This window comes from Coffea arabica, chromosome 2e (genome assembly GCF_036785885.1).
Source record: "Coffea arabica cultivar ET-39 chromosome 2e, Coffea Arabica ET-39 HiFi, whole genome shotgun sequence".
In the NCBI taxonomy this organism is placed as follows: Eukaryota; Viridiplantae; Streptophyta; class Magnoliopsida; order Gentianales; family Rubiaceae; genus Coffea; species Coffea arabica.
The window spans coordinates 11,579,643-11,866,239 of NC_092313.1; the positions used below are offsets into that span (position 1 = coordinate 11,579,643).

Below are 286,597 nucleotides of genomic sequence, written 5' to 3' on the forward strand. Positions count from 1 at the left end.
GAAGATAGAGTGTAATTTACAGTCAATTTCCTATAAAGAGTCGGATTCACATGACAAATAGTTTACTTAATTACTCTCAACATAACTAACTCGAATACTCATCTTGAAGTACAGCTAGCTTTAAGTGACTGATTTCTGTAGTTAGTACTAGTATTAGATTAAATGCATGGTGAGACAAAAAAAGAATCAACTAGAGTTCCTAGGTATCATCAATTTATTAAATCGCCTCAAAAACTGCCTTCTTCTCATGTTGCCCCTCTGAACATTTGATTGAACCAATTCGCCCCCTGTGCTAGTATGGCTTGCTGTTATAATTTTCTCAATCGAATACAATTGGATCAAAAAGCCTAATATTTGGTCGAATCGGTCATGTGCAAAAGCACATGGCTTCGTAGAATGACTAAATTACCCCCAAGTTCTTAACTACCAAATTTTTTAATTACTTACTCGTCTTGATGAAGAATTTTTAAAACAATCTAGTTATTCTTTAATTTTGTGCAACTTTTGGTTTATTATCATAATTGAAGCATATTTTGATATATATATATATATATATATATTAGTTTATCGCTACTATATTTTGAATCTTTGCTACAACTTAAAAATGTATTGAAAAATGTAATTGTTAAGTAGATTGTCTTTTATGTCTTATTCTAAAGTTCTTAATTACAATGTGTGTAATTATAGAGTTCATCTTGACTCAATTTATTAGTTTAAAATTTTTGTTCAAAGCATTCTTGGGAAATTTTATATAGTATGAAGAGGGTAATTTGGTCGGTTCACGAAACCATTTCAGTTGCACATAAAATTTTAGCCTGAGATTGACCTGTTCAACCAATCGTACATAATTAGGACAATTATAATAGCATAGGAAGTGGATGGGTTCAATTAAACATTGAGACGGGCAATTTGAAGAAGAAGCATGCTTTGAGGGGGTTAATTGGAATTAACCCAATTATTATTAACTTGATGTATTCGCAAAATTTTAATTTTGGGATCCAAAATGTTGATAATCACATGCACAGTTAAAATCTAAATGCAGTTATTCAATTGAAAATTAGTATTGATCACATCCCAAAAAACTGCAAATTTATCATAAACACAAAGTTATGCTCCCTCCTCCTCCTCCTCCTCCTCCTCCTCCTCCTCCTCCTCCTTTTTGGAAACGAGAAGAACACAAAAGGGAAATTCATTACTTCAATAAAGACGGTACTATATAGAAGTCAGAATAAAGTGGTGTTTTTTCTTTTGTCCACACAAAATCTTTCTTCCTCAAAGGCAAAAGATCACACTGCACGGCCCCAACACAAACTGCACGACCGTGACAAAAAAGCTTCCATCTTCCTTAGCGATGATGCGTTGAAAGTAACATATATGTGCCGCGAAAGAATTCGAAGAACTCACGGAAATTTGAGGAAGGGCCGCGAAAGCTGACTTCAATTTAGAAGACTGTGGCGGCGACTGATGTCATATGCGTTTTTCACTTTTCAGCTCCAAAAAACAGAAAATGGATGCAATAGCGCAACGATCTTCTGTCCCACATCTTGTGCCACTCTCTGTCCCACTTTTTATTATATTACTATTTCTTGTACATAAATATCATGTTTTAGTTCTTCTTTTTTTTCTTAAGATTCAATAACTATTAATTGAGTAGCACACAATATTTAACAAACTCAAAAAATCAAAATGCATAAAAAAATGGGATTTTTTTATGAATTTTCTGCTGTATTTTTTAATTTTCTATTATGTATTGCTTTTTTGAACCTGTCGTATTTATTTTTTATTCAATTAATAGTTATTGAATCTTAAGGAAAAAAAAAGAACTAAAACATAATATTTATGTAGGAGAAATAGCAATATAATAAAAAGTGGCACAGGATATGGGACAGAAAATCCGTTGCGATCCAATAGCGGTGTACTTTCCCCAACATACGGAGTACAAAATACTGCCTTCGTGGTAATTCTACTAATTTGTAAAAATTGGTACTCTAGCGTACAAAAATGAATATCATTTTACAAGTCAATGATTTTTTTAATGTTACGCTTCACATATTAATTAATGTGAATTATATTCAACTATGACTGCTAACAAGAATTCATTTTGGTCGTTGTCCTGGTTATTATTCAGGTAATAAAATCATATTTGAATCAAATTTAAAAATATGAAGTGGACAAATATAGGTGGTTGGTCATTTTGTTTAATTTGGATCCGGCGTCTGATCTAATATATTTTGCAAATAGGTTTATTCTCTTGAATTTACTAATAATAATATAACTCTAGAATTGACATGCATCTAAACCTAGTCGTACCAAAGGAAAGAAAACGTGTAAATTTAACAATGTTGTTACATTCATCAGCCCACATCATTCGTCTAACCTTTGCCTTTGGAAGAAGAGTTTCTAATTTCTTGCAACAATTGCTGCAACGAACAGAAAGATTTCATGATTTTATGTTTTCCTTGCTCTATGGTAAAACATATTTTTTGTCAAGTGTAGAAAAATTCTAAATCAAGTACGAGTCAAGGAAATCAAGCACATGCAGCTTCCATTGAAATGTGGAACCGGACACCAAAAACTAACAGGCAAAAACATCCACCCCTGAACAAAAAACCAAAATACAAAAAACATACGCAAAAGAAATCAGGTGCCATGAGGATATAAAAGTAAGTTGGTAGCAAACCTGATTTGACTATGCGCTCTGGGTCCCCTTTGGAGACTATTTTTCGTGGTTTATGGCTTTATGCCCATTCAATTGAAGTGTTGAACCCCCTCCCCCCCAAAAAAAAAAAAAAAAAAAAAAACTATAGCTTTCTTCTCAAAAAAAACGTCTTCGATCGTGAAACTCCTAATTCATGCAATATATTATGCTTATTCAATCCTGAATGTTGTAATAGATTCAAGCTATATATGGAACTTGGTCTGGAGAAGACAAGCCTGGAGGCATATACAGATTAAAAAATGGTTTCACTCGGAGACTTTTCCATGCATGACATGCCCTTGAAATTGAATTCAACTGCGTATTCGTGTCCTTGCTTGCGTTAGCTTAGAAAGAGAAAAACTTCTCACATCAGGAACTCGCATAATAGTCTTAAAAATTTATCCAATAGAATCACCATCCGAATCTTTAGCTTTGCACGACGGAATTATGTGTTATGTAAAATTTATTTGGTGCATATAAACAGATATATACACATATGAATCACGAATTCTTTTCTTTGACAATAGGTTAATTGGTAGCTGCCTATATATCTTGTTTCAAATTAAACTATGAAATATGATTATAATTGTCTCCATCCACCCTGCGGCACAGGTAGGTTAGTTTTGTTCGTGATCAAGCGTGAAGTTGGCTATGTTGCCAAAGTCTGTAGTTGGAACATTATTATACTTTGTATTATTAGCCCCTGCAGTTGTAAATCACTAAAATGTGAATAAAGAAGTTTGGAACCTGATTAAAAAGACTTGACTCAAACTGGATTATGAATGTTGACTTGAAAATCTGACATCTTTTTATTGTTGTTCTTGAGAGTTTTGACTAGAAGAAGGGGTGTATTTATTAGCCCCAGAAAGACTGGGACAAACAATTCCATCAAATAGCTCTCACACACCAAAAAAAAAATGTAATGATGCGCTTTTACTTTGTGTTCAATGAATGATAAAATATAGAATCATCCAAAATTTAATAGAGGAAAGGTAGGATTTAAGAAGCAAGAAAGGAGAAGGAAAATTTGAACCCAGAACTTCTAAATCTTAGAATTCAACCTTAACCACTATAATTAACTTCATTCAGATCTTCTTTTACAAATCAAAATATATCAGTGTTTTTCTCCAAAATATCACCAAAACTTAATTAAGTACCATGTCCCAAGATTTACAACGTTAACTGTGCCTGCGACTTTGAAATTAATCAGAGCTCAGAAAGGGACATCAGACTCATCTTAGTCAACAAAGATATATATATATTTTTTTTTTCAGTGAAACCCAAGAGACTTGGTAAAAGAAGCTAGAAATCAAAATGGTTCTCGAACATGCACGAAATTTGGGTCATTTGGTTGTATGGCAGACCCAAACTAAGGCCTTGTTATTAAGTCCTTCCTCAGTTTACACAAATTAAGGATGAAATAACTGTTTGGACAAGAAATATTTCGGATATATATATATGGAAGTCAAGTATTTTGTTTTGATGCACCTTCAGACTTATATCAATCAGCCGGTTGCTTGGGACAGATATCATGTACAGTTGTCATAAATCCATGGTTCTACATGTTAAGGTTTACTGTTTGGTGGTTTGGTTAATTGATAAAAAAAAAAAAAAAAAGACCTGTGAGCATGATTGAGAAAAGAACTCAGGGTGATCATCTCATGGATTTCATGACCACGCCTAATAGCTTGCCTAATGAAAAAGAGTTCAAAGAAGAACAGAGTTTGCACTTTCATTTTTATCATTTTTGTGGTAAGAATCTTTTTTTCTTGTCTTTTTTGATTGGGATCAAGGAAAGTAGGGTTTAAGAATACTAAAGATGTTTTTACCACCGCTGGAATAGGAACATGATGCACATATTTGTGCAAGTCTAAGAACTAAATGAAGTAGAGATTCATATTCATCAGGCATAAGAAAGTTTGCAGAAGAAGGATGAAATGAGATGAGAACAAGATAAATCAGTTGGATAATAACGTCCGTCCGTCCGTCCGTCCGAGTTCAATGGATGATTAACTTACAAGCCTCGTCCCAGCAATGTTGGAGGAGTTGGGCATCACTTGAGTTTGCTGAGAGAGGTTGAAATGGTCTGGAAAGCAATGTTGGAGGAGTTCAGGCCTTTCATGGTTTCGAGGCCTTGTACTTCAATTAACTTGGCCCAGAAACTTATTCTCCCTCTTATATTCATCAAACTCAATGAAAATATAACATTTTGGTAGAGCAAATAGAAAGCCAGGTTAAGATGCCATGGGTAACAAACATTTATTCAGGATTTTGAATCGAGTCGATGGACAAAATAAGACAGTTTCGTTTGTAAGAAGGATTTATAAGTAATTTTATGTTAAAAAATATAAACTGTATAAGTAAAAGCTCAATAAGTTTATAATTTTATAACTCGAGATTGAGTTTAATTTACTATTCAAGTTGGTTGAATTCAAGGTCGAGCTTAATTAGGGGTGTTTCGCGAATCGAGCCGCTCGCGAGCCGATCGCGAGTGGCTCGAATACGAGCTCGACTCGAGCTCGAACTAATTAAGTCGATCTTGATTTCAGCTCGAGCTCAAAAACATTAAATTCGTTGGCTTGCGAGCTCAATTATATATTTTTTTTATTTTTTATTTTTTATTTTAATAATAAAATTACATATATATCCCTAATATTTTATTATTTGTTAAAAAAATTATTGTTTTATTCATTTTAAAAAATAAATATTTATTTTTTATTTTTTAAAAATAAAATAATAATTATTATTTTTTTATTTTTTTAAGCTCGAGCTTGATATTTTGAGTTCGGCTCGATTAGCCAAAGCTCGACTCGAGTTTGGCTTGTTTGCACCCGATTTCCACAAACAAAGCAAGTTTTTTTATGAATTGGGTGCCAAGCTACTCGATAGTAGTTTGCATTCACTTGCACCCTAAGTAATATCAGTTGATAATATTTTAGGATCAAAGTTAAAATTTTTTCAAGATTGGGTAAAAACGTTAGCATAAAAACTCAAATGAATCTCTAATTTTAAGCCATCTTTGAGGGAAAGAAAAGAAAAATGTCTTGTCTAAGCCACATTTATAACTCGTGTATGTCGAAATTGAAGTCCACTATTTTACACCAAAAATGATCATAATTACTCACTTGCTAAACAATGCAAAGAAAATCACAAAAAATTTTGAGAAAATACTAGGGCTGCAAGATTGATCCGTTCAAAGGATAACTAATCAAGCATTCCAGACTGCACGATGTAGGGAAAAAATGTTTTTAAAAAGAAACAAAAACTTGCTAGTTTCTCCTTTTTATCCATCTACTGTTTTCTCCACTTTATCTATCCACGGTTGATTGTTTTTATTTATGATAATAACAATTTATCCCCTTAAGGTATTCCGTGATTCCCACTTTTCCTCTTAACATTTATTTTTTATCACTTAAATCCCTAAGAGACAAAAATATCCCTGGAGAAGGAGCAAACTGTGGAAACACAAGCAGAGAAAGGAAAAGGTAAAACCACAGCCACCGAGCCTGAGGTTGGAGAACTAAGAAAAGCAGGACCTGGCCAGGCAGCACTCGAAGGTAGCACTAGTGAGAGTATGTTACCAAGATCACACGTGTGTGCTGAGCTAGTAAGGAAGAATGATCAGATAGTAGGGAACTTGCATGAAAATAGGGAAGTGAGGGATATGGATCATGGTTCGAAAGTTCTTAAGGTAGTTGACAGACTTGTTCAAGAACAAGGTAAAGACACTACAAACGAAAGAGGTGACTGCCTGATGGTGGAAGAGGAACAGGTTACATTGGTAACCCAAGTGGGAGGGTTGGACAGCAACAAGGAAATAATACCAGAACAGGAATCTGTAAACATGGAGACAATAGAGGGACCGGAGGTTAAAGAGGCACTGATTAAGCAGGCGCGAAGAATACTGAGAGTGCTAAAGTCTCCTAAGAAACACAGGAATTCTTTGAAGGAGCTGAATTGTAATACAGGCACGAACAGGAAAAATGGGAAAAGGAAAGGGATTCAGGGGGAACTTGACATGGACATCGATGAGGAAATCATGCAAAATGGGAAGAGGACTAAGGTAGACTTGGAGCACAACTCCTTAAGGTCAGGGGCAAAGGAAGAGGGGTCCAACCTTTTATGGACCCCAATGGATAAATGAGAGTATTGGTGTGGAATTGTCAAGGTGTGGGGAGTCCCTTGACAATTCCCCAATTGAGAGAGGCGAATAACCTCTCCTCTCCAGAAATTATTTTCTTATGTGAAACAAAAAACAGAAGTAAATACCTGGAAAAAGTAAAAAACATTTTGCATTTTGAGGAAGCTATTTTTGTGGATGCCATGAACAAGGCAGGAGGGATGGCATTGCTATGGAAAGAGGACGTTCGGATAAAACAAGTGATCACAACAGCCTTTACTATTGAAGCTCAGATTGAGGATATGGAAAGCAAGTGTCAATGGTGGTTTGTAGGTGTCTATGCCAGCAGTGAGGATCAGGTTAGGAAACAGCAATGGAAGGTGTTACAGGTGAGGAAAAGATTGTGGGGAGACAAATGGTTAATAGCAGGTGATTTCAATGACATTGTGTCAAATGAAGAGAAATGGGGTGGCAACTGGAGGGAGGAGGGTAGCTTCAAGGCATTCAGGGATTTTATCAACGACAACCAGTTGATGGATGTGGGATTTCAGGGACAACCATGGACTTGGTGTAATAATTGGGAGGGTCCTGGGGAAGTAAAACAAAGACTGGATAGAGGCTTATGTAGCTTCCCTTGGCTACAATCTTTTGAGCAGGTCACCTGCAAACATCAGGATACAATAGCATCTGACCATAGCATGCTGATTTTTGACACCAAGCCATGTCCAATCAGGAAGAAAAAACGATTTTATTTTGATAAAAGGTGGCTCCAAAGAGAAGAAATCAATGACATTATCAAACAGGCATGGGACCAGGATGATGAAGGCACTCGGATGTTTAGAGTTATAAGCAAAGTGAAAAGGTGTAGGGTGACACTTTTGCAATGGAAAAACAAGATTCAAGGTAATGCTAGAGAGAATATTGAAGCACTCAAGGGCCAATTGCAGGAGCTAAAAATTAGAAATTTTGAGGGCAAGAGGGACGTAAGGAATGGTCTAAAAAAGAGGTTGAAAGAGGCATACAGAAGTGAAGAGATGTACTGGAGTCAAAAAGCTAGAGTGCAATGGCTGAGGACAGGCGATAAGAATACCAGCTTCTTCCATGCTACTGTGGAGGGGAGACGAAAAAGGAATCGCATGCTAGAAATTCAAAGACAGAATGGCACCTGGACTAATGGTGAGAAGGAGTTGGGGGCTGAAGTTGCGGATTACTATAAACACCTCTTCTCAACATCAGGAACAAGGGACATGGAGGAGATTCTGGATGGTATACCACACACGATCTCAGATAGTATGAATGAAAATCTAACTAAACCTGTGGGAGAGGAGGAAATCAGATCTGCATTATTTTCTATGTATCCGGATAAGGCACCAGGTATAGATGGAATGCCACCCCTTTTTTTCCAAAAGTTTTGGCATATAATAAAAAAGGATATAGTTGGTGCTATTCTAACTTTTTTTCACACTGGTCATCTGACTAAGTCGGTAAATCATACCATTATCTCCCTCATTCCCAAAGTCAAGATTCCTACTTCCCTCACGCATTATAGACCTATAAGTTTGTGCTCTACTGTGTATAAAATTATAGCTAAGATTTTAGCTTGTAGATTGAAACCAACTCTTCAGTCCTGTATAAGCAAAAATCAATCAGCTTTTATCCCTGGTAGGCAAATTCTAGATAACATTATCATTTCCCATGAGTTTATTCATTATCTCAAAAACAAAAGGCTTGGGAAAGATGGTTTTATGGCTGTGAAATTAGATATGTCCAAAGCTTATGACAGGGTGGAATGGAGATTCCTGGAAGCTATTATGCAGAAGATGGGTTTTAATGACAAATGGAGGAGCTGGATCATGGAATGCATTTCATCAGTCTCATATTCATTCATGATCAATGGAGAGGTGAAGGAGTATGTAATACCGCAGAGAGGAATTAGACAGGGAGACCCACTCTCACCCTATCTATTCTTACTTTGCTCTGAAGGATTTTCCAATCTCCTCAACAAGGCAGCAACTGCACAAAGAATAGCAGGCATGCGAATTAGTAGGCAAGGGCCTAGACTAACCCACTTGTTTTTTGCAGATGATTCGCTAATATTTTGTAAAGCTGACTACCAGAATGCAACTGAACTCAGAAGACTACTCCAAGTGTATGAAAGGGGTACTGGACAGCTCATTAATTTTGACAAATCCTCAGTCATGTTCAGCCCGAATCTGGAGAGGGAATCAAAGATGGAAATCTGTCAAGCACTTGGGAATATTCAAGTGGCCACTCAAGGTAAATATTTGGGCCTCCCAATGGTGATTACCAGCTCAAAACAGCAACTATTCGGCTTCATTAAAGACAACATCCAGCAAAGAATGAAGAAATGGAAAAATAAGCTGCTAAGTGCTGCGGGTAAAGAGGTGATGCTCAAATCAGTGACAATGGCTATGCCAACATATACGATGTCTGTCTTCAAGTTGCCAAAAAAGATATGCAAAGAAATCAATGCGGTGATGGCAAACTATTGGTGGGGAGAGGCAAATGGACACAACAAGTTGCATTGGAGATCATGGAGTAAACTGTCACTGGATAAGAAGGATGGGGGCTTGGGTTTTAAAGATCTAGCGACTTTCAATGCAGCTCTATTGGGTAAGCAAGTATGGAGGTTGTTAACACAACCAAATCTACTTGTTAGCAGAGTGCTCAAGGACAAATACCATCCACGAGAGTCACTACTCAAGTGCAAAGTAGCTGGGACTGCATCTTGGATTTGGAAAGGACTGATGGGAGCAAGGCACCTGATTGAGCAAGGGTCCAGACGAAGAATAGGTAATGGAAAGAGTACTCACATATGGGAGGATAGCTGGCTGCCAGAGAAACATCAAGGCAAGATCACCACACTGAAACCACAGGATTGCAAGCTAGCTAAGGTAGAGGAGCTGATAATTCACAACAGATGGAACCATAATCTGATCTTCAGAAATTTCAATTCCAAGGATGCAGAATGTATACTAAGCATTCCAATAAGCCAGAGCAATAGAGAGGACAGCAACTACTGGTGTCACACCTCCAATGGGAATTATTTGGTGAGATCAGCTTACAACTTACAAGTTGATGTCCAGAGGGAACATGCACAAGAAGCCAGGGAGAGGGTAGGTACAAGCTGGATTTCGGCTAGACAAAAAGGTTGGAAATATCTTTGGAAGCTAAACATTAAGCACAAGGTTAAGATTTTTTTGTGGAAATGTTTGAACCAGGCGTTACCTGTTAGGCAACTCATTTATGATAGAACGAAACAAGGTGACCCAACTTGTCGATTCTGTGGTGAGGAAGGTGAGACCATCGAGCATGCGTTGCTTAACTGCAGCCATGTCAAATTAGTATGGAAAATGTCACCTGTCCAGTGGGAAGGAATTCAAAACCAGCAGGGTTGCTTCAGTCAGTGGTGGACTACGGTGATGGAAGGCAGAATGCGAAGAGAAGGTAGCAAACATATCTCCCTAACAGCAAATATCCTTTGGCAAATTTGGAAAAGCAGAAATGCGAACGAATTCGACGCCAAGCAGCACCCTCCTTTGAAAACAATGCAGACAGCTCAAGAGGAATGGTTGGAATACGAGGAAGTTTTGACAAAAACCTCAAGCATGAGCACAGGAGAAACAAGAGCCCAGACGGAATCCCCTCAGCAACAGCAACATATCGATTGACAGGTGCCGAACCTGTGCAATAATAATTACTAAAAAGTCCTAATTACCACCTCAATTAAATAATTATAGAACAAATCCAAGTACTGGAGCAGGGACCCTAGGTGTGCAATGGGTTACTTGATTCACCCTGTTCCCGAAGAGTTTGCTTGATCCGATATACCGGATTTGTCTATAAAAATACTAATTTTGCGTACAATGGCAAGTAGGGTCGATTCCACAGGGAGCAGGTAGGAAATTATTTCTTTCCAAATTAGTAGAACGAAATTGGGGGATTTTCAATGGGAGGCAAATAAAAATAAAATAAAATAAAACAAACAAAATTCAAAACTAACTCACAAAGCACAATTCACTGAAAATAGCAATTAACAAAAGTTCTACCCAAAGGATCAACTGCGCAGGCACGGTCCAATTAAATGATCATCGATGCAAAGATATTTCATCTATTTATCACTAGGTTGGTTATAGTTATCAATAAGCTCTGACAACCAGTTCTTCCTTACCTTTTCGACAGTCAAGGTACGACCATTGACTGCTTCCCTAACCCGATAACAACCCTAGGTACGACCGTAGGAATTTAATTACCCAATTGCATTAAATCTAGAAGAACCCAACCCTAACCAATAAACGCGCTAAGAGAGTTTATTTAAGCTAGATCCTGCGTTTCCCCATCATAAAACCAATTATGGTGGTTGCCACGGGGTGTCAATTAAATGAACAATTACGGATTCTATTTAATTAACGTGGCAGTAGGCTATTAAATTAAATCAAATACCCGGCCGTTGATATTCAATTAATCAAATACCCATGAACAATTAATTCAGGAAACGCACGAATAGCAACAAAATTGGAGGAAATAATGAAAGCTTGATTAGATCTCACAGATATTATGGACCGCGCCCTTGCGTCAACCTTTTGGGTAGAGGGGGAAATTAGCCGCTTCTCATCGTTTCAATCCCGCGTGATTTAATTGAATTCATTCAATTATTTGCCAAGGAATTGGGAAAGGGAAATTAACTGCAATAACAACCGAAAAGGCCCTGCCTTCGTCCCTGCTTCGGAGTCCCAATTACAAAGCCAAAGCTACGAATGAATTGTCCAGCGAAAAAGTTGAAAGTCAGAAGAGGAAAGCGACGTCTAGCGCCTGGGAAAGAGAAAACTAAAGCTGTTGTTTTTGATTCAATGTCAATCTAGCTATCTAATTTGCTGCCGAAGAAAAAACCAAAAAGAAACGACGGAAAGCGTCTGACAAAAAGTAGAAAAGGAGAATTAAAGCTAAGGTCTTGATGATGTGTGAATCCTGCTTCCTCCCTTCTTTATAGCCGCCGCACAAGAGAAAAATCAAGGCCAGAGACGTCTGGAGCAATTCAAAAAGCTATCCCCTTTGGAGTTTTGATCCCCCGCTTCGGGTTCACGTGGACCACGGTCCGTCTTTCGGTTTCGTCCACCTCCCAAGGCGTGGCCACGCCCTGGGACGACAAGTCTTCTGGAAATTTTCCCCGCGAGATCATTTTTAATGTCGATCACCTATAATTCATACCAATGTGAAATATGAGTTAGACCTCAGTACTTAGCACAGTAAATAGCCAAAATTAGGCCGAAATAACACTGCAAAATGTGTCAAATAACTGTTCTATCAAATCCCCCCACACCTAGACAATGCTTGCCCTCAAGCATTTCAAAGCTCAGAAGTACAACCAAGAGAGCAGAGGTCATGCAGTAGTCTATACTAACACAAGCATCTAGGGTCCCTGACAATATCACCAAGGGTAGAACACACCGGACATGTTGTAATTCAAAGAGTATATACGAATACTAGGATCGCTCAATTCAACATCACGGAATGCCATTACCATAGGCTTGCACGTTTTATCACATCTCCACCACTTAAAAGTGAACTAAACACATAAATCAAAGGGACTTTAATAGGGTTGTAATGGGGCTCAGGTGAAAGGCGGGTTAAGTAGGTATGGATAGGGGGTAAAGTGTCAAGAGAACGTCCAAAACTCACCAATAACCACAGTGCTCTACTGGAGGAGTTTCACTAACAAGGCAGTTTCCATTTGCTGTACACCCTGTACAAGTGCCCCAAGATTTTTTTTTTTTTTTTTTTTTGTCGGCTCGCAAGGCGTGGGCACGCCTTGTAGCCCATAGTCCTCTGGTCACAAGGTCTCTTCATGAAATTTTTTTTTTTTTTTTTTTTTTTTTCAAGAGGCAGTCCTGTAAGGCGTGGGCACGCCTTGTAAGCCAAAGTCCTCTGGTCAGTGCCCTTGTTCTTTTTTTTTTTTTTTTTTTTCAATTTCCCCTCCTTTACACAAAGATGGCATCATATAGCTCCTAATCTATCAGCACTTTCAACCCCAAAATCGTTGTTTTGCACAAATGATGGATTTCAGACATCCCTTGACAACACAGGGATCAACGAGAAAGTTTAAAGGGGTCTTGGGTTAACAAACACGGATATCAACCAGAAACGAAGGACAGAAGCTCAAGTTGGTTCACTATTGGGATATAAAATGAGGGCTTGATTCTTTTTTTTTTTTTTTTTAGATAGCTGGAGAGGGTTGAATCCTAAATGCCCTTATCATTTCAAATGCACCCAGTTCATCAAAATGTGGTCTTGACATGTACAAAATAGCAAGTTCTAGAATGTTCATACCATGTGCGATACCCACTCAATCAAACAAAATAGAGCGAACAAGAATAATATGCTAAAGTAAGGCTCAAAAGCTCCCCAAGAGTTACAAAAACGGGTGAATTCCAGTATACTCAACATTCGATGACATTGCCAAGGGAAACAAAATGCACGGCTAGCATATACGACCACATACCCACTCACTTTGATTATGTCATTTATCACAACAATATGCCCCAACACTAACAAGCATAAAAATAACCAAAAGAGCGACTAACTACAATGTTTTTTCATTTTTTCCATTTCTTCTCTTTTTTTTTTTTTAAGTGACAAAGCAAAAAGAAAGAACTAATGAAAAAGAAAGTAATGGAAACCACTCCCCCCACACCTAAAACCTACATTGTCCTCAATGTAACATAGGAAAATAATTGCAAGGGCAGAGAGAGCGAAAACTTCCCTGACTACCGAAAAGGTGCGGCCGGAGCCTAAGGAGGCGGCGGATGCGGCGGCTGGAAGCCAATGTGAGCATAGTAAGCTGCTTGATTCTCTGCCTGAATGCGGGCGAAAACCTGGAGCGCCATAAGCCGGCCATCTATCCTTGCCAGTTGGGTGTTGAGGTCATGAAGACCCATTTGGAGGTCCGGGTAGCGGGGATCCCCAGCAGGAGGAGGATGAGAGGAGGACGGACCCGCCTGGTCCGGATGGGGTGGCGAGTCAGTGGAGGGTGCAGTGGTAGGCACCCGGGGCCGCGGCCCGCCCTCACCAGGGGGCGTAAACTGATAAACATCGCCCACTTTGAAAATAACCCCCATTCTCTCCAAGCTACGCAAATCCAGGGGTTCATTTTCTCGAGCTAGAGTGTAGTTGTGCTCCTTGTCTAGATCAAGCACTCCCACTCGAATGGCCAAGTGAGTAATGAGTGATCCCAGTATCACTGGCTTATTACGCTTTTGCATGACCGTTTCCATCTGGGTGGCCACCCAACATCCAAAGTTAACTCGAACCTTGTTGCGCATGCACCAAAGAAAATAGAATTCCACTTTGGTAAGCGTGCCGGAGGTATCCTTGCGCCCCGAGAAATTGTGAGCTAAGAACCTGTGGACAACCTTCAAGACCGGATCCTTCAGATGGGAAGCCTTCGACTGACTCGGATTGTAGACTTGACGATCCGTGGACCACTCCCTCCAAATGTCAATGTAGTCAACTGAGAACGGTCGGGTGAAGTCACACGCACTGTTTATATATGCCCCAGAGGCAATGGTGTCCTCACTAGCAAACCCCAAAGTCATGTTAAACTCATTAATTGACATACCAAACTGAGTACCTCCCAATCTGAAATTAATGACCTCCGGCTCATCCAAAGTGATAAATTCATTTCTGTTGAACTCGAATGTGGAGAAGAATTCACAACACAGTTCCTCAAATGTAGGATAGTTAATGAGTAGATATTGTTGCCAACCTATGGCTGAGAATAGCTGTTCAACCTCCCGTGCAACTCGCAAATGGTCCAAGGTCGGGGCATGAAAGCACCTACAAGGAGTAAAAGGACGGTTTGCCAAGTTGTTAAACCGCTCCACTTGTGCCTGTGTAAGATTAGTGACCGTTTCCCCCCCTCCTCCAGGAGACATAGTGCTCTTATTCAGGCCCAGACGAGACCGAATGGTGGGTTGAACCGGGGCTCGCCTCTTGCGAGGTTGGGACCCAGACGGCCCAGCAGTTGTCGCCTTCTTTGGAGGCATTCGGATGCCCAGAGATGAATGTAAAGCAGCCCGGAGACAGCCAATCAATTACCCAAAAGAAGACACGGGACCACAGGTAACAAATAATATGCAACAAATCAACAGTCCAATAGCAAAGAGGGAACACAATGTCCCCACCAACAGCAACCGGTCAACAAATACCAACCAAATGCCCCCACTGCCGTAAATTGGCCGACAACAATGAACAAAACCAAATCAACTCCCCTCAAATCAAGAAATCAGTTACTAAAAGGCAACAATCAGTGAGCTACCAACCTCGTGTTCCAAATATTAAATTCACTAGAGCCCACAAATTTCGCAAGTATAAAATCACAGGGAAGCAGATATAAGGTCTCTCCCTTCAGATGATCAAATAACTGGTCCCCCCGACAATACCAACAATTATCGCAACCCAAAAGGAGGCAAAATTCAGCAATTAAAATTCCCAATCGAAGTCACCAGCTCAACAAGAAAAGTAGGGGTACCACTTTTTCTCTTTGTCCACGCTGAAGAAGAAATTGGCGGAGAAGGATAGCTGAGGCTGGGCGGTCGGCAGAGCAGGTCGCGGGCGCTGGGGTGCGACTGGCGGGCGCGCAGTGGGCTGGGCTCGGTTGCTAGTCGGGCGGCGCAGGGGCCTGGCGCGCGCGCGGTCAGCTTGCTGTGGGAGATGGGCGCTGGTAAAGGCTGCGCAGGTGGGCAGGCGCGCGGTGGAGGCTGGCAGATCTGGCGCTGGGCTATCGCGGATGCTGAGGCGCTGCACGACTGGGGAAGAGCGCGCAGGGGGTCTGCCGCGCGCGGGAGAGAGGCGCGGGCAGCGAAGCTGTCGCGCGTACTGCTGCTGGGCTTCGCAAGGACTGGCGCGCACGGGCTGCTGCCGGCGTCGCGCGCGCTTGGTGCGCGCTGCTGGTGTGGATCTGCTGGACTGAGGCGCGCGGGGCTAAAGGGAGCAGGGGCGCGCAGTTGGACCTGGCAGGGGAAACGCTCGCGCGCGCTGGAGTGACGGATCTGGCGGCGGCGGGCTGTGCAGGCGGCGGACTGTGCAGGCGCTAAACAGGAAGGAGAAATTGTTGCAGTGCGGCCGAAAGAAATTTGGAGGAAAGAGGCCAAAACCAGTCAAAGAAGAAGGAAAAAAATGGAAAAGAACAGAGGCCTAGTCAAATCCCCTTTTTTTTTTTTTCGCTGTCTGAGGGGTTGGAAGGCGTGGGCACGCCTTGGAGAGCATACTCTTCTGCCCACAACATCCAAATGATGGCCAAACGAGATTTTTTTTTTTTTTTTTTTTTTTTTTTTTGCAAGGCGTGGGCACGCCTTGGAACCCCTACTCTTCTGTCCAACACCACAAAAACCATCAAAACATTAAAATAAAACTGAAAAATCATAAAGTAAGGAAAAATGATCACAACTAATATTGAAATTCTTGGGTTGCCTCCCAAGCAGCGCCTTTCTTTAACGTCTTTGGCTAGACATGGCTTCCAACTGTCTAGACTTCACCACTTGGATCATCAAGGGATAGAACCTCCACTTGCTCGCTATTAAACCCTTCATAATAAGGCTTTAAACGATGACCGTTGACCATGAACTTTTTCTCCGTCTTGAGACTTTGGATTTCCACTGCGCCATAATGAGAAATATTAGTAACAACAAATGGACCAATCCAACGGGAACGCAACTTACCAGGAAAAAGCTTAAGCCTCGAGTGATAAAGTAGGACTTTTTGCCCAATGACAAATGACTTCCTCGAGACTTGTTGGTCATGAAAGACTTTGTTTTTCTCCTTATAAATTGCTGCATTCTCATAGGTTTCATTCCTTAGCTCTTCCAACTCCTGTAATTGGAGCTTTCTGTGTCCTCCAGCCTCCATGAGATCCATGTTACACCGCTTAAGTGCCCAAAATGCTTTGTGTTCATATTCCACCGGGAGGTGGCAAGGCTTACCAAAAACTAACCTGTATGGGGACATCCCAATCGGTGTCTTATACGCAGTGCGGTAGGCCCAGAGAGCATCTTCCAATTTCACACTCCAATCCTTTCGATCAGGCCTCACCATCTTCTCCAGGATCGACTTAACCTCCCTATTCGATACTTCGGCTTGACCATTCGTTTGGGGATGGTAGGGAGTGGACACTTTGTGGAGCACACCATACTTACGAAACAAGGCGGTGATCGTTTTATTGCAAAAGTGGGTGCCCCTGTCACTCACTATGGCTCTCGGCATTCCAAAACGGACAAAAATGTTAGATCTTACAAAATCTGCAACCACTCTAGAATCATTAGCCCGGGTGGCTTTTGCCTCCACCCATTTGGAAACATAGTCAACAGCAAGTATAATGTACAAGAAACCAAAAGACGAGGGGAATGGACCCATGAAATCTATACCCCAGACATCAAAAATCTCAACAAATAATATGGGGGTTTGACTCATTTGATCTCTTCGAGAGATATTCCCCACCCTTTGACACTTATCGCAAGATTTGCAAAACAGATATGCATCTTTAAACAGAGTAGGCCAATAAAAACCACTTTCTAACACTTTACGAGCTGTCCTCTTTGGACCAAAATGCCCTCCACATGCAAACGAATGACAAAAAGTCAAAATAGAGTGAAACTCACCTGCACTTACACACCTTCTTATAACTTGGTCTGAACATTGCCTCCACAGGTACGGGTCATCCCAAAGGTAATGTTTGGCATCACTCTTTAGCTTATCCCTTTTAGCTTTTGGCCAACCTGCAGGTAATTGACTCGTGACCAAAAAATTGACAATGTCCGCGTACCAAGGTATCGACGAATCAATGGCCAAAAGTTGCTCCTCAGGGAACGACTCTCTCAACGGTAGATCTTCGTGATTTGTGAGCAACCGGCTCAAATGATCAGCCACCAAATTCTCAGCTCCACTCTTATCCTTAATCTCTAAGTCGAACTCCTGCAGGAGCAGGATCCATCTAATGAGCCGCGGTTTGGCATCATTTTTCGCCAACAGGTACCTCAAGGCTGCATGGTCAGAGAAAACAATTACTTTGGCACCCAATAAATATGACCTAAATTTCTCTAGTGCAAAAACAACAGCTAGTAATTCCTTCTCCGTCGTGGAGTAATTAAGTTGGGCTCCACTTAAGGCTCTCGATGCGTAGTAGATCGCGTGTGGCGCTCTTCCAATTCTTTGTCCCAACACGGCCCCCACGGCATAGTCACTTGCGTCGCACATAATTTCAAACGGAAGGCTCCAATCTGGGGCTGAATGACAGGCGGCGATGTCAGTGACTCCTTCAATTTATCAAACGCCATCTTACATTCACTTGTGAAATCAAACGGCACGTCTTTCTGCAGCAGTTTGAACAGGGGTGCTCCGATCTTCGAAAAGTCTTTGATAAATCTCCTGTAAAAACCTGCATGGCCCAAAAACGAACGCACTTCCCGGACACATACGGGGTAAGGTAGAGCAGAAATAAGGTCAATTTTTTCTTTATCTACCTCTATGCCCTTAGCTGACACGACGTGCCCTAAGACAATGCCATGATCTACCATAAAGTGACATTTTTCCCAATTAAGTACCAAATTCGTCTCTATACATCTTTTCAGAATTAAAGCCAGATTTTCCAAGCATTCATCAAAACTGTCCCCGTACACACTGAAATCATCCATGAATACCTCAATTATTTTCTCTACATACTCGGAGAAAATACTTACCATGCACCTTTGAAAGGTCGCTGGAGCATTGCAGAGTCCGAAAGGCATCCGGCGGTAGGCAAACGTGCCAAATGGGCATGTGAAGGTAGTCTTCTCCTGGTCTTCTGGTGCGATTGCGATCTGAAAGTAACCTGAAAAACCATCCAAGAAACAATAATAAACACGACCTGCCAATCGTTCTACCATCTGATCAATAAAGGGGAGGGGGAAATGGTCCTTTTTAGTCACGGCATTTAGCTTCCTGTAGTCGATGCACTGGCGCCAGCCAGTTGCTTTCCTGACCGGGACCATATCACCCTCCTGGTTCTCCTCCACGGTCACTCCCGCCTTTTTCGGGACTACCTGGACAGGACTCACCCATGGGCTATCCGAGATAGCAAAAATGATCCCCACCTCTAGAAGCTTGAGTATCTCCTTTTTCACAACTTCCATCATCAGGGGGTTCAATCTTCTTTGAGCCTGTCTTACCGGCTTCGCATCTTCCTCGAGCCGAATTCGGTGCATACATAAGGATGGACTTATTCCCTTGATATCTGCTATACTCCACCCAATTGCCTCCTTATGCTCCCTCAGGACTCGCACTAGTTTGTCTTCTTGACTTGGAGACAGGTGCGCAGAGATGATTACCGGCAGTGTCTCCCGGTCTCCTAGGAATGCGTACTTAAGATGCTTCGGCAGAGGCTTTAATTCTAAATCTGGTGCCTGCACAACTGAAGGAAGCAGTTTCGTTTGAGCCTCTGGCACAAAAAGAGAAGTAAGCTCATACCTTGGGGATACGGGTGGAAGTGAGTGTAAGGCTTCCACTGCATGGAGCAAATCTCCCCTTAGGTCCACATCATGAGTTACTCCCAACTCCAAGTGCTTGGCTAGAGCCACTTCCAAAGCGTCTTCGCCATCTAATTCGAAAATTTCCTGCACGAAAGGCTCAATAACACTCAAAGCAAAGACCGAGTTAGATTCTTCTGGGTACTTCATCGCCTCAAAAATATTGAAATTCACAGTTTCACCATCAAATTCCATTGACAAAGTACCCTCATTCACATCTATCTTAGTCCTGGCAGTGCTAAGAAATGGTCTACCTAACAAGATAGGTGATGGGCTTAATGATTTCTCATCTCCCATGTCCAAGATATAAAAATCTGCAGGAAAAACCAATTCATTTACCTGTACCAAGACATCCTCAACTAGCCCCTCTGGATATGCATTTGTACGATCAGCTAGTTGGATTATGATGGCTGTTTCTTTAAGTGGTCCAAGATTTAGAGAAGCAAAAATAGTCTTGGGCATCACATTGATTGACGCCCCTAAATCTAACATTGCTTTCCTAATCGGTGTATTCCCTATCTTACAGGGGATCGTGAACATACCTGGATCTCCACACTTGGGTGGAAGCTTCCTTTGGAGCATTGCTGACACATTTTCTCCCACCGCTACTCTTTCGTCCCCTCTCAATTTCCTCTTATGGGTGCATAGATCCTTGAGAAATTTAGCATATTTCGGTAACTGCTTGATTGCATCCAGTAAAGGGATGTTAATCTCCACTTTTCGGAACACATCTAGAAGCTCTTTTTCCTTCTCTACTTTTTTTGTCTTCTCTAGCCTGCAAGGAAAAGGAGGTAAGTTAGATTTAATAGTGGGCGGAAGAGTGATGATTACCTTGGGATCCTTGCGAATACGCCCTTCCTCTTCAATTTCCTTCTCTATCTCCTCTTCACTTTTGCTTTTTGAACTTTCCACTTTAGGCCCTTCCAATTCCTTGCCACTCCTCAGTGTCATGGCACTTACATTCCTGGGATTTACTTCAGGTTGTGAGGGTAACTTTCCATAAGAGTGGGACTCCAAGCGATTGATGGCAGTTGCCATTTGGCTTATTCGAGCCTCCATATCCTTCATGCCTGCTTTTGTGTCCTGCTGGAACTGAGTGGTGCTCATGGCTAAGGTTCTAGTTTCTTGCTGGAGCTGGGCGGTTGTCGTAGCCAGGTTGGTAGTAGTCGTGGCTAGGTTTTTGACTAGGTCCTCCAGAGAACTTCCTGAGTTGGAGGACGAGGGTTGCGATTTTGGTTGCCATGGCTGGTGGAATCCTGGTGGACGATTTGGAAATGCATTTTGTTGCCTATTCCCATAACTGAGATTTGGATGGTCCCTCCAGCCCGGATTGTACGTATTGGAGTATGGGTCGTACTGTCTGCGGGGCGCGGGCACGCCTCCGGCCATGTTTACCTGTTCCGCCCCGTCCTCTTGCAAAATGGGGCACGAGTCTGTGCAATGGTCCATGCTAGTGCATATTCCACACACCTTCGCTCGCGGCGCGTCTCTCATGGCTAATTGCCTAACAACTGACGTCAGTTCTGACATTTGTTGCTGTAAGGATGAAATCTCTACCTCGTTGACTCTACGGGGAGGGTTGCTCTCACGGAAGCCAAATTGCTGGGAGTTTTCTGCCATGGCTTCGATGAGCTCCCACGCTTCCCTTGGTGTCTTGTTTGCCAGTGCTCCCCCACTTGCAGCGTCGATGATACTCCTATCGGTTGATTGGAGCCCTTCGTAGAAGTATTGGATTAACAGTTGCTCACTAATTTGATGCTGCGGGCATCTAGTGCACAATTTGTTAAACCTTTCCCAGTATTCGTACAAGGACTCACCGGGGTATTGTTTAATGCCGCAGATCTCCTTCCTCAAACTCGTAGCCCAGGATGCAGGGAAGAATTTTTCCAAGAATTTCTTTTTCAGCTGCGCCCATGTGGTAATACTACCTGCTGGTAGGTAGTACAGCCAATCTTTAGCTGCATCTTTGAGAGAGAATGGGAAGGCTCTCAATCTAATTTGCTCTTCAGTGACCCCAGGAGGTTTCATACTAGAGCAGACCACCTCGAACTCCTTTACGTGCTTGTGGGGTTCTTCGCCAGAGAGACCATGGAAAGAGGGTAAGAGTTGAATCAACCCCGACTTCAGTTCGAAAGCGGTATTCTCAGCCAAAGCGGGGAATGTGATGCATAAGGGCTGGTGAGTCAGCTCCGGGGCAGCCAGCTCCCTCAATGTTTGGTTGTTGGCCATGCTTACTTCGTCTTCCGCTGACTCGTTTGCAGCAAATAAGTGTCCTTCTTTTTGCCTCCAGGTCTCTTGCCTCCGCCTACGCGCTGCCTTCTCAACCTCAGGATCGTATACTAATTCACATGTGCGAGAAGAACGGGGCATAAACCAGCAAAAGTACCAAGAAGAATAGAATAAAATAAAAATAAAAATAAAAACTGAATTTGAAAAGAAACAAATAATCCAAACGCCAGCTCCCCGGCAACGGCGCCAAAAATTGACAGGTGCCGAACCTGTGCAATAATAATTACTAAAAAGTCCTAATTACCACCTCAATTAAATAATTATAGAACAAATCCAAGTACTGGAGCAGGGACCCTAGGTGTGCAATGGGTTACTTGATTCACCCTGTTCCCGAAGAGTTTGCTTGATCCGATATACCGGATTTGTCTATAAAAATACTAATTTTGCGTACAATGGCAAGTAGGGTCGATTCCACAGGGAGCAGGTAGGAAATTATTTCTTTCCAAATTAGTAGAACGAAATTGGGGGATTTTCAATGGGAGGCAAATAAAAATAAAATAAAATAAAACAAACAAAATTCAAAACTAACTCACAAAGCACAATTCACTGAAAATAGCAATTAACAAAAGTTCTACCCAAAGGATCAACTGCGCAGGCACGGTCCAATTAAATGATCATCGATGCAAAGATATTTCATCTATTTATCACTAGGTTGGTTATAGTTATCAATAAGCTCTGACAACCAGTTCTTCCTTACTTTTTCGACAGTCAAGGTACGACCATTGACTGCTTCCCTAACCCGATAACAACCCTAGGTACGACCGTAGGAATTTAATTACCCAATTGCATTAAAGCTAGAAGAACCCAACCCTAACCAATAAACGCGCTAAGAGAGTTTATTTAAGCTAGATCCTGCGTTTCCCCATCATAAAACCAATTATGGTGGTTGCCACGGGGTGTCAATTAAATGAACAATTACGGATTCTATTTAATTAACGTGGCAGTAGGCTATTAAATTAAATCAAATACCCGGCCGTTGATATTCAATTAATCAAATACCCATGAACAATTAATTCAGGAAACGCACGAATAGCAACAAAATTGGAGGAAATAATGAAAGCTTGATTAGATCTCACAGATATTATGGACCGCGCCCTTGCGTCAACCTTTTGGGTAGAGGGGGAAATTAGCCGCTTCTCATCGTTTCAATCCCGCGTGATTTAATTGAATTCATTCAATTATTTGCCAAGGAATTGGGAAAGGGAAATTAACTGCAATAACAACCGAAAAGGCCCTGCCTTCGTCCCTGCTTCGGAGTCCCAATTACAAAGCCAAAGCTACGAATGAATTGTCCAGCGAAAAAGTTGAAAGTCAGAAGAGGAAAGCGACGTCTAGCGCCTGGGAAAGAGAAAACTAAAGCTGTTGTTTTTGATTCAATGTCAATCTAGCTATCTAATTTGCTGCCGAAGAAAAAACCAAAAAGAAACGACGGAAAGCGTCTGACAAAAAGTAGAAAAGGAGAATTAAAGCTAAGGTCTTGATGATGTGTGAATCCTGCTTCCTCCCTTCTTTATAGCCGCCGCACAAGAGAAAAATCAAGGCCAGAGACGTCTGGAGCAATTCAAAAAGCTATCCCCTTTGGAGTTTTGATCCCCCGCTTCGGGTTCACGTGGACCACGGTCCGTCTTTCGGTTTCGTCCACCTCCCAAGGCGTGGCCACGCCCTGGGACGACAAGTCTTCTGGAAATTTTCCCCGCGAGATCATTTTTAATGTCGATCACCTATAATTCATACCAATGTGAAATATGAATTAGACCTCAGTACTTAGCACAGTAAATAGCCAAAATTAGGCCGAAATAACACTGCAAAATGTGTCAAATAACTGTTCTATCAATGGCCTCATGACACTAAGATTTGCAACACAAAAGAGCAAACACACTCCTCGATTTGGGATAGGTGCCACTATAACAATGGGCAATCAAAGAATGATCCGAGGGTGGATGTTACAAGAACGAAGTTCTGGACACCAGGTCCTGGATGAGCTCATAGCTATCAAACTATTGATGAGTAAAGCTGCTGTCCAGAAGATGGAGAAGATTGAAGTGCAAATCCAGAATAAGGTAACGTTTACTCTCCTCCAGCAAAGGAAATCTCAGGAAATGCGAATGCTCACCTTGATGGAGGATATCTATAGTCTTAAGGCCTTGTTTCGTATGTGCTCCTTTTGTTTAATTAATAGGAATCTTAACCATATAACTCATTGGATAAGCGTGCAAGCGCTAGACTTTGTTGTAGATCAGGAATTTTTGATTCCTCAGTGTTAGTATGCACTGGTTGTAAAGTTCGCTCAAGTCTTTACTTGAAACTGTAAAGGTTCTGTTCATCTATAAAATCACATATCGTTTCGACAAAAAAAAAAAAAAGTATATGCTAAGTTTTTATTTTCAAAACTTTTGCTTTCCTTAATTATTGAACCTTAACATGCAATTTGATATTGACCACTCTAATTGATGGTAATAAAGCTTCGTATGAGATGAGCGTGCATATTAGCGAATACATTAATAATTGATTAATTTTTAAAAAATGGCAAATAAAAAAGATCCTAATAAGCAAAAACTTATTATAGGAAAATCAACAAAAAAAGGCCCAATACTAACATGTGAAGGTGTAATTGTAAAAATGGGTAATTGACTGTGAATAGTGTAATTATAATAAAATAGAATATATTTTTTGCTTGATTTCTTAAATTTGAAAATAGATGAAATTGATTTGTAAAAATTATGCAGTTTTTTCAGTTTTGTAAATTAGGGAACAAACATCCTAAAATTTTTTGTTAGAGAAATATATTATTTTCTTATAAATAAAAATTTGAAAAAAAAAAGAAAACTATTTTAACATAAAAAAGAGATGAGAGACAAATAAAAAAAAAAAAAGAAAACAATCATATAGCAAAGGGGTATTTTTATCTTTTAGGGGTTAAGTGACACAAAATGAAAGTTAGGAGGTAAAGTGAAAAATCAGGATATGACTTTAGTGGGTAAATTACAATTAATCCCGTTTGTGAATTATAACACCCATCCTACCAAAAATAAATAAATTTAAAAAAAAAAGAAAAAAAAGAGAGGAGGCTCTGTACTTAGCAGGGAGTTCTTCTTGGGGGGCCACGGTAATGGCTGGCTTCTAAACTGAAGGTCCAAATTTCATAAACCCTTCTCGGCCTCGTGCTTCTTAAAACCCAAACTAATTTGCTCTGGCCTTCTGTCACTCTGTCCCTCCAATTCAAAAAATGAACATTCTTTTCCCCAATCCCCTTAGTCAGCTCTCAAAATCTGCTTCGCAGAAAATGTTTAGGCATTTCTTTTGCACAAGATCACCAAAATCCCTCGACCGATCTGACCCTTCAAACAATCTTTACAAAAGAATTTCACCTCTGGGTGATCCAAAAATCTCAGTGGTGCCTGTGCTTGATCAGTGGGCTGCCGAAGGAAGACCTGTCCACAAAGAATATCTAGAGAGCATCATAAAGGAATTGAAAGCATACAAAAGATACAAACATGCCCTCGAGGTTTTGCATTCTTTTTCTCTTGCTTCCTTGCCATTTTCTTGTACTGAAACGCAATTTCTGTATTGTTTTCCTGTTTCCGTTGGACTATATGCTTGTGGATATTTTTCCTATTATGAGTAAATGGGTAAAATTTTTTTAAAATAAGTGGATAATCATACTTGGTTTCCAGAAATATAGAAGTTAGATTTCTCAATAATCAACTTTTAGTTAGGGTCGACTGCCAGGAGATCGACGTTACTATTTCTCATTTTTTTTCTCCTTCCCCAGCTTATTTTTCTTTTCCTAATCCATTTGCACATCAAATCAAACATCATTGTCACAGACCGAATGAAACAGTTTGGATTAACTTTGGACCTTTCATTGGACTTGATGGTTGCGAAGAGTAGGAGGTCAAGAGCCCAAATTTGGCGTACATTAGATTCATGGGCGAAGTATTGTTTGCACCTTATCATGCACTGTCTGAGAATAAGAACCGTGAATCATATGGACACCGCTCCCAGTAAAGCAACCAACTTAATTGAAGAAAACTTAAGAAGCATTCTGTTTCAATTTTGTGAAACATACCATGCATCCAATTGGATTTCCAAATACTTAAATCTAGAATATGGAGCAACTAATTATGGAACCTACACAATTACTAGCTTGAAGCCCAGTCCGTGTATGAACCTTCCGCACTTTATGTAACTCCTTTTGTGTGAACATCATCATGCTTCTGCAGGTGTAGTCATTGTCGCAGATATATCTGAAAATTGAAATTACTGAATTTTAGCTATTTGTGAAGCTTGATCTTGGCACCTGGCCAGCCAGTTTTCTATTATTTCTTTCTTAAATGGGCTCCTGTCTTTCCTTAACAAACTTTAGATAGAAAACTGGAAAATTTCTTTAGCATATTCAATCACATGAAGCTCTGGAATAGTTCGTACTGGTAAAGAAACCGCCTATGGTAGCATGATAAAGCAGCACAGTGGCAAAGTTGTAGCTGTGACAGAATGGCTGCTTTCTCTCCTTTGGTCCGTACTCGGTACAATTGAATTATAGGTGGATTCATATGCCTGTCAGGTTGATCGGAAGGGGGAAGGATAAAATAACTTGCTTTTTGATTCTTCCTTTCCTTCTGACTAGAGCAGTATCATGAGAGGTGTTGCTGTGACTAGGAATTGAATTCTCGAAATGTTGATGGGAACGGTTGATTTGCTTGCTTGAAGTTCAGTTGTTAACTCAGTAGGGGTGAGGTGAATATAACATTCTCTGTATGTTGTGAATGTTAGCCAAATTTAACCTTCTTCTGCAGCAGGGCATCTGCTTTAAGGAATGAAGCTGAATGAAAATGGACTCCTAATGTTCTTATGTATGATATTCCTAAATGTAGAAAGTACAAAAAAAATTTTATAGTCATGTTGCCTTCATCTTATGATTCCATTCTGTATCAAATTTATGTTTAGGTATCACGGTGGATGACCGAAAAAAGATACATGCCTTTGAGAGAGCTGGATGTTTCCATTCAAATTAATTTGATTCACAGAGTACATGGCTTGAAGGAAGCTGAGAACTGTTTCAATAATGTCTCTAGTAAGCTAAAAGGCTTTAATGCTCACATAGCCCTCCTTAACTGTTATGTCCATGAAAAATCAGCGGAAAAAGCAGAGGCCTTAATGCAGAAAATGAGGGAAATGGGGTATGCTAATTCACCACTACCCTACAATCTCATGATGAATCTCCATTATGGCTTGGGAAACTGTAAGAAGCTAGATGATCTAATGAATGAAATGGAAGGAAGGGGAATTAAATTTGACCCATTCACCCTCACCATCCGGTTAAGTGCTTATGCGGCTGCTTCTGATGCTGAAGGTGTAGATAAAATTGCTAAGATGATGGAAATTGATCCGCTGATTGTTCCAGACTTTAGTGCCTATGCTGTTGTAGCCCAGGGGTACTTAAAAGTTGGTCAGTTGGATAAAGCTTTGCCAATTTTGAACAAAATGGAGGAATTAGCAGTAACCACAAGGAAAGGAAAATTTCCGTATGATTTCCTGCTCAAATTGTATGCTGGAATGCAGAGGAGAGATGATGTGCTCCGAATATGGGAAATGTACAAGCAAAAACAGAAGATCAATAACAAGGGTTACATGACCATGATGAGCTCACTACTGAGCTTTGGCGACATTGGAGGCATTGAGGACATCTTTAAAGAATGGGAATCAAGGGGATTATCCTATGATTTTCGGGTTCCAAATGTTTTGATACATGCTTATTGCAGAAATGGGGAATTGGAGAAGGCTGAGGCCCTTATAGACAAGGGGTTATCAGAAGGGGGTGAACCTTTTTCAACAACATGGTTTTATATGGCACTTGGATACATAAAGGATAATCAAATTTCAAAAGCTGTGGAAGCATTGAAGAAGGCAATCTTGAAATGCCCTCCTGATCACAAGCCTAATACAGAAACATTGAACACCTGTCTGGAACATATGGAGAGGGGGGATGTGGAAAAGTCAGAGGAGTTCATAAAGCTTATAAAGAAAGAGAGCTTATATTCACTGGCTGTTCAGGATAGCTCCATGGATTTTATCAAGTCTGGTGAATCTCAATCTTGATTGCATGGCTGATATCGAAGAAATTGCAGCATCAAGTTTTCAATTTCTTGAACGGCATTACATTATGAAGAGCATATATATAATGATACATACACCTTGCTGATTGGGTTTTCAACCGCTCATGATAGCTCAATTTCAGGTAATGTTTTCGAGGCTGCCTAGTACATTTGATTCAATTCCTTGTAGTGTCACTTACTGCGGTTAGTCATCACTCACCAGGTAAATATGCAGTTATTCAACTCTTCATATTATGTTAACAGCCTTGTTGTCACGGCGAAGTGGTTTAGTAGCAACATAGACTTCACTTTAAGGTGTTTAAGCAGTTATTTGACCCCTAACTAGCCTCTTGGAGATCATATATATTGCTGTTTGATATGACACTTATATTTTCCGTACTCTAGATATCAGAACATTCCAAGTTAGGTATGGAATTGAAGCTAGATATATTGTACTTGCGTGATGAATTGAATTTTAATCAAGTGCTGAACAACTCTTGTACCCCTAGGCGTGGAGGGATTCTCTCACTACCTGCCAACACCTGTATATCAGATTTCACATGGGAGTCCTTGTCAAATGTTTAAGAGGTGAATCCTCCTTGCATGCCCTACAATGCCCGATCTGATTCTTGCATCTGCCTTCATCAATGAACGTGGTACAATCAACCACTAGTAATTTCATTTTTGTCCCTACATATCAAGGGCCAAGCTACAGCTTCTTGATTGGGATAAGTAGTTTATTGTACTCTGGTTCTACTCTCATGGCCCATGAAATTATGTCTCAATTATGTAATATGAAGAATATTCAACCTGAAAAAGCTTCCAACCAAGAGATAACCTGAGAAGGGTATCAACTTGATAATTCAAGATGTCCTTTTTCCAGCTGAATCAGCTTGATGCGTAGCTTACATCATTCTGGCAAATCCATTATTCTTATCCGAAAATGGATGCAATTGTATCAAATGCTGACAATCCATTTGTCAGACACTGAAAGATTTGCAACGCTGATCATCTGCTGTGATAGGATATCATGTAAAATGAGAAGAAAAGTTTGAAGATGACAATTTGCCATTTGGGCTCGTTTTGCGCAATCTTTGAAGATAATTAGAGCTTCCAATGCACAACATTTTGACTTCTTGTGTCTTCCATTTCAGTACGAGAGCTATAATTATTATTGTTCAGTTCAATCGATCCTTGCTATCAGAGACCGGACTTCTAAAGATAATACTAAAAACCGATTGGGTAGTTGGATTATGGAACTAAATTCGGGGTTTGGTACATTGGATGAAACTTTTTTAGAATGGGCCATACATCTATGCAAAAGGATAAGTTTACAGTGGAAGTTTATTGAATATTCACTCCGTTTGGATTAGTTGTGTTTAAAATTATTTTTAAAATATTTTATTATAATAATGTATATAAAAAAATTTTATTGTAAATATTTTTTGTGCTATTTTTGAAATAGATTTTGAGATATTTGTAAAGTTAAAATATATTTTAGTGTATTTTTTAAAAATTAATACTATCACTCACTGTCGCTGTCACCTCTTCCCAACTCCTCCTCCCTTTTTCTTCTCCCTTTTTCTCCTCTTCTCCTTTGTCCTCCCTCTCTCCTCTTTCCTTCCCCTTTCTTTCCCTTTTCCTGCCCCTCCCCTCCTTTCCGCTTCTTGTCTAGTTGTGGACAGCTTGGGGAGGTGGAGGTAGGAGGGGCGGCGATTGTGGCCGGAAAGGGAAGGGGAAGGAAAAGGAGGGAAGGAGAAGAGGAGGAAAAGGAGGGTAGAAGAAGAGAGAGGATGTTTTTAGAGTTATTTTTGTTTATATATTATTCTAACATTATATATGAAAACATTAATAATCATGATTCAACTAGTTTTATCCTCCCCTATTTAGAAAAGGTTAAAAAAAAACAAACAAAGTAAGATTCTTTGGCATATGAAAATGTTGCAAATAAGATTGTGGAGCTCTTATTTGTCCAATTAGAACGTTTTCATTAGTCAAAAATTAATTATTATGCTTGGTAAGTATTTTGTCTTGACCGAAATAAAATTTCTAACCAAAACGGATCAATAGGCAAACTATAACGCAGTTGTAACATAAAAAAAATGTAGTAACAAATAAGATTAAAACGAGTTTAAATGATCATTACAATAGTAGTATCTTTTTTGTTTCATTTTCTTTCTTTGTTGATTATAATGAAACGGTAATTAAGTAATTCCACAAAATAAAATGTCATTCATTTCATACTAGCTTTTATTTGAACATATTACCATCTGGGATAAAAAAATTAAGGTCCCCACACCTCCAAAAAATAAAATAAAATAAATATTCATTCACATAGGTCCCCCACGATTTTAGACGCTGGCACTTGACTTTACATGCATACGACAACGCATGGTCAAATCATACTGTAAAATCAAGATGGTATTATCATTGTTTTATTGTAGCTAAAATGGTAAAAGTACATTACAATGAGCTTTGCTGATGTTCTAATACCCCATTCAAATTTTTAAAATTAATCATTAAGCTTTGGTGGGTAGCATTTTTTGTGATATGATATATGTGAAATAAGAAAATAATAGAAAAAATTGAGCGGCGATTGTTATTCAAAAAATGGAGAACCCAACAGAGCCATATTATTCTGAAATACAGCAAAGTACATTGAAAAAAAAAAAAAAAACACATGGACAAGTTATAAGGAACATGAGAAATCTATAAGCATGATTCATTCCCAAAAAAAAAAAAAAAATCTTCAACGCATGATGATGATTGATGAGTATCAAAATAATTCCATCACATAAGGTGCACAACACACCAACACCTAGATAAAGAGTGTTGAACGACCTATGATCTGCCGACATTTTTTGCACAAAGAAGTCCTTGGGCCGCTACTTACCTTCGACTTGTCATTTTCACATGGTTTTACACGGTATGTTAATTATATGATAAGTAAGAGTTTAATCTAACATCAGAACTAAGCCTATGTTCGCATCATTTATAACATTTAATCAAACCCGTGCTAAAGCCTCCACTAGAATCTTTTTGATCTTTGACCGCGATTTCGCTCGACTATCTTGGTTGGAGATCAAGAGTTTCGCCATTTTAATCAACCCACCCCTTCATTCTCCTGAGAAATAAACAATCGTAAGAGAGAAGGCAAACGGAGCTAGGGAAAATTAAACTTAAGAGCCAAAAACTATAAGCTCCTAGAAGGCCTCCTAATTAACCAAGACCTTGTGCAAGGTCTTAATTTTTGGAATCAAGATCTTACACGAGTATTGAGAAACGTATTTAGAGATTGAAATTCAAAAAAAAATGGTTTTATGTTCGTTTCATAAGAGAGAATTAAGCTTGACTGGCCAATCTATCCGCATATTATCTGATGGAATCAAATTGCAAAACTAAGCACAGAAACAAGTTGTAGTCTCAAGTTCTTCTATGGCAGGATCAAAGTTCGAGCAGAAACGAAAACCATCCAAGACTTGGCAAAAATTGTGGGTATTACCACAGATCATCATATATTACATACCATGTCGTAACAATCGAAGGTTATTGACATGCCTCTGAGATCCATTTGTACAAAGAGGTCAGGGGAGGAGGGATACCTAAGCTAAACATTTTCGTCATCGATGCTAAAGCACAAGACTAGAATACAAAAAGGCACAATAGAATCCAACAGAAGAGAAAAACTGATATTCTGTTTAAGGATTTGTGAGCTTGTATCTCCTGCCTTCTCACCCTGGGGCTGGCACTTCCTTCTGTATGGTATGAATTGGGAAATGTATAAAAGCTCTCCCAGTTACCAAATGCCCTAGCATATATCATCTCTCCATAGTTTCCATTCATAGGATGACAAACCGCCAGTGGGACCGTTAATGCAGGTGAACTGGAATCCTCACTCTCACTCGGGGCTGTCGGATCAGTTTGTAGATTCAGGTAAGGACTGTTAGATGGCAGCTGTTGGCGAAGATTGGCGGAAGTCGCCTGAGCTTGTCTAGCAGATGCGTTTGGTCTAGGAGGTATTGCCATGACCTTACTTGAAGAGGTCACTTTGTCGTCAGACACAGGTTCAGAGAGGCTTCGGCCACGGCCATAAAGGGGCACAAGGGATTCTTGGGAAATTTCGGCCTTGCAAATTGGGCAGTATGTGCACTCATCTTGAGTAAGAGAAGACATCTGCAACTCTAGCCACTTATAAATGCAGGGCCAACAGTAGAGGTGCCCACAGAAGGTAACAACTGGATCGTTCGCTGATTCTAAGCAGATGCTACAATCAAAGCAGGCAGATGCCTTCTCGGAGTCTGCTATTTTTGAAGCGGGGATGGATTTCAAATCTTGTGCCAGTTGTTGCTCAAATTCCATAGCCATGATTTGACAATCTTCTATCAGCCTAGGATTGTTTTGTCTGAAAAGAGACAATCAGAAAACAACAATGTTTTATTTTAGTGCCTCGAGAGATCGGCTTTCGAAACCGAAAACACAAGTAAAGGTCAAAAGAGCATCAAGATTGCATATGGAGACCAACAAGTCAAGACATGGCCAAAAGATGCTAGACGGCCAAATAAGTTAGGAAGAGATGAGTAAATGCATCTTTCTTGGGTACAACTCAGTATTTTTAGTCGTGTTTGGTGGTTGGGTGTTTAAACAATATCCAAAAACATGATGCATGAATCAACAAAAATAAAGGGCCCATCAGCACGAATTTAGTAAACAAACAAAAGGAAATTAGTAGGTAAACAAACAAAGGATGGAGGCACGCCTCCAAAAGATAATACATGTGATCCTTCACAGAAGACTCCTTCAAATTTCTGAATACTAGCAGCTCTTTAGTTAATTTTTTTTTTCATAAATGAATCTCCAATTAGCAGAAAGATTTCCATCTCAACACCCTAGTGATCAACCAAATTGAAGAAATTGAAAAGTTACAGGGAAACTAGAAAAGTAAAAGGGCTTGTTGGCTTCTGTTTAGACAGGCGACAAAATTGGCAGGCAAAGCACATAGAAGTTTCAGACATATAATTTCCAAGTGGTCCTATACACTATACAGTAGCATATCTTGTAAAATTTAAGAGAAAAATCAAATCTTGAAGATCTCCGCAGAAATCAATTCAAATACTACTTTAATACCGTTCATCCACGCAAAATCACCAGCATCTATCCCAATAATTTGTTTCAATTCTCATACTAATAACCAACTAAAAAGCTCAGCATCACAATTCACAAGCAAAAACCAATCCTTAAAGAAATGGATCTAAGTGAATATTCCGCATTAACTTACAGAAAATTAAATTTTACATTAACATGATCTTTAACAACTATGCAAAATTAGTCTCTTGCTCCAACATGTTAACGTAGAACTTGCAGAGCTACCACATAAGGCCAATACAAAAGTTCCCCAGACTAACAAAAGAAAAAATACTAGCCAAGGATACACAATAAAGATGATCAAGGATACACACCTAAAAAGAAAAAAAATTTGATGGATTCTTGTTCCAAGAAGGAGCTGTTCAGCTTTCTAGTGCTTCAATGGCTCTTCTTGAGAGAAGATCTGATAAATCTGGAGTTGTTCAGAGAATCTCAGGAGTAACCCAGTAGGATTTTTTCAGAAAAAAATGAGAATGAGTGTAGCCTTGATGAAGTTAAGGTGGGGAACGGAGGACGGTGGTGGTAGTTGGCACTTGAAGAGCTGATGGCCTTACTCTTTGGGGAGAATTGGGAGTTAATAGGGGGCTAAAATATATATACACAGGCGAAGAAATTCTCAACAAGGGAAATTAGTGGAGTTGTATTTTTTATTTTCTTTATTTTTTTTTTTTTGTGGTGCCGTTTGTTTGATGGGATGACGTGGCATTTTCTTACGGGTGAGAAAAAGGAAATACACGTGCGCTACACTCTATGTTTTATTGTCCTTGTCACCGGTGGCCAAATCCAGGACGAAGCTTCTATTTTCTTTTTGTTACTTTCTAAGATAATATTAAATGGCTAAAATGTGACTTTTTATGCTTACTCGGTTAAAATCTCAAAGGTGGTCGTGTTTTTTTATTTACCTATATGGTGTATATATTTTTCCAAAAGTATATTTAGATTATTTACTAATTTTTCCTTGGAACCACAAAAATTTAATTATATAGCTAAATATGTGCGTGGATCAAGCAGTATAAGTGTATAACTCTATTTGCAAGCTGTACCAAAATAATGTACAAAAGAGAAATTGAAAAAAGAAAACCACCAAAAGAGATCGAAAGACATTATGCTCACATGGTTTCAAACATGGAAAAAACTTATCCAGTTAATAATTTGATTATATTTTATTTATTTACTAGTTTTTAGCCCATTATTTGAACGGGACTGCATATAATTTGTTGAAAGATTTTTAAAAACGAAAACGATAAGTTGATTGAGAAAAAGATTTAGTAAGGCATAATATAAATGAATATATATAAAGCAAAAATTAATAAATTGGTTGAAAGTTATTATAAATAAGGAAGTAAAAAAAGAAAATTTAATATTATCGCAAAAAGATAGATAATTATAAATAAAAAAATCAAACATTAAAGAGGCTCACGTGACGAAAAGATAAATAATCCATTTGGTAGAACATGAATACATCCAATTCAACAAGTTACCATATATGTAATTGAAAACATCATTTCATTTCATATATATATATATAATTAATTTTCTATATATTAACAGTGTATACAGTTTCATCACTGGATGCATGACACATAATTTAAATTTGAATTTAAAACTCAAATTTTATATATGTATCATGCATCCAACCATAACGGTGCATACATTATAAATATATATAAGATTAATTCATATGTGTGTGTGATTTATCAACATAATATAAATTAAGGTCTTGTTTGGATTGCAATTTTCTGTAGTTTTTATAAAAAATGTATTATAGTGATTTAATATATGTGAGATAAAAATTTGATTAATAAATGTGTTCATGAAAAATATAAAAATTTTTTTGTGAAAACTGGCTTTTCAAACAAGGCCCAAAGCTTAGCATTATGATTTTGCCTTCCAAGTTACACGCTTCATATACCTTTTTTTTTCTCTCAATTTTCTATCTTAAACTTTTACTTTATGCTCCGAGTTAACGTTACTTTCGTTTGCGGAGTATATTTTCCTTTCTAGTAAGTAGTTCTCCAAATTAAAATTCTACAAAGTTGAAGTTCGAAAGGAAATGATTTTGAGCCAAAATTGGTAAATCCGCTTAGAAGAAATAATATACCATACGAAAAGAAAACGCGGGTGCGAAGGAGAGATCGCCGTCAATTAAATGGTGACATTGACGGTCAAAATTACTACGTTTGTCATAGTACAACGGGTCGGGGGAAATGGGGCAGGAGCGGTCATATGAACGGTTCACGGCTAGATTTTGGTCAAAAAAATGTGTGGTTCAAATCACTAATTGTATATCGATTTTTATAACGTGTATGATATTCATAAAATTTTGTATTAAAATTATACATTATACAAATAAAATTACATCATATACAACTAAAATTATATATTGTAAAAAATGATCAAAATCGCCAAAAATGATTGCACCTGCGACCGTCCTGTCCCTTGTCCGAGTGCGCGCGCGGGGGGGGGGGGGGGGGGGTGGGGGGTCCTTAAAAGCAATTGAATTGATCAGTGTAGTGGTATGAATTATGATGGTATGAATTATGATGGAAGTTTGACGGGACCAGAGGACCTGCCTGCTGAATTCTGCTGCTTCTAGATGGCCTTTTACAGGTCTCTGCAGTGGCTCTTCTAGAAGATTGACAAAAGATATCCATCAACTTTCTCTCTCACATTTTGACAAAAAAAAAAAAAAAAAACTTTCTCTCTCACATCGTTCACGGCAATAAATTGTCATGCCTCAGCCTCACCACTCATCCACTGAAGTTCGGTCCCATACTACTATGAATATAACATTTAATGATCGTTGATCAATCACCTTTTGTAGAAATTTGTTGAAAATATTCCTTAAATTTTGCTAAATAAACTTTTTCATCCTTTACTTTTAAAATATTAACTTTAAATCCCTTACAAATTTAAGTTAGTAAAATTTAATCTAAATCTAAATTTTCGATCATTTTTTAGCCTGAAATCATTGTTTAACTCACATACAATCATTTTTTATGTACAGCAAAAGTCAAATTTCACTTGTTTAGTGACAAAAACAAATATTATAAATTGGATCATATCCAACTTTTTTTAGGAAAAAAATGTAATTTGGATTAGAGTCTATTTTCTAGGAGTAAAGATAAATACAGATCGGATCATTTTGTTTAATTAAAAATGAAATCTAACTTTTTGCTCTAAAAAAAAAATGATGTATTGGTCATGTGATGAATTCAGGGTGTCAAAAACCTAAATTGGGATCAAATTTTACCAACTTAATTTTCTAAAGGATATAAAATTACTATTTTAAAAGTGAATGACGAAAAAATTCATTTAATGAAAATGTGAGACATATTTTGAACCATTTTTCCTTTTTATTTCTTTACCTTTTTTTTTTTTTTTTACAAACATCATAATTTCAGAGCACTAATGACAATAAAATACAACCACACAACAAATTTGAAAAGCTAACAATGATTACAACATACTGAAAAATTAACAAAGATTACACTTGAAAGTTTCAAAATATATTCCAAATTTGGATAAAACTCATATTCAGTCCAATTGACATATCAGCATGTCTTCAATTACTAGTTAACTACTTCAAATTGAATATCAAGTTGAGCAGTGGCACAATAAATTTTAGATCTAACAAAGAACGTATTTTGAAAATGAAAGGTGAGATATTTCAAGTAATGATACATTACAGCCATTTGACATTAATGTTTAACATATTAATGCATGGTTGGAAATTGTTATTATTGTCTTTATCTTGTAGTAGATAAAATCTTAGCTGCCAATTGTATTTGTCGCAGCAATATATGGGCACCTTAATAGAATCACTCAATCATTAATTATAAAAAAGTGTGAATTTGAAAAAAGAGTTAAAACTCTTACCCACTCAATCATTAATTATAAAAAAAAATTAAGCTTATTGTAATTGGAATTTAAACACCCTTTTGGAGATCACAATGTCACATCCAAGGCTCCCGGAAGGAAGGTACACAAGGACAGTTGTCGTGTACTCATATAACACACAACCTCTTCATGCCTTAAATTCGCATATTTACTTTCACATAAAGGGTTCATAAAAGAACCTATAGAACATAGGACACATGATAACCAACTCCTTTAGTGGGGGTTGGCCACCACCTTCAGTATGAGGTGGGGGTCAAGGATTTAACCATGTCTTCTATCAAAAAATTGTCACTTAATATGATTTTATTTAAAATTTATGTGAGTGATGATGATTTAGTCCCTTTGATTTTCCGTCATCCTGTAAATGTAGATGGTGACAAATAAGAAAAAAAAAAAAAACATATGACACATGATGTCGAATAATTGAGTACAATAGTAGTAGTACTTTTCTTTAACTGTCAGGAGCCCGATGGCTCGTTAATGATTAAGACGCTAGCGTTTTCTCATCAACACCTAAATATGGAATTTGCGAATTCCAAAGAGCAGTAAATATGTAGGCACACACACATAATATATGTACATGTATTATGCTTTTCTTGTAAAAACTAACATCATCGAGATTGAGGAGTGTCTAGTAAATGGATATGAGGGGTAGGATTGGATTTGGTTATAACCTAAATCCATTGTTTGGTGTATTGTGAGAATTTATATGAGAATGAATCAAAGTAGTATTAAATTTTGCCATCTATCATTCTCTACTTGTAGCTTGAGTTTCAAATTAATAAACCCTTTAATGGTTGAAAATCTTTCCACTTCCGGACCAAACAAGTAAAGGGGGAATGACCGAAAAACCTCATTAAGATTTAAGAGCTTGTTTCTCATTTTCTCAAGAGTACACTTCGATATTATATCTCGGTTTTTAACAAACTTGAAGAAGCAAAAGTTGTTCTCAAACCTATTGAACGTTTTTTTTTTAAGAAAAAAAAACTTGAACTAAGCTAAAAACGAAAGTCTGGAAAGCAAGTCACACAAACCCCACAAATATATTTTAAAAAATACTAATAGATTATGATCACAAAAATTACAAAAACAGATTATAGCAGGCCAAATAATAGAGCTGCAAACCTGAACCAGTATGCTACTGCGGACAAAATCGATTCATTCTTGCAGCCCGCTAACACATGATATAATCCTTAACAGCTCGCCCCGCCGCCCTTGGTGACATTTGTAGTGGGTGGCGATTCCTTTTCTAAGCATCGCATGCTTCGCAGCAAACGTCCCGCCTTTACGGTTCTATCACCCAATTTGACTTGTACTGCCATACCAAGTGCGTTTCTTTCTTTTTTTAATAAAAGTTTGGATGAATCTGGCTCCGGTTATCTTTACGGTCCCTCTGAAACTGTAGTTGTTACAGATCGTTTATTAACATAATTCTCACATCAATATAATTTTGTAGAGAAATGACGTATTCTTACCAGTTGAATCAACTTGTGCTGACAAGTTTGTTCCTAGTTCTATCACCCTATTTGATGCTAAGTCCCTCACAATTGAAGTCCATTTGTGGAGCACAACATTTAACTGCGACAATCAGCAAACTATGGGATCATAGTAAAAATTAAATAACCAAAAAACCCGTATATGGCAATTTTAAAAGAAGAACAGCGAGGATTTCAAAAAAAACTTTTTGGAATCCAATCCAAATACGTCAAGGAAATATGCAAACTTTGATGGATACTTGCTTGGTAGGACTACCAAGCAAGTTCCACTTCCACCTTGGTTTCATGGCATAAGAAAATATGTGGTTTGCTTCTAGATGGACGTTTTCTTTTTCGACTAGTAGTCTCTGACCTATTCAACAAACGAACCACATACGTACAGCGTATTTTTTATGCAAGCAAGCCAATCAATAAATATCTTGATAACGCTGGCACAACTAATGGATTAAAAGTACTCCAATCTTTAATAATGGTTCTGGTTAAAATATATTTTAGGTGTTATAATAATATTAATTAGGAAAGTTAACTAAATATACGAGAGGGTAAGCAAAATTAAATAAAAAAAGTATATAGTGCAAGAAAAAATTATTATTATTAATATGTCCATATATATATATATATATATATATATATATATGATATTTTAGGTGAATTTTATGTGTGGTAACTATTATATATCAATTTGACTGGGTGACTTAAGTTTCCAAAGTTGGATGTCATAAGCATCACAGGAATTTCCAAGCAGAAGACCATTTGAAGAAAATAACTCCCCAATTTTCTCACCCGGCCACCTTCTAGGAATTCCCTAAAACAAATTGACTTGTTGGTAAACATGTTGATGCAAATTACTTTTGTACTTCTACCAATATTAGTCAATAAAGAAAAAAAAAAAAAAAAAGCAAACCAGTTGACCGGCAGTTGAAATCATGAACATTCAACTTTTCTCAGCTCCTGCCCTCTCTAAACTAATTTGTATTAGAGAGTAATTCTAAATCTGCTACTTAATTTATTTACTTGATATGCCACCAAACAAACAGATAGAATTATAAAAATAAGCTCCGGTTCACAACAACAGACAAACACATCCAACAAAATTGATGCTATTGTATGAATAATTGTATGATTAGTAAAATATTTTGTCCGCCACTTTGGTAAAAGCGGATTATGAAAGGTGATTGATTATAAAGGGAAAAAAAAAAAACAAAATTAGTCTTGTTTGATTTGAGATCTTAACTTTTAACTTTATTGACTATTGAAAAAAAAAATCTAAAATATAGATACGAAAGCAAAAGACAAACAAACCAAACATAAAAAAGTAAAAATACATATAATAAAAAAATTTAATTATTCAAAATCAGAATATAAAATCAGGTAACGGGATTTAAGTGAGAGCTGGCCCTGTGCGTGTAGCATGAATTTCATTAGATTTTAGAATCCCATGCATCTCCATTTTCAAAGGGCAACGGTTGCGGGCCAAGAACGTTAAAGATGGAGTTATCGTACAAAAAATATGCTATATATCTATGAAAAAGGATCAATTGATCTTTCTGGCTCCTTATACCTTGGCATGGGTAGTTGTGAATAGACAAAGAAAAACCTACCATTAATGAATTTTGTAATAAATGGAATTGACCGAAATGGGGAAAGTTTCAAAGATCCAAGTGAGATTTTCTTCTCCTATTACAGCATCCTTTGTTAGCATGCCTCCAAAAGCTGAAAGTTAACATTGATCCTTTGTTATTCTTAGAAATTTTTGTGGAAAATTGTATTGTAATAATTTGATATATGTAAGTTAAAAATGTAATTAAAAAAAATGAGTAAATCTTATACACACTGATAGTGTATACACTATCACCACTTGATTCATGATATATCTGTCAAAGTTGAATTTCAAATTTAAATTTTATATAATTGTCATTTATCCAACGCTAACAGTATATGTATTTTCTATGTAAGAAAAATTAATCCTTAAATAGTATGTTTATAGAAACCGTAAGATTTAATCGGTTGAAAAGACTATCCAAACGTCATGAATATATTGAACCGACCATCCAGACGACTGCGACGGCTTCGCTTGTGCAAATAAAGACCGAGAGACAAAGTGGTCAAAGTTCAAATTTTCCTGGTCTTCTAGAAGACTAATCTTCTGGTGTCAATCAAGCCACCATAATGAATGATGGTTGGTGTATCCAAATTCCAAGGGGTCGTGTCTGCAGAAAATCCATGAGTACCGATGATAGAAGTATTATTTAAAATAATTGTTATAATATTTTTTGTGATGTAATGTATGTGAAATAAAAAAATAATTAATAATATAAAAAAATATGTTTAAAAATATGTTTGTAATGTAAGTAAATTATTATTTAAAAAAATTTATCTATCCAAACACACCCGTAAATCGTTGTAAGATCCCTATTCCCCTTCAACAGTTGAAAACGAAATTTGGGTCTATTTCAATGGCTTATACTTCCGCAGCCTTTCTTATTCTTAATTTCTTACAGCACTTTTGCCCGCCTCCCAAAACTACATTAGTAGTTTCTTATTCCACCTTTTATGATGTAATGCAGGAAACAAAAAAGGATAATTTAAAAACCACATATGAAAAAGACTCCAAAAACTTTTTATTAACCAAAGATAATTGATAAAAAATGAGTATGGTTAAGCCCTTTTTTTTTAATTTGCAATCAGAAGGAGGCAACCTATGTAACAAGAAGCTCCCAAAATATTTTTAATTTCCAAAAAAAACAAAAGAAGCTCCCATAAGATTGTCCACAAGCAATGCCTTCACCACTTCTAAAGGTTCCAAGACCTTGTTTTCAGTTGCTTTTAAATTTTATAAAGTTTGATTATAAAAATTGATTATGGAAAATAATCAAAAATAGCAAAAGCTACTTTTGGGATATTATAAAATTTACGTTTTTGGTCATAAACAAATCTATAATCAGAATACAAAAGTAATCGAAAACATAACAGGAACTGATAATCCAAAATCAGAATCTATAATTAGTTAAAATAATCAACAAAAAACAAAAGCCCTAAATAGAATACTGTATGCCACTTTCCATTCCTTGCCGGTGTTTCTCGTTTCCAATGAGTTTTTGGGCCCATGTGGTTATTAAATGGGCCCATTATAGTTATTGGGCTAATTAAAACGAATACGCCAGGACGAACCTGAATTTTCCTTGGATATGTCATAGCCCATTTAGAGAGTGAATGCCCAGCCCAATTACCAGCCAGTACCTTGGAGTTTCTTCGCGCCACTGAATATATTAAAGAATTACAAATAACTAGACCAGTGTAGTCTCATCTCAAATTCAAAAATCTCTCTCAAAATTCACAAATATCCAGAGCACAGAAATCGCTCAATTTAGGAGAATAAAAACGAAGAACTTTCTCCAAAACATTTGAAAATGTCGGCAGCAACGGCGGGAAAATCAAGCTCGAAGAAGCGAGGCAGTGAATCAGATGTTTCGAAATCGGAGAAGCTGAAGCGAGTCGTCATAGAAGATGATTTCGACGCCGATCTCTCCAAGTACGTCGAAGTTCTATTCCTGTTTTTTCGATTATTTTTGCTCGAATATGTAGATTTAATTAAGAATAAAATGTCGAAATTGCAGTGATATTAAAGGAATTATGACGGCTCTGCAGCAAATTAGGCAGAAAGCTCAACAGGACGGCCAGAAGAAGAACGAAGAAACTATTTCCAGGTTAATTTTCTACGGCTTTTAACCTTTTCCTTATATCTGGATTCACGAAACCAGAATTTGTGTTTGCCTAGTTTTCTATGCATAATTTTGGTATTTATGATACTTTTACCTATTTTGTATCCGTAATTGAAGTTGTATAGTGGTAAGCATGAAAGTCCATTCCTGGTTATGCTTGTCGTCTCTGTGTGTGTGAGTGAGAATGTGTATATGCTGATTTAAGAACTGAGTAAATTGTTATGGAGCTTTCTGTTTTACTTCATGTCTCAAATCTTTGCTCGGATGCCGTTTATGTTGCTGTGAAGATGTATTCAGCCGGTTTTCGTTAGAATGGATGTGAAACAATGCGAGTTTGAAAATGTACCATAGCGAGATTGAAGCATGTGGTTTTTGATATTTCTAGCTTACTATAATGTGTAGCTCTGAAATTTTCCTTCAACTTGTTGGTGATTTTGTAGACCACTAATTCCGCTGCTCTGGATTGAGTTGAAACATCTGTGTTATTGTTTTTTATTTTGCGTATACCAGATTAAACAATACGGATTCCAGAATATTCTACCTTTCAGCTCTTGATATTTCATGTGATTCTTATTTGAGGTTTCTTAGAATTGCTGGGAGAGATTTTGCCCCAAAATACTCTAAATTGGTGATACAGTCATCATGTTGGATGCGTGCACTATCTCAGAGAATCTGACATTAGTTGTAGATTCTGGTTTTAGTATATTTGATGGTATAGTAAAAATGAGTCTAGAGCTGATAAATTATCTATTTTCCGTGAGCTCGAAATTGCTGATGTGCGTAAGAGATTCATGCTTGGGTTGTCCAAGTTCCCAATGGGGTTCAACTAATGACTGGGTGCACTAGTTTATTGCCTGTATTCGTATATATTTTTGATTCCCCTGCCAACTGTTAACTGGCTTTTTGTTCACAGTGTGGCATCAGAGATCAAGTCAAATCTTGATGAGTTGAGAACAAAGCTTGAGAAGGACAGGTGAAAAGTGATCATCCATTATATTCATAGCCCACCTCAAAAATCTTAAGATGTTAAGTTTTTGCTGTGTAGAAGTTTGCTGGAGTAGCATATTTCATCTCCAAGTGAATGGAAAACCATCTCTCATTGTTCTCTTTTCTGCTGAATTTTCAGGCAAGCTTTTGCTAAAGCACTATCAAAGAGCTCAAAAGAGGTTTGCACTGGAATGGCGAAATCAAATTGGCTGAATTTTACTTGAGTTTAATGCTTTGCTATGAATGGGTACGCTTATGACTTTGCAGTGTGAAAATTTGTTGAAGAATGAATCTACCAAGTTTCAAGCAGTGTACGAGAATTTCTGCAAGGAGAAAACTGTACATATACAGGGTTTGAAGGGTAAGCACTTTGAGCATGTGAATTTTGCATAAAATGTCCAATTCCATGGTCAGTTGTACCTCACACAGAAGCACTGTTCCATTTCCGTACCTGTGTTTCTCATGAAAAATTCTCCTCAATTATTTCTAAGAAACACTTTTTAAAAAAAATCACTGACTGAATTTGAGCTCCCCCTTTTCTCCTATCAAGAACAGTTAGATATGGGATCAATTCTTCCTGAAAGATGCTGCTATTTTCCTAACTACCTAGTTATGCCCAATTATGAGTGGAATTGGTAGGGACATAACAATATTTTCATACACGGTGCTGTTTTGCTGTGATTTATACATAGCTTTAAAGTGAAGTTTGTCCTGACTCGGACCTTCAACCATTAAATCATGTTAATTTTATAATATTTTCGTTCCACTCATTTACCTGGTAGGTAAAGGACCTTGGCTGTTAACGACTGCCCTACAAAAGTCTGTAGTGACTGTTATTTATTGTTCTGCAGACGCAATTTCCAAGTACGAGGAAGAAAAGGAAAAATTATTCATGCGATATGAACAATTAAGTGAGCAACCGGATCTCAAGTTATTCCCTGTTCTGTATTTAGAAACAGCTTGACTTGCATACTTCCAAATTTTCAGGGAAGAAAGAGAAGAGTATGATAGCTGAACTTGAGAAAGCCTGTGCAAGTAGAATTACTGACTTGGAGGAGTCGCTGAAGAAGAAGAAACAGGTGAACATATAATTCCTCCCTCTCTTTTTGTGCCTGTACGTGTTTATGTGATCTTGTTGACAATGACCTTTCTCTCTTTTTGCGTTGCAGGATGACAAAACTTTTAGCATTCTGAGAAAGACTCTAGGTTCTTTTCTGGATAATGCTTCTGATGAAGACTTCCCACCAGATGATTGAAATTTTGTCGGAACAGTTGTTTGCCACTTTTACTGACCCCGAAATGACAAAAATAGCAGTTCTTTCTGTTTTTTGGGTTAAATCTTATATGTAGCTCTCTTCCTCCTAAACACACGTAATACCCTATCCTTTTCCTCTATGCATTTTGTATAGTATATTGGGATGTTACCAGATATTCGTCCAGCTCCCAGTGTTGCCATAGTTGTGAGTTCAATGCCGTTAGCCGTCACACCAGTGTAGTCGAATGTTTGAAAACTTCAGGTCCAAATCTTTCGGCAGCCACTTCTACTTATGGTCAATTGCTCCCGAAGGCCAATTATGATGTCTGCTGGTGTATGTGCATGCCCAATGCAGGAGTCAGTCATTCGCTTACGGCTTATTCCTTTTGAGTGGGAGTCCACCGGACCACATACCTACAAACTCTTGGCGTATGAGCAACTCTTTCGATTATTTACAGGACCAGTAAGTACTCCTGAAGGCTGTTGTGTTATTTGAGTTAATCGTAACGAAAGCCAATTTTAAACTTATTCGTTGTCCACACACGAGTGGTGGTTTTTGGAAAGGTTTTCTCAAATAGTAAGACTTTTGAAAGAACATATTCAGTGAATGCCTAGCTAAAAAATAAACACTTTTTGTGAATGCATCTTTTGAATAAATATCGCATTCAATGAATACGTTTCTCACCTTTAACGAAGAGGCTTGAAAACAACCATCCTCTAAAATTTCTTATAAAAATTCACTCTTTGGGAATTTACTCATAAGTTTAGTTTATTAGTTTTAAATTCTAATCCATTTGCTCTTAAATACAGTATTTCACAGATAGTTTCAAGTTTTCTTGAATAAAAAGGAAGGTCCCGGGGGGCCTGGTTGGGGTGGGGAAGAGGAGCAAGGGGACAATTTTTTTCAAAATGAGATACCTATTGGAACCGAACCTAGGATCTATTTTACCGCTAAAACGCAATCCTTTCGTCCTTACCTCTATAAAACGCCTGCATTCAATGGTCGAAAAATACTTATTTCAAAATTTGGACAGGCTTTAACTCGGCAACATGCAGAGTAAAGCTTTTCTGAACTCATCCAAGTCTAGAGGCTTGAACATGCAACATGGGGAACATGCTTTTCTCAAGTCATCCAACTATAAACCAGTGGCACAATAGCCATTGGACTCTGTCAACACTGGTGGGCGGGAGTTCAAACTACCGTAGCCTTCAGAAGAAGGCATCCAGATTCCAGATACAGGAAAAAAGCTAATAATACAGTAGTAACAATTTGCAATCAATGAAAGGCTCAACATTCAAAATAAACAAGGTGAGGCCTTCATTTATGGAACAAAATATGCTGAGTCACAGCACCAACGTCCAGGATACATAGGGCTTTTCCAGCTAACTAAATGGGAAAAAGAACTAGAAGTCTAGAGCATAACTAAGAGTAGCTATCTAATGAACACGGTTGACAGAAAGTGGTCGGCGAGCCTGTTGCACAGATAGAGGGGGTCGCCTGTTGTGAGCCTGCACATTTTGCAAATCCAAGCAAAAGATGTAATAGGAGCATCTTAGAATTTATCCTCGGAAGATTAATGAAATTACCAACATCAATGAAAGTAGTAGTCTGCAAACTGTTCATGCCACTCAACGTAGTTTCTTCCCAGATTTGAAATGATAACAGTTTACTAGAATATTTTTAAGGAAAAACTGCAAGCTGATACGCAGATCTTCAGTAGTTCACAAGTTTAAGACACGGCTGAAAGTTTTACTAGATGAGAGATGGCAAGCTCTTGACTCCTCTAAGATGGCTAGACAAACTTCATATTCCATCAGGAATTTCTGCTCATTTTTAGAGTAAATTCCAAAAAGACACAGCTTTATCATTTATTAACATAGATCAACTCATGCATGTTAACTAATCATCCTTTTCCGTCCCACATAAAAGTTCTTCTTTCTCCTGCAGGCTGAGGATTCAGGTGGCCCACCTTTTATTTTCCCCCTTCTTTTGCAGAGGTTAAACACCAAGGTTTTTCGCTCTTTCCAGATTACCGCCCAAAGGTCAAAAAATGAAATACGAATCAAAGATTACTTTTTGATTACTTGATTGTCAATGTTGAGGTTCTGAAACTGAACCAATAGATGATGACATAAGTGGTCAGAAAGTTATCTAGCAGTTTTAGGAGCTAGAATGATCAAAGAAAGAGATCCGTACACCAATTTCTGTCACAGAGCGGCAAGAGCAACATCTGACAGATGGTGCTCCATATGGGTACATGAGCAACACTGCACAACCCCCGCACTTGACTTGTCCAACCTGATGATCTGCAAAAGAAACAGCGTAACTCAAAGCCATATCAAAGAAAGTACTCATATAAAACATCATTCAAATCCAAATCATAATGTGTAAAATTGAATGTTGATGACCTTATACACATTTAGTATTTCAACGCCTTTAAAGTAACAAGTGCAAACTTGTTGCAGCATATATTGGGTGGCTGGGAGGATGGGATAAAATTATCTTGAGACGAGCAAGTAAATGCAAGAGTAAGATACTTAACATTAGGATAGCAAAAGCCACTACGCGAACAATAGAATACAGGTTCATGCCAGCCTTTGGTTTTTTGACAGGTCTGCATACATCTAGAAGTCATGATCAATATGGAATAGCCACACTAAGAGGCAAAACCTATTTATGGGACCTGTATCACAAAAATATGGTTTGAAGAGCTATTTGTAGCATATCCTTAACACTAGAAGCAGAAAGGCAGTTACAATCACCATCAGAAACAGCTTTTGACTTTTCAAAACTTGTTCAAAAAATAGAAAGAAAAAAACACTTTCAACTTTTTTAACAATTACTTGTCTATAAGCATCCAAAAAAAGGCAACAGCAAATGATAGTCATATGAAGAAATCCTAGATAAATGGAGTCCTAAAATCAAGCGAAACCTTAGTAGTTTATTTTGTTAATGAAGCCTGTAGAGGCATTATATAAACCATGTCAAGATTAACTTCATTAGCACTGAGTCTTGGTTCTTCATCAAATCTATCCCAAGACCGTCCATACTGAAAATTCAAAATTTGGACGCATATAATCACTGTTAGAATGCATGTCACAGACAGAAAAGAACTTTGCTGTTAACGAGCTGTAAAGTCTATAACAAAAGCATTGGATTTTCTTCAATTCGCCTTCAAACCAGCCAGTTTTAGAAGCATATGACCTCTTCATCTGGAATTTTTAGCTGTATAATGATTGAACATAATTGGAGTAGCTTTCCGGTATCATTCTGCCTCTTTGAACAGCCTCAGAAAGTAGAGTGCACGATCTCTTTATAACTGCCTCATATGTACCCTAGGGGCTCTAGTAGAGTTACATGAACACTTCATCTGGAATTTTGATCAGTACAACGGTTGCACATAACTGGAGTAGCTTTCAGGTATCATTCTGCCTTTTTGAACAGTCTTCGAAAGTCGCATGCAAAATCTCTTTATAACTCCCTAATACGTACCCTAGGGGCTCTCCCAGGGCTATTTGGAAGTCAACTCACAAATCAGTAGTGTATCCAAATAGATGCAGTACTGGACAGGCGAAGGAATCTTCCATGGGAGAGCATATAAGTGGACGGCAAACTTGGCCAAACAAAGTGACTAGTATGAGTATAAATTACCCTTTATGCATAAAATATTAAACTAATATACAAGCTTCATGCTCCCAGGGTAGAATAAGGTGTATCAAAGGCATAAGATCATCTAACTAATTAAACCAAATACAAAATATCGAGATGTGTCCCAAACTCCAATAATTCGTATAGCTGATGGCAGGTTAAAGGAGGAAAGGATAGAAATTATAATATCTTATCCAGGTTTGAATACTAGCAAAACAAAGATTTGAAATATGACCAACAGATTTTAAAACACATGTTTCAGACAAAATCCGAAATCCATTAAATTTTGTGATCTAGTGAAGAAACAAAAAAACCACAAAAACATGAATTCATTAATGAGTGAAAGAACCAATCAAGACCTTCTAGAACAAGGTTGACAGTCTGGCAACAAGAGCACTGGACATATTTGACTCCTGGAGGATACGCAAGCAACAGCCGGCAGGAACCACAAACCATCTGACCCTTTTCTGCATTCAAGTCACACAACCTTGAGGTGAAACCACTAACATAGACCAACCCACATCTCTCAAAGCAGGAAAGTTTTCCAGTAAAGATTTCAGAACCATGAAATCATTTTAAGCAACAATGCAAAGGCATTAACATTTTAGATTAAGAGATACATAATGCCATCATCCACATTCAGAAGAAGATACACATTCTAGAGCAGATATTATGTGGTTCCTCCACCTTAAAATAACACGGAGGCGGACAAGCATTTGAGAAAGATACAGAAGTTACAGTAACACTCATCCTTGTAGTCAAATGGAAAAAAGATACAGCTATGCTGCCACATTTCAAGATCATATGGCAATTCGAGATGTAATGCCAAAATGTAGTATGGCCAAACAAAATTCACGTGTGTAAAAAGTACCTAGAGCACCTCAAGGGGTTATGGTGCTGATGAACAACCCAAGGATCCTAATTCCCATCTATCTAAGGGGCTAAATAGATCTCACAATTACAAAATTTCCTTGAATAGTGCTCCAAATTCTCCTTCTTACAATAAAAATCAAGATATCAAGAATAAATCGGTTTCTTGTTTGGGCCTTTGTCATTTTCTTTCACAAGCATCTTATTTCCTCAGAAGTATTCTATGCTAAAATTCGTCATCCTACTCACCACGTAAGGGGCTACATAAAACTTGGAAGTTGGCCTTTTAAGGAGTAAAATATATATCTTGGAGCAGCAACACACTAATTCAGAAAATATTTATACATCAAAACTACATCAAACTATTGGAGTATAATATTAAAGGCAAAGATACCTGATTTCTTTGGGTTTATAGCTTTTCAAGTTGAAGTCATCTGTAAGAGCAGCTCAAGGTACAAACTAGACTTTGTACCTCCATAAACATGAGTTGGCACATTTATTACGGTACATTGCAAAAATATTTCGTTTCCCCTTTTTACACATGACATGCAAAAATATTTTGTTTCCCCTTTTTACACATGACATGCTCGTGAAAACACTCTGTTATGTGTGCAAGATTCAAACCACTAACCACACTTGATTCAAACCATTATCATAAAAAAAAAGATTCAAACCACTAAAAAATTGGACAGAGTATTTGATTAAAAAAAAGGAAAAAGGAAATTTGAGCGACTATAGAAGAAGACAAGAAAATATAGGGAAAAGATAACATGGTGTGATACTTTGACTTTTCTACATGGACTTGAACTTCGGGAAGTTCCAGGAAGGAAAAATCAGAACAACAGTGGTCAGAGACAATACCACTCTACAACAATGGTGACAGCAACCAATGAGAATTTCCACCACTCCCAGATGATAACAGAAAAAAGTATTCTAAGACATATAGGCACAGGTCCATTGCAGTATGAACTGTACGATTAATGGTGCTTGAAGATTAAATTAAAAATGGAAGTGAGTTAATTGCACGTCCATGGAAGTTCAATATTTTAGTTATGTTAAAAATGTATGCTTTACACACTTATGTGTAAGAAAAGACTCACCCGAAGGAGATGATACTGCAGGTGGTGGTCGAGGTGGTGTAGGTGGAAGCAACTTCAGTGGAGGTACAGATTTCTGCCCTGGTTGGGACCCTTCATCAATGCATTTGGTTCTGTCTTCATGATTTCCCATTTGTGTATCTGACAATGACAGGCCAGTTATGATTACATATAATCATAGAAAAATAGACCAAAAATCTAAAAGCATTAAACCTTGCAGGAGGTTGATATCAATCTTTGTTTGTTTGCCCTAAGACAAGATATACATTGTGGTTTCCAATAAACGATAATTAAAATAAACAGAATAGGCTGTTCAAAATTCCATAACACATAAAACAGAATGATGGGCATCTAGAAATAAATAAAAATGAACAAAAGACATCCATTAAAATGACAAGGGATCAAGCAACAATCTTTTATGCTAGAACTTTGAGGTGCAACGATGTGCTCAAATATGTATAAAATGATGAATGGAATTTTTGCTTAAAAGTTCTAAAATATTCTTGTGCAGTAAATCAAGATAGCAGTTTTAATATTTCTTTCCCTCAATCCACAAATTACAAAACAACATGATCATCTGTACAAGGATATTATCATCAAATATAACTATGCATTTGGATTATCCAGCACAAGTTCTCCTTTTCTTTTTTTCTTTTTTAATTTGGCTGTGGCAAAAGGCACCAGTTCTCCTTCTTTTGAACAAACCCCATATGTTGAATACACACAGGTCACTCCTTTTTGAACCTAATGCCAAATTGTGGGCTTGAGTTATCGACAAGATAGGTAAAAGTCCAGCAAGGAAATAGCCTATCATACCCTTTAGTTACTTTAAGCAAATTAAATTAGTATGACCTTCATTTTTGTGCTTCCAATCAAATATTCTATGAGCTTTCTAAAAGTGTTTCTTATTTTTCTTGCAAGCCTTTATATGCTGCAGGCAAAAATTTCCACCCAACAAGATATAAGCAGAATCTAGCAGTCTACCCACAAATAATACACATCATATGATGGACATCATAATGCATAATGAACTAGAGATCCAAAATTAGCAAATGACATAATTCAAAGCTAGCCAAAATTCTACTAAATATTTAGTAAAAGCACATAAAACTGTTTCTGGATGACTAAATACCCTATCTTGATAACCAAACTTTTGCTTGCTAAGTATCCAGCAAAGGAGATGTATGTTTCTTGATTGTATGAGCACAGCCACGACCAATAAACAAAGTCATGGAGTCCAGAAAATAAGTAACAAGGGAGGGCAGGACTTCGTAAACAAGATTGAAATGTTTTCTTAATGAATAAGAATTATCCTGATACTGCAGGGTTGTGCTATCCTTGAAGCAAATCAAGCAATTAAATATGGGCAAATGAGGAGAATGAATCAAGTTCTCCATGAATGTGTTTGCACATTATTGAACAGAAGGATACAAGAATTTAAGATCATAAACACCAAAATGAAGAGAAAGAAAATAAAGAGAAAAGTAAAGAACCAAGAAAGATGGTTGGAGAAAAAACTTACCAGCAGGAACAGCTTCTGATGACTGTGAGGCCAGTGGAACTGAGTGCCACCCAGGTGGAGGCCCTTCTTCATTTTCATCCTCTTTTTGCTTGTCCGACATTTCTACGTCTGAAAATTATGAATAAGTTAATGCACTGAAAATTTTCAAAGGGAACAACAGAACATATTCTATTAAGTAGATGAATAACTCAGAGGACTACAAGAAGGACAAAAACATACATGACAACTGTTATCCAGGAAGGCAGCACCACTACCACAACTTGTCATGATACAGAATTTTAGATGGCTATTGCTGAGTCAAATATAATTAAACAGCTATCAGCTACCATATAAATGTAATCCAATCTGATGAAACTGTCTGCAGGCATTCTTGACCAAAGTCCAGTCCTAGAAAACTCCCAGTCTAATCAGTTGTCATCTTCCCTCAACCCACGCATGAGGAATAGTACCATCTTCTAGAAATCTTTCCCCATAGAGTGCAACCACTCAAAAAACATTTCAATTTCATGATCAGGGTATAGATATATGCACGTGACATCAAAACCACTTCAGTTCAGGAACTTGAAAAAAGTTTAGCTACATGAATACTGGATTAAGCTTCATACTAATGTATGCAAAAATGAATTCTTAAATTGGTTCAGAATCTTCGAAGGAAACTGAGATCCTCTGTATATCCCACCATCCTAGTAACAATATGAGAAACTCAAGTAAAAAGATACATTCTGAAGATCACAAGGAAATTTCAACTAAAAGGTAAGGGCCAACTAACTATACACAGAGCAGGGGCGTATTGGTATAATCTCCCTTTCGCCTAATATGTTCCTGATAGATAAATTTTGACCTCCTGTTGACAACATCCTTTAAGTCTCAACCTCTACTTTCTTTCTAGCACTATTTTGTAATACAGAATTCAATAACAAAAAACTATACTTTTGCAATTCATTTTTAATCAGACACAAATAGGCTCTGTATCTTTCACTAGTGTCAATATCATAATCATTCATTCAAGTGCAACGTTGAAATGCTAAAAACACCAACCTAATAGACAATTTAATAGGCAAGAAACAGGGTGTTACAAACTCTTGTTATAATCAGGGGAAGGAAATGACCTGTTCCATGACTGACACAGGAAAAATATGTAAAAGATCCACATCTATCTAAAAGGTTTAGCTATCAAAGAACCAAGCAACTTAAGCAGTTTAAGACGTCCCCTCAATCTCAAGTCATGCTTTTGACAACCCAATACTTAGGAAGGGACATGACTTCAGAGCCCCATGCTCAAACGCATTGACTTATGTACTTACACCTTCAAAGCCCTACACTAAAGCCTTGATGAAACCAAGTGACAAAGTTATTTTTTTTCCCACACCACTCCTTTATTTGAACACCTGATCAGTTATTAGACATTTTCCTACGCTTTGTACAGACTATACCACACAGTGCACCGAATTTATACTCTCTCAAGGCACAGTGGTTGTCTGAGACTGTACAATCATGAAGTGCAAGTGAACAAGTACATGTTGTCCTGATTAATGAACTCATACACTAATTAAACCCCTAATCCACCCCCAACAAGATATACATAAACATATTACTAATGAAAAAACAAGGAAAAAGAAGGGTACAAGAAAATTCATGAATTTCCATAACTGAAGATCAAAGTGTAAAAAGTTTCAATCTTTGACATTGTTGGGAAAACTGTTCTTCCTTGGGATATAATACCCTTTAACATATAACAAGCATACTGACCAGAAGGGTGAACTGGCTGAAAGGTTGCAGGAGGAATTGAAGACCATCCAGGTGGTGGACCATCGACATCTTCATCATCTTCATTTTCATTAATTTCTGCATCTTTTTCTTCCTTAACTAAATTTTCTTCTATTCGGGTAGCAATGCAATGAAATCCAGGCGGTGGGCCGTCGTCATCATCATCATCTTCTCCTCCTCCTCCTCCTCCTCCTTTGACGAGGTCTTTCTCTTCAGTCCCCATTCTCTCTTTTTAGTAGTCTTCCTCTGATGCCATACTTTTTTCTTCCGGGTGGCTGTCGCCCAAAGAGCAAATTGCCAAAAGTGTCACTAAACTACACTCTAGTACTTGTTCATGTCACTAAATTTATTCGTTAGCTAAAAATATCATTGAACTAACGAAAAAAGCATGTTTTGTAGCATTCCGTGTAATCTAGGGTTTGAAGGGCAAAATTGTCTAAAAACTTTAAGGTAAAGTGGTTGGCCGTTCAATTGAAAAGACAAAATTTAGGGTTCTTTCAAAACTTGAAAATCGACAAGATTAGAATAGATAATTCAAAGATTGAAAAAGAAAATCTGGTAGACAAGTTCATCAATCACATAAGGCGGTGTTTAATTAATCATGATGAAGTGGTAAAGCGAAATAGAAATGAATACTTGGATCCGTATGAATTATATGGTAAGAAATCGCTAAAACCTATACGTTCCTCTTGATTTGGTTAATAATGTATTAATGGTGTTATTGAACTATGTGGGTATTGTATTTAGTGAGTAAAAGGGTTTTATGTTTCGTACTGGTTGAGAAGAAAGCGACATGAGAGCACTGGTGGGGTTGAAAAGGACATTTCTTTATAGGATTCATTTTGTTGTCATCACAATAGGTTGCAAAGGGTCTTACAAGAACATATTTTTTTTAATTTATTGAAATTTACTGTTAATTGTGTTCCGTGTGTTAGATTGTTGCTGATTTTGTGTTCATTTTTAATTATATGAACAATAAAAATACTAATTAAGATTAATTTTTTATTGTGTTTTGTGTTGGTGTAGAAAATGGAAGAGGTGCATTTTCAATTAAACTTCACCATAAGGATAAAATTAAGGGAAACAAGTACAAGAGTTATGATAGGAGAAAGGTAGACTACTTTGACATGCGTCATGCATATGTTATGTCGTTACAAGTGATAAATAAAATGGTTCTAAAATGCAGACACGGGAATTATGTTGTATTATTACGTTGATTCTAGAAATGACTTGAACCACAGACTAAAAGAATTTCAAAAGGACGAAAATATGCTAAAATTCTATGATTGGGTGTATGAATACAAGTTGATGGAGGTTTACTACGATCATTTGACATTAGAAGAAATATATGAGCTTGGTAGGCAGAAGAAAGAGCAGATGGAGGAACTATTGCAAAAGTCTACGGTTATTATAGAGGAGATTGAAAATGTTGTTGAAGTAGTTCCAAAAAAACTTGCGAGACCTTGTGCTAGGAAAAAGGCTGTTGCTGCTTTGGAGTAAAAGCAAGACTGTCCAATTTGAGAGTTCGAAAATAATACTACAACTGTAGAACCAGTTGTAGAAATGAACAAGACAAATGAGGCAGGAAATGATATTGTTGAAAAAACTATTCAAGATGGAACGCATAATAGAACTGAGTATGATTCGAGTTTTAATCATAGAAGAGATTTTGCTAATTACAATGAATAATGCTAAGATGAACAAATGTATCAACAAGAGTATAAGCAGCACATGGAGATTCAAGATTCTTTTGTTGGGGCCCAAAAAAGGGCCAATCAGGGTAGCCACCTTCACACAAAGTCCTTTTATCATGATGAACCAACTGAAAAAAATCATCATGAAAACTCTACCTTCAGACATGAGCCATCAACCAAGGGCAAAATGCAAGGGAGGAAGAGGCAAGAAACTAGAAATTTCACAAGAAAGATAAAACGCAACAGTCCCAAGCCACTAGTTCAGAAAATAAAGATGAAGTAGGTGGACCCAAACACAATCCACTTGTAGATGATACCTTGGATGTGAAGTTTCATAGTGATCCTGATACAAGCGAAGATGATGATGCTCCAGTGAGGTATACCAGTCTCAATATTGCCAGAGATAGTTGAACTCCACAGTTTCATGTTGGCCAGAAATTTGGTACCAAAAAAAAGTTTATAATTGCCATAAAAAACTATGCAATCATATCTGGTAGACCAATCTATATGTATACCAGTGACAAGACAAGATTGAGATCTAAATGTAGGCATCCTAATTGCAAGTGATACATGTATGCTTCACAGGTTCCAACGTTGGGCATATTTGATTTTGTATTTAAGAGAATGCTTGATGTACACAATAATTGTAGCCGTGCTTAGAGGAATAAGAATATGACTTCAGAGTGGGTGGCAGAAAGATTTGAAGAGTCAGTCCGTATAAACATGAAAATGCTAGTTGGACAGCTGTTGCAAAATGTTGATTAACAGTTCAATTGTGAACCAAAAACAAAGGATACAAAGCATTAGCCATAGTTAGAGCAAACATTAGAAGTTCAGCAGCTAAGCAATATGCTTTAATCAATGTTTTTAAACTTGGACTGGCCAGCGAACCGGAGAGGGGGCCGGTTCACGGTCCGACTGGCCGGTTCAACGGTTCAATAGTTTTTTTTTTTTTTTTTTTTTTTTTTGTACTTCACAAGTCTTCACTCTATAGTCTACACTGGAACTTGACGGCTAATGTACAATCTAACATGGTTATTAATAACTTAAATCCCTAAAATACATTCACCAATATAACTTAAAAGTTAAATCTAAATTTAAGTTGAGATAATAATAAATTTTTTAAAAGTTATACATGAAACCTGGAATGATAAATATAACTAAAATATCATAATTCACTCCAAGTTTTCATAAATTCATTACAAACATAAATAGATATAGTCCAAATGTTCATCAATTATCACAAACAAAAACACAAAAATAAATAAAATAAATGTTAACATTCTTTCACAATTCTAAAAAAGTCCATAAAAAAGTTCAACTCATATTCAAGGCAAACAATTTGAATAACAAACTTCCATCATTGGCATGATAAGGCAACATCATCCCCTTCACAATTTCATCAATTTAACCTGAAAAAATTAAAAAGTTTATTACAAAAAATATAAATCTAATTGGTGAAGCAAAAAAAAAACCCAAAAAATTTTGAAAAATAAAGATACAACCAAACACAAAAAGAATCAATTGCTACTAAACATCACTAATTAACATGTTATATTGTCAATCATTAAGTACCCAATCAATTTCTGTGACCATTCATGATTCAACTAATTTTCTTGTGCTAATGGCAATATCTCAAAAGAAAATTTTGGGTCAGGAAGTGAATAAATAGTTCCTCAGTTCTGTCCCTTTTTTACTACTAATGTAAATAATCTAACACTTCTTACTTTTAGAGTATTAATAATCAACAGTAATAAGCTAAAGCTGCCAAGCTTTGTACAATATAGCACCAAATAAATCTCCTAAATTTTGAATGAAAGAGATATAATTTCTTATGATCCTAGTTGCTTTTAACAAATAAAAAGCAATTTATTTTGTATTTTTTGTAGCTCGGATAGATTTAAAGAATATATGTGTGCGTGTGTTATTGTCTAGGTAATTTGAACAAACAATAAATAAATGAAGCAAGATTGTGATAGGAAAGTCAAAGGAACATAGAATCCAAGACTGAGTCACCGTATGAACTTTGAACATTTGACATTGCTTCCTGTATAAAAGTTCTAGTCCAATTTACAACACTTTCACTATCGGTTATCACATACACAAACAACATCAATGGAACAAAAAAGGGCATTCCAAAGATTAATTTCAGAAAAATACAAAAATAAAAAACCAAGCATGTTTAATTTTATTAATTTGATACTTCATCCAAAAAATAATTTCTCTAAACATGACAGCAAAATAATTCATGATTAATAGTTTCATCCTTAACTAATCAAACAAAAATGAAACGTGAATTAGGGATAAGGAAACGGATGAAAATTGGGGGAAAAAAAATAAGAAAATACGAAATAATATACAAAACAAAAATCAAGAAAAGGCAAAAATTAAACTCACCAAGATGGAAAAGCTCTGGAGTCTCGTCTAAAGATAATAGCGTGATGATCTTGTCGTGGATATTAGGATGTAGAAGAATTATGAAGAAAAAATTTTAAAAAAAATCAAGAGGAGAATTGAAGTCTGGAGAAGCCGAGGAATGGAGGAAGTGAAGCCGAGGAAACTGAAACGATGTGTCGTCTGCACTTTGCTAGGTCTTTTAGGATTTTTTTTATTTAATCTGATTTTAGTTTTTTGGTTAAGTTAAGTAAAATTCTACACAACAAAAGCTTGTCCTTCAATTGTGGTTTAGTGGTAAGCATACCTTATTATGGTCATGGAGACTAGAGTTCAAATCCCAACAGCCTCCATTCTTGTTATTGTTTTGAATTTGAGGTTATTGTTTCAAAATCTGAGAATCGCCGATTCACGGTTCACACGAATTTTCAGCGGTTCAACGGTTCACACGATTTCCAGCGATTTTTCACTAGCTTCCGAGTTTGATACTAGACCGGACCGGTGCCATGGCCGGTTCGCGGTCGGACCGACCGGTCCGGTCCGGTTCTGAAAACATTGGCTTTAATTGAAAAATATGCAGTAAAATTACAGAAAACATATTTTAACACCACCATCAACGTCAAGTTCTCCCTGAGACCTGATTCCCAAAGCAACCCTAAGTTCATGAGGTTGTACTGTTGTTTGAGAGCACTAAAAAAAGGTTTCAAAAAAGGATGTAGGTTTCTTATTGTTCTGGATGGGTGCCATATTAAGGCACCATAACCTGACTAACTATTGATTGCTATTGGGGCTGATCTCAATAATGGATGGTGACCAATAACTTGGGCTATTATTGAAAAAAAGGTAAAGGAGCAATGACATTGATTTTTAAGTTTGTTGATTGAAGATTTGAACATACTTCATGGAATCAGTGAATATACATTCATTTCAAACTAATAGAAAGTGAGTTTCTATACATTCACTTCACTAATTTTCATGTAAGTGACTAACACACAGCTATCTTGGATCCCTAATATGTGTTGTTTTACTATCTTGATATTGATAGAGTTTTAATAGTGATCTACTTGAACTGTTGCCATATGCTGGACATAGATTTTGCGTACAACACATGTATAAAAATTTTAAGGTGAAATACCTTAGGGAGCTCCTGAAATAGAAATTTTGAAACATTGCATCAGTTACAACAGTTGAGTTTTATGCTTGCAACATTGGAAGAGTTGAGAGAATTTGACCAACAGGCTTATGCATTGATTAAAAAGGCAGCAGCACCCTAATATTGGTGTAAGACTTTTTTTTCTATACCACATAAAATCTGACATGCTTGTCAATAATTTATCCGAGATCTTTAATTCACATGTATTGAATTATAGAGATTTGCCAATCATTGAATTGTGTGAGGGGATTAGAGGATTCCTTATAGAGGGAATAGAAAGTAGGACTTCTTGGATGAGGAAATGTAGTGGTTCCGTTGGTCCAACAATAAAGATTTTGATTGAAAAAGAGAGAAACTAGGGTTAAAAACAAAAAAGTCCCCTGTGCTAAACCTAATACACAACTAAGCCCCCTATGGTTTCAAAATATGCAACGCGACACCTCATGCTTTGAACTAAGTTGTAACACTGACGGAAATCGGTAAAATTAACGGGAACTGATGAAAGGACCAAAATGCCCTTGTATAATACCCAAAAGGCAATTGAGCGGACTCATTTCTTCCCTTCAAACCCTACGAAGAGAGAGAGAGAGAGAGAGAGGAAGTAAATCGAAGGAGACGAAGGAGACGGAATCAAGTAAGAAAATCGAAGGAGACGAAGATTTATTCCAGAAAATCGAAGGCAAATGGGTATGTATGCTATACTTCGTTCATGTTATAATTAATTAAAATCAGTTCATGCATGTTATAATTAGTTTACAATTTAGGGTTACCCATCTCAGATTTTGAGGGCTGATGATGTTATTTACACCCGTATTTGGGTGTTTACCTTAGAAAATTCCTGATTTTGTGAGTTTTGAAACTGGTACTTTGGATTTAAAATGAAGATTTTTGCTGTTTTGGGACTACGACTTTAGTTTTGAAGCCGAGATTTTTTTTAAAAATTTTGGGTGTTGGAACTAGGAGTCATGCAAATAATTTCTGAAATGTCCATTTCTGATGGGAGATTTTTGCTGATTTGGGACTGCAAGTTTGGATTTAAAGTTGAGATTTTTGTTGATATTTGGGTGTTGACTAGGTGACGCAAATAATTTCTGAAATTTCCATTTGTGATGGGAAATTTTTGCTGATTAGGGGTGTTGAGTAGGATCTGTTTCTGTTTGTGTGTGTTTGTGTGTTTGAGTACAACTCAGTCACTTGCTATTACAACAAGATATTTAACAAAGAATTGTAAGTAAAATTTCTATAATTGTTACTGTCTTCTCTGGTTTTGTGGTCCAGAATGCTATTAAAATTGGTTTTCCGTTTGTGCTTTTATGTTTATTTGGTTTTCTGTATATCAATGATGGAGACATAGTAGTTGGGAGACTAAAGCATATTTATTATATTTCTTGAAACATTCAACAGAAGAAGATAAGTCAGAGGAGACAGTAGATATACATATGTATTTTGATGGAAAATTTAGAGAATATCCTGCCCTCCACTACACAGGAACCCGTATGGCTATCTTTAAAAATAGATTTGAGGACCACATCTGCATAGTTAGCCTTTGCAGAATGTTTAAAAAAGTGGATGAGGATGCAACTAGAGTGACTTTCTGGTTTTGTGCTCCAGGAGTAGACTTAGATGGTGGTCTACATCCAATTAGGGACCATGATGATGTTAAATTAATGAATAAAGCACATTGGGGTTTGGCAACAAGGATAATATATGCCTGTAGTGGGGATGATCCTTTTGAAAAGCCACTAGAACATGGTGGGGACAATGTGTTGGAGCCAAATTCGACAATGGATGCATCAACAACAATTAAAAATGCAGATGGGGTACATAACACCAAAATAGACAGCAGAGATGGTGGGGTACAAAAAAAAATGATGGGGTTAGTAATTGCAATCCAAATAAGCCATTTAACACTGATGATGATGATGATGATGATGATGAGCCTGAATGGTTGAAGGAGGGGTTGGAAAAAAAAGAGGATGAGGACATTTTCGCAAGTAAAAAAGATGTGGACAGAAGTAGTAAACCAGAAGGTGGGTCCATACTACATTCCACTCATTTTAAGCCTTATCACGTGTTCTCTTTCCCTGAGAAGGTGGCTATCAAGAGCCGTGCCAAAAGTGAAACTAGTAAGGAAAAAAAGTCTAGTAAAAATAAGAAGCAGTCTGCAGGGCCAGATAGCATTGGAAAAATTCCACCTCATATCTCATTTCAGAATTCATCTCAAGCTGCATCTCAAGCTGCTGACCAACACCCATCTCAGATCCCATCACAAGTTGAAGCAGGGAACAGTAAAAAGGCTGAGGAAAGTTCAACAGAAGAAGGAGCACCACATACACCCGAAGAGGATTGGCAAGAACCAGTAATTTCTGATGAAGAGTTGCTGGACAAGTGCGGATCTAATGATGAAGGCCATGAAGAATGTCATGACTTTAACCCTGAAGTGGAGTTTCTCAAGCCACATTTTGAGTTGAAGGTTGGGCAAAAGTTTTCCAATTTCAGAGTTTTTAGATATGTGTTGATCGAATGGTTGGTAAGAGAGGGATATGAGGTTGATTGGGTAAAAAATTACTCGAAAAAAATTATTGCGAAGTGTGCAAAGGGCTGTTCTTGGAGAATTCGTGCAACACCAGTCCAAGGTGAAACTACTTTTCAAATTAAATCATTGAAGGGCCAGCATGTTTGTGCTAGAGATTACAACAACAAGCATGCAACAGCCAAGTATTTGAGCGTGAAGTACCAAGACAAGATAAGAGGTGACCCGCAGTGTGCTGCAATAGGATTTCAGAATGATATTAGAAGAGATCTAATGATTAACGTGTCTGTTGCCAAGATACGCAGAGCAAAGAGATGTGCAAAAGATGAGATGCTTGGCACGGATATGGAGCAATATCACCACCTTTGGAGTTATGCAGCTACAATTAGAGAGACAAATCCTGGTAGCACTGTCAAGATTAAGCTTGATACAGCAGAAGAAGGTTCACAAGGGACATTTCAAAGACTGTATTACTGTCTTTATGCTTGCAAACAGGGGTTCCTCGATGGCTGTCGACCAATAATTGGTCTTGATGGGTGTTTTTTGAAATCTGCATTTGGTGGTCAGTTGTTGTCAGCAATTGGTAGAGATGGCAATGACAATATGGTTCCAATAGCTGTAGCAGTGGTAGAGGTAGAGAGGTATGACTCATGGAAGTGGTTTCTGGAACTACTAATGGCTGATCTGGGACTTGGTGTGGAAGACATACCCTGGACATTCATCTCAGATCGACAAAAAGGACTGGTCCATGCAGTGAATGAGTTATTTCCAAATTCTGAACACAGGTTTTGCTTGAGACATATGTACCAAAATTTCAAACAGAAGTTCAAAGGAAAAGAGTTGAAGGACTTGTTCTGGGCAGCAGCAAGTGCTGGGAATGAAGTGGACTGGAAATTAGCAATGAATTCCCTTGAAAAAAATTCAAAGGATGCAGCTGAATGGCTGCAAAAAGTGCCAAGTGTTTTATGGAGCAGGTCACATTTTAGACAAAGTAGCAAATGTGATATTCTTGTGAACAATCTTTGTGAGTCATTTAATAACTATATCTTAGAAGCTAGAGAGCTACCTGTCATAGGGATGCTTGAGTGGATTCGAAGAAGGCTCATGCAAAGGATTCAAGTGAAGAGGACTGGTATGCAGAAATTTCAAGGAAAAATATGTCCTAACATTGCAGAGAAGATTGATAGGAATCTGAAATTCAGTAAGCTGTGTATTCCTACATGGGATGGCAAGAACAAATATGAAATTGATTGTGGGCCCAGAAAATCTGTTGTGGTGGATCTGAAGGAAAAGACTTGCACATGTGGCTATTTCCAGCTTACAGGTTATCCTTGTGCTCATGCATGTGCTGCAATAGGAGCACGTAGATTGCCTTTGCTTGATTATGTGCATGCCTGCTACAGTAGAGAAAATTACTTGAAAACATATGAGCACACTATCACACCTGTCCCAAGTAATAAGTACTGGGTGAGATGTGAAGAACAACCACCAAAACCTCCTGCAGTTCGAAGAATGCCTGGCAGACCCAAAAAGATGCGGCAAAGGGCAGCCGACGAGCCTAAAAAGGGTCAGGTCTCAACCAGAAAGGGTCTTGTGGTAACTTGCAAGAGATGTTTTCAGCCAAGACACAATTCAAGGACCTGCAAGAATGCCATTCATCCCAACTCTAAATTCTACAAGGTAACACAGCTTACAGATTTCATAGGCTAAGACTAATTGCTGTCCCAAATCATTTTAATTGAACATTAAAATGAACTTGTTTTTTATAGGCTCCTGACACCAATGTAGCTGAATCAAGTTCAGAACTTCATTCATCAGCTCCTTCACCAATAGTACCCCCGCAACCAGTCCCAAATCAAGAACAAGCTGCACCTGTTCAAAAAAAAAACTGCAGGCCCGGGAAGCAGTATACGCAGCCAACAATTGCGAGTGTAGCAAAAAATGCGCCTGCTAGACAATCATGTTCTCAGGTTGAATTTCATGTAACGCAAAAGTGATTTAATGAAGCATTTTTCCTTCAAACATTCATATTTTCTACTTCAATTGCAGCCTGTGAGTGGAACAACTTCACTAGCAAAAGGACCCCTTCGTCCTACTGTTGCTGATGTCCTATACAACCTAAGATCCAAGAAAGCAAGAAGATGTTAGAGTTGAATTTTGAAGTGGACTGTATGTTTGTTGATTGCCTTTTTGTGTAGTTTTAAGGAATTAGTGGTTGCTGTTAGAGTTGGTGGCAAACAGCTGGAATGTATGTTTCTGATGTATTTTGTCTACTCTGTTTGGAATTGTTATCAATTATTGCAAACTGGAAACTTTGATGTATTTTGATTGGATGCTGTTGGCTTCAGCAATTTGGAGGATTCTTTGCTGATGTTGGACACTTTAATGTACTTATTGACTGTTTTAATGGAGCATTATGATTATGGGCTGCAATGGTATATCTCAATTGCAGAAGAAGCTATTTCTGGGCAGTTTTTATGGGCTGGAATATTTCATGTACTGTTTGTCTGGGCAGTTTTTGTTTGGTGGGATGTATTTTGTCTACTCTATTTGAAATTGTTATCGTTTCTGGAATGTATAGTGGGATATATTTCTGGAATGTTGGGTGGGATATATTTCTGGAATAGTTTATGGACTGGAAATTTTAATGTACTTTGGTGTACTTATTACTCAAAATTGGAATGCAGAAGACGTTATTGTGTGTGCTTATTGCTCAAAACTGTTTTTAATGCACAAATATGCTTACAAGTGTATATAATAGTTAGATGTTTGTTTCATTGTTTTAGGTAGGACATCTTTCAGAAGAACAGAAGAATAAAGTGCACATTTCCATGAACAAAACAAACTACCTGGTTTTTTTCATTTCCATTCATAAGCTTTTTCATTGTCTTATTTTACAGACATTTTCATCAACAGAAGCAAAAGTGAAAAAATAGATACCATTAGACAATAGCTAACTAGTACTTTCAAGTTCTTCACTTCATCATTCAAGTTCTTCACTTCAGAATTCGAGTTCAAGCCCGACAAATGTTCTTCAACCATTGGCCTCTGTTCTTCAACCATTGGCCTCTCAAAAAAGTTTCCTCTGCCGGTTTCATCTCTATAGATGGGATTACACCATGAGAAAAATCTGCATTCATCCCTTTCACAAACAAAGTACAGCATCCCTTTGGATGGCTTTTCGGACTCAACAATCTTCACCTTTGCCTTTCTTCGACAGTCGCACAGCTTATATTGGTACCGTAGATTCCTAGCTCCACTATCCCCTCGAGAGCTTGAGGAAGACATGAGCAAATTTTTTAGCCAGTCATTTCCCTTCATCAGTAGATAAATCCCAATTTAGTTACCAACATTCTTACTTTAAACCCTAATAACAACAATTTGTTAGCCAAAACCCAAAATCAAATGCTTTTACCTTATGGGCTGCAATTTGTTAGCCAAGATTGTGTAGAAGTTCCTCGCAGGTTGACTTCGTATATAGAGGATGGCTTTACCTTTCAAACCTCCTGTGTGGTAATTTGATTTCTCCCAAAGGCTAGTTCAATTTCTCTCCATCAAGTAGAAATCGATTCTATACACAAGCATCGCTGGGAGGGAGTTTTATTGGGGGCTAAGGGGTACAATAGGAATATTTGCTAAAAATTAAGTATAAAGAATTTGTTTTTAGCTTCCAGTACATCAGTCCCGTTAATTTTACCGATTTCCGTCAGTGTTACAACTTAGTTCAAAGCACGGGGTGTCGCGTTGCATATTTTGAAACCATAGGGGGCTTAGTTGTGTATTAGGTTTAGCACAGGGGGCTTTTTTGTTTTTAACCCGAGAAACTATCTAAGAGATGGGGTCTAATTTCAAATGGTAAAGGAGGGTATCAAATCAGTGGATTAAGGGGGAAACAGTTAGTTGTATACTTAAGAGAGAAAATATGTACTTGTAACTTGTGGCAAATTAGTGACCTTCCATGTTGTCATGCAATTTCGACCATTATTAAAATTGGTGGAACCCCTATGAATATACACACGATTGTTATAGTAGAGATGTCTTTTTAGCAATCTATGATAATGTATTTTATCCAATAAATGGCAAGTTCCTGTGATTTGAGAGCAATATTCGTACCTTGAATTCTCCCACACCATGTGTTCAACCTGATCGGTCAAAAAGATCAAGAAGGAACTAAAGTAAGAAATGTTCATATTGGAAAGGAAAATGTGCAAAAATTGAAGAAATATATAATCATGCACTGCAAAAAATGTGGGCAAGCAAGTCACAATAGTGCTACCTGCAAATATGTTTCAGATTCTGGTATTGCTGGTCCATCTCACTCTACTGGTATGAAATGTGTTGTTACAAAATCTGCTACAGGCCTGCCACATAATCTGATAGAAGTAATTCTAGGAATTACAAGTCCTGAATCTGGTTTTACATAAAGGTGCTTTTGGTGCAGATACCCCTCAACATGAAGCATTTGTAGAGTCTGAAACATTAGCAAGAAAAGAGGGGCAATCAACAATAACACTACTCCTGTTATATCTTCACAAGCTGATAGTGTTGGATATGTGAAAACTTATAATGCTTAAAACGAACAAAGACTAGATACTATTGTTAGAACAACCAAGTCAAAACAGAATATTAGAAAGACTAATGCACTAGTTAGTCCACAATTTTGGTCCTACTGTTTTGACATTTTTCTTAATTGAATTGTTTAATTTACAATGTGTTCATACTGTCTATATTTATTGCCCACAGATGAGAAGAATTAGGCCTACAATTGCTAACCAAGACACCAGTGGCACTGCTGGACATATGAATTCTGGAGCTCATAAAAAGACAGAACCTGGCAAGAGAAAGTTGAGTGATATAAATAAAATTATGATCAATACTAACTACGAATACTTAGATAAAGAATCTCCTTTTATGGTTAATAGATGGGCTGGAAGTTCAACAAACACCAGAGGTGAAGGCTCAACTTAAGGGATCCATCAATTGTTTATATATATATATATATATATATATATATATATATATATATATGTTGATTTTACCTTCTCCAATTATGTCTATTTGTATTTGCCATGTAGCTTTTCTCAGAATACCAGGTATTACTTGTTTCGAATGAGCACACATTTCATTATCATAACACTCCTAATAGCCATATCCATCAATCTAACCAAAATTTTTTGTCCCATCAAATTGTATAACACACCCTTTAATTTCTCAACTTTAATCTCCAAAAAAAAAAAAAAAAAACCTCACCTTATCACGAGCACGTTCAAGGTATTTTTTTATTGGGTTTCTATCAGTCCATGAAGTCTTTAAAATAGTTTTTCTTCTGTATTGACAAATCGGAGTTGCTTCCTTGCGGCTTGACATCGTGGAGTTTTAACCTTTCCAACAAAGTAGAGATTCCAAAATAGTTGTTAAACTCACCTCAAATCTAACCACCAAATCTCAAGAAAATGATGGGTTCAAGAAAGTTGGGACAAGTTATTGTGACTTGGTCGTTTATAAAGATAAAAATTAGCCAAAAAGATTAACCGACAATTTTGACCCTCTAAAATCAAGTCCGCAAGTGCAGATAAAGAGATTTAGTTTGAGTTTACGGTGAAATTACATAGAATGCTACAAAACATGCACTGTCGTTAGTTCATTAACATTTTTTATTAACAAATAAATTTAGTGACTTGAACAAGTACCAGCGCATAATTTAGTGGCATTTCTACCGATCTGCTCGTCGCCAAAATGTCCACTGACTTGAAAATTAAAAGTTAAATGCTGAAAACGTTTACCATTAGTTGTGTTATATCAGTCAAAGTACAGTATTTTGATTTTTGTCCCTATAGTTAATGTATTTTGCCAATTAACCCCAGTTGTTACTAATATTTATCGAAGAGCCTTGTATCAAAGGATCTTTTAAAAAATGCTCGAGTCCAGTCATAATATAAAGGTTGTAAATCGTATTTCCTATGAATAAGTATAAAATAACAATTCATGGCCGACGAGGATAGTGGTTCTAGAAATCCTAGATAAAGCAACGAAAATTTTTCATACAAGATAATATATCGTACTATTATCTAGTTTTAATACGTGATTATAATGGATCACATACATTAAATATTTAAATCTAATATTCCTAGATGAAAAAAAAAATTGTAACATGGTCGCGAAGGATCTTGGACCATTCAGAATACGTTTGAGCATACGCCAGTAAATGTTCTGGCAATAATGAGATGCCAACACAGGAAAAAGAATTTTTGGGAAGTAATGTAATTCAACCTTGTAACATCAAGGTTCAGTTCAGATTTTATCAAACAGAGATCTACAACGCCCTACTCATCATCTCTCCTGCTCCGAGAAAGCATCTTCCAATTAACCCAGGAATGACAGGGGATACAACTTACAACGTGATACAACAACAGTAGGTTATTACATTACATCCGACTTCTCAGAAGATGCTAACACCAAAGAAAACTAGTTGCCTAGCCAAGATTTCATCCAAAGTAACACCAAATGACCAATTATTAAAAGACGACGTTCACGCGTGAAAGCCAAAATTTGATTTTGCTTAGGAAGTTACTAACAGAAAGATAACATGTTCTATTACGATCACCATCTTCTATAACCTTTTACTCTCCCAATACAACCATAGCACTGGCAACGAGCATCAAATCCCTCTCTTCAGCTGCTCTTTGATTTGTCTGATATCCCTTGTCAGCATTCTCGGTGCTATGGCCATTGACATGAGCTCTTGGAACAGCAGTTTGCAGGCATATGGAATGTGAACCTGAGAATCAACCAAAATCAAACACAAACATCTCAGGCTCAGGCACCCATTAAAGCATACGCACAACAATCTATTGTTCGTGTGTGATTGGGTCTATGGTAAGGGGGCTTCATAAGAAAAGTATGGGGGCTACGGATTATTGATGGAATTTAACAAAGAATGGCATCAAACTGGTGGTAGTTATTACCTGGACTATGTCAGTTTTGTTCTTGCAGCTTCTGCACTCAAAAGAATTCTTCTTCAAGTTTGCAATCGCAATCAACCCACAACGCTCACAAACATGGACCCTGTATGCATCACTTTGGTCAAACAATCTTTCCTTGAGAAAGTGAGCGGCACCATGGGCGATCATGCAATCTCTCTCCATCTCTCCAAATCGGAGACCACCATCACGTGATCGCCCTTCCGCTGGTTGCCTGGTGAGGATCTGAACTGGGCCTCTCCCACGAGAATGGATTTTATCATCAACCATGTGCTTCAGCCTTTGGTAATAAGTAGGCCCAAGGAAAATAGTGGCCGTTAAAGGTCTCCCAGTGTGACCATTATACATTCTTTCAAAACCACGCATCTGGTATCCACATTTGTGCAGGGCTTTACTGATGTTATCTACAGTGACATCAGTAAAAGGCGTAGCATCTCCCTCTTTTCCCATGTGCGCAGCAACCTTACCCATGATACACTCAATCAGCTGACCAATTGTCATTCGAGAAGGAATAGCATGGGGATTTACAATAATGTCAGGGGTTATTCCTTCAATAGTGAATGGCATATCTTCTTGAGTGTAGGTCATGCCTACAGTTCCCTTCTGACCATGCCTACTGCTAAACTTGTCTCCAATTTGCGGAATGCGAACAGATCTCACCCTCACTTTAACAAACCTCAAACCATCAGCATTTGTTGTGAGTAGGACCTGATCCACCATACCAGTCTCACTGTGGCGCAAACTTGTGCTATGATCACGCTTGGTGTATCGAGTAGCTAATGCTGATGGAACCTGAGCATCATCCTGATGAATAGGAGTGGTCTTCCCAATGATCACATCCTCACCTGAAACTCTCGTTCCTGGTGGGGCGAGACCATCATCATCCAATTTATCATAAGAACCATGTCGCATGCCCATCGTGTTAGACCTATCTGGGCGCCCGAAGTCCTCTTTGACTAAAGTCCCCATCTTCTTCTCCTCATCTCTGTACGATCGGAAAAACAGAGATCGAAAGAATCCACGATCAACAGACGACTGATTCATAATGACAGAATCTTCTTGGTTGTATCCAGAGTAGCAAGCAATGGCAACAATTGCATTGATGCCAGCAGGTAGTTGCCTAAAGTGCAAGTGCTCCATGGCTCGAGTAGTAACAAGTGGTTTCTGAGGATAATATAGCACATAGGCCAAAGTGTCCTGATGCAAAAAAAGGAGTGAGTAACCATAAAGTATACATCAATTGATGTAACAGAAAACATGGTGAATAAAGATCAAAATTCTACCATGCGAAATTGGTAGTTTGTGACATATATTCCCATCGCTTGCTTACCCATGGCAGACTGATACGTGTTACGAGGAGACTGATAGCCAAAAAAAAAAGGTTAGACAACTCAAATAAATAGCAATAATACCTTCATTAACCTACTATTAGTATATAAGAGTAGGCTCACCTGATTGTGGTCAGGGAATGGTATAATTGAAGCACAAACACCCAAAATGAGTGATGGGTGAATCTCACAATGTGTATACGTATCAGAATAGGCCTCCTCAGGATTCAGCCTCGCCGTTACAAGATCCTTGAACAATTAGCATTGACATTTCAACATCTCGAATTATCTTAACTTAAGACAACAAATGAGAGAGAGAGGAAGAGAGAAAGGGAGCGAGGGACAGAGAGCCTCAAGTTACTAACATTAATGGTCATTGAAATCATAGTGGTTTCTTCTTCTTCAGTGTCGATGTATTCTATGAATCCCTTGGCCACAAGGTCATGCCAGCCACCTTCTTCTGGGGACTCCTATAAAAGAATAAACAGATCATGATATGAGCAGAAACATCAGAAGCATAAGCAACGAATAGAGGAAGAATTCAGGATTAAATGAATGTACCCTTGCTTGCAAGGCTTGAATGTCCTTCTTCTTAATCAGAAGCCTTTGCTTTTCCACAATAAATAATGGACGACTGCAGCGGCCATAATCAGTATAGATGCGCAGTTCCTTTAAACGAATATCACGTACTACACCAACCTCAGTGTTAACGTCAACCTGTTCATCCAAAAGAAGTAAAATAATTAACACTGTGGGAGACAAACATCACAATTTGAATAATGCTTATTCAAATTATGAATGCTGGAAATTATGTTGCTGTAGTCTATACATGGATGGGAAAAACACGATCCAGTAACTACTTAAAAGAGAAATTTGCTATGTTTATACAAAAACATGTTAACTAATCCATAAAGAAGTGAACAAATATTCTGAAGCCAATGCTAATTAACTTCACTAGCACCTTGTAACGGTTTTTTTTTTTTATCAATTTCAACGCCATTGTGAAAGATGGCTTTTCTCAAATTAAACTTCCTCAATTGACGATTTGGCACTTTTCATTCTACACTGTGATGCAGACATCTAAAAAAATATGAACATCGAGGACCTGAACCAATGGTATAAGACCATTCAATAAGATAGTAAATCACGAGGCTGCACATAGATAAGCGCTACAAAAACTACAAAACATGTCTCAGCAATCATGCCTAAACAAAGGACAGTTAAAAAAGACACAGAAAATCCATCCTCACCCGTCTTCTCAGACGCCTCAGGGTCCTGACCAACATATCAGGGTCACGGTGGATACCAACCCAACAACCATTGACAAAGATTTTTGTAGCTTGTGGAATGACTGCAGGTGATATTTCCTACAACCCAAAGGGCATGCCTTGAGATCAGTGGTCATATAGAAAATTCAATCTTCCAAAGATGTAGAAATTTCTCACCTCAAAATTCTCAGTTCCCCATTCCTCCAAAAACTCCAGAATGGGATATGCTGCTGAACCAACAGTTATGTACACCATCAAAGCTAGATTCTTCACAAGTCCACACGCCTGATAAGACAGCAAGGGAGATCAAATATGTGGTTTATCAAACAATCAACATTTGGCAAAATGGGGAAAAAAGAAGCAAATGAACTGCAACATGTCAAAAAATTTTTTCATCAGCAGTGTACTCACCTGTCCTTCAGGCGTTTCTGCCGGGCACATCATTCCCCACTGCGAGTTGTGCAATTGCCTTGGTTTGGCCAGTTTCCCTAAAATCAAGAACAATCTCGATCAAAGACAATCAAAGAAAATACTAAACTTTAACTGCATGCCTATCACCAATCTTTCCTTTTGTATTTTAACTTAGTCCCTACTGTCATCAATCTTGTGCATTCATGACTCAGTGAGAGAGGAGGATAGAGAGGTCATGCAAATCCACACATCTCTATCTTTACTGCACGACTAGATGTAACGTACACCCAAAGGAGAACCATTGGAAGAAGAGAAAGAGGCAAAGGGGGGGGGGGGGAGAGACATTCACCTTCACGCCCTATTGGAGAATTTAGCCTCCGCAAGTGTGATAAAGTTGAGGCATAAGTCAAACGATTTAACACCTGCAGTTTTCCATTTCATTCAAGTTAATACCCACTGCATCCCTAGATTAATGAATGACATGTAGAAATCTAAAAATAAACCTGTGAAACACCAGCCCTTGTACCCGCTGCATTTGCTTGCCCCCAGTTACCGGTGGCAAGTGAGTATTTAAGGCCACTGGTTATAGTTTTTGCTTTGATTGCAAATTGCAGGTTAACGTCTTTTCCGTTGTCAACACACTGTAAACAATGAATAACATATTAAACAAGAGCCAATGAAAATAAGCATCAGCATAACTTAAGAGAAGAGTCTGCATTAAGTACCTTCTGAACATAAGCTCTGACATCCCTGGTTAATTTTCTGAACAGCTGCACCCATGCATAGACATCTGAACTTAGTAACAGCCACTTTCAAAAGTCAATTGAATTAAAGAACATCATGATCAATTACAAACCATTCTAAACAGGCCACCAAGCAATGGACCAGCAAGATCCAGTCTTTTGTTTCCATAGTGGTCTCTGTCGTCTTCTGCCCTTCGGCCAAGTGCACACAGCAAAAGCCGATGGATGATGTAGCTGTTAGGTGCAAAAATTTGTTTATCATAATAAAGGTATCACCTCCAAATACAGTTATGTAACAAATTCAATGCAAGGCATACCCAAAATAGTATGCTTTCTTTGTTTCACAGTATTCTCCAACCCCAACATGTGGAAGCATTTCTTTCTGAAGAATCTCTTTAGCATACCTGTAAGTAGATGAAAAAACATTCTCACATGCAATTCAAGTGGAGAAGCTAGGCATTACTTGAATCAATGACAAACAATTCTCGAGCACATACTTAATCCTCTTTTCCCTTGTGACGCCAACAGTAGCTCCTCTTTTTCCAATATAATCCAGGGCAACCTGCAGCAAATAACATAATTTACCAGACTGAAACAGGAAAAAGTGCGGACTCGTAATTTTCCAAATTCTTAAGCCTAATAAGAAAACATGCAAATGGCACACAAACATGAACCAAGAGAAAAAAGAAAATTAATGCAGGGTACCAAATTGGTTTAAATTGCTAAACAGAAATTCATTAAATATATCAAAGTCTTGGAAGAAACTGTTGCCAACTCAAACCCAGTCACATGTGAGACACGTCCGATTGGAATTTTTTCAAACAAAGGGGGAAGAAACAATTGTGATAGAAGGAATACTTGAAGAGCTATTATGATCAGTGGAACTCGAAGTATCATACATGCACTAAACATACTAAAAGAGAAAAACCAGAAAACTTAGAGAAGGCAGGCAAAATCTACAGAGCTTGAAGCCCTACAAGGAGCCTACCTGTTGATTTTGTATAACAAATGCTTCTTCCAAGGATGGACGAAGCAACTCCATCATTTGGGTATCAGAGAAATCATAGCAAATATGTTCCAGTATATCTTTGTCAGCAACAAACCCCAATGCTCGAAAAACAATAATGATAGGAATTTCTGTTCGGATGTATGGAAGGGTAGCACGTATATACTGGCCTGAAGCACCCTGCAATTACCCCAACTAATTAGCAACTCACTGCCACTTCTGCAGAGAAAAAGTCCAGCAAATAAATGATAAACTTTGGTTCTGCATATACCCCTTTGGCACTAGACCGAGAAAGCATTCGCACAAACATTGTGCTGGGAGGTCTATTCTGTGTCTCGGCCATGGACCGGACTTCTGCCACGTATGCATACTTGTTGGGTTGCCTCTTTTTGAACACATAGACGTGATTAGTGCTCATTTTCTCCTGAGCAATCAGAACCTTTTCACTTCCGTTGATGATGAAGTACCCTCCTTGATCATATGGGCACTCTCCAAGCTCAGTAAGATCCTTTTCTGAGTTCTGGAACAATGTACAGTAACTCGACCGGAGCATTATAGGGACCTGTTCAAACAAATAAGACAAGTATACATTAAAAAGCAGATGATTGATTTCCCAGAGATCATATCATTATTCTCACCCCTCCCCAGGCACCAAAAGAAGAGTTTTGGGGATTGGGGGAAGCTGTTGGAAAGGCAAAGTGAAAAACTGCACCTTCCCAATGAAGACTTTCCCAAAATCCTGAGTCTCAGTAACTTCCTCACCATCATGCCCTTTCTTAATGACTCTCTTCATCACGTCCACATACAAGGGGGCCGAATATGTCAGATTCCTAAGCCTTGCAGCCTTTGGAAACAATGTTGCAGTTTCTCCATCTGACTCCGTCATCATGGGCTTGCTCAGATATATCTGGCCAAAACTGATCTTATACACAGTCTGCAAAAGCATGATGAACAAAGTTATGACCATTTACGTCCAAGTAACTCTCAGCTCAGTCCTTCAATCAGCAACATAGTTATCAACTGGAGAACAAGAAATCAAGAGAAAAATTGTTTGATATCCTCTACTTTACCCAACCCCATAATTGCAGAAAAAAATGGAAAGCACTATAAAAGGAAAATATTCTATACCCGAACTTAGAAAATTAAATCACCCTGTAATTTTTAGCTCCTTTAAAGTTTATAAAACATTCCCATAAAACGCTAATAAGAGTTGAAGATCCCTTTCATTTCCCTTAAACCACAGAAGCTACTCTAAGTGCAAAGTTGTTACTAGCTCATGTTTTCTTGTTTCCATTCAATTTAACTCACTTAACCATTTCAATTCCACAGAATTCGTCTAGTACTAGGATCCAACCGCTCTGATTGATGAGTTATTATTACTCATACAAAATGTCAGCTTCATATACAATCCAAAACTTGACAATTCCGACAGCAACCGAGCACTAATTCAAACGCTCCCTAACAAAACCCTAGAAAATCTTCCTCTGCAGCCACGCCCAGTGCAGATTGCACATCAAAGACTCCTTATCCTTTACTTTTACTTCATTCAAACCCTTGAATTCACTAAACACATGCCGTAAACCTCAAATTTGATACTCCAATCCATTACTCAAAAGACATCCTTCAAGCCGCCAAAAAAAAACCCTAAGCAAAACTCAACTGAGGAATCACCGCCAATTTTTTTCAAAATTACTTCTGAAAAACAGAGTCAGAACTGCATTATTACCCAATTGTCAAGTCATCTTTATCAAATTTAAAAGTTAGTCATATTCGAGCAAGTTCTCGACCTCAGCGAAATCGGACTGGTGACCCGGATTGTGCTGGGACTCAGGTCGGATCTCAATATCCGCGGATTCATCGACGATTTCTTGCATTGTGTTCTGAATAAATTCATCGAAGGAGTCCAGCTGCTGTCTCACTAATCCCTTCTCCTCGAAGTAAGCACTGATCACTGCCCAAGCATCCTCTTGGGTAATCTCCTCCTCCTCGTCGTTGTACTGATTATCCTCGTACTCGTCTTCCATATCCATATTATTTGACTTGGTAGTTCTCTTCAATTCAAAATCAGTAAAACTTTTAGCGACAGTGGACGCCCGATCCGGGTTGGTTTTTGGGTAGAGAGAGAAAGGTCCGAAGAGAGTCCAACGAGGAGGAGAGGAGGAGGAAAATGAGTTGAAAAATGGGGAGAAGGTGGCTTATATCGGGAGGGAAAGAACTGGAAACCGGGGCAAATCAGGCAAGTCGGCGAGGAAAATATTTGGGGGATTTAACCTTTTTTTTTAACTTCAACGAGTGATTCGAACCCAATTTTTCTTTTCCTTTTTTTTTGTGGATTTGAGATAAAGATTTTTCTTCGTACTTATATATTAAATTGATCCCTTTATATATGCATGTATATATATATTTATTGAGAAAGTGAAACTACATGGAATTCTTCTATATTCCTATATTTTTGGAAAATTGTTAAAAATGTATTACATAGAACATAATTAACATATAGACAAACTGAACAATGGTTATGCTTTTCACCCTTTTATTTATTAGTTCCCTCATAACATTATACAAAGTAATGCAAAATTGAAGAATGTGCACTATTTTCTTGTAGATAAAGTGGATTTTACATGATGAAAATTGTTTTTTAGATTTTAGTTAATATATTGCAGAAAGACATAGAATTGTGAAGTTTTGAAAATTTAAAATTGGGCTTTTCTTGTATAAAAATATAGGTGGCCTTATTTTTTTTGTTCATTTTCGAAAAGTATTCGTTTAGCGTCCACATTTCTTGCCACCAAAGTTCCTAACTTCCTATATTAGATTTGTCAAGCTTAACCACAAAATGTCCTTATTTGAAACATTTTCAAAAGTTTGAGGGTTGAAAAGCTATAAGCCCTGAAGTTGCTCTGTACTTGGAATATTGAATACACTCAAACAAAATTGATTTATCAAGCCTGTAAAATTGTAGCTATCAAAATTTTGAGAATGCACTTTTTTTAAAAGCTAAGAAGCAAACTTTTTTTTTTTTGAGGGTACAACAAAGTTTTCATTCATTCAAATCATAGATTACAGATTTAATAAACGAAGGAGGGAAATCATCCCACCAAACAGTTGAGAAAATTTTGCTAAAACATGAGCTAACAAATTTCTAATTCTACAAACATGGGAGATTTTACAACATCGAAAAATTTTATTAAGTATCCGGGTCTTGTCCGATAGATTACTAAAATTAGAAAAATCACTTCATGGCAAAGCTTGGCAAACCTAAATTTGGATATAACTATTTATGTGAAATATCTGAATTATAATAATGATCGGAATCGAATTCATTCAAACTCTTATATACTATATACCGAATAAAGAAATATCTGAATTGTGATTTAAAAAAAAGTTTTGAATTGGGGCCCCAAGATGTCCAGTCATGCTACTGTTCATGTTTCAACTAGATCACTAAAAAGTACTTGGAAAATAATAACCAAAAAGCATGGTGAATTTGACGTCACACATTCACATTTTAGGCCTCTGAGAGTAATTGGGCGCAGGTCTATTTTGTATGGATAGAGTTTCTTATCTACGTGTCAAAGCCCAAAACAAACATCCGAGCCCGTCATTGCAGATGGATAAGTAAAAGCGTCAAACTGGTCCAGAGGGCCAAGTGTCCGGAACTCAAACTTCTTGTGCTTCTGGTATGAACACAGGATCACCAAGTTGAAGTCCAACGTATAATCATTTATGACGATTTTTTTTTTTATTTTTTTTAGTGTAAGTGCGAGGATTCAAACTTGAAACCTCTCAGCTTTTCCATATCATCCAATCTATTCCTTCCCCGTTTGGGATGAGTATATTTTGCGAACAAAGGCAAAAGAGATAAATATTATTATACTTGGATAGTTGCACACTTGCACTAAGGTATTTCCTTCCTTTTTTTTTTTTCTTTTGTGTGGTTGTAGAAGCAAAAGAAATTTGTATGTCAGACCAAGAACTAAATAAGAATTTAAATTCATGAATGAGCTAAAAATAGTGAAAATTTTGAATTAATGATGCGTTTAATAAAACTGAATTCTGAAATTTAAAAGCTGAAGTCTGAATTCGTTAAATTATTGAATTGTCAAGTACTAAATCTGATACATTTAAGTATATATAATGTTAAATAATAAGTTAATGACTTATCACTTATTTTGAGAGCAAGTTTTGTTTAGAAAATTCACTGTCATTTAATTAATTCAGATATTCTATTTTTTGTTATCAAACACGTCTGAACATATTAAGATCTAAACCTATTAAGTTTAAGTGCTGAATTAGGGGTCCGTTTGTTTCGGGTGAAAATATTTTCCAGGAAAATATTTTCCTAATTTTTCATGTTTGGTTGCACAAAAGTTACTGAAAACATTTTCCTATGTAAAATATTTTCACTCATCTTATGGAAAACAACTTTCCTTCCAAACTTACTGAAGTTGTTTTCCGAAATGCGTGCATCCCGCCTGTAGTATGTTCCAAACTTACTGAAAACATCTTGTAGTATGTTTTTTTTTTTTTTGAGTGTAAACAGGAGGACTCGAATCCAAGACCTCTTCCTTACATTCCCTCCCCCGTACCACCCAACCCAACCCAACCCTCCCCCTAGTATATTCAAAATAAAAAAAAAAAAACCTCATCCTGCTTATCCTATGTTAGTAATCAATTATGTATAATAGGGACATTCTTTTCTAGAGAAACTTTCAGCAGTGAGAATGCAAGATATATGTCACAATAAGCATTGCATGTGATTGATATTTGACACTAAATGGCCAGCAATTTGTTTATTGCTTAAGGAGATATTTTTTATTCATATATACATTTCTCCAAGATTTTTTAAAGTTAAACAATGAGATAAATTTTCTTATTTTGCATGGGAAGAAGTATGTAGTTATAATGTGTAGAAAGTAAAGATAGAGATAAAAGTGAAAATATTTCAAAAGTTAAACAAATACCAGAAAAATGAAGTAAGAAAATATTTTCAATAAACTAACCAAACACCTGAAAATGATGAAAGGAAAATGATTTTCATGGAAAATTACTTCCACGGAAAATATTTTCCCAAGGAAAACATTTTACTTCCAACCAAACAGACCCTAGGTTATCAAATATGGCTAAGAGTCTAAGACTACTGCTTACAACCAGGGTTTCTGTTTTTAACCCAAAAAAAAAAAATGTTTAAGTGGCCTATTGAATATAGATGGAAAAAGCTACAGGAGTACTTTTTATTTTGGTGTATAACCCCCTGCAGTGTCTGTAATCACTTTGAAACTGTTATTACATTTTTTGTAACAGCACACGCTTGAATCGTAATTTCTGAGAGGTGTATTATATTTGAATTATCGATAAGTGTCAGTTGTCAAAACGAGTTTATCAGGCACTGATTTTTTCCATCATAGTATTGAGTTGCATGCTGAATTCTAAGAAATCCATCATATTGAGTTGTATTTATTGTATTTTGGATAGTTTTTAACCTCGTCAACTTTCAACCAAAGTGAGCCAGTCTCTACCATTGCCTTTCATCGCGGACAGACTTAAGTGTAACAAATCAATGATCGATCAAAATACTGGCTATATTCCGACTTTACGAAGTGTGTTATATACTTCTTAGTAAGAAAATTGTGACTTTATGTATCTTTGTATTTCTTGCATGCATCTTTGTTTGCCAAAGGAACACCATGCATGCATGCAGATGTCCGTATATATACTGGCTATGAAGGACAGGAGCTATTCGATTGAGCAAAATGTCAACATTTTTTTTCAAACGAGATTAGTAATCCTGAAGAAATAAGATTAATATATAACTCGATACAATTTCTAGTACTCAGCAGTTGATCCTATATATCTAAACTGCTGTGGCTAATCTTTATTCAGAATTTGCTGAGGAGATTTGTTCTTTACTGAGGCAAGAATAAAAACAGCCAGAACAACATTTTACTCTACCCTTAATTACTGGCATTGGAAATTTAATATTTTACCTCCCAAAGGGTGATGAGTAATGACCCTCCAGCATTATTAATTAATTTGTGAAACGTATATTAGACTTTCACGGATATGTGCACGTTATTACCACTGATTAGTCCCGGAAATAATCTGCTGGTGGGTCGTTGAGCTGTCCATTACAATGGCACAAATAGTCAAATATTCATTTCTCAATCTATTAAACTAAAAAAAGGTCAAAGATCATTCTTTAAAGTAAATTGACCCGTCCATATGACGTAAGAGGCACAAGTCTTCCATGCAACAACGTGGGAAAACTACATTGGCACTTTAAGTAAATTCATTTTGCCCTTCTTCAAGTCGAGAGAGATTGGTAAATCATTTGGTAATAATAATGACTATCAAAAGATGTTTCTTTTGGTAATTGTGTTTTAATTAAGTTAAAATGATAAAAGCTTATCAAAATTTTTGATGTACCTTAACACTGATAACAATTAAAAGAATGAACAATACTCCTAATTAAAGTCTACTATATTATATGTTCTTGTCTAGATTATACAAAATGATCAATATTGAAAAATTTCTGATGTATGGAGTCCGATCTAGTACTCTTAGAAAATGACCCTTGTTGAGTCGTCTGATGATTTAATCAAATTGTGGTGCAAATGGTAGTCTATACACCCATTAGGTTACCAAGAACGCGACCCTAGAAGACAAGTCTACCACCCTCGTATCTGCCTTTCCTAACTCCGGCGGTACACCTCTTGCTATCCACCCGTCTTTTTCAGTAAATTATATATACTTGTCCTTGACATCATATTTTAAACTTCAATCTCCTTCATTTGAACTAGAAAATTGCAAAAATTGTTTCCTTGCCTCAGTCGATCGATCCAAACTACAATCCTTTCCAGAACACCATCTCCCAACTGACTGATTTTCCTCTCTGAAGCCAGGCCTGTCTTGATGACTTTGGCTAAGAGAGTCCCCATCTTTCTGCTCAGGCTCCTGGCCTTGGGAGCTTCGGTCACTGCAGCAGTTGTGATGGTTTCAGCACGTGACTCTGCTCAAGTCTTGAACGTGACCTTTGAAGCAAACTATACCAATTCACCAACTTTCAAGTAAGGGACTCTTTTTCCTTCTTTTATTTTTGTGTTTAATTCTTTCTGTACATGCAACTGAGGACTAATGGAGAGAGGGAGAAATGTTTTCATATCCCCTCCTTGTCAGCCTGGTATACATTAAATGCTCTACCAGTGACAACTGAGCTAGCCCATCGAAAGTATATTTATGAAATCAAAATATGTTTGGATACAAGATTATTTGAAAAAAGTTTTTTTGAGAAGAATATGGCAGTAATTATTGTGATCTGATGCACGTAAAATAAAGTACTAATTGATAATTGTGTTTATGATGCAACAAAAAAAATTTTACAAAAAAGTTAGCTATCCGAAAACCCCAAATTGTTATGGCTTTGTAACATGCTGTTATCTTCTGGAACAGATACTTTGTGATCATAAATGCAGTGGCAGGTGGCTATACCCTCATAGTACTGTTCTGTCCGTCTAAGGTTTCACTGTTCCGATTCTTGTTAGTCTCAGATTTGGTACGTGATTATCTTCTTTCTCTTCTCTTCTCTTCTCTTCTCTCATGATCGATTACTGGCCGTTATGGTAAAATATTGCCTTCTGATCTTTCTTGCATTTATATAGATTGTTACGCTGTTGTTGGATTCAAGCGTTTCAGCTAATATAGCCATCGGTCAAGTGGGAAAGCATGGGAACTCGCACGCTGGCTGGTTACCTATCTGTAATCAAGTTCCAAAGTTTTGTAACCACGTTGCAGGAGCTCTTATTGCTAACTTTGTGGCTTCTTTAGCGTATTTAGTTATTCTTCTTTACTCTCTTCACATTGTCCTCAATCTTCCCAAACCTTAAAGGTTTATGTCCTCTAGCTCTTATGGAGATTTTGTCTTCTTCTTTTCTTTTCTTTTTTTTCTCTCCTTTTGCTTCAACATTTGCCCTTCAAACTTCTATACAGTAGATGTCATTATCCATCAATGAATACGACTAGATAAATGGCTGCTTGAATTAGCACGCAATAACGTATTGTGTCATGTAGAAAGGAATTGAGATCCTCGTATTATTGGACATTTTTTGGTTTCAAGGGATGAAAAGTCTGTCTTCATTGTCAGTTTGTAACTCTCTCTTCCCGTAGGAAATGAATGGATGATGCTAATGTGCAATTTGAATTTGTTCAACTTACTTGTGCGATTTGGTTTAGTTTTTTTTTTTTGTTTCCTTAAAATCCAATAATTATTTTAGTTCTTCTTTTGTTTTCTTAAAATTCAATAACTATTAACTGAGTAATACACAAAATTTAACAAATTTAAAAAATCAAAATGCATAAAAAATGAGATTTTTTTAATGAATTTTCTGCTATATTTTTTAATTTTCTATGACATGTTACTTTTTAAAATTATTGTATTTATTTTTTACTAAGTTAATAGTTATTGAATTTTTAAAAAAATTAAAAAGAACTAAAATACGATGTCCTTGAAAATGAAATTACAATATAATAAAATGTGAGACAAACGGTAGCACAAGAAATGAAACAGAAAATCCGTTTCATACGTTGCACTAATCTCAACATAAGACTAACGTTGCTAAAAGCCTATCATTTGCATATTTACGTCTGCCGTGTGTATGAAGATGTGATCATTCAAATAGACAACTAGCAGATCAACTGAAGCTCTTACTGCTAAACGTTCTCAATCTCAATTTGACCATGTTTTATTTCAAACATCTTAGAAGACTTACTTTGATTATCCAAGGACTCGATGTTTCATAAGTTGCTCGTTGAATCGAACCATAACAACAAAACCTTACTTGTGCTCGATAGTTCTGTCAAAAGTTTTTTTTTTTTTTTTTTTTGTTTTTGGGAATGTCCAGAGAATTTATGCTTTTTGTAAAAATATGTAAACATCTCTTGTTGTACATGATTGAGTGTACATGAACTTCAAATACTTATTATATAGAGAATGACAATATATAGACTATCACGGTTGAATATATGACATATATATATAATTTATATTTTAAATTCAAATTTAAATTAGTTATCGTACATTCACTAAAAGATTAATTTCTAAAGAATACTTGAAAATAGAGTAACAGTGCAACCGTGTAAGTAACAGGCGAGGTGCCCGGATCATGACTTTTCTAGATCCAGGACAGCAAATTTTAACGGGGCCGATCTTGGGCCGAATTGGGTGCTTTCGTATGGACCGAATTCAGGCTCAGCAAAGCTCCTCTAACAAAACCCAGTATCAGGCCTGTATTATTATTATTATTTTCATTTTTAACAGCAAGGGCAATAATATTAGAATTAACTTTTTTATGCATTGACAATATAGTAATTTTCTTACAATAACAATCTTGGATATATGTTATATGTATATGATTTGAATTTTAATTTTGAATTCATATTATATGCTTGTGCAAAAAAACTTTATATTGATACTGACAGTGTACAAAAAAATTATCCACAATACTAACTTGGGTTGCACCTAGAGCACACCCCATCGAGTTTTGGAGAGTAAAAGGTAAAAAATCTCTCCCGTTTGAATTGCTATTTTTTGAATTTTTTTATAAAAAAATGTATCGTAACGATTTGATAAATTAAAAGAGTGACTAAAAATAGATTCACGAAAAACTTAATTTTTTTTTTGAGAGAAAAAAACAATCCATATCTTTTGTTTTTATTACTGTTCCAATCTAAACTGCAAACATCTTAGACTAATGTACTTTCTCGGCCGCAGAATTCATGCTAAAAGTGAAGAATGATGATAATTAACGAAGATCTTGCTAGAGTGAAAATTTGAGCTTCTTTTTTTTTAATTTAATTAACGAAGCCTATAAAAACATTACAAGATGTTTTGATAAAGGAAAAGGAATTTGAGCTTCAAATCATCCATTTTCTGATATTGAGTCCTGGCTCGATTTCGCTTCTAACAAAACAAAAGGCAGTCAATTTTCTATCTTAGTGAGTCCGACCGAAAGGAAGGGCAGAATCTACCACTTGCCCACCGCATATCCAATTTGTCCATGTCAAATCCCAAAGAATCGAGGCAGCGGTGACAATTGTCAGGGGGTAAAGGTACCCCGCTAAAATCAGCTTTCTGCAGTTACGCAGCGCAAGTGACCTTACCAAAAATAAAGAGAGTCCAAATGAAACTCCCACCACAAAAAATTCAATACAGCCAACTATTAAAATGGTTAAACGGACCATGCCAGCCATAATATCTATCCAGTGTCCCTTCACTTCTTCTTTCTGGGATGTGTTACCTAAGAGGGCATTAACAGAATTAACTAAATATTCTAGCACTTCCACCTGGAGAAAGATCAGTAAGGAAAGATGAGTTGTAGAACAGGAGCACTCATAACCACCAGTCATTTTGCTTGCACTTCAATTTTTGATGATTTCAAGGTGTCCACCGAGTTTCGTCGTCCCAAGTCATGTTCAAGTGTTCGGATTCAGTGCTCTTCTTCGAGCCCAGACCTGCATGTTACTACTGGTAATCCCAACTCATTCAACTTTTCTTGTTCTCTCTTCAAATTTGCGGTGCCTTAGATTCAAGATTCTGAATTCACTGCTGTTTTTCTGCATTCGTCAACTGAGGCTTCTGATGCCCCTGTGTTTGTTCCTCCTGTTCTTTTTCTCCTTTCCGGACCTTCCAGTTTGCATGACCATAAAATTCGTCTTAATCTGATCTTTGATTAACAGAGAAATTTGGGAATGATGCTTCATTGACTGGTGGAGCATATGACTTCGAAAAGGCAACAACATCCCTTACTCAGAAATTATTATTTACTCCCAAGAAGGTTACCCTTGTTCGCCATGGTCTCAGCACTTGGAATGAAGAAGGTAGAGTTCAGGTTTGTTGGCCTTGATTTGAAATTCCACTTTTCTTTTAACTTTATCTCATGCTTCCGTGGCTTCTCTACTTCTGCTTAAGCTCATTTTGCTCTATCTGCTAGACTACTGGATCAGTTGTACTGATTTGATTTATATTAAAGTAAGTTTTGTTCTGTCTTAATTAAGAATTCTTGGTAGTTTTAAACCTGTAAATTCAGAGATTATTTGGTGTAGCACCTAGGTTGCAGAATTCAGATTGTCTTATGATAGTCTATCTAGCTGCAAGGCTGCAACTGTAATTCTAAATTTAGCAAAACATGTCAAAACAATAATCACAAGAAACAAACATTATGATAGAGGGAAAAAGATTGGCAAAAATATATGGTAGATGGAGTTTACAGAACAACCATGAATACAGTGCATGTATATCCTTTAAAACTCAGTAGCTATAGATCCCTGATCTCATGTGAATGTGGTATACTTTGTTGTATTAGTAAAATTCAATTTGCGGGCCTAACGACAAAAATCATTTGCTTTACTGTTGTTCCAGCATAATTGCCTATTCACTATTTCTGATCAGCTATTGCCATTGTGTTGCTTTAGGGAAGCTCAAATCTCTCCACTTTAACTGAAACTGGAGTGGCTCAAGCAGAGAGGTGCAAGAAAGCATTAGTTGATACGCACTTCGATCAATGTTTCTCCAGTCCAATATCACGTGCCAAGGTCCAAAAAATAAGATTTAGTTTGTATTTTGTGTGTGCTTCAGCGGATGATCCTATCCCTTAATTGCCACTCTGTAATGCAGTCCACAGCTGAAATTATATGGCAAGGTAGGGAGCAGCCTTTGGTTTTTCTTGATTCGCTGAAGGAGGCCCATCTATTTTTCCTCGAAGGGATGAAAAATGGTCAGTCTTCTTTTGTTTTGGACGCGTTCATTCCTTTCCTATTTGTGAATTAATTGAGTTTGTCCATAGATAAGATACGAGTCATTTATAACTTTGATGTAATGCTTCACTATATATTCCTCTGCAATATTTTTCATTTTCCTAAATCACATTTAGTATCTGGAGGCAGTGGATGCTTTGCGGATGTATCCAAAGGAGTATTCAACATGGAGAGAAGATCCATCAAATTTTATTGTGAATGGTGTCTATCCAGTTCGGAAACTTTGGGACACAGCAAGTGATGCTTGGAAAGAAATCTTACTTACGCCTGTAAGATTCTTGTAGTTGCTGTGCATTTCTAGTTATTGCACTGAGATCTGCATTGATTATCTTTCTGAAATTTTCTTGGCTGTGTGGTTTGTGAAACAGGGAGAGAATTTTTTGGTTGTAACGCACAAATCAATGTTGAGAGCACTGATCTGCATTGCTCTTGGACTAGGCCCAGAGAGGTATTCATTACTTGACAAGAGTAACTTGAATAGTCTGTTGCACCTTGTATAAGTGACTAGTAGTATCAATCATTCTTCCTCAATAGAATTTCTACAAGCCAAAGTCCTTGCAGGATGGGGATAATGTCTCACAATCTTGCGTGAAATGTCTTCTTATGTCATGTCTATCGTATTTTGCAAGATACTGCCTGCCCTTTTAATAGCATTTTTACCTTTCAACAGTTTTGAGTAACTTGACTCATTCAGCAGTTCCGGGTTAACTGCTTTGCATTCTTTCAGGTTCCGTGCGGTCGACATAAATAACGGTGGGCTATCTGTGTTCAACTTCAACAAACAAGGGGAGGCAATGCTTCAATCATTAAATATGACAGCTCATATGTACACTGATCACATCTACAGGTATCAGAAAAAAGTGAAATGAATGAAGTAATTGAACAGAAACAAGACCATAATCTACTAGCAAAGTTGTTGATCAGAAAAAAGCCAAGTTATCCGTGAACGTTGATCAGAAACAAGCCAAGTTTGTCGTCCAAGAGTCTGGGAAGCAGGCAAAGAGTAAGAAAGAAGCTGAGAGATTGGAAAGAGGCAGTTCCTGTAGACAGATTTTTGATGTCGAATATAATACTAGAGCTTAGTGACCATATAACCTTTTCTCATTGTACTTTCTTTTAGTCTAATGCAATTCAGAAGCAACAAGATACGAGATTTCCAATTCACATGCTTTCTTGCTTTACGTGAGAAGTTCTCTTTTGATTTCACCTAGTACTTAGAATATTAAACTACAACAGATTGCATAAATTATGGCTTGGTGTAGTTGTATGTGGCCGCTTTACTTCTTATAATGCTGTGTTCTTACAATATTTAGGATAAGCACACACAATATACACTTTTAACAAATAAAAAATGAAAATCTATAATGTAAATATACATAAAAATATAGACAAAGAAGAATAAATTGCTAAAGTAACACCGAATACCATCCAGAAATTAATCCAACAGCACCAAGTTAATTCATATTTTCAGCATCGAGCTAGATGTAGCTAATTATGTATTCATGAATTACCGTATCAATCGCCTATTCTACTGTTTATCCCTGCTACAACACATTTGGAGGATAAAATCAAAGCTACACGATTAGGAATTTGGAGACTCTGAGCCGGATTTGATGTGTTCTTGAAGAAGCAAAAAGAACATATTCAAGTTAATGAGAGAGCCTAAAATGGTACCAGTATACATTAAAAGAATATCTGCTGCATCAGCCTTCCGGAATTCAATTGAAAGTCTTGGTGGGAGAATGCATGAAGAGAGACTTTCATGTTAGTAACCTGTCCATCTTCGCTTGATGAATGAAAAGCTTTCTCAGCAACCAGACACTTTTGTCTTCAATGGAAACAGAACACTTGCACAGACTTCACCGTACCAAATCCTTCTTAGAGCCGGCTCGCATCTCAAACTCCTCAAACAAGTCCATGCCCACATCATCACCACCGGCCGGAACCACCATCTCCCGCTGCTCACTAAGCTTGCCACCTCAGCCATCAGTTCTGGCGCCATCCTGTACGCCCAGAAGCTCTTCCTCTGTGCTCCAACTGTTGACGGTTTTCTCCTCTCTTCCCTCATCACCGCCGCCTCAAAATCCCACTTCCCACTCCAAACCATCCTCTTCTATCGCCACATGCTTGCGCGTAACATCTCCCCTACTAACTACACATATACTTCTGTGATTAAGGCTTGCGCTCAATTACAGGACCCGAGAACTGGTAGAGTTGTTCATTGCCATGTTTTGACTAATGGGTTCAGTTTGGATCAATTTGTTCAAGCTGCATTAGTGAGTTTTTACTCTAAAATTAGGGAATTAAAATTTGCGAGGAAGATGTTCGATGAAATGCCCCAGAAGAGTATTGTCTCGTGGAATTCTATGATTTCAGGTTATGAACAGAATGGATTTGCAGATGAAGCAATCATGCTGTTTGCTAAAATGAGAGAGTTAGGTGTTCAGTTTGATTCTGCTACTCTTGTAAGTGTGTTATCAGCTTGCGCGGACACGGGGGCACTTGAATTGGGAAGTTGGGTTCATGATTATGTGAAGAGCAGTCCGATTAGTTTAGATGTGGTTCTTGGTACTGCGCTGATTAATATGTATGCCAAGTGTGGGAATGTGAGGAAAGCTCGGGGAGTTTTTGATCTAATGGATGAGCCCAATGTCATGGCTTGGACTGCCATGATCTCAGGTTATGGAATGCATGGTTTCGGTAAAGAAGCTATTGATTTATTTCGACTGATGATAAATCAGGGAATCTATCCAAATGAAATTACTTTTGTTGCTGTATTGTCTGCATGTGCTCACGCTGGGCTAGTCCAGGAGGGCCGTGAGGCATTTGCTATCATGAAGAATTATGGTATGATGCCGGGCACAGAGCATCATGTTTGCATGGTTGATATGTTTGGGAGGATGGGTTTGCTCAGTGAAGCATATCACTATATCAAGGATCTGTTTCCTTTCCAGCCAGCACCGGCAGTTTGGACTGCTATGCTTGGGGCTTGCAAATTGCACAAAAATTATGATCTTGGTGTAGAAGTTGCTGATAATCTTTTTGCTGCGGAACCTGACAATGCAGGACACTACGTTTTGCTTTCAAATATGTATGCGTTGGCTGGACAGATGGAACGTGTTGAAATGGTTAGAAATGCCATGATAAGTAAAGAGTTGAAGAAACCAGTTGGTTACAGCATCATAGAGATTGATCAGAAGGCACATCTTTTTAGCACTGGTGGCATGCCTCACCCTGAGAGCATGGCGATACTTCAATTCTTGGACGAATTGGTTCAGCAGATCAAGGCAGCATGTTATGTACCAGTTTCTGAAGCTATTATGCACGAGTTAGAGGAAGAAGAGAAGGAATGTGCCCTTAGATACCACAGCGAGAAGTTTGCTGTAGCTTTCGGACTCTTGAAAACAAGGCAGGGGCTCGTATTCGAATTGTGAAAAACTTGCGAATCTGCGAGGATTGCCACATGGCTATCAAGTACATTTCATTAGTATCCAAAAGAGAAATTTGTGTTCGAGACAAGCTTCGCTTTCATCATTTTAAAGATGGCTCCTGTTCTTGCAAGGATTTCTGGTGATGTACTGCTGGATCAACTGTCAAGAATTAGCATGTTTCAGCATAGATTGACATGAGAGTTACTTATAAAACTTGTCCAAATTTTGCCAGTTTGCTCTTACAACAAATTTACCAACACAGATAATAAAATTTGTAATATTAGTAGTATTTTGGCACAACAGTTGTCAAAGGGAATTATTCGTATATGGTTGCTGGAGTGTCAAATTTTGCCTTGACCAGTAGCTTGGTGCCTAAGAGCAGCCTTCCCACAGTGATCTTTAACAGTAGTAGTATAATACAGTATAGTATACACCAACCACGGGAGTATTAATTAACATTTGGCGGCGCCATCTGGGATTATGTGGGCAAATGCGAGTGAAGCGCGTGCGAGGACGCAGGGCGTCCCGAGTGTGGTTCAGGAGTTCCGTGGCCTCTGTAAATTGTAATGCGATGTGTCAGTGGAAAGAAAAGCAGTTCGCCAGTTCACTCAGCCGATGGACGTCTTGGCGCGACGTGTAATGTGGAATTTTTGGTTTATCTGTTTCTGCTTTTCTTTGTTTTCTGGTTTATCTGTTTCATCGATCATTCGTGATGAAAAAGATAAATTAGCCACTGTACATTTACTGTTTTTGATAGCCAGCTACTGGGAAAAAAGTTGTTTTTTTTCTTACATCATAAATATTTTTTCATTATCATTTTATTTTTCAATCATTATCACTTTAATATCATTTGTGTCACGTCATAAAAAATTTAGAAAGTTTTTTTCCGAATAATCTTTCATCTACCTTTTAAGAACTGGATTAACAATCTTCAATTAAGTATTAGTGTGGTTACATCTTGTTTTTAGCTAGATAGAAAGCAGTTGGTACAGAACAAACTGGGATGGTTAGGTAGAGTTGAATTCTCACTGGTGAAGAAAAGTGTAGTTGTTTGGGGTTCTTGACTGCGTAATTCTTTCATCAACGGGTGTTAATTCATGGACCTTGAGAAAAGTAAATTATAAAATTATTTATTATTTATAATTTTATTAAAAAATTAGAAAAAAAAAGTTCGTATGAAACAAAACGTATTGTACTATTACTATATTAAGAAGAAAATTTCAACCGAATCATTATTCTTTTGAGAAAAAACTTAGACGATAAAGGACACATAATTGATTAACATGCAGAATAAGAAAAAATGTAATCAAGCAAGTAATAAGACAATTATGAGATCCAAAGATTCAAATTATTTGAAGTTTTACAAGAAAAAAGCCTAGTAATTGTAAATTATTTGACTCTTCCTATCTCATTTATTTATACATAACGTACCAAGGGATCATATCTTACATCTAGCACAACTAAGCATGAGATCCAAAGATCATGCTGGAAGAGCAATGCCTACTCGGACTGTGATTTTTTGTCGAACAATTCTTATATTTTTTGTAAATCTATTTTCAATCATTTTTTCAAGTATATCAAATTATTATAATATTTTTTTTTTACAAAATTTTTTTAAAAATAACAATTTAAACGAGAATTTCGCTTAACACGACGGTATTAATTTTGGTATTGAATTTTTTTATACAATCACCAGTCGCCAAGGGAGCAAAAATGGCAGTATATTCTCCAGTCATGTGAAGGGTCCAGTTTGGCAGCGTGCGGTCGATTCCACACTAAAAAAACGAATCAAACAACTTGCAAAGATTCTCAGAGCGTCACGGATCATTCATATTGCGTGCACTTAATTCCTTTTTAAAATAATTTTGTAAATCCTCTTACCAGTGGATGTGATCTAGAATTAAAAAGAAATTTTTTTGCGTCAGCCCGTCTGAAGATAGTCACAAGTACTTTCATACAAGACGATTATATGGTATTTTAATGAAAATTCTTCTGTAATAATAGTGGAGTACTTTTTAATTGAATACACGCATTTTGTGAGGTGAAAAAGTTATTATGTGCTGTTTTTACAAAATCTTTATCATACAATCAAAGACTTTTTTTTAAAAAAAAAAAACAAAAGTTACTTTTAACTATTATTAATGTTAACCTTTGACTGAGAAAAGTAGCCGTTGGCTAAATTTTAATTTGAAGAAATAATTAGGCACTAGTTGTTAGGGTACATGTGTCCGACGACTTTATTTTGATTTACCCATATCGACTAAAAGCTTTTTCTTTTGATAGACTCGTGCTCCCGCTTATGATCTTTTTGTTTTTGTTTCTTTTTCCAATTAAAAGTATCCAGATGTAGTAATTTGGTGCACGTGTCTCTATCTTCACCGGCTCTTGATTCTTCTTGGGCTTGCGTTTGTCTTGCACTCGCAACCATGCTTGACTCAGCAATCAATGCAGACACGACTCCCAAGACGGAAAGCTGCAGTGCGCAAGCATGTAAAAGTCACGTGCTTTGTTACTGTATTTGGTTTTTTTCCCTCTTGATTGAACTTTGGTTTGTTTGGACAAGAGATTATTCGAAAAAATTACTTACTGTATTTGACTGTATTATAAGCATGTTTTTAATTTATTTTTTTATATTTTTAAGTAATTTTGTCTCAAATATATCATATCTAAAAAATATTATAATAATTATTTAAAATAATATTTCAAATAAAACTTTTGTTACTGAATGTGATAAACACGTGACTTCAATATCTAAGATGGTGTAATTTTAAGCGCATTATTTTTTTAAAGGTAAAAGGATTATTAGAGTTACAGTAATTATTTCAAATAATCTCCTATCCAAATACAATGAATATTATTTATTGTGACTCTTTTTTGATGTAATGTATACAAAATAAAAAATGATAAATAAGCATATTTTGCGAGTAATAAAAAGAATTTCAAACAAACCAATCCAATTGCTTTGCAATAACTTAAAAAATTAGTGATAAATTATTGCGATGTTCCTTTACCTTTAACTCATAACGTCATCCTAGCTTTTCCACGCCTCTAATGTGCTACTCTAACGTTAGCACATTCAAATTATCCTCGTCAGTATAAATTCAAACATTATTAACTTTTTTTGGAATAAAATATTAGAAGTGCAATCAAGTTGAATCGAGTTTGACTAGTGCACTCTTTTAAGTTTTGATTAGATTTAAAAAATTTAGACTCGAACCCGTTGAGCTCAAAATCAAACTTGATTTGGATTTTGTTTTGCTTTACTTGAGCTGAAGCCTGAGTTCATGCAAATCAAATTCAATCGAGTTTAACTCAAACTCAATTAAATTTAATCAAACTTAATCAAATTTTAGAAATATAAAAATATTTTATATAATTTTAAATAAATGACAAAATAGACATTTTATACTAATAAATAAAAAACATATATGTGAAATTCGAATGAATTCGACAAGTTTTTGACTTTCATATATTAGGTTCGAGTTTGACTCAAATTTTGACTGGATAAACTCACGAACTAATCGATTAAACTCGACTCATTTACATATCTGTAAAATATGTTAATAAACTTAAGAAAAAGATATTAATCGTATATTCATTTATTTGATGAAAAATGTTAAAATACTACTGCTTAACGAGAAAAGTGCTTGTAAATTGATTCGCTACTATTATTTAAAACGAGACGCAATGCAACTTGGGTGAAAGAAGAGGAGTGAAAAGTAAAAACACATGAAATCATCCGTAGCCTAATCTTACCCCACCGAAATTATCTATTGATTAATTACTCTAAGAATCACATATTTATCTCTGAAGATCAATCCCAGCGTAATATATATCCCCCATGATTTGAGATTTTCGCTAAAATTTGTTTTATTCTGCAATAAATAGATGATAGCTTTCCAATCCACAGTAACTGAAGGGCACGTGTAAAAATGTTATTAATGTTTCAAATTCCCTCCTTTGAAGATCATTCCCAATATCTCTCCCATTATTTGAATTGGCATTCATTACTGATCGGTTTATCCAGTCTCTACTGTAACTTACACTTCGGAAAGCCCGCTTTTCAGTATCCCAGTAGCCACGTACTTCCCACTCGCAATCCTATAGCGCGTGGCCAACATCCCACCAGCGAATTAGACATTCCCATGATACATAGTTACTCAACTCAACCTCCACGGCCACCCCTACTGATAAGCTCATCTTCAGTCAGTCAAGAAAAGGCAAAAAGGTTACTACTACTTTTTCTTCCATTGTCCTTTTTGTTTGTTCTTTCTTTTACTCCTCAATCACTATATACTAATAAATGCGAGCGATTCTTTATCACTTTATTTCTGACTGTTACTTCGGTCTTTTGAAGCTCAACAACAACTCCAGTGGCTAAAGCAACAATTTCTGAAGAATCCATTTGCTTGAATATCCTGAAGAAGCTGATGCTATGAATTTAAGGCAGCGTCCTCAAGCTACGCGCGGCCGCGGGACACTTGACGCGCCGCCTCGACCTCCCTTACAGCAGCAGGAGCCATATAACATAATTCCCATTCATAATCTCTTGACTGACCATCCTTCTCTCCGGTTCCCAGAGGTACGGGCCGCCGCAGCCGCCCTGCGCGCCACTGAGGACCTCAAGGTGCCGTCCTTTATTCCGTGGAATGATTCCATGGATATCATGGACTGGCTGGGGTTCTTCTTCGGGTTCCAAGGGGACAACGTGAAGAACCAAAGAGAGCACTTGGTGCTTCACTTGGCAAACTCCCAAATGCGCCTCCAACCTCCGCCAGCAAGCGTCGATCGCCTTGATTTTGGTGTACTCCGCCGCTTTAGTCAGAAGTTGCTCAAGAATTACACCTCATGGTGCTCTTATTTGCGTAAAAGGTCTCAGGTTCGGCTTCCAAAACGCCAGAACTCTGCCCTTCTCCGCCGGGAACTCTTGTATGTAAGCCTCTACTTGTTGATTTGGGGTGAGGCGGCGAACCTCCGCTTTACGCCGGAATGTTTGTGTTACATTTATCATAACATGGCTGGGGAGTTAAATCACATTCTTGATGGGCATATTGATGAAAATACTGGACAGCCGTATGTTCCCTCGACTTGTCGTCAGTATGGTTTCTTGGATTATATTGTTACACCTATTTACACTGCAATTAAGGGTGAAGTTGCGAGGAGCAGAAATGGGGCTGCCCCACATTCTGCTTGGAGGAATTATGATGATATTAACGAGTACTTTTGGAGTAGAAAGTGCTTTAAGAGACTGAAATGGCCTATTGATTTGTCGAGTAATTTTCTTTTGGTTAGCGGTGGCGAGAGAGTAGGGAAGACAGGATTTGTGGAGCAAAGAACTTTCTGGAATGTTTTTAGGAGTTTTGATAGGTTGTGGGTGATGCTAATTTTGTTCTTTCAGGCTGCTATGCTTGTTGCCTGGGAGCGAAGCAAGTATCCATGGCAAGCCTTGGAGAGTAGGGATCTGCAGGTGCAGCTGCTTACAATATTCATTACTTGGGCAGCCTTGAGATTTGTTCAAGCAATTCTTGATGCTGGGACACAGTACAGTTTAGTCTCAAGGGACACGATATGGATTGGCGTGAGAATGGTGTTAAAAGGGTTAGATGCTCTCACGTGGACCGTTGTGTTTGGGGTGTTTTATGGGAGGATTTGGAGCCAAAAAAATTCTGATGGCAGGTGGTCATATGAAGCAAACCAGAGAATATTGACATTTCTGAAGGTTGTTTTAGTCTACGTCATTCCTGAGTTGTTGGCTCTGGTTCTTTTCATTCTTCCATGGATTCGAAATTTACTCGAGGAAGTGGATTGGACTATCTTTCGCTGGTTAAGATGGTGGTTTTATACCCCAATATTTGTCGGTCGGGGGCTCAGGGAAGGACTTGTTAGTAACATAAAGTACACGATATTTTGGATTCTTGTCCTGCTTTCAAAATTCTTGTTCAGTTACTTCCTTCAGATCAAGCCCCTGGTTGCTCCAACAAAGGCTCTTCTGAAGATGCATGGAACATACAGGTGGCATCAATTTTTTGGTAGCACCAATAGAGTGGCTGTAATTATGTTGTGGGTTCCTGTTATTTTGATATATTTAATGGATTTGTTAGTTTGGTATTCAATATTCTCCTCTATTGTCGGGGGAGTTATTGGATTGTTTTCTCATATAGGTGAGATCCGAAACATTCAACAGCTGAGGCTTCGATTCCAGTTCTTTGCAAGCGCATTGCAATTTAATCTAATGCCTGAGGATCACACCACAGGCTCGAAAGCAACACTGGTACACAAACTGCGGGATGCACTGCATAGACTGAAGCTGCGGTATGGCCTTGGCCAGCCATATAAGAAGATGGAATCGAGCCAGGTGGAAGCAACTAGGTTTGCATTGCTGTGGAATGAAATGATAATAACTTTGAGAGAGGAAGACCTGGTCAGTGACCAGGAAGTGGAGCTAATGGAACTGCCTCCTAATTGTTGGGACATTAAGGTTATTCGATGGCCCTGTGCTCTTCTCTGCAATGAGCTCTTGCTTGCTCTCATTCATGCAACAGAACTGGAGGATGCGCCAGATAGATGGGTATGGTATAGGATTTGCAAGAATGAGTACAGACGCTGTGCTGTAATTGAGGTGTATGATAGCATCAAATATTTGCTTTGTAACGTTATTATTAAAGATGGCACAGAAGAGCATTCAATAGTCACTAATCTGTTCACTGGGATTGATGAAAGCATTCATTTTGAAAAGTTCGCAGAGACATACAAGACATCTGTTTTCCCCAAGATTCATGAACAGTTGATATCTCTCATCCATCTTTTGCTCATGCCTCAGAAGAACATGACAAAGATAGTGAATGTAATGCAGTACTTGTATGAGCTTTCTGTTCGAGAATTTCCACGGATGAAGAAATCTGTTGCACTGTTGAAACAGGAAGGTTTAGCACCTCTAAATCCTGCATCATCTGCGGATGGACAACTTTTTGAAAATGCTCTGGAATTTCCTGAAGCTGGAGACATTTTCTTCTATAGGCAGCTAAGGCGTTTGCAGACAATACTTACATCTAAAGATTCAATGCACAATGTCCCAAGAAATCTTGAGTCGAGAAGACGCATTGCTTTCTTTAGTAATTCGTTATTTATGAACATGCCACGAGCTCCGCAAGTTGAGAAGATGATGGCCTTCAGTGTCTTGACTCCTTACTATGATGAAGATGTGTTGTATGGTAAAGAAATGCTTAGAAGTCCCAATGAAGATGGCATCTCAACCTTATTTTATTTGCAGAAGATTTATGAAGATGAGTGGACAAATTTTCTGGAGAGGATGCGCAGGGAAGGTATGCAAAATGATGATGAGATTTGGACCACAAAGGTGAGGGATCTCCGACTGTGGGCATCACACAGAGGCCAGACATTGTCTCGTACAGTGAGAGGGATGATGTACTACTATAGGGCACTGAAAATGCTTGCCTTCCTTGATACTGCGTCTGAGTTGGATATAAGGCAGGGATCGGACGGAAATGCTTATCTTGCTTCACTGCAGCAGAACAGCGGTTTGGATGGACTAGATTCTTACACGGCATCAACTTCTCAAACTCTTGGCCGAGCAAGTAGCAGTGTGAGCCTTCTTTTCAAAGGTCACGAGTTTGGCAGTGCTATGATGAAATTCACTTATGTTGTTGCCTGCCAGATGTATGGGCATCATAAGGGAAAGGGTGATCCTCGTGCTGAAGATATTTTCAACTTGATGAAAAATAATGAGGCCCTTCGAGTAGCTTATGTTGATGAGGTTTACCTGGGAAGGGAAGAAGTGGAATATTACTCTGTCTTGGTGAAGTATGATCAACAACTAAAGAGCGAGGTTGAAATTTACCGTATCAAGTTGCCTGGTCCATTGAAGCTGGGTGAAGGTAAACCAGAGAACCAGAACCACGCCATCATTTTTACTCGCGGTGATGCAATTCAGACCATAGATATGAACCAAGATAATTATTTTGAGGAGGCATTGAAGATGCGGAATTTACTGGAGGAGTTTAAATCCTATCATGGTATCAGGAGGCCCACAATTCTCGGAATTCGTGAAAATATTTTTACTGGTTCTGTGTCATCTCTTGCTTGGTTCATGTCTGCTCAAGAAATGAGTTTTGTAACTCTGGGGCAACGAGTTCTGGCAAATCCTTTGAAGGTTCGGATGCACTACGGTCATCCTGATGTCTTTGACAGATTCTGGTTTTTGACTCGAGGTGGCATAAGCAAAGCTTCTAAAGTGATCAATATTAGTGAGGACATATATGCGGGATTCAATTGCACGTTGCGAGGTGGCAATGTGACCCACCATGAGTACATACAGGTGGGTAAGGGAAGGGATGTTGGATTAAATCAGATATCCATGTTTGAGGCAAAGGTTGCTAGCGGCAATGGTGAGCAGGTCTTGAGTAGAGATGTATACAGGTTGGGTCATCGGCTAGATTTCTTTCGTATGCTTTCGTTCTTTTATAGTACTGTCGGATACTTCTTCAACACCATGATGGTGGTCCTCATGGTCTACACTTTTCTTTGGGGACGCCTTTATCTTGCTCTCAGTGGTGTTGAAAACAGTGCCAAGGAAGCGAGTGACAATAAAGCGCTTGGTGCAATCTTGAATCAACAGTTCATCATCCAAATTGGTATTTTCACTGCCCTCCCAATGATTGTGGAAAATTCTCTAGAACATGGGTTCCTTCCTGCTATTTGGGATTTTGTAACAATGCAACTGCAGCTTGCTTCACTGTTTTACACATTCTCACTTGGAACACGTGCACATTATTTTGGTCGGACCATTCTTCATGGAGGTGCCAAGTACAGGGCTACTGGACGTGGTTTTGTTGTGCAACATAAAAGCTTTGCAGAGAACTATAGATTATATGCTCGCAGCCATTTTGTGAAAGCAATTGAGCTTGGAGTGATTCTCATAGTGTACGCCTCACATAGTCCTTTGGCTTCAAATACCTTTGTTTACATTGCAATGACCATCTCAAGTTGGTTCCTTGTTGTATCGTGGATGATGTCACCCTTTATCTTCAATCCTTCTGGTTTTGATTGGTTGAAAACTGTCTACGACTTCGATGATTTCATGAAATGGCTATGGTATAATAGAGGAGTTTTCATAAAAGCAGATCTCAGCTGGGAAACATGGTGGTACGAGGAGCAGGAGCACTTGAGGACAACTGGTCTTTGGGGAAAATTACTGGAGATTATTTTAGATCTTCGTTTCTTCTTTTTCCAGTACGGAATTGTTTACCACTTGAACATTACTGGTAAGAACAAAAGTATTGCTGTGTATTTGCTGTCTTGGATCTACATGGTTGTGGCAGTTGCAATCTATATTGTCATAGGATATGCTCAGGAAAAGTATGCTGCAAAGAAGCATATCTACTATCGACTGGTTCAGTTGGTTGTTATTGTGCTTATTGTACTTGTGATCTTTCTGTTGCTCAAGTTCACTGGCTTTACATTTCTTGATCTTATCTCGAGTCTCTTGGCATTTATACCCACGGGATGGGGCATAATACAAATTGCTCAAGTTCTCAGGCCTTTTCTGCAATCCACAGTAGTTTGGGAGACTCTAGTCTCCTTGGCTCGTCTGTATGATATGATATTTGGGTTAATTGTTATGGTTCCTCTGGCAATTGTGTCATGGATGCCTGGACTAGAGTCGATGCAGACAAGGATGCTGTTCAATGAAGCTTTCAGCAGGGGACTCCAGATATCTCAGATCCTGACTGGCAAAAAGTCCAACTAGGACATGTAATAACAGGTAGTTTTCTATTTCAAATTTCTCAAATACTCCTCCCATGTGGATATACAAGGACCTGTGTTGTGCAGTTCCTTGTACCCAATTGTTTGCTTCTGCTTAATCTAATTGTGTGCTTGTGCTTAATCTACTTTTTCATTGCAGTGATTTTTGACTAATTCTTCATTTGTGAATTAGGAATATTAGCTGCAACTTGTGACTACATAGGAACGAGATTGGAGGGAAGGGTTGGGTTGGGTGGTAAGGTAGGAGGGATTGTAAGTTGGAGGTCTTGAAGTTGGAGGTCCTGGGTTCAAGACCTCCCACTTACACCAAAAAAAAAAAAAGCATAGTAATGAGATTGTGTCAGATCCTTCTGGTCTTTTCCAGATATTCAAAAGCTTGGTGGACCACTTCTGATCAATTAACAATTGCCTTGGATCAATGAGAATACTAGATTGAATCTCAAACCCTGAGTTATTATTTTACTTTTCTTTACTTGGCTTTAGTGTCTTCCTTTTTCTTTGCACTTGATTCTGGAAAGTATAAGAATTGCATTGACCTGGGTAATATCTGACTCCTTTGTCCTGTCTAAGCAGGAAAGTTCAGGTTGCCTTCCTTTTGGATCTTAAATTGATACGAGTTCTCAATCTTCGAAGGAGTTTTTCTTCTGTAGCCAGACTTGTAAAGCTGAAGTACAATTTTGGGCCTAGATATGAAACCTGAATTATTGATTGATGTCTTTATTACTGTTGGTCATTTCTTGGAATCGACATAGATTTCTATGTTGCCATGATTGAAACAAAATTTAGATTGTGGTTTTCTCACAGCATGAAGTTTTGCCTTAACAAGGCTGTGGATGTTGATAAGATTATATTCATGAAAAAAATTTATAAACTGTATATTTTGTCAAATAATGAAGCTAATTTACCTGATATTCGGTCCTGACAGGCTGTTGGCACCAACCAGGATCAACTTTACATATGGGCCTTGAAGAGCCATGGCCCACTTAATTCTAGAAATCTGCCTTCTGTAATTTCCATCTAAGGTTAGAAATCCTCACATATGACTTGTCAATTGTAAAACTAGACTGTATAATATTTCCTTCTATTTCTAAACGAAGGTTCTAAAAGTTGTTTTTGGTCTTTGTACCCCAACAAGATTTGGCTGTTAGCTGGATACCAGAGTAGATCGCTTGTAGTAGGTATGATTGCCTGATAATTAAGAATTTATGCTTGTTCATTGATTCTATCCTCACAGGCAAATCAACCACAGGGTTGAAATCTGTTAATCTAATTGCCAGCCGTTATCTGACTTTAGTTCTATCCAACAAGAAGGTTAAAATTTTCCTCTTTTAGAAGCTGAAAGCATACGGGATCTAGTATGAGCCATAAGTGGAGTAGCGACATGGAATGTAATTGGCCCTATGGCGAATGCCAAGGACATGAGTGAACTGGTCATGGTTTTATCTATAAAGAGGTCAGGGATGGCACCAAATAAATGAAACTGGTTCAAATATGGGTTGTAAGCTGCTGGTCAGCGAGCGTTTCATGTAATTTAATTCAAACAAAAAAAAAACAAAGAAAAAAAAAATAGTAGTCTCAGTAATCATCATGATATTGCTATAGTGAATTCTCAATTTGTTCTTTTAATGAAGAGGGCTGTGATTATTGTTTTTGTTTCTCCTTCTTTACTGGCCCTATGATTTACAAGCGCAGTTTTTTTTTCTTTTTAATTTTCTTTGTTTTTTTCACATGGTTGATACAACTAAATGACTGATTCCGAGTAGTCGCATTTTCATTTCATGGTTTGCCATTGTTTGGCTATTTGCCGGATTAAAAGACTGCTTGTCTTTCTATTACTTAGACATGATTTTCTTCTTTCCAGGCCTAAAGGAGAAATTTCTCTGGAGTATCTCTTGGACTAATGCACTGGCAGCATGTAATTCCGATGATGGACAGTCCTGTTATATTTTGATTTTGATGCTCAGTGGTTGGGCAATAACCAGGAAGCAGTATATAATTAACTGTTAGTGGGATGATTAGTTACACGCTTATAGTTTTGTAATTAAGCAATTTGAAGAAATAGACTTGGTTTTCCTTGTTCATGTAAACATCTCTGATCTGATGCTGTACATATTTTCACATGTAAATTAAAGTAGCTTGGTGCTGTTCCAGACTACAGTTTTGTGCAAAATTTTTAGACAATTTCGATCTGCTTTTTGGAAAAGCTCCTCTTAAATTGTGCTCCTCTTATTGCCTTTTATGGACCAGCTGTTCGAGTTGTAACAGATTAGAGAGTATCACCATTTATACATTGAAATTGAAGAAAGCATTTCCTTCAGTTGGAAAAGATGATAGTAGCATCATTCTTCTTTAATGGTAGAGGTAAGTGAGTATTATTTTGAAGCAGGTTAGACCACTCTATAACGGCCTCATAGTTGGGGATCATGTTCATTTTCATTAAAAATATGATGCAATTGAAGCTACTGGAACTTGCGTCTGCAAAACAGTGCGTGGACCAAGATTGCGTACCCAGAAAAACTTGAATTTTGGCAGAACAAATGACAGAACAACCAGCGCATTTCAAGCAAACGAGTCTTTGGCAGTTGTTTCTTTTGAGCAAAACAAACACCTTGCCGGGAGATTATCGAAACACAGGAAAAAGAAGTTCAAAAGCATGCATGACTGGCTGAATGAAAATTTTTTAGCTATAAGCAATTGAAACAAAGTCGTCGTCTCAAGCATGAATTATTCTGTATCAGTGTTAACTACAGGCACTCTCTCGTACACTAAATTTTGTCTAAATCTCTTAGGAAGAAGGAAGCGCCCACCAAATGTCTGCTGCAAGAAAATGAGGAATGCTAACAAGAGACCAACACCACAGATTATGATATCCCAGGCAGTGGAGTAGTAATCCAGTCTCGGATTCGCATATATCTTGTTAAGCGAAAATAATACAGACCTGTGAGCCCTGTAAAGATCATAGACATGAGGTAACAAGCGCACCAAAGTGGTCCCAACATAAAAGGAAGGAGCAAGAGCCCTCTCTCTGGTGTCACAAAACAAATTGAAGAGAACCTGAGGGAACAGAAAACCATCCCGTATCAAACCGGCAAAAGACTTCAGGTCTCCCCAAAAAGACTGCCTTTGAGGGTGAGGTTTGTAGTCTGGCAAGAATGATAAAGCCTTTCCATGAGACGTTGATGACGGATGAGCAAACCAAGCAATTAAACCACCACCCAAGTACAGGGGCAGGCACAAGAAGAAAGCCTTCTTCTCTGAGATGCAGAGGGTTTTCCGGCTTTCATCTTTGGCTTTTGCAGACCAAGTCAGCTGAAGAAGACGAAACTCCAACAAGAAAGCCACCATTGTAATGACTCTTACTAATACCTCATTTACCTCCAGCCAACCATCACTACCAAGATATACATTCTGCCTATTGCGGTTTGACAAGAAAAGAGCTTCAAAATTCAAGAGCAGTGGAATCATGTGAGCCAGGGTCACCACTGTCAACATCAAAACAGAAATCAACGGGAGCATTTTTGGATGCTTTTGCACATAAACTAGCTGCAATCCTACAAAGATGCATGCCAATGTATTGGAAACCAGAACCATGGTCATCTCCAGGTCCATTGTCCATAAAGATTCTTTGGCTTGACTTTTATACAGGGAGCGTGAAACAATCTCAAGTGGCTCAAAATAAAGAGGGTCAGACTTCATTCTCTTGCTTTGTATGGTTCCATTGACAACTTTTCCAACTTTTGCATTCAGCTCATGATACTGTATGTCAACGAGGATTTCACAGTCCAGAGAAGAATTTCTCCCAAATTTCACATAAGGTAATGGAACATACAAACAGCCGACCATGCAAAGGTGCCCAAGATTTGAATCATATATTCCCTCAGCAGATATTCGCAGTGAACTGAATGAAGGAAGTTCACGACTAATATTTAAACCATGTAGAGGGCGAAATACTAATTCATAGCTGATGTTAACCAAGTTACCTTGGCTGTAGCTCACCTGGCCTGTAGACTCACCCTCTCCAAATGCTCCATCTCGGCTAAAATGTTTATCGCCCACGAACAGGGGAGAAGTGTACCCAGAAACACTTTCTCCTTTTTGGTTTCTCACAGACATGACAAAACCCATATCACGTGACAGTGCATTGGGAAATTTCCCACCTTTGCCTCCATCATGTTTCGTCTTCCCAGCACAAGATGTCTTTGCATTCTCAATCTTGGTATATTCATACCTCACCCCAACAGGTCTCATAACTCTTCGCATCCTACTCCCAAATTCAACTCTACCAAAATAACCCGATTCATTCGGGCTTCTACTACTCCATATCTCCCCAACCAGAGAATTTCTTTGCCTTACTGATAACACCATTGGGAATCTCAAACTCAATCGAATCGAACAATCCCCAACAGTGCCTTGACCATCCACAGTTCGACAAGCAACCATGTCAAGCCTCTTCTTCGCACCATCCCACTTCCCCTCAGCAACTAAAGTCTCATTAGGTTCGGAAGATAACTTCATCTGAGCAGTTCCAAATTGCAACAAGTACCTCACATAACCATTCTCCAGACACTCTATCTTATCAAAAGTCATACTGCTCGGCAATGCATTATCCCCTTTTCCCCCATGGACAACATTACAGTTCACACTTTCACAATTACTTTTATAGTCCAAATCCAAAAACCTAGCTCTCCCAATCAACTGACAAACTTGATCTGTCCCCCTTAATCCCAGCGACCCATTCGACAAATCATCAAATCGCTTGAACACATTTTTCTCAATTTCTTTGTTAATCAATTTATACACATAACCCCTCGAATTCAGACCTAAAACATTCAAAGATCCGACAAGTTTACTATCCACAGTCAAAAGTTCCAATGTACCATTGACATAGCTATTGAAAATACTGGACGCATTGGGATAGTTAACCTTAAAAACTGCAAAAAGAGAGCGATACCTCCTCTCCTCACCTGACCCCACCATACAGAGCTTCCCAGAGGTGGAATTCCAAAACCCACTCAGGTAAAAGTCGTGAACTTCATCGTCGACGTAAAAAGGATCCACCGGCGTTCTGTGTGGCCGGTAAACAACGATTCTGAGGCCACGGCGGTTGTGATTGCTGATATGCCCCTGAAGCCGAAAACCCCGCAAATCCACGCCTCCGTCCACTTTGAAAACCCCGTCGTTCTGGGTCCTCTGAGCACTTCTCGTGGTGAAACGCAGCTTCTTGGGGAAGTTGTACATTGACGGGTGCGGTTCGTCATGTTTTCCTGAAGAGAATGTGAAGCGGGCGTTAGAAATCGTGAGCTTTATGGGGTCTTCCGTGAGAGGCTGGGTGGAGGATGGGGAGGACTCCCGGACGACGTCGTTGCAGTACTCGGAGTAGATAATTTGAGGGTTTGCAGAGGTGATTGAGGGGATGGACAAGAAGAGAAGGAAGAGGAGGGGGAGGAGAAAGGGATTGATTAGGCATTTTGGGAACAAGAAAAGTAGAGGTCCACTACTCTCCATTGCTGGGGGGTGCGTGGAGAGTGAGATAAGGTGCTTGCATATATTTAACACACGATTAAGCCTAAGAATAAATGTGGTGATAATGCCGAGACTAGACAGCTTGCAAGCAATTGACCCACCTATCATGATCATGCATGATTCTTGCTCCAAAAGATTTAAAAAGGGAACTTCAATTTGTGGTTTAGTAATTATAACAAATAGATTAACTTAATCTAATCACCGTTCACCACATAGGAAATTTTCCTGTGGCTATATAGATTTCTGTGAATAAACTCGTACATCATATACTAAACACTATATAAATTTGAAAATATTATGCTACATATATACTTCGTGATAACTTGATAATATTATAGGGTGTTTCGAGCATTATACCGTCAAATTAAAATTTATCATTGCATAATAAAATAAGAGTTTGTTTGAATTGTAATTTTTTAGAATTTGTATGGAAAAAAATGTTATATTGATGTGATGTATATGGGGTAGAATGCGTGACGAGGAAATGCATAAAAAAAAATATTTCCTAAAATTTACAATCCAAACAGAATTTTAGATGTAATAATTTCAATCATTTAAAATAAACCGCGTGATTGTTACTAAATCATGTGGCAATCAAAAAATTAGGCTTTAAATTTAGGAAATGGTCCCCCTAAAAGGAGTGTAGGAATTTCCCACAGTTTAATAGCTTTGTCTATGAGAACATAGTATGTGAAATAAGTCATAAAGTTTCACGGATGTCTCTTTGTTATTTCTAAAATTGGTATATTGCGCATTCATTAGGACCCAAAAAAAGAAATTCATCTATATGTCACAGGACTTGAGAAAAGCAAAAACTGTCTGGAGTTGAATTTAGCAAACCATATGGGAGGGACACAGAGAATCACTTTCTCCTGTTTATTGTATCTCTGTTGCAGGCCATTTCTTGTTTCATTTGTCTATTTAGTCCAATTGACGTTTTAACTTATAATATAAATCATTGCATTTCCAGTAGAGGAAAATGAAATCAATATCCTTGTAAAATGCTTCAACACTTTTGTGGAAAATTTGCCAAAATGGTCTCTCATATTTTCGAGAAAAACTTTTTTAGCCCTCCACATTTAAAATCGAACAAAATAGTCTCTCATATATATATATATATATATATATATATATATATAAAGAAATACACCCCGTTGGTCTTAGAGCTCATTTTCAATTGGTTTTTTGATAAAAACGTGTACACTTTGCTAACATGCCCACAATTTTAAGGGCAAAATGTGAATACAATTAGTTTTTCTCCAAATTTAAAGCATATGATGATCACATGACTGCCTTCCGAACGAACAGAGAACTCTAATTTTTATTCGCCAAAGCCATAATCGAACAAGAAAGAGTAAGGTCAATTGCACTTTCTGCACTATTTTCACTTATATAACATCTGCCTCATTGTAGACAGCTTTTGATTATGTAGTTTTAGTGGATAAGAATTAGGATTTCTATTAGGAAGATGATCATGCAATTGTCATGTATTTTTTCTTTTCCTAGAGAGAAACGAATTGTGATCCCATTTTGCCCTCGAAAATTGTTGGCATTGAGAGAGACATGTACTTTTTCAACTAAAAATTGATATCGAAGATAAACTCTGGGACTAAATAGGCAAAATTTTAATATTTTAAGGACTATTTTGGCTAATTTTGATTGTGAAGGACTAAAATAATTGTTGTTGATAACGTGAGGGACCATTTTGGCAAAATTTTCCGTACTTTCATCATCATGTACAACTTTCCTCGACAAAATCTCAATAAGATATGCAAGTAAATTTTGTTTACACTCCAAAAAAAAAAAAAAGGAGGTACATGGATTTGATAGTCTTAGTGTTAGTCAAGAGGGTTGATTACGCCAAAATTGACGTTGAAGCTACAAATCAGGGGAATCCTTAAAGGGTTTATTGCCTTTAACCCTTTATCAAAATCCATATGCCACTTTGTGTATTACTTAGTAAAAGAAATGTCAAGGACAATGGTGATTATCGACACGTCCTACATTACTATTTATTCCTGTCACATCTTGTCTCAAGGCTTTCTCCATCACGAATTCGCGGACATGGCCCTTTTCATTTGGCTAGCTTGAAGATTGCTTTTTTTTTTTTTTCACTTCAATCATACATTGCTGATATATATCATCATAGACTATATATATATATACATGATGTCCTTCCGCTGACAAGGAGGGAATGATTACATTACTAGAATCCAATCACCCGGAATCTGGGAAATTTGCACCACCTTTGGTTGGATATGACATGAGCACTATCACTCTATCAGTATAGTTGCTTTACAAGTCACAGCAGCAGCAACTAGCAGTATAGTGCTGATCCTGACACCCTTCAACCTCTCTCTCATTAACTGAGGCAGCAAGAGATACAAGAACTGAAATCCAATCTAGTTGCTCAAATATTCCCCTTGACTGAGATCAACATTGCAGAAAAAGAAATAAGATATACACAGATAACTAATACTCAACAAACCCTCCAGTCAACTAGCTGTTACTGCATTTTTCTCCAGCAACTGCAAGCTTACAGTTTAGGAGCAGATCTGCAGCAACAGAGCATTTTTTTGGTCGACTGAAATTTATTTCAAGCCTATATACAGAATTACAGATACATAGCAGAACATGCGGAGTTTTCTCATGCCTTTGTCCTCACATACATTCACAAACAACATAAGCACCAGAGTAAACTGGTTTGGGTGCCAGGAACTGTACTTACACACTCATAAGACAATACAACTGCAGAATAAGGTAAATTTAATAACATAGACAAGCCACAAATTTCTTTATAATGGTCAATGACTACTATCCTCATTTAATACGTCGCTGCAGTCCATACCCTTACTGGAGAATGCTTCAACAAGTCTAGGGAAGAGCTTGGTAAGCATGATCTTGAACCCCATAGAGCTTTCAATTCTTATTCCTTGTGCAATTTTCTCATTTCCATAAGCTGAACCTACCGGAGCTCCATTCATATATGCCTTACAAGCCAATAGAATATGTTTGCAATGTTGACTAAAGTGCTCCTCAACCAGTGCCTCAAAATGCTGCACCAAATTGAACAAGACACATCAAGACTTGAGCAATCTTTGTTTTCTTTCAGTTGATAAAAAAGGTTTCTTAGCATTGTCTCATAGAGTAGACGTCTTAGTCAATCTAAACTAGTACATTCACTTTGGTAAAGGAGTTATTTTTATCAGAGACATCTTTAAAGAGTAGCTCAATCATGAATATCTCCCAAGACAAATACTGTTCGACCTTGTATATATTCCAAGCTACAATAATTCCATTAGAAGGGAATCACTGTCTAGACTTTACAATTAAGTTTAACTAGGAGGAGTTAAAACTCGTTTTAGCAGAACGGGAATCATGTCATCAGGTTGCTCTAATTAAAAGGACTAGCTATTACTGTAGTCCCCGTAATGATAGGGCCAAACAGATAAGCTTACCTTGGGTGGCTTGCGTAGTAGGTATAACATGGACTTGCAGTTAACAAGGAATGCATTTTCGTTGTAGCTCACTGAGTTCTTCTCACCCTCAGATTTTCCAATCTGCGAATCATATCCAGCCTCATTGAAATAAGGCTTTTCATTAAGGACAAGAGCTTGGAGGGACAGGAGAACTTGAAGAATTGTAGAATTTTCAGGATTCCAAACTTCACTTCCAGACCCTGTCCATGTATTGAGGAGACTAAGGCAAATTTTGCCTGACTCGTATAAATTAGGATTGACACGAAGTCCACCAGAATTGTAGTACACCATCTGAAATTTTCATGTGCCGAAATTTCATCAGCATCAGTTCAAAATACACCGTCAATGCCCTATATGTGATTATTATTATTGCATTTACAATGGCAAAGGTATTGCAATTCAATTAAGTACTAAGTTCATTGCCCCAAAGTTCTAAATTGTTCAGTGACATCACATAAAATCTAATTAGAGTTTATCAAGAAAAATAGCCATTTCAGTGGAAAAGAGATTTTGCTATCCAATTGAATGATTCCAAGTATAATCATAGTAAGCAGCAAAAAGTAGTACTTACAGGTGGTTGATAAGGATACTCCAGGGGAAGAAAAATGTCAAAGAAAAATAATCCATCGTGATATGGTGTTCCAGGAGCCCCTACAAGAACAGCTCGTAGAAGATCCATTCTTTCCTCATATGTACGAACAAAGACCGTTTCTGTACAGAAAGTATTTCCAAGTTAAAATGGTAATAAACTATAGCTGCCACACTCCATGGTACTAATATACAACCAATTCCCAAATGTATATATCAAAGATTCCCAAATTCACATTTAAACAAATTGTTCTATGCCATAAAGTAAAATCAGGTTATATTACAATAGAAGCATACTGCACTAAAAAATCTTATTCAACATATAAAAGGTCCCACAAATTTTTTTCAACTTATCATTATATGCCAAAAGGAGAAAAGAGGTCACATAAGTAGAACTACTAAATTAGATACAAGAATTTATCTCTTTCCCTCTATAGAAGTCACTAGTGTGCTTTGGCAGTGCTGTTATCTATTCTCAAATCTATTCAATACTTAGAACTCCTATCTATACGACCAAATTATTTCCCCCTTAACAAAAACAATAGGAAATATAATATTGCAACTACTGGCGGATGGGGGAATGTGCAAGAGGATTGTGGTACATGTTCAGTCAACATTTCTTAGAAGTGATTGAATACAATGAGAAATGCTAATGCTGAGCCTGAGAGAAAGTTAAAGTTTCTCACCTGGAAGATTTTTTTCTAAAATGCTCCATTCTTTCTGGACTCTTTTCAGCCAAGCTCGATTCATCTACAAAGAAACAAAAACCTTATCAAATCAAGAAACAAAAAAAAAAAAAAAGAGAAAGAAAGAAAGAAAAGGAAGAAAACTGAGCACGCTCTTGAAGACGATCTAAATCTTTCATATGTCAAACCTGGGAAGATTGCCGGCCCTTTCCAGCACCATCAACAAAATGGTGGTCAGAGCAATCATTAACCATATCAAATCGCCTGAAGAATTCAGGATGCTTATTGTTACATGGAAGCACACAATCCTTTTCTTCTTCAACCTCTTTGGTGTGCTGCACTGAATTTGTTTCCTTAGTTGTCTCTATTTCACCTATATCCACTGGTGTACTAACCGGATGTATGTCACAAAGTTCAAGTTCCTCCTCACTAGAGATAACAGCCTTTTCCTCGTCTTTTGATAACCATCTGTATGCTCCAAATAGTGAACTACCCAGGGAGCCAAAGAGGGTTGAGGTGATTGTAGTGAAAAGTCCAATGGCTGCTTGAGGGAAAGAAGAGGAACTAGAGCTGATTAACTTATTTTCAATCTCTTCTCTGTCAGCCTTGAAACCTGATTGGTCCTGACATAGGCATATAATTATTTCAGTTCATATTTCCCACAAACATTGAAACAAATGCTCGTTATTTAGAATATCATGGCAAACACCTGCACACAAGTTAATATTTCCTTCACAAAAGAAACCAGAGGAATATTTTGAAGGCTTTATTAACATTTGGCCACCGGTCTGGCATTGATGACAAAATTTTTTAGCTTCAGGCTTCCGATCAAATTTAACTCCATTTATTCTCATATTCTGTTTTCAAGTATTTTAAGTTCTTAAAAGTCAATGATTAAGCTTAACATTGCCAACCACATCTTAGTTTTTCAATCATGGAAAAGAGGGGAAAGGAGTTGAGAGAGAGAGAGAGAGAGAGGATCACCTTCTCCATATATTCCAAAGATTGGTCGCCAAGCACAATCATCTCCTCATTTGATGGCTCAGTGTGTCCATTGTAAGGTGCAACTGTGGCAGATAAACCTTCAAATTTGTCAACTTGATAGATCTCATATGGTGCAACCTATAGTGACATTCCAAGATTCAAGAAGGCCATCAAATACAAATTCAACGAAGAGACACACTTCATATTTCACAACATCACACTAGTTAACTTTTTAGATTTGCAGGTAAAAAATGACTTCTCAATAGGCTGTAAATACTATTACAGACACATTATGGCATAAATACACATTTGCAAAACGTACGACCAAACCACCATTAACTTTCATTGGGACATATGAATATGATATGTTTCCATCTGTAGTGATGCATTACATTATGCATAAGAATTCACAATACACCCGGACACACTTAACACACTCTAGTTGGGGAAGCAAGTACCATAGTTGTAGCACCATTAGCCCATTTCACTTGAACATCCCCACCTTTGAAGCCAACTACAATGCCAAAGCAGCACGAGAAATCATGGCAGGAATTTCCATTCAGGCATTCACATGTATCAGTATATGTATGATATGTCTCAGTGCCTGTAACTGCACCCCATTTTGATATCAAGTGGTTTCCAGAAACTTTTCCAGAAGATTGATAAACAAAATGATACTTCTGCAACCTAATAACTACAGCACCAACAGCATATGAGTAGTCTGGGTGTTCAACCAATTCATATGCACTAACAATTTCCTCCATCTGCTCTAGCTTAACGCTGGTTGCTTGATCTATGGAAACAGTTCTCCACTCCACCTTCACAGTTCTTTCTTTAGCATCTACACATTTCACAATGCCCCATCTTTGGACACTGGGAACAGGCAAATCATCGCAGATTCCCTTTTCTAGCACGAATTGCTCAGGCCAGAAATCATGCGCATCAACTACACTCACAGGAAGCAGAGAGTTTGAATCTAGTCCAACTGAAAGGCTACCATCCTGCCATAGCACATTGACTTTTGTCTTTGTCTTTGTGATAACTGCAATTCCCTGGAAGTGATGAACCAAGTTGCCTCTTTGAGATATACCTTCTGATTTTTCTTTTCCATCAATAAGTCCTTTAGCTGGTGGACTTAAAAAACTATTTTCATTCAGAGCCTTGCAGTCAATTACTGGTATACACCAATCACCTAGCTGCCAGTTTGCTTGAGTGAAACATGGCAACAAGGTCAAGTTTTTTAAATCTTGCAAAGATGAGGGAGTAGATATCTTTTGTCCTACCACTTCACAACCAAGCCAATTTACATACACAAGTCCAGCATCCAGTGAACAGACAGTGCCTCGATTTCTATTATCCTTTTTCATACCACATAGCCACCTGGTTGGTTTCGAGACAGGTAAAGATTCCACCTGTACTCTCTGTCCTGGATAGAAAGGATAAAGGGAATCTTCAAGTAAGTCTGGAGAAATAGGTACAAGCTTCTCTGGACCCATTGTAGAGAATTCAGACTTTGTTCCATCATCAAAAAGAACAGTTACGCAATCAACTATGTTTTGCACTTTTCCCAGCCAGGCACCGTACACCACATAGTCGCCTACTGATACAGATCGAATTTTTTTCAAAATTTTGCAATTGACATCTCGAATTTTGCTTCCATGAACATTCTCCAAGTCCACAGTGAGATCCACATCTACCACTTTTCCCATCTGCCCAGATGGATCTTTTGCAGAACAGACAATATCCCCATGCATGAATCCTCTTTCAAATGAGAGGAAATCATCAATTTTGCCAATGGATTCCTCAAGACTTGAAAGAATAGAAGATGCATGTCCACCATAAAGAAATTCAACATCATCCTGATCCTCACTGCTACTGCTTTCACTGAAACTGTCAAAGTCTGTGAGGCGCAAATCCATGAAGCAGATTCCTGCAAGAATTACTAAAATTTGGTAAGCCAAATATTGCGTAAAAAAAGAAATGGAATTTGGAATTTGAATATGAGGTCAGAATGCAACTTATTACCTGTTTCTATTCAGAATTATAGATGTAGATCCTTGATCCCCTTGTTTTTTTTGGCCTCAGTGATGTTGATCACAAGTTAACAAGTTAAAGAAAACTTCAACAGAAAGGCTCAGGTTGAGAGATCGAAGCTTCTACCTGAACATTGGTCATGTGACATGTATTAGTGCTAAAGACCTGGTCTTGACTAAGGGAAGATGGTAAGATATTTGGGGAGTTGACAAATTGCCCTATTCTTCAACAAGATTTAAATGTTGAAGGAGAAAGCATATGGCACTTAAGAAGACAAAATGAAGTAAGCTTAGTCTACTACTTGATTTTTGCAAGTGATACTAGTTGAACAGAATACAAGAACATGATACTTAAAATCGTTAAAAGAGGCACTACCAGGTATTCATAATTATCCTCACCTCCCGCTTTACAATGTATATCTCTGCCAGATTGAGCGGAATCCTTCTATGGATGTACTGCAAGTCAGATGAAATGTCTTCCTCAAAAAGAAAGTAGAGAAGCAAGAGATGATACAATGTGTCTTCTCAATCAATTGATCATGTATCACAGATCACAATATTTCTCCAAGATATTGGAGATGAATTGCCAAAGGAGATTTGCCCCAGAAGAGCGAAAGAAGTCTAATGTAGACTCCTAAATGCCAAAGGAGATTTGCCCAATGAATGGACGAATTTTCCCACTAGTAGAAGCTACCAGAAGAAATTATTTAAACAACCGAGATGCAGATTCCATTACAAAGCCCTTGTTCCTAACAGCTTGGTGCTAAAGTCCCAATGACACCTGGACATAGCTTGTAAGTTAATTGTTTTCAAACACGTAAGGAACCCTTCTCTCGTATTGTAGAGAAATCTCAGCACAATAGAGGAACTTAAAAATTTGCCAAAGGAGATTTGCCCGAAAGAGCTAATATTTCAAATCTAGAGATATATATATTGCTGTCAATACTTCAAATCTAGAGAGATATATATATTGCTGCCTAAAAGGAACTATCTTGTCTTCCACAACCAGATTTATATTGCCAAAGGAGATTTGCCCCTGAGAAAAACCAAAATGTCTGTGAAATCCACCCGCTGCCAGAGGTTAATGATTTGCCTTCAGGAAAAATGTTGATTTAACCACAAAATGACAGAATCTGGTGCACAGAGTTACCAATCAGCCATGGTGAAATCGATCTGACATGCACAACGTGCAATCAAGAAAAGAACATTTTAAACTCTGGTCTACCAGAATGACTACTCTTGCTCTTCAGATACCAGTAATGCTTCTTTTGCCTTTATAATGTCCAGAGAACCTGCAAACATGCCACCTTTTAGAGTCAGTGCCACACACACACACACATACAAAAAAACACACACACAGAGTCTCCAGGCATAGAAATCATCTCATGTGTTCATTTTTTTTCTCAATTGAAGAAACAATTACAGAACATAATCATGTAGTGACAATCTTCTCTGCTTTTTGTCATTGAGGAAATAATAATGCAATTCCACAGATCTGATCCTCTCCAAATTGGAGAAAGTGAAATGAAACAAGAAATTAACACTATCTAATTGTAAACCTCTATCATTGTGACATTTTCTTGTGAATTGCATGCAGTAGTGAAAATTGTATTGAAGCTGAAATCAGATTATAACACTTTGAATTGGGATCTCTCTTTCTTGTATCCGATATCAATCATATTGCACTCATAAATGGAACTTTAAAGAGTAAAGGAAATCTTAGAACCCCATCAAAGCCACGGTATGGCAAGAGAACTTCCTAGATCTTCTACTTCATTTTGCTTCAAGAAAAGAAAAGTACAATGGATTTTCTACTAATATTTTTTCGAGTTTTGACATGCATCATCCATAATACGAAATAAAAACCTCTTAGACTGTGTGTTCAAGAAAAGAAGAGCACATCTTGTGTCTTTTTTTTTTTTTGGGTTCACATTGTTTTTGCTTTGCCGCATAAATAAATTTGTTTCTTCTTATCTTTCTTTATGTCTCACTCTTGGCAGATCATTCAATCAACCGGATAGAACTCTCCCACAAAGTACATGAATATGAAGTAAATAGATTCAAGAACCCATTGTCAATATCTCATCCTTTAGATTCCCCTTTCCCGTCCTGGTTCTTGGTTTGCACCCTCTTAAACACCAAAACAAAGGAGGGGGGAAAAGAAAAACTAAAATGATCATAGAAAGTTTACTCTTTTTTCCACCTCAATAATCAAGGAATCCACCACAGAGTTGAAATTGAACTTTGACGCCAAATATGTAAAATGCTGAGCCAGCTAGCATACATGCATAAAATCCAAAATAAATGCATACCTTCAAGAAATCTCTAACAAATTCAACTTCATAAGAACATTTCTAGCCTAGAAATATCCACTACGAGCTCATAGAAAAATAGAGGTAAAGCAACAAATTTAAGTGATGACCCTATACTATAAATTACTTTATTCAATACAGTTAAAAGACAAATAATCAAGACAATCATTAAAACTCTGAAGAAAACAACAAGTTGTAACAAAAACGAACTGAAACTTCATGGCAAAGCTTCCACGCAAGACTTCCGAACCATAATTTGGTTGACATAGACAAAAAGTGACTCAATATTCAAAAATAAGATGAAGCATGAACTGCAAAATAACACGAAAGTTACCATTTTGCAGCTCATCAAGATTATTTCCACCGGAAGGCTCAATCAACCCCACAGCACATCCAGAAAAAAAAACACTCCAATCATAAATTAACCAACCCAGAACTTGAATTCTTGAATTTTCTTTCACTTTCTGTATCTGCTCCCTTGACTTTCTTGAACCCTCTTGCACTTATCCAGACTTGCTTGGTTGCAGCAGACTACAGAGTGAATGATCAACCATACAAAAATAAAGGTTATGGGAATTCAGAGAGGCGAATAAGGCCCTCCCCAAATCCCACTACCCATTAGGCCATTCTCCAAGTCTGCAAACATGACATGCAAGACACTCTGTGAATCTTCAATTCATCTTTTCTCTGGTTCTCCAACTCTGTGGGTGCTGCTAGACTTTCTGTTTTTTGGGGGGCTGTGAGATAGGGAAAGAATAAAAAGATCGTCAGTTTTCGGTGGTTTGCTCGTGGGGGGCAGTTGTTGGTTACAACCAGCACTAGGCATTATGTTGAACTAGTTAAGCGTGCGGGGATTTTGACACTGTTCTAAGAGGAATATACCACAGTCTCTCTTGGGTCTACATCGCCCCCTCCTCGTGCGCATATTGCCTTTTTGGCTGTCCAACTGTACAAGGTTAACTAACTGTCAGTACTATTCCGTTTCCAAACTCAAATGGATAAACCTTGGCATCTATACGAATTCCTCGTGCGCATGCTATGATACTCTATTCTATTAGAGTATCATAGCATTTGTCATTTTGATATTAAAAAAAAAAGTTTAGGATGAGAAGAAAATTAAATAGGATAGGAGGCCTCACAAGCGGAGTAATGATCAATTTGTTAAATTGATTCATATAATTCTTATTACATATTTGATGTAAATTCGTACGGTTTTACTTATAATAGTAACTTTTATACTAATTTAATTGTATGAATTGATAAATTTAAATTTATATCCAGGTTGTATGAGTTTAAATTGAATTTTTTAAAGCAAGTTTACACTAGAATTTATAAGAATTACATCAACTGATACTCAACTTTTGAGACTCTATTTCCGCATTAAGTGGCATGCAGTGATTGTCATTCTTGTAAATCACTTACTAATTAGCATAGTTGATGTTGTAACTTCAACCCCTTATTATTATTATTTTTTAACGTTACTTGACATTTTAGGCTTTCCTCACGAGTCAAGAAATGGGAAGGATAAAGGAGAAATTTGCCAAAGTAATCACAATTGTCTCACATTAAAAGAAAACAATTTGATCTCTAGCATGTGTGAATTGAACTACTTTACCCAAATTACATTTTTGGTCGTTTACTATTGTTGGGTCATTTTTGGCAAAAATAGTCATACCATTGTCAAGTCCACATATTTTGAGAAATAAAAAAAAGTTAAGTTTGATGCCTACATGAGCATGCACTCTCAAATTTGCACCTAATTTCTTGTGAATATATTTTTCAATCACTTTTTAATCTTATATATATCAAATCGTTATACTATATTTTTTTTTCTATAAAAACTCCAGAAACTAACAACCCAAACGGGTACCGTAAAATCTCTTTTAGGGCAGAAATGGCTTGAATTCCATAACAATAAACAAAGCTTGAGAATTGAATAGTGTACCAGTGGACAAATAGCGTCAACTAGACTATCTACCGCCAATCAATCCTGTTAGTTAGTCAGAAGCTACCAAGCAACTCCCACAGTGCTCCTGCAATCCATCCGTCCACCGACTGCGAATGTGAAAAATGGAACATTTTGGAGCTCTTTCGGCCCTAGCTTGTCAATTGCTGCAATCATGAGTCAATGCCGGAGGTCGACGCCTAGTAATGGCTTCACGCGTTAGTTGTATAGTTCATTCAAAACACTCGCAGATAATTATCAGTTGAATCATTGATTTTCATATCAAGGAAAAGGGCAAAAGCAAGAGCACTAAGGAGTAAAAAAATGATAATTATTTGGAGTCTTAATTGACATGCAACTTTTCTGTTTTGGAACGTAACTCCCAACATGACCTATTAATTTCAGCACCAGGTCGCAACTCTTTATCTTGTGGAGTCGGACTATCAAGTCTCAAAAGAGTAATTTAGTAGGGCTGATAATCTTCAGATACTGCTCCTGTCTTTTTTTTTTTCAAAGAAATTATTTTGGAGGATTACAAAAATGAAAAAAGAAGAAGAAAGAATTGGGCATTTCTATATCCTATAATAATTTCTAAACAAATGAGGCATATCCTTGCATATGATAAATTTTCTAATTTAACTTCTCTTTTGGGCTCCGTAGAATGCCATTACGTACTTAACCTTGCAAGCAACAGGATTAATTTCATAATCCACTCCCATGATTCATAGTTGCAGTGTCGTCTCTTTTGAATATCCACTTTGGATATTCGCATCCATGAAACTACATCATCCCACCTTAGTACATACTGAATTAAAGAAGTACAACTAATTTAAGTATGTGGAAGACCCAAAAAAGTGTATGGTCACAAACACACATGCAGAACCATGAGAGTTGCTTTCAAGAACTGTGAATGGAATAAAGGCAGCAATCTATGGCATCATTCATATGTGCTACTTGCCGAGTTTAATTTGTTAATTAAGGCAAACAAGTTGGCTCACGAACACATGCACAAGAGTGAGAGTTGCTTTCACCAAATCTTGGTGGAGATCCAAAAGAAATTCAGCAATCAAATCTGTTCTTGATCAGTACTAGCCAAGCCAGGATTTCCGAGACACCTTGACTTGCCAAACCAATAACCATGCTGTCTCTGATTAACTGTGATATAAGTATGTAACTCAAACTCAAAGTCCATAATGACTTTGCTCTTTTCGTAGATGCAACATAAAAAGCAGGTTTTTAGTTAACAGCACTGATCATTTTCTTAGTTGGAAAGACACGAACAGGAGCAAAAGTTTTTCTCGTGAAAATGACATATTCCTAACAATGATCACTTTCCACTCGAGACTAACTATTGCACCCTTTTAACTCAGCTTTTATGGTGGATTATAAAGGTCAGCAATTTTACTTTTGCAATGTATTTGTCTTTGATTATATCGCTCTGCTTGGATTGTGGAGTTTTCCACAAAGTTATTTTTGTTTTTGGAGTGTACAATAACACATTTCAAATGCACTAAAAAAAAAAACTATTATCTCTTTCTTCTTACACCCGCCACCGTCATCCCCGATCTTCCTTTCTCCTCAACGCTGCCACCCCCTCCCCCTCCTCCTGCTTCATTCTCTCCTTTCCTCTCCCTTCCCCTCTTTCCTCCCTCCTCAAAATACATTTCAAAAACACTTATTCCAAATGGACCAGTAGTCTTTCTACATTCAAGGCTGTGACCCCAAGTGATCACAAGGGGCCATAAAAGACAAACGAAGGAGGAACCAAAATCTAGTTCCTCAGTAGAAATGTCCAAATGTAATTCCACTTAATCAAGTTAACAGGCATATTCATTTCCATTTAATTGCCTGAGTGGACAGAACTCTTGGTACAAAGTTTAGACAGTCATTATCCCATTTTCCCCACTCTGGACATTGGTATCTTGAATTACCAAGACACTGCCTAGCTTGGTAGCTACGCTAGCTGGCTGCCTGAGTATGCTAGTGTACCAGAAAGTCTTAGGCCACTCGTACGCTAAAAAGTTCCCTAAGGAAACATGGGGGATTCCTCGTAGTTCATACCAATCCATCAAATTGTTCAACATTTGGTGCAAAAGTTTTATAGATGGAGTTAACCATTTGGATAATATATCTAAATCTACACCTTCTTGATTGAAAGGAATTCCTACAACAAAGTAAATAGACCTCTAACATAACTTTGTTTATGTTCAAGTGATGTAAGGATTGATATACTTTAACCAACTAACCTTGTAAAAGGATGATGTCAACATTCATTACAAAGCAATTAATTAATCAATAAGACTTATGAAGTCGTTACATGTAATTACAGAAGTATTGCATGTTGATGTGGCTAAATTGGCAAGTAACTTGTACTCGTAAAGACAAGGAAAAAGAAGGATACAATGTAGTCCAAGCACCAGAGATAATAATGAAGGTCGAATATTTTACACCAATTGTTTTCACAAGTTGAAGGTGGCGCAATTATTCTTTTGCTATTGGATGATTGAAGTCTTCCACTATCTTCACAGAACAGACTGAGTTGAAGTGAATTTTCCTATATTTCACATATATGCATCTGTCTTTTCCCTAGACTTTCTTTAACTTTCCTTTTGTGCGCTCAAAGTTGTAATGCTTTTGTTCCACTAAACAATGCCGCATGAGATATTGAGGTTGAAGGAATGATGATTTGAAAGTCTACCTTGCATATGGCCTAGCCTTGGGGCTGCTAGATAGAACAATTACAGCAAGTCAACTTGTTAATCACATCGTATAACAATTGATGCCATTTTCGTAAGACGAAATTGGGGTTTTTTTTTTTTTTTTTTTTCAATTGCATGCCCTTTACATGTTTGCTTGTTATCTCCAAAATCATAGGTGCAACGTACTTGCAATCAGGCTTCTTTCTTGTTTTCTATTTTTTTCTGGGGAATGGGAATTTTGGTGTTTTATGATTTTAGCTACTCATGGATGGTTCCTATAGATTATGGAAGAACTGAAGAGCAAAACAATGTGTTGCGTTGCAATTATTATAAAAGACGAAGAAAAGAAGCAAAATAGTAGACCGAAGAAAGAAAGAACTGTAAAAATTTTTCTAGTTAAAAAAAGTACGTGTACTACCCCACCAAGACATAATGGATGATTTTGATGCTGCAGGGAGGTTACTTAATTCTTCTCAGTAATTGATTTGATTAATCCTGTGATGTTCGAGAAGATATCTAAAGCTATACTCTGGATTTTTGCACCTGCATGCAAGATTTTAATAAAATTTCTTTGAGGAGAAAAGTTCAATGACAAAAAAATCTTACAACCCTATCAACAGTCCCAACGCCAGAGTTTTCTAATCAGCATAGACCTCAAGTTACCAAAAAGGTAAATTTTCTTCTCAAACATGCATGGCTATCTAAAGTATCCCATCACAGCATATTCTTATTTTTGCATGTAATATTCCGCTCTCTCACGTACTACTAATTATATTTTTTAAAACTTGATTTTTAAATAGAGTCTGCATCTGACAACCAAAAATTGATATGTTGAAGGCCACCTTAATTGTGTGAGAAAGAACTTTAAATGGCATGTAATTTAGTCGGTCATCCCCACGCCTAGCTCCCTCCCCATTTGACCAAAAGACGCAGTTTTAGATTGGAGCTCTAATTACATTATTGCTTTTTAACGCACTACATATTTTTATCTGTGATGATTAAATCTTAATCAATCACCGATAAGTTCGAACTTTTCGTATAGAGATTTAATTAATGTGAAAATCATTAAGGGTTGTACATAAATCATCCTTTATTAAACTTCTTTTTTTACATTTTTCGTGAACACATTTTTTAATTATCTTTTTACTTTATATATGCATCAATTCGTTACGGCATATTTTCCTATAAAAACTCTGAAAAGTAGGTATCCAAACCGGATTTTAATTAGGTTAGTCATAATGGAGATCTCTTTGGGCAAATGTGAGACGCTGTAAGTGGAGCAACTATTATGTTGTGACAATGAATTCCATTAACTAGACTAAATCTAATCATAAACAGTAATATATTGGAGCACTCGAGCGTTAATGCATTGTTAGGAAGACAGATGGCAAAAGAAGTGAGGTCCACTAAGTCACTTAGTCCCACTCAATAATTCCACAAGGTCCGACATTGTTCTTCCCACCTAGCTATTCGATAATAGAGTTTGAAACCACTTTTTTGTTTTCCTTTTCCTCTAATTCGTTGGTATTTGTATAATATTCTGTAGGTACAAGGAAATTACGCACCCCATGAAATGATCCACTATAGAGGAGAATATGCAAGAGGGTAGATTCCAACAATGAAAACAAAATGAAAAGAATTTCAGGATTGATGTGAATCAACGTCCCAAGGGGCAAGGATGCCTCAAAACCAGAAAGTGAAGGAGCCGACGTCCCCTCAAAACATTGCATGGAATTTGTCCAAAACTAGTAAATTGAGTTAGTTGTTGTTACATCTATATGTACCAACAACATTACAAAAATTTGACGTCATATTTCTCTCCCGAAAAAAGTAAAGAACATCTTAGTCATTTTGGGGTAACATCCAAATCTGGTTGGAGAAAGATCGAAGTGCTTCAATTAAGAACGAGTCACTCCCAGTTAGTGCCATCTAATGTTCGAGCACAAGGAAAAGTTTATCTGACAGACTTATTTCGACCATAAACTTATCCCCTGATCAGTTACTTCAACTAGCAAGCACAGAGAAACCAATCTTGTTTTTTTTATTCTTGTAAGGTAATTTTGGTGGAAGATGGGGACTGGTAAATCAGTTGGCTTTGTTTTAGTGGGATAAGATCGGGTAAATTCACTATAAGCATGATAAAAATCTAAGTGCGTTCAATATGTTTTACTTTCGGCTTAATTTTAAAAACTCTTGAGGTTTGTCATAACATTATTTAGGATTTCTTAAGTTTCAAAAATTTCACTTTATCTCCGCTACCAGTATAATGTGTGTCGCGCCCCACTTTTCGAATGAATTGGAGTTGTGTGTGTGATGTGTGAAGTGTGGTGTGAGCGTGTGCAAAATGAAAAGTAAAAAGGCCATGGGACTTTGGAAAGCGACGATTTGGCCAAATGAAATTTTAAAAAGGGTTTTTAAATATGAAAAACGGAGTCGCCACTTGGTATAGATTTGGGGTGTACCAAGTCACCCAAAAAAGTGTTTTTTAAAGACAAAGTAGTAAAACCCTTTTTAAAACGACTCCTAGTCCACGTAAGCCAAAGAAAAAGGTTCGGGGGTCACGTTTGACAAAGGGGAAGGCAAGGATAAAAATCCAAGGCACCCCTTCGACCTAGCCAAGGCTAGTTGCGTGACTTAAACCAATTTTTCCTAATTTTTCTACCCATGGTATGTATCGCATATTGGATATGTCTATATGAATGCAAAACCCTAGACCTAGGGGGATTGGGGGAAATTTCTCTTCAAAGGTTGAGTGGTGCCAATCACATTAATTGTGAAGCCCAATAATGATCCTTTTGGAGAGGTCACACCTAAACCTAAATGACGTGAAAAATGAGTGGAATGCATGCCATGTGAAAGTGTGAGTTTATGTGAAGTGAAAAAATGATAAAAGTAATAAGATAAGAGTGAAGGTGTGCAAATGTAGATGAAAGTACTCGTGTGCGAGTGAAGATAAAATGCTCGTGTGCAAGCGGAGACAAAAAAAATGTTCGTGTGCAAGTGGAGACAAAAAAAGTGTTCGTGTGCAAGTGAAAGTGATAAAAAGGTGCATGTGTGCAAATGAGACAAAAGTGAAAGTGTAATGATAGAGTGGATTGAGAATGCATGAGCCTAGGGAATTCATGCATATTGGGTACGGGGAGACCTAAATCGTGACTTGATTTTCCCTTTGATTAGAAGGCGAAACTAGCGTGCTAAGGCTATCGAGTAGCCACACTCGCTCGTTTCCCTTATCGGAAGGGGACACTCAAGCAAAATGAACCCTATAGCTAGTATGGGATGCAAAACCTAAAGTGAGGGGAAAAGGGGGTCGAGGATCATGCCAAATGATAAAACTAAGGAAAATGCGTGATATGTAGTGAACAAACAAATAATGCATTAATGAAAAACAAAGGAAAAATCCTATTGGGTCTAGCGTTGGACTAGCCCTTTCTATGAATTCCTAATGAAAATAATGAGCCACAACTAGCGTTGGACTAGTGTGGTGACGTACATTCATCCATTCCATTCATTCATGGTTATGAAAGCAAGTAGTCATGCCAAAACGCTCGTAAACACATAGCAAGTAGCACTTAGCATGCTCGACTAGATGCAAGAGCCTACTAAAGCAATTTAACATGTAACAACAAAAGCAAGCAACCAGGGGGGAAGGGGAAGTGGACCAGATGCTCTCCGAGCCCTATCTATTACAAGCCAAGAGGTGTACACATACCCCATGAAAGCATAAAGGGAAAGGGGAAATGGACCAGATGCTCTCCGAGCCCTATCTATTACAAGCCAAGAGGTGTACACATACCCCATAAAAGCATAAAGGGGAAAGGGAAATGGACCAGATGCTCTTCGAGCCCTATCTATTACAAGCCAAGAGGTGTACACATACCCCATAAAACTTAAATAAAAGTAAAAAGCAAGTAAATACATGCAAGGAGGTAAGGAAAGCGAAGTAGACATGCATATTCACATAACACGTAGGGGCACGTAAGGTCAAATGTAGTGCAAATGAGGGATAGAGTGTACCTCCCTCGAATTGACGCCCCAATGAGGTGGGATTATTCAATTACCCTCCAAAATAATAAAAAGGTCAAGGCACCACTTTATTTAAGAAAAATTAAAAGAAATGGGCAAAACAAAGCTCACTTAGCCATAAAGTCCCTAAAGTCATGAATTGAATGCAATTGAATCAAAGCATAATAATTAATTAAAACAAACGAGCAATGAAGTTGTAGAATTAAAATTGTCAAGGACCAAATTGAGGAAATTATTCAATTGGTTGGGTCATAGTGAAACAAAAGGGACTTGGGGGGTCAAAGTGTGATTTTCAGAAAGTTATTTCATGCAGCTCATGCAATCCACGAATGAATACAACTTCTGCAATACATTTGGACAAGCTGATAAAGCTCCTGAGCAACGAAGCAAGCTGCGGCCTCCATTTCTTTTGCGGATTTCAGCCTTTTAAAGAAATTTTGAGCACATGCTTTTCAAGTAAACATCAAAAAGCTCCAATCTAAAGAATGAATCCACTGGAACTTGACATCTAACTTTCAAAAAGAAACTTAGGATAGGACCATGAAGCTGCTGGAACTTTATCCTTTTCTGGTTTCATATCATTACAATGTGCGGCATTCACCAACCCAAATATCATTAACAAATATCAAATTCTACAGGGTATCACTTCCAATCATTCAAACCATACAAATATCACGCCTTCATCACAAGACTAAAACAGAAAATCCGGATTGATGACTACTGGAAACACAAGAAATATCAGCCAAAGAAAGGAGTGAAGCGCTGCAATCTCCAGCCGCAGCTCTCTATTCATGTGAACCAGATTTCTGATTCAAATGCACAACCTTGATCAAATGTTTTTAGCCCAGCATCACGATTCTAAACCCAGCAACAAACTACCTAGTGACCGCAATTCAAATGACCAGAAAACTTGGGAAGACATCATACAAGATTTCTGGAAAATGCATGCAAAAACGATTCGACAACCTGATCATTTATTTTTCCAGCAAGCATTCAATCGTAACTCAAATATTTCTAGACCCAAACACACAAACCCAAACCCAAATCATTCCATTTCTTCCCTTTAACATCAGATTAACATGCAATTTAAGTGTAAAGATTCACTTGAACAGCCATGGAAAAGAAAACAGCAAGGAAAAAAATGCAGCGGCTTTTTACTTTTTTACTTGCTTCGAATTTTGCAGCTCCAACTAGTGTAGGTTACGTGCTGGGACCATTGCATTGATCTGTCCATTTATTTACTAAACTCACAAACATCTTTGAACATGAATTTATTGCCTGACCATCCCAACCGAAACAACAAAGAAAATGCAGCAAACGAAGCTCAGTCGTGAATCATGCATTGCCCAGAATTCTCCAACCAGATTGCGCACCAAGACAAACAAAAGAACAGTCATGAACTCTAATGAAACATGTAAATCCGTCAATTAACTTCTCATGGACTTTATTTCCACAATCCCAAAGCCAAACTTAAACACAGAAAGGGCCATAGTCAAAAAAAACATCTAGAAATGAGCATGAAGAAAACCCATTAGCAAAAACTCAAGATTCATGTCTAACAAATCGGAATCTTCATGAAATGCATATAAAAATAACAAAACGGGAAGCAAGGGTTACCTCCGTATGTTTACGGGGCCAAAGCAACGCGAGCAATCTGAAGACATGCGTTCGAACGAAAGGTTTGAAGCTGCAAATGGCTGAGATCTGCCTTTTCTGCGAAAATTCTGCACTTTTCTTTCAGCCTTCCTCTTTTGCTTCTCGCACTGCCCGAAATTCCTTCTCCAAGTTCCAGATTTCAGCCGCAGCTCCCTTCTTGGTTTTCCTCAACTTTTTCCAGTTCTCTTCCTGGATGTCGCTGTCATGGTCGTGGTCCTCATCAGGTTTGGTGAGGGCAGGAGCTGTGGTGTTGAGGACATCGTCTTCAGCTTTAGCTTCGGCGTCTGTTTAACCGCTGCAGTAACTGACTTGGAGCGAGAGACAACAGCTTTGGTGGTTGCGCCAGTTGATAGCTTCTTCTTAGCAGTCGATGCAGCTGTTGCGGCGAAGGAGGAGGTTGACAACGATGGCGAGGGGCGAGATTCAAGTTCGGAAGGCTCTTGCTTCTGATTTCTCTACTGCCGAAACCTCCCTTTCTTTTGCAGATTTCCCGTCACTTTTCTAGTTTCTCTCTATCCCTTATGCAGCCGCCGCCTACTCTCTTGCTCTCTAGAAACCCCCGTAGCCTTCTGTGTTTTTGTTTTCCCTTCTAGCAGCCGTCAATCCTTACCTCTCTTCCCGTCACCCTTCTTGCTCACTCTTAGCTCTCGGTGCGGCTGTTCTTTTTTCCCTGCAGTTTTTCTTTTGTTCAAATTCTTCTCTCCCCCGATGAAGCTCCCTGGTTTTTTGTTTTCTTTCGTTCTTCCTCCAGATTTTGCAGCCGTCGATCCTTTTCTCCTTGGCGGCTGCTCCCTCCTTTTCTATTTATATGAAGCCCCCCTCCTCTAACCTACAGTCCTTTCTTACCTATTTGCAGCCCAGGCTCCCCAGTCCTTCCTTGCAAATCCTTCCCTGCAAGCTGCGTTTTGACGCAGCTTGCATGCCGCTACTATATATATATATATATATATATATATTTTTTTTAACTTAACAACTAACCGATTTAATCAAACAAAATTGATAACAATAATACTAATAATAATAAAAACAAAAATAACTTAATTAACATTGGATTGAATAAACAAAAATAAAACTAGAAATAACAAAATGCCACTTTCAATCTTCCATTTTTCATTTTTTTTCCTTTTCCATTTTCCATTTTTCATTGTTTTCCTTCTTTTCCTTTTTTTTTCAAAATAACTTAACAAAAATAAGTAAGATGCTAAAAGATTGATTTTAAAAGACATAAAACACATTTTTTGGAACACTTTTCTTTTCCCTTTGAGAACTTCTAGCTAAGATGGTTAAAATAACTAAAACTAAATGTAAATAAAACTAAATATGACAAATAAAAATAGAACAAATAAAACGAATAGTAAATAAATAAATAAATAATAAAACACCAAAAATTTGGTGTCTACAGTTTGCCCCTCTTTGTCTGAGTTTTGAAAAAACTTGAGACAAAGAAGTAGACACCAAATACTTACCTGTGTTATTCGGCTGCAAAAGATTTCAACAAACAAGAATTCTAAAAACGGGACTGACCCGAACATGAATGTAAAAATGGGATAGACCCGAACAGAAATTTAAATTTGGGATAGACCCACGGGATAGACCCGGACAGAAATGTAAAATTGGGATAGACCCACGGGATAGACCCGGACAGAAATGTAAAAATAGATGAATTGAAGTGAGATGGAGTGTTGGTGGGATGAAAACACGCACATTAGTGAGATAGGCTCGATGCTAACAGCGGTAGGATGAAAACACGCACGTTAGTGAGATAGACTCGATGCTAACGGTGGTTGAATTAAAACCAATCCCAGCATGACTTTTGTGAAGTTGGCGGCACAAAATCCAGGCCCAACGTGATAAAGTGAGGTTGGCGGCACTAAATCCAGGCCCAACGGGATCTTGTGAGGTTGGTGGCACGGAAACCAAGCCCAACGTGATAAAGTGAGGTTGGCGGCACGAAATCCAGGCCCAACGGGATCTTGTGAGGTTGGTGGCACGGAAACCAAGCCCAACGTGATAAAGTGAGGTTGGCGGCACTAAATCCAGGCCCAACGTAATCTTGTGAAGTTGGTGGCACGGAAACCAAGCCCAACGTGATAAAGTGAGGTTGGCGGCACGAAACTCAGGCCCAACGTAATCTTGTGAAGTTGGTGGCACGGAAACCAAGCCCAACGTGATAAAGTGAGGTTGGCGGCACGAAACTCAGGCCCAACGTAATATTTGGAACGTTGCCGGCATAAAGTCCAGGCCCAACGTGATTTTTGGAATGTTGGCGGCACGAAATCCAGGCCCAACTTGATGTTTGAAATGTTGGCGGCACAAAATCCAGGCCCAACTTGGTGATGTGATGTTGGCGGCACGAAACTCAGGCCCAACGTAATATTTGGAACGTTGGCGGCATAAAGTCCAGGCCCAACGTGATTTTTGGAATGTTGGCGGCACGAAATCCAGGCCCAACGTGATAAAGTGATGTTGGCGGCACTAAATCCAGGCCCAACGTAATAAAGTGAATGGTCAGCGGGATAAGACCCAGTCCTACCATCCAATTGGTCAAGAACTTGAATTTGATTCGTCAAAATACAAGAAATTAAATTTGATTTTCCAAGAAACAAAAATTTGAACTTGTTTTTTTAATTTTTTGAATTTTTCTGATTTTTCGAGAGAATCTTTTTCCCAAAAATAATTTGCCCCAGTGTAGGGCCCTTTTCCCTTCTTTCTTCTCTTTCTTCGGCATCGGCCTTCCACATCGCCAGATGCTTTTCGTCGACTTCAACTGTGAATACCTGCACAGGGCTTACGTGCACTCAAATGAGCGTGACTGATTTGAAAAATGCATTATTTTGATTCTTGGACGAAATCCTCAATTGGACTACAAAAATATTTGCCCCTGTGTGGGCTTATTTTGCGAAATTTTGCAAATAAAAATTTTGCCCCAGTTTGGGCCCATTTGATTGCAAAAATTGGTTTAGATGATTTCCCATTTACTTGAACAAAGAAAAACCGCACTTTCTAAAATTTAGAAAAGAGTGCGCATATACAACAATGTGAAGAAACTTTAATCGTCAAGTTTGAACTCATGCAGAAATTTCATGATGAATTCCTCGAAATAACACCAAATTTAAGAAGATTTCTTCCTTACTTTTAGCATTGGTGCTTAGGGTAACGGGTCACCACTTCTGGTTGACTCATCTTTTCAGGACCAATCAAGTGACTTTATTTTTGAAATGGCTAAGGAAATGGGAGATAAGAATCTGTCTCATTTTTGTGCCCCGGTTGTATGTAATCCATTCAATGTCACATCTTAGTGAAAGCAAAGAGTTTGTTACCCTTATTTTCAAGAAAACTTAGTCAACCTACAAGCTTTCTAGGCTTGTAACGTATGGACAGAAGTGATAGCTAAACATGTGGAAACGGGTTATGCCCTTATGATCACAAATGATTTGATGAATTTCTTATGAGCATGATCCTCATTTTGGATTGTCATGAAAGAATAAGTCAACGATGGACTTTATTAGCTTGTAATTTGGCTTGAAAACGATAGTTTAAGACTTTCAAGGATATTGCACCATAGATCGCATTTTTCCAAAATTGCCCCTATTTTGAAATCAAAAGATCTCAGACTTTGTTTGCATTTTTCTCATCACTCACCGGAGACTTCAGCGTCGAATTTTCTGCATTTTCTTGCACTTACTTTTCTTGCTTTGCTTTTTGCCTCTTTTCCAAAAAGACCCTCGCGGGATTTCACATGAAGAGCAGCGTCAACCTCACACCCAATCAATTCAGAAATACAGCTAAAACTTCCGGCATCAGAAATTTGCTTGACAGGGCCATTGCAAAGAACAGAAGTCAGGACTTTCGGATTTATAATGGGGTCAGGTGGGGTGCTTAGAAAAGTTAAGGTTTGAAAACGGATTTTGAAACTGGTTTGAAGAATCTGAGATCGCATCGTTGTGCCAACCCTACTTTAGGGTTAAATCAGAATTTGCCCCAGTTTTTGCTCAATTGAGGCTTTTTCTCTTTCATTTTCTTTCTTTTTTTTCTGATTTTTCAGCTTTTGGCCATTTTTGAACTTTCACAAAATTGTGCCCCAGTTTATTTTTGAACTGAGGTTCTCTTTTCTTCCTTTGTCTTTTGATTTTGTGGCTTTTCATTTTTTCCACCTCTTGAAATTTTCCTTTTCCAACCCAACTTGCCCCAGTGTGGGGTTTGCGATTCTCAGGGTTCGCCAAACGAAGTATTTTATTCTGAAGGCTCAAAAGGGATAACTAGAGATAGAATGCTTGATTGGAAAAGAAGAGGGCCTGACTTTTATTCCGTTCCTTACAATAACTCTGAAAGGAAACTTTCGTTAATGCGAAACTTCTGACATGTATCCGAATTAACTGAGGGAGACCCTTGATCATCCATATTTGTGAAACGTAGGCGATCCACGCGGACAAATCTCTTTCTTTTCTTTTTTTTCAAAATTGGAACCCAAGTAGAATCAAATTTCCCTAATTGCAGTTCCCACTTTTCTTTTAATTTTTGCTTTTCTCTTTTTTTTTTTTGAAAAATTCCCCAATCTCCCTCCCCAATGTGGGGTACGATTCACAAATGCATTTGAAAGGAACCACCTATTTGGCTCAAATGAGGATGCAAGGGATAAATAGTGTTTGGATTGTAGAAGCGATAGCCAAAGTATCATTCTTACACTTTATGACAACCAGAGTAACGAAATGCTCATTGACAACCCATTCTTCTTTTTGATATTTTGAAAATTCTCCCATGAAGGGTAGTGATCATCAAGGTGTTTATTTGGAACGAAAATTTTCTTTTAAAGGCTCAAACGGGAGAGCAAATGATAAAATCTGTATAGGTAGAGAAAAAAATGCTCGAAGTATCATTCCAAATTTTCAAAACAAACAAGAATAATGCACATTTTTGCTTTCACTTAGATGTGAATTGAATCCGGTTAAACCAATGGGGATTTTTCCAAGCAAAGAATGTCCCAATTTGCAATTTATCAATCAATGTGACTGATTTTATTTTGAGGTTAAATGAAGGAAAAAAGGAATCTCATAGGGCCTTTTGAGTGACCTCTTTTAATTCTGAACACTCTTATTATGAATTTTCAGGCCGGAGGTTGAAAAAAATCCCAATTTAGTCTTATTTCTTAAAATTCATCATGAAATCTCCAATGAATAAGAATAAAGAATGAAATGTACATAAATATACACAAAACAATGATTGTCCAAAAATTTTATTGCTGAAAAAGTTTGAAACAAAATTTCTCATTCAATTTACGATACAAATGAGAAGAGAGAAACTTGTAAAGAGCTCCATATATACACTTTTTGTCTCCTTTTCTTTTTGGAACAAAATGTATTAACAAATCAAATATACAAAATTTTCCTTTGGAAAACAATTACAACATCTCTCAGAGGCTTTAGCGTAGAGCTTCCAGATAGATCATTTATGTTTTCATTATAGGACCTGCCCAAGAATCAAATAATACTTTCTGAACTTTATCGGATCAAAAATTGTTATCCAATATAGGGAAATATTTTCACCTTATTGAAACATTTTTATGAATGCAGGGGAGGGGGAAAAAATAAAAAGAAAAATACCCAGAGTCAGTAAGTAAGAATAAAAAATCGGTATGCATGTCCTATGGGGGACCCTTTTTATGCCAAGGGTAGGCCTAGCATGAAAATGCAATCCGCTAGAATAGGCACTATACAATACCTGATGGATCCGATCAACTCATGGAGTGAAAAATAATTTGAAAATTTTGGCCCATTGGAATAAGAAGAGACGTTTGTCAAAATGAGGACCTCGTCCGAAGGGATTGATTACCTTTGATTTGCAAAACGCATGGGTTTGACCTTGACGAACTTCCTATTCAAAGAGATTGGAATTCGTTGATAAAATTTCTCAGTGAATTACGGGTCAAAACCCCAATTGATCAAGTGATTGCAACAGACGGTTTTCTTCAAAATTGACTAGATTTCCCAATTTGGAATTTGACAATGAAACCCCAATAGGGCAAATGGATTGAATGAAGTTGACAATTTATTTAAAATCGACCAAATTACCCTAAAAAGGGAAACAGGTCAAATGAATTGAATGAAATTTATCCAAAATTAATCAGATCTCCCTAAAAAGGGTAAATTGATCAAACAGATTGAACGAAACTTGATTTATTCAAAATCGGCTCGGTTGCCCTAAAAATGGGTAAATTGGGCAAAAGACCCTAAAAAGGGTAATTTGGTCAATTGAATTGACAATTTATTCAAAAGCGACCGAATGACCCTAAAAAGGGTAAATTGGTCAAAAGATTTGATGATTTATTCAAAATCGACCGAATGACCCTAAAAAGGGTAAATTGGTCAAATGAATTGATGATTTATTCAAAAATCGACCGGATGACCCTAAAAAGGGTAAATTGGTCAAAGGAATGGTTTATTTAAAATCGATCATGAATTGACAAAATGGATTGATCGAATCGGCCGGCCATTGGTGGTTTCAGAAAATCAGTCTATGAGCCTTCTAAAAATCAAATTTTGGCCTCAATTTATTTATCATCTCAATAGGAGGAATCATTTGTGAATTTCTTCGAATTAATGTCCTTTTACGCAAGGGAATTTTACCAAGTTTGATAAATTGGCCAAAAAGTGATTATTAGATGCTCATATTCCAAAGATCACTCTATGAAAATGATCGGATCCTACCTTACCTTGTGCACTACCCCCTCTGGATGGTACAAAATGTAAACGTGCAAGTCTCACTGGATTAAGTATCCGAGACACAAGGTGGCTTATTCCTGACACGGGATCCCCTAAATGGCATTCCCTTTCTAGGGTTTATGCATGATGTCATTTATTAAAGCGATGTAAATATGTGACAAATATGACCTAAGGGACATAAATAATGCATCGGGGGAAAAAAGGTCTAAAATGAAATGTATTTATTAAGTATAATGACTGAAATTTAAACATGTGAGTTATCTAGTGGATAGGTCACTAAAAGAGTGCCAAAAGGGCCTCTTATTGCTAGGGCATATGAATGCAAACCAAGGAAACAATGAAATGGTTAGTGCAGTTGATAGTACACATAACACATTGGGAGCAATTAAGAAAAGAAATAGGATAAAAGCCAATAAAAAGGGGCGGAACCCCTTCCCTCGTGCCTAATTGTGCTTAAAAAGGGTGAGGCTGACTCTACCCTAGGCAAATGCTAACATGGATGCATGAGGTTTGGTTCATTAATGCCTAGACTCGATAAAGCTTCGGCTCCCAAGCCTTCAGACCTAAAGGCGAAGGGTCATCACTCCCAGGGCCTTTGATCGGTGGCTCGAGTGATCCCTTAGGTAGCGCTATGGGCGCAGAGCACACCAGCCGCCTACCCAAGGCAATCGATCCTAATCCTACAAGGCGGTGTGGGAAACGCCCACGAAAAATAAAATAAAATGGGATAACAATAAATAAACGTGCACGTATGAAGTGCTCCCTATTTTGAGGGAAAGGGGTGAGAACCACGCGAGGCTCTAAAGGTGACACACACCCCCCCAAATGCAATGCAAGCGCGAGATACATACATCCAATCAACCAATCATACATACGTGAGTGAGGGAATAGTTTGATACACGCGCGAGGCGAAAAAGTCCTAAAATAGAAAATGCAACCCTAATATCCAAATGCAATGCATAAAAAGGGTAGAAAAGGGAAAAGAATGGCCAAGTCAAATGCTTGGACCCACTTAGGAAGTCCCCAGTGGAGTCGCCAACTGTCGCGCCCCACTTTTCGAATGAATTGGAGTTGTGTGTGTGATGTGTGAAGTGTGGTGTGAGCGTGTGCAAAATGAAAAGTAAAAAGGCCATGGGACTTTGGAAAGCGACGATTTGGCCAAATGAAATTTTAAAAAGGGTTTTTAAATATGAAAAACGGAGTCGCCACTTGGTATAGATTTGGGGTTTACCAAGTCACCCAAAAAAGTGTTTTTTAAAGACAAAGTAGTAAAACCCTTTTTAAAACGACTCCTAGTCCACGTAAGCCAAAGAAAAAGGTTCGGGGGTCACGTTTGACAAAGGGGAAGGCAAGGATAAAAATCCAAGGCACCCCTTCGACCTAGCCAAGGCTAGTTGCGTGACTTAAACCAATTTTTCCTAATTTTTCTACCCATGGTATGTATCGCATATTGGATATGTCTATATGAATGCAAAACCCTAGACCTAGGGGGATTGGGGGAAATTTCTCTTCAAAGGTTGAGTGGTGCCAATCACATTAATTGTGAAGCCCAATAATGATCCTTTTGGAGAGGTCACACCTAAACCTAAATGACGTGAAAAATGAGTGGAATGCATGCCATGTGAAAGTGTGAGTTTATGTGAAGTGAAAAAATGATAAAAGTAATAAGATAAGAGTGAAGGTGTGCAAATGTAGATGAAAGTACTCGTGTGCGAGTGAAGATAAAATGCTCGTGTGCAAGCGGAGACAAAAAAAATGTTCGTGTGCAAGTGGAGACAAAAAAAGTGTTCGTGTGCAAGTGAAAGTGATAAAAAGGTGCATGTGTGCAAATGAGACAAAAGTGAAAGTGTAATGATAGAGTGGATTGAGAATGCATGAGCCTAGGGAATTCATGCATATTGGGTACGGGGAGACCTAAATCGTGACTTGATTTTCCCTTTGATTAGAAGGCGAAACTAGCGTGCTAAGGCTATCGAGTAGCCACACTCGCTCGTTTCCCTTATCGGAAGGGGACACTCAAGCAAAATGAACCCTATAGCTAGTATGGGATGCAAAACCTAAAGTGAGGGGAAAAGGGGGTCGAGGATCATGCCAAATGATAAAACTAAGGAAAATGCGTGATATGTAGTGAACAAACAAATAATGCATTAATGAAAAACAAAGGAAAAATCCTATTGGGTCTAGCGTTGGACTAGCCCTTTCTATGAATTCCTAATGAAAATAATGAGCCACAACTAGCGTTGGACTAGTGTGGTGACGTACATTCATCCATTCCATTCATTCATGGTTATGAAAGCAAGTAGTCATGCCAAAACGCTCGTAAACACATAGCAAGTAGCACTTAGCATGCTCGACTAGATGCAAGAGCCTACTAAAGCAATTTAACATGTAACAATAAAAGCAAGCAACCAGGGGGGAAGGGGAAGTGGACCAGATGCTCTCCGAGCCCTATCTATTACAAGCCAAGAGGTGTACACATACCCCATGAAAGCATAAAGGGAAAGGGGAAATGGACCAGATGCTCTCCGAGCCCTATCTATTACAAGCCAAGAGGTGTACACATACCCCATAAAAGCATAAAGGGGAAAGGGAAATGGACCAGATGCTCTTCGAGCCCTATCTATTACAAGCCAAGAGGTGTACACATACCCCATAAAACTTAAATAAAAGTAAAAAGCAAGTAAATACATGCAAGGAGGTAAGGAAAGCGAAGTAGACATGCATATTCACATAACACGTAGGGGCACGTAAGGTCAAATGTAGTGCAAATGAGGGATAGAGTGTACCTCCCTCGAATTGACGCCCCAATGAGGTGGGATTATTCAATTACCCTCCAAAATAATAAAAAGGTCAAGGCACCACTTTATTTAAGAAAAATTAAAAGAAATGGGCAAAACAAAGCTCACTTAGCCATAAAGTCCCTAAAGTCATGAATTGAATGCAATTGAATCAAAGCATAATAATTAATTAAAACAAACGAGCAATGAAGTTGTAGAATTAAAATTGTCAAGGACCAAATTGAGGAAATTATTCAATTGGTTGGGTCATAGTGAAACAAAGGGGACTTGGGGGGTCAAAGTGTGATTTTCAGAAAGTTATTTCATGCAGCTCATGCAATCCACGAATGAATACAACTTCTGCAATACATTTGGACAAGCTGATAAAGCTCCTGAGCAACGAAGCAAGCTGCGGCCTCCATTTCTTTTGCGGATTTCAGCCTTTTAAAGAAATTTTGAGCACATCCTTTTCAAGTAAACATCAAAAAGCTCCAATCTAAAGAATGAATCCACTGGAACTTGACATCTAACTTTCAAAAAGAAACTTAGGATAGGACCATGAAGCTGCTGGAACTTTATCCTTTTCTGGTTTCATATCATTACAATGTGCGGCATTCACCAACCCAAATATCATTAACAAATATCAAATTCTACAGGGTATCACTTCCAATCATTCAAACCATACAAATATCACGCCTTCATCACAAGACTAAAACAGAAAATCCGGATTGATGACTACTGGAAACACAAGAAATATCAGCCAAAGAAAGGAGTGAAGCGCTGCAATCTCCAGCCGCAGCTCTCTATTCATGTGAACCAGATTTCTGATTCAAATGCACAACCTTGATCAAATGTTTTTAGCCCAGCATCACGATTCTAAACCCAGCAACAAACTACCTAGTGACCGCAATTCAAATGACCAGAAAACTTGGGAAGACATCATACAAGATTTCTGGAAAATGCATGCAAAAACGATTCGACAACCTGATCATTTATTTTTCCAGCAAGCATTCAATCGTAACTCAAATATTTCTAGACCCAAACACACAAACCCAAACCCAAATCATTCCATTTCTTCCCTTTAACATCAGATTAACATGCAATTTAAGTGTAAAGATTCACTTGAACAGCCATGGAAAAGAAAACAGCAAGGAAAAAAATGCAGCGGCTTTTTACTTTTTTACTTGCTTCGAATTTTGCAGCTCCAACTAGTGTAGGTTACGTGCTGGGACCATTGCATTGATCTGTCCATTTATTTACTAAACTCACAAACATCTTTGAACATGAATTTATTGCCTGACCATCCCAACCGAAACAACAAAGAAAATGCAGCAAACGAAGCTCAGTCGTGAATCATGCATTGCCCAGAATTCTCCAACCAGATTGCGCACCAAGACAAACAAAAGAACAGTCATGAACTCTAATGAAACATGTAAATCCGTCAATTAACTTCTCATGGACTTTATTTCCACAATCCCAAAGCCAAACTTAAACACAGAAAGGGCCATAGTCAAAAAAAACATCTAGAAATGAGCATGAAGAAAACCCATTAGCAAAAACTCAAGATTCATGTCTAACAAATCGGAATCTTCATGAAATGCATATAAAAATAACAAAACGGGAAGCAAGGGTTACCTCCGTATGTTTACGGGGCCAAAGCAACGCGAGCAATCTGAAGACATGCGTTCGAACGAAAGGTTTGAAGCTGCAAATGGCTGAGATCTGCCTTTTCTGCGAAAATTCTGCACTTTTCTTTCAGCCTTCCTCTTTTGCTTCTCGCACTGCCCGAAATTCCTTCTCCAAGTTCCAGATTTCAGCCGCAGCTCCCTTCTTGGTTTTCCTCAACTTTTTCCAGTTCTCTTCCTGGATGTCGCTGTCATGGTCGTGGTCCTCATCAGGTTTGGTGAGGGCAGAAGCTGTGGTGTTGAGGACATCGTCTTCAGCTTTAGCTTCGGCGTCTGTTTAACCGCTGCAGTAACTGACTTGGAGCGAGAGACAGCAGCTTTGGTGGTTGCGCCAGTTGATAGCTTCTTCTTAGCAGTCGATGCAGCTGTTGCGGCGAAGGAGGAGGTTGACAACGATGGCGAGGGGCGAGATTCAAGTTCGGAAGGCTCTTGCTTCTGATTTCTCTACTGCCGAAACCTCCCTTTCTTTTGCAGATTTCCCGTCACTTTTCTAGTTTCTCTCTATCCCTTATGCAGCCGCCGCCTACTCTCTTGCTCTCTAGAAACCCCCGTAGCCTTCTGTGTTTTTGTTTTCCCTTCTAGCAGCCGTCAATCCTTACCTCTCTTCCCGTCACCCTTCTTGCTCACTCTTAGCTCTCTGTGCGGCTGTTCTTTTTTCCCTGCAGTTTTTCTTTTGTTCAAATTCTTCTCTCCCCCGATGAAGCTCCCTGGTTTTTTGTTTTCTTTCGTTCTTCCTCCAGATTTTGCAGCCGTCGATCCTTTTCTCCTTGGCGGCTGCTCCCTCCTTTTCTATTTATATGAAGCCCCCCTCCTCTAACCTACAGTCCTTTCTTACCTATTTGCAGCCCAGGCTCCCCAGTCCTTCCTTGCAAATCCTTCCCTGCAAGCTGCGTTTTGACGCAGCTTGCATGCCGCTACTATATATATATATATATATATATATATATTTTTTAACTTAACAACTAACCGATTTAATCAAACAAAATTGATAACAATAATACTAATAATAATAAAAACAAAAATAACTTAATTAACATTGGATTGAATAAACAAAAATAAAACTAGAAATAACAAAATGCCACTTTCAATCTTCCATTTTTCATTTTTTTTCCTTTTCCATTTTCCATTTTTCATTGTTTTCCTTCTTTTCCTTTTTTTTTCAAAATAACTTAACAAAAATAAGTAAGATGCTAAAAGATTGATTTTAAAAGACATAAAACACATTTTTTGGAACACTTTTCTTTTCCCTTTGAGAACTTCTAGCTAAGATGGTTAAAATAACTAAAACTAAATGTAAATAAAACTAAATATGACAAATAAAAATAGAACAAATAAAACGAATAGTAAATAAATAAATAAATAATAAAACACCAAAAATTTGGTGTCTACAATGTGACTAGATATCCTGATTAGAGGCATTGAAATGACGATGTTACCTTCAAAGTCTTAATACTTCTTAAGAAGGAAAAAGTTCGGAGAAGAAAAAAATTTAAGTCCCATTGCAAAGCATAGTGATTGTCAAATTTGGTTGCTCCCACATTCTATTTTACATGTAGGAAAATTTTTCAAGTTGGTCCCTAATATTTATATAAAAAATTTTTTTAGTCCCTAACATTTAAAATCAACAAAAATAGTCCTTAACATATAAATTATGATCCATTTTGGTTCTAATGCTCTTATTTACTCATTTCTCTAACTGAAAATAGCACGCCTCTCTCTCGTGAGCATATTTTCAAGGGTAAAACTGGAAAACACACTTGTCATCCGTGTAAATGTGGAATTGAAGCTTCTGTTGTTGTTGTTGTTGCTGCTCATTCTTTCGGACACCTCCGAATACAAGGATGCAAACTATGGCAACACCAAAATAACAAATAGCACCTATTCCGGTTAAGCTCCACTTCAGTATATTCAACCCACCATGATCCTCTTCCCACTTAACCTCTTTTTGATTGTCAGCGTCATCCATGTTGTTGCTATTTTTCTTGATCATTTTTCCTTCTGGATCAATTTTCTGTCTTGGTGAGGAAATCTTGGATGTTTCCAGAGCCTCACCAGCAGCTTTATAGGCCTCTGCTTTCTCCTCAAATTGAAAAGCACCTGCGTCATTTTGAGGCTTTATCCCCTTAGCGGCGTGTCTGCTGCTGCTGCTGCTGCTGCTGTTGGACATGGGCGAGTCCAATTTCATGTCGGCAAATAATTCAGTTTCCTTCATTTTCTTGAAGAAAACTTGCGAGACCAGATCTTGATCAGCTTTCCCTGTTAGTATCTTGGGACTTCTGATGGATGTGTCAAATGGGCCCTTAATCACTTGTTTCAAACCTTGATCGTCAACTTCGGGGATCTGATTCTTAGGTGCTGGCTCCAGCTGAATTGGGATAGGCACGAGTTGATTAGACACTTTGGCTGCCGTCTCTGTAGTAGTTTCGACAAATTTTGATGATTTTTGAGATGGGTATATTTTCTTGTGGCTGTAATTTGAGGGGGAAAGGTGAAAAGAGGCGATGGTCAGGTGTACTTTTGCTTAAGAAGGGAAATCAAGCGTCTTTTCGATTTTGCCCTTGAAAATATATTCACTTGAGAAAGGCTTGCTATTTTTAGTCGGAGAAATGAGTAAATACGAGTATTATGACCAAAATGGATCATAATTTATTTATTAGGGACTATTTCGATTGATTTTAAATATTAGAGATTAAAAAAAAAATTGTGTAAATATTAAGGACCTATTTGGCAAATTTTCCTTACATGTATCTGTCCCTTTACGTTCTCGTTTATCATCTTTATTGCCTTCGTAACGTTGAAAGAATTTGCATTTGGTACTAGCAAGTATTAGAGCTTATTTGGATTCCTGTTAGTCTCGAAAATTATAATTGTCGCATTGCAATTGCATCCACAATATCGACATAATCTGAATCATGTTGGTGAATTATAAGATCCTTCCAACACTTAAACTTGCCATATTGTGTTACCAATTTCTTCATATGTGCTCTTACTTTGCCTTTTTGCTACAAAATTTTTGGCCATTTTTTTTCCTATTTTTTATGTTACTGAAGGAGCTGCAGAAGTCATCATTGAAATAACGGTCTTCTGGCTGATTTGTTATTACTTAATTGCACTTACGCCTACTCAAATACTTAATTTAATATTTCATCCTTATTTATCCTTTTATTCCTGCTATAAAATTCATGAATCAGGTTACATAAGGGTAGATGTCAACAGATAATAATAATGTTATCTCTCCCTTTCAATGCATTTTTTAATATTACTTTACTCATATGGGCTTACAATGTCGTGCAATACGTCATTTCAGGAGAGATAGGTGAGTTTTCCAAAACTTGAGGGGCTCTAAGTGATTTCAATTCTTGAAATTAACCCCTCACTTATTAAAGGAATTGAGTCAATGAGTCCAAAAATAAAAAGGAGACCGAGAAGATTCAGTGGTATATCCTTAGCCTCTTATACTTTTAAGACCTTCTAAAACAGACCAGTGTTATTGCCTAATTTGAAGCAGTGGACCGAAAGATTTATGGACCTACATGCTTCAGACGTTTATGCTTTTTCAAACAAAACATTTTCCTAACTCGAGAAGATAAGGAACAGAGTGGATGTAAATGCTTTCACTGTTCTTGACAAACTACTAGTTGAGATATGTGCCTTTGTTCATGCGCCATGTAAATTGATCCTTATCTTCACCAACAGTAAGATGTCAAAAAGCACGTGCTAGAGCTTTGCAAGAAGGATGGAAGAAAGAAGGTACATTTTTTTTTTTTCAAAAAATTTTTTCTAATAAAAGAAGAGTGGAGTTTGGAAAGCACAGAAGAGATGGGAAGATTATAATCCACGCCCTCTAATTTCTAAAAAGAAAGTACCCTAGAAATGCTAGTGATGATATGTTATTGTAATTTTACTTGCTTAGGGATAAAAAGGATTAGTTACATTAATTTTCATGAATGAAGTGAAAAAACATACACGACTTGGGGTCCGTTTGTTTCGGGTGAAAATGTTTTCCAGGAAAATATTTTCCTAATTTTCCGTGTTTGGTTGCACAAAAGTTACTGAAAACATTTTCCTATGTAAAATATTTTCACTCATCTTATGGAAAATAACTTTCCTTCCAAACTTACTGAAGTTGTTTTCCAAAATGCATGCATCCCGCCTGTAGTATGTTCCAAACTTACTGAAAACATCTTGTAGTATTTTTTTTTTTTTTAGTGTAAACAGGAGGACTCGAATCCAAGACCTCTTCCTTACACTCCCTCCCCCGTACCACCCAACCCAACCCCCCCTAGTATATTCAAAATAAAAAAAAATCTCATCATGCTCATCCTATGCTAGTAATTAATTATGTATAATAGGGGCATTCTTTTCTAGAGAAACTTTCAGCAGTGAGAGTGCAAGATATATGTCACAATAAGCATTGCATGTGATTGATATTTGACACTAAATGGCCAACAATTTGTTTATTGGTTAAGGAGATATTTTTTATTCATATATACATTTCTCCAAGATTTTTTAAAGTTAAACAATGAGATAAATTTTCTTATTTTGCATGGGAAGAAGTATGTAGTTATAATGTGTAGAAAGTAAAGATAGAGATAAAAGTGAAAATATTTCAAAAGTTAAACAAACACCAGAAAAATGAAATGAGAAAATATTTTCAATAAGCTAACCAAACACCTGAAAATGATGAAAGGGAAATGATTTTCATGGAAAATTAATTCCACGGAAAATATTTTCCCAAGAAAAGCATTTTACTTCCAACCAAACAGACCCTTGATGGTAGATGACACTTATGATGGTATTTTTTGGCATTATACTTTTTGACAAATACAAGATCTTTTACTTGCGCTCCTCCTCTCGTTGTCATCAAACCCAATCCAATCCTCTCGGCAAATACAAGCACTCAACCCAGGATAGAACACATTAGCTGTAACTGTTCTATAGTATAAATAATGGATAAGAACCAATTGCGATGTGGAAGAAGAGTACTTCTCCACAAGTTGATGTTCTCCATCTTTTGTTTATAGAAAACGACTCCCAATTGTCGAACAAGATTAACTTGAGACCACTTTGTTAACTTAATCCCGGAGAGGACACTTCACTATTTTGGAAAATCAGGGTTTTATGGCTGAGCACAAAAAAGACAAATTCCACAATGCATCTATAAAGAAAAGGAAACAAAAATTAATGGCCAATGAACTGTTACATGATTTACAAATATTACTGGCCAACATATATAAGCGTACAACAATATGCTTTTGCATCCTATATTCAAGATGTACTCTGGTGATAAAGGATAGGAGCTAAAAGATAATCAGATTAAGGATTTTGAGAATTTTACAGATAACTTGGTTTAAAAAAAGGAATAAAGGGAAGAAACCAAATAAATCAGAACCCAAAAAAAAAAAAGAAAACCCAGATATAACAAATGACCATATGCAGGCCAGGAAGTTTATTATTACTATTATGATTATTATTATTATTAGTTACGAACAAAATGTTTATTAGAAAATTTTCTATGTAGAATTCCTGGGAAAGCCCTGGAAAGGTGTTAAAAAAAAAAAGATAAAGATGAAAGGAAAGAAGATATTCATGTAAATTGGGCTACTTATGAACTTTGCAGGGAAAGCCTGTTTTCCGATATCATTGGGGGGCACCGATTTTTCGTGTTGTTTGAGGTCTAACTTCTCAAGGCCGTATTTTTCATTTATAGAGGACTTGTATGGTTGCGTACAAGAGGACATGATAGCCTATTTGTAAAAAAAGAAAAAAAGAAATGCAGCCATTAGGAAGACGTACCAATTGCTGGTCCAGTATTCACCCGTATCGACGGGCCTGCTATGCTTGTACCATCAATCTTCGGCAGTCACCTCGATCCAACTTTTCTAGAAGTGATCCTAACAACGTGTGGGGATGCTCCAACGGCCTTAACTCAATATTGAAAGTCAGAGATTCTGATTTTTTTGATAACTTAGGGTCTGTTTGATAACATAAAAAAGTGCTGAATCTGAATTTTTTCAAACATTCGGATGTTTTGAGTGTTTGATAAATGAAAATCTATTTGCTGAACTTGTTAAGCAGTGCTGAACCTGTGTGTATTTTTTTCAGCACAGGAATCCTAACTGAATGCTTAATTCTGATAAGAATCAATAGAATTACTTCAACTACCTTATCTTATCTACCAAATCTACCCTTGTTTGTTAATTATGTTCAAAATTCTTATCTAATTAAACAACATAATATTCTCTATCTAACGATTTTTAGTTTCTCTTTTCTCCCTTTTTAATGACTTTCACATCTTCTCCATACTCCTCATATAATATATTTCATCTTTTATATTAATTTGATTTAAAAATAAATATTGTCATTTTCATACCTAACAATTTTAAACTAATTAAATCATAGATTCTATTTCTTTTTTGAATGAAAGGATATAAGGGCAAAATTGTCAAATTAAACTTATTAAGCATTCAGCTATAAATATTTATCAAACAGCATAAATAGGTTTAGCATTAAAATTCAGACATTCATATATTTTTTTCAGTGCTTAAAATTCAGTAAATTAATTGTTTCAGTATTCAGATTTCAGAATTCAGACTTCAGAATTCAGATTCAGTTTTATCAAACGGAACCTTAGTCCAATACTTAAAACTAATAAATTTAAATCTTAAAATATTTATAAGTATTTGACAATGAAAAAAGAATATCTTAATTAATTAATAGACTTGAAGTATATAGACAAAACTTACTTCAAAAAAATAAATGATAAATTATTCACTTATTATTTAATAAAGAGACCACCAAGGTGGGAGTTTAAATTACACCTGCAGCAAAAAAAATCCAAGGGTTGTGCCAAAGCACTCCCTTGGTCTAATAAGGTCTGTGTACCTACTAACCCCTAACACAAAACCTCTTTAGCCTCTCCCTCCCTTATAGTCTAGGATAGATAGGTTATACAATAATTGTCGTTTCCGGAAAAAAAAATTAACATAGAATGCATTCAAATATTAGAATACAATATTTATAATTTAATAATTTAATGGATTCAAATTTCAGATTTCAATTTTATCAAATGCACTCTATATTCTATTATTGGTTGGATGAGTACATTTTTTATTCAATACTTTTTGATTCAATAAACACTAATGTTCGTTCCTTGATTTTACTTAATTTGAACAAGAGAGACAAGCTGCATATTGACTGAAGAAAGCAGCAACACTCAAATGCATCGGCAAAATTTTTGAAGTCCTAATAATAATTTTTACTCATACTATAAAATGTTGTACATGGAGGCAAGAGCATATTTGCTTATCAGAATGCTTCCAGTCACCAATTAGCCGACAAATTTTGTTAGAACAAAGAAATGATACAACTTCAATCTGCCACAAACTCCTTCAATTTGTAGAGGGGAGAAGTAATCAATAATATTTAGCTTACCCGGAGACATATAAACATATTACTAACAATTAACAAACATGTTTATTGTATATGTGATGCAACATAAGTGGATTAAGAGGCAGAGTTGGGGCAGTGTTCATTGCCATCCTAAATACTAAAATGGGCCTGACGAATATTCTGAACGGTATAAGGCTCATTTGAAAAGCTATGATTGGAAAAAAAAATACTTGTAATTTTGAGAAGAGCAAAGTATTTCACATATTATACAAATAAATAGATAAATAAAGTATATATATTTATGACACTATTTGATAGGTTTTATTTTAGGATTGATTTTTTATATACTAGCACTGTAATAATTTTTTTTTACATTAACAGCTATAGATATATGTCATATGTGCATGATTTTAATTTCAAATTTGAATTCATGTTACGTGATATGTAATCTAAACCTGTCAGTATAAAAAAAAAATTATACACCGATAGTATATAAAAAAATACTCTTTATTTTATATATTTAGTTCTCAAAACCCAATTTAATTGGTAAGAATATTAATCAAGTGACCAAATCCTCACCCTTCCCCTTTCCATTGCACCTAAGAAATATGCTTACAAGCATTAAACCCTTTCTTAAAAAAGAATACTAATAAGTTTTTAGCCCATCCCGGCAGAACTAGTAAAATCTCCCTTCCAACGGATGTACAATGAGCTGATAGTATGATTGGTATACCAACCTTTTAGTTGGCTGCACGTGAGCTCTTACTTTCCTCACCTAATCTTGTTCATTTGCCATGCTACTTAATTAATCTCCACTTGACAGGACTCTTGAAAATGGAATCTAGCCAATGACTAGTACTACATGTGACATGGTATATATATATGTGTGTGTGTTAGAGTGTAGAAGTCTTATTTGAAGGGTTAATTACAATTATCTTCCTTGAGATTTGACTAAATCACAAAATGAACCATCTAATTCGATCAAATTACATTTATGTGAAGCGTCCAACTTCAATCTCAAAAAACCCAACTGAGGAGGCCATGAAATGACAAAAATGCCGGGTATTTAACATACATTTATCTTCATTTAGGTTTATTTGAATTATTGAAAGGACTGTATATATAGATAGGACTTAGGATATTATTTGAAATGATACCATAACATTTTTTTTGTGATATAACATATGTGAAATAAAAAAGTGGTTGAAAATTATGTTTATGATGCAAGTTGACTAATATTTGGAAATATTTTTTGTAAATTATGCTAACCAAACAGATATGTCCATTCAAAGAATTAAGAAATAAGGCAAAATTAGCTATATTATATGTAATTAGTAAAATATGGTATTATGAGTCAAATTTTCCTTTTGCAATAATCTTAAGTTGAATTCTTGTTCTTTTTTTTTTTTAGAAATTTCATTAAAAATGTTGTTGACATTACATCAATTGACTAATGTAGAAGTTGTTTTTTTTTTATTGTTTGCATACTAGACGCATTCGACTATAAGTTAAAACAAATAGGATCCATTTTGTAATTTGAACAAATCGAGAAAGAAGGTAAATGCAATTAACTCAAACTTCAAAAGGGCAATTTGAGGCTTTCGGACCTATTTTTCTGTTGATGCAAGCAACATACCTAACAGCCATTAACATGAAGGGGTATTTGTTAAACGTTTAGATATTCAAGAGGGTCAATTGTAATTTGCCAAACCGTAGGGGAGATAGATGTAACTAACCCTATATTAATCAGTAAGTAGCAACTCACTTGCAAAAACAAGATCGATTTGCATCAGTCAACGGCAAATAAATTAGTGTAACATGTAGATTTACAGAAGGTTCCCTATGTTGTCATTGAGTATTGATTAATCATAATCCATTGGTAATTATTGTTGATCCTGAACTAAAAAATAGTATAAGTAGTAGTAGACAACACTAATTGGACCATCCATAATCCCAAAATGCATATCATCTTCAACTCATCAATCTCCACAGACTAAATTATATATATAACATCTAGCAGTACTTCTTCTTGTGGCCTCAACGGACACAGGCACCTGGAAACATGGCCGCCTGTAATATACTTCTGGCCTCGTCTACTAGATTTTTGCTGAATGTCAAACCGTTTCAGCGAAGGAAAAAACTCTTTACTTTCAATTCAATACTACCCAATTACACTAGGAAACCCCTGGAGTACTCCAGCAAGGCTATCCTTGGGCATGCAGAAACTTGTTCTGTTGAAGAAAAGTTGGCGAAAACTGAGAAAGACGAACCATCAAGGACGATTAGCCTGTCAGCTATTGTGACTGTGAAATGTGCTAATCCAACGGATCTAAAGGACGTGATTTTCCAATTGATGAATGCTTCCTCCGCGACTAATGGCCGCGGTGTTGTGCTACAGCTTGTTAGCTCTGAGCTCGATCCTCGTAAGCCCCGGATCATCATGAACTTTGTTCTCCTTTTTTAATCACTTGTTGTTCCTTAAATATTGAATTTTTTCAATCAGAATTGCAATTGTATCAAATCAAAAAATTAAGCTGCATGGAACTTCTATTGCACGTTTTTCCAGTTCAGATTCGAGTATTCTAAGTTTGATAGTTAAAAGACCAAATAAACTCTCAATCTTTTTCGCATTTGGACCAATGTAACGGTACATTTTATAGTAATATATTTTGTTTTCCAACCCCCCCCCCCCCCCCAAAATATCTTGGATCTGAAAAAATTTTGAACTGTTCTACGGAAGATACAAGGGAGCCAAAGCTCAGCAGAGAAGCTGTATTAAACATGTCATACTCAAATGGCCCAAGCAGTGGTTCTTCGGACCCTCAAACTTTCAGAGTTCAATTTACAGTTGACCACAACTTCGGCGTGCCGGGGGCCATTATGGTTTACAACAAGTACGAGAAAGAATTCTTCTTGGTGAGCATCTCCGTTGAAGGGTTTGTCAATTTCGACTGCAAGTCTTGGATTCAACCACAGAAGGTGAATTCCAGGCCCAGGGTGTTCTTCTCTAACAAGGTGACTGCTTAAGCTTAACTCCCATCAGTAGTCCTATTCCAAGTCTCTGAAAATCAGATTCTTTGCCTGGGATGAACCTGGTGGGTTGGGATGGGTTACCAGAGATATATATCTAATTGAACATCAGTTTTGCATTTTGACTTGAGGGTGATAATATATGATATCTGGTTGAAACAGGCGTATCTGCCGTTCCAGACGCCAGCGGGGTTGAAGAAACTACGGGAGAGGGAACTTCAGGAACTGAGAGGTGATGGGACGGGGACTAGATTGGCGTCTGATAGGATATACGACTACGATGTGTACAATGATCTTGGAGATCCAGATAAAGGGATCGAACATGCAAGACCTGCCCTAGGAGGGCAACAAAATCCTCATCCTAGACGCTGCCGGACTGGCCGTCCTCCGACCATTGCTGGTGAGCCAAACATAATAACAATAGATTATTTGGAGAGCTTTTTTGGTGATATATTATGCGTGAAATAAAAGTTAGTGAATGAAAAAGTGATTGAATAACGTGTTTATAATGCAAGTAAAATGATATTTAAAAAAATTAGGAACATTGATGATAATAATAACAATATTAGAGGTTTAGGTTGATCAATTGCTTGTTCTTAGTACAACTGTTTAAAACAAAAAATTTTATCCTAGTATGTGTTATTAGTTTAAAGGGATAATTTCACAAACATTCCCTGTGATTTTTGACAATTTCACTCGGCTTCGTTCAGGTTCAAGAAATTACATTAACCTTCCTTGGTGTGAGAATATGACTATAATGTCCTTCATTTAATAGATAGTTCACAATATGATGCAAGGGTTAAATAAAACCAAGAAAAAGAAAAAGAAACCCTACCTCTTTTATTCTCCACCAACAACCATTCCTTCTTTCTCCATTTCTCTCTCTTGTAAGTATTGATTCTTTCTTTTTTTCTCTTATTGTCTCTTTGCCTTTCCTTTTCTCTTACTTTTTTACTATATTCACATCTTTATTTATTTTAATGATGACCTACCATACCATAACCATTTCTATTTACGTGATGAATATGGCACTATTTTACTTGCAGGAGCAAATTTCATTGTCAACTAAAGAGAAATGAATATGCTTGTAGTGATGATAAAGAAATAAATAATGCAATTGATAACTACAAAGCATGGAAGAGGAGGGATTAGTGGGAAATTGTTAGGTTGATTATTATCCTGAAAACTTGTGTAGGATGTTAACAAATGCATTTGATTTTCTTTACGATGTTAATATATATTTTTGTGGAGGTTGGAGTATTGTTCTATTGATGGTGATAGTTTAGATTATTATTTGTTTTATGACAGTACTAGGTATTGAATTGAAGTTTAGAGCGTGAGTTTGGTTGTTGGTTGTCAAGAGAGAATTGATTTTTGAAAAACATTTAGGCTGGGATGATATTACAAGACAGATGTTGGGATTTTTCGAGTTGTTGAAATTCTTGAACTGTTCAAACTATTTGCTTAGTAGGTTTGTCGCATGTTTAGAAATAATTAGATTTAGCATTGGAGTTTAAAGTGTTTGCTTGGTGGTAATGTTGTTGCAAATTTGGAAGAAAGTGTTGAGAAAAATAGTTTTATTTTGTTTTTTATAGAACAAGGGTAATTTAGGGTATTTGAGGAAAATCTAACCTGATGGGTCTATCTTGTTACCTAAATAGTAAAAGCAAGGGAACTAAGTGTATTTCTAAAACTTGAGAGGAGCTCTTTGCAACTGTCAGATACTTCAGGGGAGGTTTGTGAAATTATCCCTAGTTTAAATTTTTTTCACAATTCATGTATTTAATAATTATAATACGTTTATAATGTCACACGTGATTTATTTTTCCTACCTTCCGTCCTTCTCACACCCTTCTTATCTCCAACTAAATGAACTAGATGTAATATGTTCCATGTGAATTACGATTGGCCTAATGATTGAATCAACGACTCTTGACTCAATAAATTTTCGGAGTCAATGCATAGGTCGGGTTTCAAAACCATGGCCCCAAGTGAACGTCATGGAAGACTCGTTATAAATGACAATTGATTTTAAGAGTTAAGAAGAAAGAAAGTGACAAGAATATGGGGACCTAATTTTTCTTTAAGCAAATCAAAACTCTCTCTTAAAATTGGCAGTAAGTGATAACAAAGAGAGTATAGCAGTCAGGTAAGACTATCTACAAGCTACAAATGAATATCCCACAGTAAATTATGCCAACTGTACACAAGTAGACAAAAATCAACTGGGAAGTCCCCATCGAAGAGCAATGACCAATTTTCTTTGTTCCTAGAACCTAATTGTTAATGTTTATATTTACGATCTTCCAGTTAGAGTACTTCGGTCCACAAAAGCTAGTATTAGACAATGGAGCCAAAAGGAGACGAGCGACATTTAAATTTATTAAACAAAGAAAAAAAATGTAGTTGATCAATCCAAGCTTGTTAAAATTATGGATCTTATTCTAAAACCTTTCAAAAAAAAAAAAAAAAGAATCGAAATTTATAAATACTCCATCTTTCATTTATGACAAATGAACCATGTTTGATAGGTAGAAAACTGGAAATTCTAATTTAAGACGCAGAAATTTAAGAAAGTAATTAATAGTATCAATCAAAAATTATAAAGAATTATAAAACTATTTCATTTTGACTAAGAATAAGATTGGTAAGCTCATTGGTAACATGGGGTTGAAGTAATTGAGGCTGAGTTTATGTCATCTATTAACTATAGCTGCTGACTGCAGACGCCAATGCGGAAATCCCAGCAGGCTGTTCGAAACCGGTATATGTGCCCAGAGATGAAGAATTTGAGGAATCAAAGAGCAGATATGTATCTACAGGAAAGCTTAAGGCAGTATTTGGTTACCTGATGTTTTCTTTAGTTCCCAACCTCTACTCCGACGTTACCAATCTCAAAATCAAATTACCCCATTACCAAAACAATTCTCCACCTGGTAAGTGATGTTTAATTTTGCTCATTCACTTGCCTTCGTTTTTTTGATCATGAAATCATGTTATAATAAACCACGCTTTAATTAGAAATTTCATTTTCTTGTGTCAAAATTTTACTTGTTTGATCGTTTACCTTTTCATATCAATCTTCCTTTAAATGTTTTTTTTCTTCATCCTAGTGTACTTTTTATGCTTCAGCTTAAAAATCCAAAACATATTATCTGAACTCAAATTCTGCCAGCCATTTAGTCCCTTTCGAGACGAATAACCACGTATATATGTGCAACATTCCTGAAGGGGCAATGGGATTCTCGGATCTGGGGGACGACGAATTTGCTCTACGAGTTCTTGCAGGAATAAATCCCTTAAACATAGAAAGGTTGACGGTGAGTCTTTGTAAACATGGGTTTTTAAGTCCAGAAGTAGTCTTTATTTACAAGTTACTCGTTAAGTTCTGTTAATGCAATCCGATATATATGGTGTCTGGAAAAACAAAAATTTGCTGATCAGACAGGATTGTTTTTCTTGTTCAGAACTTCCCACCAAGGAGCAAACTCGATCCGTCTATCTACGGCCCCCTGGAATCAGCTCTCAAAGAAGAACACATCATCAGCCATCTAGATGGAATGTCAGTGCAACAGGTACGAGCTATATGGGTGTTGGATCTTGTTTCCCAACCCTAGGTTCTACTGGGAATTCCTAAGGTGCTATCTGTACAGGAAATAAATTTTTCGAGGGCCAAATGAATTATCAATACTCAAGAATAGTCTTTCGTTTTTACTGTTGTTATGTGTACTTGGAAAAATACTGTGCTTCTTGGTGTCTGCAAAATTTTTTTTTTGATCGACTAACTTTGACTAGTACTTTCAGGCAATGGACAAAAAGAAGCTATTCATATTGGATTACCATGATCTCTATCTTCCCATTCTCAATCAGATAAATGCTCTTGATGATCGCAAATCCTATGCGACACGGACATTGTTCTTCTTAACAAGCGCAGGTACTCTGAAACCCGTTGCGATCGAGCTGAGCCTTCCAAAAGGGGAGCTAACAGTTTCATCTAAGCAAGTTCTCACCCCTCCTATTGATGACACAAGTAACTGGCTATGGCAACTCGCCAAGGCTCATGTTTGCACCAATGATAGTGGAGTTCATCAACTTGTAAATCACTGGTAAACAATCGAGTCTTAGGAGCAAAAGTTTTTCATATTTGATAGATATTTAAAAAAAGGGTGAAAATTGACCTCAAATATTCCTTGCCTTGGGAATATTTAGATAGTTCGTTGATGAGCAGCATTTTAATTTAGATAGTCAACCTTATACAGGTTGCGGGTGCATGCCTGCATGGAACCAGTCATAATAGCTGCTCACCGTCAGTTAAGCATAATGCACCCCATATTCAAGCTCCTCAAACCTCATTTGCGATATACATTGAGGGTCAATACAACTGCCCGTGAAACTCTCATCAATGCAGGTGGTACCATTGAATCCTTCTATGCGCCAGGACAATATTGCATGCAGCTTGCTTGTTCTGCCTACAGAGATTTCTGGCGTTTCGATCAGGAAGGCCTTCCAGCCGATCTCATCAGGAGGTTAGCTAGTTTTGAGTTTGATTTTCTAAATGTTAACTAACTCCATGTAAGTGAAACTTCATACATCACTAATTGTCAATTGTTGTTCTTATAGAGGAATAGCAGTACCTGACCCTAAGGACGAACACGGGTTGAGACTTCTTATCGAGGACTACCCATATGCAAATGATGGCCTCCTCTACTGGTCAGCAATTGACAAATTGGTGAAGACTTATGTGAATCATTACTATCCAAATGCAGTTCTGATACAAGATGACAAGGAGCTACAAGCTTGGTACAGGGAGGTAATTAATGTAGGCCATGCAGATCATCGCTTTGCTACTTGGTGGCCTAATCTTGAAACTCCTGATGATCTCATTAAAATTCTTACGACTTTAATATGGATTGCATCTGGAGAACATGCTGCATTAAATTTTGGACAATATGGTAGATTTGACCCGAGCCATCCCAATTTGATGCGAAAGCTATTGCCACAAGAGAATGATCCCGAGTATGCAAGTTTTCTTGAAAATCCAAAAGAGTATTTCCTATCATCTTTGCCCAGTTTGGACAACAGTGCTAAATTTGCATCTGTGCTAAGTGTGATCTCTGCCCATTCGAGTGATGAAGAATATATTGGGCAGAGGGACGACTTATTGAGCTGGTCAGGAGGACCAGAAATCTTGGAGGCGTTTTACAGATTCTTTGTGGACATCAAAATGATAGAACGAGAGATTGAGGAAAGAAATTCCGATTCCAATTTGAGAAATAGATGTGCTGTTGGAATACCCCCATATGAACTGCTGATTCCTAGTTCAGGAAATGGTGCTACTTCTAGAGGAGTGCCAAATAGCATAACAGTGTGAATTTGGTTTAAAAACTTGTGGATTTTCTCCTTTCAAAATATTGCTGTTTTCCCAGGTTCAATGTATTGGAAGAGAGTCAGAGACGGAGATTGTAATTAACTCAAACTCTGTTTAGTCAGTCAATTAAGCTGAAACTACTATCTGGTTTCATTGGGTGTAACAATTTGAAGAGCCATTGTTGTTTGCTACCACTTTATGTTCTACAGCCTCAAACATATTGGTTGCTATACCAATTGTGACGCAACATGTGAATTTGAGATCAGGATTAAATTGTATTGTGCCAGCGTTAATGAAAACAAGGCCAGATACACAGCCAAATGTTTCTTTCCATTTTCGCCACCGATCCACTAGAGTTCTACTTGAAAAAATAGTGAGACATGCATTAGCACTGCACTTGGTATGAGGATTAGTGATCAAGATCAAAGATTTTTCATTTTTCTAGCTTAATATATCACACTCAAAAGTTGTCGCTTATAAAATACTACTATATCTTTTCCAGCAATCGGATTATCATATGCCAAAACAACATAAATACGATCATGATCTTTAGTTCACATATTTGATTAAATAAATGCATGAACTTGAAATTACCCTCTGCTAAAGAAGGATCCTACTGATCTTGTTCTATCTCTGGAATTAGGTAGGATCCGATGTAACCGATAACTGCAATTTCGTAATGAATTATAAGAACTTCATAATAGGAAAAGATTGATTGTCACTTGGTCAACAGGCGGGGTGACCGGCCCGCAATGAAGGAGTTCATATACCTCAGCTCGAATGTCAATTTGATAGGTTATCTTTGAATTGTACAAGTGTAGCTCCTCCATGCAGCAGAATATGAGCATGTTAATTGTTACCAAAAAAAAAATAATGTACTGGGAAACACAACAAAAAAAGGGGGGGGGGGGGGGGGGGGGAAACGTTGAAGGAAAAACCTGATCAAATTAAGTCTGCGACAATGTTGGTGGTCTTCTTGCTTGGTTTCTTGTAGGTAATTAAGATGGATTGAAGGAGGATGGTTCCTTGAAGACAAGTTTCCAGGGAATCCAATTTTGGCCTTTGGTCAACTGAATTCGTCATCAAAAATTTTGGGGCAGGGCAGTGCAAAATTTGTGATGATTATTCAACATCTATAGGTTCGAAATGAGTGTTCAATGGTCTAAGATAGCAAGGAGAGAGAGGAAGAAGAAGGATGGAGGGCGCCATTTAGTTTAGTGGGGGGCTCAGGGATCTCAAATGTGGAGGGAGGAGCTGGGTAGAGAAAGAAAAGGGGCCAAAGAAATTAAACTTGATATAATTTCTGACTATTCTTTTCGAAATCTTCTTTTCCTTAATCACAAATTTTTAAAAAAAAAACAGTTTACCCGGTACTGAATCATTAATTTGACCTTATTTCGTTAACTAGAACTAATCATGATCTTGATCTGTACCTTATTGGGATTGCTGTCTGCAAATTCAGGATTAGCTTAGCTCAGCCCTGACACACCAACCGTTACCATTTCTTTATGGATTTCAATCTTATTTTTTTTCCAGTATAGCTAATTTTACTACTCCCTCCGTCTCATATTTGCCGTCGCTTTTCGACATTTTAAGGTCAATTGATTGATTGCAGTGTGGATGCTTTTGTTTTCAAATATTTTGCCCTTAAAAATTTTAAATTTAAATTTGATTAATAACATGACATACAACTAAAAGTAGGAACAACACTGAAAGAAAAGTGATAAAAAGTAATCTTAATTTCAGTAAGATGACAAACGTTAAGAAACATTTCAAAATGGAAAATATGACATCCATTTTTCAATGGGACGGAAGAAATACTGAATATTCCCCTAAATAAGATGACTAGAAAAGATAAACCATGTCTCACCGGCAGCGTTTGTCAGTTTTGCTGCAGGAAAGAGGTTTCCTGGTCATGACAAGCAACCGATTAAAATTCATGTTGGTACATCTAGCCCAAGACTCAACAGGGATGCGGGATCAAGTCTTTGATTGCACGATTTTTCATCAGTTTAAAACATTAACCATTCTCTGAAGGCACCATTAGTTGCTATGTGAAGAATCTTCTGATAAAAAATGGCAATGGTATGAGAAAGATTCATTTCCACCGCATAATCCTTGACAACGTAAAATATATACAATTAAATAATGGAAATGTCTGACATCTCAAAACCAAAACTTGTGAGGAAAGGGAGATTGCTGTGTAGAAACACTACCATGACACTCATCTTACATTTCCCAGCCCCAGCCCCGCAACCGTGATTGAGGAAATGGGGGATGGAAAGAATGAATTTTGCCTAACCAAAAATTTAAGTAGAGGCGATATCCTTGCTGCCAACAGCTACTTTCCTGTGACGCTTGGATTTTCTGTCCCTCCCTCGCTTCGTGGTGATCTTCTTTAGATAAGAGTTAATATTTTCTGACAAAAACTCAGGTACTGTTTTCTTAGGTTCTTCGTCAATCATAGGTGGTGGAGGATGCACAACCGCAATAGGGGGGTGGATGCCCCGGCTCTCAAGCACATCTCTGTGGTAACCCTGCATGTTATAATAAATTGCTAAGTATTTAAATGGGCTGCTGGGGGAAAAAAAAAAAAGGCAATGCTATCTGTAGAGCAGAAAATGTATAGCAAGAGGGATAGTCACATCAAAGTTAGTAGATTGAAGGACAAATTACATAAAGATATTGTTCGTATGGCAGTTGATGAAGTGAATCAAGGGCAGCGATAGATAAGGCTAGTGGAGAGAGAACAACAAAAGAAACAATGGTGGAAAGAATTGCCATTCAAACATTCAGAGAGAGAGACAGAGAAGAATCATCAAAAACAATTTAGTATTTGACGCATTGGTTAAAAGAAAAATCGTTCCATTCGCTAAAAATGAGAATGAGAATTGCTATTGAAACATTACCAGACATTTTTTCACAAAACAGTAGTTTAATAGCTGATTATTGCCAGTACTAACTAGCACTGTGCACCATAAAAAAATTTCAAGAATTATCTCTAATAACACTGTCTCATTATTCTATCAGAAAACAGGATGTGAAATTTTGGGTGTTCTATGCAGGTTATATCAGGGAGTAAAAGATTGAAACTACGAGCAACAAGCAGCACAGGAAGGAAAATGCAGACAGTTCTAAAAGTAATTTTGGGAGAAATATTTGTAAGCTGAAATTAACAAATTATCTATAAGAAAATAATCAGAGGTTATATTCTTTCCTCTCTCCTTTTTTATCCTTTTCCATTAATAAGATTACCTGAACCACATAGTTGCGTCTCTCACAATCCAAGAACATGTTTATTGTCCAGTTAGTCTTTGAGTTGATCTTGTCCCTTACAGTCGAGAAGCTAATCTGGTCTCTCGATGTAAAACGGTCCACTTCATTAAACCAAAGACAAGTAAAGAGGTCGGAGATTGGAATGTGCTCCCTTATGATAACGCATCCTTCAGGAACATCTGCAATCAGTGATAGTCAGATTGCACTAAGATAGACAAAAGTAAAAATGACCACCAACTTAAGCAAGAAAACACCCTAAAAGAAAATTTGACCAACGGATGTTGAAAGTAGAATGGAACAGACAAGAAGATTGGGTCATAGTCCTACCACTAGTGATAGGGAGTTTAGCCGAAGAATATGGGGTCAAACCCTCCTTTTTATAAAAATCAATCTGGAAGTCAATGGAGGCATTGTCATACTTTCCAGCAGCCTTATTAGCTTCTGCTTCCACAAACACATCAAATCGCCTGTAATGCCTTGATATTGCAAAAGTAGCATTTTTCCTCCACAAAAACCTGAAATGAAACAGAGGGTTGTCATGACTTTGTGTAAGCAGCTGTCAATTAGATAGACAGGGTACACATGAAAAAAAAAATTCTTTATCTTTCATCTCTTTTTTGTCTGGAGCATGACTCTGGTAAGAGAGTATTTCTGTTCACCAAGAGAATGCGAAAATATTCGAAAAAATATACTAATACTATGCAAAACATTCAGCAGAACAAGTTTCAGGGCAAAATAATGGTGATGCAAAATATCCAGCAGCAAGGTTTAGAAAGTCACGCAGTTGAAGTATGCAGACGAGATGACCCAAAAAACATGTCAGAAACATCAAGCAAAAAGGAGACAATTTGAAGAATGTTGGGCAAGAGGGAAAAAGTCTAAGATTGATCAGCCAGGTGTTGAATAAGACAATTATAAGAATTGTTCGAATTCTAAGACTGAATTCATATATGATTAGCTCCATCCACAATATTTGTGCCAGATTGATCATAAGGATATGTACCACTAACATATGATTTCTTGCAACTGATCAAATAAAAAGATTCCAACTAAACAGGATAGATATGTTGTCCCTTAGAACAACCAGAATTGCTCATAAATGAAACTGGAACTAGAAGATTCTGTTCCATGACTGCTTTGGACCACTTATGCAATAACATCTCCATGTCTTGATAATGCGTAACCAACATTTTTTGTTAATTTATCATGATAAAGAGTTTCGAATCATGAAATAGATAATTTTTCATACAACAACAACCCTTATCAACAAAATCGTTTTTGTTACTATCATTACCACCTATCCAGTTTAATATGGAGCCTCCATTCATGACACTAGACTCGTGTATTCATTTTTTTCTTTTGGCAGGTTTTTGACAATTGTTGTGTGCCAAGTATAATGTATCCAGCTAGCATGCCTGCATAACCATTCCCATTCAATAGTGACTCAGATATTTGAATTTCATTATCATTTTCCATCGGAAGGCATCCCATTTAGTACTGCAGGATCAAAGTAAATTTTGCTATCTCCAGCTTTCAGAAGAGTGTGTGAAATCTATTAAAGATTTAAAAATGTCGACATGTTGCAGTGTCCTAATACTCAACACGATTTCTTTTCAAGACAAGCTTATTGGATAAATTTGGAAATGTTTCCTGAAACATGATCAACCAAAAACTTGCAATGAGTGGCAATGGCATAATTTTAGTTCCCATCCACCCCCATCCCCTTCCCAAAAGGAGAAGAAACGAATAAAACCTAAGATTTGGACTAAAGGCAGGGGGAGAAAACAAACAAAATACCAAAACCCCGCCTGTCCCAACCACAATATAACAAATAAATCATGTCCAAAGGACTTAATTTGCAGTTGGTAGCCATGAATCTAGAAAAAAAAAAAGGCTGGTTATCCATTTGGCCACAAGAATAAGTGCCAGATATTTTTAAATCATTCGGAGTTGTAGCTTCTGCAGGCGTAGCTAACTATGACTTGGTATCAAACTGATGGTGCTTTGGAATTTTGGATAGCATGGGTGACAAAGGAAGGTTGTGAGGTAAGGAATTGGTGGACCCAGAGGAAGCAAGGACAGAAGAAAGGGCAGGCAACTGCACAAGTTTCATAAAACTTAAAATGGTGGATATCTCATGAAACAAAGGTCTGGTACATAGTTATCTATTTAAAGGGTCAAAATATAAGACGGAGAAACATCAATTTTTTCATAATAAGTACCAATATCACCTTCCAATGAAAGTTTAGAACTGACATTGGAAAATAGTTCAAGTACAGGAGGTAATGCCTCAGAAGTACCTCTCAAGTACTTGATATGGATCTACCACCAGCTCAAGCTTTCCATCAATCCATAAGGAATAGCGGGCACTTGGGAAAAGCCTATGAAGTAGAAGTTTTGGAACCTGCCAAAATCCCACTTAAGAATTACATCTTGCCTTTTTTGATGAAACGGCGAAATAGAATTACATCTTGCCTGCTTATATAGATACAGCACTCTTCAAACCAGAAGTAATGGAATGATTTTCAAACAATAAAGCAATACCAAAATAGGATCTCTGTGAAATTGTCTACAAGATACAGGACAGCGATATGACCACAACTAATATTTGTCAGAGTCATTTTTCTGGTTCTGAGAAGGAAGAAGTGCCACAGATACAGCAAATTAAAGAACTGCAAACAAAGAAAAGATTGGGAAACGTCCAAAGTTCAACCCAATCAACTAGGCTCTTGACATTTTAAAGATTTAGGAAATATACAAGCTTCATTCAAAATCCCCTGTCAATAATCTGAAAAGTATGAGATTTTCGGAGTTCAATTGCAGAAGTTTGGACAAGTTTAAAAGATACTTACTTAAGGAAACAATAAATAACTGACATAATAGATGAAATGAAATGTGGATAACAACAGTGGGAAAGCTATCTAGTAAACCTCGATTGGAGAAAGCCAGTATAGAAGAAACTAATAAATAGCTAAGATAGATAAATGAAAACTGGGTGTTGCAGCATGAAATTCTAGAATATGTAAAGAAAGACAGCTCATGGACATACAAATGAAGCAAACAGTTCAAAAATTATATCAGGCTTATGTGGAGGGTATTTAACCATCAACTGTTCATTTTTTAACCAGAGTAAAATTCTTCTTTAAACTTCATGCAACTTTGGTGAGTGTTTGTTTGAGTTTACACCTAGAGGGGGTTTAGAACACACAAAATAGACACATTTAGAGAATTAAATCAGAAGAAAAGCACCCAAGATGCGCACATTAACCAGCAGTTGGTACTGAGACTTAATCCCTAAGCAGCAAATTATGTGCTACAAGTTTGGGAAGAAGTAAAACTTCCACAAGAATCATCTATTGGTACCAGCAATTTCTGTAAATTCTTTATACCAGGCCACAATAAAAAGCAAACAAGGACACACTTTTCACATGTTTTTGGAAAAAATATTCATAAAACACAAGAATTATACATGCATATAGATTTAAAGACACGTATGACAGTCTAAAAGAAAAGTTCCACTGCAGAACTTCATAGATAAGAGACATGCTCCACAGAGGCTAGACTTAATAAAATTGTATATACTTCACTTAGATATTACATATCCTTAGATTAGGTAAAATTATTTACTTTGTCTTTCAAGAAGTGTGACTATTGATATCTTAAAAACCAGGGGTTTCAAATCTCAAAACAAATGAATCGAGGCTAAGTTTTTACTTTCCACTATGTCAAAGTAAAATTTCATTTTGGTCATTACAAGTGTACGTCAGACATATATTTATCTGTCCATAAGAAGTCATTACTTGATTGTAGATAGATGCCATTTATCATGTCAAAATTACCATAGGAGAAGTTCCACGGTCATGTATAGTCATGCATTGCATGTTCACAAAAGTGCCTTATCAATACTGACAAAATTAGTACAATAATTTTTGACAATTCCCGAAAAAAACTCACTGCCACATCTCCCATGCAGTTTTATCTGCTTCTCATTTGCAAACTCTGCAGCAAATATGTAAAAAATTTACATTAAATCTGAAACTGTCTTACCTTTCCATTGCGTCTTGGATCAGTGTAAGGCAAGTTGCGAACAACAACAATTCGCCACAACCCATTTTTCTTGTTAACATCCACAGCACTAGAATTTCTTAAAAAGGCTTCTGTTTCTTCATCCACAAACATATAGAAGCAGACGTTTTCCTTGGAATAGTCACTAATGTTCTTTGGTTGACGTATCAAATCAAAGGCTCCTGAGTAACAATGCATTGTCATGTTTATAAACCTAAAGCTTTCATGCAGGAATAACATACAAGTTGCATGAGAATATCATACCAAATATTGCAGAGGCAACGACCACCCCTTGACAAGTTTCCATATCAAGAAGGTCAGATTCATCGATGTCAAAACCTGTACCCAGTCCAGGCTTGACTCCTCTTACAAACCTGTAATGGGTATATTGACACGCTCTTATTAAAATGGATCCAAACATGGATTACCAAATTATTTAACCAAGAAGAGAAGAAAGACTTGTATTATGTTAAAATTCACTGAACTGCATCAGTAAAGAAATCATACCCGCAGTGCACGCTCATTGACTCCCTTATATCATAAGAATCATTTCTCTGTGCTAGTGAAGGATACCCACCAAATTCCGAACCTCCAAATTCAGTTTTAGTTAGGTTTTCTTCATGAATGTAAGTTAAATTCTTTAGAACAGGAGAGAAGGATGGTGCTGTTGGTTTTAAGCCGAGAACTTGTTCCATGGGAAGGTAGCACACTGGACAGGCTGAAAGAACAAAATAAACAGCATGCAGGAAAATTATTCCTAAATTCATAAAATGACCATGTTAATACAGGAGGAAAGAATAATAAGTTTCTGAATCTTCTTATTAGTCACAGTTTTGAAAGCATATTCTCATACAAACAAGTCGTAGAGAAATCAAAACAGAACAGGAAGTTAGAAGGCATACGACGCGGTCCAGTTCTTTTTGGATCTGCTGGTGGGGGAGGCAACGTGAAACCTTCACATGGATTCCCAGGAGGAAGGGTATATCCAGCAAAATATACTGGAGGAGACGGAGGAGGCGAGGGCGGTGGCAGAGATAGCAGCTGACCTGAAGTTGCAGTTCCTTGGCCTATGATTGCCTTAGAAGGTATCTTGACTTTAACTGTCTCATTTTCCACAGATAGTGGAGAAAATCCACTATAATCCAAAGTATTATTAAATTGAATGTTCTTCATAGTGCTTTCTGGCGAATCTTCACCTGGAATTAATACGAATATGATCAGATTGTCAAATGAAAGATGAAAAGCAAAAATATTAGAACACAGCATAAATTCTCTGACATCAATCCCTACATCACGGATTCTCCAAAGACGGATTCATCATAATTAACAATTTTAAGCCTGCGTTCAGATTGTCATCAAACACTATTTATGATCGAGCTGGATTCATCACGATAAACAGTTCTCAGAAAGCATTCTCAACATCAAACATTATTAACTGCCAAACCACAACAAAAACGTATACTCACCAACTATATTAGTCAGTAATATTAAGCTGAACTTGCATTTAACGGTCTTCACATTAATGGCATTCAAACTGTACTTTAGGCAAGCTAAAACCAAAATTAAGTGCACCAAACAAGGAAAAAGCATATTAAAGATTGCTAAAATAGACATTTACCTTTGCCAACATACAACACCCACATAAATACGGCGGCCGAAACAGCACACAAGAGCAGCATTCCAACCTTTTTTCTTGGGGCAAATTTAAAAATCCAGGGAAACAATCTTTCCTTCTCTTTGAGCATCTTGGATGGCTTTCGCGAATTGACAGGTGGCGTAGTTTGATTTGGCACTGAACCGTTCTGAAACTGAAATTGCTGTTGTTGCAATGATCCATAACTTCCTGAGGATCGAAGACCCAATGACCCTGTAGTCATTGCTGTCTTCTCAATCCCTTCTCTTCACCTCTCATCTCCCCCTTCCTTCCCCCTCATCCACAACCAACTCTATTGTACTTCTCTTTTCTTGCTAATTTCACCCGTGCAATCAACCAAAAAAGCAAATATTTTTTAATCCTCGCACAGTACAAAATCTCTGATATGCGCCCAAATTATTATGACAAAGTACACCAAAATATCCACTGCATAAATCAAATGAAACCAATCCAATAACACCAATCTGGCAGCAAATCAACTAAATTCACCTAAAATAATTTAATCCCAGCTCACCAATTGAGGCAAGAATGAAGTTAAAACAATAAAAAAAAATCATATGCAGTATTGTTCAATCCAATGCCGCCAATCCCAGTAGAGAAAAACACTGTGTCGTAAAGGGTTGGAAATCCAATGAAGATTGGGTTTTTAGAGTAAACCCAGATGAAAGTTAACAGTTTGCGAGCAAAATAAACAAGCACAGATGTAAGTAAAATAAGAATAAAGATAATGATCTATTTTTTTGAAGCAATAAAGATAATGATGTTAGAAGCAAAGACAGAAGAAAGAAGAAACAATGAAGGCTACAAATCCAAAAGGGACTTCATTTTTTCTAATGTAATATAATCCCAAGTGGGGATTGGATGTAGGACTAATAAATTTCGATATTCACAGAGAAATTAATAAGGATGGCCCTCTGCTGAAAATGAAAATGAGATTTGGATTTATTTCTTGTTTCTTAGGGGTTTTCGTGGGATGCCAGCCCATACTTTGATTTCAGATCAGAGTTCAGTTTAAGAATTTGTTTTGGTTAATTACTTAATTTAAGAAAGTGTTATCGTACTAACATCGTAATTACTGTGTGAATGAACCAATGTCGGAGAAAATGGTAATAATGTAAATTTAGTAAGTCTGTCAAAATTTTGTTATTAATAAACAGCAGAAGACATTATTGAGATTTGAGAGTACTAAAATGCGCCAATTGCGGCTTATTTTAGACGGCAGGTTCTTCCCCCCTGCGTGGAATAATAAGTAGAGGATGCTATTATTAGTACTAATTATAAGTATTAGTAGCATACTTGGCACCCACTTCTTAGTACATTAATTACCTCATTAATCAAACTAGGAAATTTTGGTGTGATTCGACATTTTCTTTAATTGGAATTTTTATTGAAATAAAGGTTAGAAGTTAAAATCTTAAACTCCACTAGATAGTTTCGCGATGGTTTGGCGAACACATTAATTGATATAGAAACCTTGACCAAGTTCAGTGTCCACCAACTTCAAGTTCATTTTATACTCAAATTCAATGACAGCAAAAACTTATTTGAGCTTATTTGGGTAAATAAATATTTCAATTTAATTGAAATAATAATAAATTTCTTTTCTTGAAGAAAAAAGAGCATACTATAATATTAAATCATCAAAAAAAAAAAGCTACCTTCAAAAACAAAAGAAATTTTTAAAAAAAATGAACACTATGGCCATTGAAATCAATTATGATCTTCGCTACTTAACACACCTAAAAAGTCTAACGGCTAAAATTAAATACTCCAAACATAGAGGTTTTAGATTTTAATCCGTCTACTCTCTTCGCTGATAGAAAAAGAAAATACCCCTAAAAACACTAAAACATTAAAGAAACACATCTTACTTGCATTAACTAGTTCTGCCATGTACCCCCAAATTTATTTTTCTACCCGTTTTGCTTTCATTCTTTAGGTACCTAAAAAACTGAATACGGTAAAATGCATTCACCATGCTTGGCATTTGGCATGCAATTCTTTGAACTGAATTATTTTTACCGAGCATGCATCAATGAGTGAATGGAATTTTGTCCACATACAATTTATTCACTTTTCCTACTCTTTATGCCTTGGGACAATTCACGTTTCACTGCATGCCTTAATGAGTACTTAACAAAGAAAATGACTTAGTAAAACAGGTCTTACGGAGCGAAGCGCATGAAAATTTTAATTTAGTTTATTAACTTGCATATAGTTTCCCTGTTGTGATAATAAAATTATTCAAAATTTCCAATTAAAAGGTCATTTTTGGTCTACCAATCAATTAAGCTATTCAATATGTTATCTGCACTTCATCATCATCAAGAATTTAGTGCATTAGTTGCACTATGGTAATTTAGTCCTAATCACAAAATTTTTTCCTATTTTTTTGTTCGGTGACTCGTATCTTGTAGAAAATACACATAACTAATCCAACCAAACATAAGGTATTATTCTAAAGATATTTTCATTTGCTCCATAAAAATAATAGATTATTTTAACGAGTGCTCAATAGACACTCGTTAATATGCTTTAATCACACTCTATCTGAATATATAAAGTAACAATTATTTATCTTCTTTAGCACAAAAGAGAGCGTTAGATAAATAAAGTCAATTATAAGATGAAAAAGAAACAAACTCATGAAATTTCTACGTAGTTAACCAATTACTGTAATAATCTCCAAAGAAAAGTAAGAGTAACGTAGCCTAGAAAGCACATTGAAACAACGGCCTCAAATCAATCATTGGGCTAAGCAGACCGCAGAGACCAGAAAGGACAATAGGATGGCAGCCAAATTCACTAGTTGTTGTTTGCCACGTGACAAAAATATCAACTAAGAAAGCAGCAAATAAATAGGGGGAGTTTCACTAGCGGTTCATTAAAAAGAAGGCCACACCATCCATAGAATAAGAAAGAAAAGCACATTATTTTATATTGAGAAAAATGTGTTAAGAAGGACATCCATTTTGGGCTTCTTTCAACAGAAATGAAAGACGTGTTTTGTTTTGTTTTTTAGCTTTTGAGTAGAGAAAAGCTGTACTTTGGGGTTTGTCAAACTCGGTTGCGGTCAATTTTGCCCCGGACGAACTTTTGAAAGTAGAAAAGAGAATTTAATAAGTATATCAAATGAGACTTTGCACAACTTTGCTGATGATTATCCCCTTCAAGGTTGATGATACCTTCTGCGTACGATTGTAAGACATAGTGGTGGAATTACCAAATCCATCATGTCACCTCAATGGCACATGATCGTATTCTAGTAATAATGGTACAAGAACCAGTTGGACAAATAAATGATTTTTCAGACACAAAATCGCATAATATTTTTTGGTAAACATCCATTATATCAAAGAAATCATGCATTCCCCTCACAGTTTTACGTAGGAAGGATAATGGCAGCACTTACTCATTCCTAAAATTTGACACCTATAGCTGAAGTTAATTAATTAAACAGTAATGAATGTTGGAGAATTGACAACATCCATGTGCAATTATGAGAGCAAATTTACCGATAGAAGATGCGGCAATTTGCCGTATTAGTGACTGCCAAGTGCCCCCCAACAATAAATTCGATAATTCATCTCCAAATCAAATACATAGGAGGTTCTTTTTTATATATATATTTTTTTACTTTGAATGCATAGGGTTTTTTTTCCAAGTGGGACTTACTTAGAAAGATCTCAGGCAGTATATTTAAGGTTGACCTGCGAGCAGCCTCTTCTGCTAAGGTGCTAAGCTCTTCATAAAAGCTAATTTTACACGTCCAGTATATTTAAGTTCGTAAAATGACAATTTAGCCCAATGAATTGATTACTTCACATTTGAATGCATTGTTATTCGTGTAGTATTGAACTGTGCAATTAGCAATTCTTTCTAAAGTTAAAAGAAGAAGGTGATCCTGATTTTGGCTCCCTAAACTCCATTGAAGGACCGAAGCCTGATTTATACTTTAATTAATAGGTTGGCTGCCTCTTTTTGGCCCATTCTCAAAACTTAAATCTTAAGCGAGGAAAACAAATCCTCCTTACTTGTTCAGCTCCCATCACTCCAGCGGTCGACTCTAATCTAATGATGATGCTTCTAATAGGGAAAAACTCTTCTATCTTCCTATCGCATCAACTTAATTCCATCTTTTCCAAGATAGCTATTCTATGAAGATAGGCAAGTTTTTTGTCATTCTGGACATCTTACTATCTTAGCATTAAAATTCTTTCCATTTAGTAAACACTTAATGGACCACGAATTGCATACTTTTGAATTGGTAATACTTCAATTATTGTTGTTGACTTGTATTTCAACAATTGTATCCACAGGAAAAATTATTTGGATACCAAATTTTTTGAAATAATAATATTTCACGTGTATCATAAATATATTTTTCAATTTACATTTTTATATTTCCAACCATCTTTTTATCTCACATACGTCACATCACAAAAAGTGTCATAATAATTATTTCAAATAACACTCTATCCAAACAAACCCAGAGGATCTAATATATACCCACATGCTTTCTTTTTTTTTCCTCCTTAATTTTTTTTTAAAAGAGGGTCAATTGTGGCTCTTCATTTACTTATTTGACGATGATTTATATATATTATAGGTGAGGCGTCACGCTTATGAGTTCTTTCCGCTGCAAGAGTTCATATTGTCAGAAAATCTATCCATTTCCCTTTTGTTTTTTTTGCCCAAGTCACAGTCAAAATTTCATTAAACGATCATAAAGGAGTTAGAAGAGAACTAAGGCACCGGCACAATCTGTATATATTCCAATACTACATAAACAACAAAACAATTAAATCTACGGTAGATTGTATTTGCAAATAGCATTTGGAAAATGATTGATGTGAACGACTTACTACGGTGGTGGTCCTATTGGATGTAATGTAGTAACAAGAGCGGTCATTCGTTTTGGTGAAATGACTCTTTCAGTCTCTTTCGAGGTCAATTCACCTACGTACGTTTGTTTATTGGGGTGATTAGAGGATACTAAGGAATAAGCACTACTTTGTAGCTCGCTTAATTTGCAATTAGAAATTAGTTGAAAAACGGAACCCACGAAGACTTTAAAATCCAATTAAATTGCATTATGACTTTTATTATTACGTATAGTTTTCTGCGTTATTAAAGTGACAGTTACCCGAAAAAACCATTTTTTTTTCTTCCAACTAATTAAATTGCATTATGACTCTGATTAATACATGTAGTTTTCTTGTGTTATTAAAGTCACAGATACCCAAATACATTTTTTCTTTTGATCATTTAATTAACCTTTAGTGCTTAAAATTGTGGTAGTCTAAGTCAATTGTGATGGTAGCGAAGTCATGATGACAAATTTTCAAGCGTGAAGCCCACAATAAGGAAAAGGGATAATGAAAATTATTGCCCAAATGTCTTCACGCTTTTGCGCAAAAATAAAATTAAAATTAAAAAGGTCTTCACGCTTCAATTCTTTTTATATGTTTCCCAATATATATGTATATATTATTTGTTTGGTGCATGTCATTAAAAGCACCACATTTTCCCTGCACTTCTTTAACTTCTACGTTGGGGAGACCTTTTAACGTGTATTGATCTATTCAGAAATCTATTGCCGTATTGCAAAGAAGTCAGGTTTCTGACGATAGAGTGACAACTTGGACATCAGAATTGGTGGTGTTTACATGTGTGGATGATATATTATCCTTTGCCCAATGACATATTGGAAAACCATATTAGAGAAAGTAAACGATCCATTTAAATTGGATGTGATAAGTTGCAACAATTTGTCAATCTATATATCTTCACAATTTATTTCATTAGGTAGGCAAGTTCTTTTTCTCAAACTTTTAACCAAATGACACTTTCTCCATTACTCATCCATATCTTCCTTGTTCTTTTTTTTTTTTTTTTTATAGAATTCCATAGAACTATTTTTCAAAAATAATAATGTGTCTGCATCATTATCTTGTACATGGTTGCACTTTCCTTCTTTACATGGATAAACAAGGAAAAAGTGGCCAAGGAAAACATATTTTTCTTCTTTTCCCTCACAGAATTCTTGAATCTCTGAGAAAGGTTGGTGTACGGATCCTGTTTACCAACCAATTTCTTTCCTGTATATTCTGGAAATCATTTATTTAACGCTTGAACAAAGTCAAGATATTGACCTTTTAACCGTAAACTTTTGACCTTTTCCTACCTAACAAAGGTTATGAATAAAGTAAGAATAAAGTGTAAACTGAATCTTGGTAGTGTGAATGAATGTCTGCTACAATTAGTGTGTGAATGAATGTTTGTTAGGTTTTTCTATACCGAGTTTAAGGTAACATCTAACCTTCGAATATCATTTCATTTTGCTGTATTCTGGTCCTTTTTTCTTTATTTTTTTTTAAATAAGGAACCATGTATAAAGTTTTTTATTCTTGACGACATATATAAACGATTCTATTTACTATGATTTGAGATATCGTTCACTTGACAAGATTTGTGGAGAGATAAAAAATTAAAGTAACCAAATGGGTTGCATCCAATTTCAAGCCCGATCCAGAGAATCAGTTCAACAATAATGGTTGCATTTTGATTCACAAAAGTGTACACGCTGCGGCAAAAATATACACGGTCAAACTTGTCTAAACTTCTGCAGTAACGAGTCTGGTTGACTAATATCTCGCAAGTTATGTTCGCGATGACAAAAAGACGCGGCCTTCTGTAACCAGGGTGCAGACAGTAGGGACAGGCTATATTTTTAAACTCGGACCGGACTGGCTGGTTGAATCGAAAATCGGCCAAATGTCCTGTTCGAATTATTCTAAAAGATCGGGTGGGTAAAAACTCAGTCAAATTTGGTTGGAAGAACTGGTTGGAGTCAAAGTCTCTTTTTTTTTTTGAAAAGGTCAAACATTTTCAATATTATGTTTTAACCTGTAGGTTGTTAAAAATTATTAATATATCTCAAATATTTCATACTTTATAAATATTGTCCTAAAATATGATGTTATTTTTCAATCAAGTCTATAATTTTAATTCTAAACTTGTTAATGTTCATTAAATAATATAAATTGCTACTTAATCGTTCTAATTTCTTTGTATTTTCTTGTTAAATATATTTGAAATATCAAATCTATATGAATATACCTTTATTAATATTAATATGCTTTTAGATATTTTACATACAATATTTTTAATTTTTAAATAATTTTTATTTATGACGTCATCCGGTTCAACTTCGATTGAACCCATTGACTCCTGACCCCTGAGCTCGACCTAGTCAATATCCGGTTCGAGTTTGAAAACATAGGGGATAGGCAGGTGCCTGGAGAATTATAAGGTGATACCAAAAAAAAATTTTGCCCCCACTAAGATATTTCCTAAGTATACGTGTATAAGGTGATAGATAATGTATACATTATCATCATTGAATACATGATAACTAGTAAGATTTTCAATTTAAAATTTAAATTTTACATGTGCCGTGCATCCAATGGTAATAATATATATACTATCAATGTATATAAGATTAACTCGTAAAGTGATAATAACCTATCAAATAAATTTTTCCTTGAGAAAAATATCTATTTCTCAGTCAATTAAGTACATTAATCAAGAGTCTCAACTCTTTAACAATAACAAAATATCAACTCTTGCGTAAATTTTATACTCTTTTCAACTAAAGGAATTGTTAGTTTGTCTTTTATCATTTAATTTAATTACTTGAATTTAACTGGTTATGGAGAGATACCACAAGAGCAAAGCCAAAATGATGAGAATCATGTAATTCAAGAGAAGCCAAAGATAACTAATAGTAGCCAGAAATTACCATTTGGAATTTGTAAACATAACATGAGAAAAATATTGTTGATTATCATCCTAATATTCGCAAGGACAATCAATAATACTACCATCTACAGTGTAGGCAATAAATTTGGGTTAATAGTAGTGTTTGGATTGCCATTTTTCAAAGAAAATTTGTTACGTTTTTCGTGAACACATTTTCCAATCACTTTTTTACCTCACATATATCAAATCGTTACAGTCATTTTTCTACAAAAAATCCAGAAAAATACAATCCAAACAAGCCATGAGCTCCTTCATTTCGCATTAGGGGTGTGAATCGAAATCGAAATCGAAATCGGTAATTCGGAATTTTGAAATCGGAATTTTTCGAAATTTTGGTATCAGAATTTTCGACCGATTTCGATTTCGAATTCACCAATTCGTTCCGAATTCAATTCGGAATTCGGTAAATTCCGATTTCACCGAATTCATGAATATAAAAATGATGATTATTATTATATAAATATTATATTACATATATATAAAAAAATATTATATATATGTGTGAAAACGAAATTAAAAGCGAAATAGGAATTTCGATTTCACCGAATTCATGAATATAAAAATTATTATTATAATATAAAAATTATATTATATATTATATATATATATATGAAAAACAGATTTGAAATCGAAATAGGAATTTCGAATTCCGATTTCAATTTGTGAATTCGAAATCAGAATTTTCGATTTGAAAAATCTCATTACTGAATTTGACCCGAATTCGACCAATTCGAAATCAGATATTCCGATTTCCATTCCGAATTACCGAATTCGAATTCGGTCGGTAAATCGAAATTTTTCGATTTTGCACACTGCTATAATTCGCATCATTATAAGATCAACTTTGATGGCTCTGTTTCGTCGCGTAATGAAGTCTTCCTTGCCGGTCTGGCAAGGCAGTTCCCAGCAGGGCTTGGGCTTGCGAGCGTTGAAATGGTGAAAACTGTTGCTGTCAGGGAAGCTGTTTTCTAGCCGGGAAAAAAATCTGATGATTGCCCACTTCATCCTCGAAGGTGAGGTGATGCATCATCTGTTGAGGGTATTACAATGAACTAACGGACAAAATAATAAGAATTGATTTCAAATCGTAATTGTATATTACTTTTTTTTAAACTGTATTTGTCCGATATAACGTGCAATAACTTTGGACAAATATTCTTTAAAATAAAATGAAATTTGTTTGTCTTAAATTCTTGCACAAAGTAAGACAAACCCTCTTAAACTAAGGAGTGCTTTTTGAGAGAATTCAAAATAGTAAAAAAGTGATTTTCTGCAGTAAAACACTCTCTACTTGACCTCTATATATATGAGAGATTATTTTAAAAAATAAATGAATTTAATAAATACTTGTATGAATAGATTTAATGTATTGCATACAAATTTATGTACTTTAATTCATACATCACATAATTCTATGATTAAAGATATGAATCTATCTTTACATTCAATGATTTCCACATACATGAATATATTCATGAATGAATATACATTTATCGCAATGTATGTACATCTCAGAATCATTTGATTCATAATACAATACATGTATGTACATATTAGAATCGCTAGCTATAAATTTTGAAAATATTGAACATCATCTACCGTCCAGTTACTACGTGATAAAGATGAGATGTTCTTTGTGACATAGGCCCAATAATTGATGATTGATGATGTCGGGACGTCTTTACCAGACAAAAACTTCATTGATTTAAATTGGATTCCAAGTGTGTTTTTTACTTTTGCAAGATTGGTGGATTAGATTAGCGATGGTTTCTTTGCCCAGTCATAAGCCAACAAGCCAGACCAGGTCTTTTATCTTAATGGATCCAAGTTAACTGCCAGACGTTTGGATCCAGGTCTTTTATCTTTTCTCCATCAAAGAAAATGAAACGCATGGAAAGCCTTTGTTTAAAGGTGGATTTACCTCTAATCATGTTATATGTTCTAAATCATTCTAGTCCGAAGCTGACCTTACAAGAGGAGCTGTCATCATAATTCATAATATCAAATTGTCTTGTCATCACTAGAATGGAACCAGTCAGAAACCAATTTGGTTGGATAGCAGAAATGACGTTTGTGAAACGTAGGAATTGCGTTAGATTGCTTTTAGCTAAACATGAATACAATGCGAATAAAAACTGCTCTCACTCTAAGTTGAAAACTTGAAGCTTGTAATAAGTTTCTTCAAGTTTGAATTAAAGGCATTGCCTTGTAAAAAGTTGTACTCAATATATATATATAATGTTTCAGGTGTACACACACACAATGAAAAGCCTTCTGTATGAGGCCAGTTTAAAAATTTGGTCAAATTTCCCACATTACTCTTATTTTTTGAAGATAAAGGATGAAATTTGGTTTTCATAAAACATAAGACCAAAATTGTCCTTTTCATAAAGTTATCCCCACGAAGATAACAAGTCAAATTATCGGAAGATGGTAGTACAAAGGATTACATAATTGGCTGTCTAGTTGATTGTGATACAATCTGTCTTACAATACCTTATTAAACAAAATACACTCAATTCTCGGACGGTCTAGACCCCTGGACAACATCCAGATGGGGATAACCCTAGAATCGTCGAGAGACTTGGGCCCATTTCTTTCCTTGTCCAGTGAGCCTTCCGTCGACCCAAATGTCCACTTAGGTGGGGTCCAAATAACAAAATATGCGTTGATAGTAATTACTTTTATTTGTCCGTTGAAAACTACATAGATAATGTGTTCACGGAAAAAAAAGAAAAGAAAAGAAAACTTCAGAGATGTTGACCATTCTCATGTTTTTTTTTTTTGTTAGGATAAGCAGGAGGACTCAAACCTGAGATCTCTCACTTACACTATCTTCCTCCTGTACCACCCAACCCAACCAATCTCATGCTGAAAAAAGATCCGGCTTAATTATGCAAGAATTTTTTTTAGAAAAAATGGCATCCAATTGACACACATGATGTGTTACATTATTACGAAGATTCCTCACCAAATCCTACATTTTCAAAAAAATCCGACACTTAAAACCCTCTAAATCAGTATCCATCATTAGATAATCCGATATTAATTAGAACATTAGCGACCCAATAGAAAAGCATTACTATGGAAAATATTAATAATTCTAGAACCCCTCCCCTCCCACCCCCGGCGCGGGCCGGTATTATAAGCATTTCATTGTTAAACTTTACAAACAATTGTCAAATTTATCTTATAGGATTACTGGTCCCGATTTGTCAACCACAAACAATTGTCAACCACATATTTCCTTGTTTAGATAGCAATTTTCCAAAAAAAAATTGATACGTTTTCCGTGAACACATTTTTCAATTACATTTTTAACTCACATATATCAAATCGCTATAATAATTTTTCTACAAAAAATCTAGAAAAATGCAATCCAAATATAATTTCGTCTACCTTTTCTAATTCCTTAGTTCTAGTTTGGATTGTTAGTTTCTAGAGTTTTTATTAAAGAAAATACTATAATAATTTGATATATGCGACATAAAAAGATAATTAAAATATATGATCATAGAAAATATAATTTTTTTTAAAAAAAAAAACTATTATCCAAACAAGACCATAAACATTTCAAGCAAGGCAAAACTATGAGTTAAACCAGATGACTCGGTGAAATTTGCTAAAGTAGAGATTTGTTTCGTGCATTAAAACCCATGAAGTTGTTATATCGAGCTTAATCACTCTAAAACAAGAAAAAAACATTCTAGTTTAAAGTGGTGTACGGTTCAAGTGATTGTGTAGTTTTTCTATTTTTCCACTTTATAACGCGTCAAATCTTTGTAGTTTTGAAATTTCTCAATTGTTTTTCATGCTGCCTTAGTTTGGTGTTCTCATGACTCGTTCGTTACCTTGGACATGCACGAGCACAGCCTTAGTCAAAGAGCAAAAGTTACCTGCCGCAATATTCTAGGAACGGTTCTGCACACGAGCTGCAATATTCCACATTTGCAGCCATCCTAGATATTTCGTCAGAGCATTTAGCCGCCTTTCCATTTCCTCAGAGCTTAATTTGCTGCTTTATCCCTCCACTGTTCAACTCTTCGTAGGACATTGGAGTCAGTAATCCACCATAGCATTGTGAACATTTTACACCTGTCTCTGTGTCTGTCCACATGGTCTGAACCATCCCTGTAGTTTCATATTCACTTTAAAGAGATTTACTCTTGCAAGTTGGGCTACGGCTCCGTTGTTGAATGTGTTGATTAGACAAAAAGCGGCCATGAATAGAAAGAAACCTTTGTTGCTTGCCCACGACGCCTCGATCCGGAGGAGATTTAATTTCGGCACATGGAGAAGAAGTGCAAGAAGCACAGGATGAATGATGAATGTAAGTGGGATAAAGCTTCTTTCAATTGCAGACTTCTCCCAAGTTTTCGACACTTGCGTAATTTGAGGTTTTCTTAACAAGGTACTACTAGAGTTTACCCTTTGACTCTTGCAATGTAGTTAACACATAAAATACTGCTCCTTCGCATTTATTCAATTGCAAATTTGGCCCTCGAAGCAAACGTTCCAAGTCCCCCCCCCCCACATGATACTAATTTTTTTTACATATAAAGCAAGAAAAACAAATACTTCTACTATATACTAGGGGGGAGTGCCCGTGCATCGCGCGGGTGTTTGGCGCCTGTGGGGAAGGAGGTTTTTTTGTTGAACAAACAATAGTACATTGTGAGAAGAAATAAAACTTAGTATGAAAAAATAAACGATATAATCAATCAATTCACACAGCGTTACAATAAAGCTGTGTCAAATTGAAGGTCGTTGATAATGCAGAAAGGCAGAGTAACACAGAAAGCTAACCTTATTCCAGAATCCCCACCGAGTGCTCTTAGTTGTTGTTGCTCCAAACCTATAAGATTATAACCAACCCAAATCAATTGAGGTTAGGCAACGCGATAAGAGTTGCTAATTGTAGGTACTAATAACACACCAACAAAATTAAGGGAGGAACTGAAAAATTGGGGGGGTGAAATCTAACCTCACGCTGAACCACCAGTAGTAGCTAGGACTGAAGAGCATTTTGAACTGATTAGTATGAGGCCAGGTAGAATTATCCTAATCCTAAAATGCAAACAGGGAGAAACTGATAATCAACCGTTTAGGCATTAACATACCAACAGTTGGACAATTGAATTGGATGTAATTAATGACGAAATAATAGGTAATTTCAGAGTTGAGCTCGGATGGAAGAGAAAACGATGAGGCAAATCATTGTAGACAAAGGCAAAAAGGGAAAACTTAACTCCTGAAGTTAAAAGGGGATAAACTGACCAACGTTTGTGACTCATAAATGCAGATTATAAATGATAGAGAAATGGGTTCCTACCATTGATAGAGAAATCGTTAGCTCATTTCCTAAATCCGATTGTTATTCAAACGTTTCAGACAAAGCAACATCTCAAACAGTTATCTGCGGCTGAAAAGGGGAATTATTGGTAGTTAAGGGATATTTTGGTATTTACACCAACACACAAGCATATATGAGTTATACAAAATACAAAAACGGTTGCACATTAATTACACATTCCATCAATACCCAGATGGCTCATCAATAACAACTTTAAATGTATTAAAATGGGGTCATTTCAGTAAACATACCCAAATACTTGCTTCCTTAACTTGTACCTAAGACTTTTAAACTAATACACAACATTTCACATTCCCAGAAAACCCCCACCTATGCGGTAGAAATTCAACCTATTTTTGACCAAAATTCAATCTTATATAGTATAAGGATATAGACACACCCACATACACACGTAAATGAGAAAGCTCCTAGTGACGTGAGCTTTACACAATTTGGTGGTCTTTTTCTGGTGATGACTCTTTTGACGAGCTAGTTATGCGAAAATTCGTTAAATTAAGCTGGCTACATGGAAGCATTTGCATATATTAACAGATATTACTATGATTTTTTTTTTCAAAAGATATTACTACGATGTTTACAAAGCTTTATAAATAATTTGTAACGGTAGAGAATGTTTGTGTATTTGTAAATTAAGCCACAAAGGGAAAGAGTTCAAACAGGGATACCTGTAACGGCTGTTTGTGTATTTTTTTTTTTTTTTTGTAAATTAAAGCCACAAAGGGAAAGAGTCCAAATAGGGATACATACAATTTTCATTAAGCAATCGTAATCATTTCAACACCACGTCTCCGCATGACACATTAGTTTATCGATCACTTTTAGGGACAAAAGGCTCTACCAAACTTGCCTTTTATATTAACTTGAGCAGTTATTTTCCCTGATGAAATCAAGAGTTAATGGTGTATTGCCAAACCCAAAAAAAAAAAAGAAAAAGAAAAAAGTGTTGATGATGAATTACCATGTCAACTACGAAGAAATATCCAACGATGACATCTTACCAGAAAAAAAAAAAAGAAAAGAAATCCAACAATGATAGATTCTCCGACAGCAATTTATCTAGTAAGCACTTAGCAAGTTAGCAGGCAATTTAGACTATAATAATATTTCATGACAGAAGGACAAATACTAAGGAGTAGTATATTAAGTTGAACAATGGTTAAATATATATATATAAAAAAAAGAAAATCTCAGAGTCCGAGGTGTTTAATCTTGGAAGCATCCAGTCAAAATAGGACTTGAAAACTGTATTCAACCTCTCGAAGAAACTCAGATGGTGCCATGATGGTCTGTCTTTTCCTGTTCTAGAGAAAGGTTGCTTCCTCAAATGATAATTTCCTCCATGAAAAACACTTCTCTTTCATCTTGTCTCCGATGAAGAAGAACGATGAAGAATCGACCACAAATTCTTCTTCCTTATCTTCTATTCGCAATTCTATCCATCCAATCAGTGTTAGCAATAGATTTTGTCTACAACAGCTTCAATTCCTCCAGTATATCCCTTTATGGCAACGCAACCATCGAATCTCATATCCTCACACTAACAAATGAAACAGTTTTCTCAATTGGTCGTGCTCTGTACCCTGCAAAGATTGTCACAAAGCAAGCGACTTCATCATATGTGCTTCCATTTTCGACATCTTTCATTTTTGCTATGGCTCCCAACAAGAAGTACCAGCCTGGTCATGGCATAGTTTTCTTGTTTGTACCAAAAACAGGTATTGAAGGCACCGACGCAGCTCAGAATTTAGGCCTGTTAAACTTGACAAATAATGGTCTTCCTGGTAACCATCTTTTTGGAGTTGAACTTGATGTGTTCAAGAATGAAGAATTCAAGGATATAAGTGATAATCATGTGGGATTAGATGTCAATTCACTTGTATCGGAAGTTGCTAATGATGTTGGCTACTGGCCTGATGATGGCCAGCCCTTCAAGCCTCTGAAGATGAATGATGGCAAGACTTATCAAGTTTGGATTGATTATGCGGATTCTAGAGTTAAGGTGACCATGGCACCAACTGGGATCAAAAGGCCCAAGCAGCCTTTGTTGAATGCAACGCTTAACCTTTCACAAGTTTTTCAAGATGAAATGTATGTTGGATTCACTTCAGCGACAGGGCAGCTGGTTGAAAGTCACAAGATTTTAGCTTGGAGTTTTAGTAATACGAATTTTTCGCTGAGTGATGCATTGATCTCAAGCGGTTTGCCGTCATTTGAGCTTCCCAAAGATCCAATTTATAAAGAAAAAGTGTTCATTGCAGGTATGATTGTTGGCCTTTTTATTTTACTGCTTGTTGGATCTTTAATTTCTGTCTTTTTGATCAAAAATAGTCTGAGAAGAAAGAGGGAAAGAGAAGAAATGGAAGATTGGGAATTAGAGTATTGGCCTCATAGGATTACTTATCAAGAAATTGAAGCTGCTACAAAGAATTTTTCTGATGAAAACGTTATTGGAGTTGGAGGTAACGGGAAAGTCTACAGAGGCATAATGCCAGGAGGGGCGGCCGTAGCAGTTAAGCGAATTTCTCACCAAAATAGCGAAGGGATGAGAGAATTTATATCAGAGATTTCGAGCTTAGGAAGGCTAAAGCATAGAAATTTAGTGGGATTGAGAGGCTGGTGTAAGAAGGAGAAAGGTAGCTTCATATTGGTTTATGATTATATGGAAAATGGGAGCCTAGACAAGAGAATTTTTGGGTGTGATGAGAGTAAAATGTTGAATTGTGAAGACAGACTTAGGATTGTAAAGGATGTGGCTTCAGCACTCTCGTACTTGCATGAGGGCTGGGAAGCTAAGGTGCTGCACAGGGATATTAAGGCCAGCAATGTTTTACTTGACAAAGACATGAATGCAAGATTAGGTGATTTTGGCTTGGCTAGACTGCATGATCATGGCCAAGTGGCTGCCACAACTATGGTTGTTGGGACGGTAGGGTACATGGCACCGGAGTTGGTCAAGAATGGCAGGGCATCGACACAAACAGATGTGTTTGGATTCGGAGTCTTGATCTTGGAAGTCATCTGTGGCAGACAACCAATAGAAGAAGGAAAGCCACCTCTTGTAGATTGGGCATGGGAGCTAATGAGACGAGGCGAGTTGCTTAATGCCATGGATGAGAGATTAAGGTTGGAAGGGAAATGCGATGAAGAGGAAGTCGAAAAAATGCTGCATTTAGGCTTGTTATGTGCGCACCCTGACCCTAGTGTCAGACCAACAATGAGACAGGTCGTGAAATTCTTTGAAGGAAAGACTGATGCAGATGAATCTGACGGTGAAGATATGGACGTACACCTTCTTCAGAGGATGAAATCAAGGGATATTTGGCCTAATTGCTCAATCAGTATTGGTTCACACCCCACATTTGACGAGATCAGAGTGGATTTGTCCTCTTCGATGTCTCTTTCTTGGTCCAAATCTATGGCAGAGGGTAGGTGAATACGCGCACACATCAATTTAAATGATGAACAAAATTTTCTCGGACGATACAATCTTTCTGAGACTGAATGTATCCCCAATTCCAGGCCTGGCTCACTTGAGAATGGACATGCCGTGGTTGAGGAAAATGAAGTGGGCAAATCAGCAGAATCATATTGTAGACTAGGATAGAAAGGCTTGTGGTTTTCAATCTGTACTCTTTCTTTATACCTTCATTTATTCTGCTTTCGCAAAAGATTTTTTTTTTTTCCTTGTTCAGAGGTTTCCTTTTGTTATGACACATTTGTTAGGCTTTACAGTGTTCTTTAAGTCTAGTTGCAATGTAAATGATAGCTTGAGCTCTCTCTAGATGCAAAGAAGGATGTTTCCTCTTTAAAGATTGTCCTACGAACAAAATGATGTAGTAAAGATTTATATGAATGCCATTTTCCTCTCGGACAAGATCAAGTGACAAAATTAGGGAGCCAAAAAGGTGGAGTTTGCAGCATACCAGGCTGGAACCCAGAGACACTAGAGGGGGCCAGGTGATCAGCGTTCCCTGCCGCCGGATGCAAGGGAAAAAGAGCAGTATTTCAGAATCAGCCGCCTCGAATCATGGATATCACAATGTATAGAAACATATTATACACCAGTATTAGGGTTATTATCACTTTACCCTCGTAACGTTTTGTATTACTATCAATTTCCTCCTTAACGTTATCTTTTAGTCATTTTACCCCCAAAACTAACGGTCAAACTTGACGAAGTTTGTTAATTAAAATAAAAAGACATGTTTAACCCTTAAAATTATTATCACTTTACCCCCATAAAATATAGTTTTATTATCAATTTACCCATAGAGTTATTTTTTAGACAATTTATTCTATCATTAAACTAACTTAGGAAGTTAAAAAATTTTAGAAGAAAATACCCCCCTCTTTGCATGATAAAAATAATAAAAAATTTAGAGTGACTCTTCTCCTTTTTAGTATCAAGAAAAAAAAGTCAAAATATTAATTTTTTTTTCTTGGCAATCTTATTGATGTTGAAAAAAATAGAAAGATGGAGAGGGGGAGGGGGAGAGAGAGAGCTTAATTTTTTTAAAAAAATTACAAATAAGAAATAATTAAATACTTTTATTATTTTAAATTATTTCACTTTTTTGTTTACCATCAAATTCCAATCCTAATCTCAACAACCTTAAAGTAATACGATAATGTTAGACTTTTCTTTATTTTCCTTTTTTGCAAAATCTAATTTTTGGTCTCCTTCTTTCCTATCTCTTTTTCTTTTCCTAGTATTAATAAATATAAAAAAAAAGAAATTTGAGAAAACCCTTTTATTTTTATATTTTTCAATCTCTTAAAGTGAAAAAAAAGGAAGAATAACCATTCTAACTTTTTTATTTTTAATTATATATAAAAAAGGGTAAATATATTTAAAAAATTTTTGACCATACTAGTTAGATTAACAATGAGGTAAAATGCCTAGAAAATAATGTTAGGAGCTAAAGTGATTGTATCCCAATAATCTAAACGAATAAAGTGATAATAACAATGTAGTAATACTATAAAATAAAAGAGTATTTTTGTCCAAATTTCTTAACATGTTTAGTTGAATTACTTATGAGGATAAAGTGACTAAAAGATAATGTTAGGGGGTAAACTGATAGTAATGATATACTTTAAGGGGGTAAAGTGATAATAACCCAGTATTATGCCAACCTATTTAGACTTTAGAGAGGGTTGGTAAAGATGTATTGTTTCTAATTACTCTAAAATGCTGCTAATTTCGTAGTAATGATCAAATCGAGTTCAGCTTATCACTGGTTGATTGTTTTGTTGATTTTACCCTTAGCATGGAGGGTGAAATAGCTCCATATATAACTACATTAAAAAAAAAAAAAAAAAAACTACGGTAACTTCTCATCTTCCCAATTTTTTGTGTTTCTCAAACCAAAGTGTTGATACTTCGGTCCGACTCTATAGTAGAGATGTAAAAAGTGTGAAACAAAATATCGGCCAGGATTGTTTTTTCTTTCCTTTCTTCATATTTTCCTTTTTCTTCAATCACCTCAGGCAATACTAATTTTTTCCTTTTAACACTTAAACATTCAAGAAAAAAAAATTTTACGAATAAATTTGCTTTTATTAATTGCACTTACTTTTTTTATGTTTTTCCGCAACTATAACATTTGTATAATCTAATTTATCCTATTCTAGAGGGAGGGGGAATCTAAAGAGGCTGTATAAGGGGCTAGCAGGTATACGGGTCTGACTAAACCAAAAGGGTGCATTGGCACTTACTTGAATTTTTTTTACTGCAAATGAGTTTTAAACCCTTGACCTACAATCCAAACAGGGATTTAATCCCTTGTTTAGTTGCACTTACTTATGTGTGCCTCAATTACTAGCGTACACATGGACGGATAATTCTTTCTTATTATGGTAACACATTTTTTGGAAAATTATGCGTATATCTTACCAAACGGATCATTATCATTTGGCAGAATTCTCCAAAGCAAATTATCTGGGTAGCCATTAAATTTTTTGAATAGTGGAGTTTTGACCACACAGCTGTTAATAGTATGTTTTTATTTACTGAACTATTAAAAATATATATATGCTACAGTATTGTTTTTGAAAAACAACCCCAAAAACAGCTAATCCAAACGTACAATTTTGGACGGTTCCATTCGATTCTACCATTAATTCTACTAGATCTAACTACCAATAGTATGTCTAATAAATCATAGTTCAGTGGGTAAAGTTAACGGTATAATTAGACGAAATGACCCAAAATTTACACTTTTGATAGTTCAGTGGGTAAAAATATATTATTAATAGTTGAGTGGACAAATTTTAACTATTCAAAAAGTTCAGTGGTTAGCTAATTGGGTAATTTGCTCTAATTCTCCAAGAGAATATGTGAGGAAAGGCTCGCTTCTCCCCTCTCCCACCCCATGATTCCCCTAAAATGTTGTATAAATGTTTCACATACTTATATAGAAATTAGGTTTTAGATCCCAAGAGTTTAGAAGTCCCTTTTTGTCCCCCTAAAATACTAAAAGTCTCTACTTATAACTTGGTGAATATTATACTTCGCCTCCCAAATTTTTTGCAAATACATAAGAGCCCTTAGGTATATATCTCATAAATCGCCCTCCCAACAAACTCTAACATCTATTTCCGTCAGTGTGAGGCAACTCAGACGCAATTAATTCTTGTTTTTATTTATTTAAGCATGTAATGTGATAGGCTAGACATATGCATTTTTTGCAACAATAACCCTCTGGTTCTTTGTTTCTGAAAAAAGAAAGATTTTTTCTAAGCAATGTACTAAAAATACATATGTAATTCGCATATATGTAATTCTTTTATTCAATTTTATTTGTTCAAAATATTAAACTTAAACCCAGGAGCTTGTCAAACAAACCCCAAAGGAAATGTATATTGCACAGGATTCTAACAACTCAGTCACAACGGATTTCCAGTTTGGAAACTTCATTCAGGTAAAACTTCTACGGGCCTGGTGAATATTTTGACTGTACCACCCACATCTGGTTTACAATTCGTGGCCTACCATTAATGGGCTTTTGTGTTTCAAGAATGGTATAATATTTGTGACTGCAATTCCTTTCTAAACCAAAAATATTGTGATGTGATACCAGACCAAAATTTAGATATACTCAGTAGAGCAAACGATCAAAAGGCGCAATAAGATTGATTTTCTCGAAGGCCCGAAGGCATCTCGCTATTTTGTACACACACACGAAAATTGAAGGCCAAGTAGAAGTGGAACAGATGATGTATATGACTTCAACTGCTGTAAGATGTAAACCGGGCATGCTCTCCAACAAATCTACTGTAAGCATGGAAGCCCTCGGCCGAGCTGGTCGGCTAGAGCATGCTGTTGATAAGGGTGCAGAAGATGTTGTACGTTCACAAGTTTTCAGCCATTTAGCTTGCATGTATTTGTGTTTTCTCCATGGCCCCAAGTGCATTTTCTTGTCCTTCATGAACCTTTTAGCTGCCGAGCACAAAATCTTGATTAAAGATAACAATCTTTCAATTTTACCTACAAATACGTCGGGAAGCCTCTTGATAAGCTGGTTATATTCTTCACTTGCTCTTGCCATCTCAAATTCGGCTCGAAAACTCAATTCTATGATCACCCTCGCTCCTTTTTTGGAATTTGAGTTGTCTATTACATCCAGAAAGGTATGTTCACCTGCAAAACAACGTAAGTGCTGCAATTGAGAAGCCTATTAAGATTCGGTTGGAATTGAATAACAAGCAGAAATATTCTTTATTTCTTCGAGTTCCTAAGCATCATCGTCTTCACTTAGGAGGAGAGTAATTAACTGGACCACTGAGTTGTCTTTTCATTTGTTGTTGTTGTTTTATATAAAGAAGAAGGCGATCGATATTTTGTTCATAACCAAATAATGAAATTTGTCACTTATTGTTGCACATTTAGACAGGGTAGGACAAAAAAGTTATGGAGAAAGAAGAAGTCCACGGAGCTTTTAACCAGCTAACAGAACATGACCCTCAAGAAAAAGTGAACCATCTACAGGTGCATGGCTACTGTTGCAAACACGTTTCAGATTGGAGCTAAATATCTCTGCATCACAGGCTATAGATATAGATGGAGCTCATTTATGGACAAAAATTTATTAATAGTTTAACAGCTGAAGAGTTGTTGTAGATCTTGATAGGAGTGGTCCCTAATATAAAATTATACAAAATATAAACAACTAATCTGACAATAAAGTAGTAATTACTAAAGCAGATATAGGAATTTTGAATTACCTGATGGAATATCTGGTGAGCTCCTCCACTTAGACTTGCAAATTGCACTATTGAAACCTGCACTTTGAAGACGTCTGCAGACCTCTTTCATTAGACAATGTCCACAGGTTTATGCCGCCGCGCATTAGATCCATTTCTAGAGGTTTGTTTTGGGGTTTTTTTTTTCAACTTGCATGTCGGATTGTTAAGAAATGGCCTGGCTAATTTTCACTTTCGCTAATAGTAGCAAAACTCTTACTTCCTGATCCTGTTACCACTGTTTGGTCCGAGTGTGGAGAGAACGACTTGCAGTTTTGTATCACCAATTACTTCAAGGTATTCTATAACCAGTCTCTTTTTTGGATCCCATATATAATATAAGAGTTAACTATTTTGTGTGTCCTGAGTCGGGATTGGCTGTCCTAGTTGTTCTTTGCTATTATTTGGACGTGATTCACCTGTGTTAATACTCCTATTGCTATGTATGCAATAAGAGAATCCATAGATAAATTACTTGCATTGGGGCTATACAGTAATTTATCTATAGCCCCAATGGAAGTAAACAATAATTTATGTTCTGTGCGTTGAGCTGAGGAAGAACGGGACAAGTTTTTGAGTTGACGAGGACGCGAGGACGGGCAAAGTTTTTGAGTTTTTTTGGCCAAAATGACGCAGTTTCATAAATTGGTTGAGACAAAGTTCAAAAATTTTTTACAAGATTTTTTGGGGTTCCTATAGTAAAAGTTGTTAAAAAACTAGTAGCAAACAAACTTGCTAAAAAACCTACGTTCCAAACAGGCCCTTTGTTCATAACCAAATAATGAAATTTGTCACTTATTGTTGCACATTTAGACAAGGTAGGACAAAAAAGTTATGAAGAGAGAAGAAGTCTATGGAGCTTTTAATCAGCTAACAAACCATGATGTTAAGTGGTTTTTTATATTAGCTTTTGGTGAAAATTATCACCTATTAAATTCAAAATCTTTATGGTAATTATTAAAAAATAAATTAGTAGCAGAATTATGGAAGCATACCTGAATTTATGTTGACGAACAGGCATTTGAATTTTTAGAGATTTTAGGGTGATTTTAGGGAAGCATACTTGAATTTTAGGGTGATTTTCTAGATCAACACGTATTCGTTAATCTTTTAAGAGATACCTTTTGTTTCTCTCTAGTATCTGATATCAAGGAAGAACTATTATGTGATATTAGAAAATACGGCAATAGGAAAACGTGTGATTTGAGGACCATAATTCTATCTATAAATAACTTTCCTGTTATCTTTTGGATTCCTATTTCAAACCATTATAGAAATAGAAATTATTTTTAAATTTCTACACATTAAAAGACCATATTCTATTAAATATATTAATTTTCAAATTATAATTAATCATTTTAATTGGATTTAATTTTATTTGACAGTTTGTAACATATAATTATTCACATCTATATCCAACGTTGGATTAAGAATCAAACAATTTTTTTACTTGGACTATATGTGTAACCTTGTAATTATATATTTAAAATTAACAGCATGAGATCAACTTTACTATTATAACCAAAATGTATCTACATTCAATTCGATCTATTAATTACACCAATATTAGATCAAAGCGGTTTTTGTTCTAATTTTGTAATTCGACCGATCAATAGTCACATATATTGATACAATTGAATTACATGAATTATGATATGAATGTGTACTACTAAAATTTCATGTAATGTGATCATAACATGTTTATTTTCAACTGGTTCATCTCAAACTTTCATAAAATCAAATCATATCAAAATCAGAGTATAAATAAATTTAAACTTTATTTATGTATAAAAATATCCATAAATATTAATAATTAAAAAATACAATATCGTAAGAGTATTTAAAATAATAAACTCTCACTAAAACTAAATATCATTTAATAACATGACATCTATACGAGCAGTATGCTCATGATATATTTTAGGTGACAATCTCTTAATAAACAAATTCGCAACTATAGGGTTTGTCCAGATATACTCTATCGATAACTGTCCACTCTATACTCTTTTTTTAACAGTCAAGAACTTAATATCTATATGATTAGATTTTGTCGAGTCTCTATTGTTATTGGAATATAGAATTGCTGAATTATTGTCATAAAATAATTTTCGTGGTATTTCGATACTATTCACTATACGTAATTTTGTGACAAACTTTTACAACCAAATTCTATGATTGATTGCCTCATAACAAGTTATAAATTCTATAACCATAATAGAATAGGTTATAAGAGACTGTTTAACACTTTTTCAAGATATGACACCTCCTGTTAGCAAGTAAATATAGGTTGATGTTGATTTCATACTATCTTACCATCCAACATAATCGAAATCAGTATACTCAACGACCTTGAACTTATCTGACCTCCAATATGTGAGCATGTAATTTTTTATTTTTTGTAAATCTCGCAAGACTCGTTTGATTGGCTTTTAATGATCTAATTCAAAATTATTTAAATATCTATCCAAAATTTCAATAATATACGTAATATTCGGATGCGTACATATCTGAACATACATTCGACTCCATACTGCTGATGCATAAGGAATCTTTTACATTTTTTTCTTCAAAAGCATTCTTTATACGTTGGTTGAGATTAAACTTGTCTCCTTTAATCACAAGAGTGTCACCTGATTTATAATTTTGTATACTATATTTTTTAAAAATCTTTTTGATATAACTCTTTTGTGATAGTTTCAAAACATTTCGAGAGCGATCTCGATGTATATGTATGCTTAACACAAAACATGCATTATCAAAATCTTTCATCTCAAAATTCTTAATTAGAAATATCTTGATTTCATGTAATAGACCTATATCGTTGTTGACAAGCAAAATGTCATCAACATATAATATCAGAAAAATATATTTGCTCTCATAAAACTTATAGTATATACAATTATCAACTAAATTTATTTCAAAATCAAATGAAATCATTATTTGATGAAATTTAAAATATTATTGTTGATATACTTGTTTGAATCCATAGATGAATTTTTAAAATTTGTAAATTATGGGTTCGTTTGAATAGGAGTTTATTTGGATGATTTATTTGAGATAATTACTGTAACACATTTTATGATGTGATGTACGTGAAATAAAAAAGTGATTAAAAAGATAAAAAATATGATTAAAATTTGTAAAGCAAATTATTTTATCTCAAATCTCAATCCAAACATACTCCATATTTTTTGAATCTCCCGATACAAAATTTTTTAACTGCACCATATAGATCATCTCATCAATGTTACCATTGAAAATCGCTATTTTTACATCTATTTGATGTAATTCAAGATTAAAATGCTTTACTAATGCCATGATAATTTTAAAAAAATCTTTCGAAAAGGGAAGAGATAAAATTTCTTTATAGTGTAAAATTCTTATCAACAAAATGAGATTTGTAACTTTTCACATTACTTTTCGAATCTCTCTTGATTTTAAATATTTATTTACAATCAATGAATTTCACTCCTTCTGACAATGAGACAAGATCCTAAATATCATTGTCTTTTATAAATTTAATCTCTTCATTCATGGCATCAATCCACTTCTAAAAATTTAAATTTTTCATAATTTGACAAAAGTTGATTGAATAATTTTTCATCAATTCAGTGTTATCTTCATATTTTTGAAGAAAAATAATGCAATCATCTGATACTGGACTTCTCTTTTCTCTAGTAAATTTTTTTAATGGCACTGATTCTTGAAGAGATAGAATTTGTTATTCTATAACAGTTTATTTTTCGATATTATCTTGATTTGTTATATCACAATCAAGATCAGGAATAAGATTTTGAACAAGATCAATGAAACTTGTGGGAATATTAACATATTTCTCTTAAAAATAAGGTCTCTTACTGTATCTTCTCTCCCAAATTTGACATCTTTAAAGATTCGAACATTTTGCGTTTTGAAAATCAATTTAGTGGTGAGATCATAAAATTTGTAACCCCCGAATCTCTCAGAATATTCAATAAAATAACAATTAACGGTTTTTAAGTCCAATTTATTTTCATTTGACCTATAAGGTTTTGCTTCAATTGGATATTTTCAAATATGTAAATGCTTCAAATTGTGTTTTTTTCCTGTCTAAAACTTATAAGAAATTTTTATAATTACTTTAGTTGAAACTTTGTTAAGAATATATGTTGCAGTCCAAAGTGCTTCTCCTCAAAATAATTCTGGTAAGGTAGAATAACATATCACACTCCTTACCGCATCTTTAAGTGTTCTATTTCGTGTTTCAACTGCATCATTCATAGTGGGTGAATTCGGCATAATGTACTGTGAGACGATATCACATTTCTCTAGATATTTAGCAAATGATCTTGGACATTGTTCACTTGAACCGCCATATTTGTCATAATATTCATAACCATGGTCAGATCTAACGTTTTTAACTTTTTTGTTGAGTTGATTCTCAACTTCAATTTTAAAAATTTTGAACACGTCCAACAACTGTGATTTTTCAGAAATGAGAGATATGTAGTCATATCTTGAAAAATTCTCTATGAACGTTATAAAATATTGTTGACCATTTCAAACAGATGTTATGTATAAGATTTAAGACGTCTAATAATCTATTGGTTTCAAATCTCTTTTTATTAGTTTGTTTTTTCTTTATACAGCTAATAAAATCATCAAAATTTGTAAAATTCAAACAGTCGAGAATTTCATTTGACACGAGTCTTTCTATTCTCCATTTGGAAATATGATCTAATCTCTTATGCTATAATGCAGTCGAATTTTCATTGATTAATTTTCTCTTTACTCTTCTAGTACATAAATGCAAGGATTCATTAAATGAGATAATTGTATCAATTAAATATAGATTATCGTAGTGTATTAAATAATCAGAACCAACTAATTTTGAATCATGAAACAATTAAAATTTTTTATTTTTAAATGCACAAAAATAACCAAATTTGTTTAAAATAGAAAAAAAAATCAAATTTCGTCGAAAAGACGGTATAATAAATGTTTGATTAAGATTCAAATAAACTTTGATTTTTAACAATAATTTAAAAACTTCTGTTATCTCAATTTGAACTGTTTTACCATCACCTAAATAGATATTTTTCATTACCATTAGATTTTCGACAATTCAGACAACCTTACATAGATACACTGATGTGAGTTGTTGCACCAAAATCTAATCACCATATGTGTCTCGATACCGAAGTTAAATTAATTTCAGAATAAACCAAATTAAGAAACATATCTTTCTTAGCACACTAAGCGTGATAGTTAGTACAATATTTCTTTTTATACCCTTCAATTTCACAGAAGAAACAACTATTCTTTTTCGGATTGACGGATTTCTTTTGTTGTTTCATTTGAAGGGCCGCACCTGCAGTTTCTTTATTTTTTTTTTTTATGATCCTTACCTTTATTATTAATGGATGAAATCAAGTGAGTACTCTCTGTCTAATCTTATGTCAACATTTTCTCTTCCTCTACACAGTAAGATGAATTTATTTAGAGGCCAAATCTCCTTTTGATAGTTGTATCTCACCTTAAATTGGTTAAACTGGGTAGGAAGGGATATTAAAATCAAATTCATTAGTAACTCTTCAAAAGTACTAATTTAAGTGCATTTAATTTCGAAATCAGATGAGACATCTTGTTTACAATTCGCAGCGTACCATTAATGGGCTTTGTCTTTCAAGAATGGTATAATATTTGTGACTGCAATTCCTTTCTAAACCAAAAATATTATCAGACCAAAATATAGATACACTCGGTAGAGCAAACGATCAAAAAGCACAATAAGATTTTCTCGGAAGGCCCGAAGGCATCTCGCTATTTTGTACACGCACACGAAAATTGAAGGCCAAGTAGAAGTGGAACAGATGATCTATATGACTTCAACTGCTGTAAGATGTAAACCGGGCATGCTCTCCAACAAATCTACTGTAAGCATGGAAGCCCTCGGCCGAGCTGGTCGGCTAGAGCATACTGTTGATAAGGGTGCAGAAGATGTTGTACGTTCACAAGTTTTCAGCCATTTAGCTTGCATGTATTTGTGTTTTCTCCATGGCCCCAAGTGCATTTTCTTGTCCTTCATGCACCTTTTAGCTGCCGAGCACAAAATCTTGATTAAAGACAACAATCTTTCAATTTTACCTACAAATACGTCGGGAAGCCTCTTGATAAGCTGGTTATATTCTTCACTTGCTCTTGCCATCTCAAATTCGGCTCGAAAACTCAATTCTATGATCACCCTCGCTCCTTTTTTGGAATTTGAGTTGTCTATTACATCCAGAAAGGTATGTTCACCTGCAAAACAGCGTAAGTGCTGCAATTGAGAAGCCTATTAAGATTCGGTTGGAATTGAATAACAAGCAGAAATATTCTTTATTTCTTCGAGTTCCTAAGCATCATCTTCTTCACTTAGGAGGAGAGTAATTAACTGGACCACTGAGTTGTCTTTTCATTTGTTGTTGTTGTTTTATATAAAGAAGAAGGCGATCGATATTTTGTTCATAACCAAATAATGAAATTTGTCACTTATTGTTGCACATTTAGACAGGGTAGGACAAAAAAGTCATGGAGAAAGAAGAAGTCCACGGAGCTTTTAACCGGCTAACAGAACATGACCCTCGAGAAAAAGTGAACCATCTACAGGTGCATGGACGTTTCAGATTGGAGCTAAATATCTCTGCATCACAGGCTATAGATATAGATGGAGCTCATTTATGGACAAAATTTTATTAATAGTTTAACAGCTGAAGAGTTGTTGTAGATCTTGATAGGAGTGGTCCCTAATATAAAATTATACAAAATATAAACAACTAATCTGACAATAAATTAGTAATTACTAAAGCAGATATTGGAATTTTGAATTACCTGATGGAATATCTGGTGAGCTCCTCCACTTGGACTTGCAAATTGCACTATTGAAACCTGCACTTTGAAGGCGTCTGCAGACCTCTTTCATCAGACAATTTTTGCAACCGTCAGCATTAGTTGCTCTTCCGCAATTACAGATCAGATTCCCCGACTGTTGTACTTCTTTTACTGCTTCTTTTGTGATAGTTCTGATTTTTGATTCTATAGAACTTGTTCTGCATAATGTACCCTGAACCAAAAACACTTCACAAATGTTAATACCAATTATAGTTCCTACTGAGAGATCAAAGGATATTCGAGACAACATTTCAGAACATCAGAATATCAAAAGAGGACTTGTTAAATGAAAATGGGAAGTAAATTCATGCAATATTGTAAGGCTTGAACATGAATTTTCCGTTTCCACGGTCTTCATTTGATAATTGATATTGCCGCCATCATTCACAAGCTTGTTTAACTTTTGAAGTACTATTTCTCATTCTTCTTTAAGTATACTTAAAATTCTATGAAAATGTGCTGAATTTCGAGAATCAACAATGGAATTCAGGACCATGCATGGCAGTATTGTGGACTTGAGGGCCGTTGATGAATCAAAAGAAGAATAATACCTGTAATTCTCAAAGAAAAACAGACAGAGAAGGGAATCTTACTTGCAACAGCTGATTTTGTGATTCCCAAAAACTTTTATCTCGATCATTCGCTGGAACGTCTTTCTCTTCGTTATTATCGTCGTCCTGGATTTCATTTTCACCATTGTCGCTAAAGCTGCCAACCAACGACCCTTCACTTTCTTCATCAAGAAATCTGAAAACTGTATCCGGTATATGGATCGCGGGGTCACCGGAATACTCAATTTCCCGATTATCCCACGTCAAAATCCGGTGATTCATGGAAATTCTAGCCATTGCTGCAGCCGTTCGATTGTGCTGTCACAATTTTTCTATTATTTTGGGTTGCCTTTCCAAATCTTTGGAAATGGGTATATATACAAAAGCCAGACGGTATGTGGGACCCCGTTATCCGCTGTGGCACGATCAAACCCTACGAACATGTTTGCCCTGAACTGCATCTAGGTGGCGCCGTATTATTGGTTAAGCTCCATCAAGTAAAGTCAAGTTCGGCGGACCAGACAGCCAGGATCCACGTCAGGAGTTGGTCAATTATTTGATCAACTCAACTCTTGAAGCTTGTGGATATACTCGAATATTCGGGAAATTGTAGTTTAAGGCTCTCTAGGGAAAAAAAATGTAGATCCTCCCCTGAATTTTATACCTATATCTCAAATTTATACACCTAAACTACCTAAAATAATTTGATTACATTAAATTGATCCCTTCAATACTTATACTTTTAATGCAAATATTGCAATCTCACTTTATTATTCTTGATTGTTTATTTTAAACTGCGTAATATGTCAATCTGACTTTTAATTTATGAAGTCAATTCAAGAATGTGAACAACAACAAATGTTGATACTTCAACTGAGAGCTCAAATATTTGGGAACCAAATCTTTCTAGTTGAGCTATGAGCTAAAGTAAGCATTTGTATAGAGAATAATTTTTGAGCTCTAATATGAGTAGAATGTGGTGAACAATACACATCTAAGAATAAACTTTAAGGAAAAAAAAAATATTTTGCTTTAAAAACCACGAGTGCTTTTGCAAAGTAGCCATAGTTGAAGAACAAGCTACTTTTATTACTTGATATATATATTTCTAAAGAAATTGCAATTCAATGTAAGTAATGGTCTTGTGGTACAATGAGATAGTCAGCAAGAATAGAAGGGGCAAACCGCATATTTCCAATTTTTATGTTGCCATTATTTGGTCATCCTATCCTAATCTTGAACTGGTGGGACCAACAATAATGTGGAAATTGGATCTCTATCCAACGTGGTAGAATCCTGATCGTCAATTCTTTAGGTTTATCCAATGAGGTGGGACCAACTGGGATGCGCTACCTAACGTCAAATAACAATGATGTTGCCATACGCGGCGTCTTGCCCATGGTTTTGGTTGTCGCCCTATGGACGAAACTGACCATGGATAAGTTCGAAATTTAGAATATAGGTAGGGTAATTCCGGTAATTAAAATATGCGATGATTGGGAGTAAGAACTAAGAACGGAGCGAAAAGGCCAAAACAAAAAAATTTAAAAAATGAGGATGGCATCTTCTTTATTTTACATGTGAATATTCTTTTTTTTTTTCAACAAACAAACGGGGTAATAAAAAAAAAAAGAAAAAAAGAGGACGACATTGTCCCGTCAACGTCAATATATATATAAGAATTATTAATTTAAAAATAAATACTCTTAAGTAGAATAGGTAGATCTTGCACCCCAAAAAAAAAAAAAAAAAAAAAATGAAGAACGTGAACTCTTGGATGGATTTACCAGTTGTGAGTATGATCAATTCCATCAGACTTCAAACATAAATTTAACAAGACTAATTGGCTTTCCCCTGTTTCATTCATTTTCACGAAAGAAAAAGAGACCAGTCGTTGACATACATGGAATGAATATCCATGGATAACGTTGCAATCTCGTTAGGGCATCGGAAATTAGTTGGCATTGGACTTCAAATGCCAGCTCCATGTTACACGGACCGACACATTCTGCAGGTTAACCTGCGAGCGACAAATGCAGAAGTTAACGGCTGACAGATTGCAGCTCTCGTCTTCCACGTATCTTATCAATTTCATTTTCAACCTTCCTCTTATTTTACTAGTTCTTATATCTTTCGTCACTTCTGATTTGGATCTTCTCGTTCTCGATTTAGTGGCTTACAATTTTAATTCTCATTAAAGTTCACATGATTTGACTTTCATAACATGAGAAATAAACTGGACATATTGCTATAACAATTGTACTGCTATAATTCATTTGCTATTAACGCAAGCTCAACAGAAATTATTGGAGAGGGGCCATTTTCTTTGATTTCCCTCCACAGAAACTTGTACGCTTTTGTTAGCCATGTGTTGGCTGCAGCTTGGTTTCCAGTTTACACTTCGACACAGTTGATGATGAAATGTGGCAAAACTATTCTATACCTACCACATGGGTGGGCGCAAATACATCATTCAGCATCAAAAAACAAAATTGATGGGACCAGTCACTTCAAAAAAAAAAAAATGAACAAAAGGTCTGGATAATATGATGGGATAATCCTCTAGCATTTACCTAAACCAATTGAAAAGACAATAATTGAGGCTCTATCATCTTTGAACCATGACATATTATTAAAGACAATTTAATTAGTTAGGGACATCACCTTTCCAAGAATTTACTGGCAATATGTGTAAGGCACCTAAATTTATTTGCTATCATGTGTATAATGTTGAAAACCATATATTTAAATTGAAGTAACTTTTTGTTGACATTACAATTTTCTTTAACATATCTTAAAGTATATTTTTATGTATGGTCTTAAAAATGAAAAGAAGGCTATACTTTGCTTCTTTTTTTTTTTTTTATAAAGGATTTCTATATGTTTGATCTTGTGATTCTTTAGACGATTCAAATGTCATATATGATGTTGCATGGATAAAAGCTTTGTCGACTATGATGTGCGAACGTCACAAATACGCGGCGTCTTGCCTATGAGATAAGAGTACGAAATTCGGAATATACCTATCAGCAATTAAAATATGTCATGCATGATTAGGACAGACCGAATTGATAAGGGGGAAAAAATAATGGGATGCCAAATTGTAGTTGCAACCAATGTTGTTAAATTCGGATCAGATAGCGACTCCGTTAAACTATTGGGTGGGTCGGATCAATCGAACCGTTCTCAAAAACTTGCTGACGTCAGCATGATGTTATAATTATATTATATTTTTATAAGTTTCTGAAATATTAAAATTAAGTTCTTGGTTATATTTGGCCAATCATGAAAAATGTTCCAAAAATATTATACTTGCAATCAAATATACACCTTTATATATAAAAATGTAAATTCATGGTTAAAATATATCCATTCTCCAAACCTACTTGAAAAACTAAATTAAAACAAATTAATGCAAGTTGGAATCACTGATGCTAAATTAATGAGATCATAGGAATGAAAACATCTTGATTTAGAGATCATTTAGGAAAGCGAGTAATTTTGATATTTGTACTAAATAGATGATTTTTTTATTTAATAAATGAAAGTGTTACAATTTAGGTAACTCAACTTATATTTGGGAAAAAGAAGAAAGAAAAGTTTGAAAATCAGGTTAACCAGTCAAATCGGGTCACTTGTTTAACCAATTTTTGATGGATTTGATTGATTTTTTATTAAAGCGATTTTATACTATAAACTAGTTCGAAAAGAAGCCCGATTTATGGTTGGACCGGTCGAATCGGTCGATTTAGTCTGGGTCTAACAACACTAGTTGCAACGGTTAACGAAATGAAGTTCTGGCTAATTTCTGGACATACAATTCATAGAAACTTGTACACTTGGTGATCTATTTAGGGCAGCAAATTTAGCCATGTGTTGGCAGCTAGAAACTTGTACAAACCGTTGATTCAGCATAAAATGACAGAAGTTGGTAGGACCAGTTGGTATATATGACTCTCACTATCATTTCAGTAGAAATTCTAACTTTTGTAGTCACAAAAAAAAAACAACGTGAACTTTGGCCCTGAAATTAATTTTCTATTCACGGATATTTTTCATTTGGTAATTTCTGCAAATTTCGTGACCAAATTGCATCTGGTAGTGGTTGGCGATAAGCATTCACTCAAGTTGCTTGCGGAAAAGAGTGAGTTAGTAATAAACTTCTACCATATTAGATGCTCGTTTTTATGATAGAGCATTCAAGGCAGACGCACTCAGCTTGTGTTAACAAGTGATAATCTTTAAGTGCAATAATGCTGTCAAAGAGGTAATGGATATTCTGATGCGATAATCCTCTTGCATGCACCTAAACCAATTGCATACGATATTACCAGAAAAAATCATCTTATCTGTCAATGTAATAGCTACCAAAAGGAATAAGCAACCTACCATTCATTCAGAATTCCATCAAAATGGTTATCTATTATGGCGTCCTCTGAACATTAACTCCTTCTAGCGTATTGGGCAAAAAGAGTTTTTGTTTAGTGATCTTTTTGGCACAATTATCAAGAAGAAAACGTAACGTATAGAAATTGAATGCTATATGAACTCCAAAAGGTGAGCCAAACGAATGCAGTTCAAGATATCTATGAAGACGGAATAAGGTTTTGTTTGGGAATCAAATCAACGTTTGACTGCTTCTGCTCAGGTTTCCAGCAAAACAAAATAATTAATGGCAACCAGCAGCTTTTTTTTTTTTTTTTTTTTTTTGTACTTTAGTTCTTAAATATATGAAACATATTTAAGTTTTGTACAATAGTTGTGAGGGTCTCGATCCTATTATTACAAGCTTACGATTTTCTGACCCAATTACAATGCTGATAGGATTGCTAGATTTAGATAAATGTTAATTAAACCATTAGAATCTTCGTATTTTATGTCCATAATTTGTGACATAAGAGAATGTTTGGTAATGTAGGATTTAAATGTCATATTTGATCAATTTAAACAAATCATTGTTGCTTTCTTTTTTATGTTTAGTCCACAGATAAAATTAAATGTGTGGCACCTAAAATTATATGGTACTAGAATGTAATGTTGAAAACCATAACTTTGAGTAGAAATTTTTTTTGTTGTTCAATTTACACCTTTTTTTTTTAACATTTCTTAACATATATTTCGTGTATTTGCATAAAAGCAAATAGGATCTTACAATCCTACATGTCCAGGCTTGTGATTTCTAAAACCATCTGGAACCAAATTATAGAAACCATATAAAAATGAGATGCTATTTGTTTAGATTTGAAGTAGTCGTGTATGTCGTTGCTGGTGGAAACTACACTTGCTGAGTTTTGCACTGTGGTTTTGATTTTTCCCTAATTAGAAATAATTAAGAATTCATGGGCATTTTCTCGCACAATTGTTTGCTGGACTACCTAAAAAAAATTATTCACTTCTACAAAATTATCCTAGTGCCATTGATACAATTGGTTATTTTTATTTTTGCTAATACCTTTTTTTTCCCTGAAAAAAAAACGCATAAAATCCCAAATTCAAGTTCAAGAAAGAACTCTAAATTTGACATCAAAATCGAAACTCTTATTTCTACATAGGAAAACTCCAATGACGAAAATTCCAAACTAACTCCTTTTAAGTAAAGAGACCCTAGAATTATGAAAGAGAAATGATTGTTGCTGGACTGCCTTGTGTCCAGCTCCTCCACCTTGTCTAAGGAGGAGAAGAGAAGTTAAAAGGTTTGCTCCAAAACTTAATTAAATCCTTCTACCCAGCAATTTGTCAAGAAAACAACATATACCGACCTAAAGATTTGTTGACCGATGCCAATCCATTGCGCCTAGCCTACCACACTCATTAGTCTTCTCCTGGGGTTTGTGATATGAGTAATAGTTACAGACGCTACAAATGGTGGTTCATAAAGTCTTGATAATTTAAAGAATACTACTAATCTGATAGTGTTTTACATTACAGAGAAAATATCCCTACTTGCACAGCTTCTTCTCGTCATCTGTCTTTGGTGTCTAACACCACCCACAACTTCTCTCTACTCCTGCATCCACCATGGCAGCCATCCACTTTCTATTACCAAATCAATATCAATCCACAAATTCTTGTTAAATGTATCAGGGAATGGTAGAGTGCCACCATTAATCAATTAAAAATAGGAAATGTATAAGAAGAACGTAGGATGGCAGGTAGGAACTGGGGTATCAGTAGAGAGAGGCAAGAGAATTAAAAAAAAAAAAAAAAAGAGAAAAAAAAAATTAAGGGAGGTGGTGATAGGCATACGGAGGAGGCAGAGGAGTATGGGATTGCAGGGAAGGGTGTTGGGAAGTTGGATTTTGGGGAGTAGCAGGAGAGAAGGAAAATAAAATGAGAAACATCTTGGTTGGATAAATATTAACCGGATTAGCCGGTAACCATTATTAGCTGAAGAGGGGTGGGATTTAAGAAGGGGGAAGGGATGGAAATAGCTGCGTAAAGATGCAATCTCCTTCGACTGCGTATAGTGGGAAGTTACCGACTCAATTTAAACTTAAGTCTTACAAGCCAAGCTATAGGTCTAATTAAAGCTGTAAATTTAGCAAAAGTATGAACCTGGTATCAAATTTTAGCTATTACTATTACTACATCCCAGATCACGTCTATTCTATTCTTGGCAGGAAAGAGTGTTAACATGGAATTCCAGCTAGAGCCCATGAAAATGTTTATCACAGTTCAAAAACCTGCACTGTTACTGGATGAGAAAAGACTATAAATTCGAGTTGGAAAGTGCAAATCCCTCGGAACCTCAAATAACTTGAAGAATGGTGTCTAAAAACAATCTAGTACTATGTTTGACTTTTATTATGGCAATATTCTTCATTTCCAAATCACTGACAGCTTATGCAGATAAAGATGTTTCTTCAGGAGCGGAAGAAACGACACCAGTCAAGGCCAAGATTATTTGCTGAATATAACTGGAGAAGTGAAGGATGGTCCTGTAATGGCAAGTGATGATGCACTTCGGGCTTCTGAGCAGTTAGAAAATTGTGAGCAAATTTTGATATCTAGTAATGTTGAAGATCACTCACTTGCGGCCAAACACAAATTTGCGAGAGCATGTGTTCGCCTTTGTATGGACCTTGCGTTTAATATTCGTTAAGTTGCACTTTGTGTGGACTATTGCTACAAGTATAAATAAATAATAGTTAGTTTTTTTCCTTTTTAGCAGGAAGACGTGGAATTTAAGAGTCGGAAAAGAGAAAAAAGAATTGAAATTTGAGATCTCTAGATCTTGGAGTCTCGACCTAATAAATAAAAGTTTGTCGTTGCTACGTGAAAACGGGAAAAAGACTCAATTGATACAAACAATTTGTTGTGTATCTCTCTTTTGGAAGTTAAATTGCTGGCAAAAATTCTAAGAAAAAAAAAAGTTCGGACGGTAAGTATTGGAGATCTGCTTTACATCAGGGTATGGTTTCTCAATGAACTTGAAGAATCGATGGATATTATGAATCCTAATTAGGTTTGTGTCAACGTTTTGTTTGAATCTGAAACTCGGAATCCAAATATAGAAACATGCATCTTTCGACCCCGGGAGAAAAACATTTGTTATTCCATTTGGGTTCTTCTCAATTATTAGCAATTCAAACAAACAGAAGAATGGAGCAATTGATACTAGCTAGTGATTAAATTATAAGAGACTCATAAAAGATGATCTTTTCGCTCCATTATAAAAGACTCATACTAGCGAGCACACAGTTTTGATTCCTTAATAAAACTGATAAAAAGCCCGGATCTAAATTAAAAGTGCTAAAATAACATACGTAATTAGTCCATGTTAGTGAAATAAATGAAGCAATCATAGGACTTTCAATTCAGAATTACATCTAATAACTTGATTAGTGAATTTGTGAAGGACGAAGGATTTTTGGCTCAACTAAGTGAAAACATGCTCAATAGGTTTTAATAAATTTAGTTCTCGAAACTTTATAAACTAAAACAACATAGAGGTAAATGTCTGTTATTCCATAGGACTATTAGTATAAGGATTAACTTTTTTATACACTGGTAGTGTAGCGATTTTTTTACAAACCAAATTTCGACATATCCACATGTGCATGATTTAAAATTCAAATTTGAATTCATACTGTGTAGCATGATCTAAACTTGCAAGTGTAAAAAAAAAAATAAAATTATACACTAACACTGTATAAAAAAGTTGTCCTTGATATATATAATTCTCTATCGATGAAGTCCAAGTAATTATTTTTTTAAAATTGGAAATTTTAAAGAATTCTAAGAAAATATTCTAAATCTATTATTGTTGGCATTTATACTTCAAAATTCAGATGTACAATATCTTTAGGTGAACCTGCAAGTTTCCTAATAATTAATCAAATTCATGTCCAGTGCTAGTTATACGGTATTATTGTACCAAAGATTAATCCTTTCCACTTACCATAGGATTATATTCAGCCACGCCTCATATTAATTTTCTTGTGCAATAACAACACGTGGGTGCCCAAATATTGCTGTGGACATGTGGTGCCTCTCAACAGTCCAACTAATACATGGAGGAGTTTGTTTGAACACCTCACGTGGCTGTAGCCCAATTAAGTTGGGTTTTTTTTTTCCTTTTGAAAATAAATTAAGTTGGTTAAAACTTAAAAGCATAATTAGTACGGATCAAGCATTTGTTACTGATTTCTGTCAATGCCAAGAATGCTAAAGCATCGGCACTCTTATCAATGCCAATTAATGCTTTAATTAAAGACTATCTTTTGTTTGTCAGCATGTTTTTCCTTGCCAAACTATACAATATTGTATATAATTAGGGGTATGATATGACTTTCAACTCATGGCTGTATTGTGGGGACGACATTACCCTGCTGCTGGGATCCTTGTCCAAAAATTGCTTCATGCCTCCCTTTGAATAAACTTGCTTCTTCTGTCCGAATCCCAGCGCTATTCGTCCCAATTGTTCAATTTTCAAACTGAAGATGTACTATAATTGTGGCAGTCACCGAGAAGCAACAGAATAAAGGAATTGAGAAGCATAACGTCCGTGTCCTTTTAGGTGTTGTTATTTTTGGTGGAACGTCGATCTTCCAATTCCAATTCCTACCTACTTTTGAAGCACCTCAGTAAAACATAACTAAATCAGCACCTCCTTCAATTGTTGTATCCATTCATTTGAGCTAGGACAGAGGTGTACGAGTTTTAACCTCTTGAGTCTTGACCATCTAGGAAGGAATTAAAGTTTCGCTGCTGCGTGAAGAATTTCCAAGTTCTACTTATAGCCAAATATGGAAGTGAGAAGATACCAATTCTATATTCAAATTAAACTGCAAAACTTACAAGTACACGCCTAATGGAAGCCGTAAAATTTAGCTAAGTATACACCTGTTATTAAATGTCAACTACTACGTCTAATCCATGCCTTTAAGGTCACCAAATGGGAAAATCCAGAAGTTGTTGAACAAAGTATGATAGCTTTGAACTCAGGAGTTCTTCTCCCTGATCATGGCTATACTATTCTTGGGAGGAAACAGTTAAAATGAGTTCCAGCTAGAACCCGTGATAATGGTTATCACAGTTGAAACACATGCAATGCTACAGCATGAAGAAGACTATAAATTTGTGGTGGAACGTGCAAATCCCTTCTAACGTCATATAACTCGAAAACATGGTGTTGCTTTGTTTGTGACATTCCTCATTTCCAAATCACCAACAGCCTATGCAGAACAAGATCATTCTGTAGCAACAACACCGGCTCCAGCACCAAGTGAACCAAACCAATTTGCTAAGGAATTTTGCAGCAAAAGAAGTCATAAAGAAGGACGAGAATTTTGCATGAGAGTTCTGGCGTCAAATCCCAGGAGTGCCTCGGCAAAAACTTATGTTGTTCTCATACGTATTTCGATTGATATAGCAGTGACATATGCAAACATTACCAAAGAATACATGACATCTTTGTTGAATAGTCATGCAACAGAGGGAGAATTTCTGGAGGCTCTCAAACAGTGCATTTCTGACTATGATACGGGCATAGGTGACTTGCTCATGATAACTACAGATATGAGTTTTTACCCTCCACTGGCAAGTTATGAGGCTTTTCTGGCTTCTGACCACTGCAAAGGGTATTTATTTATAGGTGTCTTGATAATTTTGCATAAACATTTAAAATTTAATAGTGTATATGCACATACTTACATGTGTATGGTCCGGGAAAGAGGGTGTAAGTGGAGTTTCTGGACAAGCACGCGAGCAGAGTATCACTAAGTTCAAGCGTGGCTCATTATCCTTAAACCAGCATTCTCGACCAGCTCTAATAAGCATCTAACGGGTTTTAGACTCTAACCAAGCTACTTGTTCGTTTATTAAATCCCACCCTTTCCATACTAAAAAAATTAATAAAAATTCCGATGCACAATATCTTTATTGAACTTCCGAGACTCTTAGAGATCAAATGCATGTCCTGTGGTGATCTGATCACACCTTTTTTGACACAAGACACAACCAACATGGTTAAACTACTTCAAATAGATTGATCTAGCACTAATCCCACCATCAACAGCTAAATCATGTGCACTTATGTAGGCAGATTCATCTGAGGCAAGAAATAGAGCAGCCTCAGCAACATGTTTGCCGTTCAGGGATTCTCCCTTGAGGTTAACTCGGTAACTTAGAAATCTATGAATCTGTTCTGGAGCCAATCTCGAAGAACTAGACACCATTGGCATGGCAATACACGCAGGAGAGATGCAATTAACTCTTATTCCATACTCTCCTAGCTCAACTGCAGCAGCTTTAACAAGACCTATTACAGATGCTTAGAAGCCATATATGCAGCTGGACCTCCTGTAGATAGTGTAGCTTCAATACTCGCAGTTCACATAATCGAGCCGCGAATTTTTCCAGCCACCATGGCCTTAGCCGCATGCTTAATAGCAAGGGCAGAACAACGAACATTTACTGCCATGGTTTCGTTGAAATCTTTAGCATCTATGGCTAGAATACTGCCTTTAAGACCAAGGCCCCCGGCAATGCTAAACATGATGTCAAGACTGCCATATTTCTGGATAGCATATGCTACGGTTTCCTCTACTTCTTTTTCGTTCTTCACATTGCAATGCTTGTACGTGGCTTTGTCATGAACTGATGGATTCCACGACCTGATGGCCGGGATCATCTTGAATGTCGGCAACCACCACAAAGTCTCCATGCTCCACGAATATTCTTGCTGTTGCTTCACCTATGCCACTGGCTGCCCCGGTGATTATTGCCATCTTTCTCTCTAACAGTCTAACCTGGAAATGTTTTCAACAAAAACTTCATAATGCGAAATAATTAAGTATTCCAGTGGCGTGAAATTAATTGCTTACTTCAGTTGAGTAAAGAGGTTAAGATAGAAAGTAACCTTCGGTTAGCCATCGATCAAGATTCGACAAAACTGTGCAAGAAGGAGATACAACATTTATAGGCAAAAAGTGTTTGTTGGGTAAGGACCAAATTGATATCCAAAGTTTTAACGGAAATGCATTTGATCCTTTAAGTGCGCAATCTTGATAAATTTTGGACATTTTATGTTAAAATGTCAAAAATTTATCAAACAAATGCTTGCAAAGTTTGTTTGCAAAAGAATCTCGCATTTGAGGAGGTTAATCCAGCTTGGTAGTTTTTTAATTTATTATATTGATTGATGGAAGTGATATTAGGGTGATACATATAAATACGCTTTTTACAAGATTACAACAAGCCAATATGGTGGAAGTAATATAAACAGATTAAAGCTTAATTAACAACAAATCAAGACGCAAACAACGGGACTATATATTACCGGTATGCTTAATTATACTATTATGTTATTATGGCTAAAGCCAAAAGTTTTTTAACACTACAAAGATTCCAATCCACATGTTGTAATTTAGATTATGTGACATCCGAAAAGAAAAAGAGAGGATTTAACTAAAAACCGTATAATGAAGAGGTTCAGCTATTTGGATAGAGTATTATTTAAAATATTATCTGGAATAATTGCTGTAGCACTTTTCCTGATATGATGTATGTGAGATAAAAAGATAGTTGGAAATATAAAAATGTGGGTTGAGAAATGTGTTTATAATGCAAGCGAAATATTATTTTGGATAATTTCACTATCCAAACAAACAGCACCGACTTCACTCTGGGGAATGAAATTTAATTATTCTTGAATTTCTTTTCTCTCCGACCATAAGACTTTGAATTCTGAAAGGAGGAATATTCATAGCCATGCAAAACCTCAACTAAATTCGAAAAGAAAACCCCATTCAGAATCTAAACTCAAATCTATAATAAGAATGCATCATATTTTGGGGAGGAGGAGGATAACTGGCTTGAAATGGTAGCCGTTGATGAGCCGACTTACCTAATTAATTCAGTTCAATCTAATCTAATTTTTAATACTTTTGACATTAAGGTAATTTCAGTATTCTCCAACTTAAGCTTGAAAAATCCCTTTCTACATGGGTGCTCGATATTGTGCTTGTCGTCAAGCTAAACATGGTTGATTATAAAACATTACGGCTTATATATACGTTTTAAAATTATAGTGTCTAGGCATGGGTTTTGTTTTAAAAAATAGTAAATCTTTTATACACTGACAGTGTATACACTAGCGAGTCTAAATGCATACCACATGCACAAAATTTAATGTTCAATTTCAAATTCAGATAATGTGACATTCATCCAATCCTATCAGTATAGAAAAGATTAATACTTAAAAAAGAGTAAAATTTTTATACACTAGTGTATACACTAGATAGTCTATATACATGCTACATATACAAAATTTGACACTCTTTTCCACTTTTACAACTACAAATAAAACTTCCAAAACAACGAATAACTTTCTCTCTTTTCGAAAGAATAAAAGATATACTCCTATTATTTTTAATGTGCATATATATACACAGTCTGTGCCTTTCTCACTATATATATAAAATGTGAGCAAGGGTTGATGTTCAAAAAATATGTCATCCTTTTGAATTATCATCTTAGCCTTATTGTTAAGGGCAAAATGATGACAATATAATTACAATTAAAAAAACTTAACACTGCAATTTCCTCTTCCTATATCAATACAGTTACTTTGATTCGATTTGTCCATGTTTATCTCATGGTATTTGAAAGACATGAAGACTACAGTATACCTACTGCTGCACTTCTTTCTTCACCATCGGTAAAAAATCACGATTTTTGTATCCAAAAGATAGGAGTGATCGTAGCCTTTTAAACATTTGAAGATTAGTTGGATTCTCCTAAGCATTCTTCTAATTTCTTTTAGGTTCGTTGTATTCTTCTCATTTTTTTTATTGTGATCTCGATTAGTATTGAATACAATTTACTTGAATAATCTGTACTTTCTTTTATAAATTTTCCCTAGCTATAAATTAGTAAGATATTTAGTTATCTTTTTCCTCTCCTACCAAAGAATTTATTTATAACTCATTCACATTTCATCTCTTTGCGCATTTTTCCCCTTTTATGTTTACATATTGTACATGTGTTTATGTTTCTTAGTGTATCATATGTTTTACAAAGTGCACGCACATTGAGTGTGTCCCACACAGACACTGGTATATACAAAGGATTAATTGTAATTCTCCATTTGCCCTCTTGATTACTTGAATTCATTACTTTTTAATTACATGTGAAGTGTCTTATCAATTAGCTCATGTTTCGTTGTTCAAAAACAACTTATTAAAACCTCATTTTGTTTATTATAAGGTCTTCTGTATGGTCATCAGAATTTAAGAAACAAAATAAAAAAAACTAGTCGAGCTGATAAATCTATTGCAAGTCATTTTAAGTTAATTTTTATATGCTTTTTCAATTGATTCCCTAAAAATGAAAAAGCTGCTCATATCTTTTTTTTTTTTATGCATTTGAGCTAATATAATGTGTCTTTTATCAGCACCTCATGCCGTTCTCGTTGTCCTTTTTCCTATCATCACAACCATTTATTATGATCAGAGCATGTGAATGAAAAAAAAATTAAGAAGAAACATCTTCTTCTCCCTCCGTATTAAGTCTAGTAAAACATTATTTTTGTTCAAGGGGATTTTCAGCAGCATTATATATATGAATTTTTAAGATCACTATTTGTCCATATCTCCCTTTTGATTATTTTTTTTAAGCAAGTTATTTAAAAAAAAACTTTACATGATGTTAAGTAACAATAACGATTTAGTTAACAACTGAACAATTTTCCATCCTCACACCGAAATTTTGTTGTCAAAATTTTAGTTTTTGATGCCTATTATCAAATTTTCAATTGAATATTCGTTAAAAATGTTTATGTAAATGATTTATTTTATTAGCTGCGCTTGCTTATCAGTACTATCTATAATGGATTTGCCAATGTTGATGACTCAACCAAGGGGCGGGCGGCTGTGTGGTAAGACACTTCGGTAGGAGTATTTAAGGTCGAGGCCTCGAATCTAACGACAGTCTCTGCTTTCCGATATTCGGGTGCCAGGCGAAATCCGCATTCCTTAGGCTACGTCAGCTCCACCGGGCTCTCCTGCACAGTGTCCATCTCCGCCATGAACAGTGAAAGCCAACCGCGTAAGATCATGCTTAAGATTCGAACCTTGCATTTTGTACTAAAGATTCACTTCTGGAGTCTTTAATAAAACATTTCTTCAAGAAGGTACAAAACAATGAATAAATAAGGATGATCAAAACAATTCAAAGGGTCGAGGTTGAAAAAAAGTGTTCTGCTGAATACAGTAAAAGATTTCTTAGTTTACTTTGGTTTCACCCCTGAAAATCATTATCATGCGTTGATGTTTTTACTTAGGCTTCTTCAAATTAAAGATGATCAAAACAATTCAAAGAGTTGAGGTTGAAAATAAGTGTTCTGCTGAATACAGTAAAAGATTTCTTAGTTTACTTTGGTTTCACCCCTAAATATCATTACCATGCATTGATGTTTTTACTTAGGTTTCTTCAAATTGGTTGTTTTCCCATCAATTTTTAAGTTCAAGAACTGGGAATTTCAAATGGGTTCAAGCAGATTAGTTCTTTAAACAGTGCCTTTGAATTATGTAGTTGGACTAGGACTTAAAGCGTTCCTTTATTGGTTGTTCTTTTTCTTCTCCAGCCGTCTTTTGGGCGGAGGCTTTTGTGTTTAGGGACGGTTATTTTGGGAGTTGGGAAGGATAAAGTGGAGGGAGCATAATTCAAATTCAGAATTACCTGGGGAATTTTGGTTAATTTTGATTGATACTTGTTTGGTTTCTAAAGCTCTTGAATTTTATTGTACTTGAAACTTAATTGCTCTGATGCGTTTTGGATATATGAATATTCAGGTGCCTCAGTTGATTAGTGACCGTTTCATCTCCTCAAGAAAATGGTATGGTGCCCGAACTGCGTCAGGGACTGTCGTGTAGACCGTGATCATGCTAGTGGATACATGTAAGTATATCTACTGCTTCCGTCAGTTATTTAGGCCAATTTGGCTTCTGAAATTGTAATTCCAGCAACTTGTAGTTATCTCAAGCTTTGCAATTCGTGAATGTTATCATTTGGTGCATTTCTTGCAGATGTTGTTCTGAATGCGGAAGAATACACTATCAAGATGTCTTCACAGATGAGCCCACATTCGTCAAGGGACCAGGAGGAGAGGTTTGCTTCTGTTCCATGTCACACTTGTGTGTGACCATTAAACTGAGAGAACATTGTATTTTCTAAAGGTTGCCTAAATAATCAAATTGAAAGGCAAATCCCGAAGAAAACGACTTAACAATTTTTATTTCATCATAACTTCTTTTGATGTTTTTGTGAGACGTTGTGGTTGTTAATTGCATTTTATGTCAATGCTGCTGATATAGTTTCTTTGGGTTTGGTGCAGAGCCGTTTGGCTGGCAGTTTTGTGAGGAGCATTCAAAGCGATTGTTCAGAATCATTTAAAAGAACATTAGAGAATGGTCTGTGCCTCTGTGTCCTAACTGCTGTTTCTTAAATATTATGGAACATATCTTGAGTTTGTCTTTGCCACCATATCTTGATGCTTTTTGCGTTTTTGTTTTCTTCAGTCTGGGTTGTATGTATTATGTCATCAAATTTCTTTTGTTGGACAAAGCTATGTATTCTCTTTGGTTGTATGAATGATCTGCATGCTCTTTTAATGCAGTAAAGGATTATTTTGTGTTATTTCAGCAGTCTTCACTTATCTGGTATCATTACTCTTTGCAGGAAGTAGGCAAATTAATGATTTGATGATAAAACTGGATATCCCTGACGAGTCTTTAGGTGCACAAGCAGCTTCATTTTATCGGGTTGGTTTTCGTATTCTTCCTTTTTCTTTTTGGTGATATTTCAATTTCCATCAGTTATTGGTACGCCTGAGATCTTGCAGATTGCAGTTGAGCGTAGTTTCACCAAAGGACGTAGAACTGCTCATGTTGCAGCAGCTTGCCTCTACATTGCTTGCAGGTCAGCTGCTCTCTTTTTCTTTCAGCAACAATTAGTCAGATATTTCTTAAAAATACCTTTGAAAAGTTAGTTTGAGTGATATTATGCCATTGACCTGATGAAGATAATTGGCATATATGCTGTGGTATTTGTTAGGAGAATATCAGTATTCTTGTAGATAATATTAGTAAGGGTATTCTTGTAAATAGTTGGTTAGGTTTGTACTTCTATAAATACTAGTTGGTCACTCATAATACGGGGACAAGATGTTTTTCTCCCAAGATACCTGTTGACATGGTATCAGAGCATGGGTAATAGACTTAGGAATGGATACCGAATCAAGGGAAGCAACAAAAGAAGAATATGACAGAGAGAGACGAGAATAAGAGACAAAATTAGAAATAGGATGAGAATAATCAGTATTCTTGTAACAGTATTAAAGCATCAACTTGCTAAAGCAATTGTGTCTAGCTCGGTTTTGGTAAATATTGATATTCTTGATACAGGTATTAACAGGCAAAGATTGAGTTGTGTATTTTTACAAGGCTTACCTTGAGATCCACTGACTTCATTATATGATGTAGTATCTTTTGCAGAAATCTAATCTGCTGTTTCTGGTTAGTTGTCTTAGCAGTAAATAAGGTTTCATTCTTATTGCAGGAGTGGTTGCAACTTTAGGTTCTCCCACATTTGCTATTTAGGTTTTTACTCATTCTGATAAGGTTTGACAGATTATTTGGGTTCCAATGAAAGAAATAATGGAAATTTGATAACAAGTAATCTGATTTCAACTAAGAGGTTTACTAGAAGATCTGTAGAGTATTTCATTAGTTAAGATTCCCTTCATAAATTAGTTCCAAGTTAACACCAAGTTAAATTTTCCCTCATCTTTGTCGCTAACAATAACCACTCAGCTCTTTTGTGACAACTTGCTGCCAACATAGCCATTCATAAACTCATGCTTTTTCCTCTTTGCCATTGTTATGTATATACAAGCAACTAAATACATGTAAAAGCTTTCTATGTCTGAGACTGGAGGGTGGACATATGGTTTCCTATAACCTTTGATATCTATCTATGAAAACTACTTGGCTATTCTAACGTAAATCAGGACAAGCAAAAGCAACTTTAAGCTATGTTGCAGTCACTTTACAGTGATGTGATACTTGTTTAGATGTCATAGTAACTATGATCACTAGTCAGCACGTCAACCAAACGTGTGTACAACTTATAAAATTGGAAGATAAATAGATTTGGTTTGAAACTACTTCAAGAAAATTTATTAATTACGGGAAAAAATGAATCCTCCAATGTCTATCTTTAAGTACATGGTTAGTTATTCTTAGTCACAATATTTATGGAGTCACAGAGTCAGCCTTACAAGTAGGGCTTATATTTTAAATAAAGAAATTAAAGAGGGAGGGACACCACAAATTAAGGGATGCTCTTACTTGATATACGGTATAAATATTCAAATGGCAGAAGGTTTGATTCATGTTGTTGCTAGGGATAATCCTAGTGGGCTGTGAAAGTAACAACTCGTGCAATTTGTGCCTGAATTATAATTTGTTTCTCTCCAGTGGAATTGGTAATTAATTTTTGCAGTTAATGAAGTTATTATTGCTAACATAATAGCTAAAATTCATTGTCTTAATTCATCTAAACTGTCCCTTTTACTGGTTATTAGATCCACAACCAATATTTTCAATTGTTTAATGCTGTAGTAGTTATTTGCATCTAAGATATTTCCTCCAATTAAATTGGGGTTTTACAGGTATATGTCCAAGATCTCATTTGTAGAAGCATTTTCACTTTCTTTTTCCTAATCTGTTTTCATGCTGTTCCAATATATCCTCCTGTTTTAACTTGTCTTTGAAAATTAATTGTAATGATGTACATAGTCACTCGCAGTTGAGATATATAAAGTATGGTGAACAACGTTTTCTTATGAGGGAGTTGTGCCCTTTTTGTTGGTTGATGCTATTAGTCCAATCTCTTTTGCCTTTGGACAATTTGGCAAACAAATTGCTAAAGCATGTTAACACGCTTGTCACCTGCTCTGCTATTGAAATTGGTTTGAATGATCTTCTATATGTCATCAGACGAGATTTAATGCTAAGAAGTGATAGATCAATTTATAACATATTAGCTCAAATGGGTATTTTGCAAGAACCATAAAGTAGCTCAACTTTTAGAAGAATTGTCAATGAATTGTCTTTTAAGGATAGGCTAAACTGTTCATAGTTGTCATGGGATTGGTCTTTAAAATGCAATCTAACTTTTCCCCGAAAATTTGAAATTCTTCTTTCCTTGAGTTATTACTCAGTTTTAGTATTATATAGGTGAAGAATTTGTCAACATTACATACATTCTTCTTTTTCTGTATCATTTTGATGATGAAATAAAAATGATATGAGGGAGGCTATTGAAGTACTTCAATACCCCTAGATCATTGCTTGAAAATATAATAGATTCAGTTTTGGGCTCATAGTCTAAAGACAAATATTAACTTCATGTATTTTGATGCCCTTGTATATGACCAAGTGTATGTTGCTGTGTATTTCCAGTATTTCTTTGTCTGACAGCTAATACCTCGTTATCTTTTTGTTTATTGTAGGGCCAATGACAAGCCATATTTACTTATTGATTTTTCCATTTGGTTGAGTGTAAAGGTGTAAGAGAATTCCCATTATGATGTCATATTTACTTGTTTTCTTGGTTTAGATTCCCCTTCCAATTTTTTTTGATGAAATTTACTGCTTCATACATACATCTTTAGTGTCTTTAGTTGCCTGAAGACTTTTACGTTTGTGACTAACAACGGTAATTTATGTTATAGTTATGTGTTGGGAGCTGTCTATCTACAGCTTTGCAAAGTTTTGAACCTTGAAGAGCATCCATTTGTTCAGAAACCTATTGATCCTAGCCTTTTTATGCATCGATTTACAAGTGGTAAGGTTCCAGTGTCTTTTTGAAGTTTTAACCATATTATGCGTTCATGTTATGTTGGAGAAATTTCAATGCTGTTCTTAATCGTAATTTTGGTGGAAGTTGAGTTATTTAGCAATTATTCATCTACAAAAAATGGATTGTACATAGACAGGCAAAAAGTAGATCGTACATAGACTAGATTAGTTATAAGGTAATGTTGGTTGCAACGTACTTATTGTGGGCCTTGTTTCTGGTGTCTTTATTCATTAATTTCTCTCCAACTTCAATGCTTTCGAAAAACAAGATCCTGCATTTTTTTCCTCTTTCTGATTCATCATTCTTTTCCTTCCATACAAGAATTTACTCTATCTTTAAATCACGTGGCATTCTTGACAGAACTCAATGGCTTATCCATTTATAGGACCTGAATATGTTAAACTAGCGGAATTGAACCTTTCTTCTATGAGAATCAAATATAGTTAATATAAAGAGAGAGGAGATGTTTGTTAGATCTACAAGGGATTTTATCAAGGTTCTTATATGGTTTCACCTCATTGCTCATGGTCTGACCAACTTTAAGTACAATCATCAAGGATGCTAGTTACTCTTATTATTGTCATTTTTGTTTGCATGAATATATTTTTGAGGTCATTGGTGGGAAGACTCTCCTCAAACATGAGTTATTACTACAGTAGAAGTTCCAATCCAATTTACTTTTTGGTTAAATTGGAGAAATATTTGTTTCTTTGCAAGTTCAATGGTTGGTGCAGGTGCTTTGTTGCTCCCATTACAAACATTGCGTGATCCCTCCTCATAGTCACGTCTTATATTCTCGATCATTCAAGTCCTACAACATACATTGTTGAGATGGTTTAAAATAGTTAGTATCACCTTCCTTTTGTCATTGCATGCTATTAATATTTATATCTGCATTAGCTTTAATGAAAGGCGACTATAAAAATAAGGTTTGGAAGACAGCACTGCAAATAGTTGCCAGCATGAAGCGAGACTGGATGCAGGTTTGCTATCATTCTTTCATGCAGTTAACATATTCTTCTTTGTTGTGCGTTGGCTATTGTATGAGGTGTTGATGAATTATTAATTTGGTTTACATCCTTTACAGACAGGCAGAAAACCAAGTGGGATATGCGGTGCTGCATTGTACATCTCTGCACTTTCACATGGGTGTAGTTACTCAAAGTCAGAAATTGTAAGTGACATTGTGTTGCCATTTCTAAATATTTCTTTACCAGATTTAACCAAACACTCTTATATTCTTACTGGAGCTCACTTGAGTGACAATATCACAAATGATAATTGAAGAAATTGTTGTGAAGTAATATGCTATTCCTCCATCCCTATTGTTTTAAATTTTTTCATTTGATAAGAATTCTGGAAATGGATGTCCTGCAAACTACAAACTGAAGAAGTTAATTTGTCAGTGTGTTAGCATTGTTGCACAATTGTTTCAAGTTTATTGCTGATCATGTGTTAAATAGTGATGTTTCTGGAACATGGTAATAAGTTGTAAAGAAGCTTATACAGTTCCTTGGTGTAGACTCTGTCAGTAGGTTCGCTCATATTTCACCCCCCACCCCCGGCAACGCTCTCATTTTTGCCTGCTATGGTTGGATTTTGTCTATCATGCCTCGTAGATATATTCTGTACTCTATCCTCATGACCTTCTTTTTTATCTAAAATGATGCAATTTGAAGGGAAGTTATTTAGTGCTGAAAATAGAGATTCTTGCTCCAGATTCTTCTATTAATGTTCAAATCTAACTGATTTTTAAGGTAAAGCTGACTGAATTCATGCTTAAAAAAGGCGTAAAAAAAGTAACTAAAAAAGTGATTGAGATTCACATGCATTTGCATGAATTTCTAACTTATTTACCCTTCCACTGTTTTTAGGTGAAAATTGTTCATATATGTGAAGCAACACTGACCAAAAGGTTGGTTGAGTTTGAGAATACAAAATCTGGAAGCTTAACAGTAAGTTCCTGCTCTTCCAAGCATGATCTGCTAGCATCGAACCTTGTAGCTTATGTAACAACAGTAGGTTTCTTGTGACATAGCAGTTCATTTACATAGTGGCATTGAGATGGATCATTCTGTACTACTGCCACATCCAGAAAGTGTCTTAAGCAAAGGCATCAGGGATAATGTATTTACTGATCTTCTGTGACAGGCTCTTTTTGTTCCTTTTTTTTTTTCATTTTTTTTCCCTTCTCATGTCAACAGTTAGCCCTTTACTTATTCAGGTGGAAATTAGAAGTTGCTATTATCCAAGAATACATTATTGCCTTGTTAAAGTTATACTGGTATAATTTGGAAATACTACATGAGCCAGCATGAAGTTCCAGGATCTCACTTTGGTCCAAACCTCTTATGCTATTAGATTAGCACTTACAAGTGGTTTCATTAAAGAAATGTAAGCATTGCCTATTGTCTTTCTGAAGGTTTACAGTCACAGGCTACAATGGTTTAGTGTCGTCATTTGAGTATCTGGGATAAAATATATAGTTAATCATTTGGGATCTCTTCTAGGTTTGTTCTGATTAGGAAGGATGGTTTTATGGTCTTTGATTTTAATTTAGCAATGAGTTTTAGTCAAGCATCTGCAAAATGGTTTCGGCCCTTGAAATGATGGTTCTTTGTGTTGCAAAACTTGGTGCAAGGGAGCTATAAAGGAGATGCAGACGCTAATAGCATAATTTGTATTTTAGGTCATCTTGCTAACCCCTGCAGTCATGGGAATCGTGTATGTAAATTGAGGTATATTTTTAAATGGTTCTTGCTTTATCACAATCATGATTTATAATAACAGTTTTAAGACCAATCCAGACTATCTTATTCTTCACTTGCTTCCCTGTGCAACTTATTTGGAGTGTTTCTTTATCAATCGATCTTTTTTAATGACCTTGATGTTGGAAACTGTACTTCTATTTGGATGATGACAAAGATATGAATAAAATATGGGCTGTTAAGGATGTTTTTGGAAAAAATCAAGTCAAAAGGACATATTTGTTATGTGCTACGAGAATAGTGATGTTCGGAACAGTTGTTATTTCAAAAGGGCGAAAGGAATAATAAAAGGGTTAAGGTGCTTTTCTCATTGACAGGGAAGTGGCAGCAACTGCAAGAGTAAGATTCTAGGGCATCTCTTATTTTTTCTTCCCTTTTTCTTTTTTCCTACTTCTTCAACTACCTTGCTTATCATCTCTTATCAACATAAAAGGAAAGACACTGTCAATAAAAGGCATTAGCCATAAGGCGGTTGCATGCTGTCGCTTGTGGTTACGAAGGTCTGAAGCAAAGATAATGGATTTTGTCCTCAATCCTTGTTTCTATAACCTTTGTGCAATTAAAAGCCACTTTTAAAATCTTGGTACCATGAGACTCCTGGAGTTGTAGAGATTGTTCACTATATAAAGCAGAGTGGCTTGTTTCTCTTAAGGCTAATATAGAGGACTGTCTAAGATAGGCTAACTATGGAAATTTGTGGAGTGATGTTTTGGTTGTCTTTCCTTTTTAGTTTTGGAATAGTGGATGTTGTTTGTCGTTTATATTGGAGGTTTCTGAAAGAGATATTTGTGAGGTCTGAAATATGCATGGGAGATGGTGGAGAGCAGGTGGCATTAAAAGGACCTAAAACAGAGTTAGTCATAGCCCATGTTGAGCATAGGTTTAATCTTTTTTGGGTTTATTACTTTTGGATTTTGTCATGTTTGGCTGTTGCTTGAAGTTAGTTAAGATTGATGTTAAGAAATTATTGGATTGACTTGCAAAAATTTTCATGATATAAAAATGGAATTTGTCTTTACTGATGGAGGATTATGTAAAAGAGGAAAATTTATTTCACTCTCCTTTTCTTTGCCTCTTGTCTCTAGAATTTCCATTTGTGATCGGTTTTCTTAATATGTCTTGAGGTTCATACTTCCTCAACACAATCTCTTTGCAGATTGAGGAATTCAATCAGAATGCTGAAGAGTTTGAAAAGGAGAATCATTCATCCACATCACCAGATGTATACCTGCAGGAGTCTGGCAAAAAGGAAGTGCTTTGCCAACACAAAGGAAAAGAACCTCATTTTGCTCATGGGCTTTGCAGCAGCTGCTATAAAGATGTGAGTTCTATGCCTTTTTTCTTCCTTTCCTGTAACTTTTATTTTGAAGTGTGATTAATGCTCTTCTCATATGTTCCAGTTCATTGAACTCTCTGGAGGACTTGATGAAGGATGTGAACCTCCAGCGTTCCAGGTTGCTGAAAGGGATAGATTAGCCCGAGCATCTGCTGAGAAGGTTGGGAATCAAAAATTCTTGTGACCATTGGTGGTGATATGATAAGTGCTATAATAAAATGTGACTATGTAGTAAACGATTAGAGACACCATCTGAATGATACTATATGATAAATTTAATAGCTTAAGTAACAACTTTGAGCTATCTTGTTAAGTGTTTCCCTGATAATGAATAAATTTTCTCCCTTGGCACATTAAAGGTCATGAAATCACTTAAAGAGTCAATATCAACTGTGGAAGTTTTTTGGAGCTTCTCATTTCTTGACTAATTTTTCAGTTGAGGTTGTCATCAATTAATAAATGCATAAGTAAACAATGACTTGCCTCTGTATAATCTTAGAGCTTTTAGATAAGGTTGTCATTTGTATTGTACAAGCTCAAATTTTAGTATGAGATTGTAATTTAACATTGTATAAAACAAGCAAAGGCCTCTGACACAGCAATTTAACCTGCACATGAGAAGATAAGATTTCAACTTATACAGTTGATTTATTTTTTAAGGATTATTTAGCTAATTGGAGGGTTTGCAGCTTCAGTTAATGCCAAAATTCAGCTGATGAAACTTTGTTGTTGACATAACCAAGCACTTGAGAATATTTCTATGGAAGAAAAAGTTTAATATGCATATGCTTTTTCCATATGCATGAGTACTTAATTTGAAATTTTTTTTAAATTTTGGTACTCTGACCTAATAGAAGTTATTTGTGTAGGAAGGAAGCACTGATCAGGCAAATCAAGATAGTTGTAACCATGAGAAAGAAGCGGTGCCAGTGTCAGCAAGTGCTTGTAAGTGTCTGATGGTATTGGTTTGAAATTCTCTCCCACCTGGCGGGCCTATGTTGTTCTTACCTCTGACTTTTGTCCTTATTCCGGCAGCTGCCCCTCAGAATCTGAACAAAGGTTGTGATGACACATTTAGCAAAGATGATGATATTCCACCTGTCACAGATGAGACAGATAACCTTTCTGATATTGATGATGTAGAGGTGAGTAAATCAGTCAGAAAGGTGTGCGCATAACCCAATGGCTATGCCTATGGTTTTCCTTAAGGGAATAGTTTATTCTAGTTCAAGCGTGATACAGTATTGGCCTGACCTTGGCACCGTTGCATAGTTCAAATATACCTCATTCATTTCTTGCGCACTCTTTTTGTTTCATTATTATTTCTTTAATGATGCTCTCTGTTGTTCTTCCATGGGCATATTTTTTGTGTAAATTTAGGTATGACTCAGATGGCTGAATTCGCTCATTTATTGAGGGGGACAAATTACTGATAATGTAATAATCAAAGTTTTTGTTTCACACACTCATGATTTTGTATTGCAGGTCAATTCCTACCTTAATAGTAAGGAAGAAAGCCACTATAAGAAGATTATCTGGGAACAAATGAATAAGGAATACGTTAAGGTGAATGAGATTTTCTGACGTTGGTAACTTTTGTCCATGATTTGCTGAAGCAGTTAGAGAACAAGCTGTGAAATTATTGATGAGAAAAGAGTGTTAACTGCTAAATGTTTTCAGGAACAAGCAGCTAAGGAAGCGGCTGCTGCTTTACGAGATTGTGGTGAAGTTACAGATGATGTCCTTGCAGCACGGAAACTTGCAGCTGCAGCTGCTGCTGCTGTGGCAAAATCAAGAGATGTAAGTTGCTATGTACATAGTTGGTATTTTCGAAACATTATCCTGGACATATTTATCCCAATCAATTGGAACTTCTCTGGAGATAGAATGTCTGTGAAGCTTCTGTCTTGATTTTTTTTTCTCTCTCTAACTGCACCAAACCCCCCCCCCCCCCCCGGGGGGGAACCATGAGAGGGAGGATATAGTTCCAGGTTTTGACAGCAATGGATTACAAGCTATGAAGTGGTGGAAAATGTGCTATAGATCCTATCAAAGTAGAGTTTGTTTAAGAAGCATACATATCATATATGGAGATATCCATTTTCAAGTGGACTTGAGTTTATGTTACCTTTCATCAACAAATGTGTTCTTCTCTTGGAGAAGAAACAAACTCGATCTTATTTTGGTACTAGGATATCCTTGACTCTGACATATGTTGCACTGTAACTGGCTATTTGTCAATTTCTCAATTACCTTAAAATGTTTAGCAAATATTTTCAAATGAATGACAATTGAAAGTGATTAATTAAGGTATTTGCATTATAATATTTGTGGTGGTTCTTGATTGGTGAACTTACTACTGCTGCACCTTATGGACTCCCAGCAACAAAAACTGAAGAGAGCTGAATCTAAAAATGCTGGCCCAGCTCCAACTGCTGCTGAAGCAACCCGTCAGATGCTGATGAAAAAGGTATGCCACACAAGAGACCTAATGGGATTAGTTTATGAAAAAGATTATATAGCAGCAGACTCTTCTTGTTCTTTTCTTATCCAAAAACTGTGAAATAGGATTAAGTTCTACTCATATTTTTTTCTTTATCACACTTCTTCAAGTTTTTCGGTTTTCTATGTTTTGCAGGGGTTAAGTTCGAAAATTAATTATGACGTTCTGGAGAAACTATTTGATGAGAGTGTATGTCAATCTTTATGACTTAATTCCTTTTACTAGCTTTCTTCTGGAATATATCCTGTTGATTGATAGTCCTTATCATTTCAGTTAATTTTAGCCATCAAGACTAGCTTTTCACTTCTGCTATATTTGGACAAGATGCAAGTTACATTGTGGCAGGAAATGATACTTCATTCAACAAAATTGATTTCACATGCCAGAACTATAAGTGGTGGCCATCTGTTTTTGATTAACATGAAAGCGATAATGCTTAACGAAGTTTTTGATCCATAACAACTAGTCTAAGATAAAAGAAATGGTTATTTTCCTGAACATTTAAGAGGCTTTAACTTACCTATATGCATAATATTTGTGTATAATGTATAATGAGAGCACAAAGTTACCTGAATCAGAAGAAAATCATTTGTGGGGAAGAAAGAAGTCTGATATTCTATTTTCTCCTCTTTTAGAAATTCAAAGTTGGTTTTCTTCACCAAACATTGTTGCTTAGTAGCAAAATGTCAAGTTTCTGATAGGATCATCTTAAAGTTTAGTGCAGAACATGGGGAAAGAATGGAGATAAGGCTGTTTGGATTGAAGTTGGACAGCTTAGCAGATGTAGGATAACTTAAATGTAATGTGGTTTTTGACATCTAATCGGTGCTCCTTTGTTTGAAATAATGAAAGATCCATTGTGTTAAGCTCTGTACTTTTTTTCACCTGATTAAGCTTTTTCTGTTAGAAAAGGTTTGGGCTCTGTAGAGTGGATAGTCCATTTTCGCTTCCCAGATTTTGAAGACTAGTTATAAATCTCGCTTTCATGCTTTCTCCGTTCCTGAATGTGTGTTCTTTAATGCGCTTTAATTACATCCTCTAGCAACTGTGGTATTTTTAGTCCATGAAAGATTGCGCTACTCCGACAATAATTATAATTCAAAAACATAATAACATTTCTTGAGTTCAATCTTGTAGATCAGTATTGAGTCAAGTTTTAGGAAACGGGTTCACTTTGAATTCAACCTATGCCGAGTCTAGTTGAGCTACGTCGAACAATCTCAAAACGAACCAACTGCAGTCGCAGGGCTGGATAATCTTTTTTCTGATTAGGTATTAGATTCAGTTCTTCTCCTGTTCTATTTGGTTTGGAAGGTTTGATATATCAGCTTTGGTAAGGAGAATGTAGTTTACTTCATTACTGATTTCGTTCAAAATGTGTTTCTTTTGCCAGCCTTCGGTCCAATTATGGCAAGTGTTTCTTTGCTTGATCTTATATTTTTAAGTTTGTATTTAGTTCTCTTAGTGACTTGTACAAGAGTTTATGTCTGTGCAGTCGCCTCCAAGCACCAAAAAGCCTCGTATGGAACCTCCCCGCAATGACCACAATGCCTCTGGAAAATATGCAAACAAGAAGGATAATGAAGCAGAATGAACAATGTTAATAAGCAGGAGCTGAACGAGGATTATATGGAAGATGATATTACCATAGAAGTAGATGAAGAGCAGGATCAAAATGAGGAAGAAATGTTCTATGGTGATGAAGATGATAATGATAATTTTGATGAAGATTGATTTTTTTTTTTTATAGCATCTTCATAGTTTTAAAGGAAAAGAACGTGATTCTTGTAAAATTTTCAATGCATTCTTAAATATCCTCTCTTTCAAAACGAGTTCTCTCTTCCTTCTCCCTAGAAAAACTCTCTAATCAAAAATTTCTTCAACTTTTCTACGGGAGAGAGATCGGATTTAGTTGATCTTTCCCACACGAAAGGAGCATATCTTTAGTTTCTTTTCATTTGTATAATTAAGTTTTTTTTAAGATTTTTCTAATGAAAATTTCTTCTCTTTTAAGGTTGTCTAATGAGAGTTTTCTTCTCTCATAAGCATTCTTATTGAGAGTTGTAAGTAGTTTTTTCAATTTTCTTTTACTAGATCTAGGTTTCTTCAAATTTTAATTGTCAAATATAGAATTTCTTAGATCTATTTGATAGATCTCATCGTAATATTTTTGGACTTCAAGCAATTAATCAGTAGATTTGGAGATTGGAAGCATGTACAAATATTCTTGGATTATAATTATTTTATCTTTTTTCAAAATATTTTTTGAAACTATACAATGTAATTTTTATTTGATCTTCAAATTTGCGGTATCCATTTTTTAATTCTTTTTTTTTAAATAATTTTAATTTTTTTTCTTTGATTGAGCATATGTTTGATGATATAACTTTTGTTATTAGTACAGATTTTAATAAAATGAGTATGATGTTTGAAAAAAAAAAGAATCATTAGTGATTCTCCAGTGGCGACACAAGCTTCGTCTCCATAGGCATTTTGATCCGACTGTTGAAGTTATATGAACCGGACATCCAACCGTGTGTGTCATATAGAAAAGAAATGTCAAAATCAGATTTCCATTTCTTGTCCTACATTATTCTTAATAATTTCTTCCAAAAATTCTATATCGCGTGTTTCATCATTAATGAGTCTTTTACTACAGACAAAATATTTGTCTTGACCCATAAATTTTCCTAAATCCACTGGCATTATCATGTTGTTAATCATAGAAAAACATTAAATGTGTTTGGATAGAAGATTATTTGAAATAATTACTGTGCTATTTTTCTATAATGTGATGTATATAAAATAAAAAAATCAATTGGATATATGGGTAAGGTAATGCTGTCTGAGCTGTTAATTAGAAACCAAATTCTACACCACAAATTAATTGAAGAAATGGTAATCTTCCACGAAACAGCACAAAAACATTGACGCAGAAGAAAGAAACTTGCTAAAAGTTGAAAATTCAACCGGACAGGAAAATTAGGGGAAAAAAAAAAACCAGACAAACAGAAACAACCAATTCCTGCCAAATAAAAAACACAGACATAAAAACAAAACAAGTTGTTGAGGGTAAACCCAAAGGCCCACCTAAGTCATTGAGGGTCCCCAACCAACTCCAAATTCAACGCTAATCAACACACGTATCCGTGCGAACCGTACATTCCAACCAAACTTAAACCAAGCAATATGGTCATTAGATCAAAGTTAATTTGGAAGAGACTGCATGAGCTTGGGACGTATATTATGGTTTGCGTAGATGCATGTACGGATGTACACTTATATTCATTAAGGCGCATTCTCCAAATCATTAAAGTGCCTAAGCATTGTTATGGAGGTGATTTAATTATTTAATACTAAATTAATAGCTATTTGATTCTAGAATAGTAATCGCATCCCATTCACAAAAATTTCCAGAGCTTATGCTTTTCTTATAAAATGTTGAATTTTTTTCCTATTCTCGTTTTAGAAAATTTGCCAAACAACCAAATATTTGAGCAAATATTTGAGCAAATAAAACTATGCAAATTTAAAAGATCTTAATTTGTTTAAAACTGCATGAACTAGGATACTTTTGGATTCTCTCATAGTCTCATGTGTTGGATATTTTAAAAAGACATTTTAAAAATAAATTTACATAGATAAGTGTCATCTAGCCACAAAATGTTATACAAGGAAATAAATTACCCAAAACCACTCAGAGAAATTAGTCTTTATCGTTCATCTTTACGATAGATTTCATGAATAGCTTAATATATTAATCTAACATGAGAGGGTTCAGGTATTAATTTTTCTAGAAAAGTTTCAAAATATTGGGGCGTAATAATTGTGATAATGTGTAATCATATGATAAACTAAATGTAATTTAGATATATTAACAAGTCAAACAACCAAAAGTTAAACAAATTAAATTAAAATTAATTTATATATACTGATATACACTAATAATATATACATTATCACGATATTACGGTTGTATGTAAAATTTGGATTTCAATTTCAAATTCAAATTATATGTCATGCATCCAATGTAGAGGTAATATTGAGTTCGAGTAGCACCATGCTCGAACTCGAACTCGATTATTATTAATGCTCGAATTCGAACGAGTATATAAATTCGAGTTCAAACTGGACTCGACGTAATGGAAATTGAGCTTGAACTTGACTTGTTTGAGCTCAAGTAAACTATAAGCCTTATCAACCTCGAGCTACTCTAGCTCGAATTCGAGTTTTTTTTTCTTGTTTTTAATTTTTTATATTTTAGATTTATCAGATTATCATTTTGCCATCTATCACTTCTTTTTATTGAACATTATTTCATGTAAATTTATTAAAATATGAATCCATAATAACCATTCCATAAATTCAAATATATAATATATAAATAATATAAATACTCAATTAAACTTCTCCAATATTCGAGTAGTTACTACTGACGCTCAAACTTAACTCGTTACATCGAACAAGAAGTACAAGAAGTTCGAACTCGAGTTCTATTAAATTAAATTTAAACCAAACTTTTGACCAACTCGCGAAACAAGCTTTTGACCAACTCGCGAGTGGTTTGGCTTGCTCACACCCCCAAATCCAATACATAGAAGATTAATGCATTAAATTATATACAAAATGAAAAACAAAATCTGAGTAGTTATTTGCGTGCCTCAATCCTCCGATAGTGACAGTGACCTCGCATTCTATTGCTGCCCTCAATCTTTTCCTAATATTCCCTTTTAATTTTGTCTGTCTCGTCTTTTATTGACTTTCGCAAAAAGTAGGCCCTACGCTTGGTTTTCCCCCTCCTATCACCGCCCACCACACTCCATCCCCACAAGCGTAGGGCCAATCAGCATCATTAAAGTGGGGCCCACAAGGCTTGCTTACGCGCACCCGCATGCTGTAAAATGGTACATTTCGTATATTTGTACGTATAAGCAAAGCCATTGAACCCTTTGTATCATTTTATTGACTCTTTCCGCAGTACTGATTAACGTTTTCAAAAGCTCCCTAAATTTTCAATATTTGTGTCATAGTTGGACACAAACTCCATATGGGATTTAAATATTGCTCTCTCTTTCTCTCTAAATAAAATGATAATCATTATTTTATGGCGAGAGAAAGAGAGATAGATTTTGAGGAAAGATTATTTGTTTTTTGTTTGGGTTCTGTTTCTTTTTTCTTTTTTTTTTTGAAAATCTTTCAAGAATAACAGGTTTTCGTTTTTAAATTATCTAATATGATTCGTGATTATCCTGAAGTAATGATTGGTTTCTTGGCGTTTGGTGGTGGATATAATGATGGGTGTTTCTTTGCTTTCAAGCTAATTGGGTATTCCCTTTTATTTTTCATCAATTAATTTTTTTTTTTGTTTTTTTGTGTAATATTTTATTAATTTATTTGGTTTTTGGGGTTGATTGTGCCTCTTTTGGCTTTTCCAGGCTTTGAAGGAAGGTGGAGAGTTTGACTTTGAAGAGAAAGAGAAAGGGAGGGTCGGTTTTGGTGGAGATTTTGACTCGAATGCAATTGGGGTTGATCAGGTCAGGTTTTCCTATTGATGGTTCTGATGTAGAATGATGGGCTGGAGATTAGAATTTTAGATCTTTCAGCAAATTGATTCAGAATTTTGCTGGGCTTCTTTTACTTTACAGTATACAATTTATTTGTTCACTGATTTTATTTTGATGGGAGTGAGGGAATTGGTACTTTTATGGGACTCTGTAAATCTAGAGGAACTTTTTGGCAAGAAAATCTTGATTTGAAGCTTCCTTCTTCTCAGCTGAAGAAGGGGGAAGAGAAGAAGACTGGATTGGCGTTTGGATATCAGGTGTTTTAGTGATTGTTAGCTAAAATGGAGGAAGAGGCTAATTCTTGGATTAGGAGGACAAAGTTTTCTAACACAGTTTGTCATAGATTAGATTCATCAAGACTGGCCTCTATTCCGTTGACTATTAATCAGAGGGGGAGAATCCCAGTTGCAAAATCTAGGCTTGCTGTTACACCTTCTGCTGCTTATGTTAATCCTAAACAAGACCCTATTGTTAGTCCGTTACAAAGAAATCCCACGACAAACAAGCAGAGGGCTGTTTCCCCATCCCCACAAACCAAGCTTTTGGATACGTTTAAGGAGGCAAAGCAGGCAAGGTCTGTTAAGAGGAGACACTCAACTCCAAATTCAAGAAAATCTGAGAAAGGACTTGTTGGAAAGCTGTTTCATCATAAAGATTCTCATAAAGATTCCCATGAGCAGAAGCCAAATGGTTCTAAGTCTCCATTGAATAATAGTCGTCTGAGGCACTTCTCAGCTATGAAATTTCACGAGAAATCCAAGGGCAAGAAGGATTCAGCCTGGACTAAGTATTTTGATCACGGTGGAGGAAGGGTGACCTCAGTGGAAGCAGCTGATGAGCATATGGTTGATCTTTCTAAGCTGTTTCTTGGCCTAAGATTTGCTCATGGTGCACATAGCCAGCTTTACCATGGCATTTACAAGGATGAACCTGTTGCTGTGAAAATTATTCGACTTCCTGATGATGACGAAAATGGAGACTTAGCTGCTCGGTTGGAGAAGCAATTCAACAGAGAGGTTACTCTGTTGTCCCGTCTCCACCACCCAAATGTTATAAAGGTAGTGTGGAATTCTCGTTTGCCAGTTTGATTTTTTCGTCAGTCGTGACTGATTATTTGAGTGATAAGTTCTTATAGTTGATTCAACGTGATGAAATATTAATTAAAAAGTTGGTATATATTGATAAGCATGTTTCGTGAGAACTGATCTTATTGTTTTGACATCAAGGTATGTTTTTGGTTTTCATTTGGTTCAAAATTTCCTTGTGCTGCAGTTTGTAGCAGCCTGCAGAATGCCACCTGTATTTTGTGTTATCACAGAATACTTAGCTGAGGGTTCTTTGAGATCATACCTTCACAAACTTGAGCAGAAGCCTATGGAGGAGAAATTTCTTCCCTTAACAAAGCTAATCACTGTGGCTTTGGATATTGCTCGTGGAATGGAGTATATTCACTCACAAGGTGTTATACATAGGGATCTCAAACCAGAGAATATTCTTATAAATGAAGATTTCCACCTAAAAGTTGCTGATTTTGGAATAGCTTGTGAAGAGGCATACTGTGATCTTCTTGCTGATGATCCAGGTACATACCGGTGGATGGCGCCTGAAATGATCAAGCGCAAGTCCTACGGCAGGAAAGTTGATGTGTATGGCTTTGGACTCATTTTATGGGAAATGGTTGCTGGGACTATTCCCTATGAAGATATGACTCCAATTCAAGCTGCTTTTGCTGTAGTAAACAAGGTATGCTGCTAGGTTACTTTATTTCTTGACTTATATGATCTATTGTTGTACAGATTTTAAATTTTCATGATAGCTTATATGCGTATTTATATATGCTTTTCTTTTCCCATTTTTAATCTCCGTGCTCCTGAACGTGCCCTTATCTTTTATTTTGAGTTGATTTTAAAGTAGATGAATGTTATGGAAGAAGTTGTTACAGATGCGGATAGTTTTCTCCCATCTGGTTTGAATTTTGCTTTGTGAATAAAAAGAATGAAGCTTGTCAATCTAATTCAGATGATGAAAGAAAATAGGTTTGAGAGATCCCAACCAATAAGCATGTTAAATCTGACAAGTGAATGGAAAGTCCAGTGTGTCGAAGCTCAGATCTTGCTCTCTGAATTTGACATGCTTGAAGTTGTGTTATTATCACCATCGCTATAACAAGTAGTATTGCCAACATTACTTGGTTACATTGGTATCTTCGTTTTGCTCTATATAAATAGCACAATCTTATGCAGAATAGCTTGTTCTCTTGACATATTAAAGGTCATGCTATTGAATGCAAATATCATGCTGGCATAGCCTAATTGCCTTCAAGTGAATAATGAAGTCCTGTTATTGGTCTTCCTATGTCACCAGAATTTTGGAGATGACTTTTCTCTATGGTATTTTGATGTTGTAAAAACAACATTCACCCTTTGTTTTCTATATCGGGTTCTGGTGTGAAACAAAAACTGAAATTTGAATGCTGCAGTACTTTGTTGGTTTGACATAGAAATGTTCCTCTGCTTCTTTGCTCTCTAGATCCTTAGAAGATTTTAACATGTGGAAATCTTGTATGTCTTTTATTTCATGTAATTGTATTAATGAGCTCTCTCTGGGATTTTCTAGAATCTACGGCCTCCTGTCCCAGAGCGTTGTCCTCCAGCAATGAGAGCTTTAATAGAGCAATGTTGGTCTTTGCAGCCAGACAAGAGGCCTGAATTCTGGCAGATTGTGAAGGTATTAGAGCAGTTTGAGAGTTCTCTTGCTTCTGATGGAACCCTGAATCTGGTTAACAATCCAATCTGTCAGGATCATAAGAAGGGGCTTCTCCATTGGATCCAAAAGCTTGGTCCACATTCAGATACATCATCAATGCCTAAACCTAGATTTCAATGAATTTTGGATGATTTGTAGCTTCACTTAGATCCCATTGTAATTATAAGGTTTTTTTCTCAATTCTCTTTGCGGTTTTCATCCCTTTATCTCTGAGCCCAATGTGAATGTTAGACTGTAGGCAGTCATTCAAATGAATTATCGTTTGTACTATCACATTATGGATACAAAGGCCATGGTTATCAAATTCTGAGCACAATAGTTGTATTTCATGATTACGAAGGAATGTGAAAAATTTTGGATTTTCTGTATAGGGAACTCCAAAGTCCAACCTCCCTCAGGCCTGTCTTTATTCACTTTTTCTGTTATTTGTTTACTTATCTAAAGGTGGTTATTTTGGTTTCTCAGCTCCATTTTTTTGTTTGGGGGGTTCTGGCAGTCCCTAAGTGAAGTTGGCGTTAAATGTATCTACATCTTCTTCCTTTTACAGTTATTTGATTATTCTGGAAATTAGACTGACAAAATATGAATTTTTCTGATCATCTTAAAGTTTTGAGTTGTGAAAGAAGTACTTTCATGTCGAAGTAGGCGTCTGGGTAGGCGAGCATAAACAGACATTTTACTTGATGCCTGTGAAGATCAACCTAATTCCTTCTTCCAGCTGTTACACTTTCACTGGATTACCACAGCATACAACACCTGGTGCATTTGAAGGAGAGTGACTTGAATGTTATTGAAGCATGATAAATATTGCTTTCATCTTATTTCGTTGCTTAAGAAAGAGATCTTGCTGAATTTTGTTCCTTAGCAGCGGTCTGCAACTGTCATTTGTTGCACCGATCACAAGCATCTTATGGATATGTAGATATATCCTCCTTTGACTTTGCATTCTGTGTCAACATGGTAAAATGATGCATGATTAATTATGCTTGCGGAAAGAAACTACTCGTTAATGGATTTTTGTGTCCACTTTGTTGTGAATGAAAAGTTTGGTAGCGATTGTTCTGCCTTTGGTTACATGATTGCTAGCGCCACTCAAACTTTTAGGCCCTGTTGTCCTTTTCCCTCTACCCATCCTTTTTATTCCTCAATTTCTATGTCTTAGCCTGTTGCAGTCTCGCGGACTGTGCTCGTAGCATGTTTTCCTTCTCTGGTTGATGGTCTTGAGTTTTGTTACACGAGTTAACGTTCTTTTGGGAGCAATTGCACCGGCTAGAGCTTTGGATTCATATGCATGGATGGTCAATTTCTAGTGCTTTGGAAATGCAGGTGGAGCCTATGACATGGTGCTAAAGGTGATGGTTACATGCACCTCGCAGGACCAGAAAGAAGACCTCGTTGCATTGCAATCCTCTTTTACATTTATTCAATTGCATGATTGCATCCAAGTTGCACTACTGGCTTTGGCTTTTCTTTGTGACTCGTATTAAATTTTTGGCTTGAACTGTAGGGGTCTTGCAACACACTAGTTTTTGCATCACGGACAACAGGAAATGGAAGCAAATATCACCTCATCCGTTGCCTCCTAAGAATGTGAACCTGGTGCATTTAGGACCACAATGGATATTAATAGGCACTGGAATTCAAGTTGGGAGTTTTTTTCTGTAATTTGTAAAGATATTTTTAGCTCTCTCATTCCTGGCCACTTCTCTCGTTTGGAGAGAGAATTTGTTAAAGAGAGTGGAAGGAGCACCAAATTTTTGTTTTCCTTTCACCTTCTTCTTCCCTAAACTTTTGACTCCCAAAACAGAGAAATGGAAACAGATGCCTTTTTCTTGTTTCCTTTTGTTTTCTTGCAAAATCACTAGTTTGCAAATAAATCCATCTTACGACAGCTGAGAAGTGCACTTTTCTTGACTTCGACTTGCAAACGTTGTGCAGGCAGGGCACATAATCTTGATTCCTGTCATCGGATGCTCGTGGAAAACTTTAAAACAAATAGTTTAGCCGAACGTGTATAGGAAGTCCGTGATGGAAACCGGTTGGACTGGATTGTATCATGAAATTCCTTCTACTTAACGTAACGAGACCTTGCATGCTACCCGTGATTGTTGGAGGGGAGGGGGTGGTATACATTTGTATTAAATTTGCGACTATGTGTAACGACTATGTGTATTAAATTTGCGAGTGTAGAGAATTTTTTTTCTAAAATTTTGATTTCTATAGTTCCCACGTCAACATGTTTACTCGAACGCCAATTGTATTAAAGGATACTATTCGTTTCGACCCCTCAACTATTCCATTTGCACTCTTTTGGCCTCTTCATAATATAATATTGCAAACAAATTCCTCAACTAAAAAGTTGTCCCATTTAAGGACTTCTGTCAAATTTAACTGTCAATGTCAACAGAACAAGGGGGGGTAAACTATTTTCATCGTCAAGTTTTTGCCCCTAATCTAAATTTTATCTAGAATAGTCCCCAAACAATTAAAAGAGTATACTTTCAACCTTTCTACGCCATTTAGTGATAAGTGTGTAATCGGAACCAAAGAATAATTTTGTCTAATAACTTAATATAGTAACCATTGGGACCAGAATTAGAAGGGTTAAGACGAAAAATACACTTTATTATTCAGTATTACAAAAGACGAAATCTAATGATGGTAAAGCAAAATGTATTTTTCTTCCTAACCTTTTTTTATTCTAGTTTCGATGGTTATATTAAATGGATGGACACAAATTTCCTGTGGTTCTGACTGTCACTTATGATTAAAATGGGCAGAAAACCTGAAAGTATACACTTTCTAATCGTTCAAGGGATGCACTGAGATAAAATTTAAATTAGAGACCAAAACTTGATAATAGAAATAGTTTAATGACTCCCTAGACAATTTACTATTAAGAAATTAGGGCATATCTCTGACAATTTGTTTTTGAAGGGTCAAAAGACGACAGTGGAAATAGTTTAGGGACCGGGTCACTGTATCTCTTTGTTTGTTATTCGGTCGGTCACTCTCAAGAATTCATCAAACTTAGGCAGTTTCGTCAAAAAGGAAAAAGCTACCATACTTTAATTTCTTAACCCTTGAGAAGGTTGTCTACGATTGTGTTAAGTGCGAAATTTATCATCTATCTTCACAAACCGTCGATGCTACAGCCACTTGGTAAGGTTCACTGGTTCAGGCCCCCCACGAGAAAAATCTTGGGACTCGGAAAAAGTATCTGTGCACAAAAAATCTTCACTTAATGTGAAGATATCTGTCAAAATCGCGGGATGTAACGATCACCACAAGAAACACACCAAACGTTTCGTAACCTCTATTGGTCTAAATTCTGTATTTTAGTGCCCCGCGATCAAAATAAGAAATTTTTTTAAATAACAAAGTACTCTCACATAATACATCTGAAAAGTTATTTAAAATTGTTTTTTCCTTTTCTTTTTTGACTTTTGTTTTTCAGTTTTTTTTATCTGCTTTTTCTTTTGCGTAAATAGGAAGGTTTAAACCGACACCTTTCACTTATACTTCCTCTCTGCGAACCGCCTAACCCATTCCACCCCCTTGTAGTTCTGTGGGTGGATTTCTTTTTATTTGACATATTAAACTAACAGAATGAGTTTGAGAATCAATATATCAAACCACTCAACCAAAAAAAAAAAAAAATTATATCTCGTTGCAAAAAGGCCATTTCTGGTTTGCCTATGGGCTCTTGAGAGACTTAATTGATTTGAAAACCTACTTGTAAGGTATTAAAATTTGAAAGAAAAAATTAATCTCCAGCTCTTTGCTGCTGTAACCATCAGCACATACAAGCTGGTCGAATATAATATCACACAATTAGCAATAAATTTGTAAAAGATGCATGTGAATTGATTTTATACAAACAGTCTTCTTTGACGTCAGATTTAAGATTCGAATCCTACTCCTGACAGTTGGAAGTATGAAAAAAATATAGGAAGGGGTGAAACAGTTAGAAAAAATATGGGGTCAAGATTCAAAACATCATTTGTATGGGATGGAATCCTTCTGGAACCGAACTAAACTCCGACTTGAGCGCGCCTAAGCTGTTATAGTTGTCAGGTTTCTTGTTTCAGTTGTAATATTGCAAATTTAGTAATACCAATTTTGCAGAAAGGCTTGTTCTACAACTCATTAATTAGGAGGGGTCAAAAATCTGTTCTTCAATTTTAGGGCTGTAGTATTGATTAACCACTAACTAACTTAAATAGGTAGTAAGAAAAAATTTAAATGCATTAACCTTGTAATAACTAGCAACAATTAAATAGCTCAATTAAGGATTTCCATTTCCAACTAGGGAGGCTTAAGCTAGATCAAAATTTATAGTGTATAACCGAAACATTAAAAAAAAAAAAAATTTGGGAAAGAAAAACGGCATAATTATTGATAATACACATATGGGGGCTTTCTTCTCTTTTCTTTCAAAAATCCAAAAAAAAAAAAAAGAAAGAAAAGCACAGCCCACAAATATGAAAATAACAATATAGTGAAACTACATTCGATTCGTTAGCCCATACTCCTCAACGTCCCAAACTGCCAAAAGCGTCAAGTAACCAGGAATAGATGGACGAACATTAGCCCATTTGTCATGCTAGGTCTACATGCCCAGCCGAAGATAGATAGATAGATGCTAGGTTGGCAATGACGATTTAATTGCCATTGCCCCATGGCTGGGCCTAACCAGGGCGACCCACGAAAAAGCTCAAGACCTGAATAGGCTTCAATAGAGGGCAGGTGTAATCTTGCTAAGATCCACCTCAACTGGTAAGAATATTTACCCGGTACTTATATTGATGGGAATTTATTCCTTTAGCTTTTTCTCACTCATGCCCATTTCGTCCTTCAACATTGCTTTAGTGTCCATTTGAGGTTCGGTGTTTTTGGTAAAAAAATATGCTTGATTGCTAAAAGTACTTTTTAGGCATTTGATGAATATCATTCCATAAAATTATGAGTGAAACTTTTGAGGTTATAAGATCAAATTTGATACCTTTAGAATAGCTTTTTGTGTTTTTTTAAAAATAAAATATTAAGTTTAATCATTTTTATCCTATATTATGAACTAAAAATAAATAAATTTAAATTTTTTTGAATTACACGTTATCCAAGACAATAAGAATAAGTATTTATAGAATTGTATATCCAAATAATATATTTAAAAGCGCTTGAGCATTTAATAAGTGATTTTATTAAAAGCTCGATTAGGTATAATACTTTTCAATAAACTATTTCAAAGTATATTGTTTGGATAAAAGCACTTATCAAGTGCGGCCCTTAGTCTAATTTAGCCTTTGAACTTAAATTTTCTTATCTAATTAAATCCTTTTATGGCAGCACCAATTATTATAATCTTTCTAGCAAAATCACCAGCCCAACCCGTCAAGGATAATATGAGAATTGGAGGCTAGGGCCAATATCCAAAAGAAGATGCTATTCCAAAAGAATGTGCATGGAATACAAATGTCGGATGTTAAATGGTTGCCAATATACACCACATGAGGATTTATGTACACCTAACTATTTAAATCACATCCGACATTTCAAAAACTAGCAAAATTTTGGAGACTCGATCTAGCAAATATTTGGGTAAATTCGATCTATGTAGAATTAGTTACTCAAAATTTGTCATACTATCTCACCAATTTAAATAATAAAATTTGGGTCATTAAATTTACAAGATCAAGTCTATCCAAATTTTTGTCAATTTTGGCAGTTCAAATTCTTTACGTTTCCTTTTGACAAAGAAAAAAGTTTTTTGCCTTGATTCGTGACGTGGAGAGAACCGAATCCATCTAAACTCGTTATTATTTTTTTTAAAAAAAGGAGCTCTAACCATCTTGGACGTGTTATGGATCAGGGCAAGTGAAATGGTAATGGTTGCCACCTTTAAAAGGTTAAGAATTGGGCAGCAAAGCAAATACTCATACTGAAAATGTTCGGTTGAGCCAAGGTCAGTATAATTCTGATAGAATTGGTACACGTTTTTTAAAAAAAAAAAAATTTATTGTGAACAATTAATTTTTAACAATTTTGTTATAAAAGTATAACAGTTATTTATGGAGAAATTACCGACTTACCGTCTGTAACCTTCGTAGATGATGATACATGTATACAATGACCGATGGCACGCTGCGAAGTGCCATCTCCTGATTCAGGACATGCGGAAAAAAAAAAAAACCATTTTCACAAGGTTTTCATTGCCTCTTTACCTTTTCTAACCGAAGTTAGAGTTACAGCTTTTACAAACCTAAACCCCAGAAGAACCTCCAAAAGCCGGCAACTTTTGGAGGCCTCCCAGGAGACTTATATTTATCCAACCCAATCCCCTAGAACCGATATGGGATGACAACCCCACAAGGGCAATCCAGTAGGCCGGCCGCTGCTAAGAAATGAAGACCCCCACCAAACCCAGTATGCTACCCTTGTAGGAATTTGCCTCTTGACCTTTTCTAACCGAAGTTAGAGTTACGGCTTTTACAAACCTAAACCCCAGAAGAACCTCCAAAAGCCGGTAACTTTTGGAGGCCTCCCAGGAGACTTATATCTACCCAACCCAACCCCCCAGAACCGATATGGGATGGCAACCCAACAAGGTTTTCATTGCCTCAATTATTCAATAATGGCTGCCCCAGGCCTAGCCCCAAATTTGTTGTCAGGGGGCTATGCTAATTTTACATCTTTCACTTTCCCTCAGATAATTTTTTTCTTTTTCCCTTGTCAGAAATCCTCTGCTAATCTAAGTGTCGAAATGGTCCCCAAACTTTTCCCATTCCTGACTTCATTCCTTTTGACACGTGGAATTAGGCTCGTCCCAGATGACAGCCATTATTACACAAAAAAGGAACCAGGAATCGACCATTATTATTTGAATACACATTTTTTTTCCATATATTATTTTAATTGTACCACAAACATGTTTTTTTGATCTATTTTTTAATATCTTCAACAATATTTTTTTTTATCTCACATGTATTATATTAAAAAAATTGCTATCATAGTATTATTCTAAATAATTTATTCAAATAATCACCTATCGAAATACACGCAATCGAGGGGTCAATTGAATAAATCAAGTATGATATTAGTCGACTAAAAAATTTGCGCATCGATACATTGAGTATGAGTTTAATATCATATGTTATCATAGATTCACATCCAAATTCCAGAACATGGAATCTTGATTTTCACTAAGAAATTGCAGGAAAAATGAAAGCCCAAAAACAGGAAGAAGAGGAAAAATAGGAGCTTTCCAATGCCAAAGCTTCTTTCTTGTGTGATAATAAGGTAACAGTTGCCTCTTGCACAAAGAAGAACAAGAATAGCTGATGAAACTTGTGCAAGGCAATGGCTCCGTCATTTTAAGGGTGCAAGACAAATATTTTTTTTTTTGAAGGAATGCAAGACAAATATTCAGAAAAAAAAAAAAGAAGCTTGGAAGTCAAAGGCTATTCCCCCTTTTCTCGGCAATTGGGTTCAAGACTTCTCGTCATTTATAATCTCTCTTATCCTTCCATTCAACCTAACTCTCCATCGGTCGAAGACTATTCGCACGAGAGGATCTCACCAATCATAATTTTATCTACGGGGGACAATTTTATGGTGGAGATTTAAGTAAATTTAAATGTCTAACATAAATATACAAGTTTATATTTGTTATGCTAAGCATAATAAGTTGTGCTCAAAATCATTTGGGTGGAGTAATCGGCTTGTTTCAACTGATGACGGATTTAGATATTTCCCCCTTTAAAATTATGCCTACGATATATAGATAAAAACACACTATATATATATATGCGGCATACCAATTGGAACACCTAAATGCAACCCCAAAAAAAAAAAAAAAACCACAAACAAAAGGAAGAAAGTGGGACAGCAGCATGACCTTGATAAAGCTTGAAACCAAGCCTAGCATTTGTAGACTCAAATTCGGCTTGAAATTGAGATTGTTCAAACTCGAGATCCAACTAACAAATGTTGAAGTAAGCAAGCTAGTTTTTGTCGAGTTGAGCATGAATAACTGCCCGACTTTTAAATGTTTCTTCTTGCCTTCGACCTTGCTCTTCAATTTGCAAAAGATAATGGGATATTAGGTAGGCGTGTATCATACCCGTTATTCACCAAACGCAAAAGTTTGATGTTTCTTTTTATTCCAGAATGAAGCAAGTTAAGATGATTTCAAGCTACACGAGAACATTTTTCGAACTTGAGTTCTCTGGTTACAATGAATTCGAAAATGTCAAGAAAAGGAAACTCTCTGTTTCCTTCTCCTCGCAAGTCCCATCCCCCACAGGTTTCCTTTTCTTGCAAAAACATGCCAAATCTAGGAAACAAAAAGTTTGGCTTTGTGCATCCAATAATTCAATATCTGAATGACAGAATGAGAACCGCAAAAAGCTTAAAATTGGATATGTCTCCTTGCGATCCAATATGCGCAGATTTCTGGCGAGGACGTCTCTCTATTTGATCCTCTCCCTCTAAATGGTTTCCAGGTGTCCAAACTGATATGGCCCTCCAATGGCCAGCTTAAGACTGGTCAACAGCATTGTCAAAAATGCTCGAGGCTGGTCACATGATTCATATGTCAACAACATAACAAAGGAAATACTTTATCCTATACTCCACTTCTTTGTTTAGGCACTATGGTTTTTGTTTTATTATACTAGGCAAAGGGACCAAAACATTCATAAATTCTAGCATTTTAAATTGAAAAAATAAAATAAAATTTTTTTGAGTCCAGAGAATAAGGAGTTTCTAGTCTAAAAAAATTAAATTAGAAAAAGGGAATGCATGTAATGGAGTGTGTAAACCATTATAATTGTTAATTGTAAAAGAAAATTCTTTAGCACGTTATTGTCGAAATCTGTACGCAGTACTAGGAATAAAGGAGGAGGAAAAAGAAATCCAAACATAATAAATAAAAGAAGGAAAAGTAGAGAAAGTAAATAAAAATCATTATTGTCTTTTTCTATCTTGGACTTTTTTTTTTAAAATTATAAAGAGGTAATTTGTAGTTTGGCGAATACAAATCCCTTATTACAGGGTGGCAATTCGTATTCAAGCGGGCCTTGCCAGATGTACTAATATTCATCACGTGCTGTGCACAATTCTTTCTATCTTGCATTTTTTTTTTTTTTTTTGACAGAACCAAATGAGCGACGGAATTGCATTGGGAAAGGGACAAAAACAATTATGAGCACAAGACAAGTTCGTTGGAGTATGAACTCAACGTTTTTATTTTATTTTATTTTATTTGGTAGGTTTGTGAGTTTTTATTTATCTTTTTTTTTGGAAGAATTTCGGTCGACTAGTCCCAAGCCGTGGCCCTCCAAAACGATCAAAAGATTGGACAATGCCTAGTGGTTCATTGCCATTAGATTAGACTACTTACAAATCGACAAGTTTTTCTTTCCTTGTCCTCTTTTTCCTTCCTTCCATATTGTGTGGTGGGGGGTCACTTATCCGCTTTCTTTTGTGTTGACAATTGACTGAGTTTAGATGGGACGAATACGTGTAAACACACGGGGTGGTCCATTGCCAATGTACTTCTTAAGATCAAATACGCTATGAACTCTTAACTCAATCAAATGTGAACTTGGAATCTCATTTTTACCTGGCCTCAACTGTGTGTTTGTTGTCTTATAACTTTTGACAAATTCTCAGGCGTCGAAAACATATTCTTTTGACATTGCATAAAGTATCAAATAGAAAATGAATGGCTACATGCCCAAAAATATAGCCGTAGTACTAAGTGTTGGGAACCTTTCTTTTATATAAATAAAAAATTTTGAATTCAAAATCTCCTACTTTTAATTCGTTAATTTCTCCAATCCAACCCTCCCTCGGACGAGTGGGAGTGCTGGATCAATTGTTTGCTACCACGTAAATTCTTGGGGAGTCTGTTGGTAATTTCATAAACAACCTTAATCTCGTTTTAACTCGCAGCCCGTAAAGTAATTTCGGCCTCGCATCATTCGAGTGCGACTTGCGAAACGAACACGTGAGTGGAAAACACTGGGCAGATGGGATCTTTTATATCTTTGGTCCATGCGGATAACGAGAAAAATTACCACGTTCTTCATTTTTTCCTCTTTGATCTCGTAAACCTATGAATCTGCAACAATCCGGGATGTGATATATTGTGTCCATGATGCTAAGTCCAAGCTCACAGATTTCTAGGACACGTGAAAGTTGTATTTTGCTGGTCAAATTACATCAGCCACATATTAGTCCTTGATAATTTGGCCAACACAAGTTAACTAGTTGAACAACTATTTCTTAAAAAAAAATCATATGCATTTGAATCTCATTGTTGATGTGAGAATCGTGTTTGTATATAATCTGTAAAAAATTTCTATAAGTGATCTATATGATCATGATGGCATATTTTGACATGTACTGATAATTCGAGCCGAGCCGAATCCATCTAAACTGTTTTGTACCAAAAAAAAAAAAGGGTCCTTGATAGCCTAGCTAGTAGCTACAACTAATTTCCAATTATGTGGTGGTATCCGTCTATACGTGGACGCTAATTGGGTTCAGAATTTGGTGAAGGGTTAAAAGAACTAATGAAGAATGAGCAGCTATTGCCTGCCTGTTTTCAACATCAAGTATCCAACATATTTATTATGATTATAATATGGCTATTGCTGATCTTTACCTCTACGAGACCCTAGGATGGACCAGCTGGAAGGCCTAGGGTGGTACCACTTTTGAGTTTTGTCCCTCACGTTGTTGGTCAAGATGCAAGAAAAGAAACCATCTAATCTTCTATATATATGAATTATTTAAAATATTACTTACATTTTATTGAATAAATTTCTTTTGCTAGTATTTTTTAAATAGCTCTACGTCGATTATAAAATTAAGTCGACAAAATTTAGTTCTAATCTCTTGAGTTTTTAACTTTTTTTTATGATTATCATTTTTTTAAGGGCAAAGTGATGCCGGACACTGATCAGGGCTGCTTTCCAAACAATTAGAACGCAGACAATCTGAAAACGTTTACTGCGGGATTCTATATGAAATATGAATGACCCACATTCTCATTCTAAACAATTTCTCCCCCGAATTATTGGAGAGCACATAGGAGGCCTGTTCGTGGAAGTGACATACTATTTCTTTTTCTCAAATAGGAAATCATAAAATTAATTCATATTATCTTCTAGAAGAACTCCGTACATAATTAGTATATTAGAAATACAAATGATTTTGTCTTCCCGCATTTTTTTATTCTAGTTTTGGTACGACAGTGGCATATGTGAATAATATTTTGAAAAATCATTTAAAACATCACTGACATTTCGTCAAATGAATTTTTTTGCTCTTCATTTTTTAAATAATAACTTTACGTCCTTGACAAATTTAATTGAGCAAAATTGAGTCTTAATCTAAGTTTTTAATCAATTTTTAGTTTGAAATCATAGTGTGACCCACATACAACCATTTTTTATATACACAAAGGTCATATTTCACTTTTATAACGGCAAAAATGAATATAGTTCGGATCAGTTCTTACTTTTTTTAGGAGTAAAAACTAATATGGATCTAATCACCTGTATAATTACAAATAAAATCTAACTTTTTTTTCCCTAAAACAATAACCATGCATAAGTCCCGATTTTGTAAGAAACTTAAAATTAATATTTTAAAAGTCGGGTATGAAAAAAGTCATTTAAAGAAATATAATGGACGTTTTCACCAATTTTTTCCTGATATTTTCTTTTACTACGAAAAGGAACACTTACCTTGCTTGGATTGCTGTTTTCCGTAGAAAAATTTCGTCATTTTCCGTGAACACATTTCCCTATTACCTTTTTTCCTCACATACATCAAATCGCTACAGTAATTTTTCCATGAAAAATGACGGAAAATGCAATCCAAACGGGACCTTATACTATACTACTGCAATAAGGGAGGAAGAATCATCCAATTGGGTTATAAACAAAGAAGATTAGATGGAAAGGCTTATCTAGACCACAGAATTGTACTCACACCCTCTAAATCTTTTTTTGCTTTTGACCGAAGGGCGTCGCAGAAATTCTTGTGGCCGACTACGTTGAGGGTGGTTACTGGTTAAAGAGTGTGGATATCGGTTCTTATACCTTTCAAAATTCAAGGATTGACGTAAATGCTTCCGGACAAAGAATGATGAACTTCCTCCCTCTCATGATCTCCTGCCTAATTCAAAGCATGTGCTAATTAATACTACTATCTTGAACTAACTCTTGCAAATGTGAATCACGGATCAGAGACAGCCATCAGGTTCGTTGTGTGTGTAAATCAAAAGCCGATATCCAAACAGGTTTTGCTTTCCAAAATTCTACCAAACACAGATGGTCAAAAATTGTACATGTGGGGCACCACAATACTCATCCAGACCCCACCAATTTCCCTTATCTGGACCTTTCTTTGCTCCGACTAATGATAACCTTGTGCACTGTACAGTTCAGCATTCGGCCCTTTCTCTTTTCAGGTATCCTTTCGCTGCATAGTTCAAACCATATGTGTTAGGCATACTTACCAAGAAGCAAAACTTTATCCCCAGCATGGCCATTTTTTCTTAGGTGAAATCTTCTTTGCTCAAGTTCCTAGTTCCCACTGCAGGAGTAGAATAAAATAACATATCCACATGGAGCCAAACCCTAGTTCATCTAAAGCTGACAGAAAAACCATTGAGAGAAACAGAAGAAATCGGATGAAGACCCTTTATTCCAAGCTCACCTCTCTTATTCCTCCTCAATCCAGGGTTCCTTCCTAGCCCAGAACACGTCTTCATATATAACATGCATACACCTCACTTCTTCTTCTTTGCCTTTTTTCTATGTTTTTATAAGGGAAGTGTGGCAAAGAAGTAAAAAATTTGGGAGCAAATGTTTTGGTGTATGTTCATATATCTCGAAATTATGGTAAGTTTTTTTTTTTCCTTCTTTTCATGTTTCCAGGAAGCATCATCTCTGCCAGATCAACTTGAGGAAGCCACAAATTACATAAAGAAGATGCAGATCAAGTTGGAGAAGTTGAAGGAGAGAAGAGATTTTACTAATGGAACAAGATTAAGCAGTGATACAGATACAGCGTCTGCAGGTTTGAGACTGCCCCATATTGACATTCAAGAAAGGGGTTCGGCTCTGGAAGTGGTTCTGATAACTAAGTCGGATTGCCAATTCATGTTCACTGAGACCATCCGTTTGCTCCACGAAGAAGGAGCTGAGGTTGTCAATGCCAGTTTTTCTGTGCTGGATGAAACCATTTTCCACACTGTACATTCCAAGGTAACCACTAGCCTGCTGTCTTTTCATGCTTTTTTCTGCCATATCTAAGAGAAATCTGAACTTTTCTTCTCTTTTGTGTCTTTAGATAGGAGAATCAGCACCTTGTTCTGCAGCAGCAAGGATATCCGAGAAGCTAAAGAAGTATGTTTATGGTGACAATTAGTTAACTGATCTGACATGTTTTTTCTTGTTTTTCATTAGTTTGAGTCTTGACTTGTTATCATTCCAAATGGAGATCAATTCATTTTCCCTACCGTTTTTGTGTCACGTCTGAGGTGTAAGATGTGAATCTCTTGAATCCGCTTCAATTTATTGACTGATTATATGCTTCTTGTAGTCTTGAACTTTTTTCTCTTCTTCCACACTAGGATTTGGCCCTCCGTATACCATTTAGATATAATCGTGCATCATTAAGATTGAAAATGAAAGTTAGGTACTTACATTATCACCCACATTTTATTGTCGCCCACATTTTCCTAGCAAACACGGGTTGTTTTGCAAGTGAGATACCAGCGTTGCTACTTAGTTGTTGGTATTCTCCAACACAGGCTTAGGTTAGTTGCATATGCAAGATTTAGATCATATTTGGTCAATAACCAACCACCAAGGTGTAAGTATGTATTTCTAGTGCTTCAAAACATGGACATGCCATTTGATACTTTGATTAAGGTTCACAGGTTCAGCGACTGCATCTTAATTCCACGAGGTCTGGCCACAATGCAAAGAAAACCAGTACTTTATTTTCTGAAGTTGTTGTTGTTAACTAGATGCAAATAACTATAATTACTAGTACCAGTAGTGTTTATCAGCCATGAGATGATTCCGTTCAAGATGTTTGATCCTATTCCTAAGAATCACCAAGTCATATGCCATTTGTTCAAGATTTGTTAAGAACGATGTTTTATGTTCTAGATGGATGGGTGATAGCTCTATGTACGTACAAAGATTCCCTAGGATATTATTTGTAACTGGTCAACGTCAACTTCTCAGGAAATAAGGGATCGTGTTGAAATCTAGAAACGTGAAAAAATGAAATATAAAAACAGCCTTCGGGGTAGTTGCAGGCTTTTTCCCTCTCACAAGTTAAACTAGAGAATGGCATTGGATCACAAGAGCTCTTTTTGATCCTCTCATTGAGCACAAAGATTCTGCAACTTGTGACATGGACTAAATGATTAGATTAACCTAACCCTTGTTCTCATTGCAGAATTTTTATATACAAATAGTCTGGTGGTAGATGAAATAGTGGTTTAGGTTGAGGTATGTATATGGTCCCCCCCCCCCCCCCCAAAAAAAAAGAAAAAAGAAAAAAAAGACAATCCATAAGTTATCTCTCGTTCTTAACCTTCTTGCATGCATATGGATCAGGAGTTTATAGGGAATGTTTTTCTGGTTAGAAATCAGTGATACTTAAATTTGTCAAGTAATGTTAAGTTATGATGGTAGTGATATATGCTTACTAATTACCAATCGATGAAATCCTACCACTTTCACAATCAATTTTAACATTCACTTAAGAAACCTTTCTATTCACTAGTTGTCCTTACTGTTTTGTCTTGTTTGTATATTTATGGTCATTTTCAAGATAGGACTGAAAGCAATGGTAGAATTGCATTGAAGACATGTTTGAACTGTCAACCACCGAAAATATATAGGCCTTTTTCTGAATGCCAAGTGCTTTTCATTAGAAGTGTACTTGGAGCTTTTGCTGTTCTAATTTACAAGGCGGAAGAGCAAATTGTGGCTCCATGGTGCTCTCTTTGGTTGGACAAAGTGCCAATTTGTACTAGTCAAATTGGAAATAAGTCTTGCAACTCGACAATGTATTATATCTTCATGCGCCCCCTTTTTTTTTTTCTTTTGATGCTTGGGGGTGGGATTTGCCAAGAGTCAAATTCTTAACCTCTTACTAGAGACGGACGTCCAACTACTAGATAATTAGCTAAACACCAATACTATATTATGTCCTTTAAAGTATCAAGATAATTCTAAATGTGACAGCAGAGACATTCTAAATTTCGGCTTTTTTCTTTTTTTGCGAAGACAAACCATCTATTCAAAAAGCCAAAAGTTGATTTAAGTGGCAAGAGACAAAGCCCTCAATCTACATATTAGAAGTCGAAGAGGCTTTGATCTAACTAGCTATTAAGGTTGAAACTTCAAATTTTAGAGATTCTGGATCTAAACTCTCTCTCTCTCTCTTTGCATTTTAAATCCCCTACCCCTATTTTGCTGAAAAAATTAAAACAAATACATATGAGAAATTAACATTCAGCCATAGTTTGTGCTCAAAATTAACCACATTGAACCAACAATATGTTTGAGTTGCCAAGATAACAAGTCTTCATCCTAATTGGTCTTTGAATTTCAATTTGAGTCCATCTATAAAGAGTTGACTCTAAATTATAACGTTAGTAAGCGATAAACACAAATATGAAAATTCCTAAAATTAAGGAGATGGGTTATCCAATAATTTGTTTTTGTGGCTTATATCATATATCACTTAGTATAGAATTTTTCTTTCAATTCTAAGATAAATTTCTCAATTCAACATCCATTCTTGAATATTAATGAGATTGACGTGCTGCTGAAATGAGTAAATGTTTAAAATTTATTACATTTAGCTAGCAATTACGTATAAATAGCAACAGATAGAAGCTATCCTTAGGCAATACATTGTCACAAATAAAAGCCCAGCTTGTAAACAATAGAAGCCGAAAGGCTAACGCAATTTTATATTGACAAACATGATGGACTTCACAAGCCCACAAAACGACTGATTATATATCCTATAAAAAGTATAAGAACTATTGAGGGGCCTGTTTGGAACCTCAAGTTTTTACCAAGTTTGTATAATACTAATTTTTTAACAACTTTTGCTACAGGAACCCCAAAAAACTTGTCAAAGTTTTTAACCTACACACTTCAAAAATACACAAAAAACTTTTTTCCAAAATCTTAGCCGATCCTTTGCTCCTTTAACTCTGCTTTCTCTCACAAGTCATAAGCACCTCAATCCTGCAATTCTCTGCAAACCCCCAGGCGGAAAAAAAAATCAAATTGTGCATTAAATTCCCAAAATTTCAGATGATGCTTAATATGAAAGCCTCCCCGGAGGCCCGGACGACGTCGTTTTCATCATCATCGCCGTCCCGCTCAATCGTTACAGCGGAGAAAGCTTTCTCGTTCATCTCCAAAGGATGGAGCGAGGTCCGCTCCTCCGCAGGTGCCGACCTCCAAATGATTAAGAACCGGGCGAATTCCTTTAAAAATCGCGCCGACAGGGAGTTGTAGAATTTTTTGAACTCGGCCTCCAGATCGCCCTTCGCTGTCCCTACAATTATGGCCTCTGCTACTACCACGCCTGCGGAGATCGACTTTGTCTAGAAGCTTCGGCCAGATCGCAGCTAGGGGAAGGGGAGGATGGCGGGGGAGGGGAGGAGAAGGGGAGTGGGGAGGAGAGGGTGAGGGAGAAGAGGAGTGGCGGGGGAGGGAGAGGGGAAGAGAAAAAAAGCAAAAAAAAAAAAAAAAAAACTTTGCTGTGAGTTGCGGCCATGGAAGTCTCGGGAGATGGAAGGGGAAGGGAGAAGAAGCGGGAAGGAAGGAAGGAAAAGAAAAAAGAAAGAAAGAAAAAAATGAAAAAGAAAATGAAAGAAAGAAAATGAAAAGGAAAAAAAATTTCATCTTACAAAAAATTTTTCTACAACTTCTAAAAAAAGTTTTTTCATCTTACAAATTTTTCTACTATTTCTACAATGATCTACAGTAAAGTTTTATATAAACACAAAAAAAACTCACCTTTCAAACAGGCCCGAGAAAAAGTAGAGAACTTTCCAGGAAATTTAGGTACGCTCGCTTATTTTATCAATATGACCTATAGCAAAGGACTTTCCGAGAAATCTTTGGTACTCTCACATATGTTATCAATATGACCTTGATAGACAGACAATAAGGGAACTATCGAGAAAAGGTAAAGAACTTTCCAAGGAGTTTAGGTACTCTCACTTATTGTATTAATATGACCTTGATAAACAGATATAATAAGAGGGCACAAACAATAGACACGGCCAATCCTTCGGTAAACTAGGCAACTTCAGAAGAGTAATTAACAACTTTAGTGTACGCTTCTGAAGAGTGAGCCCCCGAAACAAAAATTTAAGGCATGTGGCGTCCTGAATTTTGAGTGTCGATTTGGACCAACGTCCATGAACGGTAGACGTTATACACTTTTGTTAAGAATATTACTCCCTCCGTCCCAATTTGATAGTCCTGTTTTTCTTTTTCGTCTGTCCCAAATTATAGTCCACTTTTCAATTAAAAAATGTAGTTGTATTTTAATTTTTCTAAAATACCCTTATTCAATGTAAGTTATTGTTACTATAAATCTACCCTATTTAACGAGAGTTGATTCTTTTTTTACCATCAATTTCAAGTTCCCATAAAGTTGTACTCTAATTAATGTGAGGATATTGTAGGAAAATAGTTACCTAAATTGATTGTTCCAACAAAATTAACTACTTTTTCTTAATCTGTGTGAAAAAAAAATTAGGACTATCAAAGTGGGATGGAGGGAGTACAAAATTCATTTTTCAAGTGCCTATGAATTCAGAACTTCTTTACAAGAATGATAATACTGTAAGACAATTCCTCTTGCCAATAGTTCGATCCTATACATTTGCAATAATTTTTTTATTAGTAGTAAAATTAGATGCATGTCCTCTACTTTTATGTGTTATCCAATAAAGTAAAATTCTTATATTATTAATTTCAGAAAAAAAATTATGTTATTTTTATTGAGCTTTGATTAAGTTCAAAATAGGGTTCGAGATCCACTTTGACATTGAGAACTCCTTAAAATTGGATTCAGATATGTGAGGACCCGTAAATTTTTCTTATTTTATTTTATTTTATTTTCTCTCATGCATTTTCTTCACTATACCCTATGATATTGCTTTTTCTAGAGATTTTATAAGTGAATAGAGTTTTTAAATCATTTTCCTGATATAAGTTAGTTCATGTTAAGTTTGGAGCGTATATTGGATGTGGGACCCGCTAGTGCGTTAAGTGAGAGAAATTTAGCCAATTAGGTTAAGTTTTGCACAAAGGGATTAAATTACTAGGTGTTAGGAGATAATTAGAGATTACCTAGATGGATTAACCATGGGGAGACAAGAAGATAACTTTAAAGCATAAAAGGTGCCACGTGTCCTTTTCTTATTCGAAGTTGGACTTGCCTAACTTTCTTACCTTTACTAAAAACTTCAATTTTGACCAAGAAACCATCTTCATTTCCAACCTCTTGACCGAACCTCTCCTTGAGAGAAAAGAAAAGAAAGCTTCAACTACTTCTTCCATTTCTTGCTTCAATCTTGAAATCCAACCGATTAACTCTTGAATGTGTCCACCAAAGTGACTTGCTAAGAGAGTTTGAAGGTCTTGGTGGAGTTGTTTTGGAGGAGAAACCCTTAAACTACTACCTTTCTTGAGGAATTAAGGTATTTTGCTTGGAACTCACTCTTTGTTCCTAATAATGGTAAATTAGTGATTTATGGTGGTTAAATAGGTTGTTTAATGGAAGATTTTGTGGTTTGAGGTAGAGTTAGTTAAATTTCAGATTTTATTGGTGATTTTTCTGATTTTATATGATCATTAGTGGTTGGCCATGAATGATGGCTTGATATGGTGTAAAATGAAGCTTTTATATGTTAGTTGTAATTGGTTGCGAAAAATTTCAGTTTTATGCGGAAATTTCAGTTTTAGGGTTCCAATCTGCCTTGTTCTGACCGGCTTTATTTGTGCATGTTAAAGGCCGAATCAGGTTTAGATTAAAACATGAAAGTTGTAGCAAATGGTGTTAACTAGTTGCCTGCAAAATTTCAACTCGATTCGAGCACTGTAGCATGTGAAATGACCGAAATACCCTTGATTGCCCATGAACCTGGTTTCGCGGACAGATTTCTGTTTTCGTGGAGATTTTCATTTTTTATCATGAAAATGCATGATTTGGTTTTGGAGGTCTTCATAAGAAATGTAGGTATATGTATTAGTTTCGAAACGTCATAAAATTCGTTTCAATCCGATAAGTGTAGTTTCAGTTGTGATTGTTATGCCGAAAGGTATGTTTATGATTTGTATGTAGAATTGTGGTTGATTTGAGATGAGTTGGTGTTAATTGTAGGATGGAAAAGTAAGCATTTAGGGGAGATGCTGTCCAATTTTCTAGGCCGTTTAGTCCCTTTAAGTTTGAGTTGCCTTTTTGGTAGAAATGAAGGGTTTTTGGGTCGTTCAAGCTCTAGGTCCTTTCGTTACCTTTTCGTTCCAAAATCACGCTTTTGCACCCTTGCATTCGTAGTTAGTTTGGTTAGACTTACGACTCATAGTTGAGTTTCATTTGTGAATGTCGTTCCCATAGGAACCATAATTGTTTACTTTGATCATTTTAGGACGTGCTGGTGATTTAGAAAGTATTTCGGGGGGAAACGTTTGAATTTGTTTTACTTGAACTGGTGAGTGTACCACTCCCTTCATTGTTGCTTAACTTGGTTTCTGTACTTGCAATCTGTGATTTGAATAACTGTACTATCTGTTTATTCTGTTTGAGACGAGAGTGTACCTTATCACACTCGTTCTCTTGTCTGTCTGTATGCCTATTTACTGTGTGAATTTGAATCTGTTATCTATATCTGTATCTGTTCTGACGTCGTTTGGAGGCTTGTATCCAACGACCTTTCTGTGACCTCTGAGCTCAAATCCTGTGGCTAAGTTACTCGAGTCAAGCCGGCAAGGGTCAGGTCGATTAGATAACGAACCGTGGTAGTCTGTTTTTAGGAATTTTTGGGTATTGAGACTCTTGATTCCGGTATACTCGAGTATTACCACTTCTGTTTCTGTTGAGGTGTTCGGACCTGGTAAGGGGTAAGTTTGATGGACGGAATTTGGTGTAAAGTGTGGGTCACGGATATGGTTGTTCTTCATACGTTGACGGAGAGTTAACGGGTTTGTATCAATTACGGCAACAGGAAATTTTGGGCTCATGAGAGCCACCCGTATCCTTTCTATCTATGGTGTTTGTTCATTTTTTTATTTGAGTTGCATATGTGACTAATTGAATATGAAGTTCCATGGTTCTTAATTGCTATTATTTTGGTACCTCATTGAGCGTAAACTCACCCCCTTCCCGTTATCTTTATTTTCCTTACAGGGAACCACACTTTGAACCGTGATTTTGAGAAAAGGGTTGAGCTAGTGTAAACGTTCTTTTGTTAGCTCTTATGTAATCAAAACCCTAATTGTCTTTTAATTAAGTATTACGCTTTTAATTGTAAAGTTTTCAATGTATGTATATAAGTGTTTTATCATGTACATTAAGTGTATTCATTTGATATGGTACATCTGCGTTTGTTGAGATGCTACTTGTAACCATTGGACGATCGGATGGGCGCGGCATTTGACCAAGGAAAGAAAATTCTGGTGGGAACTGTTCACCAAATCCGACCGTATCTTGGTCGGATTGTGATTTGTCCACTTTCCATTTGCATTTTCGTCTTCATTTTTGTTTCCGTTGAGGCGTTTAATCGAAGTACCCTGGTACCCTACGGTGTAGAACTCATGTGTCTCAACTTAGTATTTTTCGATTGATTGTTCTCTTGGGGATTCGTTTGTGCGCTATATAGGGTTTGTGAGATTCGACTCCGTAGTTTTGGCGAGAGTTGGGCAGGCGGTCCGCCGAACCCTTTGGTTTGTCTTAGGGGGAGGTAGGGCTGTCACAAGATCAGCTTAATTAAATCAAAATTCAACTCAATTCGACTAGCTTGCAACAGAGTTTGGCAGAGTTTCATGAGATAGAAAGTAGTGACTTCCGCGGTGATTTCTATCATTCTATTCCCTGCCCTTCTCTTGAACAATATCGCCATGGTCACACTGACCAAATTTCAATTATCCATTACGCCAACAATTACATTGGACCGTAAAACATTGGATTTCCGTATATCCCAGCCCAAGTAATGGAAATTTCATTTTCTTGAATTTCTCTTGGGCCCGTCCTACCCTTTTTGGGCCCATCTTCAACAATAAACCTTTACCAGAGACTGAGCTAGGGTTTTTCTTATAGTTCTCCTTCTCTCTTCTTCTTCTTCCACCTGCTCTTTCTCGGTGAAATAGAAAACTTCTCAGTAAGCTCCGATTTGGATCAAAGTCATGGTGGGTTTTGAAGTCGGAGCGGTTCCGTTCAATCCTGACGGTTGGGGTCCGCCCGATTCCTCCACCGCCAATTCCATTTCCGTCCCAAACCACCCATCCAATGTCCCCTTCGCCCCGTTTTCCCGGTCTGACAAGCTCGGTCGAATCGCCGACTGGACCCGAGCTATTTCCAACCCGAATCGTCCTGGATCTAATCCATCCAACAAAAACGTTTCCGACTCTGCCTTTGATTTCACCGGCGACGACTCTTTTGCAACCTTAGCCGCCGACGAGGACTCCTCTTTCCGTTTAGTTGACAATGCCGCCTCGAAATCCCACCACGGCCACCATCAGAACCGCCCCAAATTCAACCCCAGGTGGCGTTTCAACCCCCACCACCACCGCTCTCAGCTACCCCAGCGGCGTGACGAAGAGGTCGAAGCCCGAAAACGCGAAGCCGAGAAGGAACGAGCTCGTAGAGACCGTCTTTACAACCTCAATCGCTCTTCCACCAACGCCGGACCTCGCCGCGAGTCTGCCGTCTTCAAATCATCCGTCGATATCCAGCCGGAGTGGAATATGCTCGATCAAATCCCCTTCTCCACTTTCTCTAAGCTCTCCTTCTCCGTACCCGAGCCGGAAGACCTCCTTATATGCGGTGGGCTCGAATTTTATGACCGGTCCTACGATCGAATTACCCCCAGAAACGAACGCCGTCTGGAGCGCTTCAAGAATCGCAATTTCTTCAAGGTGACAACCACTGATGACCCTGTAATCCGCCGCCTGGCCAACGAGGATAAAGCTACAGTTTTTGCAACAGATACGATATTGTCAAGTTTAATGTGCGCTCCCAGGTCAGTTTATTCATGGGATATTGTGATTCAACGCGTTGGGAATAAGTTATTTTTTGATAAGCGTGATGGATCGCAGTTGGATTTGTTATCTGTGCACGAGACTTCTCAGGAGCCTTTACCTGATGTGAAGGATGATATAAACTCTGCTTATTCATTAAGTGTCGAGGCTGCTTATATAAACCAGAACTTTTCGCAGCAGGTTTTGATTAGGGACGGGAATAAGGTTACTTTTGAGGAGCCGAACCCATTTGCAAACGAAGGAGAGGAAGTGGCCTCTGTGGCTTACAGGTATAGGAGGTGGAAGTTGGATGATGATATGTACTTAGTTGCACGGTGCGAGGTTCAGAGTGTGGTGGAATTGAATAATCAGAGGTCGTTTTTGACTCTAAATGCGTTGAATGAATTTGATCCTAAGTACTCGGGTGTTGATTGGAGGCAGAAGTTGGAGACTCAGAGGGGTGCTGTTTTGGCCACTGAATTGAAGAACAATGCCAATAAGTTGGCTAAATGGACTGCTCAGGCGCTTTTGGGTAGTGCCGATATGATGAAATTGGGGTATGTTTCTAGGGTTCATCCAAGGGATCATTTTAACCATGTGATATTGGCTGTTGTTGGATATAAACCGAGGGAGTTTGCCTCTCAGATTAATTTGAATACCTCTAATATGTGGGGCATCGTGAAGAGTATCGTGGACTTGTGTATGAAGTTGAATGAAGGGAAGTATGTGCTTGTTAAGGACCCATCCAAGCCACAAGTGAGGATTTATGAGGTCCCACCTGATGCATTTGAGAATGACTATGTGGAGGAGCCGTTGCCAGAGGAGGAGCAGGTTCAGCCTCCTGCAGAGGATGCTGAAGGTGGGGAGGCGAATGCTACGGCTAATGATGTGGAGGACAAGGATGTCAGTGCTGAACCGGTAGCAGCTTGAATGGTACTTTTACTAGTAGACATGAATAGTTGCATTTGGTTATGTTTATTGCTTCTTCCTAGTGAGAGCATATTGATTCAAGAAGTTGATTTACCCTTTGATGCTGTTCTATTTCATCTTGTTAGTTTTTTTTCTTACAAAACTATGCATCAAGTCCTTTTCCAGTGGCTGATATACCATTACCCTGTAAGTATGTTATGGTTTTCTATAATACTGGGAAGGTTTCTCTTAGAATTGAATTGGATATGATATGAGAATGTATTCTTTGGCTGTGGAATTGAATCCTTTCAGAGATGATATATTTTTATTCTTGGTCAAATTAAGTGTGGCCTTTCTGTGGCATTGATTTACTTAATTGTATAACAAAGATTATCGGTTGGTTTGCAAATGATTTGTGGAGGTGTTATTATCCTGTGAAATGGGTGGTAATCTTGGATTTGGTGGTCACTAGCTGAAGTCCTTAAATAGCTGAGTTGACCTCTTTTATATATTTGTTCTTGTTGTTTCCAGCAAGAAAGAGATAAGGAAGAGATAGGATTACCTTTCATTTTCTGTTCTATGCAATAAAGTCATATTAGGCTCTGAGTCTTCAGAAACTAGCCTCTTACCTGGACCTTGAATGTGCTTTATCTTGTTCTGCTTGATGTTTCATCTGAGATTAACAAATGTTCTTTTGGCTGCTTATACAATCTTCTAAGTATGATGTATGTGAACATGTATGATTGTTCTTCAATTGTATTAGAAAAAATCTATGTGGGCATGGATGATCTAGGTTAAATGTTTGTGTGTGTGTGTGTGTAGCATAGGCAGCTGTTTGGTGTTTGTACGGCCTAGTTCATTAGCTTTTGCATGGACCCTGATTTACATGTCAAAAAGATATAAACCATCTGATCATCGCAACTTGGACATAGTCTCGTATTTGGTGAAACTATTAAGCAGGTAATTGGAGTTGATCCTAAATGCTCCAGTTATAGTATTCTTGTTGGTTCTTTTAATCTTGTTTTCTGATGAAGTTCCTTTCTTGTCACTAAAGCTTGCAACTCTACATGAAGTTTTGATTTCCTAACGTGCTAGCAAAATTTCTTGTGACATTTGGTTCCATGTCTTGGTGAACGGCAATACAACCACCCTCTCTCTCTCTCTCTCTTTCTGTGGATTGCCCTGGTAGATTATGTCGTGGGCCTTGTGGCTTTGTCAGCTTGTTTTAACTAGTTAAATAAGTTTATGCACAATCATATGGAGTAGTAGATCGGTCTTATATGGAGGTATGATACCGCTATTTATGTTGTATTTGCAAAAGATTTTGAATGTTGTGCTTGCAGATCTTACTGCTGTGAATGACCATGCTTTTGAAGGACAAAATTTCATCCACCTTTCATATGAACATACTATGATCTTCTTTAGTTTCCTCCTTGAATTTTGTACCATCTTGTTAATAGTTCAGGGTAGTTCTTGTTGATTTATCTACTTGTGTTGCATGTTTTCATGGCTGAGTTGGATGATGTATTTCTTCCTTTGTTGTCCCTTTTGCAGGTTAGAAGCTAAGATAATGGTTCTAGAAGCTAATTCCAGGATTAATCTAGCCTCAGCTGTACTTGCTTTACGTGTCTAAAAGTTGTTGATAATGGTTCTAGAAGCTAATTCCGGGATTATTATAGCCTCAGCTGTACTTGCTTTACATGTTCAAAGGTGGTTGATCCCCTTTCTTTTTTTTTTTTTTTAAAAAAAGTCAACTGTATCGTTTGAGTTGTTTGTGGCCATCTTGTGGCTGTGAAAATTTTGCTAGGTTGCTTTAAGGATACTACGACACAATGAGTCAGCAGTTTCAACGGATTTTTCTGTCCATCTATCTCTTCTGATACAAATCTAGAGAAGTTAATTATGTGATTAGTAATAGTATGGAAACTGTTTCACTCATCTGTTGTTTCTCTTGTCAATCAGAGCGTGACCCTGTTGCTTTATGATGATCAAAGATCGAACAGTGCCTGTTGCTTTATGATGATAGATAGATAGATAGAGAACAATTTAGTCTCAAAAAAAAAAAAAAAAAAAAGGGGTTTGGTGTGTCCTCTTTGGGAAAATAGAATTTCAGCGTAGCTACAGGATGGTGTTTTTGACAATGGATGTATCAGAATATATCTCATGCTTTCATAATGCCCGTTGCTAGAGGGTTAAATTTGCTGAAGTATGTAGTCCCCTGTTAGAGAGTTGTATTTGCCTCGAGTATATATTCCAAGTAAGAATCTGAAGCACGGCGATGCAAATATGACAATAATTTGCTTGTTCTGTTTAATTGCGGGGAGCCCCAAACCAACAGCTAATCCCTAGTGTACTCCAAAAAAAAAAATTAATAAATGAGGGCCAACATTTTTTTTTTTTTAATAAAAATGTATCCAACAGCAAAACAGCTACACCTACCGGACTTTTTAGAGGGGTGAGAAAACTTGTAAACGGTACAACGTTCACTGCATGCTAAGATTGGGTAGGAATTTGGAGCAATTTCTTGTGCCATACAACTTCTATTCTTGTGCCATACCTTCTACTTACGCTCGCTCCGCCTGAATCACCTAACCCATTGCCTTGATTCCCGAAGAAGAGCGAAATTTTAGAATTGGACATAAATTTCCCCTCTATAAAAAAGTAAATTACAAATAGCCGGTCAAAGCCTTCTCTTTGCTATTCATCACGGTCAACTCTGGAACTAGCGGCCAAAACTAATTACCAGGACCATTACATATAATCCGATGAAACTAGCGGCCAAAAAAAAAAAAAAAAAAAGGAAAACTTTGAATGGCATCAAGGTTTCTCCGGAACAAAATCCTAGTATCTAGAAAAGTAAATTAACCAATAAGCCCATATTTTCGATGTTCTCTTTAACGTCTTGTTCCATTTCGGAACTGAATCAGAACTATTCATTTCCATCGGGTAAATCTCCGATGTATGAATCAGAATGCAACATAAGAAATAAATGAACCTTGGAAGTGATAAAGTACATGGGTCTGTGCTAGATTAATATGTGATTTCAGGATAATGATTTTAGAAATTGATAATTGATTGGAGTAGTGTTTATTACAGCTGGACGACTTGAATGAATCTAATAAGTTACTACTACTAATTACTGATGAAGTAAGATGTATTAGTAATTGACAACAAAAAGATCCAAATTACTAAAACAGTGGCATCGCTTGGAGCGGGAAAAAGGTTCAGACTTGAAACCAGCGCCGAGACTGTGGTCTTTTTTATCCATTTTTGGCGGCATTTTTTATGTTCGGTTTGATCAAGACTTGCTCAATTGCGTCTGCACTTTTTCTAGGTTTATTACTTCCCCCGTTACCGTTACAAATTATTCGTCGCATTTCAGGGTTTCAACTTTTTTAAAAATATATGATTGACGGTGATGTTAGTAAATTTATTTTCAAAATTATTCTTGAAAATTCAAATTTAGTATGAAATATAAATAAAGGTACATTAAAAATTGATACTCTCAAAAGTAATTTTGAGTTCAATAAGCATTTTGGAATGTATTACTAAAATAGAAAATATGACACTTTTAATACCTCCGACAGTCCGACCGACGGAAGGAGTAACATCCAAAGGAAGAGTATACGCAGGTTCAAGGAACCAACAAATACCAGCTAGCAAAAGGAACCAACAAATTACACTACATGTCTACTGCGGTGGGAACATTTTTCTGGTCAAAATCCTTTGGCCTTTGATTTCTGGTTTTATTGAACTAATTCAAAATGGAGGCATGAATTTAATTCAGCTTGAAATTTAATGGCAAAAGTAATTGCAGCAGCGTTCACTAATTTTTGACGGTTTCGCAAAATTCTCCTTCCCTTGGATATGGTCAAATACTTTTTCCCGCTGCAGTAATTGAAGGATTAACGAGCGCTAATAGCTAATAAATTAGTTATGGATAACTGCCGATTTATTTCGCCGATTACGTGTATTATACGGTTGACCGAACCTTCTATTCCTTTTCTTTTCCGGTTTGCCATTAGTCCGTGGTTAGTGGCCTGTTGCAGGTTTTTTACCATTTTCGTGTACTAAACGATACACCTTAACTTGTCCACGTATTTGTCACTCGGATATCTTTTCCTCATTTTCTGTTTGTTCTAGAAAAAAAAATTGTTTCAATTCCAAAACTCTAATAATTCAATGTAAAATAAAATGCGAGATAAAGTCCCTCGAGACACAAAACAATTGCTTTTCTTTAGTAGTTTGTAGAGTATTCTTTGCTGCCCGAATTATTTATCGCATTTTTGGATTTCAACTTTTTAAAATTAGTGGCTTGACGGTGATGTTAGTGGATTTATTTTCTAAATTGCCTTTGAAGTTTAAACTTTAGATTTGAATTTAATACGAAATATAAATAAAGGTGAGAATAATATTTAAAAAAATATATCAAAAATAACTTTAATTTTGATAAGATAATATATATATATTTCTGAACAATTCAAAAGTACGAATATATGATAATACTTTGTATCAGCGTATTATTACCTGACTGCCAAAGTACTCTGTACTATCAGTATGCTAAAGTAAATGCAGAAGGTGCTTAGAAATTCAACAGGATTGCAAAAGGAAGCCTGGTTTGCCTAATGATCGGGCTTAGTCGCCAAATACTAGATCACATGGCAGGGCTTGATGGGTTTGTCTTGCTTGATAATCGAAGGGGCGGCCGCGGTGGGAAAATGGGACTATTTTGCCACCTGAGTCCTGAATTGGTACTGTCGATGGCCCCAAGGCCGAAACAAGGAGGCGGACACATTCCATGTGGCATTACATTAGATACCAACAAAAAAAAACCAGCGATCAATCAACCAGCCAACTGCTTTTAATATTGCCCCATGTTTTTCTCCATCACATTAATACTCAACATAGAAATCAGATTTTAAAAAAAGAAAAAAAAAATCAAACTAGCAACAGGGGAGAAAATAATTCAGTGGGCTAGGCTAGCCACTCTCCTCTGATATTTTACGCTTTCTTTTCTCTTGTGCTGAACAACCACTTTTGCTTGCCTATAAAAGCTTTTCTGTTGTAATAACTTTCTAGCAACCTTTCTGTCAAGCATCAAGAAAGTTTTTTGGCTTCAGTATTTCGCAGCAATCTCTCATTACTCTGTGGAGGAAAACCCTCAAGCTATCCAGCAGCTTTTCTCAAATCAATCAATGGCTTCTCTTGTTCTTCTTCTATCCGAACTAATTAGACATGAAAATCCAGACCACCTAATTTCATTGCCCGCTTTTTCTTCTAAAACTACTACTGCTTCTGCTGCCACGGCTAATCCCAGGAACCCAAGTGCTGCAGCATCCACCGCCAAAAGGGATGTCAAGATTTCTTCCAGTACAAGGTCAAGTGATTACGAGGCAGAGCAAATGCAAGATGATCTGCCAAGAGTTTGTGTGGACCTGGTTTGGGCTTAATTGATTAGAAGTCAATTTGCTCTGTTCCTTGGTCTTGATGTTTTCTGTACTCTGTTCTAACTTTCTTTGGGGGATTTTCTTGGATTTGAAGTGTAAACTTTGCCCTGCTATCTGCTGTTTTTTTTTTTTTTTTTTTTATTTATAAATTTGTTCTCAAATTTCCTTTGGTTATCAGTGACTGAGGCGAGGAGTTCTCTTTTTGAGTGCAAGAGAAAGAAGACGACAAAGGGAAAAGAACGAGACAAAAAAAAAATGTAGCTTAAAGTCAATAATGCTACATAGGCTTTGTTCAAGCTTGGCTCCTCATTGCTCTAATGGGCTGAATGAGGAAGATTTTATTTCACTGTTCAAACCTGACTCCTTAGTGAAATGAAAGATGCAAAAATCCACCAAAAGAAATTAACCAAAGATCTCAAACAGAATAGTTATCTCATAAATACGGGCATAGATTGTACTAGTAGCCAAATGTGTAGATTCAGCCAGTGCATGATGAGCAATGTACCAGTCATACATGAGAGTTATTTCCCTCACCTGCCTCTCTTTTTCAACTTCCAAACTGCAAAATGCAATGCAGAGATAGAACTACGTACTATTTCTTTTCCTCTAGTATCTGTACTAGTAATATAATTTAGGCGGTGAATTAACATTTTTTCCACAATCAACATTCTTTTTTCCTTGCCCCCCCCCCCCCCCCCAACAAAAAAAAGGAAATTTTCTTTGTTTGCTAACATTCAATCTTGAACTTTACACTACTTTACACTAAAATGCAGAAAAAGTAATAAATCTGTACTTCTTCCGCTTTAGAATTATTTAGCCCTTCTTCTTAGTAGCTATGCTGGTGAAGATTCGAGAGTATTATATGAGGCGACGACGTCTCTCTTCTGTAATTTGCAATTTTGGCAGCAATGGAAGTGCAATTTTCTCTCAAACAAAAAAAAAATGGAGATGGAAATTCAATAGTCATTGACATTGTCCAATAATTACCGATTAAGAAGGGAAAAGGGTATTAAAAAAAAAAAAAGGAAAATGGTGTAGATGATAAATCATTCCATTTTTTTTTGGCAAAACGCTTAGCTGCATCCAAGAATTCCATGACCAAATAACTGAAGGAAACCCAATCTACATATTCATTTTATTTAAAATTTGCCCTTTCTATCCAAATCCAAAAAAAAAAAGTAAAAAATATTGCACGAGAGAGTTTGAAAACATTAATTTGATTTATTTACCTTTAAATTACACAAAACTTTAAATTGGTTTAACTGTGCATCTTCTGTATTGAGAGGTTAGAACGAAGTGGATGATGCCAATATCGTGATGCATCTTTTCCACCATTTGTAGATTCTAATTCGATATGTTACAAGAAAACTCTTCTTGTTAGTTTGGGTAACTTCTTAAACTAACCTTTCACCCCTCGTTTATTTCAAGCCTTAAATTGATTTTTTAACAATAAAAGGTATCAAAATTTGAATATTCAATTGCCCAAAAAAATATTCAATATGTTTTCACCATTAGAATAGTCAAATTTTGCACTTAGACCAATCAGCTTTAACAATGTGAGAAAGATTGAAGGATCGATATTGATACTTTTTATGATTCAAGGACCAATTAAATATTTGAAACAAATTAGAAAATAAAAGTTGATTATTAAAATAATTCAGGATTAGGTTTTTTTTTTTATCCAATGTCAATGTAGTGAAATTTTAATACTAACAGATGTAGATGTATTTATTGCAAATCATTTCAAATCTAAAATTGAATTATGTGATATATATTTATACCCCGCTTTTATATTTACCGAGAGTGATAGCGCATAAAAAATTACCAATTATTTTTCCTTCAAGTTTCATTAGTCGGGATTTTAACTTGTGATGGTGGGCCGTAACACATGAATTTCTAGCCCACAATACTTGGAACCTTCAATTTAAGACAGAGCCGAATCTCCAAAACAAGGCTTTGTGGGAAGTATTGCTGGAACTGGAGATAGTGTCAGCCCAAAAACAAAAGGCCTTCTTGGGCTTACCTGCAGAATAAGGCTTATTAGGAATGCAAATTAATAATGTATTTTTGGCACGAAGGCAAAATCTCAGTCTTAGTCTGCGATTAATAATGTATTTAGATGCAACTCGCAGTCAAGAAGTAATCTTGATTTCGACTTTGGTCTCCCTCCAATTGGGGAAAAAACAAAATTTTTTTGGTTGTTTGGATGTTGGACAATTCTACTTGATTAATTTCAAGAATTCACTTATGAGTGTTGAATAGTCTGCTTTTTCTCTCTCATTTGGGGACCAAGTTACTGTCCAAGAAAACAAAAAAAATTAATGATTTGACATCGGTCCCTCATTTCAATCTTGTTTGTTAGTTTTTGTAAGATTTGTTTCCCATTTGTGATCAATTCAAACAAGAACAAACTCGGTTCCCTAGCCTACGATCAAAAGTTTTCTTTCCACACCACACAGTACGTGAAATATTAATGGTGTATTAACGTACAGCTCGTTTGAATTGCATTTTTTTCTGAAAATTTTGTAGAGAAATAATAAGGTTATAGAACTTTGTTTTTAAAGATATTATGTATGTGAAGTAAAAAAAAAAAAAAGCTAAAAATGTGTTAAAAGGATATTTCCATTAAACTCCCAAAAAAAAAAAAATTTCTCCCCACCGACGGTGTAATGGACCCAAATTTGAGCCTCAACCCACGCTTCAATTCACATGTTAATCAACCTAGAATGTATAATTTTGGCTTATATATATGGATTAATTTTATTTTTACAATAAGCATAGTTGCATGCATGTTATGTATCAAACTTTAAGTTTTTCTTACGCATCTTACGTGCATCTTAGTATAGAAAAAAAAAAAATCCTTAGATTGACAGTTAAAAAAGATTAATCCTATAAATATTATACATCACAATTAACCTAAAAGCTATCACAATTATGCATCCCACTATAATAAAATCACTGTTTAACATCACCACAAGCCCCTACCCGAGAAAGACCCTCATCCTTACGTACGATTTTCGATTGACTTTGCTTAACTCTATCTTCTTATGATAAATTAATTATTTGCTTTGACTTTGTTCTCTCGAGTTTTCTCGAATCATGTCATAATTCATATACCAACTTAACTCTCGCCGCTGTATCCGCTCTAGTTTTTGTTTTTGTTTTTGTCTTTTTTACCCAACAATTGAAGGACGTGTTTGTTCGATTACCATACATTCATTTGTGGTAAATCTTTTGGTCCTAGTACTGTACATCTCGAACGTTTTGAGCTTCTTTTCTATCAGCGAACATTTTAGCTGAACAGTTTTCACCATCACCTCCCACAGGCCACAAGAAAAAAAAGATGCTGTTTTTCAGGAGCATAAACAACAACGTTCTGGCTAAATTGACGCTTTCGGCTTTCCCTCAATGTGTCATAATACGCGTTTTTAAGAAGAGTAATATCCTGTTTGGATTATTATTTTTTGAGAGTTTTTATTGGAAATTATACCATAACACTTTTTTTTTGAAAATGTGATGAACGTGAGATAAAAACGTGATTTGAAAATGTGTTAAAAAATATTCTTACAAAATTCCAAACATGTTTTCGCAAAAAAGTACGATCCAAACAAAAAGTGACCGTAACCAACTACTTTAGAGTAGTTGATCACTAACAAAGTTTTCAAACTCTATTTGGGTGTAGATCAAAGAATCAAATTTCTTTACCTGCATTTTATTATTCAAAATTTCCTAAAAATATTTTGCCAACGAGTGCATAGGCATTCGTCTGAACTGGTGAACCATCATCGGGTTCTCCTTGACCTATTTAGGTCCCTTCCCCCCCTCCCCCTTATTGTAGAGTAGGATTAGTTCAAGGGAACACATCTGGACCGGTGATGATTCATCGGATTCCCTTTTAACCTGTTTAGGTCCTTCTCTCCCGCTAGTGTAGAGTAGGAGTAGTTAATCGAGTTTCCCTTGATCTGTTCAGATCCTCCTCCCTCTAATGTAGAGTAGGAGTAATTGTAGTGTAGAATCTATTGCATAAAAAAAAAAACAAAAACAAAAACAAAAAGTGACCGTATGAAAGATAGGGTCTTCCGATTCAATGAAATTTCTCCAGCAAAATTTGAACCAACATTGCACAGATAGGTTACTACTCTGATAACCAGCGAAGCACATGCATGCATTCCCTGGAAGTTCATTGGATGCATTTATAGGTCAAATTTCTTTCTTTAAAAGGTCATGCGTAACAATATAGTATGATGATCATTTCAATGAACATGTGAGTAGAAATTTATGAGCTTTTATACCTCTACTGAAGTAACAAGATAAATTAGATGCCCCGGCACTTCAAGTTTGACCCTGTCGTGAGTTGCTCATCAGAAAGACGAGAATTTGTCACATATTGCTCCGTGAAATCCTCATTAATGACCACTTAGCACACACTACCCACATTAATGAAACCGACTCAGTTGGCCACCACAGGACTCAAGTTCCTTCTTGGCCGAATCTCCCTACTTGTATTCTTGTTCAAGCTTTTCTGAAAAAACTTCGTCACAGGGTGCATGGAACATTGTCCAATAGCGTTTCAATCCCCTTTGATTTTTCATTGATGGATCCACCTCTTCACCTTAATTTAGAGTAGAAGTAAAAATAGAATATAAATTATTGCATCAATAGGAAAAAAAAAAAGACAAAATACCCGTAATGATGCGATTAAGAATTCATAAAGATGGTGATGTTTGTGCAATAAGCGCAGTCAATGATTTCAACCCAAAAGAAAGGTCAGAGAGTTGAAGAGAGCTGCAAGCACGAGAAATTAGATTGGATCTAAAGTTAATTAGTAATATTACGCGTTTGAGATTTTTTTCGGGTCTTCTCATGATAAAAGTAGCTAGTTGATTTACCCGGTGCATTATTTGACACCGACAGCTGATTAACTCTAATCCCGAGATCTTAATACCATTTTTTATTTTGATCCCATTACTTCGACGAATATTTATGGGCGCATTTCTCGGAATATAGAAAATAAAGAAAAGCTACAACCAATCTTAAATCCAAATCAAACAAATGGTTGATCAGTAACATTGCTTGAAATTGCTGAGTTGTTCGCGGGTTTTGTAGTAAGAGTACGAGGTATCAAAGCTTTAAATTAAGCACGAAGGAGCCACAACAGATTTTGTGATGAATTAATATCCGTTTGTTCTAATGATTACAGATCTTTGATCACAGAGAAATTTGTTCTAATGATCATCTCAGAGCTTGCAATAGATAAGTTGCAATTATATCACAAAATATGAGGAGGGGAAAAGGAAACAAAAAAGAAAAAGAAGTGGAGTACAATTGAGTACATTTTGGACCAAGTGGACCTCATCATTAGTTGGAAAATTAGTTAAAGTACGTGTTATCTTAGGGCCTATATTTGTATATATACGAAGTTCTGTACGTACAAGGATACATGTACACTTTTCATTTCTTTTATACATACATGTTTTGTTTTTTTCTTCATCTCTTTTATGGACACATTTAATTTTTTTTCCCTCTTAATGGCAGATCTACTAATAGCTAGTTTGGGAGGATGGAAATGAAAAGAAAAGAAGAGAAATGATAAGTTAGAAAAGAAAAGAAAGGATCAAAGTTTCTATCTAAGTTGTTTGAGAGTTTTAAAAAAGAAAAAAAAGTGAATAATTTTCTTTTGTTTGGGAGTTGAATGCAAAGGAAAGGAAAAGATACTTAAACAAATTATTTTACAAATATGCCCTTTCTATAAACAAATGTGAGAGGGATTCATCGGGTATTAAAATGTTTTGTATAGGATTTTAAGGGTAATTTGCCACCCCCCTCCCCCCGCGCGCGCGCCTCAGCTCCGTGCTTGCATTCACCATTTCTTGCGGAAGTTCCCGCGTTAAAAGATGATGCATTCAGGGTTAGACCAAACATTGAGTGCTTAAATTAATTTGTCATTGAATGAACCTATTCAATTTCTTTCAAATAATTCACCACTCTAATATTTCTTAGATGCTAGACACCTAAATAGCCCTTAAAGCTGATTAAACAAGCCACATGACGAAGAGGATAGCCAGTTCACAGTTGCAGAGTTTTCACATAAATGGTAGCATTATTCACTTTCATTCTTCTGGTTTTGTGGCATTGAAAACACAGGAAGAGAATGATGTGTTTTCGAATCTAAGTTGCCAAACCATATTAATTAAAGTCATTGGATTCTAATTTCCTGAAGAGGGTACATGAAAAAGAAAAAAAAAAGTAAGTTGAAACTTGCAGATTGCGACCTTGCAAGCTGTGCAGTGAACAAAATTCATCAACCCCACCCCTGCATGTGAAAGTAACAAGCCACATGTACTGTTCGGTGATTCACTATCAAGAACAAACACTATTTGAGGCAAGTTTAATGGGATTATTGCAGCAGCCTTACCTCAAAGTCTTTTCTGTCTTTTATTTTCTTCTTCTTTCCTGTAGTAAATTACAGTGCTATTTTCTGAAATTTTTGGTGAAGTTACAAAGTACAAACAACGTTATAAAATATGAGTGAGCCTCCCTCAGTTTTCCTGTCTTATTAAAATGGTCTTTCTAGAATTGAAATGTTTGTTTATATCGTCATAAATACATTTGTGTAATATTTAGACAGAAAAAGGAGGTCAGTAATTTTTTGGAATATTGAGTGCATAGCCACACAAATGCTATAGCTCTTGAGAAAATGTGGTTCTCCTGCTAATGGAGGTTTTTAATTATGATATTGATGTCATGAATCAGGAAAATTGAGTAAACAACTTTTTTTTTTAAATTTTTGCCTCAATGTCGGTGAGATCATAGAATACTGTATCATCTAATCGAAAAATTAAGTTGGCTTCTCAATACAATGAATCCTTAAAAAACTAATTTTAGTTTTTATGCTATAACTTATAGGCCTCATTTGATAACTCGATTCAGCACTTAAATTTAATAGGTTCGTACCTTGATATGTTCAAATGTATTTGATAACTAAACATAGAATATTTGTAATTAATTAAATGACTCTGAATTGCTTAAGCAAAACTTACTCTATAAAATAAGTGATAAGTTGTTCACTTATTATTTGAATATGCTAAAATGTTAGGATTTTAATATTTAACAATTTAGTAACTCAACATATTTATGTTTCAGATTTCAAATTTTAGATTTTAATTTTATCAAACACACCCTTAGTGTCAAACTGCTTGTTGGAATTATCAATTTATCATGACATATATAACGATTATTAGTCCATGCAAAATAAATGAATACAAGTCACCTTATTATATGATCCAACATCCATATATGTATGTATTTTTTTTCAGTGTAAGCAGGCGTGTGTATGTTTTATTTTTTTTTCCGAGCCACCAGCTGTCAAGTTGTATCCAGAGGTGTGTATGACGACTTTACAATGCCCTTATTCGCTATAGAAAAGAGTAGAACATAAGATTAGTAGCGAATTTATAATTTTGACCTTAAATGGTTAGATTTATGGAGTGAGACTTGGAACCAAATAAGTCGTCTTCTTCTGGAATCTGGACTAGATATGTGTACGGTGTAACTTAAGGGTTCAATTGGATAAACTATCAGATGGCATTGACATCAAGCGAGGCAGATGTAATTTTTGAGTCTGAATCCTTCCTAGCCCGTTTTTCTCAGAAATTCTCAACAGTAATATTATAAGCCTCCCGCAGTATTAAGTAGGCCCTATATGAGGATTAGAACAAACTCCCACCCTAATATGTCGACTTCAAAGCCCTATAAATACACTCCCCAAAGCTTACTAAAACCCACGAACTAAGTCACAAACCACACACGAAATCCCTCATTTTCCCCTTCCACTGCCCGGCATTGGCCATCATGGCTTCTTTCTCAGCCAAAATCCCTGTTCTCATGCAGCTCTCAATGCTTCTGCTCATAAGCTCATCAGTTTTTGCTGACGAGCATGAACATTCCAAATGGCCAGCACATCCACCAGCTGAAGCCCCTGAACACCACAAGGGTCACCACCACCACCACCACCACCACCACCCCCCAACCTATCCTCCAGTGAAGCCTCCGGTTCATCCACCGGTTAAGCCTCCAGTGCACCCTCCCGTGAAGCCTCCAGTTCATCCACCAGTGTACCCTCCCGTGAAGCCTCCAGTTCACCCACCGGTTAAGCCTCCAGTGCACCCTCCCGTGAAGCCTCCGGTTCATCCACCAGTGTACCCTCCCGTGAAGCCTCCAGTTCATCCACCGGTGAAGCCTCCAGTACACCCACCGGTTAAGCCTCCAGTACACCCTCCCGTGAAGCCTCCGGTTCATCCACCAGTATACCCACCCGTGAAGCCTCCAGTTCATCCACCGGTTAAGCCTCCAGTGCACCCTCCCGTGAAGCCTCCAGTACACCCACCGGTTAAGCCTCCAGTGCACCCTCCCGTGAAGCCTCCGGTTCATCCACCAGTATACCCTCCCGTGAAGCCCCCAGTTCATCCACCGGTTAAGCCTCCAGTGCACCCTCCCGTGAAGCCTCCGGTTCATCCACCAGTATACCCTCCCGTGAAGCCCCCAGTTCATCCACCGGTTAAGCCTCCAGTGCACCCTCCCGTGAAGCCTCCGGTTCATCCACCAGTATACCCTCCCGTGAAGCCTCCAGTTCATCCACCGGTTAAGCCTCCAGTGCACCCACCTGTGAAGCCTCCAGTCTACCCTCCGGTAAGGAAGCTTGTGGCGGTACAAGGAGTTGTTTATTGCAAGACCTGCAGTTATGCTGGTTTTAATCCCAAGGAAGCTATGCCTCTCCAGGGTACGTCCATAACGCTACTTTAAACATCCCCTTTTTACAATTTTCCGTTCTTCTTTTCAGTTTATTTCTCATGCTTTTTAGCTTAGGAACTTGTACAGGACAGCATTTCGTGAGTACCACAAAGTATTGTTCCAAAAGATACTAGTATCTTCTCCACCCTTTCATTTTGCCCTTTTATTCCAAAACAATCCTGAGCTACAATGTCATGCACAAGAACTGATTCGTGTTGCTCAAACAAAAGAAGCCGAAAACAGGAAACCAAGAAACCTTGAAGAATCGAAATGCTACAATTGGAACAAGGAAATAGAGCTTGTCACGTGGGCCTGTTGTTAAAAATCATAAACCTTCATGACACTAAAGTGAGCTAAACGACAAAAATCAAAGAATGTTCGCGCATGGTTAGGAAAGAAGGAATGGCTAATAATTTGTTTGACCGAGTCTTTTTTACGTTTTTTTTTTTTTTTTGGTGAATTACTCTGGGGCTTCATTTTTTTGTCAAACTTCAACTGCATTATATAATACTCTGGGACTTCATGATGTATTGTTACTGTGGAATTGCAGGTGCTGTGGTGAGAGTTAGATGTCAGAATACCCGGTTTAAGCCTGTGGTGGCAGAAGGCAAGACAGACAAGAATGGTTACTTCTTCATCGTGCCAGAGATGGTGACCAGCCTCGCTTCCCATACTTGTAAGGTGTATCTAGTGAAATCGCCCTCCCTGAAGTGCAGCGCTCCGACAAATCTCAATTATGGATCGGAGGGAGCAAGCTTAATTCCAAATCCAGCTCACAAGCCCAATCCTTTGGGACCAAAATATGCTCTGTACAATGTTGGACCTTTTGCCTTTGAACCGGCAAAGCCGACCCCATGCCCTCGTTGAGATTCCTCCAGCATTGATCTCTGAATTGTCAAGTCTTCAGTATTTCAGCCATGTCAAAGCCTATGAAGTGTGTTACAGCTCTCCTTTTTTTTTGTTTTTTGGTTAAATTTGGGTCCTGCTCTTTAATAAGTTATGCCCACTGTTAAAAGTGCCAGTTTGCAGTGTGGAAATTGAAAAATGTTTGATAGTCTTCCCTCCTTCAGTTGGGCTTATTGTTTGATATGTTCAGAATTACTACTGTATTCTCAAGTTGTATTGAAATATTTTAGAATGTAATGCTATCGTATTAAAATAGTACTCTGTCCGTCGTATTATTAATGTCATATTTTTATTTTGGGAGAACTGCACAAATAATCCCTCACATATTGCAAATGTGAAAATTTAGTCCCTCAGATCGAAAATGATCAATTTTAGTCCTTATCAAATAAAAAAGGATCAATTTGAGTCCCTTTTCACTTTTCCGACTGATTTTTGCCCGGAATATCTCACGTGCACACCACGTGGCCAACTTTTCAAGGGTAAAAATGCCAAACCACTTATATGTTGACCAAAACCAAAATGTAAAGAGCGAATACTTCCCAAAATTCTTGATGCTCGAAGACTTGACTGAGTCCAAGAATCCTCTATTCCGTAGTCCTTCATTACCCAAATCCGCGCGCTAAAAGAAGCAAGAGAAGAAGTAAGAGGAAATTCTTTAGGAAACAAGCAAAGGCAACCATCCAAGGACCCCAGATAAGTGGTTTGGCATTTTGGTAAGGACTAAAATTGAGATAAGGAAGAAGAAGAAAAGCTCTGCGTAGCTATGGCGTCCATGGCTAGTGCAAGCGTAGCTCCTGCTGGATTCTCATACGGCAGGCCTCCATTTTCTGCTTCAGAGAAGCTGAGGAGAACGGTGGTGGTGAGGGCTGAAGCCATAAACCCAGGTATCAGGAAGACCGAAGACAAAGTGGTGGACTCTGTTGTTATCGCCGAACTGAACAAGCCTTTCACTGCTTACTGCAGGTTTTTCATTTACCATCTCTTGCGTACTTGATCACTTCCAACTTTTCTGATTACCTTGTTGGATCATGGAAGGGAAACATGTTTTCTTTTTCCCTTGTTTTGGGAATTAATCTGTCTGGAAGCCTTGTAGATTCATTCTTTGCTCAAAGTAAAATATGAACTCAACAGGCCTTTGTATTCAGACACTACCCTCTAGGCATTAAGCCTAAAACACCGATAGAAGTCAATTTTAGCGTGAATGCCTAACATTTAATTATGTTAAGTGCGAATTCAGGCCATAGCCAGGGGTTTTTGATGACACAGTAAAAGTAAACATTCTTTTGAGCGGTGACGGATTGGTTGACTTGTTGGAGCAGGTGTTGGCGGTCTGGGACTTTCCCTTTATGCGATGGAAGCCATGTGAAGCACAATAAGGCTACTGGAGACAATGTTTGGCCTCTGCTAGTGAAGAAGCAGTGACTAGTAAATGATATAGCACTATTATACATTCTTGAATATTCCAAACTTGGTGCAGCATAGTATATCGTGTTCTGATGGGGAAATCCTTGTATGTTCTTAATGCAATATGATGATCTCTATCTGGAGTTGTAATAAAGTGATAGTTTTCTACTCCTGTTGTGGAAATTCCTTCTGATTTCAACTAGTTCAATCAGAACTAGAAAAGTGGTTTTGGTCCTTTACATTTTGGTTTTGGTCAACAGATAAGTGGTTTGGCATTTTTACCCTTGAAAAGTTGGCCACGTGGTGTGCGCGTGAGATATTCCGGGTAAAAATCAGTCGAAAAAGTGAAAAGGGGCTCAAATTGATCCTTTTTTATTTGATAAGGACTAAAATTGATCATTTTCGATCTGAGGGACTAAATTTTCACATTTGCAATATATGAGGGACTATTTGTGCAATTCTCCCTTTTATTTTTTTCGGAATGAATGTTTCAAAAAGGAGTCACTCTCTAAAAATTAACATCTTGTTTTATTAGTCTTTTCACCTTGTCGACGTTTTCCACCCTCCCAATGCATTCCTCATGCTCTTAAATTATGAATTTGAGAATAACATATTGTAAAGTCACCCAAATCTAACTCCTCCAAATACAATGATTACATGTTCTGTCAAAGAGCTGGTTTCTCGACAAACGAATCAAATTATGGAACCGATGGAGGAGTACTTTTATTTGTGAATGAAAGAGCATTGCTGATTTGATACTCTACTATTCTTTTTCTTAGTAAATTAACCTTTGTGAGTCAACTGGGGCATTCTTAAATTATTACAAACCTAAAGCTGAGTAGTCAATTAGCGTACAACTGCACCAATTGTGGGGGACATAGATCCAACTTTTTCTGCAGCTGAACCTTTTGAAGCATGAACAGCTGGATATTGCCACGCTACAAAGTAAAAATCATATTAATCCTCTGCAGACTGCTGTATTACCCATTAACGACAGTTAAGTTCAGGAAGGTTCACTAGTCCAGTGTCCTTTCCTTGGATGCCAATCATCTCCATAAAATTTGTTGGATGTTTGTTTGCTTTTTGGCTATGTACTCTCCCTGTCAGCGTGCCATCAAAGCAAAGGCACATCGGGTTTTTCAAGGTAGGTTCTGAACGGTGAATGCCAGCCGATTTTGCCATTCAGGGGATCCAAAGATTCCTGCTTTCTCTTCTGCTTGCAGGCAACCATTAACAATTTCAAGAAGGCCATTAGCGTTATGATCAATGTGAAAAAGTGTGGGGAATAATTTTGGATGAGAACGCGTTGGTACCCTACTAGTGCTGGCTGGTGGAGGGGCAATCCGTATTTGCTACCCAGATTCTTGATAGCATGCTACGGTGCTTATTGGTTTTTTATGAACGCTCTCTGATATTGCTTGAGAACACTCTCTGCAAAATGTACACGAGTTTGTAAAATATTTTTTATGAAACAATATTGGGGTTTTTTTTTTTTGGGCTAGAAACTGGTGATTGTTCCAACCCAATACGAAAAGAGAATAATCAATTATCAGAGGTAACCGTCATAAAATGGAAATGTTACAGGGATTTTGATTTAGAAAAAAAAAAAGAAAAGGAAAAAAGAGATGTATGTCCGTCCATATGTAGGCCATAGCTCGTTAATTTGCTAGAAGCTTTGTAAGGGCATTGACATCCTTATTTACCAAATGTAACTTCGATAACAGTCACAATTAAGAAAAAGAGATTACATCTGAGCGATCGACCAATAAATCTAACTTTCTATCAGAAAAAAAAAAACGAATAATCTAACTGCTTTTTCAATAAATCTAACTTCAAAGGACAAAGGACCTTTTTATAAAGTTTAATATTCTCCCCGGCGTAACTCAATATTCTCAAGGCGTTAAAAATACGAAGCCCTTAAATTCTTCTGCTCAGATTTGCCTTCAAGTTGTGATTTTCCACCCTAGACCGCTAGACGTAAACTTAGGTCACAGATTCTCGGTCGAAACACCTTATTCTCAAGTCTAGTGCTTCATGGAAAGGAATAAATTCTGCAACTTGAGAATGAAGCGTAGACAGGCATGCCGAAGGCCAATATAGCCCTCCAAACGAAGTTTTTTTTTTTTCATTAACCATAGCAATTTCAATTACATTCACGATTGTAGGCTTATATAACTCCAAAGGGTTCAAAGAAAATCAGGACCGAAAGGAAAAATGGGAAGATTACTCGACCAGCTATCCCTAGCCATTGACGGTCCTATGGATCCTCAAGTTTACTGGCGGTTTTTAGATAACCTTTTGGATCTGCGGAATCCACAAAAGAGAGGTAGTACAAGATCCAAAACACAATGGTGGTTGTTGTAAATTGCAGTCTTAAAAATAGAATGCGTTCATTCATGTCAGCTTGTACAATGACAACCGTGCATGTGTAACCATTCCAACTGTTACGTACTGGTATATGATTTGTGAGGTTCTTGCATGCATGTTGTAGTGGGATCCAACCACGTGTCAGTTCGAGCATGAAGACCTAGCAGGTCAGCTCGGGCAAATATAAGGACAGTTCGCGCAAGGCCGCCGTCTCCCAGCTAGATGGGCTTGATGGGCCGTGGCACCCGAACTTGTCGGAGCCGACAGACGGATCCCTAGAAAGACTCTCTCTCTACCAGGACTCATAGTCCTATAAGGAAACTACTACCCAAAACTCTATAAATACAACACAATGGGCATTATAAGAAAATTGGTCATTAGTGATAAGCCATTTTTGTCACAAAAAAATTAAAAGTCGTCACTGATAACTTTTATTGACAACTTTCTAGTCGTCACACAGTCGTCGCTAAAGGCCCGTCGGTAAAAGTACATAGTGACGACCCTAAAAGTCGTCAGTGAATCAAACTATTTTGTAACAACTGGTGTCGTCAATAATTGTTGTAATTTTAGTGATGACACAGTATCTTGTCAATGATGTACAAAGTAATGTCATCACTAAAACTAATCCATAGTTGTCATTGGTATAGACTCATTATTGACAACTTTTGTTGTCACTAAACACTTTTTAATTCTATGACAATAGGTTGTTATCAATGGAGAATTCTGATTCAGTGACAACACTTTATCACCATGAAATTTGAAGATTTTCCTGATATAATTATATCTAAAAATGAAAAAAAAATGACAATGCTTGATAATTAGCAGATGAAGCCATCCAATACATTACAAAATGCCAAAATATCATATCAAACATTCGAATATCATAATGAAGTTCAACAACACCCTACAAATAGTTTGATAAGTGGTATTCGGCCTAAATTTCACATATAAGTCAAGGTAGCTTTACAAAAACAAATCCAAGTCCCAAAAAAAATATGTGCTGTCAAAACATTTCCTAAGTATAAGATTTTCTTTATAGTTCTTGAGTCAATTAGCAACTCCTGCTGCTGATCTTCCAAAAAGCTAAAATGAGCAACATATTTGCAGTGAAGTCCTGCAATTATTAGTTGGTCATAAGAAAAACTTGAGACAAGAAAGAGAACCAAAGAATTTGCAAGAAAATAAGGTAAATCATTCCTTTGAAGTATAATCTAGACAGTGACTAAATAAGAGCAAAGTAAGAGATAAAGCACTTAGAACATTAGAGTTCAAGAAACACTTCTTTTACTTCTACTAAATTATTAAGAACTTAAGAAACAATTAATATGCTTATGCTACCATATTAAGAACCAAACAGTGATCCTTCTATGGCTTCGTAGGCTCCATTTGTATGGTTCATTCAATAGATCATGCTTAGCAACTTCAACTTTTCAGGTATTGAAAACGATATTGTTTACCACTAGACCAAGTTTCGATGACAAATAAAACTCCAACATATATAGAGATTCTTTGCACCCATTGGTAATGTTTTAATGATTTTAATAACAAAAATTTGATGCATCTAATATTTTAGTGAAACTGTGTAAAATAATGAAAAAGATGCTCCACTATAAATCGAAGCTTCAGACTATGAGGTGAACCAGTACATTCACTAATCAACCTACTTTCAATTTTCAAAAGTTCTAATAGCAAATATCTCATGCTAGTAGCTTTAATAGCATAAAAGTAAGCAATTTTCAAGAAAAGTATGCATTAGATGTCATGAAATATCATATTATGAAATTTCTTTTCTACTAGTTAGCTTAGAGACCGCTTGTAGCTTGTTTATATGCAAATGTCTCCAAGAACAAACTAAAAATTGTCACTTTTATAGAAACTTTGTTGACAAGACCCAACCATTTGAAACAAGTATAGCATAGATAGAAAGGAGTATAAAATTACCCCAAAAACAACACAATAATTGAAAATTCCATAGCAAGGATCAATAGAAAAATAATAAATTGTTTCATTCATGTACCAAGATTTGGGATTATTACGGCTTACAAGCTTTCACACTAAGCATCAAGAAGAAGCAAAAGTACAATATGTTATCTCTGATCAATAAAATTAAGGTACAACAATTCTATTAATCTTATTCCTCTCACTCATCACCTACATTAAAGAAGTGAAAGGATTAATCAAATTCAACAAAATATAGCATGTATGGTACTAAGAAACAGTAATTGAAAAACAATCAGGCCATTTGCCTTAAATTTAGGACTGCAAAAGTAGTTACAAAGGAAACTCCAATCATTTTCTACCACATATGCAAGATGATTTGCTAGTGCTTCCTCCATTGTCCCAGATTGTTTGAAGATCTTATCAAATGTATAATGCCGACTTCGGTATTGTGAATTTAGTTGCTTAAGCAATGTTGACTTAATATCTTGACATTCATCATGAGTGAAACTATTCTAAAATATGAAGTTCGATCATACCAAAATCAGTAAAAATGATACAACTTGATAAGTCAAGTGGAAAATTGTGTCTCTCCTATGAAGTTAACTTACATTAGTGAGTTTCAGCATTGTTTCTCTGTCAGCTTCTTCAAGCTTAGACCATTTTGGTGCTTTTCATTTCCCATATTTTTGAATCACACAACTTGCCTCTGAGATAAACTTTTGAGCACCTTCTCCAATTATTCTTCCACTCAATTCTGAGACGTTAACTTTTACTTTCTTTCCAGCCATTTTTTCCTTAAACAATGCAATGTTATGAGTATGACCTCTCTTCCTACTTAAGTTCACATTGTCTAACCAAAACATATTTAGAAGATTATTAATATAAATAATGAAACATGACATGAGATATATTAAGTTGTAATGCAGTTACAAGTAGATCTTACAAACCATTTCCATTGTCATAAAGATCCTTGCTCTCATTAGGTGTATTATTTCCACCAACGGACTGGTTAGATACAACCTGCTGCAGTGGGAGGCTCACATGTTTGCATCTCAACAGATGTAGAAGATGCCAATCCATCCCTTGATGATGTTGCAGCAATTTTTGACTAGCTGATGCAGTATGAACCCATATATTCTAGCCATGTATACAAAGACATAATCAGTATAAGCAGCTAAATGACAACCTCCTACTGAGACACCGAACCCATGTCAGCAGCTTCAAGCATAGCAAAAAAAAAAAAACAAATCATAGTACAAACAATTTAAGGTTTTGGAGTCTAATTCACATCAAATTGTACATATGTAGATGGATCTAATAAGGCCTGAAACTATGAATTTAAATAGAACATTATTGCTCAAAAGTTAAAGGAAAGTCAAGCATAGTCGTTACAATCAAGCATAGTCAAGCATAATCTGTGTTTCAGCTAATTAGTGGTAAATGATTTTTAACAACTAGGGATGACTATCTTCCAAAGATCATTTTAGCTAATCAAAAGTAATCTATGCTCCAAAGATGACTTTTTAACAAGCTAAAAAAACAACAGTAAGACAGTAAGAGGATTAAATGAGACAAAATAGACCATACAAGATACTGGACAGATTGCAGAATACTTGAACAAAACATTTGACCATCTTTGGGGACATTTCTACTTGCAAAATTTGAAGTGTCTTATTCTTTAAAATTCTCTTATTTCCCTCTTCCAACATCTATAACTAAATTCGTAATCCTTCCACTAAATTTTATAAACCCCAGACCTGCAAAACACATTTCTCTCTATATCAAAAAAATCCTCCCAAAAGGTATCCCCTAAACAAAAAACAAACTCAAATCAAACACCTGGTGGACTAAACATAACGCCAGAAATGCTGGCCAACTACTCACCACTGTGTCGATTCTTGGGCTTACGGCAATTTTCTTCAATGTGGTTGATAATTACCAAACTAGTATTCCGGAGCTTTAGAACATTGGGGACGTTGTAGTTTTGGGCTAAATATACCCCAAAAACCATACCTACCATGAATGAAAAACAGTCCTAATTAATCCCATTCCTGTATTTTTTTTAAGTTCTTATTATCTATGGGCTTTTCGGTAATCCGGAGAATTGAGGATGGAAGCTCTAATACATGGAAGAACTAATGCAACGGAGAAGGAGATTATTGCACCCACAACTTAAATCTTTCTATGAGATTATTGAACCCACAACTCAAATAATCTAAAAGAAAAAAAATTAGGGCAACGTAATTGGGGAAAAAATAAGAAAAACAAGGAGAGATATGAGAGGACTTACCTTAGAGTTAGAGGAGAATGAATCGATTTCAGCTTGGGGAATCCATATTTGGCCGAGAGTTTATGGAAAATGGAGAGTGTTTTCTCTTCTTTGAGGGATGCGAGATAGAAAAATGAAAAGTCAGAGTGGGGAGTTTGGGAAAAGGAACGGTGGCTTGTTTCTCTCTGGAGAGTACTATGAGTTAAAGGGTGTTTGTTTCTCCCAATTTTCAACAAAAGAATCCCCGCCAACTTTTTTACTATTTTGCCGTCACAAAATTTCGATACTAGTTAATTCAATCAATTTTGTAACTTTAACTTTTATTTGAATTTACTAACATATTAAATTTTTTGAAAATAATTTACTAATGTATTAACCATTTCTTGTTAACCATACTGTCTCAAAATTGTAATTGGTAGAAATTTTAAATAGAGCATATTCAATTAACAAAGCACATTTTAAATAGCGCACATTCAATTAATATCCAATACAAAACTTCACTATTAATCCATTATCTTCAAATATGAAAAAAATGCACAATTAAACTAATACATAAAGTGTATTAGTTAATTAAGTATGGAGTTTAGGATTTATCCACTTCAATAGCTAGTTCAATTTGAAAACTCTTATTTATATTCATATCAAATTAACTAATAATCATTCTAAGTTAAGTAGTCATAAGTTTATTTACACTAATGAATTTTTTATTTTTAAATTATTTTTATTCTAATGAAATTATTACATATACAAGAAAATTAAACTAATAAGGAGACTCATAAGCATAGTTATTAAACCCGGCCTGGCCCGGCGGTCGAACCGGTCAAACCGGTGGACCGGTCACTGGACCGGGCCGGGTTTGGAATCAGATCGTTTGTGCAAAGAGACCTTTGACTTAGTCAACGACCCGGCGGTCGAACCGGGTTAAACCAGAAACCCGGCCGGTTTTGGCCGGTTTTGTCACTAACCGGATTTTATGGAAAAATTATATTGCTATTGTTGGAACTCGAACTTCAAACCTCTACCCCAACACTACCGCCTGCTTACCACTAAACTACTTCCAAATATGTTGATATAGTAGCTTTATTATGATATATAAATGTTTTTTCAATTCTATCTTTTTTTCTCTAAAACAAATTTATTTGGAATCTTTTAATAAAAATTTATTACCCTCCAAACTCTATAAGTTATAAAATGAATTCCAAAAATAACATATTACATAATTCATTTAAAGACAAATATTATTTTTAATAATTTTTTACACTTAAAATTCATAAATAAGCTAGATAATTACACTAAATATAGATAAAATTTTACACTTGAAGTTTGGTATATTAATAAATAACTGTATATTTGATTGATTCTTATATGAATTAATTATTTTATAACAAATTAAATTAAATGAGCTTTTGTTATGGCATTATTTATTACAATTTATATCATATATCTTATATAAATAATTATGAAATATAATATTTAAATTTATGTAGTGACCCACCGGTTCAACCACTCACCCACCGGTTCAACCAGTAACCCGTTGACCCACCTCCTTCGCCGGGTTCCTTCCCGGGTTGGGTTTAATAACTATGCTCATAAGTATATAACAGTTAAAAACCATTAGAGAACACATAATGATTACAAAAAATTAGGAGTAATAGTTGCAAAAAAAATAAATATTTTAAATCAAACAGTGACAATACTAGGTTGTAACTAACGGCTATACAATGTTATCAGTGACAACAATTGCAAAGTTGTCAAAGAAAGTGCTATTAATACTGACAACTTTTAGAAAGTTGTCATTGTTGCATTTTCCCGTTCTCTCCATGGCTCTTGGCGGGAATCGAACTGTGACGACAATGCAAGGTCGTCACTGGTGTGTTGGCTTCCTTAACTCAATTGTGATAACTTTCTGTATTGTGGTTAAAGGATCCCATTCTGTGACAATTGTTTTTCGTCGCTGAGAAATGTTGTCACTAATAACCAAATTTCTTGTAGTGGGGGTAAAACAAGGTACGCTGTCTACTGTACTCTATATTGTTACTCTGATAAAAAAGCTCTCATTGACTTGACCGTCGGAGTGTCGCGGAGGAACCAGCCCTGCCTTTCACCTCTCTTCGCAGGTCAGTTCGCACACGTCTCTCTCTTTCTTTATCCCGTTCCTACCCAGTTCGCCCAGCTCGTGCGGTACAATTCGGATCTTGCTTCGGCAGTCGCATCACATGTATTGTCGATAAAATAGATAAACAAAAACAATTTTGATATCACTTTGCTCTCTTGAGAAAAAAATATGGTAATAGATCAAACCTCCTATATATACTTAGCACTTGAGTAGGAGATGACTAATTCTAGATCAAAGAATAGAATTTTGAACTTAGGTTGGATTCAGCATTTAAGGAGATACTAATAAAATGGACAACATTAATCATTTGTAATCACGAATCAACCACCAGTTAACAATATTTGAATATACATTGTTATAGCTCTTATTTCCATCCAACCGAGTATCGACATCTCATGTGACATTTCCTCAAAACAAAAAAAAAATGTGGCATAGGAGTGTAAATGAATCTAATAAAACTGAACACCCTAATGCTCAAATTTGTTTGATTATTTTAACGAGTTTAAAATTTTGATCAATTTTGATTTATTTATTTGCCGAATCGAATTTGAACGAATTTTTTTATCAAGTTTAAAAGTTATCGAACATGAAATACTGTTTAAACTACTCTTGACTGGTTGACAAACAAACTCTTATCAAATCGAATTCGATTCAGATATTAAATAATTTAATTCATCTTTCAATTCTAACGTGACATTACATCTCCAAAAACTCGTTCTAAAGTATGTAATGGAACGGAGAATCGGCCTACCAACAATGGTAAGATACTAGATTTTTAACCTCTCTTATGGGCCTCGATTGTCTGAAGTCCATAAACTCCTGATGTATATTCCTCAAGTCCGAGCCCAGTTGAAATGCATACTTGATTTGTTGATTAAGGTTCTGTTTTGCCGGAAACAACTTGCAAGGACTATTAGTAGGGACAATTGTGGGGCAGTGTCATGTGCAGGCCCAAAGGTTCCAACATGCTGCGGTGCTCAATGGCTGTAACTTTTATGGCCTGAAAGTAATAGGGAAGTATAAATGTTAGAAACATTGTAATTTTGAAAGTTATAAATTACTTCAAATCTTTTTTTTTTAAGCGTAAGTGGAAGATTCCTCTCACTCATACTTCCTTTACTGTATTAACTAAGTTATCCCTCCTTAATAAACTACTTCTAATCACTAATTTTTAAAATATATCACTATTTATCCATCACCTTGTGAGCACTTTTGTGAATTTTTAAAATTCCAAGTGATACAAAGTAACAATTGAAAGAGTTTATATACGTAACTTTCAAAGTTAACATTATCTGTAATGTCACCAGAATCGTATATAATATCTTGTAACAATTGTTAAGTTAGGTTTTTAAGTGACATTTTATTAAACACACAATTTCTAAATTGTTAGAAGCTAATCAAACTATGATACTCCACAAGACAAGTTTTATCAACTTGTGAAGGGAAAGAGAATAAAACAAGAAGACTGTTTTCCAATTAAACAAATTCGATGTTGCACGGTTTACACTAGCAATGAAGTTTGAAGAATGTATCCATTATCATCGGGAGACCACAAGTTGTCTCGATATCCCGAGTCCGAGTCCTCGTCCCGGCAACTTCTCTTTGTGAACAACAATTTATAGTCGATTAATCGCATTTCTTGATGAAGTTGCTTGATGAAACTCCACATTAAAGGTGAAAATCTTGACCAAATTATCTTGATTCAAATATCCTCGATGGTCTTACGTATATAATATAGTGTGGAAGTATTTGCTTCGTTTTGACCAGCTGTTTTTTTATCGAATTGCACCATATATGTTTCAACATATTTGAAATTTTAGAGAAAAAAAAAGGGAAATTTTGGAGAATGAATACAAAACCACCTATTTGGTAGTAGTTAAGAGAAAGAAAACTGAAAATGAGAATATTCTTAAACCCGGCAATGAAGTGAAAGAAAATTGAAGCCATCAATAAATTTTCACGAATTGTCACACTTATAAATATAATTCAAAAGGTTAACAAGAAGGACACATTCATAATAGGACTAAATTGCTGAATATTTTTCTTTAAGGACTCCGAAACAACACATATCGATTACACTTTTTCTTCTCTTTTCAAACAACAAGGCCTTTGTCGTAGCTTTATTATTTATGAAGAGCAAGGGCTTTATGCGGAATAGCATAATTAATTGGCAAAAACTTGAGTACACATTGTATATTAGTCCTCGTTACTCAAATTTTGTCACATATTCATGGTACATTTAATATTTGAATTGATGAGTTGGCGTGACAAAATTTGAATTACTTCGATCTAGGGAAGATCTGCTCTAGTTTTTGCATAATTACTTCACTGTTGTTCTTGTTTTTCTATATTATGAAGTATTAAATTTTGTCGAGATTGACGTAGTAATAAAAAAAGAAACTGACGAGGACAATAATTTACTAATCTTTTTGAAAATTTCAGTAGCAAGGAAAGACTAGATACCAAAATCAAAACGAAAAGTTAAAAAATATTTAATCAACGGAGCAGCCGGATGAGACAACCTTAGATTCCCGTGCAAGCGGATGATATTTTAGATGCGTTCTGTGTGCCAAAATAGAAGGCCCATGTGATTCATATGCGGTAAAAAATTTGGAGAATGAATTTTGTACGCAGCAATTTCAGTGCCCATTTTAACCATACTGAGCCTTAAAATTGTAAGTTATTACAACAGGAAATATATGCAAGAAAATCAACCGCAATGCTCCACCAAAAAGGTAAGGAAAAAAAACCACTAAACTCAACAATTTATAGCTTTTAAACTCTTTGCTGTAGCCGGGCATCATATATATATATGTACTTCAAATACCTTGTTTAATGATGTATAGAGCTTTTTTTTTTTTTTTGAAGGATGATGTATAGAGCTTACTCTATGCTGAATGATGCCACAAGAAACTTGGGCAGGTAAACCAAATGCATGCACTATGAAGGATTAATTGATTCTTTTGGGTACATTGCATTCGCTTGCTGCAAGAGCACATCCGGTCAAAGAGAATCCTTCATCTTCATAGTATTTGACAAGGCCCTACATCACAAAGATTTTTGTAACTCATTAAAGAACTTTGACAAAATAATGAAAATATTTGAGAAGCAAATGTTCTTTTTTTTTTTCTTCTTCAATAGGCAATATCCCTATTATTCTTTTTTTTTTTTTTGTCTTATTTAGGCTAAAAGAGGAGTGTCGGATTCGAGCCCTCCTCTAAGATTTTTTTTTTAACTGTAGAATGGGATATTCAAACCCTCAACCTACTGCCTAGAAAGAAATTTTTAATGTCCAACTTGCCTGAGACAAGTTGGTTGGGAAGCAAATGTTCATTTGAGGCATTTTATTCTTTGGTTCTTTTATTTTGAACCATGCACCTATAGTCAATTAGTCAAATGGAGGTCACCCTCGCAGCTGAAAACTTTAAATGCCACTTGAAAAGTTCACACAATTAAATGTCGTAGAGGCGGCTACTTACTTGCTACGGTACAAAAGAAAAACAAGTTGCGGCTTCCAGTTTCAGAATAGTTCCCAACCTGAATGAATCAATTTTCCAGAACACCAAAGACGAGTTCTGATTTCTGAGCAAATTGTCAACTTGCAAAGATGAAAAGCAACTACTCCGTTTCAGGTCTTGAAAACTAGAAACTAAAAATTCTCAAAAAAAAAAAAAAAACTGGAAACTAAAAACCAAAAGGAAAAAAAAAATTATAATAATTCCAAAGGGACTAAAGATTAGGGCCGGGAGATCATTGAACTAATAAAGGAAAACCGTGACTTTACTCAACTCACCAGAAATGACTAATCCTAAGTTTTTTTTTTTTTTAAAATTATTGATAAGGGTACAAGAATTTTGCATGCCTTTTCAGCTGAATGGGGTCCATAAATAAATTATGAAAAAACAATTCTTTGGACACGTGTGCCGTGTACTCCATTCTTAGATATTTTGTGACTATCTATCTTCGATGAGTAATATGTCAATAAATGTGTGTGTGATATCACCTAATATTGACTAAAAAAAACCATATGCAATTCCGTCTTTAGCTTGGGACATTAATTATTCTAAAACTATTTTAAGTAGAGTACATAAATAAAAATTGCATGCCTATCTTGGTAGAGACTATTTATTAGTATTTTTTAATCATGTACTAAGACTACTATTGGTGACAGTACTCTGTGGCAGTACTATTAAAATATCTCTTTACTTTAGTCCTCTCCAAAGGCTAGAAACAGTCAGGAAAAGCCAATGATACTTGCTACTAGATAGATTAGTCAGCTATCCAAAAGCCAAAAGGGACCCCTTTCGGGTCAATGGCACGTATTGAAACTTGTTTGACAAATTCTTCTCTCTCTCTCTCTCCCTGGACCCCACTCCCCCTACCCCCAAAATCTGGTCTGAAATTCCAAGCATCACCAACACGCTGGGTAACAGTGGGACTCTAATCCGTCTTCCACCACCACTCTCTCCCACCTCCCTTGACCTCCCAACCCCGTCTGAGTCGCCTTACGCGTCGATGTGCCATTGGCACGTGGTACCACGCGCCATAGAGAAAGATGGGATTGCATCGTAGAATACTCTGAGTCTTCCCAACAAAAACTTTCTTACCAAACCGAAGAAAGTAACAAAGTGCTGCAAAAATGCCAAAGCTCCCCCATTTCAAAGTACCCCTCTCTCTTCTCCATTCACTCATCTCTCTCTCTCTCTCTCTCTCTGTATTTATCAAGCTTCATTTTTCAACTCTTTCTTCTTTCTTTTCTTTCTTTCCTTCTTTCATTCTTTCAAGTTTTCAACCTTCACTCTCTCTGTCTCTCTCTCTCTCACACACACACACACACACGCAGCAATTCAACAATGGAGAACTCAACAAGGCTTCAAGAAAACCAGAACCCATGTTTGCTTCCGTCCCCGAAGAGCTATAGCACCAATAGTTCCAGCAGCAGCACCAGCAGCAATGGACTTCACCACCATCACCACCACGGCCAACTCCCTCCGCCACCCACCCCACCACCTCAGGCTCCCGTGCCCATCACCAGATCCGAACCGAACAACCCGTACCCGACTACCTTCGTCCAAGCTGATACCTCCTCCTTCAAACAAGTCGTCCAAATGCTCACCGGATCTTCCGAGACGGCCAAATTGGCATCCGGATCTTCCCGACCCGAACCCGGATCAGCCCCCGTGAAGAACCACGCCATCCCGCCCATCAAGACCGGGCCCAAGAAGGAGAAGTCAGCCTCCCGGCTGTATGAACGGAGGAAAAGTCTGATGAACTTCAAGCTCAGCCCTTTGGCACCAGGATTGGTGAGTAGGCCCGAATTTTCCTCCAATTCGCCCCGACCCGTCACACCGGAGATCTTGTCGCCGAGTCTGCTTGATATTACTTCTCTAGTGCTCAGCCCGGTTACACCGCTGATACCCGACCCGTTCAACAGATCTCCTCATAGTGGGTCGAGTACTAATAGTAATTTGGACGTCGAGGCTGAGGACAAAGCTATCGCTCAAAAGGGATTTTATTTCCACCCATCACCCTCAAATACTCCTAGGGATTCGGAGCCCCGACTATTACCCCTATTTCCGGTGACTTCACCTAGAGTCTCAGGTTCTTCAAGGTCTGATTCTTAAATTATTTTTTTTCTTTTTCTTTCTTTTTTCCCGTTCTACTTTTTGATGTGTAACGATTTCATATGTAAAACCACATAGATATGATATGATTTGGAATTGACGAGGCCCTCGCAAAAAAAAAAGGAAAAAAAGAAGCAATTGGAAGGCAATGTTGTTGTCATATCAAGTAATATCTGTAATTGGCAAATTGGGAAGAATGGATGGGGGTTGTATAATTTTATAATTCCATCTCAAATTTCTTGCATTGGCTATTTTCTCGTCGGTTTACAATTTTCTGAAAAAGGCTGAAGGTTTTTTCCCCATCTCTGTTACGTTGGCATGATAAAATAATGCTAAAGGTTTCCTTCTGCTTTTCTTACTGCTTTTGAACATTATTGACTGCTGCTTAATTGTGAGCATTGGTGAGCTCAGGTGTTAAAGTTACGCTTCAGGCAAAAGTCTGGTGTTAAGAATTTTCTCGCGCCCATTATTAATAGCATATCTTTTTTTTGGGGGGGGGGGGGGGACCGGGGGGTGCCCTTGGATACCAAAAATAAATTAAAAAATAAATAAATAAAAGAAAGAAAGATGTGGTAAGCAAGAGTTTGACCGTGTTAATTAGAATGAATAAATCACTGAACCTAATATAATTATGAATGTTAATTGTGGGGTATTAACGAAAACTTTTTAACTAGTCAAGAAAGCAGAGCGCACATGGTATGGAGCAAATAAAAGAGAGGAAAAAGGGGAAAGTGGGTTTTGGCCTTTGGGGGAAGGGAATGGAGGCGGGGGGAGGTTGGAAGTAATTATCAAGTGGGATTAGCAAATGGTCCTAGCTGTCAATGGAGGAGTAGAAGCATAGGCAAGGAATCTTGACTCTTTTGTTGTTGTGTTTTGCAATTGAAGGAAGATGCCAAGATGGGGCAGGCACGCAGCATACTAGTCTTCTACGTGCTTATTTTATAAGCATCCAATTATTTTCTCTAATCATGATTGCTACTTACTTTTTCTTTTTCTTTTTCTTTTTTTTTCATATATAGCGGCATGAACAGTAGTATAAACTATTATGTTATGTAGCTCATGCCACTGTAGTTGTTTATTTCTGTCACAGCATCCTCTTTTGTTCTAGTACTATTGGAAACAGCCCTCCACAGTTCCTCCTCCTCCTCCTCTTCCCCCTTCCCCCCCACAACAAAAGCAACAAACACAAAACAAAAAATCCCCACAACAAAGAAAAAAGACCAAAAAAGTTATAAAAACTAGGGAGTAACAAAAAGAAGCTTTTAGTTGGCATCTGAAAAGGGTTCAAGATTATAACTTTTGCCTGAGTTCTCGAGTATTCGAGTAGTGGGGTGCGATTGGAGCTGTATGTCAATTTCAAGAGCACGATTAGACGCAGTAATAACTCTCGGGGAAGAATAAATGACGAATTTATTTTAGAATATTTGTATGGTGTTTCGTAGGCTCGTAGCTAAGAATAGGGTCTAATGTATTGTACTAACATCGTATGATAACTTAAGATTTTGTTACATTGGTTAATAATAGGCTAATGGGATCTGATTGGAAAAAATGATGAAGGGTTCCGGCATTCAAGCATGGAGTTATCGAAGAATTAAATGGGCCAGACATGTACATTACCGGCATTTAAACAGAAACTAATTGTTGTGATCACTAAAGAATAGATTTGCCGGTCTTGATTGACCAAAAGAAAACGGTCTGAACCACAGACCCTTGTTGTAGTTGGTGGGATCCACCAGTCAGAAAACGGGAAGGTGAGAACCGAGGAGGTGAAGACAATAATGGTATGGTAGTGTTTGATAGGGGAGGGAGATAAGAAAATTGACTTGGGTAGGCCAGCCCATTTCTGAATTTTCCTGCGTCTGGGACTGGGGGGAGTAATACAGCAGTACCTTTAATGCAACTTTGAAAAATGCTGCAAGAAAATCAGGCAGAGTTTAGTTTTCCCCTTTACCTGAGTCTAACACAATCAATTCTCTTTTTTGACTTGGAAAGAAAGAAGCAGGAGAGGAAAGGAAAGGTAATGAATGGAGACATGAGAAAGTGAAGGGAGGTGGGAGAGGGGAGTGGGACTTTGTGATGATGAAAGGAATTGAAAAGAATAGCCAACTAGCCCCAAGGCTGAGAGGGACTTAGTTTCTATTACTACTAGTAGTAGTAGTAGCATGCAGCTCTAGATTTTTGAAGAAGATGGGTCATGGCCATGGGTGGGGGAAAGAAAGGAATGCCAGAAAACATAATAAGTAGTACTAACATAGATGATACACACGGCATGGTGGGGCGTCGGCTTGTTTGTGTTTTTGTTTGTTTGTCTGGCGTGTATATTTTTTGGCTGATTGGCTTCACTGTTGTTGGTGTTGGGTTGTCGTGGTGGACTCTGATAGCATGGATTTGTGGTGGTTTGGTGAAGTCATTAATTGCAAGGCTTTGAAACTTTCGGCTTCTTTGCTTTTGCACCATTTTGTTGCCAATGCCAATCATCAGCACCACTTCCTTAATGGTGATATTATTATTTTTTTGCCGTCAATTGTTGACTACTAAAATCCTATGGTAACAGTAAGATGGACTTTTTGTCCTTTTTTTTTTTTCTTCCTTTCTTCAACAAAATGATAGTAAAACGGTTGGACAGATTGTTCTTGCTCCTCTTGTTTTTTTCCCTTCTTTAGTTAAACTTGATGTTTAGGACGAAAGGTTTTTACCAACCAGCTTTATACTTACTCTTTGTGTTCTCTAGTCTAGCTAAAAGAAACAAATCATTAGCTGATGGATGAATTAGGAATTCAGGATTTGGTTTCACATGGCTTGTTCGCATGAACTATGAAACTAATAAAACTTATTTGACAGACGGGACATTCTATGAACTGAAACTAATAAAATTCCAGAAAAACAATTAATGATTGAATGTTTTTGTCCGTATACACGTGCTAATATTTGTGTCTTGCTAATGTACGAAGCGTTTTACTTTTACCATTGATGGAGACTTGTTGGAGAATCATTGGTTTGGTAAGTTTACAAAACAGTCCTATAATAATGCCGCCCTCGGCAATACCTAAAAAACAATCAACAGCCGGAGCGCGAGCGCTTACCATTAGTAAATATAAATATATTTTACCTTTAGAGAATGATATATTGATTTTGCACTTTTGGACACTTATTCAACTTTTGGTACTATTCACAAGTGCCAAAAATATGACACTGGTGAAGTTTTCCGCAACGCATTATAATAAAAGTTGAGCGGTATATTTGCAGAACGCTCCTAGAGTTGCCTTCATTCATGTTTCTAGTAAAATTTGATTGTATTTTTTGTTTGAAAAATGTTGTAATTTATTTTGAAAAAACATGTTTGGAATTTTTTTTTTGAAGGGCTAAAATGCTTGTTTTAAGCCTTCCATCAATAAAGGGGGAAAATGCAGTTTTAAGTTCCCAATGTTTACTACTCTGTGTGTAAAAGTTTTGGCAAAAACAAATTCGATTCTCAATATACAGCATATGTACGTACAATTTTACTCCGCAAAGTTTTGGCAACAGCAAATGTGGTCCCTAATATTACTAATTTGAAGTAGATTTAGGATAATTAAAGGATTTTTTCAAATACTGACAAAATCAATCGGGTGCTGCCGCGTGCTAGTTGAATTAATATTTCTCAAAAAAAAAAAAAAGAATTAAAATGGCGAGTAACATTGAACAATAAGAGTAATGAATGCACATGCTATCATGTTAATGACTGATTAACTAGGAAACATAAAAAGAAAAGAAATTTGTTAATCTACAAGAATAAATTTAAGTATTACAGTTGTTTGCTTAGGGGCAATGAGGATAGAGGGTGAAAATGAATTCTGAATCAATAAATCCGGTGCTCTGACTTGTTTTAATTTTTTAGTTTAAAAAAATTCCTTCTTTTTACTAGTTAATTAGTTAATAAGTGAGTTATTAGTTCTTAAATTTGCTATTTAAAGTTAGACACATGACTAGACATGCTAAAATTCTATCAATAATTGAGAAAATTTTTCAAATGTCCTAAATCTACCTTTGGAGACTAAAATGTACATGTGCTATACATTGAGAATTATATTCACTTTTGTCAAAACTTTGAGGATTAAAACCGTACGGGGGCTAAACATTTAGAGACCAAAACATATTTTCCCCTCAAAAAAAAAATATTTTTCCCTCAATAAGATGGTATTTCTCATTTCTGGAGCCTTAGAGACCGCTGTAGCAAACTATTTCGAGGGCATGCGCACGGGACAACATGACGTGGACGGTGGAAGTTGTTACATCATCATTCGGTCATGCCAACTTTGACTTGTCTTCCTTTTCCTTCTCTCATTTTAAATACGTTTGTGTTTATGCGGTTCTAGTTTTAATTCCGTATTCACCAATAGAGTCACCTGTTCGTACGAGAGCAACGAGACTGCCACATCTGATCCAGAAGTTGGGTCTGATGGGTTTAGGTGCGTCAACGGGTTTGGATTCAGACTTAGATCCGATAAATATTTTGGGTTTGGATTAAAAAATAATTTCGATGTCCGAACTCGAATTCAAACCCATTTATTCAAACAAAAAAGAGGTTGGATACGGAATATAGCATTTCGACCCGTAATCGACCCAAATCCGAATAATATATTAATAATTATAAAATATAAATATTTCTAAATACATTTTTTTTACCAAATTAACAATTTAGTAATAGATTGATTTGTGGTTAGTTTTGGATTGACTATTGCGAGTTATTTGTGTTTAGTTTTGTAATTTGATTTATTTAAATTTGGAAATTGGATTTGTGATTGATCTTGGATTTAATTTTGAAATATTTAAATTTGGACCTTTTAGACCCGAACCCGTCGGATCGGGTTCCAAAATTCTAAGGTCAAGATTCGGCGGGTATACGGGTCGGATTTGGGTCTACCACATAAAAACGGGTTCGATTCGAAATTTTCGATTTCAGCCTGAACTCGACTAGTTGACACCCCTAGATGGGATTTTAAAATTTGCTCACGTGTCATCCATCCAACCGTGATAGTGTATACATTGACAGTATATATAAAATTAATCCACAAAAAAAACCCAATGAATTATAGAGTAAATGAAAATAAAGTTGCCACTTAATGTGATTTTTTTTAGATTCATATCGGTGCGTGATATACCTATATGGTTCGATGCTAGTTCAATTCCCGTTGGTTCCTTGTGATCGTATTGGATCATCTTTAAAATAGGTTAAAGTAGAAGTATGAATAGATATAGATGATGACAATTGGAAAAAAGAAAATGAAAATGAAGTTAGTCAGAATTCACAAGTTTTTCGTTTGAGGGGAAAACTGATTTGTACTTCTTTCCTCCTTTAGGTTCTCGCGTGGAGTGAAACATGTAGACGGGTTAACTATCCCCTTCCCAACATACACATGATCACGTAGTAATTTGTAGGGAAAATGCCAGTTTTCATCCTCAAATTTTGAGCTATGAACACATTTCAATTTTTAAACTTTTGGGCATAACACATTTAGTATTTGAATTATTAATTTTTAACCAATTTCATTCTCAAATAGAAAATAGACCAAACAAAAAACGATTTTAGGACTAAACTGTGAAATATTTAGAGTATAAGGGACCCAAAATACTTCATGTTTCACGTCCATGGGAGAGTTTTGAAGGGTACAATCTGAAAACGAGAGATACTACTATTTGTGCTATTTTACCTAATTCTTTTGGTTATTTTCCTGTACTTTAAGGAAAGGGTAAACTGTGGATTATGGTATACATTATACACGATATAACTGACAACTCGAAGTAGAATTATGATTTTATTAATTAACTGAATAATTATATTGACACTTTCACACATATGCCTGTGCTTGTGTATCTATACTAGATTTTCAATGGAAAAAGACATCTATCAATAAGTAAGTATTCTAAAGTTTTCTAGTTCTATTATCTGACAGTAATTTATAAGCAACTTGATACAATTGCATAAAAAAAAGAGTGGAAATTAGTATATTAGTCATTTTTTTGTGAACTTATTATATTAGTTGCGGCTTTTGCAGTGGACGCTAGGCATCCTTTCATCAGTCACTAATTAAATTTAATTCATTTGAAGTTTCTACATAAACTTGGTGATCCGTACCAAGCAATTTGTATCTTTTGATGGATTCATTCGACAGGTTGATCAAGTCAATGCATGAGGTTTAACTGCTTATTACTCCATCAGTTGTCTAATTTGACTAAATGGATGAGGCCAGGTCCGTTTGGTTGAGGGTGGAAATAATTCCTTAAAGAAAATGTTTTACATGAAAAGTATTTTCTGATAAATCAAACACTTTCCTTCTTTCCTTATTATTTTTCTGGCGTTTGGTTACATATCGATAGCCGCTAGAAAACGTTAATCTATTAATTAGCTATATTTTTATATATAAAAAAAGAAAATAAAACAGTGCTCTATGAATTATCTTCATCTCTTTATACCGGCTAAATATCCAGAAACTGGGAAAACGTTTTTGCAACCAACCGAACAGACCCTAGGAGTATTGAGGGGCAATAGATTCACATTTATGCAGGTTTGTAATTTCTTATTGCATGGTTCTCATTTATGCAAATTTGTATCTTTCTTGTTGCTCCTCCTCTAGAAGAGGAAAATGGCAAACTTTATATATTTCGCTTTGCCCGTTGTTGGACAAAACAAAAGGAAATTATTTCTTTTCTTTTCTTATTTTTTACTGTAATTTTATTACCATGCTTGGAATTTCCGCTAGCTACTACCTTGTGGTTGTGACTTGCGTATCCCCTTCCACATGAAGATGTGAAAGGGGCAGGTGGAGCAACTTTCAGGCTTGATTTCAATGACAATCAGATTATTGGAAAAACAATCATCTTGAAAACAACTAAAGCTTGTATGTATTATATATCTTCGATCGTAATTATTGCCCCACAGGTTCAGGCAATGAATCCGACATTAGCATCACTAAGTGAAATGTAAGCGGTCAAATGCTAAATAACGAAGGGACGCAAGCCAAACTTGTGAGTAGTAGTCAAGAGCTTGGGTCCATTCGGAGTTGAGTGCTTTCATTTTGATTAAGAAGCACTTTTAACGTATTTGGTGAGCATCGTCCCTCGAATTTAGGAGTAAAGTTTTTTTTTTTTGGTCAATAAAGCATTTTTGGTATAAATTCAAAATTAATATTTTTAGAGTAGCTTTTGTATTTCAAAAAATAAAAAATCAACTTTAACAATTGGATTATAAATTTTGAACTAAATAAAGAGATAAATATATTTTAAAATTTTAAAATTACACATTATTAAGTAGAAAAAGTATTCCTGCAAGTATGCATCCAAACAAACAATAATATGATTGAATACTCAATAAGTGTTTTGATCAAATTTGAGTACTTTTTGATATGTCAGGACAACCCCCAATGGGACCTTATCAATTTTTTTTTATGCTATTTATATTTACCTTCCAAGTGGAAAGCATTTAGATGTGACTAAAAGAATTGGTCAAAAACTTTACAGCCTATAAGTTAAAGAGGTACGTCATCCCTTAATACTCTAGAATCGTTAATCCTTTATTAGGAGCTGTGGATTGAGAATAAATTCTTTTCTTTATGAAACTTTGAAAGTGCTATGCCTATTTTGCTTTTTGTTTTTCAAGGATGTCGTTTTCATGTTTAGCTTGTGATGAAAATTTTACAAAACAAATACATGTACCATTTTTTTTTTTCTCTAAACTATCCAATAATTAAGAGAATTTGTCATCGATTGTTCTCTAATTACTTTTAGTCGCAAATCCATACCTCAAGAAAAAAAAAAAGAAGAAAAGAATGAAAAAATTTGAGAGTCGAACAAAAGATTTTGTGCCTAGAGTTCCTGATGGATATGGCACTGAAATCGGCCGGCCGGGTTCTTATGGACCAGATTAAAGTCATATTTTGCAGCTCCAGATCTTTAAAGCCCAATTTGACATAAAAATTGACATCACATATAGTTGAGATCCGATTCATCCGAACAAACCTCTCTCTGAAATTTCTTCTTGGTAACAAAAGGAAGTAATATAATGATCCCCGTAAAGAAGCAACATGTATAGCTCAAATATGTTTAGCTGACAAGATCTTCTAGCTTTTCATGACCTAATTAAAGTCCTAAACAGTTGACACAGCATATTTTCCAAAGGGCTAAAATCACTTTCGCTTATGGTGAATGTTTAGTCAGGCAATAAAGCAGAAAAACTGAAAAACTACTTATTTCTTTTTCCTGCATTCCCATGCACAGCAGGTGATGTATCTTTCACCTTAGAACTGATGATATTGCCACAGGCCAACGGCAACGTATAAATGAACTTGTACAATAAAATGCCTCCATGAAATCAGTTACTTAAACAGAGATCAATCGAATCTGGCTTTGAATTTTTGTTGGAGGTCGTTATTATCACCGAGTGTTCCTTACACAATTTGTAATTCTGGTGCACCCTCTAGAGTAAGGATTGATCTTTTGATGCGAACCACAGTTATAGTAAGACGAACCCCGTCGGTTGCATGGGATATTACCTCTACGCAGGGCATCATAACTAATGTAACGAGTTTGAGCCAGTACCCGCCGGCTAGCCTCAGAATCAAGCATCATTTCTTCAGCTTCATCGATGCAATCGCCGACTCGACCATTGCATGTAGCTATGCCATGAGAAGGGATGACGGAATCAATGTCGAACAGGGCTTCTTTGTAATCAGCAAATGACGATTCCGCTATCAGGAAAACCCTGGCCAGCAAGAGGATTAGAAGGCAATGCAGATATCCCATTCCCATGTGGTTTTTTTCTTTTGAAAATTTGGGAAGGATGAATTGATGGAATGTGAAGATTTTGTGTTGATCAGGTTTGCGTTATCTGTTTTGAGTGTTATTGTGGATAGAGAAGCATGAGAGAAAATTATATGGAAGGTGGAAACTGGATAATGTAAGCTTGGATGAGGTTAGCGCATGCATGCATGCATGCATGATGTGTCTCTTAAGGGTTAGCGTTTTGGAAAATTGGCCTGTTTTTGCTCCTATTTCTTCTCTAGTTAACGGAGGTGGTGCTGGTGGTGGTTGTTGCCGTTCTATCTGTGCTGTCGAAGGGGGAAAAAAAAAGAAGCTGAATTTGCATTCACTGCCATTCGCAACCAGTAGGATATTGGCTTTTTTTTTTGGGGCCAAAAAGTAGTACCATTTGGTCGCCCACCTGTATATGTTTTCTTTTTATTTCTCATATTAGGATTCTGACTTTTTTTTTTTTTTTTTTTGGTTGGTCTGCGGTCCTTGTTGGACACTATTTGAGTTCTCACGGAGTCCAACAAGTACTTGGGTAGGATAGGTTAGACAGAGATGGTTAGGTCCTGTTCTGTTTTGTGAATGATTATCCAAAACTCACAATAGCCCATACAAGGTAATGACAATCAGCGAGCTGCTTCACCTTGACCAAGGTTCGCAATTCGCATTTATCAAATGTAGGGATGGCAACGGGTAATAAAACTCGATATTCGTGAATATCCAACCAGACAGTTAATCTCTGATTATATGATTGATTCACTCTTCATTAGGATTCGGTATCGAAGAGATATTTTTTGATGCGAGGTTCAAAAAATTTAATGCTCATACCCGATGTATAAGTTCACATATATAATATGAATAAAATATATATACACACAATTTCATGGTTGGAAGTTAGAAAAGG

At 36.4% G+C, this 286,597-nt stretch overlaps 22 protein-coding genes, 3 long non-coding RNA genes, 1 other non-coding gene and 2 pseudogenes across 47 annotated transcripts; 16 read left to right on the forward strand and 12 right to left on the reverse strand.

The window, feature by feature from the left end:
- The first annotated feature begins 24,739 nt into the window (after positions 1–24,739).
- On the forward strand, positions 24,740–28,909 carry LOC113730968 (pentatricopeptide repeat-containing protein At2g20710, mitochondrial-like). Of its 3 annotated transcripts, none has more exons than XR_003458436.2 (3): positions 24,740–25,187; positions 26,630–27,920; positions 28,287–28,909. XR_003458436.2 is itself a non-coding variant. In XM_027255976.2 (2 exons), exons 1-2 carry the CDS (start codon positions 24,909–24,911, stop codon positions 27,779–27,781), a joined length of 1,431 nt encoding a protein of 476 aa, XP_027111777.1. In that variant the 5' UTR covers positions 24,740–24,908; the 3' UTR covers positions 27,782–28,279. The 3 variants fall into 3 exon arrangements, 1 of the variants encoding a protein (XP_027111777.1); XR_003458437.2 differs by lacking the exon at positions 28,287–28,909 and adding an exon at positions 28,001–28,279; XM_027255976.2 differs by lacking the exon at positions 28,287–28,909 and having other exon boundaries at positions 26,630–28,279.
- A 2,347-nt stretch (positions 28,910–31,256) lies between these two features.
- On the reverse strand, positions 31,257–33,373 carry LOC113730969 (E3 ubiquitin-protein ligase RMA1H1-like). Its single transcript, XM_027255977.2, has 2 exons — positions 33,234–33,373; positions 31,257–32,179 (listed from the first exon to the last, which is right to left on the reverse strand). The coding sequence occupies exon 2, from the start codon at positions 32,140–32,142 to the stop codon at positions 31,420–31,422; it is 723 nt and encodes a 240-aa protein (XP_027111778.1). The 5' UTR covers positions 32,143–32,179; positions 33,234–33,373; the 3' UTR covers positions 31,257–31,419.
- An 8,266-nt stretch (positions 33,374–41,639) lies between these two features.
- On the forward strand, positions 41,640–44,562 carry LOC113728931 (uncharacterized). The gene is made up of 8 exons (XM_027253279.2): positions 41,640–41,847; positions 41,933–42,022; positions 42,951–43,010; positions 43,164–43,203; positions 43,292–43,385; positions 43,876–43,935; positions 44,012–44,103; positions 44,194–44,562. Exons 1-8 carry the CDS (start codon positions 41,726–41,728, stop codon positions 44,278–44,280), a joined length of 645 nt encoding a protein of 214 aa, XP_027109080.1. The 5' UTR covers positions 41,640–41,725; the 3' UTR covers positions 44,281–44,562.
- A 1,011-nt stretch (positions 44,563–45,573) lies between these two features.
- Positions 45,574–53,560, reverse strand: LOC113730970 (uncharacterized). The gene is made up of 6 exons (XM_027255978.2): positions 53,167–53,560; positions 51,418–51,525; positions 49,899–50,036; positions 48,288–48,395; positions 46,477–46,586; positions 45,574–45,788 (listed from the first exon to the last, which is right to left on the reverse strand). Exons 1-6 carry the CDS (start codon positions 53,405–53,407, stop codon positions 45,717–45,719), a joined length of 777 nt encoding a protein of 258 aa, XP_027111779.1. The 5' UTR covers positions 53,408–53,560; the 3' UTR covers positions 45,574–45,716.
- A 10,576-nt stretch (positions 53,561–64,136) lies between these two features.
- Positions 64,137–64,704, reverse strand: LOC140037191 (uncharacterized). The gene is made up of 2 exons (XR_011841116.1): positions 64,374–64,704; positions 64,137–64,273 (listed from the first exon to the last, which is right to left on the reverse strand). It is a non-coding gene; the product is annotated as an uncharacterized lncRNA (long non-coding RNA).
- A 2,515-nt stretch (positions 64,705–67,219) lies between these two features.
- Positions 67,220–74,874, reverse strand: LOC113730971 (DNA-directed RNA polymerase II subunit RPB2). 2 transcript variants are annotated; one of them, XM_027255979.2, is made up of 19 exons: positions 74,482–74,874; positions 73,407–73,628; positions 72,966–73,256; positions 72,677–72,874; positions 72,186–72,250; positions 72,006–72,092; positions 71,802–71,922; positions 71,671–71,715; positions 71,449–71,586; positions 71,295–71,367; positions 70,946–71,022; positions 70,712–70,819; positions 70,517–70,633; positions 69,828–69,983; positions 69,632–69,736; positions 69,390–69,515; positions 69,222–69,299; positions 67,924–69,135; positions 67,220–67,736 (listed from the first exon to the last, which is right to left on the reverse strand). In XM_027255979.2, the coding sequence occupies exons 1-19, from the start codon at positions 74,722–74,724 to the stop codon at positions 67,617–67,619; spliced, it is 3,582 nt and encodes a 1,193-aa protein (XP_027111780.2). In that variant the 5' UTR covers positions 74,725–74,874; the 3' UTR covers positions 67,220–67,616. The 2 variants fall into 2 exon arrangements, with proteins under 2 accessions (XP_027111780.2, XP_027111781.2); XM_027255980.2 differs by having other exon boundaries at positions 74,421–74,559.
- A 4,611-nt stretch (positions 74,875–79,485) lies between these two features.
- LOC113730994 (CASP-like protein 1C1) lies at positions 79,486–80,900 on the forward strand. Its single transcript, XM_027256014.2, has 3 exons — positions 79,486–79,761; positions 80,144–80,246; positions 80,353–80,900. Exons 1-3 carry the CDS (start codon positions 79,607–79,609, stop codon positions 80,575–80,577), a joined length of 483 nt encoding a protein of 160 aa, XP_027111815.1. The 5' UTR covers positions 79,486–79,606; the 3' UTR covers positions 80,578–80,900.
- A 2,011-nt stretch (positions 80,901–82,911) lies between these two features.
- LOC113730972 (probable 2-carboxy-D-arabinitol-1-phosphatase) lies at positions 82,912–85,666 on the forward strand. Its single transcript, XM_027255981.2, has 7 exons — positions 82,912–83,216; positions 83,426–83,577; positions 84,161–84,280; positions 84,363–84,462; positions 84,632–84,771; positions 84,871–84,950; positions 85,230–85,666. The coding sequence occupies exons 1-7, from the start codon at positions 83,057–83,059 to the stop codon at positions 85,369–85,371; spliced, it is 894 nt and encodes a 297-aa protein (XP_027111782.1). The 5' UTR covers positions 82,912–83,056; the 3' UTR covers positions 85,372–85,666.
- Positions 85,667–85,936: 270 nt separating this feature from the next.
- On the forward strand, positions 85,937–88,325 carry LOC113730973 (pentatricopeptide repeat-containing protein At2g33760-like; annotated as a pseudogene).
- Positions 88,326–91,939: 3,614 nt separating this feature from the next.
- LOC113730974 (callose synthase 11-like) lies at positions 91,940–99,886 on the forward strand. Of its 6 annotated transcripts, XR_003458443.2 has the most exons (5): positions 92,025–92,161; positions 92,291–97,714; positions 98,642–98,738; positions 98,852–98,894; positions 99,578–99,886. XR_003458443.2 is itself a non-coding variant. In XM_072078932.1 (3 exons), exon 2 carries the CDS (start codon positions 92,369–92,371, stop codon positions 97,697–97,699), a length of 5,331 nt encoding a protein of 1,776 aa, XP_071935033.1. In that variant the 5' UTR covers positions 92,025–92,161; positions 92,291–92,368; the 3' UTR covers positions 97,700–97,714; positions 99,578–99,886. The 6 variants fall into 6 exon arrangements, 2 of the variants coding, with proteins under 2 accessions (XP_071935033.1, XP_027111784.1); XR_003458441.2 differs by lacking the exon at positions 98,852–98,894 and having other exon boundaries at positions 91,940–92,161; XR_003458442.2 differs by lacking the exon at positions 92,025–92,161 and having other exon boundaries at positions 92,183–97,714.
- Positions 95,343–95,422, forward strand: LOC113733542 (small nucleolar RNA J33). The gene has a single exon (XR_003459053.1). It is a non-coding gene; the product is annotated as a small nucleolar RNA J33 (small nucleolar RNA).
- A 554-nt stretch (positions 99,887–100,440) lies between the features above and the next one.
- Positions 100,441–103,221, reverse strand: LOC113728563 (uncharacterized). Its single transcript, XM_027252958.2, has one exon. The coding sequence runs from the start codon at positions 103,219–103,221 to the stop codon at positions 100,441–100,443; it is 2,781 nt and encodes a 926-aa protein (XP_027108759.2).
- Positions 103,222–105,712: 2,491 nt separating this feature from the next.
- On the reverse strand, positions 105,713–114,300 carry LOC113730975 (probable ubiquitin-conjugating enzyme E2 24). 2 transcript variants are annotated; one of them, XM_027255984.2, is made up of 10 exons: positions 113,656–114,300; positions 111,409–112,301; positions 111,002–111,136; positions 109,435–110,906; positions 108,977–109,114; positions 108,181–108,615; positions 107,993–108,056; positions 107,290–107,429; positions 106,698–107,009; positions 105,713–106,295 (listed from the first exon to the last, which is right to left on the reverse strand). In XM_027255984.2, the coding sequence occupies exons 4-10, from the start codon at positions 110,893–110,895 to the stop codon at positions 106,044–106,046; spliced, it is 2,802 nt and encodes a 933-aa protein (XP_027111785.2). In that variant the 5' UTR covers positions 110,896–110,906; positions 111,002–111,136; positions 111,409–112,301; positions 113,656–114,300; the 3' UTR covers positions 105,713–106,043. The 2 variants fall into 2 exon arrangements, with proteins under 2 accessions (XP_027111785.2, XP_027111786.2); XM_027255985.2 differs by lacking the exons at positions 111,409–112,301; positions 113,656–114,300 and having other exon boundaries at positions 109,435–110,918; positions 111,002–111,138.
- A 22,260-nt stretch (positions 114,301–136,560) lies between these two features.
- Positions 136,561–137,894, reverse strand: LOC113728564 (uncharacterized). The gene is made up of 2 exons (XM_027252959.1): positions 137,874–137,894; positions 136,561–137,193 (listed from the first exon to the last, which is right to left on the reverse strand). Exons 1-2 carry the CDS (start codon positions 137,892–137,894, stop codon positions 136,561–136,563), a joined length of 654 nt encoding a protein of 217 aa, XP_027108760.1.
- Positions 137,895–144,163: 6,269 nt separating this feature from the next.
- Positions 144,164–150,812, forward strand: LOC113730976 (linoleate 13S-lipoxygenase 3-1, chloroplastic). 2 transcript variants are annotated; one of them, XM_027255986.2, is made up of 9 exons: positions 144,164–144,643; positions 144,961–145,235; positions 145,413–145,650; positions 147,977–148,186; positions 148,482–148,570; positions 148,718–148,825; positions 149,055–149,356; positions 149,510–149,776; positions 149,871–150,812. In XM_027255986.2, the coding sequence occupies exons 1-9, from the start codon at positions 144,283–144,285 to the stop codon at positions 150,619–150,621; spliced, it is 2,601 nt and encodes an 866-aa protein (XP_027111787.2). In that variant the 5' UTR covers positions 144,164–144,282; the 3' UTR covers positions 150,622–150,812. The 2 variants fall into 2 exon arrangements, with proteins under 2 accessions (XP_027111787.2, XP_071935034.1); XM_072078933.1 differs by having other exon boundaries at positions 144,961–145,199.
- A 1,853-nt stretch (positions 150,813–152,665) lies between these two features.
- LOC113730977 (probable hexosyltransferase MUCI70) lies at positions 152,666–160,649 on the reverse strand. The gene is made up of 9 exons (XM_027255987.2): positions 159,578–160,649; positions 158,862–159,155; positions 158,467–158,677; positions 158,224–158,333; positions 157,942–158,141; positions 156,195–156,298; positions 154,222–154,409; positions 153,874–154,073; positions 152,666–153,155 (listed from the first exon to the last, which is right to left on the reverse strand). Exons 1-9 carry the CDS (start codon positions 159,834–159,836, stop codon positions 152,928–152,930), a joined length of 1,794 nt encoding a protein of 597 aa, XP_027111788.1. The 5' UTR covers positions 159,837–160,649; the 3' UTR covers positions 152,666–152,927.
- Positions 160,650–173,966: 13,317 nt separating this feature from the next.
- Positions 173,967–176,678, forward strand: LOC113730978 (L-type lectin-domain containing receptor kinase VII.1-like). The gene has a single exon (XM_027255988.2). It carries the CDS (start codon positions 174,196–174,198, stop codon positions 176,242–176,244), a length of 2,049 nt encoding a protein of 682 aa, XP_027111789.1. The 5' UTR covers positions 173,967–174,195; the 3' UTR covers positions 176,245–176,678.
- Positions 176,679–180,294: 3,616 nt separating this feature from the next.
- LOC113728565 (uncharacterized) lies at positions 180,295–181,136 on the reverse strand. Its single transcript, XR_011840214.1, has 2 exons — positions 181,038–181,136; positions 180,295–180,472 (listed from the first exon to the last, which is right to left on the reverse strand). It is a non-coding gene; the product is annotated as an uncharacterized lncRNA (long non-coding RNA).
- A 5,613-nt stretch (positions 181,137–186,749) lies between these two features.
- On the reverse strand, positions 186,750–188,878 carry LOC113730979 (uncharacterized). Of its 2 annotated transcripts, none has more exons than XM_027255989.2 (3): positions 188,558–188,878; positions 187,905–188,136; positions 186,750–187,334 (listed from the first exon to the last, which is right to left on the reverse strand). In XM_027255989.2, exons 1-3 carry the CDS (start codon positions 188,810–188,812, stop codon positions 186,913–186,915), a joined length of 909 nt encoding a protein of 302 aa, XP_027111790.1. In that variant the 5' UTR covers positions 188,813–188,878; the 3' UTR covers positions 186,750–186,912. The 2 variants fall into 2 exon arrangements, with proteins under 2 accessions (XP_027111790.1, XP_027111791.1); XM_027255990.2 differs by having other exon boundaries at positions 186,750–187,353.
- A 10,112-nt stretch (positions 188,879–198,990) lies between these two features.
- On the reverse strand, positions 198,991–203,097 carry LOC113728566 (short-chain dehydrogenase reductase 3b-like; annotated as a pseudogene).
- LOC113730980 (transcription factor IIIB 60 kDa subunit) lies at positions 202,858–216,319 on the forward strand. Of its 8 annotated transcripts, none has more exons than XR_003458447.2 (21): positions 202,858–203,065; positions 203,812–203,917; positions 204,046–204,127; positions 204,354–204,429; positions 204,698–204,780; positions 204,861–204,937; positions 207,534–207,590; positions 207,756–207,868; positions 208,784–208,866; positions 208,971–209,057; positions 209,758–209,838; positions 211,808–211,972; positions 212,052–212,147; positions 212,857–212,932; positions 213,023–213,132; positions 213,473–213,553; positions 213,668–213,787; positions 214,371–214,457; positions 214,626–214,679; positions 215,628–215,762; positions 215,986–216,319. XR_003458447.2 is itself a non-coding variant. In XM_027255992.2 (20 exons), exons 2-20 carry the CDS (start codon positions 203,853–203,855, stop codon positions 215,285–215,287), a joined length of 1,671 nt encoding a protein of 556 aa, XP_027111793.2. In that variant the 5' UTR covers positions 202,858–203,065; positions 203,812–203,852; the 3' UTR covers positions 215,288–215,356. The 8 variants fall into 8 exon arrangements, 5 of the variants coding, with proteins under 5 accessions (XP_027111793.2, XP_027111797.2, XP_027111795.2 ...); XR_011840215.1 differs by having other exon boundaries at positions 215,884–216,081; XR_011840216.1 differs by having other exon boundaries at positions 215,633–215,762; positions 215,986–216,081.
- Positions 216,320–219,448: 3,129 nt separating this feature from the next.
- LOC113730982 (serine/threonine/tyrosine-protein kinase HT1) lies at positions 219,449–223,188 on the forward strand. 2 transcript variants are annotated; one of them, XM_027256000.2, is made up of 5 exons: positions 219,449–219,815; positions 219,926–220,024; positions 220,264–221,112; positions 221,327–221,797; positions 222,671–223,188. In XM_027256000.2, exons 3-5 carry the CDS (start codon positions 220,336–220,338, stop codon positions 222,938–222,940), a joined length of 1,518 nt encoding a protein of 505 aa, XP_027111801.1. In that variant the 5' UTR covers positions 219,449–219,815; positions 219,926–220,024; positions 220,264–220,335; the 3' UTR covers positions 222,941–223,188. The 2 variants fall into 2 exon arrangements, with proteins under 2 accessions (XP_027111801.1, XP_027111800.1); XM_027255999.2 differs by having other exon boundaries at positions 219,926–221,112.
- A 12,125-nt stretch (positions 223,189–235,313) lies between these two features.
- LOC113730983 (transcription factor bHLH162) lies at positions 235,314–236,450 on the forward strand. Its single transcript, XM_027256003.2, has 3 exons — positions 235,314–235,580; positions 235,777–236,106; positions 236,192–236,450. The coding sequence occupies exons 1-3, from the start codon at positions 235,464–235,466 to the stop codon at positions 236,267–236,269; spliced, it is 525 nt and encodes a 174-aa protein (XP_027111804.1). The 5' UTR covers positions 235,314–235,463; the 3' UTR covers positions 236,270–236,450.
- A 7,750-nt stretch (positions 236,451–244,200) lies between these two features.
- Positions 244,201–248,251, forward strand: LOC113730984 (eukaryotic translation initiation factor 3 subunit D). Of its 3 annotated transcripts, XR_003458448.2 has the most exons (3): positions 244,203–246,069; positions 247,600–247,755; positions 248,008–248,251. XR_003458448.2 is itself a non-coding variant. In XM_072078935.1 (2 exons), exon 1 carries the CDS (start codon positions 244,303–244,305, stop codon positions 246,064–246,066), a length of 1,764 nt encoding a protein of 587 aa, XP_071935036.1. In that variant the 5' UTR covers positions 244,201–244,302; the 3' UTR covers positions 246,067–246,069; positions 248,008–248,251. The 3 variants fall into 3 exon arrangements, 2 of the variants coding, with proteins under 2 accessions (XP_071935036.1, XP_027111805.1); XM_072078935.1 differs by lacking the exon at positions 247,600–247,755 and having other exon boundaries at positions 244,201–246,069; XM_027256004.2 differs by lacking the exon at positions 248,008–248,251 and having other exon boundaries at positions 247,600–247,911.
- A 10,997-nt stretch (positions 248,252–259,248) lies between these two features.
- Positions 259,249–261,446, forward strand: LOC113730985 (uncharacterized). The gene is made up of 2 exons (XM_027256005.2): positions 259,249–260,271; positions 260,833–261,446. Exons 1-2 carry the CDS (start codon positions 259,344–259,346, stop codon positions 261,147–261,149), a joined length of 1,245 nt encoding a protein of 414 aa, XP_027111806.1. The 5' UTR covers positions 259,249–259,343; the 3' UTR covers positions 261,150–261,446.
- Positions 261,447–261,723: 277 nt separating this feature from the next.
- LOC113730986 (CDGSH iron-sulfur domain-containing protein NEET-like) lies at positions 261,724–262,760 on the forward strand. Its single transcript, XM_027256006.2, has 2 exons — positions 261,724–262,151; positions 262,508–262,760. Exons 1-2 carry the CDS (start codon positions 261,952–261,954, stop codon positions 262,608–262,610), a joined length of 303 nt encoding a protein of 100 aa, XP_027111807.1. The 5' UTR covers positions 261,724–261,951; the 3' UTR covers positions 262,611–262,760.
- Positions 262,761–265,802: 3,042 nt separating this feature from the next.
- Positions 265,803–269,377, reverse strand: LOC140036650 (uncharacterized). The gene is made up of 3 exons (XR_011840217.1): positions 269,191–269,377; positions 267,848–268,037; positions 265,803–266,073 (listed from the first exon to the last, which is right to left on the reverse strand). It is a non-coding gene; the product is annotated as an uncharacterized lncRNA (long non-coding RNA).
- A 6,402-nt stretch (positions 269,378–275,779) lies between these two features.
- On the forward strand, positions 275,780–277,153 carry LOC113730987 (VQ motif-containing protein 4). Its single transcript, XM_027256007.2, has one exon. It carries the CDS (start codon positions 276,139–276,141, stop codon positions 276,907–276,909), a length of 771 nt encoding a protein of 256 aa, XP_027111808.1. The 5' UTR covers positions 275,780–276,138; the 3' UTR covers positions 276,910–277,153.
- Positions 277,154–286,597: the final 9,444 nt, after the last annotated feature.

Bases quoted from the DNA above. Each gene is read 5' to 3' on its own strand.
- LOC113730968 (XM_027255976.2), top strand. From the start codon at position 24,909: ATGAACATTCTTTTCCCCAATCCCCTTAGTCAGCTCTCAAAATCTGCT. The intron at 25,188-26,629 runs GTTTTGCATTCT...ATTTATGTTTAG, and splicing joins GATACAAACATGCCCTCGAG to GTATCACGGTGGATGACCGA.
- LOC113730969 (XM_027255977.2), bottom strand. From the start codon at position 32,142: ATGGCTATGGAATTTGAGCAACAACTGGCACAAGATTTGAAATCCATC.
- LOC113728931 (XM_027253279.2), top strand. From the start codon at position 41,726: ATGTCGGCAGCAACGGCGGGAAAATCAAGCTCGAAGAAGCGAGGCAGT. The intron at 43,204-43,291 runs GTTTGCACTGGA...ATGACTTTGCAG, and splicing joins TATCAAAGAGCTCAAAAGAG to TGTGAAAATTTGTTGAAGAA. The intron at 44,104-44,193 runs GTGAACATATAA...TTTGCGTTGCAG, and splicing joins CGCTGAAGAAGAAGAAACAG to GATGACAAAACTTTTAGCAT.
- LOC113730970 (XM_027255978.2), bottom strand. From the start codon at position 53,407: ATGGGGACTGAAGAGAAAGACCTCGTCAAAGGAGGAGGAGGAGGAGGA. The intron at 48,396-49,898 runs GTGAGTCTTTTC...ACTTGAATGCAG, and splicing joins TGCAGTATCATCTCCTTCGG to AAAAGGGTCAGATGGTTTGT. The intron at 46,587-48,287 runs GTCTTGATTGGT...TTTCTTTTGCAG, and splicing joins TGTCAACCTTGTTCTAGAAG to ATCATCAGGTTGGACAAGTC.
- LOC113730971 (XM_027255979.2), bottom strand. From the start codon at position 74,724: ATGGATATGGAAGACGAGTACGAGGATAATCAGTACAACGACGAGGAG. The intron at 71,587-71,670 runs GTACTTAATGCA...CATTGTTTACAG, and splicing joins TCAGAGCTTATGTTCAGAAG to TGTGTTGACAACGGAAAAGA. The intron at 70,634-70,711 runs GTGAGAAATTTC...TTTGGGTTGTAG, and splicing joins GGGGAACTGAGAATTTTGAG to GAAATATCACCTGCAGTCAT.
- LOC113730994 (XM_027256014.2), top strand. From the start codon at position 79,607: ATGACTTTGGCTAAGAGAGTCCCCATCTTTCTGCTCAGGCTCCTGGCC. The intron at 79,762-80,143 runs GTAAGGGACTCT...CTTCTGGAACAG, and splicing joins ACCAATTCACCAACTTTCAA to ATACTTTGTGATCATAAATG. The intron at 80,247-80,352 runs GTACGTGATTAT...GCATTTATATAG, and splicing joins TCTTGTTAGTCTCAGATTTG to ATTGTTACGCTGTTGTTGGA.
- LOC113730972 (XM_027255981.2), top strand. From the start codon at position 83,057: ATGAGTTGTAGAACAGGAGCACTCATAACCACCAGTCATTTTGCTTGC. The intron at 84,281-84,362 runs GTCCAAAAAATA...TCTGTAATGCAG, and splicing joins GTCCAATATCACGTGCCAAG to TCCACAGCTGAAATTATATG. The intron at 84,951-85,229 runs GTATTCATTACT...GCATTCTTTCAG, and splicing joins CTTGGACTAGGCCCAGAGAG to GTTCCGTGCGGTCGACATAA.
- LOC113730974 (XM_072078932.1), top strand. From the start codon at position 92,369: ATGAATTTAAGGCAGCGTCCTCAAGCTACGCGCGGCCGCGGGACACTT.
- LOC113728563 (XM_027252958.2), bottom strand. From the start codon at position 103,221: ATGGAGAGTAGTGGACCTCTACTTTTCTTGTTCCCAAAATGCCTAATC.
- LOC113730975 (XM_027255984.2), bottom strand. From the start codon at position 110,895: ATGGATTTGCGCCTCACAGACTTTGACAGTTTCAGTGAAAGCAGTAGC. The intron at 108,616-108,976 runs GTGATCCTCTCT...TGCCTATGTCAG, and splicing joins CTTTGGAATATATGGAGAAG to GACCAATCAGGTTTCAAGGC. The intron at 107,010-107,289 runs GTAAGTACTACT...TGAAAATTTCAG, and splicing joins AGTATCCTTATCAACCACCT to ATGGTGTACTACAATTCTGG.
- LOC113728564 (XM_027252959.1), bottom strand. From the start codon at position 137,894: ATGACTTCTGCAGCTCCTTCA. The intron at 137,194-137,873 runs GTAACATAAAAA...ATCCCAATTCAG, and splicing joins TGACTTCTGCAGCTCCTTCA to CTGGAGCCAGCACCTAAGAA.
- LOC113730976 (XM_027255986.2), top strand. From the start codon at position 144,283: ATGGCCGCCTGTAATATACTTCTGGCCTCGTCTACTAGATTTTTGCTG. The intron at 144,644-144,960 runs GTAAGCCCCGGA...GTTCTACGGAAG, and splicing joins TAGCTCTGAGCTCGATCCTC to ATACAAGGGAGCCAAAGCTC. The intron at 149,777-149,870 runs GTTAGCTAGTTT...TTGTTCTTATAG, and splicing joins CCAGCCGATCTCATCAGGAG to AGGAATAGCAGTACCTGACC.
- LOC113730977 (XM_027255987.2), bottom strand. From the start codon at position 159,836: ATGACTACAGGGTCATTGGGTCTTCGATCCTCAGGAAGTTATGGATCA. The intron at 159,156-159,577 runs GTAAATGTCTAT...TATTAATTCCAG, and splicing joins GGTGTTGTATGTTGGCAAAG to GTGAAGATTCGCCAGAAAGC. The intron at 158,334-158,466 runs GTATGATTTCTT...TACCCATTACAG, and splicing joins TCAATGAGCGTGCACTGCGG to GTTTGTAAGAGGAGTCAAGC.
- LOC113730978 (XM_027255988.2), top strand. From the start codon at position 174,196: ATGAAGAATCGACCACAAATTCTTCTTCCTTATCTTCTATTCGCAATT.
- LOC113730979 (XM_027255989.2), bottom strand. From the start codon at position 188,812: ATGGCTAGAATTTCCATGAATCACCGGATTTTGACGTGGGATAATCGG. The intron at 188,137-188,557 runs GTAAGATTCCCT...TTTTTGGTTCAG, and splicing joins CACAAAATCAGCTGTTGCAA to GGTACATTATGCAGAACAAG. The intron at 187,335-187,904 runs GTAATTCAAAAT...GCTGTTTTGCAG, and splicing joins CTCACCAGATATTCCATCAG to GTGAACATACCTTTCTGGAT.
- LOC113730980 (XM_027255991.2), top strand. From the start codon at position 203,853: ATGGTATGGTGCCCGAACTGCGTCAGGGACTGTCGTGTAGACCGTGAT. The intron at 212,148-212,856 runs GTTGGGAATCAA...TTATTTGTGTAG, and splicing joins CCCGAGCATCTGCTGAGAAG to GAAGGAAGCACTGATCAGGC. The intron at 213,554-213,667 runs GTGAATGAGATT...AAATGTTTTCAG, and splicing joins TGAATAAGGAATACGTTAAG to GAACAAGCAGCTAAGGAAGC.
- LOC113730982 (XM_027255999.2), top strand. From the start codon at position 220,336: ATGGAGGAAGAGGCTAATTCTTGGATTAGGAGGACAAAGTTTTCTAAC. The intron at 221,113-221,326 runs GTAGTGTGGAAT...CTTGTGCTGCAG, and splicing joins ACCACCCAAATGTTATAAAG to TTTGTAGCAGCCTGCAGAAT. The intron at 221,798-222,670 runs GTATGCTGCTAG...GGGATTTTCTAG, and splicing joins CTTTTGCTGTAGTAAACAAG to AATCTACGGCCTCCTGTCCC.
- LOC113730983 (XM_027256003.2), top strand. From the start codon at position 235,464: ATGGAGCCAAACCCTAGTTCATCTAAAGCTGACAGAAAAACCATTGAG. The intron at 235,581-235,776 runs GTTCCTTCCTAG...TCATGTTTCCAG, and splicing joins TTATTCCTCCTCAATCCAGG to GAAGCATCATCTCTGCCAGA. The intron at 236,107-236,191 runs GTAACCACTAGC...TTGTGTCTTTAG, and splicing joins TCCACACTGTACATTCCAAG to ATAGGAGAATCAGCACCTTG.
- LOC113730984 (XM_072078935.1), top strand. From the start codon at position 244,303: ATGGTGGGTTTTGAAGTCGGAGCGGTTCCGTTCAATCCTGACGGTTGG.
- LOC113730985 (XM_027256005.2), top strand. From the start codon at position 259,344: ATGGCTTCTTTCTCAGCCAAAATCCCTGTTCTCATGCAGCTCTCAATG. The intron at 260,272-260,832 runs GTACGTCCATAA...GTGGAATTGCAG, and splicing joins GGAAGCTATGCCTCTCCAGG to GTGCTGTGGTGAGAGTTAGA.
- LOC113730986 (XM_027256006.2), top strand. From the start codon at position 261,952: ATGGCGTCCATGGCTAGTGCAAGCGTAGCTCCTGCTGGATTCTCATAC. The intron at 262,152-262,507 runs GTTTTTCATTTA...TTGTTGGAGCAG, and splicing joins CCTTTCACTGCTTACTGCAG to GTGTTGGCGGTCTGGGACTT.
- LOC113730987 (XM_027256007.2), top strand. From the start codon at position 276,139: ATGGAGAACTCAACAAGGCTTCAAGAAAACCAGAACCCATGTTTGCTT.